The sequence below is a fragment of the Balaenoptera acutorostrata genome, chromosome 9 (genome assembly GCF_949987535.1).
Source record: "Balaenoptera acutorostrata chromosome 9, mBalAcu1.1, whole genome shotgun sequence".
NCBI lineage: Eukaryota > Metazoa > Chordata > Mammalia > Artiodactyla > Balaenopteridae > Balaenoptera > Balaenoptera acutorostrata.
The window spans coordinates 100,885,086-101,173,443 of record NC_080072.1 but is presented as its reverse complement, the minus strand read 5'-3'; the positions used below and the strand labels follow the sequence as shown (position 1 = coordinate 101,173,443).

Below are 288,358 nucleotides of genomic sequence, written 5' to 3'. Positions count from 1 at the left end.
AAAGACTGTCCCTAAATCATTCCCACCTGAACATAACTACAGTCAGCTTAGAGGATAGACATCACAGTCTATGGAGACTGGCTTTGACTCCAGCTTCAAAATGAATCAGCAGTGTGAATTTGGGCACTTGACTTCTTACCGTCTTTGTTTCCTCATCTGTAAAACAGGTGTAAAATTGCCAAGGTATGGAAGTGACCTAAGTGTCTATTAATGATAAATGGATTAAAAAAGATGTGATATATATATATATATATATATATATATATATATATATATATATATAATGGAATACTACTCAACCATAAAAAAGAAACTTTGTGATTTGCAGCAACATGGATAGACTTGGAGGGCATTATGCTAAGTGAAATAAGTCAGACAGAGAAAGACAAATACTGTATGATATCATTTATATGTGGAATCTTAAAAATACAACAAACTAGTGAATATAACAAAAAAGAAGCAGACTCACATATATAGAGAACAAAGTAGTGGTTACCAGTGGGGAGAAGGAAAGGGGGAGGGACAATATAGGGTTAGAGGATTAAGAGGTACAAACTATTAGGTATAAAATAAACTACAAAGATATATTGTAAACACAGGGAATATAGTAAATATTTTATAATAACTATAAATGGAGTATAACCTTTAAAAATTGTGACTCACTATATTGTATACCTGTAACTTATATAATATTAGACATTATTTATTTATTTTGGCTGTGCTGGGTCTTAGTGGCGGCATGCGGGATCTTTTAGTTGCGGCATGCGGACTCTTAGTTGTGGCATGCATGCGGGATGTAGTTCCCCGACCAGGGAATCAAACCCCGGCCCCCTGCATTGGGAGCGTGGAGTCTTACCCACTGGACCTCCAGGGAAGTCCCCTGAAACTTAGTATATTAATCCATGAAAATGATAATAATGATAATAGCTAATATTTAATTTGTATTGCTCATTGAATATATGTCAGGCATTAAGAAGTACTTTACGTATGTTAGTTCATTTAATAGTAAATCATGGAGTTGTTGCTTTTGTTATCATTATGATGATTGTTTTATTTTTATTATTTATTTATTTATTTATTTATATTTTTTGGCCCCATGGCATGCAGGATCTTAGTTCTCGGACCAGGGATCGAACCCATGCCCCTTGCAGTGGAAGCACGGAGTCCCAACCACTGGACCACCAGGGAAGTCCCACGATGATCGTTTTAAAGACCCATGAAGGAAGGTGACTGGTTTCTTTCTTCTTGAAGGATCTATTATTTGTTGTGAAAGTCAGTGAGATGCTTCTAAGATAGTGTGAGTGGCTGAAGTTCACGCAGCTAAAGAGGAAGGAGAAATGGGCTGAGAGAAGAATGACGGGAGGGGCAGTGAGTGAGTGGGGCCATTCTCGCTGCCTCAGTGCTAGGCCCTGGGTCCCGGCTCAGGCCTGAGCGGAGCAGGGCGGTGGCACTGGCTGGGGAGGTGTGGCATGGGAGGCATGCAACTTTGGGGCAATGTCTCTCAGTTTCTGTGATTTGTGAGAACACATCTCTCCAGAAGTGAAAGTGGGAGGGAGGAGGGGTTGTGGACTTTCAATCTGCAAAAACCCCACAGCAGGTCAAACTGACCCAACCAAGAAGAAGCTTGATGAGAGCCTAACGATGGTGTTAAAAGTCTTGTCAGAGTGCTCCCAAAACGTTTTCATTTAGCTCTCAGACAGTTTTATTTAATTGGAAGAAAAAAAAATGTAGAATGATTGCTTTCAAAAACATTAAAGAAAACTGAACAGGAGAAAATTTTGGAGTCACAAGTGTATTGCAATTCATCATAAAAGAGAAAGCCTGTTACACGTGACAGGTGTCTCTAGCAGCTGCATATCCAGGTGATCCCTGACTCAGAAGGATCTGAGGTGTAATCATTTCTTATACTAAAAGGTGGAGATGGACCATTTAAAAATAATAATGCAATTCCTGTTACCGGTTCAGGTTCCCCAGCCCGAAACGTCTTTCCATAAATTGTGACACTCTATTGAAACTTTCAGTTTATTTTAATAGCATATTTTTAACTTGTGAAATATGTAGGTAGGTGCTTTCTGAGAGCATTTTTTTCCCTTTTTATTGAAGTATAGTTGATTTACAATATTATGCTAGCTTCAGGTGTACAGCAAAGTGATTTTGTTACACCTATATATGTATATATCTATATTCTTTTAAAAATTCTATTCCATTTTAGTTTATTACAAGATATTAAATATAGTTCCCTGTGCTATACAGTAAATCCTTGTTGTTTATCTATTTTATATATAATATAATAGTGTGTATCTGTTAAAGTTTGCTTTCGATGTCTGTCAGTCTGTTTCTGTTTTGTAAATAAGTTCATTTGTACTATTTTTTAGACTCCACATATAAGTGATATCATGTAATATTTGTCTTTGTCTGGCTTACTTCACTTAGTATGATCATCTCTAGGTCCATCCATGTTGCTGCAAATGGCGTTATTTCATTCTTTTTTATGGCTCAGTAATATTCCATTGTATATGTATATACCACATCTTTTTATCCATTCCTCTGCAGATAAACATTTAGGTTGCTTCCATGTCTTGGCTATAGTAAATAGTGCCTCTATGAACTTTGGGGGGCATGTATCTTTTCAAATTAGAGTTTTCATCTTTTCCAGATATATGCCCAAGAATGGGATTGCTGGGTCATATGGTAGCTCTATTTTTAGTTTTTTAAGCAACCTCCATACTGTTCTCCATAGTGGCTGCACCAATTTACATTCCCACCAACAGTCCAGGAGGGTTCCCTTTTCTCCACACCCTCTCCAACATTATTTGTAGACTTTTTGATGACGGCCATTCTGACCAAAGTGAGGTGGTATCTCATTGTAGTTTTGATTTGCATTTCACTGAGGACATTTTTGAATGGGTTCCTGAAATACTCAGAGAGGCAGCAGGGGGAACAGGATCAGTTCTGAGAAAGTCCCCTCCCATCTCAAGCTCCTGACTCTTTTATGCCTTTGGCTCCTAAAGCCCCAGCCAGGATTTTCTAACCTTAGACTCTCCCACCTGTTGTTTCCTCTTCCCCATTCTCTTGGTTGTTGGCTTCTTATCCTTTAAGTTCAGGATTAATTATCAGCCCTCTACAGGCCTTTACTGACCAGTGTGGAGCCCCCGCGATGACTCCAGCTTACAGTGGGCTGGTTGTTCCATGGCCACATTAGCTTCTTTTATTTGTCCGTTTTCTTGTCAGTGGGATCACCTATGACTCTAAGGCCCACAAGGGCAGGTGGACAGGGTCATCCTGGCGCTAGCATCTAAATATTTATTTATTTATTTATTTTGGCTGCACAGTGTCTTAGTTGCGGCATGCGGGATCTTCCTTGTGCCATGTGCCTTGTGGCACGCGGGATCTTTAGTTGCGGCATGTGGGCTTGTTTAGTTGCGGCATGCAGACCTCTTAGTTGCAGCATGCATGTGGGATCTAGTTCTCCGACCAGGGATTGAACCCAGGCTCTCCGCATTGGGAGCGTGGAGTCTTACCCACTGAACCACCAGGGAAGTCCCCTGGCACTAGCGTTTAGCACAGTTACTCTCACCTAATACGAAGAAGCCCAATAAACATTGGTTACGTGAGAGGAATGAAAGTTACTATTTCCTTTTCATTTATCACACACTCATGGAAAATGTACTAAAGCATGAGTCCTTTCTCAGCTGTGTTGTAAGATCTCTATAGGAAATTCACGCAGCTTATTTAGCTGAGGCTGGGTGCCATTCAACCTTGGGTTACTCGAGACCCAGAATAAGATTATCATAATGTATTATTCAGGTTAATACAGTTTGATTTAAGGCTCATCTCCATTTGAGTAGTTGGTGACGGTTCTTCTTACTATTTAAAAGAGAAATGAAAATGCCTTCACCTTGGGCTCCTAGTATCTACAAAAGCAATACCTTATCCAGCATGGGAACCAAAAAACTACAGTCTCTTTCCTTTCCTTACAAAACTGTGAATAGTAAAGGTCAAATCTCAGACTCTTAATAACAGCTGGATTAAAACCCACTGTCTGCTGGATACTGATAATACTACAGTAGTACTTGCCATAATGATTCTCATTTTACTAATGATGAAAATGGGGCCCAGAGAAGTTAAATAACTTTCCCCAGGCTCCAAACTTAGCAAGTGGCAAGAGGCAGGATCCAAAGCCAGGTCTGTTCAATGCCAGAACTCATATACTCAACCCTGCTACAAATGAAGAGTCCAATTGTGAATAGCATTGTCTGAGCCTGCACCACGGAGAACCTGGAGTAAGCATCCTAGGAAACAAGAAGAGAAGGAGAGTTGCCCAGGATCCCTTCCTTGGGACACATCATCACAACACATACAAAAAAGTCTCTAATATGCAACAAGCAAAGGCAAGCCTGACATTTCCAAGTGATTAAATATATGGAGGAGAGAAGAATAAGATGACAGGGGTAGGCAGGGCTGATTGGAAAGCCTTTCAAGAAGATGCATGTAGTTCAGTAGATTTTAACTAGAGAGAGAGAGGGATAGAGGAAGGAAGCATATGAGCGGGGCTTCCCTGGTGGTCACTCCTGGCCCCTTCAACACCGTTAGCTGTATGGCCTTTGGGTTCCGGCTTGAAATAGAGCCAGGAAGGATGAGAAGGATGGCCAAGATATCGCATGTCTTAGCATAGCCACTATTGGCTTAGGGATTTGAGGCACCTACAAGTTGCTTTGAGATTCTTGAGGAACCGGGGTGGTGACTTTCAGGAAATGAGTTAATCTTTGTTTCCTCTCTGCTGTTGTGAATAAACAGTGTGACAAACTCCAGTGTGACAAACGGACATGGGGCTGACATCAATAGTTCCTGGCACATTCGCTGGAGTAGAACCCATGGGAGTACGGCTTCCAGTATGGCTGCACCAAATCTGAAGTCATTATAATTTATTTAGAATGGGACAGACAGCTTCTGTGCTCTTGTACAACTGGGTTTCAAGTTAACCTTCCCACCTTATTATAGAGGACAATTAATACCAGGTTACTTTTTTCAGAGAAGAGGCCCAAGGAGCTCAGATCGGAAGTATCATAATGATTACTTCCTGTAATCATTATGGGGACTCTTCCTGACTATGTACCTGGGTTGAAAATAGAGAAAATTGGGACTTCCCTGGTGGCGCAATGGTTAAGAATCTGCCTGCCAATACAGGGGACACGGGTTCAAGCCCTGGTCCGGGAAGATCCCACATGCTGCGGAGCAACTAAGCCCACGCGTCACAACTACTGAACCTGCGCTCTAGAGCCTGTGAGCCACAACTACTGAGCCCATATGCCACAACTACTGAAGCCCGTGCGCCTAGAGCCCATGCTCTGCACCAAGAGAAGCCACCGCAGTGAGAAGCCCGTGCCCCGCAATGAAGAGTAGCCCCCGCTCTCCACAACTAGAGAAAGCCCGCGCGCAGCAACAAAGACCTAACGCAGCCAAAAATAAATAAATAAATTAATTAATTTTAAAAAAAGAAAATAGAGAAAATTATAGGTTGAGTTATAACAAAAGGAACATTGGTTCCTGCTGTTCAGGAGACCTCCTAATGCTCTATAGGTCCTTTCTAGAGGACAAAGCCTTCCTCCTCTTAAAAATGATACCACAAAGAAGATCTCAGCTTCATTTAGGAGGATTAACTCTTTAAAGGTTTGGAACAGTGGATTCTGCGTAATAATAAGACAAGGAAACAAAAAATTTTTGAGGCCTCCCTACAGCCTCTCCCCCCCTCCCCCAGGGTGGGCTCCCTGTGGATAAAAGTATGATTCATTTATTCTAATTTCTTCAAACTTCATTGACTCTGTTTGTGTTTATTCTTCTTGGACCATGCTGTGCTATTTAGTATGCATTTAAAGTGCATTTTAGTGGCTATTAAAGGAGGCACGGGGGCTTCCCTGGTGGTGCAGTGGTTAAGAACCCACCTGCCAATGCAGGGGACATGGGTTCAAGCCCTGGTCTAGGAAGATCCCACATGCCGCAGAGCAACTAAGCCCGTGCACCACAACTACTGAGCCCGTGTGCCACAACTACTGAAGCCCATGCACCTAGAGCCCGTGCTCTGCAACAACAGAAGCCACTGCAATGAGAAGCCCGCGCACTGCAACGAAGAGTAGCCCCCGCTCGCCGCAACAAGAGAAAAGCTCATGCACAGGAACGAAGACCCAATGCAGCCAAAAAATAAAATAAATAAAAATAAATAAATAAAATAAAATATTTTTAAAAATTTATAAAGGAGGCACTTGCTTATCACCAGCATTTTATACACATATCTAATTAAGTTCAGGTTCTTGTGTTATCATCCAGTTCTATAAAGTTTATCAAGCTATCTGATTTTAATGCAATCCTACTGCAACTAGTGATTATGTATTTGTTCAACTGATCCAAAAAAAACACATTAAATACAGACATGTAAGGTGAATTTCTTGAATTCATCTAACCATTAGGTTTGATCATAAAATGTTTATTAGAGTAAGATATACAATTTTAGTTGGACTTCATATTTTTAGGGCACCCACCATCAACTGTTATAAGCAGAATTTCACAATGTTTCTTAGTTTCAAACTCTGTCTTGACTGTGAATTACGTGTGTCTAAATTTGTTTTTAAAACTACAATACTAAATAAATAGTACTAAGTTTGTTTTTTAGGAATTCCCTCTCTCTCTCAACATCAAGAATACTTTTTTAAAAATGTCCTCTAGGGCTTCCCTGGTGGTGCAGTGGATAAGAATCCACCTGCCAATGCAGGGGATGCAGGTGCGATCCCTGGTCTGGGAAGATCCCACATGCCGCGGAGTAGCTAAGCCTGTGTGCCACAACTGCTGAAGCCTGCATGCTTGGAGCCTGTGCTCCAGAACAAGAGAAGCCACCGCAATGAGAAGCCCGCGCACCGCAACGAAGAGTAGCCCCCGCTCGCCACAACTAGAGAAAGCCTGCACATAGCAATGAATACCCAACACAGCCAAAAATAAATAAATAAATAAATGGGTGGGGGGGGGAAGAGGTTGTGACCAAGCTGAAATGGAGAGCCCCCCACCCCTTTAAAAAAAAAATGTCCTCTTCAGCTAGGATTTTAAACTTTCACAACGGCTATGTCAAAAAAGGTACTCTTATTCCTTTTTTCCCTCACAGAGCAGATGAGTCATCAGACCTGAACACTCTCAAGTTCTTGCCACGAAACCCACAAACGTCCCAGGGTCCCTGCCCATTCTGTCCCCTTCCCTCCTGTGACAGCAAAGGGTCCTTCCTCCTCCCATCCTCAGCTACTGCCTTACTCGTCCCCTGAATCTCAGCCTCTCCAGCCTTCTCAATAACCTCCATCTGGTCAATCTTTTGCTTCCTTTGGTACTTAAATATCCTCCAAATTACTCATACTTATAAAACACCCCCCACCTGACCCAATCCCCTACCATCCACCACGGGCTCTATTTTATCCCCAGATTTGGAGCTTTACTTCGTGAAGTGCATGTCCTCACCAACCGTTCGTTTTGTACCCACTGTAGTCGAGCTCCCGCCCCCACCATCCTCCAGAGACTGGCGCCACGAGCTTACCTACGCCCTCCCTGTTCCAGATGCTCATCGGGCCTTACTTCGCTTGGCTGCCGGGCAGCGTTGTCACCACCGACTGTTCCCTCCTTTTTTTTTTTTTTTTTGCGTTTTATTTTTTTGTCTTTTTTTAACATCTTTATTACAGTATAATTGCTTTACAATGGTGTGTCAGTTTCTGCTTTATAACAAAGTGAATCAGTTGTACATATACATATGTCCCCATATCTCTTCCCTCTTGCATCTCCCTCCCTCTCACCCTCCCTATCCCACCCGTCTAAGTGGCCACAAAGCACCGAGCTGATCTCCCTGTGCTATGTGGCTGCTTCCCACTAGCTATCTATTTTACATTTGGTAGTGTATATATGTCCATGCCACTCTCTCACTTTGTCCCAGCTTACCCTTCCCCCTCCCCGTATCCTCAAATCCATTCTCTAGTGGGTCTGCATCTTTATTCCCGTCTTGCCCCTAGGTTCTTCTGATGATTGTTTTCTTTCTTTTTTTTTTTTTTTAGATTCTATATATGTGTTAGCATATGGTATTAGACATTTCTCCAAAGAAGATGTACAAATTACCAACAAACACATGATAGAATGCTCAACACTAATCATTATGCTCTCAATTAATCATTAGAGAAATGCTCTCAATTAATCATTAGAGAAATGCTCTCAATTAATTATTAGAGAAATGCAAATCAAAACTACAATGAGATATCATCTCACACCGGTCAGAATGGCCATCATCAAAAAATCTACAAACAATAAATGCTGGAGAGTGTGTGGAGAAAAGGGAACCCTCTTGCACTGTTGGTGGGAATGTAAATTGATACAGCCACTATGGAGAACAGTATAGAGGTTCCTTAAAAAACTAAAAATAGAACTACCATATGACCCGGCAATCCCACTACTGGGCATATACCCTGAGAAAACCATAATTCAAAAAGAGTCATGTACCACAGTGTTCATTGCAGCTCTATTTACAATAGCCAGGACACGGAAGCAACCTAAGTGTCCATTAACAGATGAATGGATAAAGAAGATGTGGTACATATATACAATGGAATATCACTCAGCCATAAAAAGGAACAAAACTGAGTTATTTGTAGTGAAGTGGATGGACCTAGAGACTGTCATACAGAGTGAAGTAAGTCAGAATGTTCCCTCCTTTTTGAAGCAGTCTCTTACCTTGGCTCCTACAAAGCAACATTCTCCTGGATAACCTCAGGTCTCTGGCTCTTTCCAAGTTCCTTTATTGGTTGCTCCCCTCCTCCTCCTCCTCCTCCCCTCCCCTCCCCCTCCTCCCCTTTCTCCTCCTCCTCCCCCTCCTTCTCCTCTTTCTCCTCCCCCTCCCCCTCCCCCTCTTTCTCCTCCCCCTCCCCCTCCTCCTCCTCTTTCTCCTCCCCTCCCCCTCCCCCTCTTTCTCCTCCCCCTCCTTCTCCTCCCCCTCCCCCTCTTTCTCCTCCTTCTCCTCCTCCCCCTCCTCCCCTCCCCCCTTTCTCCTCCCCCTCCTTCTTCTCCTCCTCCCCCCTCCTCCTCCTCCTCCTCCTTCTCCTCTTTCCCCTCCTCCGCCCCCTGCTCCCACTCCCGTTCCTGCTTCTGCTTCTGCTTCTTCTTCTGCTTGTCCTTCAAATATCCTTTAGGATCCCATCCTTGGCCCTTTTCTCACTCAGCACCCACTCTCTGGGCCATCTCTCTCATGGCTTTTATGAACATCTCTATGCTGTTTTCAAATCTATATCCCCCTGTCACCCTTTCATTCACACAGCAGGCAGCATATTTGTCATACACAGATCTTACCCTATCACTTCACTGAATACACTCATCAATGTGTTCCATTGCTTTTAGGATAAAATCAAAACTCTTTGCTGGTCAGAAAAGCCCCCCAGGATTTGGTCTTACCTTATACTCCAGCCTCAGTCTCTTTCCAGTGTCCTCCTGGAATTCTACATTCTGGCTGTGCTAGACCACCTTCACAGTTTCTAATGGTCCATGCTCTTTCAACTCAACCTTCCTCCATCCAGTTCTTTCTACCTGGAGCCCTTCTCTAATGGCCCACCCACCTGTCACCTTCAGGTCTCTGGTTAAGTGCGGCATCCTTTTGGTAGACCTATCCTCACCTCCAGGCTAGGTTAGGTCCTGCTGACTTCTGTACCTTTCCTATAAAAATATGCACTATATCTTTATGACATTCATGTTTAATTGTTCACTGCTCTATCCCACCTCCTAGCCCAATGCCCAATATACATTAGGTGCTCACAACTATGTTCTAGTTGAATGAACAAATTTACCTAAATGATAATAGCATTATCTGAACATATTTGAGACTTTTCACATCCCTTCAGGAAGATGGGCCTTGTGTTCTCCCATCTGCAAATCAACTGTGCTCCTAAGGCAATCTGTTCATGCAAAACAATTAAGCACTTGAATAAAACTGGGGAGGAAAAGGTGGCAACATCAAAGGCAGCTGTGCTACTCTCCTGCTGTAGAAGACTTGGTGAGAGTTTAACTGAGAAGGTGTCTAACATCTGATTTAAATAACTCCTGGCTTTCTTTCCCTTTAGTCTTGCTGGGTGGTTTGCACATATTCTCTGTAACCTACTTGGAGTATTATGATTAATAGCTGATCATGAAAACATTGTCCCTTAAATATTTAAAAAATATTTAAGATACCCTTAAATGTGGTTATATTAACTCTTAGACCTAGATTTTTTCAAAAGAGGGAGAAACCCTGTGATTTCTAATGGAGAAACAGGATTAGATATGCAGACATTAACTTCATAGAAACACTTCTAGGACCACAGTAGTTTCACAGAGTTGAAAAAAAAATCTTTTCATATACCTGCTTCTGGGTGAGTGATGGGGTCTTCCTGGGGCCCTGTGGGGATGTTGCTTCTGTCCAGATCTTGCCCTACTGATTTTCAGATTTTACCATTTTGTAAATATATTTGCCTGAATTTTTCCCTTTCTATAGCAGGACCCAAAATACTGGGAAATCTCAATCTAAGATAAACAAAATGTTTCATGAGAATCCAGAGATGACATTTAGTAAACCATCAGAATGGAGAGAGCCACCCTGATCTCCAGCAGCACCAAGAGGGGTACGTAGTCCCACTGGGAAGGGACGTGTGCACAGGTACACGCTGGATTTTTTTTTTTTAATAATTTTTTTAAAAAATTATTTATTTATTTATTTATGGCTGTGTTGGGTCTTCGTTTCTGTGCGAGGGCTTTTCTCTAGTTGTGGCAAGCAGGGGCCACTCTTCATCGCGGTGTGCGGGCCTCTCACTATCGCGGCCTCTCTTGTTGCGGAGCACAGGCTCCAGACGCGCAGGCTCAGCAATTGTGGCTCACGGGCCTAGTTGCTCCGCGGCATGTGGGATCTTCCCAGACCAGGGCTCGAACCCGTGTCCCCTGCATTGGCAGGCAGATTCTCAACCACTGCGCCACCAGGGAAGCCCTACACGCTGGATTTTAATTGGAGGGTTTTTTTGGTGTGTTTTGTTGTTGATCCTAAAATACATGGCTGGGAATGGAACAGTGGAGCTTTAAATGCAGTTAAACGGAACACAGCAGGGAGGGTGCATCATCACCTGGCTGGTTGAGCAGCAGGATTTTCTAAAGACATGAGAGGGAGTGGATGACCTTTCAAGAGCCCTCTTGTCCAGAGATTTTATGATTCCATGCACGTCCTCTGTCTAGACACGAAGGGTGGGTGCTCCTGCCTGCTTTGCCTGCTATAACGTGGGGAGAAGTATAACTGCTCCACCTACAGTCAGATCCCAGCAACTGTTCAGCCTCAGCCAGAAAAAACAACAGAACAAAATAGGGGAGAAAAAACCCACTGGAAAGAACATAATTGCAGAGTCTGTGACAAAGAAAATTCTCCCCAAATTATATTTACATTTAGTCCAGCCTTTCAAAGCAACTGTAACTTTCATATCTGTGTTTTGCACGGTTATCAACATTCATTCATATATTTAATGTCTATTAGGTAAGACCATTTCATGAGAAAAGGAAGAGATTGAAGGTTTGACCCTTCCTTTGACAAGTGAGGAGCAAAGACCTGGACAGGTGAGTTAGCTGACCATGGTTATTCAGTGACCCAAGCCAAGACCAAGGTGTTTGACTATCGATAAGACAGAGGTGTGAAGATTTCTCCACTTCTGAGACTGATCCAACCCTGCAGTGCTGTCATCAAACATTATACCTCAAATTCTTTCTCCTTTCACTCACAGGCCCTGGTCCTCACTCCTATGTATTACAGACCACCTGGATGCACCTTGTCCCTCTTCTGGCCTCCTCACTTCCTTACCTCTGCCCTTATAAACTTCTTCCCAGTTCTATAAACTTGCCACCTCTCACCAGGCTCGGGTCACACCAAAGACCTGCCCTGAAGGCTCTTCTCCAGACACCACATGGCTTTGCTCGCTCTCTCTACATCCAGGTCTCTGCTCAAATGTCATCTCCTCAGAGAGGGCTTCCTCGACCACCTTCTCTAAAACAACACCCCGTGAGTTCTTCATTCGCTATTTTTATTAAAAAAAACATCAATCTAATATCTTCTGAAACCTTATTTTGAAGTGTAATGCATATACTGAACCACACAGGGACCACAAAGCACTCCTCAACCTTCTGGAACTCCAGTGCCTGCAACCAGACTGTCCCCGACATGGGGTCTTCCCTCCTCTACCCTACCTGACCTGCAGGACTGAATTGCTGAGAAACAGGAGGAGGAAGAGAGAAAACATTTCCTTAACCCTTTGAATCCTCATCCTTCATCCTGACCAAGTTCTAAGGTTGGCCCCATAGACCTTTCTCTATCAAGAAGCACCTAATTTCTTTTTTTTTTCTATTCCTCATTTTATTTTATTTTTTAGTTTTTATTTACTTATTTTTTAATTGAAGTATAGTTGATTTACATTGTGTTAATTTCTGCTGTACAAGAAAGTGATTCAGTTATACATATATATACATTCTTTTTTATATTCTCTTCCATTATGGTTTATCACAGGATATTGAATATATTTCCCTGTGCTATACAGTAAGACCTTGTTTATCCATTCTATATATACTAGTTTGCATCTGTCAACCCCAAACTCCCAATCCATCCCTCTTCTACCCTGTCTCCCCACTGGCAACCATATGTCTGTTCTCCATGTCTGTGAGTCTGCCTCTGTTTCATACATAAGTTCATTTGTGTCATATTTTAGATTCCACATATAAGTGACATCACATGGTACTTGTCTTTTTCCCCCTGACTTACTTAATTTAGTATGATCATCTCTAGGTCCATCCAGGTTGCTGCAAATGGCATTATTTCATTCCTTTTTATGACTGAGTAGTATTCCATTGTATATATGTACCACATCTTCTTTATCCATTCATCTGTCAATGAACATTTAGGTTGTTTCCATGTCCTGGCTATTGTGAATAGTGCTACTATGGGTACAGGAGAAGAAGCACCTAATTTCTAATTGCTACTCAAGCAGCTGGAAGCTTGGCACCCCTAAGGGGGTGGAAACTTCCCAGGTCAGCTCTTAATCCAGAAGTCTGATGAGCAAATGCCTTAATTTCCTGTAGAATGGGACTTCGAACAATAGAATTTTGTAAGAACTACCCATAACAGCCCAATAAATAAATCAAGGCATTACTTTTCCCACAACTGCAGCACCGTAAAAAAAGTTTACAATTGGAGTTGCCCTACATGATATCATTAGCATAGTTGCTTTAGAGGGAATTTGAACACCCAATTTATGATATTTTGTCTTTCTCTTAACCTTCTCACCAGAGTTATCATTCCAGCCTACAAACTCTCAATGTGACATTGAATAATTTATCTTATCTCTTTGTATTTTTCATATTTCTAGGTGTGGCCTTTTATTTTCCACTTAGGTAAGTCCCTTTAACATTTCTTGTAGAGCTGGTTTGGTGGTGCTGAACTCTTTTAGCTTTTGCTTATCAGTAAAACTTTTGATCTCTCCTTCAAATCTGATTGAAAGCCTTGCCATGTAGAGTATTCTTAGTTGTAGCTTTTTCCTTTTTATCACTTTAAATATATCATGCCACTCACTCCCTTGTGGCCTGCAGAGTTTCTGCTGAAAGTCAGCTGATAGCCCTATGGGTGTTCCCTTGTATATAACTCATTGCTTTCCCCTTGCTGCTTTTAATATTCTCTCTTTAGCTTTAATTTTTGCCATTTTAATTACAATGTGTCTTGGTGTGTTCCTCTTTGAGGTGATCTTGTTTGGGTCACTTTGTGCTTCCTGGACCTGGATGTTTCCTTTCCCGGGTGAGGGAAGTCTTCAATATATGTTCTCTGCCCCTTTCTCTCTCTCTTCTCCTTCTGGGACCTCACATAATGTGAATGCTCATACTCTTGATGTTGTCCTAGTCTCTTTAATTAGACTGTCCTCAAGTTTTTTTATTCTTTTTTCTTTTTTATGTTTAGCTTCAGTGATTTTCACTATTCTGTCTTCCAGTTCACTGATCCATTCCTCTGTATCATCTAATCTACTGTTGATTCCTTCTAGTGTATTTTTAATTTCAGTTATTGTATTGTTCAGTTCTTTTTGGGTCTTCTTTATATTTTCTAACTCTTTGTTAAAAACTTCTAACTTCTCACTCTGTTCATGCATTCATCTCCCGATTCTTTGAGCATCTTTTTCATCATTACCTTAAACTCTTTGTCAGGTAGATTGCTTATCTCTACTTCACTTAGTTCTTCTTCTGTGGTTTTATCTTGTTCCTTTGTTTGGAACATATTCATCTGTCATCACATTTTGCCTAATTCACTGTCTTTGTTTCTATGTATTTGGTAGGTGGGTTGCATTTCCCTAGTCTTGGAGAAGTCCCCTCTGTAGGAAACGTCCTGCTGTTGTGACTGGCTGACTACTATAGCCACACTGGCAGGTGTTGCTGGCCCCTGGTCTGGTTGGTTTCCAGGCTTTGCCTTGTGTGGAGGCTGCTGGTCTCTGTGGGGTGTGGCCAGATCCTAACCCCAACCCTGCACAGCCAAAGGAGTCCCACTTTTGTTGCTGGTCTGCTGCTGGATGGGCCTGATTCTTAACGTGGCTGGCTGCAGTGCCATGATGGTCCTGGGTCGAGTGTCAGCCCACTGGTGGGTAGGGCCAGAGCCCCATGCTCCTGAGGCTGGTGCCCACCAGGCTGGTGCTCACCTTACTCAGTGGGCGAGGCTAGGTCCAGAGGTTAGTGCTTGCCTACTGATGGGTGGAGTTGGGTCCTGGGGTCTTTGGCTGCTGGGTGGGGGACCCGGAGCTGGTGTCCACCCACTGGGGCCCAGGGGGACACAGGGTTAGTGCTGACCCTGTGGTGGGTGGAACCAGATTGCACTGTCTCTGGCTGCAGGGCCCTGGGGGAGTCCCAGGGTTGAAGTTGGCTGCAAGTGGGTGGGGCTAAGACCAGGGAGTCTTGGGGCTAGTCCCAGCCCATTAGTGAGTACATTGGGTCCTGACAAAGCTGGCAGAGCCACAGTGGTCCCAGAGCTAGTGTTGGCCTGCTGCTGAGGTGGAGGTGTGGCCCAGGGGCTTCTGGAGCTGGTATCCACCCACTGGTGGTTGAGTTTGGGTCCCAGGGCTAGTGTTGGCCTGCTGGTGGTTGGGGCCAGGTCCTGGGCCCCATGGAGCCCTGGGCTGGGTCCCAGGGCAGCTGGCGGCTCAAGGGATTCTAAGGCAGCTGGCCTGCTGGTAGGTGGGGTCGTGTCCCCACCCAGCTAGCTGCCTGGCCTGCGGCATTCCAGGACTGGTGCCAATCTGGCGAAAATTAAATGAGATAATGCATGTAAAGGGCTGTGCACAGGTATTGCACAAAGCAGTTACTCAATCTCATTGAAAATAGAAAATACTTTGAGCTGAGTAATAATGAAAACACAACATATCGAAATTTCTGGGATACAGTCACAGCAGTCTTTAGAGGGAATTTTGTGAATTTAAATGTTTATGTTCATAAAGGGTAAAAATGAATCAATGATGTCAGTTTCTACATTAAGAAGTTAGGGGGTGGGACTTCCCTGGCAGTCCAGTGGTTAAGACTTCTCCTTCCAACACAAGGGGTGTGAGTTCAATCCCTGGCCGGGGAGTTGAGATCCCATATGCCTCGTGGCCTCGTGGCCAAAAAACTGAAACATAAAACAGAAGCAATATTGTAACAAATTCAATATAGACTTTAAAAATGGTCCACATCAAAAAATCTTAAAAGAAGAAAGAAGCTGGGGGTAGAAAAGAGATAAACTCAAGATAAAGAAAAGGAAATAAAAAGATAGAGGCAGAAATTAATGAAATTGAAGACAAGCAATGGAGAAAAATCAGCAAAGTCAGAAGTTGGTTCTTTAAAGGAGATCGATAAGATTCTTATTCCCTCAGCAATACTGATTAAGAAAAAGAAGAAAACACAAATTGTCAATATCAGGAATTAAAAAAGAAACATCACTACCCATCCTATTGGCAATGAAAGGGTAATAGGGGACCGTCGCAAACAACGTTTATGGCAATAAATTTGATAAATGAAATGAACAAATTTCTTGGAAAGCAGTGTATCAAAACAGAAGAGGAAGAATGAAAAGCCTATGTCTATTAAGAATTTGAATTTATTATCAAAAACACCCCCCCCCCCAAATTCCAGTCTTGCATTGGGATAGGCAAAGACTTCTTAGATAGGACATAAAATGTAATATTGTGAAAGACAAAAACTGAAAAATTGGTCTTAATCAAAATTAAATAATTTTCCTTATCAAAACACAATTAAGGAAATGAAAAGGGAAGCCACAGATGGGAATTAACATCATATATATATATATATATATATATATATATATATATATATATATATATATATATCTGACAAAGGATTTGTGCCAATATATTAAGAATTCTTAAAAATCAATAATACAAACAAAAATAGCTTCGTCCCAGCTTACCCTTCCCACTCCCCCGTCCTCAAGTCCATTCTCTACATCTGTGTCTTTATTCCTGTCCTGCCCCTAGGTTCATCAGGACCTTTTTTTTTTTTTTTTTTTTTTAGATTCCATATATATGTGTTAGCATACGGTATTTGTTTTTCTCTTTTGGACTTACTTCACTCTGTAAGACAGACTCTAGATCCATCCACCTTACTACAAATAACTCAGTTTCGTTTCTTTTTATGGCTGAGTAATATTGCATTGTATATATGTGCCACATCTTCTTTATCCATTTATCTGTTGATGGACACTTAGGTTGCTTCCATGTCCTGGCTATTGTAAATGGAGCTGCAATGAACATTGTGGTACATGTCTCTTTTTGAATTATGGTTTTCTCTGGGTATATGCCCAGTAGTGGTATTGCTGGGTCATATGGTAGTTCTTTTTTTAGTTTTTTAAGGAACCTCCATACCATTCTCCATAGTGACTGTACCAATTTACATTCCCACCAACAGTTCAGGAGGGTTACCTTTTCTCCATACCCCCTCCAGCATTTACTGTTTGTAGATTTTTTGATGATGGCCATTCTGACCAGTGTGAGGTGATATCTCATTGTGGTTTTGATTTGCATTTCTCTAATGATTAGTGATGTTGAGCATCATTTCATGTGTTTGTTGGCAATCTGTATATCTTCTTTGGAGAAATGTCTATTTAGGTCTTCTGCCCATTTTTTGACTGGGTTGTTTGTTTTTTTGATATTGAGCTGCATGAGCTGCTTATAAATTTTGGAGATTAATCCTTTGTCAGTTTCTTCATTTGCAAATATTTTCTCCCATTCTGAGGGTTGTCTTTTCGTCTTGTTTATGGTTTCCTTTGTTGTGCAAAATCTTTTAAGTTTCATTAGGTCCCATTTGTTTATTTTTGTTTTTATTTCCAGTTCTCTAGGAGGTAGGTCAAAAAGGATCTTGCTGTGATTTATGTCATAGAGTGTTCTGCCTATTTTTTCCTCTAAGAGTTTTATAGTGTCTGGCCTTACATTTAGGTCTTTAATCCATTTTGAGTTTATTTTTGTGTATGGTGTTAGGGAGTATTCCAATTTCATTCTTTTACATGTAGCTGTCCAGTTTTCCCAGCACCACTTATTGAAGGGGCTGTCTTTTCTCCATTGTATATTCTTGTCTACTTTATCAAAGATAAGGTGACCATATGTGCATGGGTTTATCTCTGGGCTTTCTATCCTGTTCCATTAATCTATCTTTCTGTTTTTGTGCCAGTACCATATTGTCTTGATTACTGTAGCTTTGTAGTATAGCCTGAAGTCAGGGAACTTGATTCCTCCAGCTCCGTTTTTCTTTCTCAAGATTGCATTTGCTATTCAGGGTCTTCTGTGTTTCCATACAAATTGTGAAATTTTTTGTTCTAGTTCTGTGAAAAATGCCATTGGTAGTTTGATAGGGATTGCACTGAATCTGTAGATTGCTTTGGGCAGTATAGTCATTTTCACAATGTTGATTGTTCCAAACCAAGAACATAGTATATCTCTCCATCTGTTTGTATGATCTTTAATTTCTTTCATCAGTGTCTTATAGTTTTCTGCATACAGGTCTTTTGTCTCCTTAAGTAGGTTTATTCCTAGGTATTTTATTCTTTTTGTTGCAATGGTAAATGGGAGTGTTTCCTTAATTTCTCTTTGAGATTTTTCATCATTAGTGTATAGGAAAGCAAGAGATTTCTGTGCATAAATTTTGTATCCTGCTACTTTACCAAATTCATTGATTAGCTCAAGTAGTTTTCTGGTAGCATCTTTAGGATTCTCTATGTATAGTATCATGTCATCTGCAAACAGTGACAGTTTTACTTCTTTTCTGATTTGGATTCCTTTTATTTCTTTTTCTTCTCTGATTGCTGTGGCTAAAACTTCCAGCAGTGAGAGTGGGCAACCTTGTCTTGTACCTGATCTTAGAGGAAATGGTTTCAGTTTTTCAGCTTTGAGAATGATGTTTGCTGTGGGTTTGTCTTATATGGCCTTTATTACGTTGAGGTAGGTTCCCTCTATGTCTACTTTCTGGAGAGTTTTTTTTTTATCATAAATGGGTGTTGAATTTTGTCAAAAGCTTTTTCTGCATCTATTGAGATTATCACACAGTTTTTATCCTTCAATTTGTTAATATGGTGTAGCACATTGATTGATTTGCATATATTGAAGAATCCTTGCATTCCTGGGATAAACCCCACTTGATCATGGTGTACAATCCTCTTAATGTGCTATTGGATTCTGTTTGCAAGTATTTTGTTGAGGACTTTTGCATCTATGTTCACCAGTGATATTGGCCTGTAGATTTCTTTTTTTGGGACCTCTTTGTCTGGTTTTGGTATGAGGGTGATGGTGGCCTCGTAGAATGAGTTTGGGAGTGTTCCTCCCTCTGCTACATTTTGGAAGAGTTTGAGAAGGATAGGTGTTAGCTCTTCTCTACATGTTTGATAGAATTTGCCTGTGAAGCCATCTGGTCCTGGGCTTTTGTTTGTTGGAAGATTTTTAATCACAGTTTCAATTTCAATGCTTGTGACTGGTCTGTTCATATTTCTATTTTTTCCTGATATCTAGTCTCACAGCATTGTGGTCAGAAAAGATACTTGATATGATTTCAATTTTCTTAAATTTACCGAGGCTTGATTTGTGACCCAAGATATGATCTATCCTGGAGCGTGTTCCCTGAGCACTTGAGAAGGAAGTGTATTCTGCTATTTTGGGATGGAATGTCCTATAAATATCAATTAAGTCCATCTTATCTAATGTGTCATTTAAAGCTTGTGTTTCCTTATTTATTTTCATTTTGGATGATCTGTCCGTCCGTTGGTGAAAGGGGGGTGTTAAAGTCCCCTACTATGATTGTGTTACTGTCGATTTCCCCTTTTATGGCTGTTAGCATTTGCCTCATATATTGAGGTGCTCCTATGCTGGATGCATAAATATTTAAAATTGTTATATCTTCTTCTTGGATTGATCCCTTGATCATTATGTAGTGTCCTTCTTTGTCGCTTGTAATAGTCTTTATTTTAAAGTCTGTTTTGTCTGATATGAGAATTGCTACTCCAGCTTTCTTTTGATTTCCATTTGCATGGAATATCTTTTTCCATCCCCGCACTTTGTCTGTACACGTCCCTAGGTCTGAAGTGGGTCTCTTGTAGACAGCATATATATGGGTCTTGTTTTTGTATCCATTCAGCCAGTCTATGTCTTTTGGTTGGAGCATTTAATCCATTTACATTTAAGAGAGTTATCAATACGTAGGTTCCTATGACCATTTTCTTAATTGTTCTGTGTTTGTTATTGTAGGTCTTTTCCTTCTCTTGTGTTTCCTGCCTAGAGAAGTTCCTTTAGCATTTGTTGTAAAGCTGGTTCGGTGGTGCTGAATTCTCTTAGCTTTTGCTTGTCTGTAAAGGTTTTACTTTCTCCGTCAAATCTGAATGAGATCCTTGCTGGGTAGAGTAGTCTTGGTTGTAGGTTTTTCCTTTTCATCACTTTAAATATGTCCTGCCACTCCCTTCTGTCTTGCAGAGTTTCTGCTGAAAGATCAGCTGTTAACCTTATGGGGATTCCCCTGTATGTTATTTGTTGCTTTCCCCTTGCTGCTTTTAATATTTTTTTCTTTGTATTTAATTTTTGATAGTTTGATATGTGTCTTGGCATGTTTCTCCTTGGATTTATGCTGTATGGAACTCTCTGTGCTTCCTGGACTTGATTGACTATTTCCTTTCCCATGTCAGGGAAGTTTTCAACTATAGTCTCTTCAAATATTTTCTCAGACACTTTCTTTTTTTCTTCTTCTCTGGGACCCCTGTAATTTGAATGTTGGTGCATTTAATGTTGTCCCAGAGGTCTCTGAGACTGTCCTCAATTCTTTTCATTCTTTTTTCTTTATTCTGCTGTGTGGCAGTTATTTCCACTATTATATCTTTCAGGTCACTTATCCTTTCTTCTGCCTCAGTTATTCTGCTATTGATTCCTTCTAGAAAATTTTTAATTTCATTTATTGTGTTGTTCATCATTGTTTGTTTGCTCTTTAGTTCTTCTAGGTCCTTGTTAAACGTTTCCTGTATTTTCTGTATTCTATTTCCAAGATTTTGGATCATCTTTACTAACATTATTCTGAATTCTTTTTCAGGTAGACTGCCTATTACCTCTTCATTTGTTTAGTCTGGTGGGTTTTTACCTTGCTCATTCATCTACTGCATATTTCTCTGTCTTCTCATTTTGTTTAACTTACTGTGTTTGGGGTCACCTTTTCGCAGGCTGCAAGTTCATAGTTTCCATTGTTTTTGGTGTCTGCCCCCAGTGGTTGAGGTTGGTTCAGTGGCTTGTGTAGGCTTCCTGGTGGAGGGTACTGGTGCTTGTGTTCTGCTGGGTGGGACTGGACCTTGTCTTTCTGGTTGGCAGGGCCACGTCCAGTGGTATGTTTTGGGGTGTTTGTGAACTTAGTATGATTTTAGGCAGCCTCTCTGCTAATGGGTGTGGTTGTGTTCCTGCCTTGCTAGCTGTTTGGCATGGGGCGTCCAGCACTGGAGCTTGCTGGCCGTCAGGTGGAGCTGAGTCTTAGTTTTGAGATGGAGATCTCTGGGAAAGCTCTTGTTGATTGATATTACATGGGGCTGGGGGGTCTCTGGTGATCCAATGTCCTGGACTCAGCTCTCCCACCTTGGAGGCTCAGGCCTGACACCGGGCCAGAGCACCAAGACCCTGTCAGCCACACAGCTCAGAAGAAAAGGAAGAAAAATAATAACAAAATAAAGTAAATAAAATATTTTTTAAATTAAAGAAAAAAAAAGAAGAGAGCAGCCAAACCGATAAACAAATCCACCAATGCTAACAAGCATTAAAAACAAAGATAAACATAAAAATCAGAAACAAATTAGTTGCAGATAGCAAACCTCAAGTCTACAGTTGCTCCCAAAATCCACTGCCTCAAATTTGGGAACATTCGTTGTCTATTCAGGTATCCACAGATGCAGGGTTTATCTAGTTGATTGTGGGGATGTAATCCACTGCTACTGAGGCTGCTGGGAGAAATTTCCCTTTCTCTTCTTTGTTCACACAGCTCCTGGGGTTTAGCTTTTGTTTTGGCCCCACCTCTGCGTGTAGGTCACCCCCAGGCATCTGTTCCCCGCCCAGACAGGAGGGGGTTAAAGCAGTGGCTGATCAGGGGGCTCTTGCCCTCTCAGGCCAGAGAGAGGGAGGGGTACGGTAGTCATAATTGGAACGCAGAGCAAGCCTGCGGTGGCAGAGGCCAGCGTGACTGTGCAACAGCCTGAGGCACGCCGTGTGTTCTCCTGGGGAAGTTGTCCCTGGATCTTGGGACCCTGGCAGTGGCATGCTTCACAGGCTCCTGGGGGGGCGTGTGCATCTGTGTGTGTGTGTGTAGTGACCTGTACTTGCACACAGCATTCTTTGTGGCAGCAGCAGCAGCATTAGTGGTTCATGCCTGTCTCTGGGGTCTGAGCTGATAGCCATGGCTCACACCCCTCTCTGGAGCTTGCTTAGGCAGTGCTCTGCCTTCTGTGGGCACACAGTGCAGGAACCCCCTCTCCTCACGCACCCCGAAACAATGGTCTCTTGCCTCTTCAGCAGGTCCAGACTTTTTCCCAGACTCCCTCCCGGGTAGCTGTGGTACACTAGTCCCCTTCAGGCTGTCTTCACACAGCCAACCCCAGTCCTTTCCCTGGGATCTGACCTCCAAAGCCTGAGCCTCAGCTCCCAGCCCCCTTCTGCCCCGGTGGGTGAGCAGACAAGCCTCTCGGGCTGGTGAGTGCTGGTCAGCACTGATCCTCTGTGTGGGCATCTCTCTGGTTTGCCCTCTGCACCCCTGTTGCTGCGCTCTCCTCTGTGGCTCTGAAGCTTCACCCCCTCGCCTCCCCCCATCTCCGCCAGTGAAGGGGCTTCCTAGTGTGTGGAAAATTTTCCTCCTTCACAGTTCCCTCCCAGAGGTGCAGGTCCCATCCCTATTCTTTTGTCTCTGTTTTTTTTCTTTTGCCCTACTCAGGTACGTGGGGATTTTCTTGCCTTTTGGGAAGTCTGAGGTCTTCTGCCAGCATTCAGCAGGTGTTCTGTAGGAGTTGTTCCACATGTAGATGTAGTTTTGATGCATTTGTGGGGAGGAAGATGATCTCCATGTCTTACTCCTCCGCCATCTTGAAGGTCCCAAGTCTTTGGGTTTTTCAAATGTGCTCTGTACTGCCTCCATCCATTTCCCAATTCCTACCATAACAGTGGAAAATGTAATCTTGATTTTCTCTTTCTATAACTATAGGAGGTCTGAATGTCGAGGGGGAACGTCTTTCACTTGATATTCCTGTGGGAAGGAATTTAGGTCCTCACTTCCATAAACGCTGTGAATTCCTCTAATGGAGAACAGGACGATGTGGTGGTACCAAAAAGATGGTCAGACTACTTAACATAATACTGCTTAATAAGATTAGAACTTAAAAAAGGAGGGAGGACAGAGACTAGTTTGATTACTACTAAGACCTCTGAGGAAGCTTCCCTCACCCCAATTATATCCTTTCTTTTCTATTAGCTACACAGTATTAAGAATCTAAGGAAACTGTAACACTCATAATTGAAGTTATGGAATTAAGAGCACTAAGACATCCAGTGCATGGATAACTTGAAATACTTTTGAGCTCATTCATCCCTTCAATACCTTTACTGGGACCCTCAAAAAGAGGGAAATAAATTATACAGTAATGGCAAAATGGCTAGCTGGTCAAGCAACTGGTTACCCTGTCCTCCCAGGGACATAGTTGGACACATTTCCCAGAATCTATTCCAGTTAGATAGGCCATACAATAAGTTTTGTCCAAAGGAACATGGGCGAGGGATATGTACAACTATCCTGGCCTGACCCATACAAATTTTCCACATGCACCTTCCCCTCTTCCCCTACAGGCTCCTTCAACAGAGAAGATGCTGTAAACTGGGAGAACGGCAGAGCTCTCAGGTGGAAGGAGCCTGGGTCTCAGATGACTGTGGAAAACTGTCCACTGACTTGAAACATCCACACTGGACTTTACATGAGAGAGAAATAACCTCGGAAAAGTTACACAACTGGGTCCCATTGTCCTTATGTCAAGGACTTTCAACAATGCCTGATCAAGAGTAAAAGCTCAATAAATATTAGCTTTCATTTTTATGGGAAACAAAGTTTACTTCTTCTTAATTTCCTTCTTTCTCTTGGGCAGAGTGGAGCACAGGGACCACGGGGGATTAGTGAAAAGCACTTAGCTGCACTGAACCAGTTTACAAAATACTAACTGGTATACTGGTATGTTTAAGTAAAGCAACACTGTAACAGGAACTCAAACAGAAACAACATTTTCTTCTGGATTCCAAGCATTAACTTTTATGACTGGTCTCTTGCTAAAACACTCAAATCTAATAAAAGATGTGAAATATAAAAAGACAGTGATACTCCCTTCTCTCTTTCTCCCCTTGATATCAAACATTTGGAGATATTCTAAAAGTTTTGACAACCCACATCATTTCTGTGGTTTCAGATTGACATAAAATTTGTAAAGAATACTTTGTGCTGTTACATTATTTAACTGATACACTTTAATAATAGTCATAATCAACTTTTATTGATTTTACATAAACAGCTTAGAGAATGCTTTTGGAAACCATGTTTTCCCAACATATTTATGTTACAACACATGACATTTCTTTATGAAAGTATTTGTTAAATCTTTTTGCAGAGGGAGTGGGGAAAAATGAAGAAAGAGGAGGGGAAATAAGATTTCAAAACTAATCTTCAGTGATAGGCCTAAATATTTGGCAATTATTTCCTTTTATAGAAAATCACAGGATTGTAACTTTGAAACATACCAAAAGTGCAGTGCATCAATTTAATTAAAAAACCAGTGGTGTCTAATATATTATTTGGGCATCAAATTTCCCTTTCTAAATATAATCAGGGTCATATAATTTTACACTTATTAAATAATGGTTGAAAACAATAACCATCAAAATCTTTAAATAATCCCAGATCTGTATTAAATCATGGTAGTATGAATATTTTCTAAAATTCCAATTTATTTGTTCATCAGTAAAACACAACAGTTGACAATGTCTCCAGAGAATAAGTTTTCTATGTGTAGGAAGACAATAATCTTATAACACCTGCTATTAATCAGGTCACTGAGCTACTAATACATTATATCACGATTTTTTTTCACACTGCTTTTTCCACTTCCACAAAGTACAAGTAGATGTTACCATACCAATTCTGAGTACTTAATCATTCCTGAAACAAGGAACCATCTTCATATTAGTACTTCTTTGTTATGGTGTTTAGTCTTGATATCATTAAGCACAATGAATTTTACTTAATGAATATGGATGAATTAAGGCAAAAGGACATAACCTAGTCCCCTCAATAATTTATCCTCTACCTTTTAAAAAACTGTTGTTGAGGCTATACAAATTACAGATCTACTGGCTGGAAAGACACAACTTCTCCCTTAGACCAACATTCAGTATTTTGAGCACGAGGTTAAAGTCATGGTGCTCAAGGCATGTTCCCTTGTTCTACCATTATGGTCGTTCCTCACCTGTACCCATAATACTGATTTTCACTTGCTATGCGTCCTGGCTGTAGATTATTTTCCTTGGTTAAAAATATTTAATAATTGGGCAATAATCTACTCAGCCTTTGTAAAGTCTCCATTGAATAATTTTTCATTGTTACAACCACTTACTGTATGGCTGTTGTGCTTTTCTTCTGTCATCTTCTTCACATAATTAAGTGGTCCGTTCCCTTCAAAGGAGGAGGGATTTTTGAATGAGCCTCCAATTCTATCCCACAATGTGAAATACTGTCCATAGTTATAGTCAAAGAGCATGTGGTGGTCTGTATGATGAGCCGAGCCATTAATAAATGGCCTGAAGATATGGGGAACACGAAAATCACCATCATGAATAGAAATTGTCCAGATATTGACCAGGACGTACAAACCTAAATAAACTACCTTGTGTAATGGGAAGATAAATGGGTATATGTGGTAAGGTAGACCCTGAAGGAAACCATCCAGAGGATGAAAAGCATGACTTGCAAATGGAGTTGGAATCTTCCAGATATGATGAGGTTTGTGTAAGTGCTACAGAAGAAAAGAAGACCACATTAATGCCACAGGCTTTACCCAGTGCAACAACTGACTTAGCTTTTCATGCTCATGGTGTGAGAAATGACCTAACTAAAAAAATCCCTTTGAATTTAGCCAATTACTTTATAAAATTCCCTCCCCTTCTTTACCCCAAGACAGTAAGATTTTAACACAGCCCCTCCAGACCCATAAAGAAGGATACAAACAAAATGTACCTTGTACCTGTCATGACTAAGGCTACTTAGGTATTTAATAAGTTAGAAGAAATTCTTGAAAACAGAGACAGGATTTATAATTATACATTGCTGAAATGTGTATTTCCTCTCTTCCCCTACAAATGACTCTACCTTATTACCTTATATACAAGTCTATGATGAAGGCCTCTGTGAATCCAGTAGATCAGCATGTCAGTGAAAAAGAGAAAGGACAGTACACTAGCAATTAACCGAAACCAGCCTACAAGAGACAACAGGATATGGCAGAATCAAGATTCAGCTCCAAGGATCAGAGTTTACTTTTGACATGTCCATCTAAGAAGACAAAATTTGATCCTACACCTAAACCCTGTTAACTATCTGCTTTAGTTAATTCAGTACATCACAACCTCCATCTCCCTTGACTCTCTGGGATCTGCTCATTTCCCTCTCATAAAAACTTGAAGCGTCCCACCTACAATATTTCTTCATTAAACTATGAGGATATTTATGAAACAGAAAGAGTAAACCCCTACGGCATCTTTATCATTTAAATGCTGGAGAATAATGCTATTTATTTTTTCTTCATATTAATCTTCATAAAACATATCTTTACATATTACCTCCCCTGCTTAGAATTTTATTTTCCCTTGAAATACTGTAAGCCTAGCATTTACTCCATAACCCAACCCCTTCTGATCTTTCCAACCTCATATGCTCGTGTACTAACCAGGCTGGTTCACTCAATATCCTCCCAACATCTTCAAAGTCTTACCTCTATACTTTTACTCAAACTATCTAGAATGCCCTCTCTCCTTTTATTTTTATTCATATTTTGATCCACTTTCCAAGGCTGAGCCAATTCAGCACCCTGGTGTGTAATTTTTGTTTCCTCCTTTAAATAGCTAACCTCTTACTTAGAGAGCAGGGGTGCTGACACCAGCAAGCTTGGATTCCAGTCCCAGATCCACCACTTATTTGTTAAGTGAGCTTGGCAAGTTACTGAAATTCTCTGTACACTTAATTTACTCACCTATAAAAGGAGCATCGTAATAGTGCCTACCTCATAGAATTAATAGAATAAAACAGATTGGTAACACGTGAAAAGCTTAGAACTGAAGCTGGTACATATCAACAATAAATGTTAACTATGATTCTTACTTTCTAATACTAGATACTAGAAATGTATCTTGATGAAATAATTCCAGAATTTCACAAAATTTTAGTTTAGTCACTGTAGTACTGTTTATAATAGAAAACCAAGAACAATCTAAAGGTCTAAAAATTATGGATCATTTAAATAAACTATGGATATCTATACAATGCAATAGTATAAATATATACTGTATAATGTCAATATTTATTGACATGAAAATATGGGCATAAACACTGCTAAGAGAAAAAAATCAGAGTTCAAACCAGTATGCATAGTAAGGGTTTCAATTTTGTAATGTAAATAACGAAGTATTACAGGCATAGAAAAGTGAAAGAATATACATCAAAAGAGTTACAGTTTCCAGGTAGCAGAATGATGGATTTTTTTTAAAAAAATCGGTGTTTTCTGATTTTTTATAAATATCATGTACTACTTGAGCTTTTTTGTCAGATGTTTGAATTCAATAAAGATAATAGGAAACAAATTCAAGGCTCTAGCTCTGATCATGCCAATCTTCCCCTGGGCACAATTTCATCTACAACGAAGACTTTAAAGAAGCAGATTTGGTTCTTTAGAGAAACCCATCTGTTCCCGACTTTTACACTATATACTCACCGTATGGAAACTCCTCTATGCTGTCATATAGTTTGCTGTAACCTCTCACCTCTAGCAGGAACACTGAGACCGTGGGGATGCTTATCCACGGCACTGACTGGACAGAATGCATAATCTCTCGATAGACTTGGTTCTGAAAATGAAGTTTCCAATACTTAGAAACTATAAAATCTATGGTAAACAAAACTAGCATAAAATTGTTCTGGATTGGATTTTTAAAATCTCTTTTATATGAAGGAGCTTACCTCCAAATTGCTTCTACTTAAGTGTTACTATGTGGGCGTGGGTGTGTAAGAAAAACATTTCTTTTGTAGGAAGCAAATGCAACAAATATTTTGAATTCTGAAACTTTTTTTCCTTCCCACAAAATCTCTATTCCAAAGTTCTATTTAGAGAATAATCATTTCTTTCATAATTAACTTTCATACCCAACCCTCTCTATTTTTTTTCAGTCCTTGTAGTGACTGACAAATACAAATAACTGAAATAGAAAAGTGATTGTACACAAGTCTGAATCTACTGAGTTTGGATTATCTGGTCAAAAAATATATACATAGTAAAAGCAAATTTCAGTTTGTGAAAGTCAAATATCAAAACAATTACACAAATGTATACATTTATTTATTCATCACTATCAGCAAAGAAATTCTTGTCTATGTATCTAGCAAGACCAGGCTTACAGTTAAAAAAAAAAAAAAAAAAAAAAAAAGTAGGGGCTTCCCTGGTGGTGCAGTGGTTAAGAATCCGCCTGCCAATGCAGGGGACACGGGTTCGAGCCCTGGTCCAGGAAGATCCCACACGCCGCAGAGCAACTAAGCCCGTGCGCCACAACTACTGAGCCTGAGCTCTAGAGACCACAAGCCACCAACTACTGAGCCCGTGTGCCACAACTACGGAAGCCCACGTGCCTAGAGCCCATGCTCTGCAACAAGAGAAGCCACCACAATGCGAAGCCAGCGCACCACAACTAATAGTAGCCCCCGCTCGCCGCAACTAGAGAAAGCCCGCGCGCAGCAACGAAGACCCAATGCAGCCAAAAATAAATAAATTTTAAAAAAAACCTCAAAAAAAAACTTAAAAAAAAAAGTACAGCTTACTTATCCGTTTAAATTAAAGAAAAGAGAGAGGGGATTAGCCTTTCCAAAAATATCTAACCCATTTGGGGCTGTTTTCAGAAACTCTAAAAAGATTAAAACCAGTTTAATCTGAAAATCTCACAAATACACATTGTTATTTTTACTGTAATAATTAAAAAATAGGTAAGAAAATCACTTACCTTTAAAAATTGTGGGTGTTTCATTAATGAATGATCATAGACAAAATAATAACTCAGCGTTGCGAATAAGAAATAAAGGATATAAGCACCGAGATTTGTTATAATCAGGAGACTGACAGCTTGTCGGAAGATGCTGTCCTCTGGCCATGTGGCTGGATATATGTATGGTGTAAAAAAATAATAATCTGCAGCATTGAGTACAAGATCCATCTTAGCCCCTAAAGGATAAACATGTACAACAATTATTTACCCATGTTGACATTTCTCAAAGCAAAAAATTTTCAGAAAAACTATATATGAAGTTCCTGCCTTCATAAGTATATGTAGTACAAGTCTGCTGCTACCAGAATTCACTAAATGCCATCTCTAGAGCCAGAAGGATCTTCAATGTCATCTCTAGTTTAGTCTCTTGATATAATACATAGCGACACTGAAGTTCAGTTAGAGAAACTGAGGCCCAGGAAGTTTCTTCTCCAAGGTCAAGCTGAAAGGTGGCATAAGTCCAGATCTAATCGCACCTTAGTGTTCTCTTCCACCATGTCCTATTGCCATAGGACGTGGCAAGAGTAAACATGGCAAATAGGAAAGATGTGGAACACAGGGCACTAGGTATTCAGGCAAATGGTTTACTCCTTCAGCTGCAAGTTTCAGCAGCATCTTTCTCCTAAAAGGACTCATATTTCAGAGATTTTTGCTTCAACGCTGAGACTTAAGATGAATTCCCTAAAAGGTATCTATTCTGTGACTGTAACCAAAGAAGTCAGGGACTATCTATTCTCGTGACTAACCCTAACTCTCATTGACAGAACAAAGGGAGATGTATTCTTGGCAGTGACAGCTAGAATACATTTATTCCTCACCTCCCCCTCCTCCCCACCCCAGTCAGGGGCTGGCAAACTGTGGCCCACGGGCCGAACCCAGGGCCTGTTTCTGCAAAGAAGCTGTGTTGGAACACAGCTATGTCCAGATGTGTCTATGTTGTCTATGGCTGCTTCCCTGTACTACAAAGTCAAGGCTGAGTCACAGCAATAGACAGCATGGCTCACAAAGCCTAAAACGTTTATTATCTAGCCCTTTAAAAGGAAAGTTTGCCAACTCCTGTTCCAGATGCTTAAACTTTGAAAAACTTTAGTCGATTCTATATTCATGATCCTGAATCTAGTTCAACAACTTCATGGTCAGCTTCTGTGAGCTGACCACTGACTCTATCATTTATGATCTACTTCCTCCTTCTTCACTGCACTGTTTGTAGTGGGAAATGTGTCCTGTATTCCAAACACCTCTCATCTATAATTAAAACTTTTGAACAACAACAATAACAAAAAACCAGTTTGAAAATTGCCACTGGGTTTTTAGTCTCTTAAAGTCAAATTCGAGAAGCTCTCTATTTATTAGGGTGTTTAGCCCCTTGTTTGTGATATGAGTTGCAAGCATTTTTTTCTCACATTGACATGGAAAGAAATTTTTAATCAACTAATGCAGATATTGACATACATCCTTCATCATATATTGCTAATTCACTCAAACAACAATTAAGTATCAAGCACCGCACTAGGTGATGAGCATACAAAGATTAAAAAGATATAGTCTAAATCCACTTTCAAGGTAAGGCAACTACAGAAATCAATAGTTACATCAATATGACAAGTGCTGTAATAAAGGTATATATATGCAAATTGTGTAAAATCAGAAAAGACAACACAACTACCTCAGCTTACAACAGAAGGCTGTATAGTGAAGAATTTTGATTTGGGCTTTGAAGGACATTACCAGAAAAAAAATAAGGTTAGGAATACCTATTTCAAGCAGAAATAACAACTGCAAAGGCATGGAAAGTCATGGTCCATTCATGGTTCAAGGGATGTGGCCCATTAGGAATATATCGTACTGATGGGAAGCAGGGAGTCTAGGTTGCTCCTGAGGTAGACTAACCTAGAGAAGATGACCACCTGACCTCAGGCAATAGCTGTGAGAATAGACACATTCATCAGAGACTTAGCAAGTAAGATAACCCATGGCACTTGATAACTGATCAGATACTGGAGTGTGAAAGAAGAAAAAATCTAGTGGGAATTTGGTACTAGCAGATGCAAACTATTATATATAGAATGGATGAACAACAAGCTCCTACTGTATAGCACAGGGAACTATATTCAATATCCTGTAATAAACCATAATGGAAAAGAATATGAAAAAGAATATACATATGTATAACTAAATCACTTTGCTGTACACCAGAAACTAACAAAACATTGTAAATCAACTATACTTCAATTAAAAAAAAAAGAAATCTATGTTGATTGTGAGATTTTACCTTGCCTGAATGGATGGTGATGCTATGATAATCAAAATAGGGAATACTGTGGAGCTAGCAGACTTGGGTGCAACAGGGACTTGGAGGGTGCAAGGAATGATGGGTTCAGTTTGGGTCTTTTTTTAAAAAATTTAATGAATTAATTAATTTATTTTGGCTGAGTTGGGTCTTCGTTGTTGCACGCAGGCTTTCTTTAGTTGTGGCGAGCGGGGGCTACTCTTCATTGCGGTGCACGGGCTTCTCATGGCGGTGGCTTCTCCTGTTGTGGAGCAGGGGCTCTAGGTGCGTGGGCTTCAACAGTTGTGGCACGTGGGCTCAGTAGTTGTGGCGCACAGGCTTAGTTGCTCCGCGGCCTGTGGGATCTTCCCTGACCAGGGCTCGAACCCGTGTCCCGTGCATTGGCAGGTGGATTCTTAACCACTGTGACACCAGGGAAGTCCCTAGTTTGGGTCTTAAGTCTAATTGCTGTGGCTCATCTGGGCTCCTAGGCGAAAGCAGTAGACTACATGCAAATATGAATCTGAAGTTCAAAAGGGAGCCTAGTAGTATTGCAACAGTTGAAGCCATAAAGGATGGAGCAGCAGGTCAAGTACATAAAGTAATACCAGAAACATAAACAATGAAGAAGAACCCAACAATTCAAAAGAATATTGTTATACCACTAAAGGTTGGTAAGAGTTGGTGAACTAGTCTTGCATGTTACCTATAGTGCCAACAGCCATAATTCCATATAGTATTTGGGACAGCACCGTGTAGCCAAAAATAACTCAAACATTAACCATGAATCTTCTTTATTCAACCTTTAATATCCGATATAAGTGAAAACTTTAATAAGATCTCAGTCCTTAATAATAAAAAAACTCTTTAATTTTGCTTTTAACTGAAGACCATGCGAGTTGTGTTGATTTGCATATGCCCTGTACATAACTGTTCTGACAGTAAACCAGCACCTAGAAGGGAGGAGGGAATGAACCTCCGTCCATCTGGAGGCAGTTGAGATACTGTGAGATGAAACCTGTTTTTAAGTGTTTTCAGATTTTGGTTTCAATTAATTCTATTTGTGGGATGTAGTAATTAGGTATTCACAAATATATTGCTGTAATTTCTGCCATCTAACATAAAAAAAGTTTGAAATCACTAACAATTATGACCTCAAAACTGCAATTCAATTTTGAAGTTTATATTCAAACCCACATCTGTGAAATGGAGAAAGCATATCTACTTTATAGAATTGTTCTAAGATTTAGAGACGAAGTACATAGTGGTGTGGTACTATCTGACACGGGGAAGCTCATCAACAAATAGGAGCTATTATTACTACCGTTACAGGAACCAAAGCTGGGCCAAAATCACTTTAACCTATAGTAGAAAAAGATGTCATTTGATGTTTTAAAGAAATAAGTTCATTTCTAATATCAGTATTTACTGTATATGAGGCACTGTAAATATTAACTCATTTAACCCTCTCAAGATATACCCTAAAAGTCAGGTACTAGTATTATTCTTGTCTTATAAGAAAGCTGGACACAGAAAATTCACAGAGTCATCAAGTAAACAAATGCTGGAGAAGGGATTCAGTCACTCCCTGGCTGGTTGCAAAATCCACAGACTTGAACCAAGTTCTACTGTTTCTTCATTAGTATCTCTTCAGCTCCTTAAATTTTTAAATTCTCAATGACTCTACAAGCTCATATACTTTTGCACAGAATTTTTTTTTTAATTTTTCATTTTTTGGCTGCGTTGGATCTTCGTTGCTGCGCGTGGGCTTTCTCTGGTTGTGGCGAGCGGGGGCTACTCTTTGTTGCAGTGCTCGGGCTATGCATTGTGGTGGCTTCTCTTGTTGTGGTTGTGGAGCACGGGCTCTAGGTGCACGGGCTTCAGTAGTTGCAGCATGTGAGCTCAGCAATTGCGGCACACAGGCCCTAGAGCGTGCAGGCTTCAGTAGTTGAGGCACATGGGCTCAGCAGTTGTGGCTCGTGGGCTCTAGAGCGCAGGCTCAGTAGTTGTGGCACATGGGCTTAGTTGCTCCACGGCATGTGGGATCTTCTGGGACCAGGGCTCGAACCTGTGTCCCCTGCATTGGCAGGCAGATTCTCAACCACTGCGCCACCAGGGAAGCCCATTTTGCATATAATTTTAAGGGGTTTATATCCACTAAAGTCAGGGGCTCTACAAACCCTAAGTTAAGTACCCCTAACAAATAGAAACTTACATTATTTTACTTTGGCTGAAACAAAGAAACCTTTTCTTAAAACATAGTTATCAACAAAATACAATTAGGCTTAAAATGACTTGAGTCATTCTGCTTTACTTTAAAAGTATAGATAATATACTGTTAGTATAATAGCTAACATTTATTGACAACCAGGTATTACTTAAAAAGCACTTTTTATGTATCACCTCGCTTGATTCTCACAACTCTATGAGGTAGATACTTCTATAACCCCCATTTTAAAGATAGGGAAAATGAAGGCAGGAATATTTAAATAAGTTGTTAACTAATGTAACAGTAACAAATAACAAGTAACAGCTGGGATATATATTCCAGAGCCTGTTCTCCTAGCTACTACATTGTAATATCTAGGTGTAGGCATGCAGATGCGGAATTCTGATTATCCCATGTTAATTATATTACATAATGAATGGGAAAGCACTCTGTAAATGAGCAAGGGTCATGTATTTATTTTTAGGTGCCTATCATTAGAAACTTAAAAAGAAAAAAATCAATGGTGATATAAAGACAGGTAACCTACAAGTAGTTATAAAGTTATATCACCTACAGGTGATATAAAGACAGGTGGTTTGGCTACCACAAACTTTCCAGTTTGGAAACTATCTCCTATACCACCTCCAAATTTGCTCTGCTGTTACACAGGGATGCTAGCAGACATGATTCTTCCTATTAGGATGCTAAACTAATAGATTATTTCCCTTTCCTTCTTGTCTTCTCAAACCGTGGCCTGTCCCTCCATCCTAATTACACTGCTGTAACTGGGGCTTGCTTCAACCTAATTCCTTTGCTGCTTGAAAGAAAAAAAAAAAATCCCCCCAAGAACAGAGGGAAATCCGTCGCAAAATGCTTTATTAGTGTTCAGCGGACAAACTTGCCTTGGATAAGAGATTCCCAGTAGCCAACATCAAACATTTCATTTTTTTCAGGCCCATGCACATGTCTGTTTCTTTCACCTCTCCCTGTGCCCTGACATACCCCGCCTCTGTCCGGGCAGAGGCCCCTAAATCTGGAGGTCTCTGGCGGCAACCAGCCTCCCGCCAGCCCCGGCCAGCGCGCGTGCCCTGCGCCCCGCACGCTCCCCATCACAGCCGCCGCCTAGCCAACTGTTTTCAGGACACCCGGCTACCTGGTCGTCTCTGCTAACGGTCAGCGCAGGAGTCCTCAGGTCAAGTTTCGCAGACAGAACCCCCAGAGTCTGCCTAGTGCCTTTCATCTAGGAGACAGTCAACGAACGCCTGCGGGAAGCTGAAGAAGGGGGCAGACGCACTCTCAACTTCCCCACCTGCGTCTTGCCTTAGTCTCTCCACCCCCTTTTCCTCCTCTTCTCTCGCTTCCAGCTCAGGTGTATTCCCTCCTTTCCCCGCCCCCCTGTCATCCCTACCTAGAGAGGGTCCGCCGCCGGCTGCCGACTCGATTCCTGCGGGGCCCCGGCTGCTCCAGCTACTGGACCGCGTCTGTCAGCAAGCAGGCAAGGTCTGGAAGGGCGTAGCCTGACCCCACGCTCGGGGCGAACGGCGCCGCCAACCAATCAGAGGCCGGCGGCATAAGCCGATATGACGGCAGATCGCGTGACTTGGCCGCGAGGGGCTCTCGGTGGTCACGTGGGCGCCGCGCGCTCCAACACGCCCCCTTCATTCCCAGGGACTGAAGGGAGGAGAGGACCTGATTTAGGTACTAAGGTGGTGCAAGGTGGAGTTTCAGGTTGTATTTGTTTCTTTGCTTTTTCACTGGCGCTGGTGTGTGTAGCTCAAAGTCTTGTACGGAGCAGGTTTACGTTATTTATGCAAACAATCCTTGCTCTGCCTTGAGGGAACTAGATGATACTTCTTTTGAAATGCATGTTGGAAGCATTTTCTACTTAAGAGAAGGAGGCGCAAATACTTGTTAGACAACTTGGTAATACGTATTTCTCAACCCCAGCCTGCTCTTTTCTGTAACACTGAATGGCTAGAATTTGGCTGAACCAGTTTAGGTAGGTGTTGAAATGCCAGAAACCTTTTCGTAGTACAGATAAAGCAGATCTATGCAGACTAAACGGGAGTATCTGTAGATTCCTAGAGGTTTGCTTTTGCGCGCGTGTGTGGTTTTTATTTTTGTCGTTGTTAGCTTTTCTAAATATGAATTGCAGTGGTCACACTTGTAAATAAACCTTTCTGGAAGCCTCAGAGGAGTGGTTCTCAAAGTCCAACCAGCAGTGTCCAACAAATTTAGAGTTTCCTGGAAACACAAGTTCTTGGGAGCCGCCTCAGACCTGCTAGATTAGAAGCTCTGGGAGGACCCCAGGAAGCTGGGTTTAACAAACCCTGGATTGATTCCCATGTTTGATAAAGTTTGGGAACCACTGTTATAGTGAACTTGACCATCAGAAGAAAATCCGAAGAAAGTCCTTTGATTTTGTTCCCTCTAGAGTGATAGATAGAAGAAAATACCGGAAAGTGAGAGATGACTAACTTTAGAGAAGAATATTTGTTTCCTTATAGGATCATCAGAAGTGCTGCAGTGTAAGAGGAGAAATTATTAGACTCTAATCATGAAAACCTTTTATATGAGTATTGTTTTAAATATCTGTGGCTTGCCTCCTACTTTCTTTTTTTAAATTAACATATATTAGTTTCAGATGTACAATATAATGGCTTGATATTTGTATATATTGTAAGATTACCTCCTACTTTCTAATTCACATTTCTTCACTTTTGTTTCCTTTGTTATTGTTCTTATTGCATCCTTTAATTTTTGAGATTAAGATTTTTACGTTCATTTCTGGGGAAAATTAAAATGTGGTTAAAGGTGTTTACCTAGTACAAAGTTTCCAGATTTGTGATTGCTGTAGGGTAAAGCTCGCCTGCGTGGTTGGTTAGTCTACAAGTATATTTATCCCTTTTACTTGAATTAACTTCAGATTAAAAAAAATAACAGACTTCTCTTGAAAGATTGGGAAATTATGTTACAAAAATTGATAGATTTATGAAAGGTTGGGAAATTAAATTACATAAATTGATAAAATTTGAGTCTGCCAAGAAAAATAATTGTTGTTTCTATGAAAACTAAGAAGAATTCTTCAGAAAGACCAGATAAGGATGAATGCTAATAAAATACACATTGAATTGGGTGTGGGTCAGGTGGTTATAAAAGTCTAGAGAAATTTTAAAGATATGTGCATTTTGTTGTATATTTATTTCCTTCTCAATTTTAGAAATGTCTTCGTCACATTATCCAGGCATGTTTAAATTTTACATTAAGTATTTATCTCCCCCTCCTCAGTAAAATACTTGTTGGTTTTCTGATCGTACTACTGCTATTTCCTTTACTAATAGTTAAGGTAAACATTCCAGAGTGGTTTTTTGATGAAGTATTTAAAAATTATCTCCCATGTAAGGGATTGAGAGGTATAAATTATTATGTATAAAATAAGCTACAAGGATATATTGTACAATGCAAGGAATATACCCAATATTTGTAATAACGATAAATGAAGTATAACCTTTAAAAATCACGAATCACAATATTGTACACCTATAACATATAATATTGTACATCATCGGTACTTCAATTAAAAAAATAAATAAATACATTATATGCATAGAATCACATTAATTATAAGTAACCCAGAACTGTTGACAAGAAATTAATACTAAAATTAACGAAATTTAGACCTTAAAAAAATTATCTCCCGTAATAGGAATTCTACTACCTCATAATTTTTAACATCAGATACACAGAACATATATCTTCTGTGTATCTGAAATATCTCATCATATTAGGAAGACATTTCTTGTACGTTTTTTTCCCCTCTGACTTCTGTTGTCCACAGTGGAGAGCATGCCTCAATTTCGTTTTTTTACTGAAATGGTTTTGCCTAATTAGAAACAAACTAGAGAGTTACTTATTGAGTCAATCTTTTTCTCAGGTGTTGTCTTCTCAGATTTTTATTGTCAAAAGCATTTCTTGCATGCCTGCTAAGAAAAGACCTTTGTACTCAATGCTCTGTGAAGTACTACTGAAGAGCATATTGAAATCTCTGGAATGCTTAGGATAATATGTACCATGGCTTCTCATATTTCTGCACTGTGGTATCCCTTATGCCCAAGAAGAAGGTGTAAAGGAAGAACAGCGGCAGCAACAACAATTACAGTAATATTAGCAGCAGTAAGCATATGTATAGAATTGTTTAGTACAAAAACACGGATAGAATGATTGGTAAAGAAGTAAAGTCAGTGACGTTAAGTTTACTTTTGGTTGTGCAAGCTTAGTTTTGATAAGATTTAATCATCCTAATCTAAGAGGAAAAGGAACCATTATTCCCGAGAGCCTCCCTATGATGATATTTTTTTCCTAGACCTTCTAGTGTTGTGATGTCAAATATGGTAGAGGCTAGCTATGTGTGGTTAAATTTAAATAAGTTAAAAAATAACAAATTCAGTTCCTCAGTTGCACTAGGCAGATTTCGAGGGCTCACTGGCCACTTGTGGCTCTTGGCTATCATACTGGATCCTGTAGGGATCGAACATTTCCATCATCACTGAAAATTCTGTTGGGCAGCACTGTTTATCTTTCATGTCTCTACTTTACCTTTCTTTTGTGTGTGTGTGTGTGTGTGTGTGTGTGTGTGTGTGTGTGTCATAGTTATAATGACTACTTTAATATTCTTGTTTGCTAATTCTAACCCTTGTGTCAATTCTTTTTTTTTTAAATTGTGATGCAGTTGAATTATAATATTATAGTGGTTTACTTCAGCACTGCTGGTGTAGTGGTAACATGCAAGAGCCCCAGTATTATTATATTAGCTTCAGGTATACAACATGACGATTCAAAATTTTTATAGATTATACCCCATTTAAAGTTATGAGAAATATTGGCTATATTACCTGTGCTGTACAATATATCCCTGTAGCTTCTTTATTTTGTACATAGTAGTTTGTACCTCTTAATTCCATACCGCTATCTTGCCTCTCTTTCTTCTCCCCATTGGTAACCTCTAGTTTGTTCCCTATAACAGTCTGTTTCTTTTTTGTGATATCCACTAGTTTGTTTTATTTTTTAGATTCCATATATAAGTGATAACATACAATATTTGTCTTTTTCTGACTTATTTCATTAAGCATAATACCCTTCAGGTCCATCCATGTTGTTGCAAATGGGAACATTTCTTTTTTTTTTATGGCTGAGTAGTATTCCAGTGTGTGTGTGTGTGTGTGTGTGTGTGTGTGTGTTTGTGTGTGTGTATCATATCTTCTTTATCCATCCGTTGATGGACACTTAGATTACTTCCGTATCTTGGCTGTTGTAAATAATGCTGCTGTGAACATTGGGATACATGTATTTTTTCTAATTAGTGTTTTTGTTTTCTTCAGATTTATACCCAGGAGTAGAATTGCTGGATGGTATGGTGGTTCTATTTTTAGTTTTTTGAGGAACCTCCATACTGGTTTCCAAGTGGCTGTACCAATTTACATTCCCGCCAGCAGTGCACAAGCGTTCCCTTTCTCTACATCCTTGCCAACATTTGTTATTTGTGGTCTTTTTGATGATAGCCATTCTGACAGGTGTGAGGTGATATCTCACTGTGGTTTTGATTTGCATTTCTCTGATGATTAGCAATGTTAAGCATCTTTTCATGTGCCTGTTGGCCATCTGTATGCCTTTTTGGGAAAAATGTCTATTCAGGGTCTTCTGTTCTTTTTTTAACCACGTTGTTTGTTTTTTGATATTGAGTTGTTTGAGCTGTATATATATTTTGGATATTAACCCCTTATTGGTTGTATCATTTGCAAATATTTTCTCCCATTCAGGAGGTTTTCTTTTCATTTTGTTGATGGTTTCCTTTGCTGTGCAAAATCTTTTAAGTTTAATTAGGTCCCATTGGTTTATTTCTGCTTTTGTTTCCTTTGCCTTAGGAGACAGATCCAAAAAAATATGCTACGATTTAAGTCAAAGAGTGTTCTAACAATGTTTTCTTCTAGGAGTTTTATGGTTTCTGGTCTTACATTTAGGGATTTAATCCATTTTGAGTTTATTTTTGTATACAGTGTTAGAGAATGCTCTAATTTCATTCTTTTACATGTAGCTGTCCAGTTTTCCCAGCACCACTTATTGAAGAGGCTGTCTTTCCTCCATTGTATGTTGTTTCCTCCTTTGTCATATATTAATTGACCACTGGTGTGTGGGTTTATTTCTGGGCTCTCTATTCTGTTCCATTGATCTATGTGTCTGTTTTTGTGCCAGTATTATATGGTTTTGATTACTGTAGCTTTGTGGTATAGCCTGAAGTCAAGGAGCATGATACCTCCAGCTCTGTTCTTTTTTCTCAAGATTGTTTTGGCTATTTGGGGTCTTTTGTGTTTCCACACGAAATTTAAAATTATTTGTTCTAGTTCTTTGAAAAATGCCATTTGTATTTTGATAGAGATTGCATTGAATTTGTAGGTTACCTTGAGTAGTATTATTAATACTACAATATTAATTCTTCTAATCCATGAACACAGTATATCTTTCCATCTGTTTGTGTCATCTTCAATTTCTTTCATCAGCATCGTATAGTTTGCCAAGTACAGGTCTTTTACCTCATTAGTTAGATTTATTCCTAGATGTTTTATTCTTTTTGATGTGGTTGTAAATGGGACTTTTCCTTAATTTCTCTTTCTGGTAGTTTGTTGTTAGTGTATAGAGATGCAACAGATTTCTGTATATTAATTTTGTATTCTGCAACTGTACCAAATTCACTGATGAGCAGACTAGAGAATTGTTTAAAAGCCTTCAAATCTAGTAGTAGTCTGCATTCAGTCTGCTTTTCAAGAGTCTTTATTTGTCTCCACTTTGAACAAAATGAAACTGGAAATCCAATGCAAAGCACTAGAGGTACAGTCTATACAAGAAAGACTACTCAGAACTCCAGTCAGAAGAACCATACTCAAAAGAAGGCTTTAATGACTGGGGAATAAATATTTAGATTAAAAATAAAATTCTTAAGGTATACATATTGATAAGAATGTAGGCTAGGCTTCATGTGACAGACACCCAAAATATTAGCGATTTACTCCAGAGAAAAGTTTATTTTCCTTTCACATAAAGGTGTAAATTAGCATAGTTATCTATGGTAGCAAATAAACCCTCAAATTGTAATGACTGAGACACAGTGGAAATTTATTTTTCACTCACGTAACAGGTCAAATGGATGATCCTGGTCAGTGGATAGCCCTCCTCCACATGGTGATTCAGGAATCTAGGCTTTTCCATCTTGTAGCTCTGTCATTATCATAACTTTATGCATATTAAATAGAGAAATAGGAAAGAGGGTATGAAACATGCATAGCTTTTCAAAGACCCAATCTAAAAACTCCACGTGTTACCTCTCACATTCTGTTGGCCACAGCTCGGTCACATGACCACATCTAACTATTAGGGAGGCTGAGAAATGTAGTCTTTATTCTGGTAGTGTATTTGTTCAGCTAAAGTCAGAGTTTCCATTTCTGTAATAGTTATCTATTACTTTGTAATAAATTACCCCAAAACATAAGGGCATGGAACAATAACCATTTGCTTCACAATTTCTGTGGGTGGAGAATCTGGTTGCAGCCTAGCTGGAGCCTCTGGCTCTGGAGCTCTCAGAGGTTACAGTCAAGGTATCAGCCAGGGCTGCAGTCATCTCAAGGCTGTATTTGGGGAGAATCCCTTCCAAACTCACTCAGTTGACTGTCAGCAACCTCAAAAGTTCTGCTTCTAAGCTCACCCACACTGCCATTGGCAGCTGCTAGGTTCTCATTGGCTATCGTCAGAGAGATTGGTTTCTTGCCATGTGGGTGGTGAGAGATGCTCTTTGTTCTTCTTTCTTTACAAAAGAAACGAAAGGCTCAAGGTTGAGTCACTTGCCCTAAAATTGCAAACCAAGAAGGAGTTGCTGTTGCAGCCCTTCCCAGGAGTGGAATTTTAAACCAATCAGTCTGGAATTTCCTGGTCAACACTGGTGAGCTAATCTGCCTGAGACCCCCCCTCCTTCCTTCCCCTAAGGGAAGGTCACCTTGCCTGAAAAACCTACTCTTTTAACTTCCTTGTCCCACCCTCTTTCTGCCTATAAAAACCTTCCATTTTGGTTTTTTTGTTCTTGTTGCTTTTTTACAGTCTAGTGTTTATTTTATGTTATGGCAGTTACACTTGAATTTCAAAAATTTAAAACATAAAAAGTGGTTAGGGACTGCTGGCTTAAAAAAAATGCACAACGTGAGAGTTGTGAGTTAAGTTTTATTTGGGGCAAAATGAGGACTATAGCCCGGGAGATAGCATCTCAGATAGCTCTGAGAAACTGCTCCAAAGAGGTAGGGGGGAAGGTCAGTGTACATGTGATTTTGGTCAATCAGGAGTACATGCAAACAAGCACATATTTTTTTGCAAAAAGTTTCTGCTAGTCTTGTGAAAGTACTGCTAGTCATGAGGAGCAGACATGACCATGAAGGATTTTAGTGCTTTTCTAGATATGAGGAGATACAAGAATCGGGCTCATAAAATCGTCTCCTGAAAATATCTATCTGAAGATCTGTTCTGCCAGTTTTTCCCAGAGCACGGGATGCCTCATTTCTGCTCTCCACCCTGAGCTCCTTTCGGGGGGGTATTGAAAGTCAGCCGCTGCAGCAGCACATGATTTAATCCTTGCAGAGGTAGACGGCACCTGCCAATTTGTATTTGACAGGACTAACATTTGTATCAACAGTTGATAAATGTCTAAGATTGTTTATTATACAGCAGGGTACAATGGTAGTGCTAATGCCAACAGGGCACTATGGAAATTAGTCTAAAAATTATCATTTATCTTTATACAAGCAACAACACTTGCTGCTGTTTTAGAATTTTGGGATATAGTCTGCTTCTAATGCTAAGCAGTCCTTGAACATTTTTAATGTTATACAGTGTTACAGTAATTAGTTTGGCAAATGTTTCAAAATAAAGTAGAAATATATTCATAACATGACAGAAATGCACATCCTGTTTTGTTTTCAATAAGAACCATAATAGGTACAGGTCAGAACTCTTCCCTATGTGAAATAATTTACACATGGATGAGTACTATAATATCACCATCTAAAATAATCACTAAATAGGGGCTTCCCAGGTGGTGCAGTGGTTAAGAAACCGCCTGCCAATGCAGGGGACATGGGTTTGATCCCTGGCCTGGGAAGATCCCACATGCTGCAGAGCAACTAAGCCCCTGCACCACAACTACTGAGCCTGTGCTCTAGAGCCCGTGAGCCACAACTGCTGAGCCTGTGTGCCTAGAGCCCGTGCTCCGCAACAAGAGAAGCCACTGCAAGAAGCCCGTGCACCACAATGAAGAGTAGCCCCCCCTTGCCACAACTAGAGAAAGCCCGTGCACAGCAACGAAGACCCAACACAGCCAAAAATAAAAACAAATAAATAAATCTATATTTTTAAAAACTTATTAAAAAAATAAAATAATCACTAAACACAATTCTTCTTCAGAAATAAGCAAAGGAAAAACCTTCCATTTTGTACAGCTCCTGTGAGTATCTCTCAGCTGGCCAGATGAGATGCTGCCCAAATTCGTGAATTGTTTAATAAGCCAATTGGATCTTCAAATTTACCAGGTTGAATTGTGTTTTTTAACAAGATAGTAGTTGAAGGAGCAGTATCCATAAAGAACCCTGTGAATTACAGGGAATGGAAGAAATGCTGCTTCAGAACCAGGGGATAAAATGAGGCTGTTGCGAAGGAAGAGATCTTCCTGTATCCTTCTAGGTTCCTTTGGCTGGTCTAAGAATTAAAGTGACATGAAACAGATTAACAGGGAAAAATCAAACAGAAGTTTAATAACATGTACACATGGGAGAGACCCAGGAAATCTGAATAACTCACCAAAATGGCCAAAGTCCTCACCCTAAATACCATCCTCAGCCAAAGACAAAAGATGTTAGAGGTAGTGGTTTTAGGACTGCAAAGGAGAGGAAGGCAATTCACATGGACGTGGAAAAGCAAATGTTAGGTAAACAAACGCCTGCTAGGCCATGCCACAGCAGAACATAACATCACACCCATAAGTTCCCAGAAATAACTAAGGGAGACTTTGAGTGAGACCTACGGTCAAGGAGCAAATAATCTGTGACATTTGAACTATTCGTGTTGAGGTGTTGGCATTCATAACCGTGGACTGGTGGGGCCTGAGGAAATTTGAATTGTAAATACAAAATTTGACTGAATAGAATTGGAGCACAGAGAGAATACTGACTTTGTCTAAGGAACTCAAAGCAGCTTCACAGCTCAAGACTTTAAGGAGAAATGGGAGTCACCCGTGTCAGGTGACAGATGTGACTAGAAGGTCAGAGGAGCTGCCTCTGCATTGGGTGACAAATCAAAGCATGTAGCATGTTCTGGGATGAGAAAATGTGACTATAATGTGGCTAAAGCTGAGCATCGTTTTATAAACGAGACAGAAGGAGGATGGGCTGCGTGTGTTGAGTTCTATTTGTTGGAATTCTTTGAGGTCTGAGATGAATTTCTCCATGGGGGAATTTAATTTGCTTCTGTCAGGCTTCTGGGGATTCTGCTAATCCAAGATCACTCTAATTTCAACTCTCATTTTGAAGTGTTTAATACCACCAAGATGACAAGGATTTGGCCTGAGAGCTGGCTTTCAGTTCTAAATTCTCACCAGTGATTCCCTCCCTTTGCTGCACTCATGTTGTGAGTGTGTTTCTTTCCTTTGGAGTCCCCTGGGGCTGGAGGTGAGGGGTGGGAGGTGGGGAGAGATATTTTCATGAAAAAGTTTACCCAGATACCTAGGTCACCAAATAATCAGAAACAGAATGAAAGTCATCTTTCTGATGAAAGAGGCTGGCATTTTATTTACCGGCATTTTTCTCTACTGAGGAAACTATTTCCAAAATCTTTGCTTTAGAAAATGTTGGGTAAAGGAAAGAACATGGAATGGCTGGTCCAAATGTCAGAGAGCTGGTTTTTTTTTCCCCAAACATATTTTATTTACTCACCGCTTTGCTTGTCACCGATGGACTTTAAATGCCAGAGCTAATTTTTAGTCTGGTCCCTAGTTCAGTGACATAGAACTTCAGTTGCCTCCTATGTAAAAATAGAACACTAATGCATACTGTATTCATTTTCAACAGCTGCCCTAACAAAGTACCACGCATTAGGTGGCTTAAAACAATAGAAATGTATTATCTGACGGTTCTGGAGGCTAGAAGTCCACAATCAAGGTGCTGGCAGGGCCATGCTCCCTCTGAAACCTTTAGGGAAGAGCCTTCCATGCCTCTTCCTAGCTTCGGGTGGTGGCCATCAATCCTGGGTGTTGCTTGCCTTGCAGTTGCCTCACTCCACCGTCTGCCTCTGGTATTATATGGTGTTCTCTCTTGTGTCTGCTCCAATTCCCCTTTTCTTATTAAGGACATCAGTCATATGGAATTAAGCGCCCACCCTACTCCAGCATGACCTCATTTTATCAATAGTTAACATTTATCTACAACAACCCTATTTCCAAATAAGGTCACATTCTGAAATACTAGGAGTTAGGACTCCACCTATCTTTTTTTGGAACTCAATTCAACTCCTAACACATGCCTTTTAGGTCACTCCCTTCTGTCTTCCTCAATACACACCATGCATATCTTATATGCCTCAATTATAGCACTTGTCATTGTTTAAAATAAACTATTATTGACATATAGCATACATACAGATGAAAACATACAAACTACAAATGTACATCTTGAGGAACGATCACAAAATTAACACACACATGTTACCATCACCCAGATAAAAAAGAGGACATTACCAGCACCCCAGAACCCTCCTCATGCCCCCTCCGAGTTACATTCCTTCCTAACCAAAGGTAGTCACCATCCTGATTTCTAATATTATAGATTTGTTTTGCCTGTTTTTGAAGTTTACATGATTAGAATAATTCTGTTACTATTCTTCTGTCTTTTGTGTCATTTATTTGATAGTATGTTTGTGGGTTAATGCAAATTGTCAGTGTAGCAATCCTTTATTTTCTTTTCTGCATAGTAGTCCATTGTATGACTGTATGATATTTATTTATCCATTACACCGTTGATAAACATTTAGGTTGTTTTCAGTTTGCACTGTTACAAATAATGTTGTCAAGGACTTTCTTACATACATCTTTGATACATGTAAGTATGCATTTCTGTTTTGTATATCTGTAGGAGTAAATAGCTGGATCTTAGATTTTACATATGTTTAGCTTGAGTACATTACTGTCAAACAAGTTTTCAATGTTTGTAGCAATTTACATTTCCTCCAGAGATATACATTTGTCTATCCTCGTGCCAACAACAGTAGCATATGAAAGTTTCAGTTGCTCCAGATTCTTTTGCGGTACCCAATATGGGATACTATCAGTTTGTTAAATTATAACTATTCTTTGGGTATGTAATGGTATTTTACACAGATACTGGTTTTAATTTAAACTGCCTCATTGACTAATGTTTTCATGTTTATTGGCCATTTGAATATCTACTTTTTTGATGTGCCTCTTCTGACATTTCACCCCTATATTTACCTACCGAATTGTCTACGTTAAAAAAATTACTTTGTAGCCAATCTTTATATATTTTGGATATATACTTTTTCAATTATATGTATTGCAGGTATCTTCTCCCAAACTGTAGCTTGAATTTTGTTTGTCTTAATGACATCTTTTGATACACATCTTTTGTTCAATTTATTCCTAGGTATTTGATTTTTATGCTATTTCAAATGATATGTTGCTCAGTTTTTTTTTTCTTTTTTTAAAATTGAAGTATAGTTGATTTACAATGTTGTGTTAGTTTTTGGTGTACAGCAAAGTGATTCAGTTATACATATATATATATATTCTTTTTCATATTCTTTTCCACTATAGTTTATTACAGGATATTGAGTATAGTTCCCTGTGCTATACAATAGGACCTTGTCGTTTATCCATTCTATATATAATAGTTTGCATCTGCTAGTCCCAAACTCCCAATCCAACCCTCCCACCGCTACTTGGCAACAACAAGTCTGTTCTCTATGTCTGTGAGTCTGTTTCTGTTTCATACATAAGTTCATTTGTGTCATATTTTAGATTCCACATATAAGTGATATCATATGGTATTTGTCTTCTCTTTCTGACTTACTTTGCTTAGTATGATAATCTCTAGGTCCATCCATGTAGCTGCAAATGGCGTTATTTCATTCTTTTTTATAGCTGAGTAATATTCCACTGTATATATATATATACAACATCTTCTTTATCCACTCATCTGTCAATGGACATTTAGGTTGTTTCCATGTCTTGGCTATTGTAAATAGTGCTGCTATGAACATAGGGGTGCATGTATCTTTTCAAATTAGAGTTTTGTCCTGTTGTATGTCCAGGAGTGGGATTGCTGGATCATATGGCAACTCTATTTTTAGTTTTTTGAGGATGATTCTCAGTTCTAATGTAGTTCTAATGTCAAATTATCAATCTTTCTTTTATATTTGGTGTTCTTTGGATTCTATTTAAGAAATCTTTGCTTACCCCAAAGTCACGAAGACATTCTAAATTATCTTCTGAAAACATTGTCTTAGTTTTTGCATTTAGATCTACAATCCACCTGAAATTAATTTTTGTGTACGGTATGATATAAGAATCAAGACTCATCCCCCACCCACCCCAACCCATGACTATCCAATTAACCCAACACCATTTACTGAAAAAAAATAAAGTCTATTATTCATCACTCTGTAGTGCCATCTTTGTCAACACTCCAAGTATCCATATATATAAGGTCTGTTTCTAGAATCTGTTTGATTGCTTTTTCTAACTATTCTTGCACTAATACCACATTGTCTTCATTCCTGAAGGTTTATGATAAGACTTGATATCCAGTAGTATAAACCCTCTAACTTTGTTCTCTTTAAAGATCATCTTGGCTGTTCTGGCCTTTTTGCATTTTCATGTAAATTTTATTATCTGATTGTCAATATTATTATTATTATTTTATTATTATTTATTTTTTTGGCTGCACCATGTGGCCTGTGGGATCTTAGTTCCCTGACCAGGGATCAAACCCAGGCCATGGCAGTGAAAACGCTGAGTCCTAACCACTGGTCCACCAGGGAATTCCCCAGATTGTCAATTTTTAACAAAAAAGTCCTCTGGCATTTTGATTGTGATTGCCTTGGGTCTATAGATTGTTATGGGATGCCTTGATTCTTTCACAACATTGAGCCTTTCGACTCATGAACATGGTATGACCTTCCATTTTTTTAAAGGTGTCCTTTAATTTCTTTCAATAATGTTAAATAATTTTTTTGTAGAAATCTTGCAGCCTTCATTAGATTCCTTCCTAGATGATTGATGCCTTTGAAGCTATTTAAATTTTTTTGCTTTTTTAAAAAACTTTTTTTAAGAGCAGTTTTAGATTCACAGCAAAATTAGGAGAAAGATACAGAGATTTCTCTTACGCACCCTGCCCCTAAGTATGCGTAGCCTCCTGCATTACCAGCATCCTCCACGAGAGTGGTATATTTGTTACAACTGATGGACCTACATATCATAATCACCCGAAGTCCACAGTTTACACTAGGGTTCACTCTTGGTGTTGTACATTCTATGGCTTTGGACAAATGTATAATGACATGTATCCATCATCTTAGTATCATACAGAGTATTTTCACTGTCCCCCCCCACCCCCCGCAAATCCTCTGTGCTCACCTATGCATCCCTCTCCACTGTATTCCCCCCCTGCCCCCCACGACCCCTGGCAACCACTGATTTTTTTTTTTACTGTCTTCATATTATTTCCTTTTCCAGAATATCATATTATCATACAGTTAGATCCCTTCTCAGATTGACTTCTTTCACTTAATAATATGCATTTAAAGTTCCCGCATGTCTTTTCATGGCTTGATAGCTCATTTCTTTTTAGTGCTAAATAATATTCCACTGTCTGTATGTACCACAGTTTATCCGTTCACCTACTGAAGATAGATATCTTGGTTGCTTCCACATTTTGTCAGTTATGAATAAAACTGCTGTAAACATCTGTGTGCAGATTTTTGTATGGATATAAGTTTTCAACTCCTTTGGATAAATACCAAGGGCAAATTGTATTACTGTATTTAAATTTTTCTATTTTATACAATTTATTATTGTATACTGATCTCGTATCCAGCAATCTTGCTAAATCTGTTCATTAGTTCTAATAGTTTTCTAGAGACCTGTTGGCTTTCCATATGTGATCTTGTCATATATGAATAATGATATTCATATTTCCAATCCACTTATTTTTTTGTCTTTCCTTATTACATTGGCTGGGGGCCTCTGGTACAATATTAAATAGAATTGTTGATAGTGAATATCTCTGTCTTGTTCCTGTTCTCAAGAATTAAGCTTCCAGTCTTTTGCTTCAAATGCCATGTTTGCTATAATTTTTTATTGACACCTATGATCAGATTAGGGAAGTTTCTTTCTATTCCTGATTTGCTAAGATATTTTATTATGAAATAATTTTGAAAATTTTATCAGATCCTCCTTTTGTATCTTTGAGACAACCACATGATTTTTCACCTTTGTTCTGTTGATGTAGTGAATTTCCATTGACTGCATTAAAGTATTAAACCAACTTTGCATTCTTGAAGTAAACATAACTGGGCCTTGATGTAGTCTTTTATATCTGGCCAAGATAATCTTTGCTAATATTTGTTTAGGGTTTTTTTGTCTATGTGTTTGGGTGAGATTAGCTTGTAATTTTCTTTTCTTAGAATATTTCTGACAGATTTGAGTATGAAGCTTATGCTGGCCTCAAAATAAGTTGAAAAATATTATTTATTTTACTAGTCTTTGAAGAGTTTGTGTAAGATTGGTATTGTTTCTTTCCTTAAATAGCTTGAAGACTTCACTAGCTAATCAACGTGTGTCTGGAAGATTTTTTTGTTAACTTTTTATTTTGGAATGATTTTAGACTTACAAAAAATTTGTAAAAACAGTGAAGATAGTTCCTGTATACCAATAGTTCTTAACTGGGGGTGATTTTGCCCCTCCAGAGGACATTTGCGAATATATGAAGACATTTTACTTTGTCACAGTTTGGAAGCAGAGAGAGGTAGTGCTAATGGCATCTGATGGGTAGAGGCCAGGGGCCAGGGGTGCTGCTAAACCTCCTACAGTACACAAGACTGGCCCTCATGACAAAGAACTATTCAGCCCACTATGCCAGTAGTGCTGATATTGAGAAACCTCGAATGAGGTCATTCATCTTAGCTCTTCAGACTCATATTGCAGGTATAAGAACTAGAAAACAAGCTTGTATTAGAAAAATTGAACTGAAAATTAAATTATTTTAGTCAGATATTATGATCGTTATGTATGTATATATATCATGGATGTTTTATTGCATATATATGTCCCAGTTCATTCAGGAAAACACAAACCATTCTAGATATTTAAATAGTAAGGGCTTTAGTACAGTGAATTGATGCTTATAAAATCATCGAAACGGGAGGGGAAGTGTGAGTCAAGGGAGAGCTGGTGCTGCCTTTCAGATACTCAGAAAGTAGAGAATCATGATAACAGTTGCCAGTGATCTCAGCTGCCCATAACACTGAATTGGGTGATTTGCAGAAGTTCATCCAAAAGCTGTTGCAAACTTCGCATCTGCCTTTTGCCAGTACATCTACCTTCTTGAGAGGAGAAATGATAGTTTATACTTCTCTTCCATCTTCCTAATTGCCTTATAAATTGGAAGCTTATTGGCAAGGAATTCTTGGCAATGTCGTTATCCTTCCAGCCCCTTAAAGAGGAAAGGATAGAAAGGGGTGAGGATAGTGCTGAGTTAACAGCAGACAGTATGACACCGTCCAACCATTGGGTTACTCACCATTCTTACAACCCCTCCTGTCCATATTTATCTTCCACACAAAAGTAATAACCAAGCATCCCATTTCTGCCTAATATGATGCAGTTATCACTTCTTCAAACAAAAACATCCACCCTCTTCCCCCAAAAGTGAAGACTCAGCGTTCCATGAGTCACTAGCTATATCTGGGTAATAATCATTCTTTTCTAATACAATCACAATCATCCTTTGATATGTAACTGCAAATTAAAATTTTAATATTCACCATTATGACTTATATAGAAGAGTAGTCAAAGGGAGAGAGAGAGAAAAAATTATACTCTGACTATGGGAGAAACAGTATTATAGATTGTTGCTGGTTTAGAGCATATACCATATTTTGTGTGAGGGCATGTCAGCCCCTCATGATGTTGTCACTGAACCTGAACTGAGTTGAATTTATTCAGCTATAATTGGATCTTCCACAGGCCATTCTACTGTTCTGTAGTGCCAGCTGCTTTATGTTGATGGGATACGTGGTAAAATAAGCGAATCCTGTGGGTACGATCACTTCTTTTACTGTAAAATGAAATCCATTGTCAGAAGCTGTGTTGCGTGAGATACCATGATGGTAAATTGTCGTTCGGAAGTTTGTGCGTGGTGTTGCTAGCAGAAGAGCTATGGCCAGGGAAAGCATACATCTATCCAGTATAAGTATCTATTCCAGTGAAAACAAATTGCTGCCCTTCCCATGATGATTTCTAAGGAAATCAACCTGTTACCCTGTGGATAACTGTTGCCTCAAAGGAATTGTGCCATGTTAGGAACTCAGCATTTATTTCTGTTAACAGTTGGGCCTTCACACTGGCTTAGATAGATGAACCTTAGTGAGGAACACGCATGTCGGTGATCCCAGCAAAACCTCGGTGTGTGCCATCCGCCCACTTTACTTGAACTTGCGGAGCAAATACTTGAATGGCCATGGAAAGAGGCTGCTAATGACCTACAGAACAGGACACCTTGATCACCTAATTATTGAAAGCTGCCTCAGCAATGAATGATCTATGAATTCACTTGAGACTCAAATGTCCTCGTACACTGTGTCCATTGTGAGAAGTTGATCCCTAGACCTCCTTGTCACCAGCTTTCCAATCTTGTTCCCTCTAAGTGCCTGACAATGTGGCCAAAGCGTTAGCCCCTGCCCACGAATCTAAATAGGTCTGTATAGATCTGGCGATCTCTCTTTCTGGGCAAACTGAACAACTAGATGCACTGCTTATATGAGATGAATGCTCCCAGTGGGAGTGTCCCTTTTCCTCATTGTCATTCAGGGCTACCCTGAGTGCAGCTATTAACTCTACAGCTATCCACTTCTGGCTGATAGCAATTTATGGTGTATCATCATCTGCAAACTAGTTCTGCGTTTTTCCTTCCTCAACTAACTGGTGATAGGGATGAGTTAAAGGAGAGCTGACAATTCATCAGGAGTAGGTGCCACTCCTAGCTGCTCAAGCTAAACATTGAAAACAGAAGCTCTGATATATTTACCCTTATCAATAAATTCCTACCTGGTCTAGTGCTCTTAAAATTCAGTCTCAGCTTTTTGTTCATATAAATTGGCAAAATACTGCAATCCTTTTGATGACCTTCCTGGGTCAGTCCTTGTACACATCCCCATAGAGCAAGGATTAGCAAACTCTGGCTTGTGAGATGACAACCTGTTTTTGTCAATAAAGTTTTATCAGAATACTGTGATGCCCATTTTTTAACGTATTGTTTATATCTGCTTTTGCAACAACAGTGTTGAATAGTTGTAACGGAGATTCTATGGCCTGCAAACTTAAAATATTTTCTATGCAGCTCTTTAAAGAAAAAAATGCCAATCCCTGCCCTAGATTACAATAGAATATAACTCTAGTTTTATATCTAGAAGCAATGAGAGATGGTGGAGGTGCATTTGAGGAGAATCAGGATCTGCTTTAAGGGAAAAAATTGTGGGGTCTTTAAGCCTGGGAGGAAGGAAGTGCTAATTTCACTGGAACAGAATGCAGATGTTCAAGTTTCTCAGTTCATTGGAATGCACACATAAATATCATCATTTCAGTATTCAAGATCTCATTCTTTTTCATTTAACATCCAAAGTTTTACATAAGAGACTTGACAAGGAAGTGACCCCTGTTTATATTGTAATTCTGCAATCCTCAGTATAATAATTTAAATGTGCTTTAGGGTTTTTGTTTTTGTTTTTTTGGACATATCAACCCCTGAGACTACAAAAGATAAGAGACTTTTTCAAGGGATTCCTAGAAGTTCTATGGTTCTCTCTTGGTACTTTGACCCAAGATTTTAAAGCCCTGATCTTGTCATTTTACTTCTTTTTTAAAAAATTATTGTTTATTTAGGTAACGTTGGCTTATAACATTATATGTTTCATGTGTACAACATTATATTTCTACTTCTGTATACCCTACAGCGTGCTCACCACCAAAAATTTAGTTTTCATCCATCACCATACAGTTGATCCCCTTTGCCCATTTTGCCCCGTCCTCTCTGGTGACCACTACTCTGTTGTCTATATCTATGTATTTGTTTTTGTTTGGTTTAGTTTGTTAATTTATTTTGGTTTTTTTTCTTTGTTTGTTTTTTAGATTCTACATATAAGAGAAATCATACAGTATTTGTCTTTCTCTGTCTGACTTATTTCTCTTAGCATAATACCTTGAGGTTCATCTTTGTTGTCCAAATGGTAAGGTTTCATCTTCTTTTATGGCTGAGTAGCATTCCATTGTACATATAAACCACATCTTTTTTTATCTATTCATCCACTGATGGGCCCTTAGGTTTTTTCCATATTTTGGCTCTTGTTAATGATGCTGTGGTGAACATAGGGGTGCATATATCTTTTCTAATTAGTGTTTTCATATTCTTTGGATAAATACCCATAAATGGGATAGCTGGATCATACAGTAGTTAGTTCCATTTTTAATTTTTTGAGGAACCTCCATACTGTTCTCCATAGTGGCTGCACCAATTTACATTCCCACCAACAGTGTAGGAGGGTTCCCTTTTCTCCACATCCTTGTCACCATTTGTTATTTCTTGCCTTTTTGATAATAGCCATTCTAACATGTGTGAAGTTACATCTCATTGTGGTTTTAATTTGCATTTCCCTCATAATTAGTGATGTTGAACATCTTTTCATGTGCCTGTTGACCATCTGTATGTCTTTTTTGGGAAAATGTCTCTTCAACTCCTCTGCCCATTTTTAAATCAGGTTGTATTTTTTAAGTTGTTGTTGAGTTGTATAAGTTCTTTACATATTTTGGATATTAACCCCTTATTGGATATATCATTTGCAAATATTTTCTCCTATTCAGTAGGTTGTCTTTTCATTTTGTTAATGGTTTTCTTTGCTGTACAGGAGAGTTTTAGTTTGATGTAATCCCATTTAGTTTAATGTTTATTTTTGGGTTTGTTTCTCTTGCCTGAGGAGACATATCCAAAAAAAATGTTTCTAAGACTGATGTCAAGAGCATACTGCCTATGTTTTCTCTAGAAGTTTTGTGGTTTCAGGTCTTACATTTATGTATTTAATCCATTTAAAATTTATTTTTGTATATGGTGTGTGAAAGTAGTCCAGTTAGATTTTTTTTGCATGTGGCTGTTCAGTTTTCCCAATACTATTTATTGAAGAGGCTGTCTTTTCCCCATTGTATGATGCCTCCTTTGTCATAGATTAATTGCTCATATAAGTGTGGGTTCACTTCTGGGCTCTCTTACTCTGTTCCATTGATTTATGTGTCTGTTTTTGTGCCAACACCATACTGTTTTGATTACTGTGGCTTTTTAGTATAGTTTGACATCAGGGAGCATGATACTTTCCAGCTGTTTTCTTCCTTCTCAAGATTATTTGGGGTCTTTTGTGTTTCCATACAAATTTTAGAATTATTTGTTCTAGTTCTGTGAAAAATGCCATTGGTATTTTGATAGGGATTACACTGAATCTGTACATTGCCTTAGGGAATATGGTCATTTTACCGACATTAATTCTTCCAATCTATGAGCACGGTATATCTTTCCATCTATTTGTGTCATCTACAGTTTCTTTCATGAATGTCTTATAGTTTTCCAAGTACAGGTCTTTTACCACCTTGGTTAGATTTATTCCTAGGTACTCTATCCTTTTTGCTGCAATGTAAATGAGTTTTTTTTTAAAAAAATTATCTTCCTTATAGTTTGTTGTTAGTGTATAGAAATGCAACAGATTTCTGTATGTTAATTTTGTATCCTGCAACTTTGCTGAGTTTATTTATTATTTTTAATAGATTTTTTTGAGGCATCTTTAGGATTTTCATGTATAGTATCCTGTCATCTGCAAACAGTGATGGTTTTACTTCTTCCTTTCCAATTTGATGTCTCTAATTTCTTCTCCTTTTCTGGTTGATAAGTCTAGGACTTCCAATACCATGTTGGAACAAAAGTGGTGAGAGTGGGCATCCTTGTCTTGTTCCTGATCTTAGAGGAAATGCTTTTAGCTTTTGACAGTTGAATATGATATCAGCTGTGGGCTTGTCATATATGGCCTTTACTGTGTTGAGGTTTGTTCCCTCTATACCCACTTTATTGAGAGGTTTTATCAATATAATAAATGGACATTGAATTTTGTCAAAAGCTTTTTCTATTGAGATGATCATATGATTTTTATTTTTCAGTTTGTTAATGTGGTGTATCACATTGATTGATTTGCAAATATTGAACCATACTTGCACCCCTGGGTTAAATCCCAGTTGATCATGGTGGATGACCCTTTTAATGTATTGTTGAATTTGGTTTGCTAATATTTTGTTGAGGATTTGTGCACCTGTGTTCATCAGTGATATTGGCCTGAAATTTTCTTCTTTTGTGGTGCTTTTGTCTGGTTTTGGTATACAGGTGATGCTGGCTTTATTGTGTTATGTCAATTTCTCCCTTTATGTTTGTTAATACTTGCTGTATGTATTTAGGTGATCCTAGGTTGGGTGCATATATATTTACAATTGTTATATATTCTTGTTGGATTGATCCCTTTAGCATTATGTAATGTCTTTGTCACTTATTACAGTCTTTGTTTGAAAGTCTATTTTGTCTAAGTATTGCTACCCCAGCTTTCATTTTGTTTCCATTTGCATGGATACCTTTTTCCATCCCCCCCACTTTCAGTATGTGTTTCTGTACATCTCAAGCAAGTTTCTTGTAGGCAGCATATATATGGGTGTTGTTTTTGTATCCATTCAGTCACTCTGTGTTTTGATTGGAGCATTTGGTCCATTTACATTTAAAGTAATTATTGATATGTATGTACTTATTACCATTTTGTTACTTGTTTTCTGTTTGTTTTGTATTCCTTTTTTCTTCTTATGTTCTTTTCCCTTGTGATCTGATGACTGTCTTTAGTGTTATGTTTGGATTCCTCTTTCTTTTTTTGTGTGTATCTATTATAAGTTGTTGGTTTGTGGTTACCATGTGGTTTATATACAAGAAACGTTTTTAAGTTGATCTCTTAAATTCAAATGCATTAAAAAAAAAACCCTGCATGTTTACTCTTCACCCCCCCCCAAGTTTAATGTTTTTGACTTCATATTTTACATCTTTTTGTTTTGTGTATATCTTAACTACTTATTGTGGCTGTAGATGATTTTACTACTTTTGTCTTTTAACTTTTATTCTAACCTTTAAGCTTTAAAAGTGGCTCATCTATTACATTTACCATATATTTTCCTTTACCAATGAGATTTTTCCTTTTGTAATTTTCATATTTCTAGTTGTAGTCTTTTCTTGTCCACTTAGAGAAATCCCTTTAACATTTCTTGTAAAGCCAATTTAGTGCTGCTGGACTCTCAGGTTTTGCTTGCCTGTAAAACTCTATCTCTCCTTCATCTGAATGATAGCCTTGCCAAGTATTCTTGGCTGTAGGTTTTTTCCTTTCATCACTCTAATTATATCATGTCACTCACTTCTGACCTGCAAAGTTTCTACTGAAACTTTCTACTGAAAGTCACAGTCTTATGGGAATTCACTTTTATGTAACTGGTTGCTTTTCCCTTACTGCTTTTAAGATTCTCTTTTGATCTTTAAGTTTTGCCATTTTAATTACAGTGTGTCTTGGTGCATTCCTTTTGGGATTGATCTTGTTTGGAATTCTTTGTGCTTCCTGGACCTGGATGCCTGTTTCCATTCCCAGTATAGGAAAGTTTTCAGCTTTTATCTTTTCAAATAAATTCTCTGCCCCTTTCTCTCTCTCTTTTGCTTCTGGGACCCCTGTAATGTGAATGTTAGTATGCTTGATGGTGTCATAGAAATCTCTTAAACTATTCTCATTTAGAACAATTTCTTCTTTTTTCTGCTTCGCTTGGGTAATTTTGACTACTCTGTCTTCCAGTTCACTGATTTGTTCCCCTGTATCATCTAATCTGTTGATTCCTTCTAGTGTAATTTTTAGTCATCGTACTCTTCAGCTCTGTTTGGTTCTTCTTGTTTATGTTTTCTAAGTCTTTGTAAAACTTCTCACTGTGTACATCTTTTCTTCTCCCAGGTTTGTTGAGCATCTTTATGATTATTATCTTGAACTCTTTATTGGGTAGATTGCTTATCTTCACTTTGCTTAGTTCTTCTGGGATTTTATCTGGTTCGTTTGTTTGCAACATATTCCTGTGTTGCCTCATTTTACCTAATTCTCTGTGTTTATTTGTAGGTATTGCATAGGTTGGTTACATTTCCTGATCTTGGAGAAGTGGGTTTATGCAGGAGATGTCCTATGGGGGTCCAGCAGCACACACCGTTCTGGTCCCTTGAGCTATGTGCTCTAGGAGCGCCCCCTATATGGGCTGCATGTGCCCTTCTGATGTGGTGGAGCCAACTACTATGGACACACTGGTAAGTGAGGCTGGTCCCTGGCCCAGTTGGCTGCCAAGCCCTGCCTGGTTTGGAGCCTGCCAGCTGCAGGTGGATGGGGCCAGGTCTTGGGGTGGCTGGTTGTGTAGCCTGGGGGTGTCCCAGTACTGGTGCCGACTGTCTGGTGGGCAGCGAATCCCCTGGCACTAAGGCTAGAGGGAGGACTCCAAAATGGCACTTGCCAGCACCAATGTCCTTGTGGTAGAGTGACCTCCCCAAAATGGCTGCTGCCAGCATCTGTGTCCCCATGGGGAGTCCCAGTTGCCTCCTATTTCTCCAGGAAGCTCTCCAAGATCAGCAAGTGGGTCTGACCTAGGCGTCTTTCAAATAACCGCCTCCGTACTGGGTCTCGGAGCATATGAGTTTTTGCATGAGCCTTTTAAGAGTGGAGTCTCTGTTTCTTACAGCTCTCCAACTCTCCCACATGCAAGCCTTCAAAGCTAGATGTTCTGGGGGCTCCTCTTCCTGATGAAGGACCTCAACGTGCCCTGGATATTCAACTTCTGCAGTTACAGTCACTCCAGGTGCTACCAGTCTGCCAACACACTGCTACCTTATGACAAGTTGAGGATCTTGGGCGTGAGCGGCAGGCTGTCTACCCCCAGCCCCTAGCCACTGCACCTAGTCCCCACTCATCACCCACTGACCCACTCATTGCTCCGAAGCTGGTCCAGGCCTTTCTGCCCTGTTTTAAATGAATTGAATATTCTTTGGAATTCCATTTTACCTTCTCTAGCTATTCCTATTTGAGGAATTTTTTAGTGGTGTTTTAAAGATTACAATATACATCTTTGACTTATCATAGTTTATTTTTAAATAGTATTATACTTCTTTGTGAGCAGTATAAGAACCTTACAACAATATGGTTCTATTTCTCTCCTCTTCCTTTGTGCTCTGTCATGTGTTTTACCTCTACATACGCTATAAACACCACAAAACATTGTTATTGTTTTTGCTTTAAGTAGCCCATAGTCTTTTAAAGCAGTTTAGATATAAGTGTATGTCTATCTCTTAAACATAATGAAATCGGTCTTTTTTTTATTTACCCACATACTTTTCTTGTGTTCTTCATTCCTTCCTTCAGCTCTAAATTTCCATTTGGCATCATTTCTCTTTAGCCTGAGTAACTCTTATAGCATTTCTTGTAGTGCAGCTCTTCTGGAGATGAAATTGCTTCACTTTTGTCAATCTGAAAATGTCTTTATTTTACGTTTGCTTTTGCAGGATATATTTTGCTGTATGTAGAATTCTAGGGTGTCTTTTTTTTCTTCAAGTGCTTAAAAGTTGTCTTTTCATTGTCTCTGGCCCACCTTGTTTCTAATAAGAAGTCAGCAATCATTCTTACTGTTGTTTCCTTGTATGTAATATATAATGGCTGCTATTGAGATTTCCTCTTTATCATGGTTTTCAGCAGTTTGAGTCTGATGTGCCTAGGTGTGTGGTGTTCTATGTGTGTGTGTGTGTGTGTGTGTGTGTGTGTGCGTGCGCATGCACGCACACACATGCTCAGAGTTTGCTAATCGAAATCTTTAAAAAATTTTGGAAAATTCTTAGCCATTATCTCTTCAATGGTTTCTTCGGCCCCATTCTCTCTCCTTTTCCTGTCATACTCTAATTATTACATCTATGTGTCCCATAGATCTCAGATGCTTTATTGTACTTTCTCTCATTTTTATTTTTTCATTTCAGTTTATATAATTTCTACTGTCTTTAACTTTATAGATCTTTTTCTTCCTTTGTGTCCAGGCTGCTTCTAATCCCATCAAATAAATTCTTCATTTATAATAGCATATTTTTCATTTCTAGCACTTCCATGTGATCCATTTTTATCATTTCCATCTCTCTGCTGACATTCCCCATATGTTTGTGAATGTTCTCCAGCTTTTCTAGTAGGTCCTCTAACACATTTTTGTAGTTATTTTAAAGTCCCTCTCTCATAATTCCAATATCTGATTCATCTCCCAGTCTGCTTCTTTCCTCCCGTGATCATGGGGTCCATTTCCTTGCTTCTTTGTGTGTCTCATGGTCTTAAATGTACATTGGACATAGTGTATAAAAGAGCATTAGTGGCTGAAGTAAATAATATTTCCTCCAGAAAATCGCTCATCCCTTATTCTGTCAGGATGCTAAGAATCCCTAGCCCTGTAGAAGCACCAAATAAATACCAGTAAGACATCAGATGTTTCTTTGTTAATTTACAGCTTTCTGAACCATGAGTGATTTCTCTCTCTGCTTAACAGTCTGAATTCTAGCTTTTCAAGTCACTGGAAATATCTCTTTGTCCTTCAGTTCCATCCCTACCTTTATGTACCTAAGAAGGTCTCTCTATGCTCTACTGTCCTGCTTTCAGTCTGGCAGTTACTGCTCTGCACTCAGTAAAAGCCCAAGTGCTGCAGAGAGATTTCTCATCTCCTCTTTCTGCCTTGCTACTTCTCTGCAATGGGCCATTGTCTCAACTTGGAACAGGTCTGAGCACCTTATATGGGATCTCTCTAAGCTCTTTTGCTCTCCTTTCAGCCTTCAGCATACTATCTATGTGCCCTTGATGAAGGCCTGTGGGAAATAGTTGGCAGGTAGGTGCATACTCTTTCTGTGGTTGGGGTTCCTTGGGATTCTAATGCATCATGGTAGCTCACATGCAGTCTTTACAAATTCATTAAAATATGGCTGGTTTCTCTTTATCACCTACTATGATGTATTCTGTCCTCTTTCAGTTGCTCTGCTAGAATGAAAACACCTATAGGTCTCTACTCTTAAAGAAAGGCCTCTTTACTTTCTAGATTTTCATTTGGTTAGATTTAGTTCTATCCTCAGATCTCTGGTGGGTTTAAAAAATTATGATTTTGTAGCTTATCTGGTTTGTTGTTATTGTTAGGGTACCCTTGTGACTTGAAATGAGAAGGCCTCAGCTTTTAACGGCCTCTAATGAATAGGAGACAAAGTCTGGATCCAAAGAAGGGTGGGACGTAGATTCCAATATTCTAGCATAAGCCAGAACTGTAAGAAGGGTCGATGTGGAAAATAATGTTTCAAAGGGAGGTTTGTCTGTTTGTGTGTGGCTCTAGGATAAGCAGGGAAAGACAGAAAGAAAGACAGAAAGACAGAAAGACAGAAAGAAAGGAAGGAAGGAAGGAAGGAAGGAGAGAAAGGGAGGAAGGAAGGAAGAAAAAGAAAGAAAGGAGGGAAGGAAGGAAGAAAGGAAGGAAGGAAAGAGGGAGGGAGGGAGGAAGGAAGGAAGAAAGAGAAAGAAGAAAAGAAAGCTCACACTAGTGCTGATTTGGGGACATAATTCATGCTACCTACATGGTCTGAATACCAGATGCCTGGCACTAGTGGGTCGAATCTTCCCTGTGTAATTCATGTGAAACATTGATTTCAGCTCTCCCTATGCCTAGGATAGTCATGACCTACGGTCCTGAAGTACACAGCAGTTCCAAATCACTCAGTGCTGGACATCCTAACTGATGTTTTTGCCATTCATGCATCAACTGGGCCCTCTCATCATTTTACTAAGGAAGGGACTCAAGTGTGTCAGTACAGGAGAGAAAGTAAAGAAGATCTGCACACCATGGCTCCTTAAGATTGAGGGCAGGCTGCACACTGATATAAGCTACGCTGCCAGTTTCATGGGTGTCATCAACATTGACAAGAGTGGTGGGAATTTCCGTCTGATCTGTGACCCAAGTTGTTCATCAAATTGTGCCTGAGGAGGCCAAGTATAAGTTCTGTGAAGTGAGGAAGATCTTTGTGGGCACCATCCAGATGGACATCTTCTGGATTGATTTGGACTTTGGCCAAATCAATTAGCCATTTCATCAAGTTCTGCTAACCCATGTACATTGATGGAAAGTGCTAACCTGGGACAGATTGATGGTATCACCAACACACACACACACATATACACACACACACAGAAAGAGAGAGAACCTGACTCTTGACCTGAGTCATGTGTAGGAAGCCAATGGCAATAGCTTTGCCACCAGGCTTTCTCAGCATATTCATCATTGGAGAAAACAGCAAACAATGGATTTCCCTGCACCAAAGAAAGAGTACTTGCCTCAGTATTGCTGAAGACAGAGACAAAGACTATTAGCCAAACAGAGCAATGGGTGAGATGATTTCCAGAGGAGAGAAGTAGAGAGCTTCTTTGGCTCATTAAAGATGTATTAGCATGGAGGAGAAAACAAAAAGAAAACATTATTTTCAGAGAATTACCACCAAAGGAACATGCACTCACAATTTTAAAAAAAATTACTGAAACATGAAGAAACAAGCCCAAATAAACAAAAGTCAGCAGAAAAAAATATAAGAAACTAAAGTGTCAGACTCCCAAGATTGATATTGGAATTATTAGACTACACAGCAAGAACATTTAATCTATCTAAATTTTAGCTGCATGAATGAAAATGAGAATCTTAAAATCATAGCACTGAATGAAAATAAAAGCAAGTCCCAAATCAGTAAAATGGGTAAATGAATTTTAATCCATTTATACCACACAATGTCATAGAGCAGTTTTAAAAAATGCACTAGAAATACGCATATCAAGATGGGGGAATCTCAGAAATAGAAAGATGAGTGAGAAAAATGTTAAAAAATACATATGAGTTCTTTATAAAGTTTCAAGACCTGTAAAAATTAGATATTATATTATTTAGGGATACATAATAAAACTTTTTTAAAGTAGCTAGTAATTTATAATTCAGAATGCTGGTTTCCTATGGATGAAAAGGGGAGGGAAAAGCTCAGAGAGGGGGCATGGTGGGCTTAAAAGATTTGGGTTGTGTTTTATTTCTTAAACCAGGAGGTTTAACATAGAGGTATTTGTTTTTAGTAACATCACTTAAGTATATGAGTACAGTTTATTCATTATTTTGTATGAATGAATTGTTTATTTTTTTAAAAACTCAAATAAATCTTCTGTTAAGGTCAGTGACCTAAATCCTTGCTAGGAAGACCTCACTGAATAAAAAAACCATTCTCTTTCTTGGAAGACAAAATATCAAATAGGTCCATCTAGTGGTGAATTAGAGAATCTCAAATACAGGGATACTCCAGTTGAAGGAATACACTGGGATGTAAGGCGTTTACTCAAAAATAGCCCATTCAGTGAACATTGGGGTGCATGTATCTTTTTTTTTTGGCCATACCGCGCGGCATGTGGGAACTTAGTTCTCTGACCAGGGATCAAACCTGCACCCCCTGCGTTGGAAGCACGGAATCTTAACCACTGGACCGCCAGGGAAGTCCCTGTATCTTTTCGAATTACGGTTTTCCCCAGATATTAAAAAAAAAAAATAGCCCATTCAAAAACCACGTACACAAATAGAAAAAAAATCTTGATTGATTGAGTGAAGAACTCTTTTACTCCAGACGCATGGTAAAATTCTTTGGTTTGTCTCTAACTGGTTGAAAGACTAAAACTCAACCTCAGGTAATTTGTGAGACCCCAACCTCCTTTATCTGCATCACTTTTGCCCCTTGTTGGCAGGTTTCCCCCCTCACTTCAGGTGCTGCGGTGCTTTCCTCCAGACCTCCTGTTAGTAACTGCATCTTCCCTGCCTGAGCATTGGATGACTCTTTCCTACCCCATTCTTCATCTGAGCTCAGTGCTGCTCTCACCTCTGCTTTAGAGTCATGGGGTGTACTCAGGTAGCTATTCAAGATTTAGGTCCCTCTATATGTACGAACCTATCGTTAAATGAAATTGGGCATGGGACAGAACTGCACATAGCATGTGTTCCCATTCATATTTTTTAAAAGGATGTATATGTTGTCATGTATATAGATTATCTGGGGAAGGACACACAAGAAACTGATAAACCTTTAGGGAAGGGCACTCTGGGGAAATTAAGTGAGAAAGAAACTTACTTTTGATTTTTTACCATTTATTGATGCTGATTGAGTTTTGTTACAATGTGCATGTATGACTTAATACAAATTTTAAAGAGAAAATAGTGTGTTCTATATATGTAGATGCTATCACACTGATAAATAAGCTTCCTACAGATAAAGAGCATTGATGCTTTCTAATGGACATTATGTCTTAGTGGTTATACATCAACGCTGTGGTATATTCATTGCCCTTAATACTTAGCTGCACCTTTAGCTTTAAATGATTTATCTGACAACTGACATGTTTTTCCAATTAGGTTGAAAAAAATCAGTTTACGCTTTTTATTGATGTTCGAGCCTTGATACTTTATAAATTGCCTGAAATCTAACAGCGATTTCTGACCGGCACTTGACCTTTGCACGATCTACTTTGGACTCTAATTGGAAGAAACACTACAATTCCTTTTGTATAGCAAGCTCCCAAATGAACATGCAATCAAGTGTCACTTCAGCAAAAGCATGAGTGTTTTCTGAGCAGATCTTTTGTAGTGGGTGGCATGCTTGTTTCCTCAACATTCCTTCTCCCTTCCCATTGTGTGGCAGCAATGAGCTCTGAGGAAGTAAGCTGAGCTCCATTGGTGACCTCTGGTCAGGAAGCCAGGGATTACTTCGAGGACCTAGCCCTACCGTTGTGTGGGGGGATGTAAACTGGCCCCCAAAGGCTGAAGATAAAGACTTTCCATTTGTTGTCTTAGGGAGAGGCAATTTCTCTCATCTGCTGGATGTAAATAAAGAAGTCAGCAGGCCTTACTGTAACCAGCAGCTGTCCTACAACCCAGAGGGGAACCAGTCACGAGTCGTAGAATGATACAGACCCTGTTGTTACAGAGCAAAGAGATAGAAAGAACCTATGTTCTTGATGACACAAGTGAGTTGCTCAAACAACCAACCCTGGAGGCTGCCCCATCTCTGGACTTTGTGTAAATGCCAGCTGGTCAGTTTTTGAGTGTTTGAGTCAAATGCGCTTGGTTGGTTTTTCTGTTTCTTCCAACTGGAAGCATCGTGGAGCATATTTCAATAGAACAGTAAGAAAAACCCTCAATATATAAATTACACAATGTCTAGGCTAGATCTTGAATACCGTTCTCTAGATGAATTTCTTGAATATTTTAATTATAGAAGTGTAAATATATTTTAGAGTATGGATATTCATAAGAAGGATTGGATTTTACATTCTCGTATTAGTATGGTAGAGTGTCTTTATCTGTTCAGGCTGCTAGAACAGAATACCATAGACTGTGTGGCTTAAGCAACAAACATGTATTTCTCACGGTTCTGGAGGCTGGAAGTCCAACTTGTCAGCATGGTCAAGTTCTTGGTGAGAGCCTTCTTCCTGGTTTACAATGGCCACCTTTTTGCTGTATCCTCTCATGGCAGAGAGAGAGAGATAATCTCTCTCATGTTTCTTTTTATAACAGCACTAATCTCATTCATGAGATCTCCATCCTCATGACCTAATTACTTCCCAAAGGTCCTACCTCCAAATGTCATCACAGTGGGGATTAGGGCTTCAACATATGAATTTGGGAAAGACAGACTTTCAGTGCATAGAATGGAGTATAACATGAATAGTATTAAACACTAATCTAGATAAATCTTCTATTGTTAGAGACAGAGAAAGAAACCTAGATTAACCATTAAGCAAAATAAGCACATGTTCTGGTGTTTTAGTTCATTTGTGCTGTTATGACAAAAATACCATGAACTGGTTGGCTTATAAACAACAAACATTTATTTCTCACAGTTCTGGAGGCTGGGAAGTCCAGGATCAAGGCTCCGGCAGATTCATTGTCTGGTGAGACAGACATGGAAGACATTCACTTCCTGGTTTGTAGATGGCCATCTTGTTTTGCTGTATCCTCACACAGAGAAAGAGGTAAGACATCTCTCTGGGGCCTTTTATATAAGGACACTAATTCCATTCATGAGGGCTCCACCCTCATGATGTAATCACCTCCCCCCAAATCACTCCTTTTAATATCATCACATTAGGGTTTAACATATGAATTTGGGGGAGGGCACAAATATCCAGTCTATAGCATTAGGGCACTAGAGAAAGAGGGGCATCACAGGGCTCTTTCAAATTTTAATAAAATCAATCTTATATCAGGTTTCATTATGTCCTGATCCTTAATTTAGAAACTAACACTGTGACTCAGAAGCTACATGTAAGTTCGTTGGCTTTTTACTTATGTATCTATCTACTCTGCTGATTGTAGATTGTAAACTCCTAATTCAATTCCTTTCGTGGTTTTAGATTCATTGAAATTTTCCATTTTTCCTTAAGTCAGTTTTAGTCAGTAACATTTGTGTTTGCAGGAAATTGTCTGTGTTTTCTAACTTATCGGCAGAAAGTTGTCCACAATACTGTTTTATTTTAAAAATCCCTGGTGCACTTGTTATATCCTTTTTTATTCCAACAATTTTCTACTTTCTCCCTGACTTTTTCTTTATCAGTCATGATGTCAGGGATTTTATTTTCTCTCACTTTACTAGTCTTACTAAGCAACCATCTTTTTTTTTTTTTTTTAAATTTATAAATTTATTTATTTATTTTTAGCTGCATTTGGTCTTCATTGCTGCATGCGGGCTTTCTCTAGCTGTGTTGAGCTGGGGCTACTCTTCGTTGTGGTGCGCGGGCTTCTCATTGAGGTGGCTTCTCTTGTTGCAGAGCACAGGCTCTAGGCACGCAGGCTTCAGTAGTTGTGGGACACAGGCTCAGTAGTTGTGGCTCGCAGGCTGTAGAACACAGGCTCAGTAGTTGTGGTGCACGGGCTTCGTTGCTCTGTGGCATGTGGGATCTTCCCGGACCAGGGATCGAACCCGTGTACCCTGCATTGGGAGGCGGATTCTTAACCACTGCGCCACCAGGGAAGTCCCACTAAGCAACCATCTTGATGATGGTAAATAATCAAAAAAAAAAAAAAAGGAGAGAAAAGAAAGTAAGGAAAAGGGACTATTCATTCCATATATTAGAATGCATTTTAAATCTAGCACTGATATAAAAACAGAAATTTCAAATAGTATGGCAAAGTAGAAAATCTATAAATATATGAAATTACACATAAAAATTTAATATATAATGAGTATCATAAATGAGATTAATATGTGTGTATATATATTTGTGTGTGTATAAGTATATGCATATAATATATACACTTTGTAAATCTCATCAGTATAGTACATGAACAGTCCAATTACACAAAAGGAAAATCAACTAATAAACATTTTTAAATCTAATATTGGTAATCATAGTAACACAAATCTAAACAACAATAAAATACCACTTACATCTATAAATAAGAAAAAAGTAAAAAAAGCAAGTGTAATAGTTATTTAGGTGTGTCTCCAAGATAATTTTTAAGCTCAACATTTTTAAGAATTATTCTTTAATTCATTTTGAATCCCTATTTGACAATATGCATTAAAAATCCATAGAAATTCATATCCTTTGTTCTAATGAAGCATATCATAAGGATTTATCTTAAAATAATTCAAAAGATAAGACTATATTCACGATGATGTTTACCACAGTGTCAAATTATAAAGTTGAAATTGGAAAAAACTTAAATTGTTCAACAATAAATGCAGTGATTAGGAAAAGCCTCATCTATAAACTGGGTTAAGCATGATGTGCTTCTTAAAAATTAAAAAAGTAAAGTTTGGTGTGTGTGTATCACCATTTATTGAGCACTGGCTATGAAGCAGATACTTTATATATATTTATTTCCAAAGCTCATATTCACTCTGCAGGTTAAGTACTTTTCATTCTCAGTTTAAAGAATCTGGGTCCAGTTGCTCTGTGAGATTAAGTCACTTATTCAAGGCAGCATAGCTAGTGAGTGATGGAGCTGGGCCTTGATCCCATGCCAGTACAGTGCCTGCCACACCCAGGGCCTGGTCAAAGGGGACAAGCCCAGCTCACAATTCCTGCTGAGGGAACAGCCTTTGGTAGCACATTCTGTACTATGTGATTTCTGCATCTTTACCCCACCCACCCCTCCTACCACCACCGAGGCTGGGGCCTCACCTAAGGGCAGCCAATCCAGAGTCAGGCTAGTAGCTCATGATATGGTCTGTCATGGAATGCTCTACTAGAGAGGAGATGAATTATCTAAATTCTCACTCTTATTGGTTTAATTTTAGAAATAGGGAGCAAATCAGGCAGTTGTTGGGAAAAGAGGCTGGGAGAATGTGAGACAAGCCAGAGGGCTTTTAATAATACTCTCAAGAGCACTGCTAACTAGGTGAGACAGAACTAGACTGCTAGATCACCCATGCCAGAAAGACTGAGGTGGGTTCAACTCAGGCAGAAAAAAAGTAATCAAAATATGAAGTAAAGGGAAATAGTTGTCAACCACACTAAATTCTGCAAACAGTGCCTGTATCTGCATAATCATATTTATTACATACTCTAGTCCCTTCATGATCTTGTCACTTCTGCAGGCTCATCTCTTAACTCCAGCTAAGCCAAACAATTCATGTGTCTACGGGTATACTGTGCTGGTGATCAATGTTGCCTTTCAGCTCCAAATTCACCCTTTCCCCTGAATGAATAAGTACATAATGCTGTCCCCTACCTGGAAAGTATTTTCACTTGTCTAGCTTATTCCCTTGCATCCTACAAGACTTGGCTCAAGAGAAAGTACCTCTAAGGAGCTTCCCATGATCTTCTCCATCAAACGGAATCCACATAAGCACGATTCCATGGAGACCCTCTTGGCTATATAACAGCTTCATATCAGGAGAAGTTAATCTGAGTAATGATCAGATATAAAATGAGCAGAAAACAGAAGAGAGGAGTAGGTAGCAGATGTTACAAGGACTGACCCAGGAACCAACCTAATACCAATCCCTAAATGTGCTAGAGGAAAGTGCTTCCTCAAGAAAGGGAGGCATTAGCAGGTGCAAACTAGTATATATAGAACGGATAAACAACAAGGTCCTACTGTATATACAGCACAGGGAACTATACTCAATATCCTGGGATAAACCATAATGGAAAAGAATATAAAAAAGAATGTATATATATGTAAAACTGAATCACTTTGCTGTACAGCAGAAATTAACACAACATTGGAAATTGACCATACTTCAATTTAAAAAATAAATTAAAAAAAAAAAAAAGGACTTCCTTGGTGGCACAGTGGTTAAGAATCTGCCTGCCAATGCAGGGGACATGGGTTCGAGCCCTGGTCCAGGAAGATCCCAGGTGCCGCGGAGCAACTAAGCCCGTGTGCCACAACTACTGAGCCTGCGCTCTAGAGCCCGCGAGCCACAACTGTTGAGGCCAAGTGCCACAACTACTGAGGCCAAGTGCCTAGAGCCTGTGCTCTGCAACGAGAGAAGCCACCGCAATGAGAAGCCCACGCACCGCCGCAAAGAGTAGCCCCCGCTCGCCGCAACTAGAGAAAGCCCACGCACAGCAACGAAGACCCAACACAGCCAAAAACAAACAAACAAATAAATAAATAAACAAATAAATAAAAAAGGGAGGTAGACACTTGGGTTAGAATCATTCACATATCCTTATCTTACCTCCTGAGTTAAAGTAGATATATTTTAAGATATCTACATACATACATGTATATGTGTATATATATTATTATATTTATATATATATGTATATATAATTGAAAGTTTGAAATCAACAGACTTTTTATCCATTTGTAACTGGGACAAAACTGATATGGTTCTAAATGAATGAGACTGACACACTATAATAGCAATTTGTGTTACAAACTGTTCTGAGGCAACCATCTGTACTACAAATAAATTTGCCTCTGAGACTGCAAGGCAACACTTTCCCAGAGTCCTACAGAGAATCCAGATGCAAATTTTCCTGGCTCACTGCCTTTGCTTTATCCATTTGGCTAACCAGTTCGTGAGCAAATTTGTATGTAAAATTTTAAAAGCTGGCTCAGGCCTCTAGAGTGAGGTGCAAAAATAATAACGGCAATTTGTATTTATGTAAGTAGAATATTTATCCTAAGTGATCACATCATATCAAAATTTTCTCTCATTCATTTACAGCCATTTATTCAAAGCAGAGAAAGTATAAATAAATATTTCAAAAGCATGATTTGGTGAGAAGTATACCCAGCAGTCTACATTGGTTTAAACCAGACATGGGTGTTGTGATTTGTATGTCCCTTAGGGAATGTTTCTTTAAATTCAGAAATGTTGCTTTTTACCAACTGATTGAGATCCCATAAAGTTGTATTTCTTCATCTACTGTGCCTAAGATCTACGAAACACTGAGCTCAGAACTAGAAATAAACAAAACCGTAAGACTCAAACTTTGTAATCCAAGAAATTTACAGCTTAATTATTCTCCCCCCACCCAGCTTTATTGAGATATAATTGACATATAATATGGTATAAGTTTAAGGTGCACAATGCAATGATTTAATACACGTATATATTGCAAAATGTTTACCACAGTAAGGTTAGTTAGCACATCCTTCACCTCACATAATTACCATTGTTGTTATTGTGAGAACATTTAAAATCTAACCTTGTAGCAACTTTCAAGTATACAATACAATGTTGTTAACTATAGTCACCATACTGTACATTAGCCCCCCAAACTTATTCCTCTTATAATTTGACGTTTGTACCCTTTGGCCAACATCTCCTCTTCCCGCATCCCCAGCCCCTGGTAAGCATACTTCTACTCTTTGCTTTTATGAGTTCAGCTTTTTTGGAGTTTACTATAAGTGAGATCATATAGCATTTGTCTTTCTCTGTCTACTTATTCTATTTAGCATAATGCCCTCAAAGTCCATTTATGTTGTCGAGAATGGCAAGAGTTCCTTTTTTTTAAAAGCTGAATAAACACTCCATTGTGTATATCTATATCTATTTATATCTAAATCTAGATTCATCCATTTATAGACACGTAGGTTGTTTCCATGTCTTGGCTATTGTGAATAATGCTGCGGTAACACAGAATAGTGATTTCATTTCCTTTGGATTTATATGCAGAAGTGGAATTGCTGGATCATATGGTAGTTGTATTTTTAATTTTTTGAGGAAACTCCATACTGCTTTCCACAGTGGTTGCACCAATTTACATTACATCAACAATGCACAAGGGTTCCCTTTTCTTCACATCCTTGCCAACACATGTTATCTCTTATCTTTTTTGTTTGTTTGTTTTTGTTTTTAAATTTTTATTTATTTATTTATTTATTTTTGGCTGTGTTGGGTCTTCGTTTCTGTGGGAGGGCTTTCTCTAGTTGCAGCAAGTGGGGGCCACTCTTCATCGTGGTGCACGGGCCTCTCACTATCACGGCCTCTCTTGTTGCAGAACACAGGCTCCAGACGCGCAGGCTCAGTAATTGTGGCTCACGGGCCTAGTTGCTCCGTGGCATGTGGGATCTTCCCAGACCAGGGCTTGAACCCGTGTCCCTTGCATTGGCAGGCAGATTCTCAACCACTGCGCCACCAGGGAAGCCCCCTTATTCATTATTGGTCTGTTCAGGTTTCCTGTTTTTTTCCTGAGTCAGTTTTGGTAGGTTGTAAGTTCTAGGAATTAATCCATTTTTTCTAGGTTTGTCCAATTCGTTGGCATATAATTGTTCATAGTTGTCTTTTATAATCCTTTGGGTTTCTATGTATTGGTTGTAATGTCCCCTCTTTCATTTATAATATTATTTATTTGAGCCCTCTCTTTTTTTTCTTAGTAAGTCTAGTTGAAGTTTTCAATTTTATTTAACTTTTCATAAAACCATTTTGTTCCATTCTCTGTTTCTGCTCAGATCTTTGTTATTTCCTTATTTTCTGTTAACATTGGACTCTAGGCTTAGTTTGTTCTTTTTCTAGTTCCTTGAGACGTAAAGTTAGGTAATTTATTTGAGATCTTTCTTTTTTCTTAATATACACATTTATTGCTATAAAATTCCCACCTGAACAATTTTTGCTGTATCTCATATGTTTTGGTATGTTGTTTCCATTTTCATTTGTTTGAAGATATTTTTTGATTTCCCTTTTGGTTTCTTCTTTGACCCATTAGTTGTTCAGGAGTGAGCAACCACATTTTTATGGATTGTCAAGTTTTTCTCTTTTTATTGATTTCTAATTTCATACCATTGTGGTTGGAAAAGGTACTTGGTATGATTTCAGTCTCTTTAAAATTGCTAAGTCTTGTTTTGTGGCCTAACATACAATCTATCCTAGAGAATGTGCCATGTGTGCTTAAGAATGTGTCTTCTGCTGCTTTTGGATGGAATACTCTGTATATTTCTGCTAGATCCACTTGGTCTAAAATATAGTTCAAGTCCAGTGTTTCTGTATCAATTTTCTGTCTTGATGATCTATCCTTTGCTGAAAACTGGATATTTAATTTCCCTACCATAATTGTATTGTTGTCTATTTCTCCCTTGTATCTGTTGGTGTATGCTTAATATATTTAGGAGCACCAATGTTGCATACCTGTATATTTATAATTGTTATATCCTCTTGATACATTGACCTCTTTATCATTTTATAATGACCTTCTTTGTCTCTTAATACAGTTTTTGACTTAAAGTCTATTTTGTCTGATGTAAGTATAGCTACCCCTGCTCTCTTTTGGTTTCCATTTACATCAAATATCTTTTTTCATTCCTTCACTTTGACCCTGAGTGTGTCCTTAAAGTCAAAGTGAGTCTCTGGTAGACAGCATGTAGTTGAGTCTTGTTTTTTTATCCATTCAGTCACTCTATATACTTTGGTTGGGCAATTTAATCCATTTACATTTAAATTAATCGTTGGTCAATAAGGACTTATTAATGTCATCTTGTTAATTGTTTTCTGGCTGTTTTATAGTTCTTTTGTTCCTTTCTTCATCTCTTGCTGATTTCCTTTGTGCATTGAGGATTTTCAGTAGTGGTGTACTTTGATTTCCTGCTTTTTATTTTGTCTTTACCTATTATAGATTTGGTTTTGTGGCTACCCTTATGCTTACATGAAACTTCTTTTTTTTTTTTTAATTTTTAAAAAATTATTTATTTATTTATTTATTTGGCTGCACCAGGTCTTTAGTTGGGGCATGTGGGATCTTCATTGCAGGGGACGGAATCTTCATTGCAGCTTGCAGGATCTTTTTAGTTGTGGCATGTGGAATCTTTAGTTGTGGCATGCGGGCTCGTAGTTGAAGCATGCAGGATCTAGTTTCCTGACTGGAGGTCATACCCGGGCCCCCTGCACTGGTAGCGTGGAATCTTAACTGCTGGACCACCAGGGAAGTCCCTACATGAAACTTCTTATAGACAGGTTTAAGAGTCTATGTTAAGTGATAACAACTTAATTTCAATTGCATGTAAAAACTCTACCCTTTTATTCCCTCCTCCACATCTTATTATTTTTATGTCACAATTTACATGTTCTTATGCTGTGTATCCATTAACAGATTATTGTAGCTATAGCTATTTTTAATACTTCTGTCCTTTTACCTTTATGCTGGAGTTTAATATTAGCACCCACCATGTTACAGTATTGGAGTATTCTGAATTTGATTATATATTTTTCTAGTGTGTTTTGTATTTTCATATATATTTTCATGTTACTAATTAGCATTCTTTCATTTCAGCTTGAAGAACTCCTTTCCACATTTCTTGTAAGGAAGGTGTAGTTATGGTGCACTCCCTTAGCTTTTGTGTGTCTAAGAGTCTTTATCTTTCCTTTATTTCTGAAAGACAACTTTGCTGGGTAGTGTATTCTTGGCTGGCAGGTTTTTTTCTTTCAGCACGTTGAATGTATCATCCCACTCTTTTGTGGCCTAAAGGGTTTTTGCTGAGAAAGCAGCTGATAGCTTTATGGGGATTCCCTTGTAAGTGACAAGCTTCTATTCTCTTGCTGCTCTCCAGATTCTCTCTTTGTCTCTGATTTTAGACAGTATTATTGTAATATATCTTGGGGAAATCATTTGGGGTTGAAATTTTGGGGTGACCAGTTAGCTTCATGAACTTGGATGTCTAATTCCCTCCTGTTTTGGGAAGTTCTCAGCCATTATTCTTTTAAGTAAGTTTTCTTTTTTTTTTTTTCCTTGTTCTCTCAGTTTATTTTATTTTTCTTTGAATTTTATTTATTTATTTATTTTATACATCAGGTTCTTATTACTTATCTATTTTATACATATTAGTGTATATATGCCAATCCCAATCTCCCAATTCAGAAAATATGGAACGCTTCATAAATTTGTGTGTCATCCTTGCACAGGGGCCATGCTAATCTTCTCTGTATCATTCCAATTTTAGTATATGTACTGCCAAAGCGAGCACAAGTAAGTTTTCTTTCCCTTTCTCCCTCTCTTCCCCTTCTGGGACTCTAATAATGCATCAGTTGTTTCTTTTAAGGATGCCCTGTAAGTTCTGTAGGCTTCTTTTCATTCCTTTTAATTTTTTTTCTTTTTGTTCCTCTGACTGGATAATTTCAAATGATCTGTCTTTGAATTATTGATTGATGCTTTCTTCTGCTTATCCAGTCTGCTATTGAACTTCTCTGTTGAATTCTTCAGGTCAGTCATTGTATTCTTCATCTCCAAAATTTCTGTTTAGTTCTTTCTTGTATTTTCTCTTTGTTGAACTTCTCATTTTGTTTCATACTGTTTTCCTGATTTTCTTAAATTGTTTATCTGTGTTCTCTTGTGGCTCTCTGAGCATCTCGAGAACAATTATTTTGAATTCTTTTTCAGGCATTCATGTATCTTCATTTTCTTGAGGTTACTGGAAGTTTACTGTGTTCCTTCAGTGGTGTCATGGTTCCCTGATTCTTTGTGATCTCTCTAGCCTTGTATGTGAAGAAACAGTCCCTTTCAGATTTTATGGACTGACCTTGGTAAGGAAGGACCTCTACAGCATGCTGGAGCATGTTGTGACTCTAGGTCCACACATGTGGGGACTTGTGATGGTCCACGTCCAGGGGTTATGATGTCTCATCAGCTTGGGCTGCTAGGGTCCATGACATCAACAACTGCATGGTCCTAGACAAGGACTGCAAGGGTCTGCAGTGGCTGCAAGGCCTGTTAGAGTCCTCCTGTTGGTGCCTCCTGTTCCAGTGGCTAGGGACCAGGGCAGGCAGTGGTGGTGGCCAGAGCTGGTGATGTGCAGACACTTGTCTGTGGGGGCTGGGTACAGATGCCTTGTAGTGGCACGGGCCAGGTACAGAAAAGCACATAGTGGTGGTGGTCAGGGTCAGCAGCAAGGTGCCAGGGCCAACTGTGGGTGCATTAGCAGCTGCAGGGGCCCTGGCTGTCAGTGTCCACTCTGTGGCTACAGGGTCTCCCTATGGGCACAGCATAGCTGTGGAGGCCAGCAATAGGAGTTGGCCTGGGGACAGGCAAGTGCATAGGTGGAAGGTCTAGCTGCAGGTGAGTTGAGCAGGACAGGCCAGTGTCAGGAGACAGGGCTGGATCCAGGCCCACAAGCCACTGTAGGGCCCCTGGCTATTGGCATTCACTCTTGTGCCTGCAGGATCTCCTCAAGGGTGTGCACATAGCAGTAGAGACTAGTGATGGAAGTCAGGCCAAGCATGTGCAGGTGCACAGCTGGAGGGGCTAGCTAGCCCCAGATGTGCACAGAGTGTGTGGAGGGGTCCGCTGCCTGGGTCTAGGCTGGCATCTTGTATTCATATAGCCACAGAGGCTGGGGCTGGCTGCCAGTATGGATCCCGGCTTTGGGGGTGAGGGAAGCTGAGGATGGATGCTCAGGTGGCTGGCATCTGTGATCAGGAAAACCTTTGGAGGAGGTCTCAATGGTGGACTCTGTAGGGGGTCCATGCTGGCTCTGCTGGGCATTGGTTTCTTCAGTGGCAAAAGCTGCTGGTGTCCTCTGCAGAGCAGGTCACTGGGAACCACGGTCACTCCACTATGTGGCTAATACTGATAGCCCTGCTTTTCTTCCTTGTCCCTAGCTATCTCTATATGTCTCAGCTTTTTCAGTTTCTGGGTGGGGTGAGACCAAAGTGAGTCCCTTGTGCAGTGCCCTAAGCAGCTGATAAAGCTCTCACTCTCCCTTTCCCAGCAAGGGGAGCTCTTCAAGCTGGGGAGCTCCCTCCTGGTGCTGAGCAGGGTTCGCCTGGGGGATGGGATGATGCAGGCAACATGATTCTGTTCTTCCTTCCTTTTTTGTGTGGTTATTCTCAGGTGTTTTGTTCTACTGTGTTGCTGAAGTTTCTTAAGTGGACTCTGAACTCTCTCAGAGCCATTTTTGTTTGTGGATAGCTGTCTAATTGTTGGTCTTTGTCGGGGGCTGGAGGGTGGTGTCTCCTGCTCTGCCACGATGGTCATGTCACTCAGCATAATCTTTCTTAACAGTAATTTTGCACTGCTTCTAAAAATAAGACACATACTCTAGCACGCTTTTAAAAATATCTTATTACAGATTTAATACAGACTAATTGTAAGAAATTTAAAACTACAGAAAAGTAAAAAGAAGAAAATGAAGCCATCTGCAATCTTAATACTCAAAAATAACTACTGTTAACCAGTCGGTACACTTTCCTTTTAGTCTTTTTTTTTTTTTTTTAAAGATTTATTTTTTTATTGATTAATTGATTGATTGATTGATTGCTATGTTGGGTCTTCGTTTCTGTGCTAGGGCTTTCTCTAGTTGTGGCAAGCGGGGGCCACTCTTCATCACGGTGCGCGGGCCTCTCACCGTCACGGCCTCTCCTGCTGCGGAGCACAGGCTCCAGACGCGCAGGCTCAGTAATTGTGGCTCACGGGCCCAGCCGCTCTGCGGCATGTGGGATCCTCCCAGACCAGGGCTCGAACCCGTGTCCCCTGCATTGGCAGGCAGACTCTCAACCACTGCGCCACCAGGGAAGCCCCCTTTTAGTCTTTTTTAAATGCTCATATTAAAATATAAATTTTACGTAGTTCATACAGATCTTAATTTTCAAATGAAACAATGTGAATTTTCTGAAGTGGCAAAATATTCTTCACAAACTTTATTTTAAAGACTGCAAACTTATTTATTATATACAACCATTAAATATTATTTTTTACACACATCTGATTACGTCAATTCCCCATTGCTGTCAGGTTTAAGTACAAACTTGGCATGGCCTACGAGACTGTTCTTAAACTTTCCCTTGCCTTGTCTCATGCTTCTTTTTCCTCCTTTATGTTCTAGACTGAGGGCATACTCGGTCAGTTTCCATGTATCATATTCTCTCTCACTTCCAGGACTCTGTCCATGCTGATCATAGTAACACATTATTATTCTTTTTCCTCTCCATCACTTACTTCTACCCACTTCTGCTCCCACTCATGTTTTCTAATTAACACCTACTAATCTCTGATAGAAGGAGAAGGTATAGACAGAAGAAAAGAGGGAAGCCTCTGATCAAGTCCTTGGAACAGAATAGAGTTCATAAGTAGACCCATGCATGTATCGTCAACTGATTTTGACTAGAGAGAGAAGGTAATTAAATGAAGAAATGACAGTCTTTTCAACAAATGGTGCTGGAACAGCACGGTGTTTTTTTGTTTGTTTGTTTTTTGTTTGTTTTTCAGAGTATTTCTTCTTTATTTAATTTTTAAATTGTGGGGAAAAAACATAACATTTACCTTCTTAACCATTTTTAAGTGCATAGTTCAGTAGTATTAAATATATTCACATTATTGTTCAACAGATCAGAACATTTTCATCTTGCAAAACTGAAACTCAACATCCATTGAACAAAAACTCCCCATTCCTTCCTCCTCCAAACCCTTGGTAAGTACTATTGTTCTTTCTATTTTCATGAATTTGCCTACTTTAGATACTTTTAGTAGAATCACATAGTATTTGCTTTTTCTGACTGGCTTATCTCACTTAGCATAATGTCATCAAGTTCATTCATGTTAAAGCATATGACAGGATTTTCTTCTTTTTAAAGGTGGAATAATGTTGCATTGCATGTATATACCACATTTTCTTTATCCATTATCCATTGATGAACCAGCACGGTGTTTTTATAGAAAGGAAGAATTTCAACCTTTACCTCACACCATACATAAAAATTAACTCAAAATAAATCATGGACCAAAATGTAAACATTTAAACTACAAAACTTCTAGCTAAAAACAGAATATAATCTTTGAGATTTTGGAGTCAGTAAATAATTCTTAGATAGGACACAAAAGCATGAATCATAAGAGAAAAAAATTCGTAAAATGAACTTCATTGAAATTAAAATCTGCTCTCTTGAGCACCATTTAAAAAATGAAAGACAAGCCATAAAGTGGGGAAAAAATTTTACAATACATGTAAGTGACCCAGGCCTTATCTAGAATATAGAGAACTCTTATATCTCAGTAATAAGAAAACAGCCCATAAAAAATAAGCAAAAGATTTAAACAAACACTTTACAAAAAATATATGCAAATGGCCCATGAACACATGAGATGTTAAACATCATTAGTCATCAGGGAAATGAAAATTATAACCACAATGAGATATCACAAAACATCTATTAGAATGACTAAAAAAGATGGGCAATGACGAGTGTGGTGAGGTGTGGAGTGACTAGAACTCTGATGACTGGTGAGGAGAATGTAAGATGGTACAACCACTTTGGAAACAACTTGGCATTTCTCATACATTTAAAGATCCACTTTATGACCCAGCAGTTCAATCCGAAGTATTTATCCAAGTGAAATGAAAATATATGTCCACACAAAGACTGGTACATGAATGTGCATAGCAGTTTTCTTTGTAGAAACCCCAAACTGGAAGCATCCCAAATGTCTATCAACAGGCAGATGGCTTCCATACCGCTCACTAATAAAAAGGAATGAACCACTGATAGATGAAATAACATAGATAAATCTCAGAAGCATGCTGAGCAAAATAAGTCAGAAAAAAAGAAAATATAATATACAATCCCATTAATATATAACTCTAGAAAAAATTTAAAGTATAATAACAGAAAGTGTATCAGTGGTTGTCTAGGATCAGGGTGGTTGTGGGGATTGATTGGAAGGGGCATAAGGGCACCTTTGGTGGTGAGGGACATGTTCTATATCTTACTTGTGGTAGTGGTTGCTACAGAGATGTATATATTTGTCAGAATTCATTAAACTGTACACTTAAGATGTGTACCTTTTATTATCTGTAAATTATACATCAATAAATTTGATTTTTAAAAAGTGTGTCCATTGCTATTGAGAAGTTTGGTAAGTCAAGGACAGAGAAGGGACTATTCAAATGGCAATATTAAAAGTCATGGGTGACTTAATTAAGAATAGTTTCAATGAAGGGATGAAGACCAAAACCTGACTGAAGCAGGTTGAAGAGAGAATGGTGGTTGAGACAGTGGAAATACAGCTGTTCATAATTCTTTCAAGGATTTTTGCTACGAACGGAAGCAGAGAAATCGGGTGGTACTTGAGAGGCATGTGGGAGTCAAGGGAAAGATTGGGGCAGAAAGTCAAGGGAAAGTTATTAAGGCATAACTGTATGCCGATGGGAATGATCCAGTAAAGAGAGTGAGATTGATGATACAGGAGAAAAAGAAAGTATTGCCGGAGAAAGTTGTTGAGAAGGCGAGAGCATGTGGGATATTAAGCACAAGAGGAGATACTTACCTCTCATAGGAGCTGGTGTGCACTGTCCACTGTAACAGGAGAGAAGGCAGGTTAAGTGGGTACAGATGCATGGAGATTGGTAGATTTGCTGGTGGGAGAGTGAAGGATTGCTCATCTGATGGCTGGTTTTTCTCAGTGAATTAAGAATGAGTGGGGTAGAAGGTGGAGGCTTAGGGAGGGAGATTAAGGTGGGAAACAGTCTCTGGAGAGAGAGAGAGAATTCACTAGAAAATATAGCACAACTGGTTGAGATGACTGCCCACTGGAGAATTTTTAGTCATTCATTCAAAGGGAAACCAATGGGCAAAGGTGTGTGGCTTTCTCTAGCAATGCTCAGCTTATGGGCTGCAGGCATGTAGAACACAGAATCTTGCACTGAACTAAGGTTGACACTTTGCAGGTGATTATGCAGACAAAGCTGGGCAGAGGTTTTAGTGTGGTTGCAAGGGGGTGGTTATATAATGGACCATAGAATCTAAGGTAGGTAACAAGGGAATGATGGCAAGAAGGGTGTGATGGACGGAGAAGTGGTCAGATCAATAGCTTGCAGGCTCTGCCGGGATCAGAGAATTGCTAGAATGGGAGTAAATGAGCTGAAAGGCTAAGAGATGGTAGTCCAGGAGTGTGAAGCTTGAAATCAAGCTTTGAGATTGGGTTCAATTCTTTAGATGATGAGGGTTAGGGTATGACAATGGAAATGATGGCTGAGGGGGAGGTGGAAGTCAGAGACCTGACAAGTCCAAGGCATTTGAAATCACCAAGCATGATGACAGGAGTAGAGATAGAAAGGAGGGCAAGTGAGCCAGGACTAGAGGTACAAGTAAATGAGAGTGAGTGACCAAGTAGGACTCAGTAGGTGACAACCACACGGAAGGGGAGCAGTTGTGAAGTCTGATGGCTGGCTTGTCTTTATTCTGAACTGCTAAATACTATTTCCCCCTTTATACAGTTTTGAAGGTGGCGAGAAGGAAGGAAAACAAAATAGATTGTATCTGTGTTCTTTTTTTTTTTAATTTATTTATTTATTATTTATGGGTGTGTTGGGTCTTCGTTTCTGTGCGAGGGCTTTCTCTAGTTGCGGCAAGTGGGGGCCACTCTTCATCGTGGTGCGCGGGCCTCTCATTATCGCGGCCTCTCTTGTTGCGGAGCACAGGCTCCAGACACGCAGGCTCAGTAATTGTGGCTCATGGGCCTAGTTGCTCCGCGGCATATGGGATCTTCCCAGACCGGGGCTCGAACCCGTGTCCCCTGCATTGGCAGGCAGATTCTCAACCACTGCGCCACCAGGGAAGCCCTGTATCTATGTTCTTAAAGTGTTGAATTTTCCTCTCTATTTTATTGATTTCAAGTCTACCTTGAATCACCTAATCATACTTTGCTGGATGAGTAAAGTTTGAGAGCTCTCCGCTGATGGGATTAAAAGTGTTTGGAAGGATTTTCTTGATGATAACCTGATGCAAATGGCCATTTACAGCACTGTGAATGCAATTGCTACTGAAGGGATTAAATAACAGCTGAACCTTATTAACTATGTTATATGTGGCCCAAAGATCCAACTTTTTTTTTTAAATTAATTAATTTATTTTTAGCTGCGTTGGGTCTTCTTTGCTGTGCAAGGGCTTTCTCTAGTTGCGGTGAGCGGGGGCTACTCTTTGTTGCAGTGAGCGGGCTTCTCTTTTTGGTGGCTTCTCTTGTTGCTGAGCACAGGCTCTAGGTGCGTGGGCCTCAGTAGTTGTGGGATGCGGGCTCAGTAGTTGTGGCTCACGGGCTCTAGAGCGCAGGCTCAGTAGTTGTGGTGCACGGGCTTAGTTGCTCCGTGGCATGTGGAATCTTCCCGGACCAGGGATGGAACCTATGTCCCCTGCATCGGCAGGCGGATTCTCAACCACTGCCCCACCAGGGAAGCCTGATCCAACTATTTTTATTCAGAGTTATGCCAAGACCCCATTTACTGTGTGGGGCAGACACTCATGCCCAGCACCCTCATTTCTACTTGTGGTATCACTCAAATTTAAAAAAATCTATTATTAATAAATATATTAAAAACAATTACCTACCATGTTGAATACCTACCATGTGCCAGACACTTGGCTAGCTATAATATTAATATCAATATTAACATTAATTGAATCTTATTATGTTCCAGGCATTTATGCTTTGACTGTGTAATCTAATTTACTCTTCACAGTAGCCAGATAAAGGGTTAAAGCTAAGATGAAGAGATTATGGTTCAAAAATTCTTGCCTAAGATCTCATAGTTATTAAAACTGAATACAAGTGGGGTTCAAAAGTCTGAAGTTGACTCTGAGGTTTCTGCATGAACACTATGTCCTATTTGCCCTACAACGATCCTTACTACATGCAGAGGTGAATGGTCCCCATGAATGGTATCACCCAGTGGAGGGAGGTAGACCTCTCAACAAATAGGTACAAGACCACAGTGGGTGCTAGGAGGAGGGCTCGAATTATGTAATAAGTGGTGAGCTCAAGAGCCATATCAAAGGAAAAATATTCAGCATTTAGCAGATTGACTAGTTGCCTGGCTACAGTAACAGCCTCCTAGGTGGTGGGCTCCTGTCACCAGGCCTTTCCTTCCATACCATTCTGAATATCACTGCTAGAGGTCATCTTCCTAAAACACCTGTGCACTTGCTCAGTTTTTCCTGTGTCATTGTATCCAAACATCTGCACTTAGCTTTTAATTCCCATGCTTTTTTTTTTTTTTCCTTTTTTTTCTGGGTGGTGGGAAAACAGGTGATTTTAATTTTCTTTTTTTAAACATCTTTATTGGAATATAATTGCTTTACAATGTTGTGTTAGTTTCTGCTGTTATAACAAAGTGAATTAGCTATAGGTATACATATATCCCTGTATACAAAAATAAACTCAAAATGGATTAAAGACCTAAATGTAAGGCCAGACACTATAAAACTCTTAGAGGAAAACATAGGCAGAACATTCGATGACATAAATCACAGCAAGACCCTTTTTTGACCCACCTCCTAGAGAAATGGAAATAAAAACAAAAATAAACAAATGGGACCTAATGAAAAGCTTTTGCACAGCAAAGGAAACCATAAACAAGACGAAAAGACAACCCTCAGAATGGGAGAAAATATTTGCAAATGAAGCAACTGACAAAGGATTAATCTCCCATGCTTTTTAATGAAGTTATTTCTAAGAACTCTAAGAACTCCAGCAGGAGTAAACATGTGTGGGGATTTCTGTCCCAGACTCCCTCTGTCCCAATTCCTCTGAGGAATTGCCCTCTCTGCTGAGCCCATACTCACCTCTCCCCATGGTCCCCACCTCCATGGCAGGAAACAGGCCACCAGCATTTGACAAGTATGCCTTTCCTACAGGAGAGGCCGAACTCTTTCTCAGTTCAGTTTCAATGCTAAAACCGTAGGTTGGGACTTTTCATTCGAGTTGGGTAGAGACCCCTGAAAAAATGAATCACAGCCAACAGCAGGCGGTAAGAGGGTGGGAGGGTGCGGGCGCATCCTCCTCTGTATCCACAATACAAGGAGCATTGTGTCCAAGCATGGAGAGAGAGAAAGCAAGAGAATGCTAGAGCAAGCATGGTTTCTTTGTTAAGTATGTTAACATTTGGGGAATCTGGGAAGAGGCATAAGATGTATCTTCTAAGATATCGGAAAATTCTTTGAACTATTTTTAAACCTTTCTGTAAGTCTGAAATTAGTCCAAAACAAATGTTTAGCAAATTTTGTGATATGTGTGGGGTTTTTTTTTTTTTAACCAGAATAAAAATGTAAAATAAAATAAAATACAAGTGGTATCTGGGAGGGGACGGTCAGCTTCAGTTTCCATGGTGCGTGTCACTCCCACTGCCCTGCACTTGATTTTGCACAGGTACCTTGATGAGCTAGCCTCGCGAAGGTGTTTCAAGGGATGTGCAGTTAGAATGACCTGACTGGGGAGGATATTGAGCACAGGGTCTAGGGATTTTGATGTTATTTTATATCAGCAAACAGGTCATTGGTGGTTTTGAACAGTGCAGCAATATTATTTCGAAAGAGAACTCTACGTGGAGGACAATTTGGAAGCGGAGTGACCTCAGGGAGACTTAACTAAGAACAATGGAAAAGGAAAGGAGAAATGTGAGCTAAATTTTAAAGGAAGAATTGACAAATTTGGCTACTGCTGGTGATACCATTGATGGAAATGGGGGACACTGGATATGTTTGAAGATACGTAAACATAGAGAGCTACAGAGCGTTATAAATAGTGCCAGAGAAAAAGTAGAGGGACTTCCCTGGTGGTCCAGTGCTTAAGACTCCACGCTTCCACTGCAGGGGGCACGGGTTCAATCCTTGGTCAGGGAACTAAGATCTTTGCATGCTGCGTGGCGCAGCCAAAAAAAAAAAAAAAATAAGAAAAAACAAATAAATCTAAACTGAGCAAAAGAAAAAAAAAAGGAGAATCACCTTATGAAAAAAAGGCATGGATAAAATCATAAGATGGGTAAATATTTATGTAATGGGGGGGATTTCTAAATATGACATCAAACAGAAACCTTGGACTATAAATTTTTTAAAAAATATTTATTTATTTATTTGGCTGCACCGGGTCTTAGTTGCAGTACGCAGGATCTTTTAGTTGCAGCATGCAGAATCTAGTTCCCTGACCAGGGATTGAACCCGGGCCCCCTGCATTGGGAGCATGGAGTCTTAACCACTGGACCACCAGGAAAGTCCCGAACTATAAAATTTTAAATTGTATAGATTTTTTAAACCGCCCCCCCCACACACAAATTAAAAAGTAAATGAATGACCTGAGAATAAACTTTGCAATGTACATTTATATATCTATTTAAGATATATTCTCAATATCAGTAAATCCATAGTAAAAGACAAGCTCCCAATTATGAAATTGGTTAAAGGCAGCCAATTTACAAAAGAAAACACACATATGGCTGAAGGAAGGAAGGAAGGGAGGGAGGGAGGGAGAAAAGAAGGTAGTTCAGTCATTAACAGTCAGATAATTAAATTAGAAAAGCTACTGTGTTCCACCCATCAAATTGCAAAGATTCAAAAATGATAGTAAGCTGGGGAGTTTGGGAAGTTATGCGAAGAAACAGGCAGTCACATACGTGATTGGTGGGTGCAGAAGTCTTTCTGGAAGAAATATACATACCTATTGTCCAGCACTTTCCTTTCTAGAAATTAATCCAGAGTAAGTAATCATAAGTGTATACAGTAACTTATCTACAAGAATATTCATTAAAAGTGTTTAAAATAATAAAATTTATTGCAAATGAAGCAACTGACAAAGGATTAATCTCCAAAATTTACAAGCAGCTCATGCAGCTCAATATCAAAAAAACAAACAACCCAATCCAAAAATGGGCAGAAGACCTAAATAGACATTTCTCCAAAGAAGATATACAGATTGCCAACAAACACATGAAAGAATGCTCAACATCATTAATCATTAGAGAAATGCAAATCAAAACTACAATGAGATATCATCTCACACCGGTCAGAATGGCCATCATCAAAAAATCTACAAACAATAAATGCTGGAGAGGGTGTGGAGAAAAGGGAACCCTCTTGCACTGTTGGTGGGAATGTAAATTGATGCAGCTACTATGGAGAACAGTATGGAGGTTCCTTAAAAAACTAAAAATAGAACTACCATACGACCCAGCAATCCCACTACCAGGCATATACCCTGAGAAAACCATAATTCAAAAAAAGTCATGTACCAAAATGTTCATTGCAGCTCTATTTACAATAGCCAGGACACGGAAGCAACCTAAGTGTCCACCAACAGATGAATGGATAAAGAAGATGTGGCACATATATACAATGGAATATTACTCAGGCATAAAAAGAAACGAAATTGAACTATTTGTAGTGAGGTGGATGGACCTAGAGTCTGTCATACAGAGTGAACTATGTCAGAAAGAGAAAAACAAATACCATATGCTAACACATATATATGGAATCTAAAAAAAAAAAAAAAAGGTCACGAAGAACCTAGGGGCAAGACGGGAATAAAGATGCAGACCTACTAGAGAATGGACTTGAGGATACGGGGAGGGGGAAGGGTAAGCTGGGACAAAGTAAGAGAGTGGCATGGACATATATACACTACCAAACGTAAAATAGATAGCTAGTGGGAAGCAGCCTCATAGCACAGGGAGATCAGCTCGGTGCTTTGTGACCACCTAGCGGGGTGGGATAGGGAGGGTGGGAGGGAGGGAGACGCAAGAGGGAAGAGATATGAGGACATATGTATAACTGATTCACTTTGTTATAAAGCAGAAGCTAACACACCATTGTAAAGCAATTATGCTCCAATAAAGATGTTAAAAAAATAAATAAAATAAAATAATAAAATTTAAAACAACCTAAATGTATAAATTAGGGGATTACTTAGATAACTTATGGTAATAAAATGCTCAGTAGCCATTATAAATGTTATTATAGATATATGTCATAAGGATGAAGAGTTATTCAGTAAAAAGAAAAAGAGAAGAACAAAAATCATGTATATTATAATATCATTCTTGTTAAAAAATTCAAAGATAAAAATCTGGAAGTACATGTATCAAAATAATATTAATAAAGTTGTTTGTGAAGGCCAGGTATGGAAATTATTTCTTTCCTTCATGTTTTCTTACTGTATTTTCTAATGTTCGTACAAATAGTTTTATTACTTTTATAATCTTTTTAAATATACTTTTTTAGTTTAGCAATCTTAGATTTATAGGAAAGTTGAAAAGATAATAGATCCCTACATCCTTTGCCCAATTTCATCTATTGTTGTTGCTTTATTGAGATATAATTCACACACCATACAAGTCACCTATTTAAAGTATACAATTCAGTAGTTCTTAATATATTCACAGAGTTGTACAATCATCACCATACTCAATTTTAGAACATTTTCGTCACTTCAAAATTAAATCTTATACCCATTGGCAGTCCCCATTTTCCCTCAGCATAGACAACCAATACTCTACTTTTTGTCTCTATAGATTTGACTATTCTGAACATTTCACATTAAAGAAGTTATACAGTATATAGCCTTTTGTGACTGATGATGTTTTCAAGGTATGTCCATGTTGCAGCATGTTTAAGTACTTCATTCCTTTTGATTGCTGAATAATATTCCATTGTAGGGAGATACCATATTTATTTTTCTGTTCATCAGTGGAAGGACACTTGGGTTGTTTCCACTTTTTGGCTATTATGAATAATACTGCTATGAACATTAGTGTACAAGTTTTTGTGTGGACATGTGTTTTCAGTTCTTTTGGATGTATACCTAGGAGCAGAATTGCCGGGTCCTATGGTAACTCTATGTTTAACGTTTTGAGGAACTGCCAGAATGTTTTCCAAAGGCACTACACCATTTTACCTCCCCACAGCGGTGTATGACGTTTCCAATTTCTTTTTTTTTTTTTTTTTTGTAACAAATTCAATAAAGACTGCTTTATTGCTGCACGACAGTCATGAAACTCAGCTGCACAGGGACCTTACCACACCGCACAGAGGCTGGTTCACGGGACCTTGTGATCCTGTTAATGGGCCTCTCTGTTGTAATTAAGACAGGCTGCAGGGACCAAAAGTTCCCCTCGGCCCTTCTGAAAATGTTCGGGAATGGTAGTGCAGGAAGGTAATACACACTTTCTGCATTTCTGCCCTGCAGTGCAGCAGTTGTTGCTGTTGGGAGTCACTGTGCTAATTCTCTTAGGTCATTTTTCCCTTTAGTTGTTCTGACTACCTCCAAGCGCTCCATGGCTGCACGCTTGTCTCACTGGAAAATGCCCAGCCCCAATTCTGTGCAGGGACGACGCAAAGCAGAGTGTGATGCATCTCTCTGGAGCATCAAGTTTATTAACTAGAATTGGAAGAACCAAGGAGTTCTTGGAACAAGAACTATCCCCCTCCCCCACCAACACGGAAGACAGAAGAGTAGGGGAGGGGAGACGTGCCCCGGGAATGACAGTCCAGTCTCTCAAGTTTCACCCAGGTGGGGGTTGAGGGGCAGACCTGCAGCCACGGTGGCCTCGCTTTCGGTCACCCGGGCTGCTCCGGACCATCCTCTGAGCTGGCCAGGGTCTTGGATACGATGCTTCTGAAGGCCGTGAAGAGAACACACTCCTCTTCCCCTGCACCGGGCCCCAGGGAGTGCGGCGGCCTGACCTTCCTGCCTCGGTCATCCATGGGGTTCACATGGGCTCACTTTATTATGACGCCTCATGCTGGGCAGCTTGCAACAAAGATGTTTCAAAATAAAGTTCCAGATTCTCCCAGCCACCCCTTGCTTTTTCTGGCTCTGGCCAGAGACAGTGGATGAGGACACACTCTCAGGCTGCCCAGCGTGGGAGGACCTTCCAGTGTTGGACACACCCAGGGGGCAGCTGCTTCCCTCTGGGGCTCCAATCCTGCTGCTGCTGGAGGTGGATGTCCCAGTGCCACACTGGGGGGCTGGGCTGGGGGTGGCAGTCCTCGCCTCCAGGCTGGGTGGGGGGCAGGCAGACTCACCGGTCTTCTGCCCTGCCTGCTGGTCTTCCTGCAGCTGCACATTTTTTCTGTGGTAGAGCCACCTGGTTTGCAGGGAGGACACCACAGGGCTTGGAGAAGGCTCAAGTTCACTGCCACAGAGGTCCCCGCAAGAGAAGGGCTTCAGAGTTATGATGGAGACCTCCACCTTGGGTTTCTTGGAGCTCACACTGCCTGTCCCAGTGTCCTGGATCTGGTCGCAAGTCAAGCCCGGAGTCCTCACCATTGTCACCTCCTGGTCCTCTTCACAGGGTGGCTGGAGTGGCTCCTTCTGGCCCATGTTGACCCATGGATGCCTCATGAGGTCAGGTAAGGTGCCTCTGTCACTGGGGTTGAGGGCAATCATTTTTTGTAACAGATCCCTTATCTTCAAAGACAGATAAGGTGGGATGGGGTATTGCCCTTGTAGGATTTGCTTCCGCAGCTCCTGGAAGTCTTTTCCCACAAAGGGCTGGGACCCAGTTACCATGGTGCACAGCACTACTCCCAAGCTCCACACGTCCACCGCAGGGCCGCTGTAGCTCTGCCCCAGGAAGAGTTCCGGGGCAGCATAAGGGTGTGTGCCGCAGATCGTGTCCAGTTGGACAATGTCATCACACTTGTTGCTGAGGCCAAAGTCTGTAAGTTTGATATTCATGTTGGAATCAAAGAGGAGGCTCAGTGGCTTCAGGTCCCGGTGCACGATGCCCCTCTGGTGGCAGTGCTGCAGGGCGGAGACCAGCTGCTGGAACGGGCCTCGGGCCTCCGCCTCTGTCATACGGCCATGGGTCTTCAAATAGCGGTACACGTCCCCCGCACTGAGGTACTCCATCACCACGAAAAATGTCTCCTCCGTGTCAATCACCCCCAGCAGTTTTACAGTATTGGGGTGATTCAGAGCCTTCAGACTGCACACTTCCTGGAAAAGTGCCTGGACACTTGAGAAGCTCTGACGCCTTTTCTTTATGACCTTCACAGCCACCTGTGTCCCGGTCAGAATGTGCCGGGCCAACTTCACTTTACCGAAGGTGCCTTCACCAATGGTGTGGAGGATCTCGAAGTCATCAATATGAGCCTTCTTGCCAGCAGATTTGTCTGTGAGGCCCTGCATCCTGGTGATCTGCTAACTACACTGACTGACAGCACTACCTAGCAATGTTAACTACGCTAACTAACAATGCTAACTGTACTAACAGGGCTAAGTATGCTATCTCTACTAACAACGCTAACTACGCTAACTGTACCAACAGCGCTAACTAGTACTAACTACACTAACTATGCTAATCAAGTATTAACTATACCAACAATACTCACTATGCTAACTGTAGAAAGAACAATGACACAAATAAAAAAGAGTAGAGAAAAGAGAAACGAAAAATCAACAAAATGGCAGAAACAAGGAAAACACAAGCTAACTGTAGGTCCAAGGCCGTCAGGTCACCAAAAGCAGCTTCCTGGGCTCTAAGGACCAAAAACCTGGGCCCACCTTTCTCTTTGATAGGGCTTTGTGAAGTACATCACAATGGTGCACTCTGAGGTCAGAGCAAGAAATGGACCCATCACCGCTGGGGATACACCACAGTGGTTTTCTCACTTTTTGAGTTCAAGGCCCCTTTACACTTAGGAAAAAGGATCCCAAAGAAATTTTTCTTTACGTGTGTTATTAGATATTGGTATTCACTTTGTTACAAATAAAAATCTGCAGGATACTTCAGTGGCCTTTTTATTTCTAGTTTGAAAATGTGTAATAATTTTAGAGACCTCATAATGTCTACACTTGAAATGTTCAATTCCTTTTCCTTAAATTCTGGTCTCAAAATAACGTTACAACTTAACTGACTTCATGATACTATACAAAATGTTCTGTTGCATAAGACATGATACGGTACATTATGAAAGTCTATGAAGCTGAGAGAAGGTTTGCCAGGAAGGTCATTGAGCAGATTTCTCATCAGGAGCCTCGGAGGCCAGATGGCATGACTCAATGTACTTGAAGTGTTGAAGGAAAGAAACCATCAACCAAGAATCCTATATCTAGCAAAACTTCCCTTCCAAAATGAGGGAGAAATCAAGACATTCCCAGTTAATCAAGAGTTGAGAGAGTTCTTAACCACCAGACCCGCCTGCCACAGGGAGTTCTTCAGGTTGCAGTCAAGGACCCTGGACAGTAGCTCAAAGCCTTATGAAGAAATAAAGACCCCTGGTAAAAGTAGACAGACGGGTGACGAGAAAAGCTAGTACTGTTGTAACTTTGGTTTGTAGCTCCACTTTTTGTCTTCTATTTGATTTAAGAGACTAATATATAATAAAACACACACATACAAATCAAAAAAAAAAAGATCACCTCTTGGGCTTCCCTGGTGGCGCAGTGGTTGAGAATCTGCCTGCCAATGCAGGGGACACGGGTTCGAGCCCTGGTCTGGGAAGATCCCACATGCCGCGGAGCAACTAAGCCCGTGAGCCACGAGTACTGAGCCTGCGCGTCTGGAGCCTGTGCCCCGCAGCGGGAGGGGCCGCGATAGTGAAAGGCCCGCGCACCGCGATGAAGAGCGGTCCCCGCGCCGCGATGAAGAGTGGCCCCCACTTGCCGCAGCTAGAGAAAGCCCTCGCACGAACCGAAGACCCAGCACAGCCAAAAATAAAAAAATAAATAAATAAATAAATTAATTAAAATTTAAAAAAAAAAAAAAAAAAAAAAAAGATCACCTCTTCACCTAGAAAAGTTACTTCACCCCCACTTTAGCCTAACTTTGGGAATTCCCATCAACAACATTCTTCTTTCCACTGTAGGAAGCAACACTGCCAGAAGCTATGGCAAGCAGAGCCTCTTCTAAAATGCCTTTGATGACTGCAGCAACATGGATGCAACTAGAGATTATTAAGTGAAGTAAGTCAGAAAGAGAAAGACAAATACCATGTGCTACCACTTACATGTGGAATCTAAAGTATGGCACAAATGAACCTATCTATGAAACAGCAACAGACTCACAGACATAGAGAACAGACTTGTGGTTGCCAAGGAGGAGGGGGGTGGGAGAGGGAAGGGCTGGGAGTGTGGCATTAGCAGATGTAAACTATTATATATAGGAGGGATAAACAACAAGGTCCTACTCTACAGCACAGGGAACTTAGAGTCAATATCCTGTGATAAACTGTAATGGAAAAGAATATAAAAAAAGAATGTCTATATGTGTATAACTGAGTCACTTTGCCATACAGCAGATTGGCACAAGATTGTAAATCAACTATACATCAATAAAAACAATAAAATAAAATAAAAAATGCCTCTGATGATGTACACAGCCCCTGCTCCTGCTGACTACCTCTCTGCAGCACCCAACACTGTGAAACCCCGCCCCCAGCTGAGGTCACTCCAGTCCTGTGTCTCCTTCCTTTGTCCTCTGTCTCCCACCAGTGTTTCTCTAACAGAAACACAAAGAACTGCTGTGTTTTCACTCAGTCTCACTGTTCACATTCCCACGCTTGATTTGGGCATCAGACCTGCAAGAGTTCAAAACTTACTGGGTGGTAGAACTGCCATTTCTCTGCCTGTCTCTCAATATAAAGAACTTCTCTGAAATTCTGAATTCACTGGTCTGGTCATCCATTCACCAGCAAGTATCTAGGTACTGGGGTTAAGAGCTAGGAATGAGATACAGTTGTTAGTAAAGAAACAATAAACCCCAAATGGAGTCACTTGTGCTAAGTCCCACGTCAGCAAACCAAGACTTAATAGCTAACCTAATTGCAGTTTCAGCCTGTCTCAGGAATGGGACCTTTCACCAATAGATCTGGAATTACCTGGTCAGCACTAGAGGGGTGACCCCCCACCTTCCCCCAAAAGGAAGGTGACCCTGCCTGAAACAATCCACTCTTAGCTAGAAACTTCCCTTTTCTGCCCCCTCCTGCCTGTAAAGTTCTTGCATTTTTTACAGCTCCGCAGAGCTCCTTTCTACTTGCTCAGTGGGATGCTGCCCGATTCATAAATCATTGAATAAAGCCAATTCGATCTTCAAATTTACTCAGTGGGATTTTTAGGTTTTTAATACAGTGATGAGCAAAACAAATAAAAAGAGAGGCATCAAACTCTTCGGAGAGTGTATCCCATTATCCCTCACACTCTTGGAAGCCTGGGTCAGCAGAAATGGAGGAGAGCCAGTGACAAGAAAAAGCCTCTTGAAAACCAAATCAGAGGTCCTGAAATACTACAGACTTACTTGTACAAGTGGGTGGGAACAAGCAGAGAGTAGCAGTTGTTTATTACTGTACACTGTAATCGAGGGAAACATTTGGAGTTCAAGAATAGAGATTTAAAGATGAGATGCTAAAATTCATAACAACTTGTCCAAAACAGGCCAGAAAACCTTAAGTTTTCGCCTTGTTTAAAAGAAGTCCTAAGTAAAGGGAAAACCAAATATTATGAAAAATTTTGGAGACATCTCACACACCAACCTTCCCTTTATTTGAATTACTTCATTATCATTACTTTAGAGTTATGTACACTCATAAAAGTTCATTTATTCTGAGTTGAGAAGTCCATTTTATCATCATGTGTATTGTGCTTACATTTTAAAATCAGAAACAACTTCCCCAAGATAAAACTGATTCTTCATCTCTTTTGGTTTTACTATTCCAAAATAGATTAGGTGACTTGGGGTATTATTTTTACCCTATGTTGATTTGCCTACCTTGTAAAGGAGCAAGGAACTTTTCCTTCAACCCTTATTTTCCTAGTGATTTGTTTAAAATGAAAGGTAAATATGTGTTTGTGGGCATATAAGTGTGTGTGTGTACAATCATTTTTATATAGAGATTTATTATCTCTCAATTTATTTTGTACAAGAGGTTTGTCTCAGAATATCAGCCTTCTTTTTTTTTTTTTTCACGATTCATATCTTTAATACTCTCTGAGAGGCAAGTGAAAAGCAACAATGGATTTTTAAAAGGACCATGTCTGACACATGTCTGACAACACTGAGAGTGGGGGAGGAGGGAAGTTAACCAGCTAGCACAGTGCCTTGCATGTAGTAAGCACTGCAACATTTGTTAAATTGCAATGACTTGAAGTTGAAGATCATGATATATATATATATTTTTTTTAGATTTTAAGAAATTTCATGTAATGTCTGAAACATTTATATTAACATATTTCCATAAAAATAACCCAATGAAAGTTTAGTATTAGTTGTTTTGTTTGTTTTTTTATACTGCAGGTTCTTATTAGGCATCAATTTTATACACATCAGTGTATACATGTCAATCCCAATCGCCCAATTCAGCACACCACCATCCCCACCCCACCGCAGTTTTCCCCCCTTGGTGTCCATATGTCCATTCTCTACATCTGTGTCTCAACTTCTGCCCTGCAAACCGGCTCATCTGTACCATTTTTCTAGGTTCCACATACATGCATTAATATACGATATTTGTTTTTCTCTTTCTGACTTACTTCACTCTGTATGACAGTCTCTAGATCCATCCACTTCTCAATAAATGACTCAATTTCGTTCCTTTTTATGGCTGAGTAATATTCCATTGTATATATGTACCACATCTTCTTTATCCATTCGTCTGTTGATGGGCATTTAGGTTGCTTCCATGACCTGGCTATTGTAAATAGTGCTGCAATGAACATTCGGGTGCATGTGTCTTTTTTTTTTTTTTTTTTTTTTAAGGATTTTCTTATTTATTTATTTATTTATTTATTTATTTTTGGCTGTGTTGGGTCTTCGGTTCGTGCGAGGGCTTTCTCCAGTTGCGGCAAGCGGGGGCCACTCTTCATCGCGGTGCGGGGACCGCTCTTCATCGCGGTGCGCGGGCCTTTCTCTATCGCGGCCCCTCCCGTCGCGGGGCACAGGCTCCAGACGCGCAGGCTCAGCAATTGTGGCTCACGGGCCCAGCTGCTCCGTGGCATGTGGGATCTTCCCAGACCAGGGCTCGAACCCGTGTCCCCTGCATTAGCAGGCAGATTCTCAACCACTGCGCCACCAGGGAAGCCCTGCATGTGTCTTTTTGAATTACGGTTTTCTCTGGGTATATGCCCAGTAGTGGGATTGCAGGGTCATATGGTAATTCTATTTTTAGTTTTTTAAGGAACCTCCATATTGTTCTCCATAGTGGCTGTATCAATTTACATTCCCACCAACAGTGCAAGAGGGTTCCCTTTTCTCCACACCCTCTCCAGCATTTGTTGTTTGTAGATTTTCTGATGATGCCCATTCTAACAGGAGTGAGGTGATAGATACCTCATTGTAGTTTTGATTTGCATTTCTCTAATAATTAGTGATGTTGAGCATCTTTTCATGTGCTTTGTGGCCGTCTGTATGTCTTCTTTGGAGAAATGTCTATTTAGGTCTTCTGCCCATTTTTGGATTGGGGTGTTTGTTTCTTTAATATTGAGCTGAATGAGCTGTTTATATATTTTGGAGATTAATCCTTTGTCCGTTGATTCGTTTGCAAATATTTTCTCCCATTCTGAGGGTTGTCTTTTCGTCTTGTTTATGGTTTCCTTTGCTGTGCAAAAGCTTTGAAGTTTCATTAGGTCCCACTTGTTTATTTTTGTTTTATTTCCATTACTCTAGGAGGTGGATCAAAAAAGATCTTGCTGTGATTTATGTCAAAGAGTGTTCTTCCTATGTTTTCCTCTAAGAGTTTTATAGTGTCCAGTCTTATATTTAGGTCTCTAATCCATTTTGAGTTTATTTTTGTGTATGGTGTTAGGGAGTATTCTAATTTCATTCTTTTACATGTAGCTGTCCAGTTTTCCCAGCACCACTTATTGAAGAGACTGTCTTTTCTCCATTGTATATCTTTGCCTCCTTTGTCATAGATTAGTTGACCATAGGTGCGTGGGTTAATCTCTGGGCTTTCTATCTTGTTCCATTGATCTATGTTTCTGTTTTGGTGCCAGTACCATATTGTCTTGATTACTGTAGCTTTGTAGTATAGTCTGAAGTCAGGGAGTCTGATTCCTCCAGCTCCATTTTTTTGCCTCAAGACTGCTTTGGCTATTCGGGGTCTTTTGTGTCTCCATACAAATTTTAAGATGATTTGTTCTAGCTCCGTAAAAAATGCCATTGGTAATTTGATAGGGATTGCAGTGAATCTGTAGATTGCTTTGGGTAGTAGAGTCATTTTCACAATGTTGATTCTTCCAATCCAAGAACATGGTATATCTCTCCATCTATTGGTATCATCTTTAATTTCTTTCATCAGTGTCTTATTGTTTTCTGCATACAGGTCTTTTGTCTCCCTAGGTAGGTTTATTCCTAGGTATTTTATTCTTTTTGTTGCAATGGTAAATGGGAGTGTTTCCATAATTTCTCTTTCAGATTTTTCATCATTAGTGTATAGGAATGCAAGAGATTTCTGTGCATTAATTTTGTATCCTGCAACGTTACCATATTCATTAATTAGCTCTAGCAGTTTTCTGGTGGCAGTTTTAGGATTCTCTATGTATAGTATCATGTCATCCGCAAACAGTGACAGTTTTACTTCTTCTTTTCCAATTTGTATTCCTTTTATTTCTTTTTCTTCTCTGATTGCCGTGGCTAGGACTTCCAGAACTATGTTGAATAATAGTGGTGAGAGTGGACATCCTTGTCTCGTTCCTGATCTTAGAGGAAATGCTTTCAGTTTTTCACCATTGAGAATGATGTTTGCTGTGGGTTTGTCATATATGGCCTTTATTATGTTGAGGTAGGTTCCCTCTATGCCCACTTTCTGGAGAGTTTTTATCATAAATGGGTGTTGAATTTTGTCAAAAGCTTTTTCTGCATCTATTGAGATGATCATATGGTTTTTATTCTTCAATTTGTTAATATGGTGTATCACATTGATTGATTTGCGTATATTGAAGAATCCTTGCATCCCTGGGATAAATCCCACTTGATCGTGGTGTATGATCCTTTTAATGTGTTGTTGGATTCTGTTTGCTAGTATTTTGTTGAGGATTTTTGCATCTATATTCATCAGTGATATTGGTCTGTAATTTTCTTTTTTTGTAGTGTCTTTGTCTGGTTTTGGTATCAGGGTGATGGTGGCCTCATAGAATGAGTTTGGGAGTGTTCCTTCCTCTGCAATTTTTTGGAAGAGTTTGAGGATAGGTGTTAGCTCTTCTCTAAATGTTTGATAGAATTCACCTGTGAAGCCATCTGGTCCTGGACTTTTGTTTGTTGGAAGATTTTTAATCACAGTTTCAATTTCATTACTTGTGATTGGTCTGTTCATGTTTTCTGTTTCTTCCTGGTTCAGTCTTGGAAGGTTATACCTTTCTAAAAATTTGTCCATGTCTTCCAGGTTGTCCATTTTATTGGCATAAAGTTGCTTGTAGTAGTCTCTTAGGATGCTTTGTATTTCTGTGGTGTCTGTTGTAACGTCTCCTTTTTCATTTCTGATTTTATTGATTTGAGTCCTCTCCCTCTTTTTCTTGATGAGTCTGGCTAATGGCTTATCAATTTTGTTTATCTTCTCAAAGAACCAACTTTTAGTTTTATTGATCTTTGCTATTGTTTTCTTTGTTTCTATTTCATTTATTTCTGCTCTGATCTTTATGATTTCTTTCCTTCTGCTAACTTTGGGTTTTGTTTGTTCTTCTTTCTCTAGTTTCTTTAGGTGTAAGGTTAGATTGTTTACTTGAGATTTTTCTTGTTTCTTTAGGTAGGCTTGTATAGCTATAAACTTCCCTCTTAGAACTGCTTTCGCTGCATCCCATAGGTTTTGGGTTGTCGTGTTTTCATTGTTATTTGTCTCTAGGTATTTTTTTATTTCCTCTTTGATTTCTTCAGTGATCTCTTGGTTATTTAGTAACGTATTGTTTAGCCTCCATGTGTTTGTCTTTTTTACGTTTTTTTCCCTGTAATTCATTTCTAATCTCATAGCGCTGCGGTCAGAAAAGATGCTTGATATGATTTCAATTTTCTTAAATTTACTGAGGCTTGATTTGTGACCCAAGATGTGATCTATCCTGGAGAATGTTCCATGCGCACTTGAGAAGTATATATATATATATATATATACTTGAGAAGTATATATATATATATATCAATTAAATCTATCTGGTCTATTGTGTCATTTAAAGCTTCTGTTTCCTTATTTATTTTCATTTTGGATGATCTGTCCATTGGTGTAAGTGAGGTGTTAAAGTCCCCCACTATGACTGTGTTACTGTCAATTTCCTCCTTTATAGCTGTTAGCAGTTGCCTTATGTATTGAGGTGCTCCTATGTTGGGTGCATATATATTTATAATTGTTATATCTTCTTCTTGGATTGATCCCTTGATCATTATATAGTGTCCTTCCTTCTCTCTTGTAACATTCTTTATTTTAAAGTCTATTTTATCTGATATGAGTATAGCTACTCCAGCTTTCTTTTGATTTCCATTTGCATGGAATATCTTTTTCCATCCCCTCACTTTCAGTCTGTATGGGTCCCTAGGTCTAAAGTGGGTCTCTTGTAGACAGCATATATATGGGTCTTGTTTTTGTATCCATTCAGCCAGTCTATGTCTTTTGGTTGGGGCATTTAATCCATTCACGTTTAAGGTAATTATCGATATGTATGTTCCTATGACCATTTTCTTAATTGTTTTGGGTTTGTTTTTGTAGGTCCTTTTCTTCTCTTGTGTTCCCCACTTAGAGAAGTTCCTTTAGCATTTGTTGTAGAGCTGGTTTGGTGGTGCTGAATTCTCTTAGCTTTTGCTTGTCTCTAAAGCTTTTGATTTCTCCATCAAATCTAAATGAGATCCTTGCCGGGTAGAGTAATCTTGGTTGTAGGTTCTTCCCTTTCATCACTTTAAATATATCATGCCACTCCTTTCTGGCTTGCAGAGTTTCTGCTGAGAAATCAGCTGTTAACCTTATGGGAGTTCCCTTGTATGTTATTTGTCGTTTTTCCCTTGCTGCTTTCAATAATTTTTCTTTGTCTTTAATTTTTGCCACTTTGATTACTATGTGTCTCGGCGTGTTTCTCCTTGGGTTTATCCTGTATGGGACTCTCTGCGCTTCCTGGACTTGGGTGGCTATTGCCTTTCCCATGTTAGGGAAGTTTTCGACTATAATCTCTTCAAATATTTTCTCTGGTCCTTTCTCTCTCTCTTCACCTTCTGGGACCCCTATAATGTGAATGTTGTTGCGTTTAATGTTGTCCCAGAGGTCTCTTAGCCTGTCTTCATTTCTTTTCATTCTTTTTTCTTTAGTCTGTTCCGCAGCAGTGAATTCCACCATTCTGTCTTCCAGGTCACTTATCCGTTCTTCTGCCTCAGTTATTCTGCTATTGATTCCTTCTAGTGTAGTTTTCATTTTAGTTATTGTATTGTTCATCTCTGTTTGTTTGTTCTTTAATTCTTCTAGGTCTTTGTTAATCATTTCTTGCATCTTCTCAATCTTTGCCTCCATTCTTATTCCGAGGTCCTGGATCATCTTCACTATCATTATTCTGAATTCTTTTTCTGGAAGGTTGCCTATCTCCACTTCATTTAGTTGTTTTTCTGGGGTTTTTTCTTGTTCCTTCATCTGGTACATAGCCCTCTGCCTTTTCATCTTGTCTATCTTTCTGTAACTGTGGTTTTTGGTCCACAGGCTGCAGGATTGTAGTTTTTCTTGCTTCTGCTGTCTGCCCTCTGGCGGTTGAGGCTATCTAAGAGGCTTGATGGGAGGCTCTGGTGGTGGGTAGAGCTGACTGTTGCTGTGGTGGTCAGAGCTCAGTAAAACTTTAATCCACTTGACTGTTGATGGGTGGGGCTGGGTTCCCTCCCAGTTGGTTGTTTTGCCTGAGGCAACCCAACACTGGAGCCTACCTGGGCTCTTTGGTGGGGTTAATGGCAGACTCTGAGAGGGCTCACGCCAAGGAGCACTTCCCAGAACCTCTGCTGCCAGAGTCCTTGTCCCCATAGTGAAACAGAGCACCCTCCTCCTCTGCAGGAGACCCCCCAACACCAGCAGTTGGGTCTGGTTCAGTCTCCCCCAGGGTCACTGCTCCTTCCCCTGGGTCCCGATGCGTACACTACTTTGTGTGTGCCCTCCAAGAGTGGGGTCTCTGTTTCCCCCAGTTATGTCGAAGTCCTGCAATCAATTCCCACTAGGCTTCAAAGTCTGATTCTCTAGGAATTCCTCCTCCTGTTGCCGGACCCCCAGGTTGGGAAGCCTGACGTGGGGCTCAGAACCTTCACTCCAGTGGGTGGACTTCTGTGGTATAAGTGTTTGCCAGTCTGTGAATCACCCACCCAGCAGTTATGAGATTAGATTTTACAGTGATTGCGCCCCTCCTACCGTCTCACTGTGGCTTCTCCTCTGTCCTTGGACGTGGGGTATCCTCCATGGTGAAGTCCAGGGTCTTCCTGTCAATGATTGTCCAGCAGCCAGTTGTGATTCTGGTGCTCTCGCCAGAGGAAGAGAGAGCACGTCCTTCTACTCCGCCATCTTGGTTAATCCCCCCGTTTCCAATTTCTTAATATCCTTGGCAATACTTGTTATATTGTCTTTGTTATTCTAGCCATCTTAGTGGAAAAGTGAAATGTTATCTCATCGTGGTTTGAATTTGCATTTTCCTAAGGACTCATGATGCTGAGCATCTTTTCAGGACCTTATTGGTCATTCGTATGTCTTCTTTGGAGAAATATCTATTCAGATAATTTGCCCATTTTAAAATCAGATTATTTGGTTTTTTATTGTTGAGTTATTAGCGTTCATTATATATTCTAGACACAAGTCTTTTATCAGATATATGATTTGCAAATACCTTCTCCTGTTCTGTGGGTTGTCTTTTCACTTTTTTGATGGTGCCCTTTCAGCAAAAAAGTTTTTAATTTTGATTAAGTCAAATTTATCTATTTTTTGCTTTTGGTGTCATATCTACGGAACCATTGCCTAACCCAAAGGAATAATTATCTAAGAGTTTACTGAAGAAATGTAACTGTTAGCCTTTACATTTAGGTCTATGACTCATTTTGAATTAATCTTTGTGTATAGTGTGAGGGAGAGGTTCAAATTCATTCTTTTGCATGTGGATATCCAGTTGTCCCAGAACCATTTGTTGAAAAGACTATTCTTTCCCCATTGACTTGTCTTGATCCCCTTGTCAGAAATCAATAAACTATGAATGTATGGGTTTATTTCTGGACTCTCAACTCTATCCCATTGATCTAAGTAGGCATATGCCAGTACCACACAGTCTTAGTTACTGTAACTTTGTATTAAGTTTTAAAGTTGGAGAGTGTGAATCATTCAAGTTTGTTATTTTTTTTTCAAGATTGTTTTGGCAATCTAGGTCCCTTGTGTATTCTTATGTACTGTAGGGTCAGCTTCCCAATTTCTAGGGGAAAAAAAGGTAGCTGGAATTTTGATAAAGATTGCATTTTGACTCTGTGAATCAATTTAGAGAGTCCTTCCATCTGTAATGGGTTGAATGGTGGCCCCAAAAGGATAGGTTACGTCCTAAACTCTGGAACCTGTGAATGTGGATTTTTCTGAAAAGTGACTCTTTATAGATGTAATTAAGTTAAGGGCTTCAAAATAAGATCATCTTGGATTTACAGCTAAATCCAATGACAGTTGTTCTTATAAGATAAAGGTAAAGGGAGATTTTAAGACTCAAGACACACAGGGGAGAAGACCATGTGAAGATGGAGGCAGAGATTGGAGTCATATAACCAACCCCAAACCAAAAAATGCCTGGAGCCACCAGAAGCTGGAACAGGCAAGGAAAGATTCAGAGGGAGCATATCCTTGAGGACACCTTGAGTTCAGACTTCTGACCTCCACAGCTGTGGGAGAGAATAGATTTCTATTGTTTTAGGCTACCCACTTTGTGGTAATTTGTTACAGTAGCTGTAAGAAACTAATACATAATCAAACAGCATTAAATCTTCCAACTCATGAATATGGTATGTGTTTCCACTTATCTAGGCCTTCTTTAATTTCTTTCAATGATGTTTTACAGTTTTCAATATACCCGTCTTTCACTTCTTCTGTTAAATTTATTCCTAAGAATTTTGTTCTTATCGATGCTATTATAAATAGACTTTAAATTTTTAAATTCTTGGATTGTATAGAAATACAGTTGTTTCTTGTGTCTACAACTTTGTTGAACCTGATTATTAGCTCTGATAGGTTTTTTGCATATGTGGATTTCTTGAGGTTTTATAAAAATAACACCATGACATCTGCAAATAGAAATACTTTTGCTTCTTCCTTTCTTAGCTAGATGCCTTCCTTTTTTTCTTGCCATTTTGCCCTGGCTTGAACCTCCAGTACAATGTAAAATGGACGTGGTGAGAGCATGTGCACAGCATTATGCAACTACGTGGCCCTCTAGATTCCCAGGAATATGGCAGATAATTGCGAAGCCCCACATAAATATCTTATTCCTCAACTTTTTATTTTACCCCCAGTTTTTTTGTTATCCTATTGTGTTTTGAATGAACACCAGCTCCTTTTTGCTACCTTCAGTGGTTGCCAGGCTGCTGGTTTTAACTGTGATTGTGGGCTGTTGGTTTTCGGGGTTATCGTAGAGTGAGAAAGGGATGGAAATAGGGCAAGTTAAATGGCACAAGGCTCATTGTTCTTATCAAGATTCAGCCTTTTTTCTTGAAAAAATGTTCCCTGATTGCTTATAGCCTTTGATTAATTTCCAGAGTTCTGAAAAGTTGATCATGACAATTTTCGCCAGTGTTCCCATTTCTTTTATAGAGTAGAGAATTTTTGGAGGTCATTTTCATTAATATCACCCTTATAGTCTTCTTAAGCTTAGATTTTAAAACTGAAAATATATTGTCAAATATGTTTTAAGTACTGAGAAAGAGGTCTGTATACAAAGTACTGAGAAAGAGTACACTGTATACAAAGAATGTTGATGTAGATCTTCCAATAGCCAAATATTTTATTGTGCAATGAGATGTTGAAGAAAAGGCAATGAGAGTATGATGAGTTTGATTTGCATCCTGATTCTGTAAGTGATCTATATGGCTAGGTGCTGTTTGTAAATATCAGCTTGAGGAGAGGTTTATTCATGTATTAAATGAATTAAATCTAGAAATAAATAATCCATGTTCCTCAAGACTTATTAATAAAACATCGGGAATGTTATTAGGAATTAAGGTGGCCTGGATGGCTATGTTAAAGATGACTGAGGAATATTTTGCTCTGGAAAATTCAGCTCCCAGCTCCCCTAAGCATTTGAAGCCCATCTCTCACTTCTTAATTTTTGCCTTTTCTTCTTTTCCAACAAATGACTCTGCAACTTATACAACAAAATCTCCCAAACATTTTTGTCTCTTTGCAAGACTATGAGCTTTCAGTCATTTTAGAATCTTAAAAAGGTGTACTAGGTCACAGCATCCTCTGGCTGGTAGATAATTAAAATCAGCACACAACTGCAATGTATACCCTCTAAAGCAATGGTCAGTTCTCAGCCTTTTTGCTGCCATGACATGCTTGATAAACAATTCTCTTATGCGGGAAACACTCTCAAGGGCACATTCGTATTTGGACAAACATCTCCCAAATTTGGAAGTCATGCACTGTGGTAATTTGTAATCATCAGAAGAGTTAACAGTTAACAGGTAGCTCTTTGTGATCTATTGCGGGAGATAAACTTGGGCTGTGCGGCAGGACATTCTCAGCATTCTCGCTATAATGCCACTCCCTTGTCTCCCAGAATTCATATATATATATATACATATATACAGATATATGTATATATGAATATATACACACATACATACATAAAGTAAATCTTTTGGAAATTTCAGCAATTTAACTAAAACAATTTAACATATTGCTTTTGGTTCAGAGTCTCTGCAGCCAGATTGTGTAGGATAGAATCTGACTTCACTGTGTACTAGCTGTGTGATGCTCTGGCAAGTTACTTGACCTCTGTCCTTCAGCATTCTCATCTATCAAGTGGACAAAATAGTGCCTATGTCATAAGGCCATTGTGAAGACACCTGAGATCACGTATGTAAAGAACCAATTCTGCTTCTCATAGTGAACACTCTTGTTTGGAACAGATCACTGTGACTCACCTTGCACTTGATTGCTTGAAAAGATTAAGAGTTACCTAATAAAACTACTTGTGTTTGGTTGAGTAAGTTTTCCCACCCATTCAGAACACTGTGTCAGTAATCTTGAAACCTTTTTGGTTTCAGAGATTGAATCCTTTATTCACGTGAAATCATATGGAGAACCCCAATGTGGGAAACAGAAACGGATGCTCTATTTTTAGTGGAGGGTGGGAGGTCTGCAGTCCCATCTATTCTGCAGTGGCACTTGTAGAGTTGTAAGGAATTCTAGGGATCCAGGGAAGACAGTTTGAAAGCCTGTAGTCTGTTTGGTTATGCTCTTGCAATATCAACATTCTCTTTCTTGGCAACCTGTGAGCGTGTAAAATTAAGTCTAATGTCCAACCTAGCTTGTTATGTCTTGGGCAAAATCAACATGTAGCCTAGAATGTGACCCTTTTGCATTATGCAAGGCTGTGAGCTCAATTAGCAATTTCATCAATGTATGTGTTTAGGAAATTATCTGCCTTGGGAGTGCAGTACACCATTTGGAAAGTAAAACCTTATAGGGTAGTGGCTTTCAAACTTTAAAAAATGTTAGTATCACCTGGAGGGCTTGTTAGACCACAGATTGCTGGGCCCTACCACCAGTTTCTGATTTGGTAGGTCTCGGATGGGATTTGAAAATGTGCTTTTCTTTCTTTTTTTTTTTAAACAATTTTATTGAGATATAATTCATGTACCATATTATGAATCCACTTCAAGTGTACAGTTCAGTGGTTTTTAGTATATTCACAGAGTTGTGCAACCATCACCACAATCAATTTTAGAATCAATTTTCATCACCCCAAAAAGAAACCCTGTACCCTTTAGCAGTCACTTGCAGTTTCCTCCCAACCCCAGCCCTAGGCAACCACCAATTTGCTTTCTGTTTCTAGAGATTTGCCTATTGGGGACATTTCATATAATATATGGTCTCTTTTTTAAAAATTTATTTTATTAAAGTATAGTTGATTTACAATGTTGTGTTCATTTCTACTGTACAGCAAAGTGATTCAGTTATATATATACATATATATATGTGTATATATATATATATATATATATATATATATATATATATATTCTTTTTCATATTCTTTTCCATTACGGTTTATCACAGGATAGTTCCCTGTGCTATACAGTAGGACCTTGTTGTTTAGCCATTCTATATATAACAGCTTGCATCTGTTAATCCCAAACTCCCAATGCAACCCTCTCCCACCCCCCTCCCCCTTGGCAACCACCAGTCTATTCTCTATGTCCCTAATCCTGTTTCTGTTTCATTTGTGTCATATTTTAGATTCCACATATAAGTGATATCATATGATATTTGTCTTTTTCTTTCTGACTTACTTCACTTAGTACGATAATCTCTAGGTCCATGTCCATCCATGTTGCTGCAAATGGCATTATTTCATTCTTTTTCATGGCTGAGTAGTATTCCATTATATATATATATATATATATATATATATATATATATATATATATATGACACATCTTCTTTATCCATTCATCTGTTGATGGACTTTTAGGTTGCTTCCATGTCTTGGCTATTGTCAATAGTGCTGCAATGAAAATGGAGGTGCATATATCTTTTTGAATTCTAGTTTCCTCTGAATATATGCCCAGGAGTGGGACTGCTGGATCAGAACGTCCTTACTGTTCTCCATAGTGGCTGCACCAACTTACATTCCTACAAACAGTGTAGGAGGGGTCCCTTGAAAATATGCATCCCTAACAAGTTCTGGGTGATGCTGCTGCTGCTGGTCTGGGACCACTTGGAAAACCATTATTATTAAAGATGAGAGTAAGTGGAGTGGTTGGTTAGCCCATAACACCAGGGACTTATTTTTGATAAAACAATCTATATTAATCTGCAATCTTGTGAAATTTTGAGATTTAATTTAACAGTTATTTATTGAATTCCTACTATGGGCCAAAAAAACACTGTGCTAAATACTGAGAGTAAAATAGATTAACTATACTGTATCTTCTTGAGAAGGATTGTGTTTTAGTGTGGGACAGACCAGTAAATGGGCAATTACAATATGGTGTGCTAAGTACGAGGTGCTAGGGAACATCTACGTGGGCACCTTCCGCATCTTTGGGCTCAAAGACTTTCTCAAGAAGATAATACCTGCTCTTAAAATAAAAAAGCACACTCTCACTTAGAAGACAACCTAAGGAATATTTGGTAGGTTTTAGGTTGTATTTGCTGGTGGTTAACTTTTATATATCAAAATAATCTTGTCATTGAGTCTAAAATTCAGTTCTTTTTACATTTACAATTCCAAGAGCTAAGACAAGTTTCTGGCAAGGCGTGGAAGCATGACCCTTTGTACAAGCACATGTGGAAAGGGGAATTCTTATTTTCTATGCTTGAGCAGCAGGAACAGTAATAAGAGAAGTTCCTGTAAGTGGTTTTCATTTCTCTTTCTTTTAAAGTGTAATTAGAATGACTGGTCTATCGTGTAGGTTATAATATTTGCTGGTGAACAACTTATTGATAGGTTTCTTCTGAAACACTTGATAGGAGTGATTAAAATGCATGAGACTATGTTTTCTGGAATGAATCATTCAAGCATCATTTTGCAATGGTGGACACTGAATTAGGAAAGTGAGAGCCTGCATAACTCAAATATACTTATACGTATTTTATATGGGATATTTTTCTGTGAGAGGATTTTTTTCCATACTGCATAAACATTTGCTAACATCAATAATTTAAATTATTTTATATAACATTCATTTTGAAGAATGAGATATTGAAAAATAAAAGCCATTTTTTGACGAGTGCCTCATGGCCCTTGGTGTGTCTTGTCCTTGGCTTCCTCATACCCTTTCTCAATTTTTAATTTAGATGGAAAAAAGAATGGAGGGTGGGAGATTTGGGAACTGTAGTGGAGAAGGGAATTATAATGGCCAGAGTGTACTGAGGATGTATATTATAGGACTGATTCTCAGCTCAAATATGTGTAAAAGTGATTGTTCTCTTTCTGCTTGGCAACAAAGCCTAGCTGACCTCCAGATGTCTACCAGGCAATATCTATCAATAGTTCTGTAGGGAGCAAGCACTTTTGCAAAGCAAAGACAAAAGAGATGTAGTCTAATCATTTGTCAATATAGATCAATGTTTTTTAATCTTTTTGATACCAAGCCCTCCTATGATAAACATGAAAATCTCTCCCCCTTCCCAGAGATTTTGATGTGCATTCCTCTTGAGAATCATTGCATCCTTTGCAAATTTCCACCAGCCGAGATGTCAATCTTTTGTGTGGTTTGTATTATAAAAGAAACAGATATTTTTGTTGTTTTCCAAATATGTAAGTATAATATAATTTTAAACATGCCTTTTTATTATACAAACATATTGTTTCCCCTTAAAGACTGATATGTCCCCATGGGGGATGATGTCCTGCTCTTACCACCCGTGGATGAGAATTACAGCTCCAAATGAGTGGTCTCCAAATATACACAGGGGGTGGGTGGGAAGAAAACATGAAAACTGTATTTATATTAATATTTCTAGCTAACAAGAGAAACAAACTAAACCTTAATAATAATTAATAAATTTGTTAACACTGATGCCCTCACTTGATTTGTAAGTCAGTTACCTGAGTATTCTGAGGAAAGAGTGGGACCTTCACAATGTGGATGGCTTAACAGTGGTACTTTCATTCATTACCTTTCATCATTTGTGACTTAGGCAGTTTACACTAACTTTTTTTTTTTAAATTAATTTATTTATTTATGGCTGTGTTAGGTCTTCATTTCTGTGTGAGGGCTTTCTCTAGTTGTGGCAAGCGGGGGCCACTCTTCATCACGGTGCGCGAGCATCTCACTGTCGCGGCCTCTCTTGTTGCGGAGCACAGACTCCAGTCGCGCAGGCTCAGTAATTGCAGCTCACGGGCCCAGCCGCTCCGCGGCATGTGGGATCCTCCCAGACCAGGGCTCGAACCCGTGTCCCCTGCATTGGCAGGCAGACTCCCAACCACTGCGCCACCAGGGAAGCCCCTACACTAACTTTTAAGTGTTATGGTTTCCAACTGAACATGGCTAAAAAGACTCCTACAAAGAAATCATAGATAAAATACAGTAACGACATTTTAAGCATAAGCACACACAATAATTAGATTAAAATCAAGCATCTATAATATGAAAACAACTGTACAATTTTAAGTGAGTTTTGGAGTCATGCAGTATTATGTACAGCTTATAAAATTTCACTAAACTTAATACTAAATGTTGCAGTACAAATTAGAAAATATTTTAAAGGAGTAACAATAAAAATACATATCAAAAATTTTGATCAAGCTAAAGTAGTTCTTAGAAAGAAATTTATAACCTCAAATGCTTATGTTAGAAAAAAAGAATTATACAAAATTACTTAGCTAATTCTACATTTTGAGGAGTTAAAGAAATAGCAAAATTAGCTCAAAGAAAGAATGTAATAAAAACAAAGGCAGAAACTAATAAAATAGAACACATAAATACAAGTAGGAAAGATGAACAAAACCAAAGGTTGATTGTTTGAAACACGAATTGACAAATCTTTGCCAAGATTGATTAACAAAAAAAGAGAAAAGGCCCAAAAGATCAATGTCAGGAATGAAAAAAAGGGGAGAGGGGATTACTGGAGATGTTACAGACATTAAAAAAGATATAATCAACTTAATGCCAATAACATTTAAAATTTAAATAGAATGGAAAACTCCCTAGAAAAATATAACTGCTAAGATTCAGTTTTATTAAAAATATTAATAAATATTTTATTTATTTTATAATTATTTTATAATTTATAATGATTATAATAATTAATATTAAAATATTTTATTAAAAACAAAACTGACTCAAAGAAATAGAGAACCACAGTAGTTGGGGATTAAGGGAATGGAGTCAGTGGATAAATATTGTTCCACAAAGAAAACTCTAGGGCTACATGGTTCTTATAAAACATCAAAAGAGAAAGCAATTCCAGTCTTCCAAAAACAATTGCAAAGAATTTTTAAAAATAAGAAATATTCTGGAACGAATTGTATGACTATAGCATAATTTTGGTATAAAATTCCAATGAGGACAGCATAAGAAAATAAAAACTATAGGCCAATATAAACTAATTATTAGCAATCCAACAATGCTCCAAAGGTTGATATTTCACAAGCAAGTTGTATTTCTCCTAGGAATGCAAGGTTGGCATCATATTAGAAAATCAATTAAGCAGTTCACCACATTCATAAGTTAAAGGAGAAAAATCATATGATCAACTCTATAGATGCTGGGAAAGCATTTGAGAAAATTCAGCATCCAGTCATAGTGAAAACTATTAACAAAGTAAAAATATAAGGGAACTTGCATAAACTTATAAGGGCGTTCACAAAAAGTTTGAAAGCAAAAATAATACTTAGTGGAGACACACTGAAAATTTTCGTTTGTGATCAGGAATCAGACAAAAGCAGCTGCCATCACTCATATTGAAGAGCATCCCTGATATCCTACCAACACAGTAAAAAAAGAAAAAATGTAAAAGGTATAAGAATAGCAATGGAAAAGACAGAATTATTATTTTCAGATTATATGTTGTATATATAGAACACCCAAAGACTCTACAGATAAAATATCACAGTTATTTAGGGAGCTTGTAGAAATTGGTAGATAGAAGAAACTCAATATATAAAAGGCAGTTGTTTTTCAACACATCAGCAGCAGTTAGATAATGTATTCAGAAACAAATACCATTTACATAACAACAATAACCAAATACCTAGGATTTTTTAAAGAGATATATGAAATCTTGGGAAGAAAAAAATTGCAAATATTTGGAAAATTATTAAAAATCTAAATAAATAGAGAATCACAGGTAGGAAATCTCAATGTTATAAAGATGTCAGTTCTCAAATGGATTTTTGGATTCAGTGCAATTCCAGTCAAAACCCCAACAGGTTTTTTTGTGTTGTTTTACTTTGGGAAATTTATAACTTTTGTTTATGTGAATTTATATGGAAGAGCACATTATATATGCTGAAATTTATATAGAAGAGTAAATGCCTAAGAATACCCAAGTCATTCTTTTTTGTTTGTTTTTTTAACATCTTTATTGGAGTATAATTGCTTTACAATGGTGTATTATTTTCTGCTTTATAACAAATTGAATCAGCTATACATATACATATATCCCCATATCTCCTCCCTTTTGCGTCTCCCTCCCACCCTCCCTATCCCACCCGTCTAAGTGGTAACAAAGCATCGAGCTGATCTCCCTGTGCTATGCAGCTGCTTCCCACTAGCTATCTATTTTACACTTGGTAGTATATATAAGTCCATGCCACTCTCTCACTTCGTCTCAGCTTACCCTTCCCCCTCCCTATGTCCTCAAGTCCATTCTCAACGTCTGCGTCTTTATTCCTGTCCTGCCCCTAGGTTCTTCATAACCTTTTTTTTAAGATTCCATATATATGTGTTAGCATACGGTATTTGTTTTTCTCTTTCTGACTTACTTCACTCTGTATGACAGACTCTAGGTCCATCCACCTCACTACAAATAACTCAATTTCGTTTCTTTTTATGACTGAGTAATATTCCATTGTATATATGTGCCATATCTTCTTTATCCATTCATATGTCGATGGACACTTAGATTGCTTCCATGTCCCAGTTACTGTAAATAGAGCTGCAATGAACACTGTGGTACATGACTCTTTTTGAATTATAGTTTTCTCAGGGTATATGCCCAGGAGTGGGAATGCTGGGTTGAATGGTAGTTCTATTTTTAGTTTTTCAAGGAACCTCCATATTGTTCTCCATAGTGGCTATATCAATATACATTCCCACCAAGAGTGCAAGAGAGTTCCCTTTTCTCCACACCCTCTCCAGCATTTATTGTTTGCAGATTTTTTGATGATGGCCATTCTGACTGGTGTGAGGTGATACCTCATTGTAGTTTTGATTTGCATTTCTCTAACGATTAGTGATGTTGAGCATCCTTTCATGTGTTTGTTGGCAATCTGTATATCTTCTTCAGTGAAATGTCTATTTAGGTCTTCTGCCCATTTTTGGATTGGGTTGTTTGTTTTTTTGATATTAAGCTGCATGAGCTATTTGTAAATTTTGGAGATTAATCCTTTGTCAGTTGCTTCATTTGCAAATATTTTCTCCCATTCTGAGGGTTGTCTTTTCATCTTGTTTATGGTTTCCTTTGCTGTGCAAAATTACATTTCATTAGGTCCCATTTGTTTATTTTTATTTTTATTTCCATTTCTCTAGGAGGTGGGTCAAAAAGGATCTTGCTCTGATTTACATCATAGAGTGTTCCGCCTATGTTTTCCTCTAAGAGTTTTATGGTGTCTGGGCTTACATTTAGGTCTTTAATCCATTTTGAGTTTATTTTTGTGTATGGTGTTAGGGAGTGTTCTAATTTCATTCTTTTACATGTAGCTGTCCAGTTTTCCCAGCACCACTTATTGAAGAGGCTGTCTTTTCTCCATTGTATATTCTTGCCTCCTTTATCAAAAATAAGGTGACCATTTGTGCGTGGGTTTAACTCTGGGCTTTCTATCCTGTTCCATTGATCTTTATTTCTATATTTGTGCCAGTACCATACTGTCTTGATTACTGTAGCTTTGTAGTATAGTCTGAAGTCAGGGAGCCTGATTCCTCCAGCTGTGCTTTCTTTCTCAAGATTGCTTTGGCTATTCAGGGTCTTTTGTGTTTCCATACAAATTGTGACATTTTTTGTTCTAGTTCTGTGAAAAATGCCATTGGTAGTTTGATTGGTATTGCACTGAATCTGTAGATTGCTTTGGGTAGTATAGTCATTTTCACAATGTCGATTCTTCCAATCCAAGAACATGGTATATCTCCATCTGTTTGTATCATCTTTAATTTCTTTCATCAGTGTCTTACAGTTTTCTGCATACAGGTCTTTTGTCTCCTTAGGTAGGTTTATTCCTAGGTATTCTATTCTTTTTGTTGCAGTGGTAAATGGGAGCATTTCCTTAATCTCTCTTTCAGATTTTTCATCATCAGTGTATAGGAATGCAAGGGATTTCTGTGCATTAATTTTGTATCCTGCTACTTTAACAAATTCACTGATTAGCTCTAGTAGTTTCTGGTAGCATCTTTAGGATTCTCTGTGTAAAGCATCATGTCATCTGCAAACAGTGACAGCTTTACTTCTTCTCTTCTGATTTGGATTCCTTTTATTTCTTTTTCTTCTTTGATTGCTGTGGCTAAAACTTCCAAAACTATGTTGAATAACAGTGGTGAGAGTGGGCGACCTTGTCTTGTTCCTGATCTTAGTGGAAATGGTTGCAGTTTTTCACCATTGAGAATGATGTTGGCTATGGGTTTGTCATATATGGCCTTTATTATGTTGAGCTAAGTTCCCTCTATGCCTACTTTCTGGAGGGTTTTTATCATAAATGGGTGTTGAATTTTGTCAAAAGCTTTTTCTGCATCTATTGACATGATTACATGGTTTTTCTCCTTCAATTTGTTAGTATGGTGTATCACATTGATTGATTTGCGTATATTGAAGAATCCTTGCATTCCTGGGCTAAACCCCACTTGATCATGGTGTACGATCCTTTAATGTGCTATTGGATTCTGTTTGCTAGTATTTTGTTGAGGATTTTTGCATCTATGTTCATTAGTGATATTGGCCTGTAGTTTTCTTTCTTTGGGACATCTTTGTCTGGTTTTGGAATCAGGGTAATGGTGGCCTCGTAGAATGAGTTTGGGAGTGTTCCTCCCTCTGCTACATTTTGGAAGAGTTTGAGAAGGATGGGTGTTAGCTCTTCTCTAAATGTTTGATAGAATTTGCCTGTGAAGCCATCTGCTCCTGGGATTTGGTTTGTTGGAAGATTTTTAATCACAGTCTCAATTTCAGTGCTTGTGATTGGTCTGTTTATATTTTCTATTTCTTCCTGGTTTAGTCTTGGAAGGTTGTGCTTTTCTAAGAATTTGTCCATTTGTTCCAGGTTTTCTATTTTATTGGCATATAGTTGCTTGTAGTAATCTCTCATGATCCTTTGTATTTTTGCAGTGTCAGTTGTTAATTCTCCTTTTTGATTTCTGATTCCATTGATTTGAGTCTTCTCCCTTTTTTCTTGATGAGTCTGGCTAATGGTTTATCAATTTAGTTTATCTTCTCAAAGAACCAGCTTTTAGTTTTATTGATCTTTGCTATTGTTTCCTTCATTCTTTTTCATTTATTTCTGATCTTTATGATTTCTTTCCTTCTGCTAACTTTGGGGTTTTTTGTTCTTCTTTCTCTAATTGCTTTAGGTGTAAGGTTAGATTGTTTATTTGAGATTTTTCTTGTTTTTTGAGGTAGGATTGTATTGCTGTGAACTTCCCTCTTAGAACTGCTGTTGCTGCATCCCATAGGTTTTGGGTCATCGTCCTTTCATTGTCATTTGTTTCTAGGTATTTTTAAATTTCTTCTTTGATTTCTTCAGTGATCTCTTGGTTATTAAGTAGTGTATTGTTTAGCCTCCATGTGTTTGTATTTTTACAGATTTTTTTCCTTTAATTGACATCTAGTCTCATAGCATTGTGGTCAGAAAAGACACCTGATATGATTTCAATTTTTTAAAATTTACCAAGGCTTGATTTATGACCCAAGATATTATCTATCCTGGAGAATATTCCATGAGCACTTGAGAAGAAAGTGTATTCTGTTGTTTTTGGATGGAATGTCCTATAAATATCAATTAAGTCCATCTTGTTTAATGTATCATTTAAAGCTTGTGTTTCCTTATTTATTTTCATTTTGGATGATCTGTCCATTGGTGAAAGTGGGATGTTAAAGTCCCCTACTATGACTGTGTTACTGTGGATTTCCCCTTTTATGTCTGTTAGCATTTGCCTTTTGTATTGAGGTGCTCCTATGTTGGGTGCATAAATATTTACACTTGTTATATCTTCTTCTTGGATTGATCCTTTGATCATTATGTAGTGTCCTTCTTTGTCTCTTGTAATAGTCTTTACTTTAAAGTCTGTCTTGTTTGATATGAGAATTGCTACTCCAGCTTTCTTTTGATTTCCATTTGCATGGAATATCTTTTTCCATCCCCTCATTTTCAGTCTGTTTGTGTCCCTAAGTCTGAAGTGGGTCTCTTGTAGACAGCATATATATGGGTCTTGTTTTTGTATCCATTCAGCCAGTCTGTGTCTTTTGGTGGGAGCATTTAGTCCATTTGTATTTAAGGTAGTTATCGACATGTGTGTTCCTATTACCATTTTCTTAATTGTTTTGGGTTTGTTATTGTAGGTCTTTTCCTTCTCTTGTGTTTCCTGCCTAGAGAAGTTCCTTTAGCATTTGTTGTAAAGCTGGTTTGGTGGTGCTGAATTCTCTTAGCTTTTCCTTGTCTGTAAAGGTTTTAATTTCCCTGTCAAATCTGAATGAGATCCTTGCTGGGTAGAGTAGTCTTGGTTGTAGGTTTTTCCCTTTCATCACTTTAAATATGTCCTGGGGCTTCCCTGGTGGCGCAGTGGTTGAGAGTCTGCCTGCTAATGCAGGGGACGCGGGTTCGAGCCCTGGTCTGGGAAGACCCCACATGCCACGGAGCGGCTGGGCCCGTGAGCCACAATTGCTGAGCCTGCGCGTCTGGAGCCTGTGCCCCGCGACGGGAGGGGCCGCGATAGAGAGAGGCCCGCGCACCGCGATGAAGGGCGGTCCCCGCACCGCGATGAGGAGTGGCCCCCGCTTGCCGCAACTGGAGAAAGCCCTCGCACGAACCGAGGACCCAACACAGCCAAAAATAAATAAATAAATAAATAAATAAATAAATAAATAAATAAGAAAATCCTTTAAAAAAAAAAAAAAGACCTTTATTTGAAAAAAAAAATAATAATAAAATAAAATAAAATAAAATAAAATAAATATGTCCTGTCACTCCCTTCTGGCTTGCAGAGTTTCTGCTGAAAGATCAGCTATTAACCTTATGGGGATTCCCTTGTATGTTATTTGTTGTTTTTCCCTTGCTGCTTTTAACTATTTTTCTTTGTATTTAATTTTTGATAGTTTGATTAATATGTGTCTTGGCATGTTTCTCCTTGGATTTATCCTGTATGGGACTCTCTGTGCTTCCTGGACTTGATTAACTATTTCCTTTCCTATATTGGGGAAGTTTTCACCTATAATATCTTCAAATATTCTCTCAGTCCCTTTCTTTCTCTCTTCTTCTTCTGGGACCCCTATAATTCGAATGTTGGTGCGTTTAATGTTGTCCCAGAGGTCTCTGAGACTGTCCTCAATTCTTTTCATTCTTTTTTCTTTATTCTGCTCTGCAGTAGTTATTTCCACTATTTTATCTTCCAGGTCACTTATCCGTTCTTCTGCCTCAGTCATTCTGCTATTGATTCCTTCTAGAGAATTTTTAATTTAATTTATTGTGTTGTTCATCATTGTTTGTTTGCTCTTTATTTCTTCTCGGTGCTTGTTAAATGTTTCTTGTATTTTCTGCATTCTATTTCCAAGATTTTGGATCATCTTTACTATCAGTACTCTGAATTCTTTTTCAGGTAGACTGCCTATTTCCTCTTCATTTGTTTGGTCTGATGGGTTTTTACCTTGCTCCTTCATCTGCTGTTTGTTTCTCTGTCTTCTCATTTTACTTAACTTACTGTATTTGGGTTCTCCTTTTCGCAGGCTGCAGGTTCCTAGTTCCCGTTGTTTTTGGTGTCTGCCCCCATTAGGTAAGGTTGGTTCAGTGGGTTGTGTAGGCTTCCTGGTGGAGGGGACTGGTGCCTGTGTTCTGGTGGATGAGGCTGGATTTTGTCTTTCTTGTGGGCAGGACCGCATCTGATGGTGTGTTTTGGGGTGTCTGTGACCTTATTATGATTTTAGGCAGCCTCTCTGCTAATGGGTGTGGTTGTTTTCCTGTCTTGCTAGTTGTTTGGCATGGGGTGTCCAGCACTGTAGCTTGCTGGTCATTGAGTGGAGCTGGGTCTTAGTGTTGAGATGGAGATCTCTGGGAGCGCTTTCACCACTTGATATTATGTGGAGCCAGGAGGTCTCTGGTGGACCAATGTCCTGAACTCGGCTCTCCCACCTCAGAGGCAGAGGCCTGACACCCGGCTGGAGCACAAAGACCCTGTCAGCCACACGGCTCAGAAGAAAAGGGAGAAAAAAAGAAAGAAAGCAAGAAAGCAAGCAAGCAAGCAAGAACGAAAGAAAGGAAGGAAGGAAGAAAGAAAATAAAATAAAGTTATTAAAATAAAAAATAATTATTAAAAATAAAAAAATTAAAAAGTAATAAAAATAGAAAAATGGACAGACAGAACCCTAGGACAAATGGTAAAAGCAAAGCTATACAGAGAAAATCACACAAAGAAGCATACACATACACACTCATGGGAAGAGAAAAAGGAAAAAAAAATATAATTTCTCCCAAAATCCATCACCTTTATTTTGGGATGATTCATTGTCTATTCAGGTATTCCACAGACGCAGGGTACATCAAGTTGATTGTGGAGATTTAATCGCTGCTCCTGAGGCTGCTGGGAGAGATTTCCCTTTCTCTTCTTTGTTCGCACAGCTGCTGGGGTTCAGCTTTGGATTTGGCCCCGCCTCTGCGTGTAGGTTGCCTGAGGGCATCTGTTCTTTGCTCAGACAGGACGGGGTTAAAGGAGCAGCTGCTTCGGGGGCTCTGGCTCACTCAGGCTGGGGGGAGGGAGGGGTACGGATGCGGGGCGAGCCTGCGGCGGCAGAGGCGTCGTGACGTTGCACCAGCCTGAGGCGCGCCGTGTGTTCTCCCGGGGAAGTTGTCCCTGGATCACGGGACCCTGGCCGTGGCGGGCTGCACAGGCTCCTGGGAGGGGAGGTGTGGTGAGTGACCTGGGCTCGCACACGGGCTTCTTGGTGGGGGCAGCAGCAGCCTTTAGCATCTCATGCCTGTCTGTGGAGCTCATTTAGGCGGTGCTCTGAATCCCCTCTCCTCGCACACCCTGAAACAATGGTCTCTTGCCTCTTCGGCAGGTCCAGAACTTTTCCTGGACACCCTCCCGGCTAGCCGTGGCGCACTAGCCCCTTCAGGCTGTGTTCATGCCGCCAACCCCAGTCCTCTCCCTGGGATCTGACCTCCGAAGCCCGAGCCTCAGCTCCCAGCCCCGCCCGCCCCGGCGGGTGAGCAGACAAGCCTCTCGGGCTGGTGAGTGCTGCTCGGCGCTGAGCCTCCGTGCGGGAATCTCTCCGCTTTGCCCTCCGCACCCCTGTGGCTGCGCTCTCCTCCGCGGCTCCGAAGCTTCCCCCCTCCGCCACCCGCAGTCTCCGCCCGTGAAGGGGCTTCCTAGTGCATGGAAACCTTTCCTCCTTCACAGCTCCCTCCCACTGGTGCAGGTCCCGTCCCTATTCTTTTGTCTCTGTTTTTCCTTTTTTCTTTTGCCCTACCCAGGTACGTGGGGAGTTTATTGCCTTTTGGGAGGTCTGACGTCTTCTGCCAGTGTTCAGTAGGTGTTCTGTAGGAGTTGTTCCACATGTAGATGTATTTCTCATGTATTTGTGGGGAGGAAGGTGATCTCCACGTCTTACTCCTCTGCCATCTTGAAGGTCTCCAGCCAAGTCATTCTTGATAGAAAGAACAGAATCGAAGGATGTGTCCTTCTAGGTATCAAGATTTATTATAAAGCTGTAAGTTATCAAGATAGTGTGGTTTTAGGTCAGGGATAAATAGATAGGCCAGTGGATAAAATAGAGAACTCAGAAATAATCCATGCACACAAAGTAGGCTTTGGGAAACAATGGAGAAAGGATAACTCTACAAATGGTGCTTGGGCTATTTGTTAACAAATGAAAAGAAAAAGTGTATTCCAATCTCATACAAAAATCAATCCTAGTAGATTAAAGACTTAAATATAAAACTTGAAATTTTAAAACTTTGGGGAGAAGTGCTTTATGAACTTGAGGTAAGAAAGGATTTTTAAAAACACACACAGGCAGATGCCACTAATTATTGATTGATAAATCAACTATATTAAAATTAAGAATGTGTATTCCTTACAAAAACAGTAGAGTAAAAACATCACAAATTGGGAGAAGATATTTTCAACATATGTAATCATAAAGATTAGAGTCCAGAATATAAAAGAATTCTACGAATCAATAAGAATGACAATTTATCAGAAAAATTGAGCAAAAGACATAAACAGATGGCACAGAAGAAGAAACAAAAATGACTCATAAATCCATGTAAAGATACTTAACCTTAATAGTAATCTAGACAACTTAAACAAGAAATACGATATACTGTTTCACACTCAACAGATTGGCAAAAATAAAAAAAAATTTACAAAACCAGGTTTGGTCAAGGAAGCCAAGCAATGTCAACTCTCATGCATGAGGTTCAGAGAACAAATGGATACAATCACTTTGGGAAACTGTTAGCATTACTTTGTAAAGTTGAACATCCCCTGTGACCCAGCAAATTCACTCCTGGATATATACCTTGGTAAGGAAAAATATGCGTGGTAGCACTGTTGATAACAACAGTAAAAGAAACATGATGCAGTTCAAATGTCCTTCTATAATAGAATAGTAAATAAATTGTGGGTTATTCCTATAATGGAGTACTACAGTTGGCCCTCCATATCCTTGGCTTCTACATTTGCAGATACAATCAATCACCAATTGAAAATATTTTGGGGAAAAAAAATTCCAGAAAGGTCCAAAAGGCAACACTTGAATTTGCTGTGGACTGGCGATCATTTACACAACATTTACATTGTATTCACAACTATTTACCTAGCATTTACATTGTATTGGGTATTATAAGTAATCTAGAGGTGATTTAAAGTATGCGGAAGGACGTGTGTAGGCTTTATGCAAATACTGTGCCATTTTATATAAGGGACTTGAGCATCTGTGGATTTTGGTATCTGAGGGGGGTCCTGGAACCAATCCCCCGAGGATATCAAGGACGACTGTATACAAAAGTAAAAATGAATGAACTAGAGCTACACACAGTAGCATGGATGAATCTCAAAAATGATGGTGTTGAGTGAAAAAAGCAAGTCAGTAAATACATACAGTGTGATCCATTTTATATACAATTTGAACAAAGGAAAAAGGAAGGCATTTATTGTTTGAGGTTACATATATAGGCGGTAAAATTAAAAGGAGAAAATATGAATGATTTAAAAGATAATGATTACCTTGAGGAGGGTTACGTGCATAGATTTGATTGGGGAGAGTCATACAAGGAGGTTTCAAGGTATGTATTGGTAATATTCTATTTTGTGACCTATGTGGTTGGTACGTGGGTGTTCAGCTTATTATGATTGTTTATCTTTATACACTCTCTTGTATATATATAACCTACTTCACAACAAAAATTTTAATTAAACATTTACAATTCTGCAAAGTGAACATTTGGACATTTTCTTCCATTATTTACAAACATGTGTCTCAAAGCCTTTTAATAAATTAGAAATCACATTCATAAGTAAAAATAACATTGACACTAGAAAACCCAATTAATTTGTTGCTATGTGCCTGATGATTATAGAATTCTGGCTAAGTATCGAAAATTTTCAAGAATAATGAAGCTTATTCTGTACTTTGCTCCTACTAAGATATCCCTACATAATAATTACTTAAAGCCTCATCTTTAAAAAATATGCTTTATAATATACATAATATATTAGTAAACTAGTACCGATATCTAACTTGTACATAAGCATAAATATTATATTGGAGCATGCTCAGAAAATTTCTTACCGAGTGGGCAATCAAAACATTTGAAGACCACTGCTCAAGAAACAGTTTGGCAGCCCCTCTGTAACCAAGGGTGCCTAAGAGTCACCTGAGCATATGTTTAAAATGCTGTCTCCTGGACATACCCCCAGGATTCTGTTAAGTTAGTATGGAGAGGGCCCCGGAACATGCATTTTTAATACACACTCCAGGCTGTTCTGATATAAGTAGTTCCCCTGCCGCAATTTTGCTCTAAGTTTAGACAACAATCAAGCCACATCTTTAGAGAGCTGTGTCCCCAGACTGTGCAGAATGGCTTTGACTGAATTGAACTTTGGCATGATGCCATTGAGGGGCTCTGGCAGAAGGAAATGGCCTTTTAAAATTCATGCCAGCAACTGGGATGAAGCTATAATTGATGATATAATGTATGGAGAGGGCAGATCATAAAGCCCAGCACAGAGTACATACTCAATAAATGGTCACTTCTTATGTTATAATTCTGTCTTATGTGTTAATTCTCCTTATGAGAGCACTTAGGAGCAAGTTCTTTCTGCTCTAAGTATAGGGAATGATTATGCTATTCTTTATAATACAGCAATTTGATGGTCTCCTTCTTAGTTCAATTTATTTTGATACTGGGTTTAAATGGCTGTCATGGTGACAAAAGATACCTCCCACGAATATGTAGATCCCAACAGAAGTCTAGTAGTTGGACTTACTAAATGATTATACCTATTTACGTATCCTAACTAGTCTGTTTTTATACTATAGACACTCCATCGAGTGACTTTGCATTGTTTCCTATGCAGCCTAGAACCAAATTAGTGGCTCTTCCTTAGCATCTATGTAGAATTTCATGGCATGCAAAAAAACGTATAATTTTTTATACTATTTTATGTTCTTACCCCTTTTTCTCACCTACTTCTAAATAATGCATTTGGGGGTTATTTCTATATTCCTGTATTGCCTTAAAGAGTTGTTGGAGTAGAACCAGAGGAAGGGAAAGAAGAAGGTGTGAGTGAGTAGGAACATGGATGAGAAGAGGAAGAAAAGTGAGCAGCTAGAAGAGACCAAAGCGTCAAGGTCAGTTCAAGCTCATTCATGCCCTGGGGCAATAATCAGAATTAGGGTTCAAGTAGCCAGTTCATATTCCATGGATATTTCTCTTTCTCTTTCATGGATGTTTATCCACTAGTTCTATATTTATCCACTAGTTCTATATATATCCACTAGTTCTATAATACTAACAAATTAATAAGCTCTTTTATAGAGAATTACCTGTTATTTTTGCTTATAGACTGGTCTCCATTGCATCGTATAAGGCAGTGGTCCCCAACCTTTTAGGCACCAGGGACCGGTTTCGTGGAAGACAATTTTTCCACGGACAGAGGGATGGGGGGGTAGGAGGGATGTTTCAGGCGGTAATGAGAGCGACGAGGAGCGATGGGTAGCAGCAGATGAAGCTTTGCTCGCTCTCCTGCCGCTCACCTCCCGCTGTGCGGCCGGGTTCCTAACAGGCTGTGGACCCGTACTGGTCCGTGGCCCGGGGGATGGGGACACCTGGTAAGGTTTGAGATGCATCTTTTTAATTAATTGGGGGAAATTTCCAAATGTTCAATTTGGAGGATGATAGAGGATCAGTCCTTCTTCAATTTCTCTTGGATTCTTAGAAAATTTATTTTAATCTTTAAATTTTCATTGGTTGAATTTTCATAGGCTAATGGGATTGTTATCAGTCTAACTAACCTCAATAGGACTTTGTGAGGATCACTATTTTGAAGAGAAGTTTCTATTTTTAAGTGCTAGTTAAGAGCAATTTTTCATCTTATATTTCTACCTGCTGATAACATTTAGGAAAAATATCCAAGTGCAATAATAATGGATCTGAAATGAGTATGTTTACATAATTTTTAATAAATGAAAACTGCTCATTTTCTTTTCATTAATGCTTCACTGTTTTTAATAACTTTTAATGTCTCATACCTTTTTGGAAAGCCTGCATGCTCGATAATTTTCCCTTTTAGACAGTACTTCAGCATTCAGAAACACCAGCAAGCTTTTTGGAGAACATTCCAATAAGAGGTATCTATATGAATGCTTTTACAGTAAGTGGGCTAGTATTCTTAAGAGATTAATAACTTTGCTGATTTGGTCCCTCTGCAGGTTAAAATTAATTGGGAAAAAGAAGCCACTCAAACACTTTACAGGACAGACAAAGGGTATTAGGGAATGGTAAACAAATAAAACAGGTTTTAAAGTAATTCATGGTATACTCTCTCACTGACACTGAAAAGCAGTGTTTTACTACAAGAAGAAATTTATTCTTATACCTTTTTAATGATTTGTAATGTCAATAAGGAAAGAGAAATAGTAAAAGGCAGTTTAATTGGCATTCTTAGAAACACGGTCCTCTGCTAACTTCTCTTCCATACAGTACAACGACAAAGATGGCATTGAGATAATGAAGATTGACAAAAAAAAAAAAAGCCTGCTGTATACTTATTATATACAGAGCCCCATGCTAAGTGGCTTAGATTTGTCATTTCACTAAGTACTTCGAAAAAGCATAGAGAATAAGTAGTATTATTCCTATTTTATAGATTTGGTAGGCTCTCAGAAAGATTAAATAACTTGCCTGATACCTTCTTACACTCAACACCATTGGCCACTCTATCCTGCTTGAAATACTCTTTCCTTGGTATCAGTCACACTTCCTCTTGAGTTTTGCTTGGCTTTTCCTGGCTATTCCTCAGTTTCCTTTGGTCACTCCTCCCTCTCTTCCTAACCTCTAAATTTTGATCCTGCAGATTCTCAGGCCCCCTGAAAGTGGGGCCCCTTCTCCCTCTCTCTAATTCTGTCCTCTGCTTAAATGCCATCTAAATGTATAGGATTCCTATATATGGCTTATCACCACCCCAGACTAGTCTGACAAGCTCCTGTCATATATCTTCCTGCCTACTTGACACCTCTGCTTGGATCTCTTACAGACATTGCATGCTCAACATGTACCAAACTGAACAGTTGATTTTCTCCCTGACACTATTTCTCACTCTTTTTCTATCTCAGTAAATGACATCATCCATCCTGCTGTACAAATCAGAAACAGTTTTGATTTCTATCTTTCCCCTATCTTCAAATCCCCTGTATGACTTAGTCTCATAGCTTCTTCCTTCAAAATATAGCTCGAAGTCATCTATTTCTTCCTAAGTCCCTGGGCTTTTGCCAACCACCCAGCCTTGTACAAGTCACTTGTTTTTCCTGCTTCCTCTCTTTCTCTCTACAAATCCATTCTCCATATAGCGTTTAGAGTTATGTTTTAATGCAAGTTGGTAGGAATAAATAGGCAGAGCACAGAGGATTTTCAGGGCAATGAAAGTATTCTGTATGATACTATAATGGTGGGTACATGTCATTATACTTTTGCCAAAACCCATAGAGCGTACATCACCAAGAGTGAACCCTAGTGTAAACTATGGGCTCTGGGTGATGATGTGTCAATGCAGGTTCATTGATTGTAACAAATGCACGGCTCAGTGTAAGATGTTGATGGTGGGGGAAGCTATGCATGTGTGTGGGCAGGGGATATTTGGGAAATCTGTGTAGCTTCTGCTCAATTTTGCTGTGAACCAAAAACTGCCCTAAAAAATTAAGTATTTCTTAAAAAGTAAATTAGATGATACCACTCTCCTACTAACAATCTTCTAGTGGCTTACAATTGCCCTTGACAGAGAATTCAGATTTTTTATGGCTGAAAAGGCCCCTGCCTACCTCTCCAGCCATAGCATGTGGCAACCCACACCAGCTGTCCTCTTCCCTGCAAATGCCATTCTCAAGCCTCAGGGCCTTGCCCTTGCTGTGGCCCCTGTCTGAACCTCCTCCTTCATGCTTGCTTGGTTCCTTCTTTTCCCTTAAATCTCAGTTGAAATGATACCGCTCAGAAGGCCTACTTGACCACTGTATCTAAATGAATTTTCTACCCCCATTTCCCCCCATAGCATCCTATTTGCTTTACTCATAGGACTTTTCTCCTTTGGAAATTACATCTTTATCAGTTTTCATTTACTGCTGTAGACCAATACCTGGTACAAGGGAAGCAATCAATAAATATTTGAAAAATGAATGAATGAATGAATGAAATATCTGGCTAGTAAGTGGTGAAACTAGGACTCAAACCCAGAATCTGTCTGACTCCAGAATCTGTGTTCTGAACTCTTATGCTAGGAGTAAAATCAATTCGTGTTCAGTGGAATTTTAGAGTAAAATTAATTTTAGCATAAAAAAATCTAAAATTCTTTTAAAATGTGATAATCCACATGATAACCCTCCAAGGACAACAGAGTACTTGACTGACCTCTCTCTTAGTGATGCTGGATAACATAAAGTATCCAGCAGTATACAGTATGACAGTATGGATAACCTGTCATATTTGGCATTTTATTTGCTAAGATGCCCAGACAAGATCCCTTGCAATAATTCTTTCAACTTTGTCAAATATTCTGGGAAATCAAATAAAATGACTTTGGGCAAGTTAACTTCTTTAGACCAGCATCTATAAAATAGGAAAATAATGATTTCATAGGATTATTTAGGAGGAATAAAGGAAATAGATGAAAAGTCCTCACCACAGGGTTGGAATACGGTAAGTAAATAATAACTGTGGTTCTTTAAAAAAAGTCTTAATTCTTCGGTTGATTTAAAAACTCTAATCTTCAGAGTTAACTAAACAGGGCTCCTTTTTAAACTATTTCTCAATTCTGACATGATTTGGATGAGCTGGATTGACATGCCAAGTCATCAAAGACAAATGATAGCTGGAAAAAATAAGCAGGAGAGTTGCCTCTTCAGGAGGACCCGAGAAATCCACAGGAAGCTTCTAAATCTCGATGAACTGACTTCTAAATTTCCATTGAGTTTACACTTTATTGCAAAGGACAGCTACAGTCCTGATTTGAAGTCAGTGCCATTCTTGGAATTTGTGTCTGGTTCATGAGCTTACATTTCCGACAAAGCTTTGAGGAATATACAAGAAAAAGGGAGCAACATATATGTTTTTCCAAATTACTTTTAAAGAGAAGTTTGATTCCGTTCATTGATTCTGCCTAAAACAACAACAAAGTAAAACAAACACACACTGATATTTAGGGATAGGAATTTTTCTTTTCTTTCCTTTTTTTTTTTTTTTTTTTGCCTCAGGGGACTTTGCTTTCCAGTATTTGCCAAGTGCTCTATTTCACATGGTGTAATGAGAGTCTTGGGTCCCATTTTTTTTTTTTTTTTTTTGAGATCAGTTTGAGAGGACCATATTTCTTTCATAAGAAAAAATCTCAGAATTTCTTTTCTGTCTGTCAGGTTTTGGATGTTATCGTGACAAAACTAGACAAGCTGGCAGAGGGAACCATGGAAATTTTTGAGAATCTGAAAACATAACAAATGGAGTTGAATGGATTTTGAACAATAGATTCCTCATCTAACTCAGGAGAAATTAAATAGAACTTTTGCTAAATATTTAACATTTTAGAGAAGAAAAACTCAGAGCTAAATACTTCAAATTTTAAGACTCATCATAATGAGAGTCTTTTCTTACAACTCATTCTGGAGTCTTACATTTACACACACACACACACACACACACACACACACACCTGTAGAAGTAAATGGAAGCTTAGCTGTCCTTGATGACTGGGACTTAGGCAAAAGAGAATGGCCAAGGAAACAGTTTTACAACATCCTAGGGGGAAATTGTTGGTATTTCTTATGTATCTTATGAACTGGACTTAATATTTATTTACTTGTTGTGCAATGTAATCAGTTTAGTGTTGTTTTAAAATATGCATTTGTTCAGAAGGTAATTGTATCAAGACACTTTGTTCTTTCCTTTATATGGCTTAGTGTCTACAAGGAATATTTTATTAAATTCAAACTTTCTTCCTCAGGGTAATCCAGTCTTTACATTTCATTTCTTGGATCTGGATTCCATTAGATTTTCACTCACTGAATTAAATCTGAGGGAGTCACGGTTCTCCTTCTTAGAGTATTTCCAAACATCTCAGAAAGAGAATTAAGATAATTTTCTCCTACCTTTTAACGAAATCTGCTTAGGAGTTTTAGCAAGAGAGAACTTTCCTTTTCTTGTCATTGTTGGAAGGGGAAGTTAGTTACCTTTGATGGCATCTGGTCAACCTGGCTCTCTCGAGGTCCCATGAGAAGTATGGGCCAACCCCGATCCGTCTGCGTTCTCTCTACTGTCCTCAGCTGCACTTTCTTACATGTTGGAGTGAAATCTTCTTGTCCTACCTTCACAAAACTGAAAGGTTATGCCACTCTCATTTTTCCAACCTATGAACATTTACATTCTTCTGGTGAGAAGGAAAAACCCAGAATAGGATTGGGATAAATAATGTAGGAATTTGTGAAAATGCTTGCATTTTCAGTTGTTGATAAAAATAAAGCTGCCATAGAAGCATGCATTGTCAGTGATCACTTCATGTTTTGGAAGTGGCATTTAAAGAAGCCACTTCTAAGATTAGACTAAAAGATGAGGCATTGTGTTGTTTCTGTAATATTCAAGCACCTCAGAATGACACTTCTTGGTAGAAGACTTAGAAATACACCCATACATTCTACAACATTTTATTATGGAAAATTTCAACCACCATCCAATTTTAAGTTCTATAGTTTCAAGCTGCCAACACAGTATGGAAAACTCAAAGGCAGAGGAAATATAAAGTGTTCATACTGCTGTAGCTGTGAGGTCTCCTGGCTTCTAGGAGTCACGGGTGCCTCTTTGGGGGTCTACCCAGGAAAGATGACTTTTGATGAATTTGTGTTTCTAGAGTATAATACCTGGGAACACAACAAAGTCCTCATTTGTTGTGACTGTCGTAAACTGCTCTTCCTAAAATTAAAAGTATTTAAAGTTGTGTGTGGAGATGTGTTTCCCTAGGATTTAGGCAATCTGTGCTTTCAGGGCAATTTGCCTAAATAGTGTGCATTTAAACTGATTGCAGTCATTCACTAAATTGTTCACTATGGTCCAAGGTGGTGGTGGGTTTTTAAGATAAATGTGGTAAGATTTCTCTCCCTCTGTTGACCTAGTTCTTGATTTCCACTTAAAGTTAACTAGTGAAAGTAATTGTTTATGAAAAGGGCCAAAAGGGCAAAAGTACAACTAATAAATGTTAACACATGGGAGATGTGAATACAATCTACAGGGGCCAAGCATCTCTAGACTCTGCTAATCTGGAATTAATATTTAGAATATTTCCACTCCTGTCTTGGAGGTTCAAAGTAAGCATTTAGAATCTGTGGCTTTTTTAGAGGAAAAAAAAAAAAGTGTTCTGTGCTATCCACAGTTCTCACTTTATGCCTTTAATATTCTGCTACAACACCTAGACACTTTCACATTTTATGTTCATTTATCATTCATCATTTTCCCTTGTCGAATTAGTTTGCCAAATTGCTTTCTGATCAGGACTCTTCAAGAGAGCAGAATTCCTCTTTTGCAGGGATGCAGATATTTCTTAACAGCGTTCTGCAGTCGTGAATTCAGACTCATGGAGAACATCATTGAATATACACTTGTAACTCCTTGATTTGAATGATCCACGTAGATATTTAAACTACATTCAAGGACTAGGATGGCTGGTTGCATTGAGAATGTTTGTGGCAGGTAAGAGGAAAGTACAGGAGCCACGCATTTTTGTCTTTGATTAACATATAATTAATAGCATATTTCTATGTGAATAGAGTGTTTAAATCAGAAAAATTTTGTGAGTTCTAGATAGAGCCAATGCAAAGATTTTCAAGACCTAAAGTACCATAAGTAAATATGTTATCCTTTTCAGTAAAATCATATATTTTTGCCCAACTAAAAATAGGGTAATATCAGTGGATTATTGTACCCTAAACTATTCCCCAAAGAAATTCAGGAGTTAGTGGGGGAAATCAAGAATGGTATGTCATGGTTTGTTTGTTCTTAAAAGGCACAAAAGGCTGAAAAGACTGCTATCATTCTCATATGTCTCATAAGAAGCTGGAAATTACTCAATAAACCTATAAGCACAAGCACACATATATGAGTGGGTTTGCATTTTTCCTTAGCTAGTACTTTAAACCATTATAACTTCAACCTAAAACTTTCCCTCTGATTTCTCTGTCAAAATGCAGCATGATTTAGGATTGAATAATAGTAAATATGGGTGGGAAAGCATTTGTTATGAAAGATGCTCCATGAGCATAAGGTATTGTTATTTCATCTGATGAGAGAATGTCTAAGTTTCAAAACTATTTCATCATCAATATTTTATGCTAATGAATGAAACAGCAGCTAAGCCAGAGGCCACATGCAAACAAACACACTGCAAAATGTACAATGAACATTCTTCCTCCATTTGTTTCCTTAGCAAAGAGAATTTGATTACCAAGTTATTCATGGAACGATGAGTCTTTGTGTTTTATTTCTGTCTATAGACAGAGATCTGTCCCTCTGCCACGGGGATGTTGTCTTATATGAGAGTCATATTTCAGCAAACATAATTAAACCATCACAAACAGAGTCTTCCATTAGTCAGACCAGAGTTACGGTTGTTGTGCTTTAGATTCATAAGAAAGTATTTCACGTTCTGCTGGGGGAAAAGAAAGACCGCTAAATATTTCATGGCTTTTCTTGATCACATTGTTTATTTCTCAGCATTTTAAAGAGATACTTAATTTTTCTCGACAGCTATTTTTGTCAACACGTTAGAGAGAGAGATATTAAGGGCAAAATTTGCATGGGATACCAAGAGCTGGTATTTTCCTGGAATGATGCTTACTGGGTGCATAAGAATAAATCTCACACTGTTCTCCAGAAATGTCCTTGGCATTTGATGTGTTCTCTAAAGCTATATTCTGGTAATGTTCCACATCTAAGGTTTCAAGGAGGGGGAGAAATCATATTTTGATTGGTGTCGTTCAATATACGTTTGGGTTTCATGCAAAAATAAAACGCGGACACTAGAGGGTGCTGTTTGATTTTCTTTTTCACTGAGTTGTGCTGCAGATTCCCGTGAATCAGGGCCCTGAAAAATGCCATCGTGTTCTCCTAACCAGGACCAAATCGCACTGCTATACAGGATGCAGAAATCCCCTGAGTTCAAGGAGAGAGGCTGGAAGGTTCAAAATGGGGTAGATGCTAAATTAATTCAGAATTAGTAAAGAAGTAATTCTTTATTACTTTAAACGTGTATGATTGTCATTTTTTGATAATTACTTAATTTCCTTGGTTGAAAGAAGTTTTATTAGATTTCAAGCTCTCACTAAATGTCAAATGGTTCTAAAAATAGCTAGAATATTAGACAATGTGAAACAATTCGTGCTTTCAAGTTTTGGCACTAGGATTTTGAGCAGAGTGCATACTTACTACTGGTTAAGAAACTAATTATAGAATTCTCAATTGTCAGAAATGCCAGACCCCGAGATGTTGTTTCTTTTGATATCAGAGAAATACCAAGTTAATAAGATTCCCAATTAACTTCCTTTTTCACCTTCACTAAACATGTGCTTCCCCCTCACCCCAGCCCCCCAGCCCCCCGCCCCGCTTCCTTGAAGCAAATCTTTTTGAGTGGCAGGAGAAGGCAGTGTTCTGGAGTTCTCTAAATATATGATATCATATGGTTTATGTTTGTATCATGTCATTTTCTAACCTAAGAATATTTTTTAAAAAGCTTAAAGTTCTTGTTTTATAGAGAGGAAAGTTAAGGTATTGTGATCTCAAATGATTTATTTCAAGCCGAGAATTAAATTAGTAGAAGGGTCAGGATCATCTCCCAGTTCTTCTGCCTTGCAGACAGTCAGCTAAGGGGCCTGTTTGTTTTTAGTTCTGTAGATGTGTTTCTCTTTAATACAGATAGGCATGACTGGCTCAGAGACTACTTGGCAGCCATCACCACAGATTTCCAGTTCTTCTCCCTCCCAGTTTCATGGGAAGTTCACAATTGCCCCTCTCTGAAAGTTAGTTCCAGCCATGTACCTTGCTTTGGCCAGTGAAATGGGAACAGAAGTGTGTGTGTCCCTTCTGGGGTGTGACCCCTTGCTGAGGTGAGCCCCAGAGCCTCGTGTTGAGCTGGCAGCATCAAAAGATAATGAAGTGTCAAGAAATAACAAGTGCTGGTGAGGACTTGGGGAAAAGGGAATCCCTCATTGGTGGGAATGTAAATGGGTGCAGCCACTGTGGAGAACAGTATGGAGGTTCCTCTATAAATTAAAAACAGAACTACCATACAATCTAGCAATTCCACTTCTGGGCATTTATCCAAAGGAGATGAAAACACTAACTCGAAAAGATACCTGCACCCCCGTGTTCACAGCAGCATTATTTACAATAGCCAAGATATGGAAACAACCTAAGTATCCATCTATGGGTGAATGAATAAAGAAGATGTGGTCTATATATACAATGGAATATTATTGAGCCATAAAAAAGGAAGAAATCCTGCCATTTGCAATAACATGGATGGACCTTGAGGGCATTATGCTAAATGAAATAAGTCAGACAGAGAAAGACAAACATACTATTATCTTACTTATAGGGGGGAATCTAAAAACAAAACAAAACAAAAAACATAGAACAGATTGGTGGTTGCTAGAGGCATGGTAAAATGGGTGAAGAGGGTCAAAAGATACAAACTTCCAGTTATAAAATAGATACATCCTCGGGATGTAATGTACAGCATGGTGAGTATAGCTAATAATACCGTATTGCATATTTGAAAGCTGCTAAAAGAGTAGATCTTAAAAGTTCTCATCACAGGAGAAAAAATTGTAACTGTGTATGGTGATGGATGTTAACTAGACTTTTGCGATGATCACTTCCTAGTGTGTGTATATATATATCGAATCATTATGTCATACACCTGAAACTGATGTAATGCTATACGTCAATTATATCTCAATAATAATGTGATTCTGACACAGGAACAGACAAATAAGCCAATGGAAGAGAATCAAGAGCTCACAAACAGAACCCCAGAGGTTGAAACTTGATATATGATAAAGGTGGTACTGAAGTCCCATGGGGAAAGGATAAATTGTTCAATAAATTCTGTTGAGAGAAAAAAAGATAATAAAGTCTCATCAACCTCCCTCCCAGGATGGAAGTAAGGATCAGAGCCCCGTGATGTGAGAAAGAGAGAAATCTTTGTTGTTTAAGGCACTGAGATTCTGGGGTGTTCTAATATGGCTCCACACCTAGCTTATCCTGATGACAGACAAAGATGTCAACCAAGTGAGAAAACCAAAGGCCAAGAATTAAAGTGTGGCAAGAAAGGATTTAATTAAAAAATCTAAAAAACAATTATAGTGTTTAATTTAGAAATTTCTAGTGACTTTGATATGAAAATCATTAAAGAGACGTTATTAAATATGAAAACATTTCCTCCTTGTATGTCTTCAGTTAAAATTCATCTGAGGAAATCAAATAAAAAAAATAAATGAGATGTTATTGTGTTCAACTCAGAATCTGATTGTGAAAACCTAAACCTTAGACTATGGAAATGAGAATGGAGCTCTGAATCTGCTGATCTTGAAGTGGGGGAAAGTCTGGAGTTGAGGATTTTCACGTGAAAAAAACCATGTGCATAACATCAATTTCCATCCTGGTGAGGAAGAGATACTGTGTCTCTCCTAGAACAGATGGTTTGATTCCTTAATCCATCTCAATGTTCAGCATTTTCCCAAAAGATCCTAAGATGTCTAAGTTGAAGCAGATGCATATTTTTCTCCATCAATACCGGTTGTCCTCTTGGCCGCATAGCATCTATGACTGCCAGGCTAGAGCTTGTGGACCCTCCCAGGGGCTGGGAGAGCAAAGCCGCTCAGCGCAGACTCAGTCTATACCCCGCTTCTTCAGCCCAGTGACAGTGTGATGCCGGGCCTTTTATACGTAAGACAACAGGAATCGTACCCACAACCCACGGTCAAGGACGCTAGGATTTCTGCTCAGCGTTTCCCAGAGTTCCCAGAAAAAGAAAAAAAATGCCATCAGCTTAAATCCAAAACAACTTCAAAATAAACTTGAAGTGGCGTTTACATTGTTTTTAACCTTAAAAACAGAGGCACCCCAGGGATATATTTACCAGGCCCTCTATTATGTAGTTAATTATAGTGAATGTGGGTTTGTTGTGCCACATACAGGAGAGGACGCTGCCTGCTTCTCTTCCACATGGCACCTAAATAAACGCCCTGCTAATGCTCTGTCAGGACAAATAGCCGCATAACAAAACGCATTAAAGCGCTGGCCATCAGGGCCTACCTGCTCCAATTGCTGCTGCTGTCTTTTTTTTTTTTTTTTTAAATCAGAGGATGCTATTTAGTGTGCAAAGCTTAACATCGATAAGTATGGTTCCAGCCACGGAGTAATGAGAATAATTGAACACAAAGTTTATTTAAGCATAAAACACGTTAAAAATGATTTGGTTGATTTGTGAGAGAGAAGAGTTTGGGTCTGAAGAGACAGATGGGGTGTTGGGGTCCCCAGGTCTGCAAACAATACGTGCGGGGGCCACGTGGCCCGGCAGGGCTGGAGGACACAGGGGCAGGTGTGGGGAGGGGAGTAACACAGGCGCGTCGAGGTCAGATGCTTCCAAACACCGGAGAGATTCCTTAGAGGGAGTCAAACCTTCCAATCACCGCTTCTCAGTATTCGATATCATTCCAACAGGCCCTTTCTCTATAAAAACTATGATACAGAAACAGCACTGGTGGGATAGATTTCTCTGGCCAGATTTTCGACAGACTTGTCTAACCAGAATTTTTTCCTTTACCGGTTTTTCATGCGAACCAACGTTTCTAGTGACAACTATTTGGAAATTTTAAGCAAGATATATGTTTTCCACAACTGGCTTTTAGAAGCCCAGTTGCATACCTTGAAAGAGGAACATGACATTTCCCTCTTTTCTGGAACCCTGACCGTTTGGGGCAGGTGGCATCACTTTGAGACAGTGGGCAATCTCAAATAGGTTTTGACTTAAGGGCACACACCTTTTATCCTACAGGGAGTTGAAGTAAGTAAATGACAGTACTTTATATAGCAACCTTGAGTTAATTATGAGGTCGTGCCTGATGTATAGACAAAATGCCATAATGAAATCTGGGTCATGATGAGAAGCAGCGTCCAAACTTGAAGTTCAATGGAAGAATTAGAGGCTGTGAACAGAGAGAGACATAGTAAGTCCTATGAAAAAAAATATACCTGTTTGACATGGATCAGACATCTTTGTGGTATTCCAGTAAAGGAACCTACTTTCTTCATTGCCAAGAACCCACTTTCTCCAAATGGCCTGGACTCAGGTAGCAAGGAAGCGAAATTAACCCAACCTTTAGGAGAGTCCTACTAACTTAGAGGGTACCAGGGACACCTGGCAGCTAAGGCTATTGCAGGAAACCTTGTTTCTTGGATCACACACCCCAGTCCCAGCTCAACCCAGGTAGACTTGGGGCCAGATCTAAGGCCAATATTTGGTACTTAAATGGCTGGGTAACTTCCTTCTTTAAATATCACCTTCATCTATACAAGCAGCTCATGCAGCTCAATATCAAAAAAACAAACAACCCAATCCAAAAATGGGCAGAAGACCTAAATAGACATTTCTCCAAAGAAGATATACAGATTGCCAACAAACACATGAAAGGATGCTCAACATCATTAATCATTAGAGAAATGCAAACCAAAACCACAATGAGGTATCACCTCACACCAGTCAGAATGGCCATCATCAAAAAATCTACAAGCAATAAATGCTGAAGAGGGTGTGGAGAAAAGGGAACCCTCTTCCACTGCTGGTGGGAATGTAAATTGATACAGCCACTATGGAGAACAATATGGAGGTTCCTTGAAAAACTAAAAATAGAACTACCATTCAACCCAGCATTCCCACTCCTGGGCATATACCCTGAGAAAACCATAATTCAAAAAGAGTCATGTACCACAATGTTAATTGCAGCTCTATTTACAATAGCCAGGACATGGAAGCAACCTAAGTGTCCATCGACAGATGAATGGATAAAGAAGATGTGGCACATATATACAATGGAATATTACTCAGCCATAAAAAGAAACAAAATTGAGTTATTTGTAGTGAGGTGGATGGACCTAGAGTCCATCCTACAGAGTGAAGTATGTCAGAAAGAGAAAAACAAATACCGTATGCTAACACATATATATGGAATCTAAAAACAAAAAAATGGTCCTGATGAACCTAGGGGCAGGACAGGAATAAAGACACAGCTGTAGAGAATGGACTTGAGGACACGGGGAGGGGGAAGGGTAAGCTGGGACAAAGTGAGAGAGTAACACTGACACATACACACTACCAAATGTAAAATAGATAGCTAGTGGGAAGCAGCTGCATAGCACAGGGACATCAGCTCAGTGCTTTGCGACCACCTAGAGCTGTGGGAGGGTGGGAGGGAGACGCAAGAGGGAGGGCATATGGGGATATACATATGCATATAGCTGATTCACTTTGTTATACAGCAGAAACTAACACAACATTGTAAAGCAATTATACTCCAATAAAGATGTTTAAAAAAAATCACTTTTATCTTTTAGATAAAAGAGCAGGGACCAAAAGGTTTAAAAAAAAAAACCAAAATGATGCTAGAATTCCTTAGGCGTTTTCCTCATCTCTCCTTCTTACTTTCTGGAAGTCTCATAGATCAGTTGCTGACCGAGTGGGCCTCACATAGGACTGTCTCCTTCTCAGGGTCAAGAACTTCCTATGTCCCCAGCTGCCAGCCCTGAACGGGAGTCGTGCTCACCTCTGCAGCTCTTGCCGTCCTCCTGCAGGGTCCCCGTCACGCAGCTGCACAGAGGCCTGTCCACGCGGCTCGTGCAGATCTGCTCACACCCTCCGTTGTCCTCACACCAGTCCAGCCCTGAAAAAGAGCCGCTGGACAAGTTACCTGCAGACAGTCCAGCTCTTCAACTCGTATCTAAGGGCAAGGCCTTCAAGAGAGGGGTGGAAGGAAAAAATCCCGATACTGTCATGAGTTTTTAATAGTCCGTGAAAAGATTTCATTATGGAAGCGGGCAGGCTTCTCAAACTGGGGTCCCCAAACTGGTGTCCTCAAGCTCCTTGTTCACCAGATTCACCTTGTAGGCAAAACACACCCCAGACTTAGCCCGAGCCTTCAAATCCCACTGTTTGAATCATTTATAGTGTGTTTTAGGGAACATACATACTTTTTCTCCTAATAGGTCCCACTGAAATGATCTGTTCTTTAGGCTCCTTGGCGTAATCTGTGGCAATCCTGGAATTTTGAGGGCAATTCTGAAAGACAGAACACCGGAGGGAAAATTTCACACAGTTAAGCTGATAACTTATTCTTCACCACGTTTCCACCTCCAAAAGAGGCAGTGGCTCAGCCTGGAGCAGGACTGCAGCTCAGATTAATTAGAATCAATCCATTCTTGATCATTGAGCCCACTGGGACTCGGGACTTTATGTTGAACAGAATTAAATATATTCTCCACACTAGAATTAGATTCAAAGAGGCTCCCTTCCCAGGGAGGAGGATCCTGTATCAGATCAGAGAAGAGTGTTTGCAGCAGCGTCTGTAAGTAGCTCCGACCATAATTCACATCTCGATTCGGCCAACATGGGGCGAGCATAAAGCTGCAGTGTTAAAGGTTAGGGACCAGGTACTAGTACAATAAAGTCTTAGGGACATAGCCGTACGTGGTGGGGATGTAAGCCTGGCATGGACCAGATGATTGGTTTGTCACCTTATCCCACCAGCCCCTCCACAGCCTCAGGTCTGGATGTAGATTTGGATATCTGTGGGATAATCCCTGTCTAAAGGACACCTGGATAAAGTGCGTCCTGAGCCCAGGAGTTTGCTTCTGTGGTGGAGGGGAGCTTGGCCCCATCGCTCACCTCAGATGCAGGGGGGCCTGGCTCCTTGAGACTCTGGCATATTGGTTCTCAACCAGGGCTAATTTTGCCCCCCAAGGGACACTGGGCAAAGTCAGGAGGCATTTTGGGTGTTGCAAGTGGGGAGGAGGTGATACTGGGGTCTAGTGGCTAGAGGCCAGGGATACTGCTAAACAGCCTACAGAGCACAGGGCAGCCCTACAGCAAAGAATCATTTGGTCCAAAATGTCTGTAGTGCTGAGGTTTGAGAAACCCTGGTCTAGTGTTATGCCAACAACAGACGGACATTTCTAAGTCAGATAAAAGGAGTAAATGGTCATCATTCTATCCTGCTCTCTTATTGTTCCAGCACAGACGACTGCCACTCCTAGGCCTCTGAAGATGGTTCCAATTCAGCCACTGCCAGGTGCAGTGAGTCCTAAAGAACTCTAAAGAGCCACCGACGTTGGGATTCGTGACTCCCCACGTGGGGAAAACTGGAACTGAGAGAAATAAAGCTAAGCACTGAATTTTCATGCTCTCACTTACTATTTTACAGGAGTACTTTTCTGAATCACAGAGGGACACTGCGCAGTGCAGATGGACTTCATCGTAATCCCCAATGAACTTAAAGACGGTGACGTGGAAGCGACAGGTGAGGGAGACACCGTTTTCCTCGATGCCAATGGTGTTGTCTTTAATGTTCTGACACCTATTCGGAAAAAAGGGACTCTCTGCTTCACACTTTCACGTTTCATACAAAAACCATCATGAACGGTAAAAATGCCTTTGCGTTTGAAGGTGACCTCTGGAGTGTGTGGGTCTGTCATTTATTACGACTCCCTTATAGTTTCAGTTTGTTGGAAAAGCATCAAATAGCACCTCAAATTAGGATCTTAACTGCAACTAAAAACAGAATGACCACAGGGCCTGCACTCAATTTCCCTACCCGCCAGTTTCTCATTCCTCCCCCTCACAATGCTGTGTTTTACTGATATCAGTTTAATAAACACAAGATGAGTCCTTACATCTTCTGTACTTTCTTCAGTCAATTATCAATTTTGGCAGGGGCCCCTTTTTCAAGCTCTATTGGGAAATCTTCCCACAGGTGAAAACAGGTGGGAGCTGGAGAAGACGGACCAGCAGTCAAAGATGAGTTGAACGATTGTTTGGATGTAGGGATCACTCCCTTCCCCTCTCCTTGTGCTACTGAGCCAACAGGCAGGGACACAGGTACCTTGCCTCCACCTGTTAGAGTTTCTTAAATGGACCACAGCCTCTTATGCCCCAGGGTCTTTTCACGTACTGTTTCCCCCACCTGGAAGCCTCTCTGCACTTCTTCCCCTGCTAACTAACCCTGCTCTTTCTCCAATGCCCATCTACGGCTCCCCCTCCTATATAAACATGCCCTGACCAGGCAGGAACAGGTGGCTTTGCCTGGATTTGCCAACAACACCCTGCTGAGCCCCTGGGGTGCAGGAACCAAGGTGTAGTCCTCACTGTGTCTCCAACACACTGGAGGGCATGCAGTAAGTATTTAAAAAGATGTGGTACATATATACGATGGAATATTACTCAGCCATTAAAAAGAACGAAATAATGCCACTTGCAGCAACATGGATGGGCCTGGAGATTATCATACTAAGTGAAGTAAGTCAGACAGAGAAAGATAAATATCATATGATATTCTGCTTATATGCAGAATCTTAAAAAAATGATACAAATCAACTTATTTATAAAACAGAAATCGACTCAGACTTAGAGAAAGAACTTATGTTTACCAGGGGGGGAAGGCTGGGGGCAAGGGATAGATTGGGAGTTTGGGGTTGACATGTACACACTGCTATATTTAAAATAGATAACCAACAAGGACGTACTGTAAAACAATAAATAAATAAAAAATGAAAAATAAAAATACTTAGATGCTCTTTAGTCAAACTCACAAATATTTGCCTGAGAAGCAATAAAAGCTATGACCTGTCTTTCAGCTCTGAGAGAACATGTATGTGTATATATAAAGCTGTATTTTTACTTTTGAAACATACATACAGTATTAACTCTCAGAACTGTTTTGTTTGAAATATGGTATTAAAATTATACTTAATTTTTAGACCAAAATAAAAATCTTTTTTTTAGACTGGATGAATCAGTGAGTGAATGAATGAATTGTGCTTCCATGGCCAAGGTTGGCCCACTGTGGCCAAGAAACTCTTTAAAACGATCTTATCAAGATAAAGAGGGTGACTCTTTTCCTTATGTTTCCTTCCCCTGGCCCCCAGGATTCAATAGCTTCGTGATAAGGAAAATTAAAAATTGAAGTTATCCTTCAGCATTCCCACCCTATTCAGTTTGGTAATTAGTCCATAAGGCAATAGTTTCCTAAATGCTTTGAAACAAAAACTTACTTGCCATACTTTTCCGTGTCACTGTGACTCATTTGAATAATCTAAATTGGTCCAAGGATTCTACAATGTTCTCAGCCCTCCAGTCTTCACGCAGACCTTCCGTCTTAACTAGACCCCCAACTCCCAGAGAGATGATTCGAGGTTGAAGTGTCAGAAAAACAGGAAGCAGAAGGAAGGGGCCTCGGGAAGCAGGGACAGGCTGTTTGGATGCCGCCTTTGGGGGACAAAACAACCGACCACTAGAATCCTTTGTCCACTATGAGAGGAACAAGTGTCCTTTCCTCTGTCTGGGCACATGAAGAGAACAGAGAAGTGACCTTCGTGTGCCCAGACCTTGGCATCACTGGTAGATGGCGGTGGCGTCTCTGCCCCCAACGTAGCTGGAGAGGAGCGGCTGACCCCTCCCCCGAGATTCTGATGCGGACCCATTCTGCTGCTCAGTCATTCAGCACTGAGCAGCAGTTTTCCCATAAGCTCACTGGAAAAAACCAATAACCACATCCCTCCAAGAAAGGTCAAGAGGACGCATGAATTAAATTCTCTCACAGGATGAAATTACTTCACACCCAACAACAGTTTAATTTGAAGACCTTCATCCAGACCCTGGGGGGAGCTGAGATTTACGAACCCGCTCACTTACTCTCCCTCTCTGGGTCAACTCTATTAAATACTATTTAAAAAATGCTAAATGCCACAGTGTCCTTCAAAGGCAACCCAAGCCTGCCCACCCGGGTTTGCATTTGTACAGCGGCTCAGATCATAGCTCTTTTACTTTGGGAAAGGACCATGGCTGGGGCGAGGGGAGGGGGAGGAAGGGAACAGATGAAGAAATGGAGACCTGTGATGTTAGCCGGAGCATCTGGGCCTGTTGAGACACCACATAGTCACCAAGTCCTTCCCTCTGCCTCTAGGGAGGCTAAACATCAACTCAAAAAGATAGTGCCTTCAGGAGGGCTTTGCTGAAAATCCCACTCTATGCCTCAGCAACGCAGGCCACAAGCCACACCCGGCCAGGTAGGGAGTTGATGCGTCTTGGTGCTTGAAGGATTTCCTCCTCTGCCCCTTGCTGGTTGGGTGTCCTTGGGTGAGCTGCGTACAGGCTCTGAGCCTGTTCATGTGCAAAATAGTGGCTATTTATTGTTTGTCCACCTAGAACCGTACTCTTCTTCTTTGGGGGAACCATTCCTTCCTTCCCCAACTTTAAGGATAATTACAGTATCCATAGCACTCCCTGACCACTCCAGGGAGGCATGCTGACTCAGGCCTGGGATAGGGTTCAAGAAACACTACCCCCAAACCTGACACCTTGAATATTTTAAGCTGAAGGAGTTTGAGAAAATGGCAGAACTAGGAAGGTCACTCTTCTCACCTGAAACAGGTCATAAAGCCCTTATGTGAGAGGTGCCCTCCCTATACCAGAAGGAAAGGAGCATCCTTATTTCTGAAGACAAAGGGACACTGAGAAGAATCTGAACAGTCTGGCTAAGATTCCCCGCAGTTTACTACAATTACCACATACTCTTGACCTTCTCCACGACTGTCCACTCTTCATCAAACCGGGCATAACAATACTCAGCTTGAACTGTTTCTTCGAGTCTTTGTTTCCTTATGAAGACTCCCATGTCACGTAAAACTTACATTAGATAAATGTTATACTTTTTTCCTGTTAATCTGTCTTTGTCCATTTAATGTTCAGACCCAGCCAGGAACCCTAAGAGGGTCAAGAAAAACTTTGCCCTCCCCAACACCAGGCAATTTAATGTTGCATCTCCTCCAAACAAGGCAGAGGAAATCCATCCAAGAAAGGCTAATCATACTCCTTCTCAGGGATTGCCTGAATTGGGGTTAGAAGGAATGCTCACTCCTGGGGGTTACAATGCAGAAAAAAATGCCAGTGTCTAACGAGGTCAATGAGAGAGACAGAGACAGAGAGAGACAGAGACAGAGACAGAGAAACAGAGAGCAACGGATAGAGGGAGGGAGGGAGTCTTGACAGCATCTGGCTTCCTGGACCCAATCATCCCTGAAGCTGCATCTACTTAATGTGATTTGGTTTTGTAACCATTAAGTGCCTTGCTTTTGCATAAACTAGTTTGAAATGGTCTCTACCACTTATAAGAGAAAGAATTTTGATTAACATAGTCAACTGCTTTTAAGAATTATGGTACTGGGATGATGGAAATGTTCCAAAATTAGATTATGGTGATGGTTGCACTTCTCTGTACATTTACTAAAAATCATTGAATTTTACACTTAGGGCAAGTACATTATATTGTATATAAATTATGTATGCAATAAACCTGTTAAAAAAGTATTGTTGCTTGACAAAACCAGTAAGTGTTTTTATAAAATAAAGATAATTATCATGGTTGTTGTTTGGTCCACAGTCTTTTCTTCTTTTTCATTTACCCATTCTTTTATTCATTCATTCAATAATTTTGTTGCATAACCACTCTGTTTCAGGAAATATGCTAGGTGCTGGGCATATACTGGTGAGTAAAAAAAAAAAAAAAAAAAAAAGTTTATAAGCTATTATTCTAATCCCTTTTTAATTTTCATAGATGTCCTATTCACCAACCTTTAGTTATTCTCCTTACATCCTTTCATTTGCAGATAATCCACATTCAACTCAGATTGAAATTCAAAGTAGGCAGGACAGAATGCCCTCTTGGGTCACATTGAGAGTAAAGCATTTTGTAGTTAATGCCACATGGAACTGGTGATCTACCACTAAATTGCTGTGTGATTTTAAGCACTGCTTGATTCACTAAGCCTCAGCCTTCTCATCTGTAAAATGGGGCTTATAATATCTACCTCATACGTTGTCATCAGGATTAGATAGTTCTTGGGTGCAAAATGCTTGCCCTGTAGGTCGTCAACAAATGTTAGTTCCCATTCTCTTCCCTAAAAAACAATGTAGACAAATCTGATACTAAAGGCTCTGAGACCGTCCTCCAAGAAGAGGCTACCCACCCTTCTTCAATGATGAAGTATCGGAGCTTGTCATTGCTGTCGCGGGAGGGGGTGGCGTAGCATTTGTTCAGCGTCAGAATCAGATGCGTGGAATCGGCTCCAACCACAAAGACCCCTACATACAGCACATCTCGAGTCGTCAGCACCACTTCGCCCTGGCGGTATGGATGTTTGTAGGAGGCATTTTTGTAGAGCGCCATCTTGGTGGTGAAGCTGCCTTCTTGGGTTGGAACTGTCAGGTTAATGACGCTACAAGGGAAACAGTCGTAAGTCGGGGAACCCCAAGCAACGTTATCTGTTCAATTACTTACCGTTTTCCAAGCTGAAAACGCAGAGGGAAGGCCAAGCAGAGAGTAGTAAAGTCTAATAATTAAATTTAAATAATTAAATCTAATTTTAATTAAAATTAAAAATTCAATTCCTCAGCACCTCTCTCCCCCTGGCACATTTCAAGTGCTCAATGGCCACATACAGCTACTGTATTGGACAGTACTGATATAGGACATTCCCATCACTGTAGAAAGTTCTATCGAACAATGCTGGTCTAAGGCATCTAGGTTCAGAAGATATGAATTATTCTCTCCTTAGTGCTTCAAAGACAGATGCTAGCAGTTTTGATTGTGCTAACCTTAACTGTCAAGGAAAAGACAGAGCAACGTGCACAGCCCACGAGATTCTCTACCTTAGCATAGGCTTCACGACAGAGTCCAAGGAGATCTTGATATCCAGCTCATAAGCACATGAAAATTCCACACTGATCGTCCTGTCCCTGGTGATGATGTTGCCAGTATTGTTGGCACTTTCTATCCAAATGGTGTTTTTATACATGATATGAGTGGCATTGGACTGCAAAACAAAGGGAGGTCAGAAATCATTAAATCTGGGCGTGAGTATGTGGCTTGCATTTCAAATCCACCGGCCGGAAAGTGGAAAAATGGCTTCATTTCATATATAACCCAGAGGCCAATATAAATCAGGATGGAGCTAGTCTCAGCACTTACTGGAAAAAATAAGTATTACAATAGATGTCAACAGCACCCTTCAGTCTGATAACCTTGAATGCCCACGGAGGGCGATGTCATGTACCACAGAATTCTAAGTACAACCAGTCCCCAGTTATCTGTGGGAACCCAAGCTGGGGACAGCATGAAGTATTGCCATCCTGAGGTAATATGTATCTTCTCTTTCAAGTCTTAATTCAAAATCCAGCCTCCGCCAAATATTGTACCAGACATGCCCACAAGTACCAAGATGAACACACGCATGTTTCACCGTCTTGCACCTTTCACTCCCTGATAAAAAGTGTTAATGAACACAGTTATCAAAAAAAGACAGTAGGAAGGCACAGGAGGAAGAGAAGTGAGATGCTTTGCTAACCTATGAATTGGATAACCCGACACAAAATGTTGTGACCTTGCTGTATTTCTGCAGCCAACTGTTAAGTGATGTCTGGGACACCCTTACACCCTGCAATAGCTGAACCCAGCTGTCTTTACCTGGAAGAACAACAGAAGCATGAGAGAGGTAAAAACGTGTCAGCATGCAGGGCAAAGGATGACAGCAGACAGCGCAAACCAGGGAAGGAAGCATGTCACTCATCTTGCTTTCAGTTCAACCACTTAGCACCCAATGATTATTTTCCCGCTGTCCTTCATTTCGCGCATGCCTTTTGCTGTTTTCCAAGGAGCATGTTTCTAAGTCGAACCCCTGAAGTTGGCTTAAGAACAATCAATGTGCCAACACCTGGAGCTGCCACCACCTCAGCCAGATGCTCTTTCCTGCCCTCATTCCTCACCTGCACAATGTTTCCACAGTTCCCTTTGGTGTTGTTGATCTGAAAGGAGATAAAGTCCTCTCCCTCGATGCCGGTGCACTGCCTGTCATTGATCCGCACACCCTCCCTCTCGAAGCCGAGCTGGAAGAGTTTGCACTTAGATATGGACACTTCCATCTGGGCAGCCTTGCAGGTCACCTCTGCGTCAATGATGTCGTGGGAGTCTGTGGGGAAACAGTCATTATGAAAGGCACGTCAGTGGGAGTTGGTCTTGCCGTGTGGGTGGGCGAGGCGCCCCATTCTCTTTAGAAGAGGCTGATGGTCTTCACACACAGGCTGCAGCATTTCTAATGAAGCTCTGATCAAACTAAATGAGTATATGAACTCATTCGAAGCAATAACTTGGGCAATGCTAGGGCCTTTTTTTTTTTTTTTTGGCCATGCCGTGCGGCATGTGGGATCTTAGTTCCCTGACCAGGGATCGAACCCACGCCCCCTGCATTGGAAGCGAGGAGTCTTAACCACTGGACCACCAGAGAAGTCCCCAGAGAGCCTTTTTTTAAAGATGAAAATGCTATACAAAGTGTCTTTGATCTTTTCTTCCTAAACCCAGTATTTCCGCCCCACTTTGGCGGTAGCTACTGTCTGTAAGCTCCATACCGCATCTGGCTCACTGTGGCCTGGCTAAAGAACATGCCCCAAGTGAGGGCAGCCCTGGTCAGGCCATTCCACAGCCCAGCTGGTACCCAGGCCAGCACTAGGAGCTCTTGTTTTTTGAAATGGAATGCACCAATGGACATTTTCCGTGAGTACACAAACACAGGCTAATAAGCTCTAAAGAAACAGAGAGAAACATTTTTATCTGCTTAGGTGAAGCCTTTGAACAGCACATGTGGTCCCCTTCTGTGGAGCCTTCTGGTCAACCAGGCTTTCATTCTCTGATGATGCTAAACGTGGCATGTGCCTTCTGAGTTCCTCGGTTCAGCCAAGGACACGGAGCTGGGAAGCAAAGCAGGTCCCCCACAAGCCGACAAAACGAGTGCGCTCTTGGCCAGGGGACAAGGCCATTCCTACCTTAAGGGGACTCCTACCTGGAGTCCTAGTTGTTTGCCGTTTGCTTCAACATTTCTGTTTTCTTCAGGACCCACCGAAAAGCTTCGGGCCAGATAAAGCTGGCTTTAAACACGTCTTACAGCACCTGGCACTCTCGTCCTGATTCTTTCATGTTTTCGTCAAACCACCTTATCTCCCTGTGAGTCTAAAAGATCAATTTGGATCCCTCTGATGTTGAACATGGCCTCAGATGGAGCTGGCTGATTCTATGCATGTCCCAATTTGTGTGTTATCATTTATTGAAGAAAAGGATGTAGCTACAAGGAAACGAACATTAGCCTGCTTTGAAGAGGTCGGGTTCCTTCCTTGTTCTGCTTAAATGCTCAGGAAAGCTTCGTTACTTGGGTTTCTAACCCACAGTGTGGGACGTGCGGGCTCCCACCCGAAAGCCTTCCTACATGGCTGCCGGGCGTCTCCCGCGGGGCCTGTCTGGCTGGGGGTGGGGGGGCGGCAGGTGTCACTCACTGTTTCCGTAGGGCGGGGCCTCCATGCAGCCACACAGCTCCCCTCCGTTTTCCAGCTCACAGGTTCGATTGGGACAGTCCGCCCCCACACAGGGATCTTCAACCACTCCTGCTAAAAAGGAAAACAAACAGAAACACAACTTGATTTTCACACCAATGCACGGCAGCATGTGGTCACACTCTGGACTCGCCACTTCAGTGGACATGGTGTGGTCAGATGGCAGACGCAAATTAACAGACAGGGCAGCCTTCCGGGAAATAATGACGATAGCTAGTAATTAGGTCCTTGCTATGTGCTTCATGCTTTGGCGGCATTACCTCTTCCAACGCTTACAAACTCTGCCAGCTAAGTGTCGTAACTTGGCATCACAGCTGAAGTGCACCCAAGGTCACACACAGGTGAAGGTAAGTGGGGAAGATGGAATACACAGACACGCTTAACGGCCAGGACATCCCGAGATTACTGCACTTCCTGCTCTGTACCACAATCATACGCATTGGTATCGTTATATTTATATAAAGAGTAGGGTCCAAGCCATTTACCTCTAGATTCCCAGCACCCAGCCACCTCATAGTAGATGCTCAACAAATACTTGTCAACAATGAAGATTTTAGGGCCAGTAAGGTCCCAGAGAGGTCCCTCAAACCAGAACTTCTTAGTCTTTTTTTGATTCATGGTCCAGCTACCCCACAAACTTCTACTTAATTTTATAAAAATAGACAAACTATCTACGCACAACTCACCAGCATTGACTTAGATTAATGGTACTGTTTTACCAAAAAGGGGAAAACTCTAAGTAAAATACAAATGTATGTGAAGTGTCATCACCAACAGATTATAAACAATATTTCTGTAGCAGATGAGCCCATAGGCCACCTGTGAGCTTGTCAACATCTCAGTTTGAGAACTACTAATTGAGAGCATTTCTTTTAGACACTCACTTTTTTTTTTGAGTTCTTTATTTTATTCTTGATATGCGTTTGTTTTCTGATGATTTGACTCAATATAACAAAAGCAAATTTCACTTACATATTTCAGTTGTTATTTCTAATTGTTTTCCCTTGGAAAATTTTAATTTTTAAAGTTTTGTCAAATTGCCATGCAAAAAAAAAAAAAAAAATCAAGTAGTACGAGAAGCTTAAAGTGAAAAATAGCAGTCCCTTGCCTAGGCCCTCTCCACTTCCCAATTATTTTTCTTAGTCATTTAAAAAGTTTTTTGGTGGTTTCTTCAGATATTTAACTCTATGTTTGTAAATGGTAAGAGAAAACTGTTTTCATTTAATTTTTACTTTTATCAAAATAATACTGGTAAAAAGTCAAATAATGCTGTATTGAAGAATGGCAATCCCATGTCCCAATCTTCTTATCTTCCAGTTCTAATGCTTCTGAGACAACTATTTTAAATCTTTTAATTCTTCTAGTTTTTACATCCATATTTCGAAATATCACAGTGTACTATTTTTCTTGATTTTTCAGTATTAGATCTCTATCGACTTCCTTTTAGAGAAGATTAGGATTTAGTAGACACTCACTTCTTTATTTAAAGACTGTCTCCCTATCCAGGTGTAATAATCCTCCTCATCGTCATGGCATAGGATGGTGAGTGTTGAAGAAACAGCAATGATTCAATCCCAGCATGAGCCAAGTTCTCTTCAAGAGTTCAAAAACAAAACAAAGCCCCTGAGCTATCCCATAGCTGCAGGTGCTTCTCCCAACCCTCTGCTAAGTAACTATTGTAATAGGTGGGAGGACAGGTGTGGCGTAGCATCAGCCTGTCTTAATTCCTAGAAAGAAGACTGAAGGAAAACCATCAGCATCAGTTAAATACACTTACTTTTTAAAGGCTTCCTTTTGTAAAGACCCTTTTACTTGCCCAGTGGGTTCAGCACCTAACACAGTGCTAAGCACACAACAGCCACTCCATGAATGTGCTGGCTGATTAACACAATATGAAAACCACCCAAGAGAATAAGGGAAAGAAAGCGTGGAGGTTACAGTTTCCAAGAAGGAAAGAACCTCACTTACAAACATGGTGGTCCACCTACCACTTGGCAAATACAACATGCCCAATTCAGAGGGAAGTTTTAAGGTTAAAAGCAAAAATTCATACTTAAAAAAAAAAAATCCAGACAATTTTTAAAGTTCAAAACAGTTAAGGTTTTTTAAAGTATTGTTTATTAACAGAACAGGGTAAAATATTAAAGTTATCAAACAAACAATTTCTGTTGCTTGCTAAGAGACCTATCATTTGCTTGTTAAGAGTTTCTGAAATCACTGCATATTTTAATGAACCACATTGCTTTCAGGTTCTGAAGTAAGTGCATCCCTACTCTTGCTCAGGTTTGGTCTGCAAATGTACTGATGTGCACGCTCAGCCTTGGAATGAACAGGGCCAGTTTTCATGGCGGTACCTGTATGCACATCGGGTTGGTGGTGCACGTCGAGGGACAGGCACACATCCTGTCGGCCGCAATGTCATACTGCATTCATGGGACAGATTGATCATTATGTATATGCACACACATATATGGATAAGACAAATTTATGTGTGATTATGTACATATTTATTTGCTCCATGTATTTGATTAACATAGTAAGAAGATGAACAAAGAGAATAATGGATAACGCAGATCAAAATAGTTTTCTTACTACAGAAAAAAAATGCAAGAATCTACAGATCTTTATTTTATCAATAATATATGTGTAATCCCTTTATGAATCCAACCATGGCTTCCTTGCAACCAGGCGGATACAGCCAGCTCAATTCCAACTCAACTTGCCACTTGCCACGTGCCTTCTCTTTCTGATCTGGGCTCTGACCCACATTAAGGGAGCCTGTGTAGAGCTGAGTTTGCGGCGCTGAAATCAATCAGGAATCCTATACTCTGTCCGGCTATCTTAAAGTCACTAACTACACTGGTGCTCCTCCAACCCAGAGAACCTCACCTTCCCCAGCTGGTGTTCCACATTCCGTAACTGGTCAGGCACTTAGAGGGGAGTCAGGCTCCACTGAAAATGCGCCCCATGGAATCTGCTACAGCTCACAGCTCTCCACCCTCCAACCCTGGGAGCAGATCTATGGGTCGAGATGCAGACCAGCCAGCCAGCCCTGGACACAGTGATGCCACTGGCAAAGCTGTGCTTTCAACTTAGAAAAGAGTCTGCAGCAATAAAATAATTCTCTTACAGCAATTCTCTTTCTCAATCCACTCGGTGCTGAGGATCCCGAAGGAGCGGCAGGACTCCCCATAGGCGGCCAGGGAGCCGCACAGCTGGTACTTCTTGTGGTTGTAGCAGCCGTCCAGGTAGCAGGACTCGTAGAAGGGAAGGGGGTCGAGCAGCCCGTAGCAGGGCTGGAAGAAGCCCTTCATGTCCGTGAGCTTCAGGCAGTAGCCGTCGCCCTGCATCTTCTGGATGTGCACGTTGTCACACATGGCCGCGTACTGGGAGAACTGCAGCTCGTTGCAGCTGGGGGCGAGAGGTCTGGTCAGGGTGGGAAGCAAAACCAGGCATCCAAGATGGCCAATGAAAGGGCAGACCATGGCAGTGCCCTTCTTAGCTAACCCAGAAGTTAGTGTGGGATGCTGATCCCAACACTAACAGACTATGGGACCTTAGGAAAGTCAAGGTAATTTCTGTGGTTACACCACTGGGATAAGTGAGGGTAAAATAAAATGATGGACTGGTTGCCAGAGTGTCAGACAAAAGCTAGATATTGATATAATCACCATTAACCTTTGATATAACTGATACAATAACTGTTAACGGGTGTTCATATAATAACAACCACCACCAATAATAATGATAGTTACTATCACTATTAATAATAATAGCAATGACAGTTGGTAGAATTAAAGATTTGAAAGGAAGTCCAGAAACTTCTCAACCAGTTCCAGTTTAGCTATCAGAGACCAAAAGTAAAATCATCACAAGAAAATTGGTGTCAGGCTGAAATCGTTTATAAAGGAAGAAATAAAGGAAGAAATGAAGGGAAAGGAAGCTTAAACAGGCTCATAATTCCTTAGGAGGAACTGAATCTTGCTCACCTTTGGAAGCCCCAGAATAGCTTAAATGTGCAAAGTAGTCATTTTTTCTAACTGTGGGTCCTAGAAGTGACATTTTAGAGAAAGCATCACATTAGGAATTCTGGAATCTAATCCTGGCTTTGCCACTTATAGGACCCCCTCAAGTAAATCATTCCACTCTAGCCTCTGTTTCACCTAGAAAAGAGACTGGACCAGATGGTGCCCAAGGTTCTTCCCAGCTCTGGGTCCCATAATTCACAGGATAGTCTAACTTACGGCACATTTTTCAGTTTACACCTGCAGAAGGGTCAAAGAGGGTTTGGAGCTTCATTTTCACATCTGGGTATTCAGCTGATGTTTGGCGTATTAAAGCACAAGGGGACAGAACCATTATACAAGCAAAGAAATGCCAGGAAAGAGAAGCATATCTATAGCTCCTGAGAGGAATTAACATAATTCAGCAGCCCAGAAGGGCCCTAAATTAAACACCTTTGGAGTAACTTGTCTAACTCATTCTATTTCAGCCGGCCAGAGAGGGGCCTGAGAATAACCTCGCGGACTTCTGCTTTTTAAAAGGCTTTCTTGATTCCCACCAACTTCTACCTGCACAAAACCAAGCCTCTGGTAAGAGTCACAGACACACAGTCTCAGCACTGGGGAGCAAGGGATAGCCCTCATCTCCTGGGTTAAATCTTAATCCCACCCCCCAGCAGGGGTGCCCGGCTGCAGTCGGGCAGCTGGCCACGGTTTCAGAATTCTAATCTTGGGCACACTCTTCTGTTTAGCCGAGGGCTGGATGACACAAAAAATTTAGACTTTTATCATCTAAGCCTAGTTCCTCCCTCTGCTGTTCAAGAAACTGCTGTGCCTATTTGTATGATGAAAACTCCAAAGACCTTCAGCTTAGCTCTTTGTAGGAGTCCGGAAGGGTGACGCTGTACAAAGTCCCTTCCTCAGCAACACCTGTCATGGACGTCGGAGGATGGGGGCCCCTGAGTCTAGCGGCTGCAAGTTCTCACCTCTTCTGCATGCCATTGGTTTTCCAGCTCTGGGCCAGCACCACGCTGCTCACCACAGGCCTCCCCCGCAGGGTCACGTAATCATCGGTCAAGTCCCCGTTGAAGTTGCCACAAAGGCCACACACTTTGTTCTGCAGCCTCTCACTGATGCTGATTTTTATGACGTTGAAACCATTGTAGTGTATCTGGATGTCAGGGCTGGTGTCGATCACCAGGAACCCCTCGCTGCTGTAGATTTTGGTTGCCAACCCGGTTATAAACGGAACATTCACTTGTGTGCCATTCACCTGTCAAAGGAGAAAGAAAAAGTATATGACCCTCAAAGCAGGGGCTGGCAAACATTTACCGTAAAGGGCCAGAGTAAATATTTTAGGCTTTGCGGCCCATATGATCTCTGTCAACTCTGTCCTCGTGGCAGGAAAGCTGCCAGCGACAATAGTAACTAAATGAGTGAGGCTGTGTTCCACTAAAGCTTTATTTACAAAAACAGGCAGCGAGGAGATTTGGCTGAATTTCCTATTTTGCTGACCCCCGCCCTAGAATTTGAGCCCTCACTCATCTAACTGTCCATAGTTCCCCCCAAAGAAGCAAAATATGGAGGCAGAGAGATACAAAAAAAAAAAAAATGATGGAAAAGTATAACTCACAACAAATGGCTGGATTTTTGTATGAAACACTCTCTAGCATAAACCAATTACTGAAAATGAAATCCCAATCCTGTGCTAAGGAGGGTCTAACACGGTTAAAATGAACCTGGGGATCATTGCTATGTTAATTGTTTTCTTGTTTATAATGTTGAAACAGGAGGTACCCTCCCAGAGGTCCTAGAGGCACAGTATTTTCTCCATTTGTCATTTTCTTGCTTTATAACAGTTTCTTTTTTTCTTAGCCCTTAGGACAGAACATAACATGCCTTTCCTGTACTTACAAAATAAATTCTTCTCCCCCCCCCCCAGGTTATTAGTAACTTTCATTTCTTAAAAAAAGCAGAAGCCTTTAAAAAATATGATTCTTTACTATTTTGGTGGCTGGGGTTATTTTATTCAGCACAATGTCAGTTTTGCTCTCATGTGGTCCCTTTTCACTTTCTTGCTGCTGTATTCTGGACCAATGCAGTTGTTGTCTATGTGGGCCAATTTGCAAAAGGAATTGGAGTGTCAGAAACAGTAGCAGCTTTCATTGACGTTAAAAACCAGTATTAAAATCCAGACTTTTCCTTTTAAGCCTGCAAAATACTGCCAGTCTTTTCCCTAACGCTGGATACTAAGCTATTTGATGACTCTTCAAATAAAGATACTCCCAGTGCACAATTATCTGGGCCGGTGGTAGAAAGCAGGTACGGTAACACTCAATTCCAAAAATGCTCCTGTGCGTGTGCTGGCTCTCTCCCCGGCCCCCCCTAGCTGGAACCGCAACCCGGGGTAGGGAGTGCTGACTCCACGGCTCTGGTCTGTCTGCTGTGAACAGCCTGGTTTAGCTGAGAGGCTGGGGGTCACCAGCACTAGTTCCGAGCAGATTATCTTCTTACATGGAGGGATGGGAGGAATGCAAGTTGGATAGGTGTATTAGTTCCGGGGGTGGGCTGGAGATTCACATTTGTTTATATACCGGTCTAAGATTCACAAGAAGCCAGGCAGCAGGCCTAGGGAAGGGCCAACCTAAGAGAAATCCACCATATCCCTCCTCTGTTTTCTTTCCCTTGGTGTGTCATCAGGGGGCGCTCTCATAGCGAGGGATGATCCCTCCCTGCAGTTTTTGTTTGTTTGTTTAACATCTTTATTGGAGTATAATTGCTTTACAATGGTGTATTAGTTTCTGCTATATAACAAAGTGAATCAGCTATACATATACATATATCCCCATATCTCCTCCCTCTTGCATCTCCCTCCCGTTTTTATTTAGGTAGCTGTGTTTATAGGCAAACGCTTGCCTTCTCTCAGTTTCTAGAAAGGATGGCAGAGACGAAAGAGTGGGTCTTGGTACAGGTAGGCAGAGCCAAGAATAATTTTAAAGGCTCTTAAAAACAAATGAGATGCTTTTTGGAAATTAATTCAGAGTAAAAGTTGACTTAGCTACCATTTTATCACCTGAGGCTCTATCAGCACCCACACCGACCTTATAGCCCTGAGACACTGTACATTTCCTTTGGAAATCGTTGGTCAAGGACTAAATGGGGCCCACGCTTACGCTTATAGAATCTTTATATTTTCATTCTTTAAAATCCGGTCATCGGTGTATGGTACGTATGAAGCAACAGCCTATTATCCTCAAACCTCACGGAAAACCACAGCAAACAGCCCCCTAGACACGCCCTCGTTCCAGAGTACGTTTCGTAAGAATCAAGGACAGGCTCGTCACCTTGACAGTGTGCCGGTCATTGATGAGAATCTGCTCTTCGTTGATGTAGAAATAGACGGGCGAAATGATGGTGAGATTGGGGGACGACCACTTGTCGAAGTTGATGATGAGCTGGAAGGAGATGTCGGGGAGCTTCTGGCAGATGGTGGAGAGCACGAAGGCGCAGTTGGCCGGGAAGCGGAGGAAGGCGCCGTCGAAGGTGCGGAAGACGCCGCCGCCGGCCGCCAGGCAGTAGGAGGTCTTGGTGCTGAAGCAGCCGCGCACCCCGTTGCGCAGCGCGCACTCCTCGTCTGACTTGCACTGGCGCGGGTCGCACTGGATCAGGTTGCGCCGGAAACAGCGGCAGCGCCGCGTGCAGTCGCTGTTCCAGAACAGCTGCTTGGGCTGGAAGAGAGGCGCCGTTTGCATGCAACTCAGGCTGTGGTCAGAGTTGGGGACCCCAAACCCCAGTCCACCTGGACCCTTTCCAGGTGGGGCTGGCCTATCAGCAATGGGGCTGGAATTTGCAACAGGGAGCAGCAGGGAGGCTGGTTCAATTCAAACGTTGCATCCCTTGCATGTAACTCAGATGCCAAACAATATGCAATTTAGTCTTTATTGGTTTCAGTCAAGAATTTGGGAATCTTTACGGCTGGATTGTAGAACTAATCACAGCCAACCAACCGGAATGGGCAGCTGCCAGAGGAACTAAGTGAAGAGGAAAAAAATTTGGTAGGAAATTAATCTAACAAGTACCAGCTCCACTTGAAGGAAGAAATTTAAATTCACTCAATAATGATAAACCCCACCCTTCAATCTTAAATAGGTTAAAAGAAAGCGATAACCAACTCTTATGATGAACCATTGCAACATTCCACAATACTCACTGTTCCAAAGGTTTTCCTTGCATCTAATCTACTTCTAATTTACTTCTGTTGCAAATACTCCATTTCTATGTCCTGAAGTGAGAGACCTAGATAACAGTGAGGTTCCATGAAAGGAGAGCTTTGAGATCAGGCCACCTGGGGTTTGATCCCAGCCCTGCCACCCTACATGTGCCACCCTGAGGGGCACTACCAAGCTCCCAGAGTGTCAGTTTCCTCTCTCTAAACTGGAGATAATAATAATGTCTTGCAAGGCAGTTGTGAAGATTAAATAAGACGTGTGAAGCACATTTTCCAGCTGAGAGAAGGTACTCAATAAATAACAGCTGCTGTTATTACTGGAGAAGAACCACTCATCCTCTTTCAGATAGTGAGGAATTATATAAAGTTATATTTAATACTACAACCAAGTGTATCATCAGTTGGTGACAGCTATTATTTTTCACTCTTTCTGCAATCTGTAGACATGACTCTGCTTGGGGACTTCGTGCTCTTGATCTTGTACTTGTTCTAGACCAAGAATGCCAGGGAACTGTTGGAAATTGGTCGTGATTGTCCACGTGGAGTGTGGTCCCAACGAGTGGACTAGTTCATAGAGATGTGGCCACTCGGGGCATTAATTCAATATTCTAAAGCAGTGCTATCCAGAGGTGTTTTAATGGTACAAGATGGGCCTATGCTACTGTCTGGTCACCGTTTTCCATTTTAACTATAGACTTATCAAAACCCTGGATATCAAATACAGATCTGACTCAGATCCAGGGGTAAGTAGGTAGAGGGGGAGATCTCCCAGGAAAAGTTTTCTCAATCTGGTGCACTTCAAGATTCCAGGGCACTGCTGATTCTTTCATTCTCAAAATGAAGTAGTTCCTGGAACCAAGTCTTCCCTCCTTCCAGACCTGTAAAATATTGACTCTCTTTCTCTTATCAGATTTGCAGAATAATTGAGTGGATGGGCTGGCCTCTCTCTGATAAGAAGTCAGACATTACATGGGTGGAAAGAGAAAAATAACCTGACGTATGTGGATATGATCAAGGGTAAATAACTCATCCCACAGGAGAACTTGATCATGAAACTAGCATCACAGTAAAGAGACGGGCCCAGTGCTGCTTTCTCCACCTTAATTAGACCTGACAATGACAGCTGGGTGATTACCCTACATGCTAATGGCTAGATGTGTTCTCTCTTTATTTCCAAAGAAATTTGTTGAATAAACAAGCCTCCAAGCTCGTTTGAATTGTGGCAAGTAGGTGTGGATTATCTGTTATGTGAGGTTGCTACTTCCCAGATATATGTTGTTGTCAAAACCCACTGACTTTCTGATGAAAAGCGGATAATAATGTTTATAGTGCTAATAGCTGCCGAGAGCTGTAGTGTGCCTTCCTGAGAGCTCCAAGGGCTTTTACACGCATCATTTCATTAACACACCTAGTTTTTTCATTTATAAAATGCTTCTTAAGAGAATTAACAAAAACAATAGCAGTTACCAATTATTGAACTACTAGGTGCCAGGTACTAAGGCACCTGGCACAGATTATTTATACAATGACCATATTGAGTTGGTATTATTAGTAACGTTTTGTAGATAAGGCAACAGAAGCTCAGAGAAATGACACAGTTTGCTCAATGTCACATCACCAGCATTGGTTCAGCTAAGATCAAACCCAAATCTCATTCCATTATGTCACAGACACTCAGGGTCTCCGTGGAGGGGTGCATGACACACTTGCTAGATGGATACATTTCAGTAAATCGCCGGACAGGGGAGCAGAGATTATAATAGTGTTTTTCAGTTTTGAGCCTGGTTATCTCTTCTCCCAGGTTGTGGGAAAACGGAACCTATTGTTATTTTCTCCCACATGTTCTGCCTCTTCCTTTCAAATAATCAATATTTCTAAGAGCTTAACTTCAAAACTCACCTCTACCAAGAAGCCTTCTTTGATCAATTTTACTATTTTGCTCTACTTTTCCCCGTCTTTCTAATACAACATTTAAACAAATTTCCCACCGAAAATGAGACCGAAGGTAACGTCCATATTGATTTTCTTTTATTTCCTCTCAAAGTAAAGCCAACTTAGTTGTTCTTGAACAAGAACAATGCATCTTTACAGGAAGGAGGCATTATTTATTTTTTGCCTAGTTTATTTCCAGTTCAGACATTTCAATTAGATTTTTTTAATGCTGCGGCTCTTTTTCATCTTAAAATTGATTAGTTCTCTAGGGTACTATATTTCACTTGTTGATATGTTATTTTGTAATTGTCCTCTTGTTCTTTAAAGTGCATTTTTTTCCCCTCTCCTGAATAGATTTTTAAGTTCCTTAAGGCAGGGAACATGTTTTATCATCCCCAATGATACCACTAGCACAGCGATCTGCAAATAGCAGCTATTGCATCGATGCTATTGTTAACTGTCTACTCGCCAGTGTACGGTGTTGATATCCTTTAAACAGAGAATGGCCTGGAGGCAGAACCAAGGGCTAAATACCCTCTCCAGGAAAGATCTCTTCTAGCTTAGCATTACAGCACATAAAGAAAGATTACAGGGTAGAAAAGTAAATGATTTTGTGAGCTAATATGTTTTACTCAATGACGTCGAAGAAGGGCATCTTCATCAGCTTTATGTGAAGCCCCCAAAGAGAGAGAAGCAGAGGGTAGGACACAACTCTCGGGGGATGGTACTAGATTGACAAATGACACACGCAGAGATGGCAGCCCTCACTCCCTCTAATGGAGCTGCAATAGGCAGAAGAGGGAAAGCCACGTCTGCCAGCCTCGAGCTCCATCTTTTCCAGTTAAAAGTGTCCTTAGCTGAGAGAGCTACAAATGTCAGATTCACCGCCGTCCGATTTCCAAACAGCGGCCACATCAGAAGCTTTCTAACTAAGATTTACAGGAGAAGGAATCAGAAGGGCCTAGAGAAAGGCGTGGAGGAGAGAGAAGCACAAATGCTAGCGAGGAGGGGTGGGAGAGTGAGACCCAAACAAGTTTCCCAATCCGGTACTCCGTGCGCAAGCGCCTCCCCAGACCTGTCCTTGACCTCTCGGCAGCCCCCCCCCCCGCCCCCGCGCTCTGCCTTCCTGCGAATCCACACCACAATCTTCGTAATCAAGTGGGAAGATGGGTCCACCGTGGCCCTCCTCTTGGAGCGGGAGAGAAATCTGCGGCCCGGCAAGGAGGACCCGGCGGGCGGGGCGCCCCTACCTCGTAGTACTTGCCGTCAGAGTAGCAGCCGCAGTTGTGGGGCAGGATGCAGCTCTTGCCGTTGAGGACGTAGCCGGCGTCGCACTGGCAGCCCTCCACGCAGTAGTGGCTGCAGTCGCTCTTCAGGCGGATGGCGGCGCAGCGCGGCTGGCACACGCTCACGCAGCTCTCGTAGTGGCTGTTGGGAGGGCAGGTGACGGCTGGAACGGGAGACGAGAGTCAAGATCAAGGGTCACCAGGACGGTCAACGCTTTCCTCTGGCCCATCGCTCACCCACTTGCGGAGACTGAGGCCCGGCGGGGAGGAAGCTTTGCCACCTTCCCTCTTTCCTACTCTCTCTGCTTATGGAAAGCCTCTATCGGACTTATCCCTGCGGAAGTAATGGACCAAAGAGCAGATGGAGGTTACGAGACTCCTCACACCATCTTTGTCCTGTCCTCAGCCTTGTTTCCTGAGGTCCTTTGGAACCTGTTGCCTTAAACCCATCTCCCAACAGGCATCTTGACTCCAGTGGGTCACTGGATGGCCCCCCGGGGGCGCCCTATATTCACTCCTGCCTTTAGGTCCCCAGGTGTGTTGATCTCCCTTCCCCATCCCCTCCTTCATCCTCCCAGCCTATCCAAATCCTGCATTCTTCAAGCCCCAGGTGGAGCCCCAACTTATCTGCAAAACTCCCTACTCTTATACCAATACCAACTCAGAACTTCAGGGACCTTTTTCTAAGACAGTAGTTTATAAACGGTAGGCCCCTGAGCCTCTTGATTTCTGAGAAGGCAAACGTGCACTGTGTGTTTGCCTGTGTATACAGACTGACCCATGTCAGCTATGTTCTGTGGTTTTCAAATGCGTGTAGATGCTTTTCTGGAAGGCAGTTGGGGTCCTGGTGAAGAGCGTGGGCTGGAGCCAAGCTGTAAGAGAGTGGAGCCTTTACCTAATCCCTCTGGGCCTCGGCTCCTTATCTGTACAACACAGATACCCACGGCACCACTTCTGGCTCGCTGGGAGGGAATGAGTGAGTCTGTGTACTTACAACAGTGCCAAGCACCTAAGTGTTCAGTAAGTGTTAGCCAATCATTAAGGATAGGTTTGCTTAAAAGTTTTACAGAAACTAATAATGCCATTTGCAGTGACATGGATGGACCTAGAGATTGTCATACTGAGCGAAGTAAGTCAGACAGAGAAAGACAAATATCATATGGTATCGCTTATATGTGGAATCTAAAAAAATGGTACAAATGAACTTATTGTCAATTCCACTCCTGGGTGTATACTCAAAAGATTTGAGAGAAGTATCTCAAAGAGATATTTATACACGTTGTCATAGCAGCATTATTCACAATAGCTCAACCATGGAAGCAATCCAAGTGTCCATCAATGGATGAATGGATGAGCAAAATGTCTATATACAATGGAATTATTCAGCCTTAAAGAGGAAGGAAATTCTGCAGTATACTACAAGGATGAACCTTGAGGACATTACGCTACGTGTATTAAACCACCCACAAAAAGACAAATACTGGGGGACTTCCCTGGTGGCTCAGTGGTTAAGAATCCGCCTGCCAGTGCAGGGGACATGGGTTCAAGCCCTGGTCCAGGAAGATCCCACATGCCGCAGGGCAACTAAGCCCATGTGCCACAACTACTGAGCCCGCATGCCTAGAGCCTGTGCTCCGCAACAAAGAGAAGCCACTGTAATGAGAAGCCCACACACGGCAGCAAAGAATAGCCCCTGCTCGCCGCAACTAGAGGAAGCCTGCACGCAGCAATGAAGACCCAATGTAGCCAAAAAAAAAAAAAAAAAAAAAAAGACAAATACTGTATGATTCCACTTCTCCAAGGTATCTAAAGTAGTTAAGTTCACAAAGACAGAAAGTAGAACATTGGTTGCCAGGGGCTGGGGTGGGGTGGGGTGGCGTGGAGAATTACTGGAATATTATGGAATGGAGAGTTATTATTTAGTGGGTACAGAGTTTCAGTTTTGCGAGATGAAAAGAGTTCTGGAGATGGATGGTGGTGATGGTTGCACAGCAATATGAATGGATTTAATGCCACTGAACTGTACACTTCAAAATGGTTAAGATAGTAAATTTTATGTTATGTGTATTTTACCACAATAAAACAATTTTAATGCCATATCTGCTATGTCCTTATTTCATTTGCATTCTCTGTGAGGTTGATTGTCTTTTCATTTGTTTGTAATCCATTTGTATGTCTTTTTCTGTGAACTGCCTTTTCACCTCCTTTGCATATTTTGTGTTGGTTGAATTTTTTTCTTATTGAATTGTAAAAGCTCTTTATAAATTAAAAATAGACTTTTGTCTGTCATGTGTTAAAAATATTTATCATTTGTCTTTTGACTTTGCTTCTTCTTTTTTTTTTTTTTTTTTTTTGGTATGTTTGTGGTTTTGGTCATTTTGCTTAGAAAGGCCCTCTCTACTGCAAGATAACCAAAAATACTCCTTTGTTTTTCTTCTAGTAGTTTTATAACTTAAATTTTTATGTTTAATCTTGGTTCTGTCTGGACTTTTTTTTCATTCCCTTTTCTTTTTAATTTAATTTAATTAATTTATTTTTTATACAGCAGGTTCTTATCAGTTACCTATTTTATACATATTAGTGTATATATGTCAATCCCAATCTCCCAGTTCATCCCACCACCACCCCCTGGATTTTATTTTTGATTGAGGAAATGAAGGAAGGGTTTAAATATTTTTCCGCCCGCTGGTTTGTCCCTTATTGAATAGTACATTTCCCCCCAGGGATCTGAAATGCCAGCTTTACTATATACTAATTTCTCTTTAGTGTTTGAGCCTGTTTCTGGACTTTCTCATCAGTCCACTGGTTGGTCTTTCTGGGAATGTGCCCGTATTGACTTGTTTTAATTACTGAAACGCTACAATACATTTTAATATCTGGGAAGATATACTACCGATTTAGAGATGTTCACTGTTGTTTCAAGTATGCTGGTCCTATTTCCCCAACTAGACAATAAACTCATTATTTTATACTTCTGATTCTTCCATGGCCCCCAAAACAGTGCTGAGAACATGACAGGTGGTTAATAAATATTTGATTCTTGAAAACAAACTTCCAAATTCCTAATTCTGATTTCCTCCACCCAAATGAAGTACTAAGAGCTGAGAGTGATGATTCCTCTACACCTGGATTTCTATCACGGTCACGAATGTGTCTCTTGCTGTGGCCGGTGGACTGATGTAGCCTTTGTGCCCCAGGTGGGTAGGATGTGTGGGTCCCTCTGAGGAGCAATGCAGCAATGCAATAGAACTGACCTTGTTTGAGCCTTGGCTTTGCAACTAACTAGCAGTGTCACCTTGGGCAGGTTACTTACTCTCACTAAACCTCTGCTTCCTCATCTGTAAAATCGGGATAATAAGTAGTAAAGATAAAATGAAGTGTGATATTGCAAAGCTTCTGGTACAGTGCCTGGTACTTCAATGAAAGCTTCTGTTATTAATAGTAGGAGCAGTTGTAGTAATAGTAATAGGAATTTTTAAAAGTTGTTCCACTAGAATTTATTGAGTTTGCAGAGAAATATATAAGAAACCCCCTAATTACCAGACTTTGGACCCAGGACTCTGAAGTAGCAAAAGCTGCCTCTGATAAAAGAGAAAATGATAATGATACTCAAACTTGGCTGACCACGTACCAGATGTCAGGCACCAGGTGGCCTGGTTTATGAGACATCATCACAGTTAATTCTCATGATGGCCCACTGAGGTTGGAAGATGCCTTCACAGACCTGATCCTACAGAGCTGTACACCCTCTGCAGTACCCGGGGGCTCCCCAGCTCCTCAGGGCCTCCTGGCCTGACCAGGGTAAAAGAAGCAGCACTGCACAGAGGGAGAGCACTGTCTCTGGAGGCACTTTCCAACTTACCCGAGCCACTTGCCTTGCCGAGCTCACTGAATTACTCTGAGCTTCAGTTTCTTCCTCTAGAAGATGGGACTATTAATGGTGCCTACTTTACAGGGTTGCTGTAAAGTTACAGGAGTCAATGAGTGAGGACTCATATCGCACTTAGAATAGTGCCTGGCACGTGGGCAGAGCTAAATACCTGCTATGCGTTTGTTATTTTCTTCTCTTACCGTACCCTCACCATCCAGTGCTCTACCTTAAGTCCTCCATTAAGGGATTGAAAGAGTGACAAATTCAGCTGAAAGAATTTTAAGGATGGGTTAGTAATTAAGACAATCGGCCTCCCTTTTCCCCCCCGCCCCAAGTCTATTTGTTCAACTTGGGTGAAGGAGTTTTCCAATGCATTTGCAAAGAAGGTAATTGAGTAATAAATTATCCCATTGATAGGAACAGCCAATATCGTTGAAAACCAACAGCATTCTACCTTGTTACCAATAAAGTGTACATTTAACGGGCAATTCTGGTTTAATCCTTTTTCTCCTGAAAACACCATTCTCATATCTCCACAAGTGAGTGTTGAAATGGATTAATTCTTAGTAGAAGTGGGGGGTGGGCAGAGGGATGCTCTTCTGCCCTTGCTTCTCAGAGATTAACGTCATGTCAGATACGGTTACAAACAACTGTATTCAAGGCAGCCTCTGTTCACTGATCTCTCAGATTGAATTGGCTGAGTTAGGACTCCATCTCCCACGGCTTTTCTCTGTTCTGAAATTCAAAATGGAAAACTAAGCTGTCTCCAACTGTGTCCGCCCCCCCAATCTCCACCCACACGCCGTCTTTAAAGTATAATTTTTTTCTCTTATTTTAGCTTTTCTTTTTGCCAGTCACCACCACCACCTCTTCAGGAGCTCTCTTTTGGATCTTGGCCCCTGTCCTGAAATGCCAAAGTGGGGGAAGGTCTATCCCTCTTGTGGTAAGGACGCTTGGCCTGGGCCCTGCTGGCAGGCAGCTATCTAGGCCCGGATGGGGCCCGTGGCCAAGGGTGAGGCAGGATAGACTCTGCTCTGAGTGCCTTGGATGGAACTCCCTGTGACTATGTATAGAGTAGGCAACCGATGTCTGGACAGAACTTTGAGGAGGGGAGAGGAAAAGTTGCTGGTGGAGGGGACAGACGGACAAGAAAAATAGTTTTCACATGCATTATGAAGGGTATCCCTTTCCCAAACTGTTTCCCCATCCTGCACCAGTTTCAGCCCCATGGGTCCAAGCTGCATAGAAGTAGGGGACCTTCCTCCTCAAAGGTAAGGTCATGAGGGCTTACTAACTTGATTCCTTTTCTTTCCTGTGAGTGACAAAAATTGATACCCATAAATTAAGGTGAGACTTCCTGGAATTAGCCTCCTCTAAAAACAATTCTTCCCTATGATCTCCCTGCCCATTGCAGCTAGAGGCAATGGATGTGGGCATACACTATCCCTTGCTCCCCATCCCAGCCACGCCAGACAGCAGTGCAGTCGCCATGGCATGGCTACAGGAAAAGAGGGAACGCCCTGTAGCAGGTCTCAAGAGGCAGCAGGCAGGATCTCCTTCCTAAAACTGTCTCCCCATCCTGCACCATCTTTAGGCCCCTGTGTCTACAGCCTGGTCTGCTGATTTAGAGGAAGGCAAGCTCTCTCACTCCACTGAGCTCACTCCAGTGAATCCAGAGTAGCTCTAGAGATTTATCCAGACCCTGACTTTTTTATAGGTATATTTACTTTACTAAAGTCACCAGAGGCCAATTAGCCTGGACAGTCACCCCTACTGGCATCGCTCCCCCCAGCCCCTCACTCAGGGACTGAGCATGGCTGAAATGGCATCTTTTCCCTCCCCCTCCCCACTTCCTCCCACCCTGGCCTCCCAATCTACACGAATCCAGTTATGTGGGATGTAAATGAACTGTGTGAGCATTAAACGACAACACTGTTTCTGGTTTTTTATCCAAATCTCCCTTTCCCAGGATGAAAAGGGAGTTTACTCTCCGGGTCCCCTGCTGGGTCACTTATTTAGAGCTCTTTGCATTCAGCATCCATTTGTAGTCTTTTTCATACAGTTAGGCCTAAAAGAAATTTGCTATAGCTAATGAGATTGAGATGGGAAAATAGACCAAGGCAGATCGGCCTAAGACCAATACTGGTTTCTCTTCCCCGTCTTTTCCTATTGTGATGTGCTAAATGCAGACAAATTATTCCACTATGAAGTGTATGAGTTGAGGGCAGGAGCTTTGGGGCTGGAAGGTCAAACCCTGACTTTGCCACTGAGATAGTAGGACCTTAGGCAAATTACTTAACTCCTCTGAGTCTCAGCTTCTCCCTGACTAATTGGGTTATGGAGGAACAAATGTTGATAAAGTGTTTAGCACTGGGCTTGGCTCAAAGCGAGCCACGAATGTTAACAATACCACTTAACATGCATGGCGTGTGCTAGGCTTTCAGTTACCTAATTTGATCCTCCCGACGTTTCTGTAGCATAAAGAGTGTAGGCAGAGCATTATCAGGGGGAAACTAAGGACCAGGGAGGAAAAGTGAAATGCTTCAAGGTCACACCGATCCTTAAGGACAGAGCAAGGCTAGAATCCAGGAGCTCTAGTTCTTTATCTTTTTTCTTTTTTTTCATTGAGATATAGTTGATGTGCAATATTAATGTTAATTTCAGGTGTATCTAATTCTTTTTCCAATGCTTTTAACATTCTGCTATATTTCATCAACGCAGAGACGGATACATGACATATATGAATCAAATAGAAAAACACACTAAGAGAAAGTGTATAAATTATCAGTACACTTCATGACGGGTCCATGAGGTTCTAGAACAAACTAAGCGATCTACTAGCTCACTCTTCCCTGGATTCGTCCTTTGTTAGAATCTTATTGTGCCCTTGCTGAGCCCAAATGCCATGTGTGCTGCTCTGTGCTTTATGTACGTGATCTTATTTCATCCTCAGAGGAATACAGGAAATAAGCGGTATTAACCCCACTTTATAGATAAGAAAACGGAGCCTCCGGGCGGTTCGGTCTCTTGTTTCAGGTAACAAACTCAATTCCAAAGTGCATTTCCTGAAATTGCCCCACTCAGTTTGCTCTGACTTTGTACTGGATGACCGGCCTGCCCACACCAATCAAGATGGAAGGAGAGACAATGGGAAGGACTCACAGCAGGACGTGTAGTTCCTCCAGCCGGTCAGTGCGATCCCCTGGGTCTGGCAGGTGCTGGCGTAGTTCTGCAGCCAGCTGCAGGCGGTCTGCACGGCGCCGCCATCGATGCAAGAGTCAAACAGGCAGTTCTTGTAGAAGAAAGTGGGGTTGACCTTGCTGTGACACTTGTTGAAGCCCGCGTTCTGGTTGGGGATCAGACTGCAGAGCTGCTGCACTTTGGAGAAACCTTCCACTTTGGCACAGGAAGGGCAGCGGTCGCCACAGCCAACCTGGCAGAAGGTGTCCCTCTTCACCCAGCTCTGTCCAAACTCATTGACGCTGGAGGCCAGCAGACCCATGGGCATCTCCAGGTCGTCTTCGGGGTTGCCGTTATAGCGGCCACACAGGCCGTAGGTGCTGTTCTGCATGCCCCGAGGGACCGTGACGGACAGGAAGGTCTTCCAATCATACACAACCTTCAGGCCAAAGTCAGTTTCCACCACCACATGGAAGCCAAAGGAAAAGATGTTTATCTTCCCTTGTCCCAACTTCAGGGGCAGATAGAGCCGTTCATTGTTGACCTGCAAGAGCAAGAGGGTCGGCACAGACAAATACAGGTGGCCCAGACAGCCCCGCCCTGCTTTTCTAATGATTAGCCTCTGAGAGGCAGCCCCACGGGGGGGTTGGAGCAGGTTGAATGTAATCTTCGCATTTAGTGTTGTTTCTGTCCCTCAACTATTATTATTAGGATTTGGACAGACTTAAATGACTATCCTTTGTACACTAATACACCTATTTATTTCAGTGCCTTCTGTTTATAGCATTATTCCCTCCAGGAGTTCAAATTGTTTTCTCCAAGGTAATGAGAGGGTAATAAGAATTCAATTAAAGTTTAGACTAAAATACCCAAACCTAAAACTCTTGTGTTTCTATTTCCACCTTTACTGTGGATTTATCTTAGACAAGCCCCAATTTATTAATTCCTCTAGGATCTTCTTTTTCCTGAAGAATGACTTGATTTTGCTGGTCCCTCTGCCTAGGATGCCATTCTTTACCTGCCAACATCCTTCTCATCCCCCAGACCCTGCTCAAATGTCGGCTCTTCTATAAGGCAAGATTTTTGGAGCTGGTGGTCAGGATGAATCACTCCCTCGTCTGGGCAACCAGAACATATTACTTATACTTCTCTCATGTTCTCCTGCACCTCTGGCCAAGATCAAGCACGTGTACCCTGCTACTGAAGCACACATCACATCTGCCTTATATTATAGCTGGTTGTCTACACCTCTGTCTCAACTACAAGGTTAGGAGCAACCTGAGGGGAGGGACCACACTTTATTGATCTATACATCCACCTTCCCCTCACTCCCTGCTGGGCACCCAGCACAATGGAGAGGGCACTTGATGCATGTTTCCTCCCATCGATTTTAAATTCAGAAAACAAGAAAATCCCTTAACGTCAAACTCCAGAACTGCACTGGCCCTTGCACCATTTTGATGCAGATGAGCCAAATCCTGCAGCCCCTGGCTGGGTGAGTGCTTGATGGGAAACAGACTGTTGTGAGGGCTAAGAGGAGAGCTGGTCTTCCTTCCGAAAGAAGAAGGTGGCCGCCCACAGGGTGGTCGTAGATTGCTCCCTGCCCGCAAATAACTCCCCTCCTGACCGCCTTAATCTCTCTCCCATCTGACACCCCCGCCCCCAGCCCCACTGCTACCACCTCAGTTCAGACCCCCTCATCACCCTCCACCTTGACTCTTGAATATGCCCCCAACTGGTCTCCCTACCCCGGTACTGCCCCTCTCCTCCAGCCACTCACCACTGCCTCTCCAATATTTTTTAATGCAATTGAAAGCAATTAATTAATACTTAAAACCACCTCCACAGCTTGAATAAAATGTGGGGTACGCTTAGCACATGGCACAGGGCTCTCCAGGAGCTGGCCCCTGCCTCTCAGACCCAACCCACTCACTTCCTCCACCCCAGCCATACCCAGCTCTTTGCTGCTCCCCAGATGGACCGAGCTGCCCCATTCCACGTGCCGTTTCCTTTGCTGCGAGTGTGGTGGTGCTTTCTGTGTCCACCCTTAGCAGTTGTGATTGTGAGTTAACGGTAACCCGCAGCTGGCCTTGGCCAAATGGGGGCCCCTTGGCCCAGGAGGTTATGACCCCCCCATCCAGCCCTACCCCCACCCTAAGGGCAGCCCTCGGCCAATGACTGACCAACACGGGGGACCAACTCTGTGCGCAGGTCATGCACCAGAGCTCCCAGTGGCCCAGACTGATGTCCAACTTAGACCACATCCTCGCTGAGCTCTCTGCCCCTGGTTCTTCCCTCACTTTCAGGAATCCCCACCTCAGACTCTGCCTCTAGGGAACCAAACTAAGACAGCAATGGTGCCCTTCCCCCATCCTCTCTTTCTCTGGGGTAATTTTCAGCCTTCAAATTTCAACTCAGCGATCTCCTTGTCTATGAATATTGGTCCAGGCAGAATTCACTCATTCATCCAGGAGCCATCAGTTTGGCACTACTGTGCACCAAGCACCGTGCTAAACGCCGGAATAAAGCATAGGGCTCTTTCCCTAGGAGCTCACAGGCATGTGGCAGAGACAAGTACATAAACAGGTAATAACAACATCGTCTGATAAAAGCAACGATAGAGATAAATAGATGCACAGGCTCCAGACTCAGCCTGGGGACAGAATCAGGGATGCCCGCAGAGGATGGTGCCCACGCCTGGTCCTGGAGGCTGAGTGATGTTGGCCAGTCAAGATAAATTTGGGGTTTGGGAATAAAATATACACACTACTAGATAACTAATAAGGACCTACTGTATAGCACAGGGAACTCTACTCAATATTCTGTAATGGCCTATATGGCAAAAGAATCTAAAAAAGAGTGGATATACGTATATGTATAACTGATCCACTTTGCTGTACAGCAGAAACTAACACAACATTGTAAATCAACTATACCCCGATAAAAATTTTAAAAAATATACACACTACTATATATAAAATAGATAACCAACAAGAACCTACTGTATAGCACAGGGAACTCTACTCAATATCTTGTAGTAACCTATAATGGAAGGGAATGTAAAAAAAGACTATATATATGTGTATGTATATATACATATATACACACACACACGCACATATATGTATGTATAACTGAATCACTTTACTGTACACCTGAAACTAACACAACATTGTAAATCAACTATATTTCAATAAAAATTAAAAACAAAACAAAACAACAACAAAAAAAGAAGGAATGAGAGTGAAGAAAAGGGAATCCCAAGAAAAGGGTGTAGCCTGAGCCGAGGCCAAGAGGAGGGGAAATGCCTCATAAATATGAGGAATTACAGCAATTGAATGATGCTGGAGCATAAAATGTGACCTCGGGGATGATGGGAGATGAAGATGGAGAGGCGGGGAGGGCCTGGACCACGGAGGGCCTCGTCTGTAACGTCCCATGAAATCAAGCCTGGAAAAGACTCATTCATTTTGCAAAGAAGAAGTCACCGGTGATCTTAGTAAGAGAACTTCAGTAGCGTGATGAGACCAGAGGCTAGGTTGCAGAGGTTAAACAGCAAACAGGGGATATGGAAGCAGAGATGTCTGTCTCCGGGAGTTTGGTAAGAAAGGGGAGGAGAGGGATTGGTTAGAAGAGGGATTGGATTGAATCGGGGTCAAGGTTTATCTTAGAATGAATATGTTTATGGGTTGAAGAGAAAGGCCCAAGACACGGGAGGGGGAGGAGATGACAGAAAGGCAAGAGCCTGAGAGGGCAAAAAAGAGATGGTGCAGGTGGAGAGTGGCCATGGAGAGGGGAAGAGATAATTCGTTCTCTGGAACGAGGAGAGGAGGTGAAGAGGACGTGGTGATGGGTCATTTCAGAGACAGCATGGAGGGGGGAGGAGGAGGAGAGAGATCATGCCTGGTGAGCATGACTTTCTCAACCGGGAGGCCCAGAGACAGAGAACACAGGTGCGCAAAGTCACCGAGGGCAGCAGAGGCCGTGGGGACTCCCACGAGCCTTGACGACTCACAAGGATAAACTAAAGGCTGAGCACCCAAGGGCTCACGTGTGCTGGCTGGCTTTTCCTCCCGAGTTTCTCTGCATTCTCTATTCCTGGCTACTGGGTGTCAAGGAGGGAGCGATACCTTGGGGAGGCCATGTGCCTGGATTACAGCTCAAGGTCTTCGAGTCCTGTCACGGCCCAGGAGCACCTGGGAAAGGAAGGCCTCGACGCAGACAGGCCTGCCCGGCTTCTCCCTGTCTCTCAGGCCCCAGGAATGCAACCTCCACCCCGACATCACTGCCCTGTCTGTCCCTGTGAAAGGGAGGGAAGGAGGGAGGCAGAGGAAGGGAGGGGTGGGTAAGGATGGATGGAAGAGGCCGGTGCAGAGGAGGAAGAGAGCAGGGCATGGGGATGTGTGGGGGAAATGTGTTTCTAATACTGAAGTATTGGAAATAAGGCCACATATTCGCTTTTCAGTAGCGAGCTTTCCTTTAAACAACTGGCCTTGATTGCTGCTACAGCTGTTCTTCAGCTGTTCTGAGGTCCCCTTCACACCCCCGCCCTGGGTCTCCACTGACGTTTCCTTGTCCTAGGACGCCCTTGCCTCTTTCTCGGCCTGGCCAACGGATGCCTTCAGGGCTCAGCTCTGGATCATCTCTTGCAGAAAGCCTTCCCTCCATCCCCCCAGGCGGCTCAGGCAACCTGTTCTCTCAAGACACACCCCCCTTCCCCACTGCACGTCACATTTTTCTGGGACTTCACATCACGCTGACGTTCCCTGCGAGCACGTCTGTCTCTCCCACTAGACCCTGAGTTCCCTTAGGACAGAAGCCGTGTCTGACTCACATTTCTACCCCCAGGGCTTGGCACAGAACAGCCTGTCAATGCAAGCCCATCAGATGCAACTGAGCCAGAGTGATACTCAAAGCTTCCCTCCTCTCTGATGGCCACGGAGTGGGCAATCAGTGATAAAAACACCAGCTCTGGAAGGTCCTGAGAGCCTTCCCCTTGGCCTGGACCACGCGGGACCCGGCTGTGCAGAAGCCTGGGGGAGATGGAGGAGACTGGCCGTCTCTGTGGAGCTCGGGCTGTGGACGGCTGAGGCGCAGGCTCTGCGGTGCCCGGGAGAGGCTCACCTCTGTCACTCACTCGCACTCCCTGGCTGGTATACACACAGCATATTTATTTCTAATTTCCCTCGGCTTGGTGGATTTCCCCACATCCTCAGTACTGCTTAATGCAGAGAAAGGTCAGAATCACAGAGGGACCCGGTGTCCCAAGGAGTCACTTCCACGTCACCTCCGTTTTTGCAAGCACCAGCAGTGACCCGGGCTCTGTGCTGTGTTTTGCCTGGCGCTTCACTGCGCGCTGTCATTATGACGGCCATTATTCTTCTCTCAGGGAGAGATGGTGACTAATAATAACATCATGGGAAAAACAAACGCAAATCATTGAACAAGCAGATCCTGTAATGCATATTAATAATTCAGAGTAAATGCTAAATCTATCCCTTAGGCCCCAGAAGAAAAGAGCCTTCAAGCTTCCTGAACTTGGTCTTCCTGTCAGAGATTTGAAAGCTGTACACTCTATCCCCAGCTTGGGCATTTTGGACATCTGGTGACTTAGAAAGATGAGCCCTGGAAAGGGTCCCCCCACCCCTTTAATCAATCCCTCCTTGATGCCCATTACTCTCTAATTACTCCCTGTTGTAGATTGAATTGTGTCCCCCCAGAAGATATATTGAAGTCTTAATCCCCAGGACCTGTGAACGTGACCTTATTTGGAAATAGGGTCTTTGCAGATGTAATCATTAAGATGAGATCATGCTGGGAAAGGGTGGGCCCTCAATCCAATGACTAGTGTCCTTAAAAGGAGGGAGAGATTTGGCACAGAGGGAAGAAGGCCACGAAAATATGGAGGCAGAGACTGGAGTTATGCTGCCACAAGCCAAGGGTCACCTACAACCACCAGAAGCTGGAAGAAAGCCTGGAACAGAGGCTTCCCTAGGACCTCGGGGGGAGCGTGGCCCTGAGGACACCTTGGTTTAGGACTCCTGGCCTCCAGAACTGTAACAGAATAGGCTTCTGCTGTTTCAGGCCACCTAGTCTATGATGCTTTGTGACAGCAGCCCTAAGAACTAATATACCCTTCCCTCCGCATCTCTTTGTGGGAGGAAGAAACCAGCTGTGTGGTTCTCACGGCTCTTGACTTTAGGCATGAGTGCATCTCATGAGACACGTGCCTGGAAGGTGAGCTGACCCAAAGGGAGGGAAACACCTGGTGAGAGAGGAGAATCAGCCACCGGGGAGGAGAGAAGGGAGAGCAGGAAAAAGAACAAGTGTTCATGAAGATCCAGTGTCTATATGTGAAAATAACTGGGTCAGAAAACAGGGGTAGCCTCAGATGTCTATATACCTAAACCTTGAGAGCGTGTAACACAAGGCAGAAAATACGCTTTCATAGTACACTGGATGGGACAGGGCCTGTTAACAGATCATATTTTAGAAGAAGAAAAAAACCTGAAAGGTAGAAAGGTGGAAAAGTGTTGAATGTCACAGAGATAAGGAACGATATCCAAATTTATAAATCTAAGGGTAGACACATGTCAGAGGAGGAGCAAAGGAGAACAGGACAAATATGATGCAGTCACGTGGACAAAATGATTGATGTGTTTGTTTTAACACAGTTGATGAAAATGGAGGAGAGGGAAGTTATTGTAGAGAGCGGCTTTGACTATCCGGACATCTGCTGGAAACCTTTTGTGGCTAAAAGCAAGGCATCTGGTGCATTCCTAACTTGTGCAGGTGGCAATTTCATCTCTTAAATTGCTGAAGAAGTGACCAGCAGCAAAATAAAAGTCGTAGGAACCTTGGAAGAAAGGGCTTATTATGTCATCTCCTTCGTTCATTTGACAAACGCTTTGAGTGTCATAGCACACAGTATATTCATTTAACATAAAGATGGATTAGGTGCGGTTCCTGCCCTCAAGAAGTCCACTATGAGTATTGAGTGAGCTGGACATGAACATCATGGAAAAAGACAGTATGATTAATGCCGTAAATGATAGAGGAAGCAACTGTTAGGTGAAACCCAGAGGGAAACAATGGCAGTTTGGGTAAAATATCCAAGAAAAGGAAGAAGAATGTTCATAGTGAGACTTCCATCTTAGATGCTAAGAAGGCACATTTTCCAGTAAACGTGAAAGGGAAGACAGTTTAAGAAGCTCAGAAACCTCTCTTCGTCAGAGAAAGGGGTTAAAGGAAATTCTAAGGAAGGAAAGAAATCAGCAGAGTTGCCCAAGGAAGTCTTTTAACAGCTCAGAATTTGAAAGGGAACGTATATGAACGGAAGAGGAACCTCCTTAGAGATAAATTACACCGCAGACCGGGGAGGATGGTGTTAAAAGGTTGACATCCTAAGTCAGCTCGTCCAAAACGCTAAAGCAGTGGCTTGCGGGTGTCCCAAGTTTTGCTCAGGGCGGGCCCTTGGTGGAGGCGTGGCCAGCCTGTGGCTGGGGCTGACATCCTCAGGCTGGACTTGAGTGCATGGAACTCCTCAGCCCCTACCTGCTCCTGTCTTCATGGTCAAGGGAGTGAAAAGTAAGAAGACTGCAAGGGATCCCCAGGGTGCTCCAGATGTGGACAAGACTCCTGAACTCCCAGGTCCCCTGGGAGCGAAAGGGAGACTGAAAGAGACAGAAGGAGGCCCAAGGAGGCAAACAGTTTGATCTCAACGAAGGGAAGGAGGTGGATTAGACCGCAGCACCACTTACTGACGCCTAGCCCATGCTAGGTGCACATTCTCGTATACACACAGCGACTGTCTGAGGCCGCTCAGTGTAGCCAAGCTGGGACTCCATCTAGGTCTGTGCCGTCTCCAACACACTCTGCTACAATACGAGAGGCACCGTTCCTAGAGCTGAATCTGTCCCTAGTTTGGTGCCTGCAACTTGGGCAGTTTTCTCTCTGAGGGCCCTGTTTCCTTATCTGTAAGATAAAGTGATGGGAAATCTCCAGGGTCCCTCTCTGCTCTGACAGCCTCTGCTTTTCCTTGGATTCTGGACCTGCCTGGTTCAGCTGCAGCCTGACTTGCTGACCCGGGACCCCTAGCCTCACATCCCCACGGCTCCCCTCCTGGGGTCTGGCCTGTGACCGCTCACCAGCACCGTGTGCTTGTAGGCCCTGTGAATCACGAGGCTGTAGCCCAACACGGTCACGTCCACCTGCTTGACCCACAGGGCCAGCGACGGGTCCCGGTCCTCGTTCTTGGCTGTGACGATGAACTTGGGGGACGCGTCCGAGCTCGGCCTGCTTCCTGTGGTACACAGGACGAGCGGACAGCTGGTCTGGAAGTCAAAAGCGTAGCCGTCGAAGGTCAGGTAGTGGCCGTAGCCCGAGACGATGCAGGAGGCGTCGGTGCGGGCCTGGCAGTAGTAGAGGCCGCCCTCCTCCATGCAGTACTCGTCACCCTTGCAGGGGATGGTTTCACAGTGGACGCTGTTGTCTGTGCCATTGCAGTAGCAGAAGATCTGGCAGTCCAGGTCCACCCAGAAGGTCTCATTGGTGGCAAGCTGGTGTCCCTCAAAGTTGCAGCCACACTCGCTCCGGGGGACGCACTGGCTGTGTCGCAGGGCATAGCCCTCGTCACACTGACACCCCTCGGAGCAGCTGTCCACACAGGTGGGGCCCAGCGTCAGGGTCTCACAGGTCTCTGTGCACGTCACGCACTCCTCGAAATGGCTGTTCTCCGGGCAGTCCAGAGCTGAGGGTGGGCGAGGAGGAGATGGGATTGAGAGAGGGACAGAGGTCAGAGACAGAGTCTGTGTACACTCGTTGGTGTGCATGGGCGGGTGCATGTGTGTGCATGTATGGCTGTGTGCATAGTGTGTGTGCATGTGTGTGCGTGCAAGGATGTATGCTGCATGGGACTTACTTGTCCAGCACGGTGAGCTCAGCAAATGCCATGTGATTGGCACCACTGCCATCCTCATTTGGGGTGATCCAAGGCTCAGCGAGCCCCTCACTCACGTGCTCCTCTAGCGCACTTAGCTTTGCATGTAGAAGATGCTGGGACCATGGGCCTGTTCTGAGCCCCTGCGGCACGCCAGGCACTGTTTTGGGCGTTTTAGGGTAATTTTCTCAACAATCTGGATGGTAAGGACAGTCATATCACCCCTGTCTTATAAGTGAGGAAACTGAAGTTCAGTGACTTAATCCAGCTGTTAAGTACTGGAGAGAGATTCGAATCTGCATCTCCCGACTTTGAGTCTCCTGACTCAAAGACTATGGAAAGAGAGTCCTAGAGGGAACAAGTGCTCTGATGCTGTAGAGACCTGTGGGTACCATCTCTGAGCTTCAGTTTCTTCTCTGATTAAATAAGGACAGTACTTACCTAGGACTGCTGTTCTGAGGATTAATAACCTAATATATCAAGCCCACAGTAGGGTCTCAATAAACACTGTGCCCTTTCCCTTCTTACACTTCCCTCCATTACAGATAGGTTTCATGGAGGTGTTTCTACTCTACACATTGGACTTTCCCTGTGTCTTTCATCTCTCTGCTCCTGGTGTCCTCTGACCCCTTCCACCTCCTCACTGACCTCAGCACATGGTCCTGCCCACCTCCTTTATTCACACCCTTTGCCCCCTCCTGCACGGCCCTTACAAAGCCAAATCCTACCCACCCTCCAAGTTTCATTTCAAGTCACTCTTCTGCCCAGAAGTCTTCCTTGATAGATCAAGACTCTGTGTCAGTAAGCACAGCACATAAAATAACAGCACATGTGGCTCACCATGGAATTCGTGTAACTTCCCATGCCTCTTTATTATTTTTGTTTGTCAAAACTTGACATGAGCCGGGATGAACCCAGGAATGCAGAAGAAATCTACCCAAAGGTCTGTGTTTTCTAAAGATCTGTGCACAACCTCACCATCTCCTGGGAGTTTAAGATCTTGCCTTTAAGGCTTTCTTTAGGTCTTATGCATATGATCACTCCTTAAGAGGGTTTTATAATCCAAGGACACAAAGGACACTATAGAGAAATTGCATGGCAATAATAGTTCTGCCCACAAGTACCAGCTCCACAGTTCTGCACTATGGACTGAAAGCCAATCTTTTTTCCCTCTGGGCTAAAGGACTGTCTCCACCTCCACTGACTAGTTGTAGGCTAGTTCAGCACTGATTAAATATGTCTGTATAGAGCGATTTTCACATTTGTCTCTAAATTATGAATAACACTGACTGCAGGTTTATGGTGATAGCAAATAACATGACTTATTTAAATGGCTCTCGTTTTATGACTTATCGTGTTGTCTGAATGTGTCTGAAAGTCTGGAACATACAGACATGAAGTAATAAAGCTTCCCCTGGCTCTCTGAAATTACTTAATTGGGCAGCCTGGCTCTGCCAGCGAGAGCTGGTTAAAAATATCTGAACACAGAAGCAGCGGTTGCCTCTCTCCAGGTCCAAAGAAGATTGTGTTCCTGATTTGCAGCTGTCACTCAATCCAATCCCCACTCTCTGCAAAACCCTGACCAGATTAACCCCTTAGTACCCAGAGACTTGATTAATCAAGTGTGAGCCCTGGCCCTCCACCCGAGGAAGCCATGCTCCACGTGGCTGCTTCCGTCCACAAGTCTCTCTCTAAAAAAGGCACTTGGGAGCGTTTGCTCCAGCTCTGCAGGCCCTGATGAAGGATGGGGAGAAGTGAGTCTCAGCAGGCGTCGCACCCGGAAAAAGAGGGAATCACTGTCATCCCGCCACACTTACTTCGCGTGAACCATGCCACCAAACTGGGCTTCGTGCAGTACGAGAAAACAATCCAGAGACACCTCCTGCCGGGTAGGAGTTCATAGGCTAAAAGGATGGCACAGACACGGCCTGGCACCAAAATGGCTTTGGTATGCGGCAGACTCTGTAATCCCATAATGTGAATGAACTATAGCTAGAAAGTTGAGTACAGAAGCAGGGACGGAGATCATTTTAGACAAGCTGGAGGCGGGGCGAAAGAGGATGTGGGAAGTGGGTTAAAGAGAAGGCTTTGGGAAGGCATTCTAAGGTCCCACTAGATTGGTGGTCAGTAGAAACCTGGGAGCCTCCCTCCCTTTAGGTGATTTTATGAAAAGAGCATGCTTCCAGAATTCCACCTGCAGATTCACAGCCTCTGTTATGAATCCCTCCCCAGTGTGATTAGGGTCACCAGGGGTGTAACCGCCCAGCTCTGAGATGATACTCCAAATGCTCCTTTGGGCTTCCAGTGCTCAGAAACCAGAGCATTATTTTTAAATAACAATATGTGTGTGTAGGGGGGAGGCGGGGGGGGATATTCTTAGCTCTGGCTAAGATGTTACTATTGCAAAGGCTTAGAGGCAAGGTAAGGATACCCCAGTAGCAATGGGTGAGCCTCACCCAGACCTTAGCTTCTAATAACATTCCCCACCAAAATGAATCAGGATTTCTTGGAGTAATGGTTGATTCTAGGCTGGGGCAGGGAAGGTTAAGAGGTGATGTGGAGCATCTCGTTAATCTGGAAAGTAAGAAAATGACAGAGGCATATCCAAAGGATGTAGGAGGCACCTGGAAGGGGCACCCACAGGCCAAATCTGTCATAACTTTAATGCCAAAATAACAAATGTGATATGAAACATACATCATTGAAAAAAACAGGTATCTGTGTGTCCATGTTGATGAGATAGATAGATGATTGAGGTAAATAAATAGATGGATGGATGGGTGGATGGATGATAGATAGGGGACAGGCAGGCAGAAGAGATACGAGGGCTCTGGCTTACAGTAAAATGACATCTGCTGACGGGTACAAGTGGAGAGAGTGCTGGAGCTGTAAACTGTCAGCATGTAATCGTCATGCTGAAGATCAGTACAAGCAAAAGTCATCAGTGGGCACTAAGTCGAGGAAGGAGATCGTGATGACAAGCAGGGTGCTGCATGGTCTTCCCCACAGATTGCTCATTAGTCACAAGATAGAAACGTAGTGACACAGAGTGGTGATATTTGACAACCCCTGACCAGGGGGCCAACGTGCCCATCACCAATGAGAGGAGGCTGGACAGAGCGTGCCCCACATGTGACCTGATACCACGAGGAAAACACGCCTCTCCTACGCAGGGGGCTGGGTGGGATGTAGAGCAGAACCCAGCCATGGCGAAGCATCAAACCCAAATGGAGGGCCATTCTATTTCAAAAGGGGGGAGACTGTAATCTTTAAAAATGACGAGATCATAAGAGACAAAGAAGCTAAGGAATTGTTCCAGACTTAAGGAGACCAAAGAGACATGACAGCTAAATGCCCCATGTGGTCGCAGACTAGATCTGCACTGAGGTGTAGGGGAAAGCCATAAAGGACACGACTGGGTCAACAGGCAAAACTGAAGTGGATATTAAGTTATCGCATCAATGTTAAATTTCCTAAGGTCAGTAACAGTACTGTGCTGTGAATGAGTGTCTTGATTCTAAGGAAATATACACTTAACGTATTTAGGGGCAAAGGAGCACAATGTCTGCAACTACCCTTCAAACGGAGAGTCAGTGAGAGAGAATGACAAAGCAAACAGGGCAAAATGCTAACAACAGATCATCTGGGTAAAAGCTATATAGATATTCTTGTAACCCTTCTGTAACTTTAAAATTATTTCAAAATAAAAAGTTAAAAAAGTAAACAAACTTAGGTTGGAAGAAATATAATGCAAGAGACATAACCAGATGTAAAGGATGGAATCTCAGTGGTGGCGCTGGTCTTCGTGAGGGCCCACCTTCTTGGTGGGGAAGGAGTGGGAGATGTGGTCCAGGTGGGGCAGTCCTGGCCCCAGGCCTGGGTCCTGCCCCCTCGGCCACTTCTCCTTCTACCCTTCCATTTACTCCTCCCCCTGGGCTCCCCCAGAACCGAGGGGATTATATGTCTCGTCTTCCCAGCAATTATTCTCATTACTACAAGTACTGCTGAGAGGGGTCAGATACTCTGGGGGCAAAATGAACAACCAGGCACATGGGACTCTCTCAAGAACCATTGTCAGGTTTGCCCTGGGGAGTGGGGCTAATCTCTACTCCGGGAAAGGCACCCTGACTGATCACCGTGGGCTGAAATGAATGGGGTCCTGCCTTGCCAGGAGAGAAGGCGCCCACTGAGCCATCACAAAGATTTCCGGTCCTTTGACATGATGTGTTCCCTCTGCTAGAAATAACCAAGTGTCAATAGCTAATTGTTCTACAACGAAGAGGGATGGTGTGATTAGAAATAACAATAAAGATGCGCAATAGTCTGGTCTGGGGGGACGAGCCTTCCAGAGGACACATCAGACTAGGGAAGATGTACAGGGTTAATGAGATTGTCCTTGAGTGCGATTGCACCAGGAAGAGAAGGCGATCCGGGGTCTCGGTTATCCACGCCCCGCCCCGGCCGGCCGCCCCCATGGCGTCACCCGAACTCACGGCAGAAGTCGTGGGTCCTCCAGGGCTGCACCTCCACGTCGGCGTTCTTGCAGGCGCTCGCGTACCGGGCCACAGAGTCACAGAGCTCGGACTCGTTGCCCCCGCTCTGGCACAGGCGGAAGAGGCAGGTGCGGTAGTAGGCGGTGACGTTGACCACGCCGTGGCACTCCAGGAAGGAGCTGTTGGAGGGGTCGTTGATGATGCCGCACCTGGAACGGCTGCGGTAAAATTTCAGCAGCTCCGAGTCGTTGCCACAGGCCTTCAGCAAGTCCCCGCACTCCCCGTTGCAGATCTCCTCGAAAGTGGTCCAGCTTTCCAGGAACACCGCCAGGTTGTCCGTGCACTTGCCACTGGGGAGACAGAACTCCTCGCTGGCGTTCGTGTTGAAGAAGCCACACAAGCCCCCCGTGCAGTTGAAGTAGGCGGTGGAGAGCCGGATGTACAGCAGACCCACGTCTGAGTATTGCACGGTCACGACACCCTTGGACTCGACGGTCGTGCTGTTTTTGTTTCGATAAATTTCCAGCTTCCCCGAAGGATGGAAGAAAGGCAGTTCCACTTCCTGACCGTTCACCTGAAAAATCAAATCGCTATCATGAGTTCCAGATACACACAGGGTGCCCACAATTTCCTAGGCTGTGAATAAAGACGTGGCTCTGCCCCATGACTAGCCCTTGGAGTAAGGTCGAGAAGCTGACAGTGGGCGGAGACCACACAGACAACTGCTTTTTTCGTGGACATCTTTGTTTCTTTCTTTCCAGGCTCCTCTGATCCAACACATTTGCTGTTTATTTGTGTGTGTGTGAGACCCTCAGCTAGTTCCAAACACAACTGAAGTGTGAGCAACAGTCACCGTAGACGTGTGGCTTCCTCCTGCCCCCGACGTCCTGCCTCCTTCTTCTCCCTTCAAATTTTAATTTTCCTGGGTCTCAGCCCCTTGGAAGCACACAGTATATATCTAATTATTTAGCTGTCCATCCACCTATCTACCCATTATTATGTTGATAAATTAATTTCTGCCAGTGTGTCAATGGGAGTAAAAACACAGCCCTTTCAGTTTGTAGATGTATGCTTTATTCACTGCATTGACTTTTGCTTTCTAAATTAGATGTCATGTGATATTATGAAATGCACATGGCACTGGGAGGAGGGAGATCTGCTCCTGCCTCACCCTCCATCACCCCAGCTCTGCCACCTCTCAGCTGTCAGGCCCACAGCCCTCATTTAGCCCTTTGGGAGCCTCATGTGAAAACAAGGAGTTGCACTCGATGATGCCCAAGATTCCTTCTTACTAACGATCTGTGAGTCTGCATGCTTAGTGATGGGTATTTTAGTATTTTAGACCAGGACAGTGGGGCGTGAGGCACCATGGCAGGCACCCCTTGTGCTACTCCACACGGATTCCCATCTACAGGTAGGAGATGCAGCACAGTACAGGGTAAAGAGCACAGGCTCTGGAGCCAGCTGACCCAGGCTTGAATCCCACTTTATGGCTGTGTGTCCCGAGGGAAGTTACTTAACCTCTCTGTGCCTCAGTTTTCTCATCTGTAAAATGAGAATAATGATGTTATCTACCTCTTAGGATGAATGTGATACTGCTTAGGATAGTGCTTGGCACACAGTAAGCATCCTATATATATTTGCTACTCTGGCGAGCTAGTCCTGCTCTAATTCGAGAAATTCCAGCTTCACTCCAGGTCTCCACCTGATGGACTTTTATTTGGTGCTGACAGTTAGAAAATGCTCCCATTTCGGAGTCACTGCCTTCCTAGAATCCGCTCACGGTCAGAGGCAGCCAGGTAAGCCTGAAGAGCGCGGCTCCTTCGCTTGGCGGGACTCATCAGAAAAGTCTCCAAGGCCACAAGCGTCTTACCTTGACCTCCGAAGCCCCGATGCCTCCTATCTTGACCTCCTGGTCGGCCACCAGGATCCGGAGACCCCGCAGCCAAGCAGGCCCTGCGTCCGGCTTCCTCTTGTTGATGTCGATTTCCAAGTACTCTAGCTGCTCAGGGCAGGTCTTGAGGAGCGTGTAGGAGAACTCGACAGGGAAGGCGTAGGCGGCGCCGTCGAAGGTGTGCAGCACCTGGTTCTGGCTGAGCAGGCACACGGTCTCCCGCCTGGGGAAGCAGCCCTGGTAGCCGTTCTCCACTGCGCACACCTCCTCGCCACGGCACGTCTTGTTGAAGCAGTACACGTCGCCGCCCTCCTCGCACAGGCACTGCACCGTGCAGTTGGCCGTGGCCCAGAAGAACTCGCCCATGGCGTAGTAGTGGCCGTCGAAGTCACAGCCGCACTTGTGCAGCGGGACGCACTGGCTGGTGCTGAGGACAAAGCCTTCATTGCACTCGCAGCCCTCCGTGCAGGGCGTGGCGCAGCTGTGGGAGGCCGTCAGATCTGAGCACGTGTCCGGGCAGCTGCTGGTGCACACGGAGTAGTGGCTGAAGCTCGGGCACTGCACCGTGGACACTGACGTGGGGGAGAGGAGAGAGCGTGACAAGGTGAATGACCCAGGGGCTAACCGGCCAGATCCACCACGCATGGGGGCCTGGAGGAGGAACGCTCCTTCTGGACCAGTTGGCACCTAGAGGGAGGGCCAAGCCACCGCTCACTGGGGGAAGGGAGACAGAGGGTGTGCAAGGAGCGCAACTGCTTTGGTAGTAACTACTGAGCAATGGGATGGAGTGGGATCTCACTTGATCATCCTGACTGAAATAAAACTTCAGGTTCCCATCCTAACTAGACTCGACTGATTATTCAATACAGGTTTAGTACTGGGTGAACTACACCCATCGAGATGGTTTAAGATCTTCAACCGATGGGCATATAAGTTGGTCTGACTTTAAAGAACACGGCCCATTCCTAGGAGGAAATAAATCCAACTCACAGGAGAAATGAAAAATCTAACTCTTAGAGGAGGAATTTGAAAAAGTGAACTTTCAAACAGGGGCCAAAGAAGACTGTGAAAATGAATTCTCTGGCAAAAATAAGAAAGAAACTTAGCTATCTGAAAAGAACCTGTGTGCCTATTCCCCCAGGAGACTGAATTGGAACTGGATGCCTTCTGAAGGCCCTTCTTGCCGTGGAAAACTTCGATTCTTATTTTAAGAACATCTGAGTCTGGTTTGAGTCTGGTTGACCCCAACAGGCGGAGGCTCAAGAGCCTGGTAGACGAGTTCTCTGAATTAAATACAATTCATCCCATTAAAATGAGAGACAGGGAGAGGAATGTGGAGGGTAGGAAAGTAGTACCACTAGAAAAAAAATAACCATTATAGGCAAAAAATTAGGCAATTGGATGCTCTTGGATTATACAAGGATCAAAGAGAAGTCATATTCAATCTCAACTTGAATCAGGATTTGTATACTCCAGGCGTGATAGAGGCTGGCCAGTCCACACACACAAAAACATTTAAATATACTCTCTTTTAGTATCTTGATCAATTCTCAAGAATTGATTCTGATACATATTGATTTATATGAATCCAACCTATACGGATAGGAAAAAATCGCTCTCTGGCCTTGGAACTGAAAGAAACTTTTAAATCTCACCTCCATAGCACTCTCAAATGCATGGATAATATTTTTCGGTTTACTCATATGGAGGAAACCAAGGACCAGGAAAGAAACAAAATTCCAAGAAGCAATTTGGTTTTTCGTTTGCTCGTTTTCAACATTTACATAACTAGGAAAAGTGAGAGAGATGTAAGTTGGATAGAAGGAAAACATAAGATAGCTAAATTGTTCCAAACGCTCAATCCAAAAGTGTAATTCCAAGGGGACAGCTGGATTTCCCACACTTTGGGGGCTTTTTTCCTCACCACCCGGCATTTGAGAACAAGGCCTCCTTCCGGGTCTGCTACCTGCCCTGTCTACTGCCCCTTTTGGACCAGCTGAAGTGCTCTAGGGCAGATGTCACAGAACCTGAAGGCACCGAAAGTAGAAAGGAAACAGCCAAGGACAAAAATGCCCTGGGTTCCATCTGGGAGGTGCATTCTTCTCCCAAAGGCTGCTCTTGATTCCCCAGGCCAGTGTCCACATTTCCCCAACAGCCGTGGGGACAGCCACCTCCAGCTCAGAAACGGCCCCCTCCCTGCTCAACTCTGCCCGGGCCACCCCTGCTAAGGGCCCTCTTCCGGCCACGCATTCCGTGTCTCCTGACCACGGATGCCCATCAGTGGTTTCTTGTTTTCTGGCCACAGTACTGGGTGAGGAGAAAGGTCAAGATGCTTCTACAGTTCGTTCTTTACCATTTGCTATATTTCAACCTCACCCTGACTCTCGGCCAATGTGTCTTAACAGGGAGCTCTCAGAGGAGCCCCGAAACCCTCTCCCGGCCCCCCTGCACAGGCGTGGCCTTCCGTGTGGACAGGATGCCAGCTTACCACACCCAGTCTGGATTCGCCAGTCTCCGATCGGAATGCCCAGGGCTTGGCACACAAGGGCGTAGGCCTGGATGGCCTGACACAGGAGTGTCCCGTTGTCCCTCACGCTGCACAGGTCATACACGCAGCTATGCACGAAGGCCATGGGGTCCACGACAGTGCCACACTCCCACAGGGGGCCGTCGGTCTTGTTGAGGAAGCCGCAGTAGTCGGGGCCAAAGTAGAGGGCTTCGGTGGCCGCGTCACACTGGGTGCAATTATCCACGCAGCCCGAGTCACACTGCCAGTCGGTGTGGTAGACCCGCCAGCTCTCTCCCAGGTCTAGGACTGACATGGCTGGCCTGCCGTCGGGGCGCAGGAAGTCATCCAGAGGGTTTTTGTTGTAGTTCCCACAAAGCCCGCAAGTGGAGTTGATGTAGGAGCCTGGGATGGAGATGGAGGCGTAGTGCTGGCCATCAAATGTCACTAAGAGCCCAAAATCCGTTTCCACGGCAGTAGACATGCCACTCTGGTAGATTTTCACCGCCCCCAAGTCTAAGGTGACGGGCAAAGAAGCCACTAGGTCATTCACCTGCCAACAACAGCAATAGTAAAAAGGCAGGTGAGCAGGGGCCAGGGCAGTGGGTCCAGCTGAGGTCAGGAAAGGGGGGAGGGATGGGGCCACTCAGCACCACAGAGAGAGTGGCCCCCAAAAGCCTCGGGTGCCAGCGGGCTTGCCTCCCAGCAAGGCAGAGGCCCCAGAACCTTCGAGAGCAGGCTGGCGTTTGAGTTGTGACAGACGTGCCTTGCTTAGTGCCACTCTAAACCCCTCTGGGGACCAGGTGGTTGTCAACACTTCCTGGCTGGCTCTTGGGCCAGCTTCACGTCTTTTCTTGAAAGACTAGTTACCTGGCTTTTCCCCTTTTCTCCTCGAATCCATTCTTTAAGTCTCAGCTTAAGGCACATACTTTCCATGACCCCCTTGCTGCCCTTAGCACCCCCGACCCCTCCTCCCAGCTGGAAGGTGCCCTATAAACTGTCCCCACCATCGAGCTTTGAGGCTGCCCTGGTGTTATTCTCTGAGTGTTTCACCCTGTCACTTCCTGATACCAGGCCTATGTCACACCATCGTTCAACACAACAAATTCGAACACCTACTGGGTACCAAGCACGATGTTAGGTGCTGAGAAATAAAGAATAAAAAAAGTAATTGTCCCTGCCCTTTATGAGGTCTAGGTCTACCGAGGAAGAGGGACACAAATTGATATTTATGACATACAGTTTTAAATATGCATTCATAGGAGATGCAGTGATGCAGTGGTAGAATGGTACCTGACCACTGATCCAGCCTGGGGAGGGGGGTCATGTAGGCTTCTTAGGGGCAGTTAAGTCTGACCTGGGTCTTTAGAGATAAACAGAAGCAGCCGAAGGAAGAGTAGGGGGCAGAGACTTCCAGGACAAGTGAATAAAATCACGTGGTTAGAAGTAGCTGCATGAGAATAGGGACAGTCATCGGGGTGTCACTGTACTGCAGAGGGAAGGGACGGGGCGGCTGGAGAGGAAGCTGGACACAGGCAGGGTCCATTCATTCAGTAGATGTCAACTCAGCCCTTTCTGTGTGTCAAGCTCTGTTCTAAGAGTTGGGGATTAGCCATGAGTGAAACGGACGAAAATCCCTGTCTCTTGGCACTGTCTATTCCTCTTCAGGAGACCAACAGCAAACAAAACCAATACGTAAAATACATAATGACATCAGAAAAGTGTTCTGCAGGAAAATAAAGCTGGGAATGTGGATCCAAAGTGCTAGGGAAGAGGGTTACTAATTTTAGACAGGACGGTCAAGGAAGACCCCACGGGGAAGGGGATATTTGAGATGAGGAAGAAGCCGGGCAGTTATCTGGGGTGAGAGTGGCTTACGCAGAGGGGACGGCCAGGCCCTGGGGTTGAGTGTGCTGGGCGCTGGGTTCGCACGGGCCAGTGTGGCCAGAGTGGAGCGCCAGGAGCAGGCAGTGGTCGGGGAGGGCAGAGAGATAAGAGCAGCCAGAACAGGCAGGGCCTTGTCAGCCATTGTAGAGACTTTGGCTGTGACTCTGAGGGAAGCCGAGAGCGAAGAGAGCACCCAGAGCAAAAGATCGACATGATCTGACTTCCGTTTTGGAAGAATTGCTCTGAATTCTGTTTTGGGAACAGATCTTGGAGGGCCTTTGAAGCATGATTTTTAAGAGAAAACAAAACACCACAAAAACAAAAACAACAACTTGGATTTCTCTTCTGTAGGAAGAGCTCCATAAAGTTTTAAGTAAGAGAAGGATGTGGTCAGACTTGTGTTGGAAAAAGCCCACTCTGGCCGGTACGAAGGGTGTATTGAAGTAGGTGGAGATTAGACACAGAGAAATCAGGAGGGAAACTGGCGCTGGAGGCCGGGGCTGATGAGGGCGAGGCCTGACCTGCACCCAGACGTGGAGGAAGGACAGCCTGTGGAGGACACTCCGCAGGGCCTGGGGCTTTTTGCAGGGGGAAGTGAGAAATGGGGGAAGAATCAAGAGTGAGTCCCACAGGAATGAAGACGCAGACGTAGAGAATGGACTTGAGGACACGGGGAGGGGGAAGGGTAAGCTGGGACGAAGTGAGAGAGTGGCATTGACATATATACACTACCAAATGTAAAATACATAGCTAGTGGGAAGCAGCCGCATAGCACAGGGAGATCAGCTCGGCGCTTTGTGTCCACCTGGAGGGGTGGGATAGGGATGGTGGGAGGGAGACGCAAGAGGGAGGGGATATGGGGATATATGTGTACATATAGCTGATTCACTTTGTTATACAGCAGAAACTAACACAACATTGTAAAGCAATTATACTCCAATAAAGATGTTAAAAAAAAAAAAAGAGTGAGTCCCATGTGTAAGCGGCTTGATAAGCCTCCAACAGAGACTTAGTTTTCTTCTTTTTCACACTTAACGTGCCTGGCATCTCTAGACATCGCTTTTGAGGGCTGGAATGGACGGTTAGTCCTAGAACAGCCCTGGGTGGGCTGACTGTAAGTGCACGTCCAGGCTGCCCTGCACCTGTACTGATTTCTGGCACACAGAAAGATCAAGGGTCTTTAGTGCCACCATTGCTGCAACTCTCTGGGTTGTCTAGGAAGTGAGAAAATAGACTGTCCAAGCAACACTCCCAAGGTTTACCGTGGCTAATGGCACGTGCAATTCTCTGTCCCTAGAAGTTAGTATGACTTATGGGGGAAGGGAACAAAAAAACAGGCTTGAGATGTAAGCCATCCTATGAGAGCAGGAAGTAGAAAAAAAAACACCCAGGAGTTGATTGATTTATCCTTATCTCCCAGGTAGCAAGTTAGCCAACAAGGATGAGAAAAGCCACACTCTGAGGAAGGTCAGCCAGCAAGAGCGCTGGGTGATTATTGTGTATTGCTCTATGCTGAGATAGAGGAAGTGAAATCTTCTCCAAGGAGGTATAATCGTAAATGCCAAATACCTCCCTCGCTGAATGCCCTCCTCTCCTCTCACTCAGCCCCTGCTAACAAAGGACAGTGGTTGTGCTTCAGAGCAGAAGCCACGGGGTGCGGCGGGGGGGGGGGGGGATTGTCTCTGGATGTTGCAACCGTCCCCCTGCTGCATCCGATCTCGTCCCACGCACACTGCCTGTGTCCCTACGCTGCCCTTCGGCATTGCCCAGATTTTCCCTTTTTTTTCCAGCCTCCGTGGTCATTTCGCCCCCTTTCTTTCTCACGCATGTCTCAGTTTCAACCACACCTTATGGAGTCCTGTGCTTGTACCGCAGAGGGCTCAGAGTGGGAGCAGCTGGGGACTCTCCCCCAGCCCGTGGCTTCTTATTTCTTTCCTGCTGTCCCAGTCCTCAGCTCCTGATGCGCCAATGTTGATGAGTCTCCCTGTTTGCTTCCCTTCTTCTCCCTGTGTACCAGCCAGGACCCCCTTTAACCGTGTCTCTCCCAGGAGTGGGTAGGGGCAAGGTTAGGTGGGAGCAAGGTTAGGAGAGAGAAGTAGCATCGTAGGACAGGTCTTGGAATGAGAAGAACTTTCGGTGGGAATGGAAGTGTGGGAATGAGCATGTATTGAGTGCCTACTGGGTACCAGGCTTTGTACTAGCTATCGCACACGTGGCTATCCTATTTCATCCTCACAACAACCTAAGAAGGTCCTTACCATCTCCCCCTTTTGCAGATGAGGAAATTGAGATTCAGGGCTTTCATAATTTGTGGGTGACGGGACCAGACCCTCCACTGCTTCCTGCTGCCTTTGTCCAGTGCTGAGTTGGGGTAGCCAAGTCCAAACTACAGCCAAGAGCCCTGCCTTCTAGACATGACACGATTACCCCGTTTTACAGATGGAGAAAGTAAAGCTCAGAGAGGCCACTCAGCTGGCAGTGGTGGCCCAAGGCTTGTGCAGATCTGACCCTAGAATCAGAGCTCATTGTCACCGTCAGCTATTTGGCGTTGGCACTCTTTTCCCTGGTGTACCCTAAACTACTCAGTTTTATCTGGGGGAGAAAGATGAAAACTGATAAGTATTAGTTAAAAGGAGACATTTACTATATACGGATGTTAGCTGGCTTTCTTTGGCCGCATTAGCATACACAATCCTAAATCGTTTATGTTGTCACTTGAGAACATTTCAAAGGGGGGAAAATGCATATTCAGAGGCCAAGTTCCTAACCCCAGCATATGGAGAAAGGCAACCTGTTCATTAAGATCTGTTTGCAAGGCCCCGCCCTGCGTGTCTGGAAGTCGGCAAATCAGGCTCCTTCTTGCCTCCCGCCCCCCTTGCCTGTCCCCACTTCACCCCGGGTGGGGTCTCTGCCATCCATGGAGGCGCCCTCCCCAGCAGGGCAGGTGTATTCAGAGACGCTCGGAAGCCATTTGGCAAAAGGAAAAGGGAGCCATTGTTTGCTTGCAGTCGGAATCACATAACCTTTTCTTTCTGAAACATTTACATTCACGTCCACATCTCCCTGTCGCTACAGAAGATTGAGGAATCCATGCCCTACGCTTGGACGATGGAAGAGAGCCACGCAAAATTAGCAGAGCTGCTGGAGCCCCTTTCCTTCTAAAAAAAAAAAGAGTCTGACCGTGAAGGGAAAAAAATTTAATCAAAATGGAAAATAGGAATACAGCGTGAAGCTTTCTTTTCCAACTTCAGATATTGTACACATCATCCCCACAAGACAAGGAAGTAGAGGAGAGCTAGCAAACATTTTTCTAGCTGGAAATGTTAGCATCTATCTACAAGGACAAGTGTAGTGCTCAACAGCACAGTAGAAATTTAAAAGGGAAAAACTCCAAACTTCTGCAGCCGAATTCTTACCTCTGATTTGATTTACAGAGCTGTCTCTAGGGAGACTAACCAAATAACAAGCAAACTGGCATTTTAACCACTGTAATAGCCCACTTTTCTAATTATGACACTGATACGCTGCACAGACCTAGGAAGGGCAGAGCCAGAAAAAGTGGAATTAGTTCCTCGGTCCTGCCTTTTGTTGGACATGCTGCATCAATTAAAACTACAACACGTTTTTTTAAAAAAGAAAGACCTCCCTGCGCTGGCATCGGTTCTGGTTTGTAATCTCTGTGATGACCTCCATGCTTGGGGATTAAAGACTGCATAGGGTTGCAGCAATCAACCCCTTGTTGTCCTGGTTATTATTGCTTGTATAAATACACGGTTGTCACGAGGTCTCCATTAACATCATGAAACTTGGGGCCTCCACAAATTGAGTAATTGCTACTGGCTTTTTGTTCTCCCTCTTTTGTCAATGCCCCAGCCTGAAATCCAGGTAGACAGGGACAGGAGTCATTTGCATATGCTAAACGAACCACAGAGATCCGTGTTCTCTCCCATTCCAAGCAGGAGTGGGGGACTCTGTTAAAGGGGTGTTTGGGTAAAGCTTTCAGGGGAACTTTCCACCCAGGCTTCACTAAAGAAGTCACCGAGCCCACTCCAGCTGCCTGGACAGACAGTGCCTATGGCTACACCAATCAGTTTGGACGTTTCCCGGAGAACGAAGCCACAGCTCTTGGGTAAACAGGATGGGGGGATGTGAGGATGGTTAATCAAAAGCTGTAGTGAATTACGGGTTTGTACTTTGTGTTTACACTGTCTCCAGGGCATGGCCATGTGGCTACCATTGTTGCAAGCCATGTTCGTGAGAAACAATTTACTTCTGTTCCCAGTTACCTCTGAGCTTGGATGTGTGTGTGTGTGTGTGTGTGTTTGTGTCAACTAAGAACTTAAATGTACATTAAGATAAACAGCAGATAGACATGTCAAAGAGAAAGCTTAGGTTAGCCCTTGTACAAGCGAAATTTAGCCTAGTAAAGAATTTTACAAGATATTTGCATGGATCTTTACAAAGATCCATGCATCTTTTTGGTACAAAGGGCAAAACAGCAGTAGATCTGGGAACGTCTTCCCCAGGCTGAAGTACCTCCAGCTTCTCCATCTCCCCGTGAAGGACGGAGAGGGTCTCACCTTGACTTTTCCATAGCTTCCTTTGGGGATGAGAATCTTGTAGCCATTCACCTCCACCGAGAGCTCCTTCACCCAGGAGACGGCTGAGCCCCCCCGGTGCTCGTTCTTGGCCTCCACGCTGAAGAAGGGGAGGCTGGAAGTATGCAAGCACTGTCGGGCCAGCAGGTAGGCACAGGAGCCTTGGAAGTGGAAGAGGAAGCCATCAAACGTGTGGTAGTGAGGCTCCCCAAACACCACGCACGTGCTGGTCTCCAGCGGGCTGCAGGAGAAGAATCTGCCTTTGGGCTCGCACACCTCGTAGGGGCTGCAGGAGGCCTCCTGGCAGTAGATCTCGTTGTTGAAATCCAGACAGCGGCACTTGATGGTGCAGTTCAGGTCATCCCAGAACACCTCCCCTCGCCGAAGGAACTGTCCTGGGGAATAAGGACAGGAGAACTAACATTTATTGAGCATTTACCTTCTGTGCCCGGCATTGGGCTAAAGGCTTTACTTGCCTTATACCGTTTAATCCACAAAAGAACCCGATTAGATATGAAGTGTTGACCTCACTTGTCAAGTGAGGAAACTGAGGCTTAAGAGAAGTTAGGTAATTCATCCAAATCACTCAGTGACTCGACCACGAAGCCGGGATTCCAAGCCAAGTCTGTCTGAATCCAATCTAAGCTCTTGACATTATTGTCACCACCACTGGTGAGCACACTTTCATTCAAGGAAAGACACATTGTCTCACTCCATAGGATACACCAGGACACCCCCCTACCCCGGGTAACTTGGCAACACTGTCGGTTCATTTGCTAACGTGATCATTCATTCACTCATCCACTCATTCAACAAACAGCTGTTGGGGGCTCAGTACGTGCCAGAAAAGAATCAGGAGTCAGACCCACAAATTTAAATCCCAGGCCTCCTGGGAAGATTCTGGAAAGGGCTGACCCCTGGCTTCCCACATTCCCGGGCTCATAAATCCTGCAGACACTGTTTAGGCAGAACTTACACCTACACGAGTTGTCTTCTCCCCTCACCCTAGGCCCGGTCTAAGTCCAGCACTCCTCTCTCTTTATCCCCTGGACAGAACTTCTTGACAGAATCTAGGTCAGGAGGAGAGTGAGATGGGGAGGGGAAATGGTTCTAAGGGATGTGCTAATGTTTTAAATACTTCTATTGCCTTGGTAGGCATTCAGTCTTTAAAACCATTTCTCTAAATGAATGATTTCCCCCACCAAAAACCTTGAAGTCTACCAGTTCTTCACATCAACCTTCAGTTGACAAAGGGAGCATCTCTGGGCTGGGGGCTATGACCTAATCCTTGGTTGGGGGTCGGAGTCAAGAGAACTGGGCAATGGTCACAAGTCTGCAATCAACTGCCAAGACTACTGACTGAACTTCCACCTGTCTTCATGTTCTAACCCATAGAATGTGGACAAGGTTATTTTCTCATCCCTGCCTCCTGGGGAACAGAGATGCTATAAAAAGTTGGCACAGGTCAATAAGGTAGAAGTATTTGTACATTGAGACTGTCTGAAAAGGAAGGTATCAAAGATACAACATTAAGAATTGTAAACAATATCATACACTAGGAGTAACTATAGTTTGAAACTATAGTTTGAAAAGGTTTCTCAAATTTTTGTAAAACTCAATACCTAGTGCAGAGCACAAAGCTGCCAGGTGAACCCAGGCAGAAAGCATGGCAGTTGGACAGTCCTTTCAATGTCTGTCCAACAGGAACAATTATGTCTCAGCGGGCAGTTTTGTTTCATGCGGCCCCTGGATGGGATAATAGATGTGTTCACAGTCCCAGTAGGTCAGATGCATCAGCCCTGAAAACAGGCCCCTCCAACCTCAATGCCCTCTGGCACTCACCCAGGCTGCACATATTCTAGCAGCCTCCGCTCGGTATGATTTCCAGTCTCTGCTTTCTCAGGCTTCCAATAAATGAGGGAGAAATGCCTTTGAATAGAGGAGGTTTGGACCAAAAGGTAGACTCTCTGAGATAATTCTGTTTGCAAAATGATGATATAATAAACCAGCTCTATGCAACACTTCCCCTGCTATTGCCCAGGCCAAATCCCCATCTCATTAGACTGATGTATGTCCAGTGGCACATTAAAATGCACAGCAGCCTGTATGAGGAGATTGAATTTGTCCTGTATATGAAACCCAAAGCCGTAACTCAGGAGGGAAAGAATGAAGTCAAAGTGAGGACTTTGTACGCAGCTGGCATCTGGCCAACCCCACAGCTCTGCGAGCCAGTGTTTTCCATTATCACAGCATTTCATTCCCGGGACTCAAGGAGAGGCTGTTACCCGGCACTTAGGTAGCACGGCCACAGCCAGTCAGCTCCATGACACTTGGACAAGGCGAGAGGCGTTGGGTAGGTCCCTAGCCCAGGCCATAAAAGCGAGAGAGATAACGGGGCATTGGTTTGGTATCTTCACAGACCTTAGATGAAGATGTGTTTACACTCTGTAAGGGAGGAGAGCGCAATCTCTGAAATCCTGGTGACATTTGGAGCTAGATTCTTTTCTGCCCAGTTTAATACTGGCTTAGCTCTAAACATTTATTTGCTCTTCTGAACATGGAGGACTTTACAGAGTCCACAGAGGCAAGGATGCCCAGGCAGGCCATCTTCACAAAAGACCTTTCCTCAGAGCAAGAGCAGAGGTTTGATAAGTGTGACCACAGCGCAGGGGACGGGGGCAGAGGGTGTGGGCATTTCAGATCAGGTGAATATGGCTCTTCTGATTATTACACAAATCAAAGCCCTCAGGGCTGCCGAGACACAGAGGTCACCTGGCCATGCTCTCAATGGAAGGGGGGCAAGATACCTCCTGAAATTTTCATCCCAACCCATAACTTTCTTAGGAATCGGGAAGCATTTTCCCCAGGGTCATCTTCTGTGCTTACACAGTACCCTGCACTCATGTCTCTCATAATAGGTCTTACATCGTGTCATCACTGTTTCTGTGCTGTCTTCTCTACCATGGTAGGGTCACGGGGGTCCAGAGCAAGCACCATCTTCAGCACCTAAGAGAGTGGCTAAGCGCATTTGGAAAGACGCAGTGGCTGGAAGGCTGAATGGACGGATGGGTAGATGGGTAGATGGGTGGGTAGGTGAGTGGGTGAGTGGATGGGTAGATAAATACACAGACAGATGGATAGATGATTGACTAATTCTAGTTGCTATAGCCTCCACTCCTAGAGGCAGAAATATGCCCAGAAATCCTGTTTTCTGAATACTTTTAGACATATAAGAAGCAGGAATCTATAAACCATGGCGTCCCTGTGAGAGTCCTGGACTGTTTTGTACATCCAAAGGGGTTTTGATGTTTCAGAGGAGGCTCCAAACTTTGGATGCCAATGTAAAGGAAACCCACTGAGGTTCACCTACAGCTTGTTCACACAGACCTAAAGCGGGCTTTGATTCTCCCTAAATTCCTGCGTGTTTTGCTGCTGCTTGGAGGATTTTAGGAGAAGCTACCCTAAAGACTATGACACGTTTTTTTCCTTTCTTTCTAATCATACTAGGAAGTACTGATTTACTCTCGTACAGACTTGGTGATGCTCCAAGTTCACCCACTCCCGTGGATCTACAAAGTGCAGATGGCAGAGCAGGAGTAAAGAAGAGAAGGAAAATTTAAAGGGGGAAATGGCAACAACAACGACAACAAAAATAATGTTAAACAGGAGGGCTCCCTTCTGTCCCTCCGGCTGAGGAATCATTCAAGAGCCTCGTCCACTTTGGAGCAGTTCCCAATGGGGAGCTGTGTTCATACCCCAGGCAAAGACTTCAGAAACCGCAGTATGGCCAGCGCAGGGTTTCAGCTCCTGGAGTAATGAACGTGCATGCGAAAATTACCTTGATCTCCATAACCCAGACGGGAGACTTCAAAGGGTAAAGCATCACCAATGAGTCCCCCCGCACCGTGGCTTAAAAGCCTGCCTGTCTATCTAAACGAAACAAACCCTGCTTTGCCTCAGAGAAGAGGAAATGCCTTTACCTCTGGAGGTGCAGCCATTGGCTGGGTCAATTTCCTTCCCATCAACTTTAAATGCCCAGCGACCTGGAACATTGACGTTTGTGGTCTCTTGGATATTCACAATATCAGGGGTTCTTGACCCCGGAAGGCTGAAGAAATTGGTGAGGTTTCCACCATTAAATCCTGCCTAGAGCACAAAAGGGAGAGCAGACTTTCGAGCACACACATCAACTCAACTCCCCCCCAACCCGCCGCCCCGACCTTGGTTTACTTGCCCACCATCTTGTTTTCAGCACACCTGAAATCAAGAGACCCCTTTTCCTGGAGTCTCTGGGGCCCCCATTTCAGGTGATAAAGGCCCGCTAGTTCATGCCACACCCGTATCCAGGTATCAAAGATGGGCAACACTAGTCCCTCAGTCAACCTGCAGGGTCAGACACGCTTCTCCAGTTCAAAGCAGGATCCCCCCCAGATGCTGAGAGCATAAGAAGAGAGTGCAGTGCTTCAGAAACACATAGGAGGATAAGCCAGAGAACCGCCTACCTGTGCCATCACTCCCCCAAGACCCGTCAGGGGATCACCGCCGCTCGCCGTCCCCGTGGTCCAGTTGATTTCGTAATAATTGAAGAGCGTGAACGTATAGGAACCGTCAGACACCAGGACGGCCTGGAAGGTGTTCACCTGCAGGATGCGAATGGGCGGGCTCAGGACTCACACCCCCAGGAGCTCCTCTCCCCGGTAGCAGCTCCCTTTACCCTGCCCCCTCCCCACGCAAGCAGCTCAGAGCTGCTCCGACCCCAGCCTCGGTGCTCCGCCTTCTCTCCAAATATGTTCTCCCCTCCAGTGGGAAAAGCAAGACATGTGGGGCTGTGCATCCAGAAGAGAAATGGCCTGAGAATAACCTAGAGGCTGACTCAGCGTCCCTCTTACATCTCTGACAGGTACCAGACAGGAAAGTCAGCGGCCCGACTCAGCGTGTCATAATACGTGGGCACCTATAGATGGCAGCATGAGAATAAACTATAGGAAGTAGTGGAGCTGGGGAGAGGGCTGTGAGCACCTGTTCCCAGAGCAGGTGGGGTAGGGCGGGGTGGGGGTGGGGGTGGGGGTGGGGGTGGGGTGGGGAGGGAGAGGGCAGAGCACAAAAATGCCAGTCGGTGTGACTCTAGTGGTGGCATGCGCCCTGCTCTCTCGCTTCCTGGAACACTCCGCTAATCTTGGTGAGACGTCTCCCCCTCTTTTAAATGCAGGTTGGAAAGTGATTTTTAAAAAGCACTTTGTGGGGAGAAATTGCTCCTCTAATGGAGCATTTATGCGTCACTTTATATCTGCAAGATTCTCCACGCCCATCTGTACCTCAACCAATGCTAAGATGGGCAAATTTTTGGCCCATTCCCATCGTAGGAGCTAAGAAAACTGAGGGCTCAGGGAAATGAATTGCTGGAAATTCCACAATGACCCAGCAACAGAAAACAGAATTGGAGCCAGAGCTCCCAGTCTGATGTCTTCGTGCACTGTCATTACACATGGTTTTAAGTTTCAACTTTTTAGGACAGAGATGTTATATACATTCAAATCAGTCTTGCAAACAGTTTCCAGAAACAAGCTGTAGCAAACTCTGTCCTTTACTATTTCCCTTTGCTAATCCCTACCCCCTGATGCATGTTTTCAGGAAATTCAAGTAAAAAATAGAGTTAAAAGGAGAGGCTGCTTCGACCTTTTCCATTCAAACCTAGCATTTTCCTAGCTGCCCGATACCGTCCTGGTTAACATTCTGTCAGATGCAGAGGAAGACCCACATCCTTATCCTGTGTAATCAAACTGGGGTAAAGGATCTTGGAAGCCCCAAATCTCCCATCCTAGACAGTCCCAGGGAGGGAGAAAAGGTGCAAGTAAAGAAAAGCCCTTTTTGTACACGAGAACTTTCTCCTTAAGCTCTGTGCTTGCCACAGCTGATGGCGTTTATGATAGAGCCACCCAGGTTTATGCCTCCATTCTCTGGCCCTGTTCAACAAAAGGGCAAAGTGGGACACAGAGAGGACCGAGCAGTCACCTATATGGCCGCTGTGGGGTCAGATTCAAGAGAAAGGCATAAAGTCAAGGTCACACAAGGACCAAAACTAAACCCTCCTTCAGACCAGGATGCTCCTTCCGGATGTGAATTCCTTCCCCTGAAATGAAGTTGGAAATATCTTTGGTCCAAGCAGGTCTTGAAAGCAACCTATGTCTGATCCCAGAAGTCACGTTAAAACCAGCCAGCCACCCTAAGAACGCTCCAGAAGCTGGCTCGCCCTCATGCACCTTCTCCCTCACTCTCACACCCCCCCACAGGTAACTCTTCAACATGGGTTGTAAGACTCCTCTGGATCTGTTCTTGTAAAACCATGTTTTTAATTCTTGAAAAGCCCTTTTATACTTCAGAGGACTTCTAACGCTACCTGGAGGGGGCAGCTGAGGAAAGAGTTTAGGATTCAGAGTTAGGAGACTGGGTTTGCACCCTGATCTGCCTCATATGAGGTTCAAATCCCTTTTCTTGACACTTGGGCAAGTTACTTAACCTCTCTGGGCCTGTTCCCTCACCTTTAAAGTGGACGGCGAGCTTCCTTGGGAACATTCTTGTGAGGGTTAAGTGATTTGCCAAGATAGCCTATCACAGCCCTGGGTTGACAGTCAGCCTCAGTAAATATTAGTTTTCCTTCCTTAAAGTAAACACATCCTCTTGACTTTCTACTGGGCTTCTGCTTCTAAAAGATCTCTCATGCCCAGTGTTTAGTTGGCTTGTTGATACGTGTTCCTCTAAAGAAGGGGGTGGGGGCCTGGGATAATGGGAGACGGAAGAGGGGGCCGATTTCGAAGACAGGGACGGATGGACACTCCCACAGCTCTGGAGGATTTTTATCATCTTTTTCTCCAAGGAGCTCAAAGCACTTAGATGTTACCTCATTCATCCGCACTGAAAGAGTCCTCACCTAGTCCAGACATTTACGCCAAAGTACAAACCAGGAAGTATCTAAATTATCTTGCCATTTTTACTGCCAATGGAAGTTTTTTTGAAAAACTGGTGGTCAGCATTTGATGGGCATTTCTTCTCTTTTTTTTTCCCCCTCTGACACTAAAATTTATCGATCGCTGGCATCCTGCATCCTAAAGCTGTAAGGTATGAGGTTCAAGGACATAAAACATCACCCAAGGAGTCGTTAGCAATCCATTACATGACAGAGGGAAATTTTTGCTTCTTTAGAGGTTATTTCTAGCCAGTGCATCCACTGTTTAAACTTGTATCTTTCTGTTCCCCAGAACCTCTTAGTGATAAAGTGCATTGCGATGCTCTGGTCAGACGGTGCAAAGAGGCCGGGTGCTCACAGCAGGGCAGCTACGAAATGCAAGCCCAGCACTTCTCCACCTCTGTCTCTAACTCAGTAGTTTCTGTTCCACCCTGAAACAACTGACTCATCGCCAAGGAAATCGGAAAACAGATGGAATTGGAAATAATCCTAAGAAAGCGGAGGGAAGATTTCTGAGTGTCTTTGCTTACTGGAAATTATACATTGAAGACGCATCTGCTGCTTCAAAAAACTCCATTGCCAAAGTCATCCAAACAAACTGCAGGCTTTCCTGAAAAATTAATGTTCTGTCCCTTTATGTAGAGTGTTGATGATCTCTATAATAATGCCAGTGATAATCTTTCTTATATGACTTTTATTTGATTGCCCATTTAGGATTTCTGAGCAGATGCTGAAACTTTATTCATGAAACACTTTAACTGCCCAATCCAATTAGCATCAAATATGAATAATTCTAGCTCTGGTCACAATTTTTTAAAAGGTCATAACATAATAAAATGAGCCAGATCATTTGGCTCCAAACTGACACCCTAGTTTCCTTTTCCTATCAGGTTTTGTGAAAAAAGAAAAAAAGGAAATTAGTTGATGGAGAGAGGCATTTGGCCCTCTGGTAAGGAAAAGGGACCTTTGGGTTCCTGGTGGGTCCCTAATCGTATGGGGTCTCAGTGCCTCAATCACTCTCCTGCAAAATAGGAATGCTACCTACTGCAAGAAAATTGTGGAGGGCTTCTTTTTAGACATTTGTAATGGTTCGTGATAGAGATGACACATCTTCTGAAATATTACAGCTGACTGGACTGGTTAGATGTGATAGCTCCCTCTGTTTCCTGGAAAGTGGGTAGCAAGACTCCTCAGTTTAACTCAAGGAAACTGACATTCTTCAGCTCTAACAATTAGACTCCTTCACAGTAGTGAAGACGGACAAGAATTAGATGTCAGAATACGAAGTGGAAAAGGGAAAATTTGAATGATTACAGGTGTGGTGCTGCTCCCTCCATAAAACGTGACTTCCTCCCAGGTCACAATGAAAACCCAAGTGGCAGAGAAGGTTGCCATGTCTTTGAAATACTTCCTGATGTCCTTGGTGGCTCTTTTCAAGATGACAGGGTCCATGGTCTCTCTGTAATAGATCTCGCCTCGAATCCCATTGTGCACATCTGCCCAAAATGGAGCAATGAAGGCCCTCCCATCCGTCAGGGGAAAAGATTCGGGTGTGAACTGGCTCACTAGCACGTTGAATGAAACAACTCCATTGTTATTGACCTACAAAAATAAAAGAGGTTTTGCACAGTGGATCTGAGACTATGACAATTTCAGAGTCATAAACCAAGACAGACGCTCGCCTAATCATCTGAATGGAAACGACTTTTAAACTACTGAACCAGAACCCCCAAACAGCAGCTTCCATTTCTCAGCTAGGAGGTTCATTTGCTTCCAGACAAACTCATTGGTTTCCTTTCACTTTCAATTTGTAGCCAGCTGCATTTCTTATTAATAATCAGCCTCATTTTCATGTTCTCTATCCTGTCTTTATTTATACTTATCAAATACTACTGGATTGTGTGTGTGTGTGTGTGTGTGTGTGTGTGTGTGTGTGTTGGGCTAGGCAGTGGCTTATGTGGGCAATAAAAAAGATCCAGAGTTACAGATGCAAAATAGACAGGAAAAAAAACAAAAAACATGGAAGCAGAAAGTTAAATTAAAAAACTGAGGAACTCTATATTAGACCTTGATTCCTATTACATGACAAAAGAGGAGTGTCAGTAAAAGGTAAATCAAATACTCCATCACCAAACTCAGATCTCAAGATGAACCATATCCCACCCTGGATGAGACATTTAAAGGATTTCTATTGATGTCAGAACCACTCGGTACCCAGAAAAAGGTAAGGTTACAATCTACAGATGAGCCCAATTCCATTACAGCTCTTGTAGTTTGTTAGCTTCTTTGTATAGTCTCTGCACAAAATGGAGGCATGAAAATGAAAACTTTACATTGTATATGTAAATGACTATCTTATGGTGATTTCTTCATGATTTGTAAATGGCTTAGTAAACTTATTAAATTACTAAACCTTACTGCAAATAACAAGCCGATATATATACTCATAAACAGTATCTGTAAACAATTTGCCTCTGCCTGTGTCTGCAGCTCAATATGTTGGTACATGAAGCTGATTTAACCCAGAGGCTTGTATGGTTTCAATAGCAGGAGTGTCTGTGGTGGGAATACTGGCAATTCCTCGATAGAGAAACATTCTATTGTTGGGTTCATATTTAATTAGTAATATTATGGACATTAACAGTGACCCAGATCCCAGAGATAAGTTATCGTACCTGGGCCAAGGGTATGTCAACCTATTTGGGAAGCAAGGGTGTGCAGTTTGGAAAGGAAGCTGGAGATCCAGCTACAAGGACATTGAGAGTCTACTGTCTGCAAGTATCAGTGAACAACCCAGAAGCCTGAACAAGACTACATGACTTAAAGTGCTGGAAACCCAAGGAAAAATTTGCCCTCAAATAAGCCTCCCCCAAATTAAGGACCCTCCTTCTGCAAAGGCAAGAATTATTCAGACTCCATGTCACTTAGTACAATGGAGGAGAAAGAGGAGCTTGACTAAATACGTGTGTTCTAGCGGTCTAGGAGACCAAGGCTTCCAGAATGGAAGTCCTGTGCATCCCTCTCATCTCCAAAATCAGGTCAACACATTCAGAAACGTACAATCAGCTGTTATAGACTAAGGAGGCTCTACAGTGAGTAGAGCATAAAAGGCATTTCAGGATGCCGGAGCAATGTGTTTTCTGGGGAACAGTGGTGTAATTAAAACACACAGACTAGCAGAGGAAGTTGGTGATGACTCAGATGTGTTTTGATTATATTCTATAGTTAAGAGCAGTGGTTCTCAAACTTTTGTGGGCATCAGAATTCCCTGGAGGGCTTGTTCAAACAGATAGCTGGGCCCCCTCCCAGATTCAGTAGGTCTGGGGTGGGTCCTGAGAAGTGACATTTCTAGCAAGTGCCTAGGTGATGCTGATGCTGCAAGTTCAAGGCCCACAGGTTACATAATGGAAGAGGGAACTCTTTGCTAGTGGGAGTCAGCCTTGAGCTATCAATCAAAAGTTGGGGAAGATAGAGGTCCCAGATGCAGAGGAAGCCAGAGATGGAGGTGCCTGGAGTTTTATTTCTTTTTTCCAGGGCAGGGCGCAGAATAGAATAGGCTGTAATATAATCTACATTTGCTTCACTCAATTCTTTTAAGGCCGAAAATCAAGACAGGTTCAGTTGCTCTGAATCTTCTTGTCAATGTGCTGTAGTCTCACTAGCAGCAATTCCAATGATCAAAAAATCAAAAATAACCTGAGAACACAGGTGCCCAGCAGAGCTCTGACAGCAAATGACACCATTTCTTCATGCAGCTTTGACAATGAGACCCTATGGCGTATCTCAGACCCAGTGAGGTTGGTCAATTCTGCAAACAACCTTTATATAATAGTTGAGTACCCCTCTATTCTGCTCTGACTTTGCTCCAAATTGGTAGGAATCCTAAGAAGAGCAGATGCCTGAAGTCTTCACACCCCCAGAAGGGAAAGAAAATTGCTATTGCTCCTATCGTGGTTCATTGTATCTTTTTATCTTGTCTAGTGGCAGAAACGATGTTCCTGGCATTGGGGCCTCTGCTTCACTTGGGTGTTTAATCACCCACAAAAGCAATCCATTGCTCTGTATACTCCTCCGCTATGAACATTAGCCATGAAATATACCTTTGACTTTCTTAATCATAAAACCTATCAGCTCATGAAATCTCAGAACTCGTCATCTGGGCTGCCGACAAATCCTCCATTCCCAGAGCCCTGGAAGAAGGTATTTAAAATACTTTTCCTTAATGACCAACAAGGTGGGAGAGCCCTAGAACAACAGCTGGGCCGCTTGCCACTTACATAGATGGTGCGGTAAGGAACGCCAAAGAAGAAGACGGGGATGGTCAGCTTAATCTCAGATGAGCTTCCGTCGTCTACTTTAGGGGTTTTGGTGTCATTCTGCCAAAATGGATACATGAGCTCCCTGGGCTGAACTGTCAAGAGAGAGGGCGGTTAGGTAGACGGCCGATCCCTCTTCGGTTCGGCAAGCTGCTTTCCTCCCACCCACTAAAGCCAGCTTCTTTCACTAAGTCTTACAAATGATGTGTAAGTCAGACAGCCTTTTCATTTATCCTCAATCTCAGCTGGACACGGTGCGTTATCTTCTGCCTCTGGAAAGGGGAGCGTGGAAGTGATGGCATTTCTCCTTAAGAGAAATCACTTCCCGCTTCATTTCTATGTTTCCATACATTTAGGAGACAGCGATGGTTAACACTGGCTGGAAGGTTGTGAAATCAGCCCTGCCTGGGGCTCTCAGAGCACTGAGAGGTGCCTCTAGCTCTGGTGTGGTTTAGCCCGCTGAATCCTTGATCGGAAGGCAACGTACAGAGAACGTGGCCAGTGGCTACGAGACTCCCTTCTAGCTCAAGAATTCTACTATCAAGTCTTTTCCTGAAAGGAGTCCCCTTCCTCCAGATGCACAATAGGAGAAGATACCAGATCACAGAGGAAATAAACAATAGTTGGATCTGGGACAAGAGTGGGAAGAGAGGGTTTGTAGTAACTGGCCTGTGAATGACCTTGATTGAGCTCCGGCCCCATGAGAAGTCTCTCTGCCCAGCTCCTGTTTACAAAGACAGACATGGGAGCCTCTGGGGCCAAGGAGGTTGGGCCTCTAAGCACTCTTTGGGGAGGAGGCTCGGGGCGCTTACTCATCATCCTGGTCAAAGGTGAGAGTCATCACACAGACACACAGCTCCCCTCCTGTAACCGTGTCACCACCTCTCTTGGCAAGCTGGCTTGTTTCTCGGAAGTTTCTCATCCAAACTCTTGCAAGCGGTGGCCCAGTTCAGAGAGAGAAATTAGACAGTTTCCCCAGGGTCTACATTTCTGATGATCAGGTCCAATGGCATTTATGAAATAATCTATATCTGGGGTGTAATGTTTCTTTGCCTCTGTCCTTTCTTTTCTTGGATGAAAATAGAGCAATTGAACATCATCTATGCTTCCATTTTCTTAAATCATGTGTGGCAAATCCATCTGGGGCTTCTGCTGACAGTTTGTGAGGCACCTGCTTGCCGATGTTGATGCCCCATCCTCAGGTCGGGGGGCCCCTCCTTGGGAAAATCCCTGCTCTGTGCTGATGGAGCCGATAGGCTGGCGAGAAACCACCAAGGGCTGCCCTGCTCTTTTGGGAGCCTTTAAGTGAGCAGAGAGCAGCTCATGTAAGAGAGTGGCCGAGTGACCAGAAAGCAGTTCAGTAGTGCCTGGCCAAGTGCCAGCTTCTCTCCTCGTGGAGCAGGGAATGAGGGGAGGTCTGCCTGGAGGAAGAGCTGCTCTGTTTCCCAGGGCTAACTAGCATCAGAGGGAAGTGGGGAAAATGAGCCTGGTCATTAGTGTATAAGCATCGCCCCCCCCAACCTTCAGAAGTCTCTGTGAAGCCAACCAAAGGAAATCTTTGGGAGGTGCTGTAGTTAGTTTTATCACAGGGGCACTCAGCCCACGTGCTTTATTTAATGTCACAATCAGTAGACAAAAAAGGTTTCTCTAACAGTCATAATTACATAGAAGTAACAAATTCCAAATTCCTAGAAGGAAGCAATTTTTAAAAAAATCTCTTCATAATCCCTATCATAGAATTATACACAGGTACTTATTAAATGTGAAGGGTAATGAACATTCTCAAATTAATAATAATAAATCAAATCGTGTCATGGATTTATCCTTCATGGGGAACTTTTTAGAAGTGATGTCCAAGTGTGAACAAGGTCTCAAATTCACGCTGAATTGTAATCATTTGAATGGAAAGATTAATTGGTATTCAGGGCAGTGTTGGCCAATCTGCCTAGGACATGAGAAATCCATGCCCCTCCTGAGGAGACAGAAAACTATGGTCAGAGAGATTGTCCCTAACTTCTTTCTCTGCTCCAAAGGTGACACAAATTTGCAAGATTCATCCCTTCAGGAATGATCCTAACCAGCTCATGATTTTGAACAGGAAAGGATGGACAATCAACAATTTTCAATTTTAAGAAGAATACAAATAATCGAGTTATCTAATATTGTAAGTACTTATCAAATAGTTGTTGAATAAAAAAAATGACTAATAAAAGGGAGTAGGTTTAAACTACAGTAATTCCTACCTTAGAAATCATTACTATTATAAAAATATAGCTTGTTAACAGCATAGCCTATAAACAGAATCAGAGTTAACAAAAGAAAGAATCTCCTTACCCATGCTGATTTTAGGCCAGGAATGTTACAATAAACTTTATGTTACCAGAATGTTTTTTTTTTTTTCACCAAATAAGACATACTTTCTTAGAGCAGGAGTACGAGGTTAGAGGCAGTGGGACACATTACTGTGGGGTTTCACACTATAGCCTGCCTGCTACAACTGCTTAAATTTATCCAATCCTAGAAAAATGTTAGGGCTCCACATGCCTTATAGATCTGTTCACTCAGACTTGTAATCATGTGTCCGCTGAACTAAACAAACAAAACAAAGAAGATGCTCTAGAATTTTAGCCATAAAAGTTTCAAATCGATATAGACTTTTCCACCTTTCTTGCCTAAAATTCAAAAACTGTAGAAAGAAATGCATGTGATCTCCTACGTACCCGGGGCAATGCTACATAGAGAAAAAGGAGGAATCACGGAGGGGAAAATTTTTCTTATTTCACTTGCAGCTTTAGATATTTGGCCATTGTAAATGGCCACTGATACTCAAGTCACTGACATTAATGCCATTGGAACTCCCTGATTTTGGCTTAAACAGTGTATTTTTTAAAGTCTGTGCCACCAGTTAAATGCCGTCATTGGAATCAATCATCAGGCATGGGATACACACACACCTACCCCGTGTACTTTTAATGAAAGTAATTTGCATTATCTTAAAGACTTATTCCATTGACATGGGGCAACTTGGTATATACAAACTGTGTTCGAAGTGAAATAAGAAAAAGTAGGAATGTAAATGAACATCATTCAAAGTCAATGTATTTTGCCCTTGATGGCAGAATTTAATTTACATTTTTCTTTTTGTAACTGTAGACACATGTACACCTGCCCTGACAATTACAGTTCCAACAAAAGCGTCTCTTTATAAATTCAAGGGCATGCTAATCACGAGCTTTATGGAATTTTGTAGTACTCACCTTGGTGCCGTACAAGTGCGAAGATGAAAGAGACCCAAATTCTAAGTAATGATGAATAATTCATCCTGGAATTTTAAAAAGAAAAAGAAAAAAAAAATCCCCAGCTTGCCAGAGTAAATAGAACACCAGGTGTGTTTGGTGGCAAATCCCAAGACACATCACAACCATCATAGAACATTCACATAACGACATCAACTGTTCTGAGTCAGGATGAAATGCCCTGGATGCTGGCGGGCCCTCCTATGTTCAACACCTCATGAACAAATTAGATTCCCCCATGAGAAGCAGTCTGGAAGTGTAATGAGATCATTCAAATTGTCAGGAAATTATAAAGAATCAATGAGCATGGCAATGAGTCAAGGAAAGGCATCTACTCTCCAGCTACTAAAGCCCTGAAAAAGAGGACCCCACTGTAAAGATGCCTGTTATGTCTCTAGAACAGACATCCATCCTCTGTGAGACCAGGCTCTCCTAATTTTCACAACAGCTTTCAATCAGGATCCCATAAAAGTCAGTTAAAACACAATGTGGTCCTACAGGTAGGAGGATTTAGAGTTTGCCATCACCTTCTCTAAAGTACAGAGCCAGTCCATCACTCTGAAGCACAGACCAGAGTCACAGGCTGTAGAAGACTGTCCACTGACTTTCCATATGTGAAATGAATAATAGACATGTAATAAAAAAAGAACCATGCCAGGGGTGGCTCCTTGGAATTACAATAAAAATAGAATCCAGTACACAAGCAAGTAATTAGTCGCAGCAAATTAATTAGAGAAAGAACATCACAAAAATGAACTTGTTTTCATTTTAGTTACAATCCGTTGGACCCGTGGCTTTACCCCTTGGACGATCTGTGCCGCTCTGTAGAGCTGAGATGCAAGCTCCAAATTATACATACTCCTGCGTCAGCACCAAGTGCATGGGTAGACACTGAAGTTTGCTCCCGATAGCATTCTTAAAACTAAAAACCCTTCTCTAATTATTGGAAGCTATCACAATTCTTCAGCCGGACTTCCATGGAAAATCAGTGAATCTCCTCTGTGAGTTTTACTGTAAATCTTCAGTTGTCAAGCACACACATTGAAATCTTAAGCACATAATAAATATTAGTCAGTTTTGTTGAAAATGGGAGTAAGCCTTTAGCAGAGATCACACACAGCTTTTAGCAGAAGGAGATGTCAGGCAGGTTTAAGACTGGAGTCCTTAGGGAAGCAGTTCAGAGAGTAGGAAGGAGGATTCATTTAAATATTTGTATTTATGAAAAATGTCACTAACCTGTTCTGCAGAGACTGGAGGAATGGAGTCGGAAATATTAAGCCAAATCTTGGTAAACCAGGAAAAATTAAGTAAAACAAGAATTCATGTCAGTTCTCCCCCACTTGCTGCCAATTATTTCTGATTCCTGAAATGATGTCTGAATCCCCTACTCTCAAAACCAAAAATTCAGTTAGTCCTGCGCTAGAGTCACATAAGTGTTGAGTTGCAATCAAGTTTTTCTTCTATTGATTAAGGAAAAGTAAATCTAAAGATCAGTTTCAGGATTGCGTAGAGAGGTTCTTTTCCTGAAAAACTAGACCTTTTTCTCCCCCCTTAAAAAAAAAAAAAGAGAGTAGATTCAGATGGAAATGTCAGTTACTTGGAGCTGAAACCTTGGTCCTTTCTGATCGGAATCACTTTGCACTGAAAAACACAGAAGAAAACCCCCCTTCTACCTTTGTACCCAAAAAAAGGCAACTGTATAATGTTACGGAATTAGCATCCACCAGCATGGGATTCAAACGCCAAACAAAGCTGCTGCCTCCAATATTTAAATAAAGTTGGTTTTCTACCAAAGTCTTTTTTTGTTTCTCTGCTTTTGAACAGCTGCCACAAATAGGCTCTACCCTGTTTTTTCACAGGTACGCATGAAGTATTGAAAGAAACTGTCTCAAACTTTTCTAGGTTTTATTCCTGCCCTTTTCCCTCTGATACACCGCAGGGCAGGGGGTTAGGCCAGGGGACAGGTAACCAGCGCGAGGCAGGATCTTTCACAAGGGAAAAACCAAGGGCTCTGGAAACCTCCACAGATACCCAGCGAGGGTCCTTGGAGGGAGTGGGGACAGATAGACCCCTCCTGACGAAAATTTGCAGTAAGTATTTAAAAGGCATCGTGAACAAGGTAAAAAGATGTCTGGTTCGATGCAGAATGAGAAACATTGGCTAAGGCAGAAACCAAGTTTACTATCCAAAATATTTAAAGTGAGACTTGTTAAAAAAAGGAAATCATTTGAAGGTAGCAGGAGAAAACTCTCTGTAAATCAATGGGAATTTAAAAATTGCTTCAAAGTTCTCTCTGACCAGACATTTAAATGCCAACTCTATTAAAAGACATAATTCCAGTTTTGAGCAAATTGTTCTAAAATGGACAAGAGGTTTGGGAAACTAGTTTTTCAGTCTAAATTATTCAATATTTTCCCCATAATCCCGTGGTAATTCAGTAGGTTTTACGAATTCTCCACATGTATTTACTTACAGATGTCAAATGACTATTTTCCTCCCAAAGGCACATATTTATGTAACAGAAAATCTGAGTTTTTGGGTGCCTGTTCGAAATACAATTAAACTCAAATCCAAGACTCACCTCAAAGAGCATTTCCTTGCCCAGCCTTTGTTAAGGTTTCAGTCCAGTAGTCAACCTAAATGTCGTGAAGCAAAATAGTTGGTTCTATTTAAAAAACTGCTAGTGTCATAGTAATTGCTTTGGTCTACTTTCTTCATGCACTCGTGGATATTTGTATCTCAGCCTTTTGACCCATATTAAATGTTTCATCCTTTTTTGGGCAGGACTGCTCCTGGGATAAATGCCACCTGGGCTAACCAGATACACAAGATGGCGGCATAAGTGGATCAGAATGACTGAGAATCTGGGTGCAAGCAAGTGCCAGGTGCTTGAGGACAGACTGAGCTGGTTTATCGCTGGTTGGGCTGGGGAGCCAGTTAGTGAGTGTGTATTCCGGGTGTACACTCAGTGGTCACAGAGGAAAAAGTGACAAAAATCTCTTTTTATGCCATGTCGGCAGGAGGGTTTATTCTGTTTGAAGGGGTGAAGTGAGCCAAGATTTGACAAGATTTAGACCAAAGGTGGTGTGGGTGTGGCTTGGAGCTAGTAACCCAAGACAATTTGTATTTTACAAAGATGGCATAAATGGATGCTGCTTTTTAGTCAGGAGGAAAGGCAGTTCAAATGAAACACAAAACAAAAAAATATTCCTAAAAATGAGTAGAATAAGCCTTATATCCTGATTGTTTTTGTTTTGTTTTGTTTTCTTAAGTTTCTTATACCCTCTGTGAAAGAAATAGTCAGATCTGAGCTAGTTTGAAATGATGCAGTGAGAAGTGTGGACGGCCACGAGCCTCCAGCTGTGAGCTCCTTCAGGCTCAGCCTCACTGCTGGAGCCAAGAGCAACCCCATCCGTGACTGGGCGAGGTGGTGGGACAATTGCCTCAGCACTTTCCACCCAATGCAGGACTCCCCTAATGGGCAATTTTTGCTCTGGAGAACCTAGTTGAGGTGACAAAGGCTATGTCAAGGGCTCAACTGAAGCAGCTCTACTATGCCAAAATCAGGGTCTAATTGGGAAAACCTTGGACTTGTGTATATAATTTTATGCATTGGGATTTTATATATGTATGTGTGTGTGTATATATATATATCTATATATATGTATATAATGTATATACATTGGGGTTGAAATGCCCAAATTACTGTGGCAGATGGCAGAAGAAGGGATTAAAATTCTCAGAGGCACGGACACTCATGTATATTATGTGACTCCAGAAGACCCAACAGATGATCATGTTCCACAGAAAGGCCCAGAGGACAGACACATCATCCACCAAAGGCAGCAGGAATATGCTGGTGAGAGAAGCACCAGCATCACAAACAAGCTCAGTGGGTCAGGGCTGCAGGTCAGGTCAGGTCAGCTCTGCAGGTCAGGGCTGATGGCAGGAGTGGTGGTCACAGAACTTGACTGTGCGATCGCAATGGGGATGATGGGCACCTGAAACAACAGAGACCAGGTAGCAGCACTCTACTGCCTGAAGCCAAGGGGGTTGAATCTTCATAATAACCAAGCAGGTCAGATTCGTAGCCAAGAGGCCCTGATCCATAGAGAGTTATGGAGATGATTAATAGAGCATGGCATTCAAGGGGCAAAGTAGATGGGCAGCCAACAAGGGTATTGCTTACTATATATAATAAAAAAGAGCAAGAATGGTTGAGCAAGAGGCCAAAGACAGTTGCCCCAATGAAAGGTCTTGATCCCTTGCTCAGTTTGTGCATCTGAGTCAGTTTTTCAAATCTGGAATCCATAGACTGAAAAGGTAACCAGGTCACCAAAGGGAAGAATCCTGCAACATCATGACAAGTGTGTACAGTAGTGATTCTCTAAGTCCTTCCCCCAGAAGACCTAGGGTCATTTACTTGATTGACTGTAGACTGGGGGAGGGGAATGCCTAGATATCTTGTGGACTGTTGGACAAGGGGTTTGAGTTAACATTGATACCCAAAGATCCTGTTAGAGTGAAAACAGAGAGGCCAAGGAAACAAAAGGAGACCTGGCCAAGTCCCAGCAGGCCCACAGGGGCTGCAGACCTACCTGGATGTCAGTTCCCAAGTCCCTATATATAATTGGGTTTAATATACCTGACACATTGGGTCCTTGGTCTGTGTGGTAGAAGCTACCATAGCAAGGAAGGAAATTGATCCTTTTACTCCAGCCAAGGTAGTAAATACAAAAGAGTCTTGCATCCTGGGGTTGGGGGAAGAAGGTGAAGATTAGTGTCACTCTTAGAGAGCAGGGGTGGTGGGATCTATCATATCTCCATTTAATTGGGCAAGATGGATCCTAAAGAATAACTGTGGGCTACTGCAAGCTCAACCAAGTAGTAGCTCCAGTTTGCATCTGCTGTACTAACGTGTCTTTGCTGGAGATACTACGTTAGTACAGATGGCTTCAGATACATGGCTTCAGATACATGGCATGTGGCCGTTAATTGGGCAAATGCATTTTTTTCCCTATCTGATTCAGGCATGAGGATCAGAAAAATAGTTCATGTTCAAATGGAACAGACAGCAATATACATTTATAGTTTTGCTGAGATTGGATGGAATGTCTCCTGTAGAACATCACCTTGACTCACAATGTTGACAACGTTGACTGGCACAATGAGGAAGAAGTGGCCAGAGGCCTGGGTGACACACATGTGCTCCGGAAGGTGGGAGTTACATTCTTCAGAGATTCAAGGCTAGTACTTCAGTAACACTTTTAGGAATCCAGTAGTTAGAGACATGCTGGGATCTCCCCTCCAAAGCAAAAAACAAATGGCTGCATCTTGCAACCTCTCTACAAAGAAATTCTTCCCTCTTCGTAGCTTTCTTTGGGTTCTAAAGGCCACGTATTCCATACCTACAAAAACTGCTCCAGCCCACATACCAGGTGACACAGAATTCAGCCAGCTTTGACTTGGGATGAGAGCATGAAAGAGCTTTGTAGCAGCTCCAGACTGTAATGCAAGCAACCCTGCCACTTGGGTCATATGTTCAGTAGGTGCTTTGTTGTCGGAGATGTTAGGGGCAGAAAAAGATGAAATATGCTGTTTATTGCAAACCCCAGTGGGAAAACCATAACTCAGGTCCCTGGAGTTCTGGAGCAAAGTCATGACATCCACAGCAAAAAAATAACACATCTCCTGAAAATCAGCTCCTGGCATGAGAATGAACCCTGTGATGGAACATTTGACCAAGATACAAGTGACCACGTGCCCAGAAATTCTCCTCATGAGCTGGGCCCTGTTGGACCCACCAAGACATAAAGTCAGGGGATCCCAGCAGCAATCTACCCTAAGATGGAAATGGCATATCTGCATATCTTGGACTGGCAATGAGCAAGCTGCCAGACTAGGTAGCCCAGAATCCATGTCACCTTTCAGAGTTATACTGGTTACCCTCCCACAACCCAGATAACACATATGGCCCTATGTGAAGTGCGAGGTGGGCGGTGCATAGGACAAGCTGAAGGAGGACGAAAAAGCCTAAGCTTGGAGCGTGGACGGATTGGCTTGGTGTGTGTCTGCAAGCCCAAAGCATATGGTGGCCACACTACAGCCTCATGCAAGAGTGGCCTTGAAAGACAATGATAGAGGAATATTTTCCCAATGGGTGGACTTGGGGGCATTATATCTTGCCCCCAAGTACTCTGTGTCAAAGTGGTCTGATGTTAGAACATGTACAAATTCGTCGGCAGTGGTGAATCACATATCCAGTTGGACAAGGGCCTGGAAATAAAAAAGTGGCAAGGAGGCCTGGAGTAGAGACATGTGGATAGACAGATGGGAATGGACATGAAGTGTGAAGATCTTTGTGTCCTATGTTAACACCCAAAAGAAAGCATCCACTACAGAAGAGGGACTAAACAACTAAGTAGACAAAATGACTCGGGCAGCTGACGAGAAGCAGCCTTTGTCAGTGTTGGTGTGATGGGCACGTATATGAAGTGGCCATAGCAGCAAGGATGGAGGTTATGCAGGAGCCCAATAGCATGAACTCCTATTTAGCAAGGCTGAGTTAGCTACCCTGGCCTCTGAATGTTCACCCTGCCAATAACAGAGACAAAAGCTAAGCCCTCAGTCTGTCACTGTTCCTCTGGGAGACCAACTGGCCACTTGGTGGCAAAACGACTACACTGGACCACTTTCATCCTGGAAGGGCTAATGGTTCCTTTTCCCAGGAATAGACCTGGACTCTGGATATGTGTATGCTTTTCCTGCCCACAGGGCCTTAGCCAGCACCACTAGTGAGAGGCTTGCAGAATGCCTGATCCACAGGCATAGAATTCCATGCAAAATAGCATCCAACTAGGGAAGCCACTTTACGAAAAAGGGGATGTGAGTGTGGGCCCAAGATTACAGTAGGAGCCCCTGATTGGAGCAGTGTGCCCAGTTGGAGGAATGCATGGGTCCAGGCACCAAAGTGTGGAAGCAGGAGTAGCCCCACCTGCAAGTACTCCCAATGATTATTGAGGGACTTTGGCTTCCCAACCCCTCATCTCTAGGTTGTGCAGTTTGACATTCTGGTTCCCAAGAAGGCATGCTCTCACCAGGGGACACGGAAAGAGTCCCACGGACCTACAAGCTATGGCTGTGATGCTGCCTGGGTACTTTGGGTTCCTTGTTGCAGAGACTAGCAGGAAAGATGAGCCACCATCCTATTAGGAATCCCCGGCCCTGAGAAGCAGGAGGAGGTGGAGCTGCTGTTGCATGACAGGTTCAAGGGGTAAGATGTGTGGAACTCAGGAGACCCATTATGGTGGCTCTTGCTGCTACTCCCTTGCCCAGTTGTGACTGTGATGGACAAGCACAGCAACCCAAGTCTGAGCAGCATATAGTTACCAGGGATTCAGATTCCTCAGGAATCAGGGTTTGGGATAAACCACTTGGTAAACCACTGAGACCAGCAGAGGTGATAGAACGGACAATGGAAGAGGGAGACGGTGGGTACCAGTCATGACTCTGAAACCATCTGCAGTGTCATGGGCTGTAGTTCGTTCCCCTAACCGCCCTTTTCTGAGGTTCCCCTCAGGAAGAGAAGCCTGCCAGAGCCCTGGACGAGCTGGCCCTGATCATGGATGGAGAATTGCATCTACACACGGCACGGAGTGGACTGTGGTACATACAGACGTGCACCACTCAGATCCACCTTCAAGAAAAGAATGCTTTCCAGCCACAAGGAGTATGGTTAGCTGACAGCTCCCAACTGTTGGCTCCTTTGGTGTCTGCATCAGTGTTCAAGCTGAGGTCATGTTCCTGTGTTCCTCCATCAATGACTTGAGAAAAGCTTTGGTAAAAGGACCTAAGTGGGACACCTCTAATAGGAAATCTTTGCTCCAGAACATCTTATTGGGCTTGCAGACTTTGTCAGGGCTACTGCATGGTGTGATGCCCCCTCCTGCCCCATCTTTCTTCTTCCCCTTTTCTTTCACAGGTGTTATTCCCCAATAAACTTTTTTTTTTTTTCCCCAATAAACCTTTTGCACTCCTAACTCCACCTTAGCATCTTCTTCCTAGCCATCTGAATCTGCAACATTGGTGTCTTGGATAAATATACAAGCCCTCCACAACTGATCATTTTGCTTCATTGTATAATCTGCCATGGAGATTCCAGATATTTTTGTAGTGCAGTTGTTTCTACCACTTATCCACTGATTGAATAATGTTCAACCTCCTAGATCTAGCTGGATAAGGTGATTACATCGAAGTTTATGCTTATGTTCTCCCTGAAAATGGCAGTTAGCCATAGCAGAATCCTTGAAATGGATGAGGTGATATAGAAAATGCAATTACGCTCGTGAAGACTTCTCCTGAACAGTAAAGATGTTCACAATGAAAGGGTCTCAAGAGCACCACATCTGGAAGTTTGCTTCTCTTATTGCCTTGGAATCTTCATTCTTGGACACCTGGGTTAACTTTCATGGGTTCTCCTGAAGTCTGTTTTTCATTCTTAAGAGAAAAATGTTTAAAAACCTGATGTCATATTTCTAAAATTTTCATATTTACTCGTGTCATGGTAATAATCGTTTAACGGCAAGCTGCAAGCATTAGGAGTTTAAATTGTAGCACAAATGCTCTAGAACATGTCTTTTTAAAGAATTAATATTATTTGCCTCTAAGTAATTTTCTTTTTGTGCTGATCTTACTCAGTCTAGACACTGGACTCTTAATTATGAGAAAAATGGCATTGGCTCTTTGAAAATCACATTGAGTAACATTAATGTTTATTAACTAGCAGGATTTTCTAGATCTAAGATCTCAATAATAAACGATGCTCAGCTCTGAAATTTAAACAAGGACTCACAGATATTTTCTGAAAGTAACTCTGGTATCTATCTCTAGGCAAGGAGTTTATAATAGCTAATTCTAAGTAGACCAACATAACCAAAAAAACCTCACAATTGGGCTTATTCTAACATCCTTGTTAGCACATTAGCAATAAAGTTGAAAAGGGGCAGGGGGAGTGGAGGGACACTCTATATTCCCTATTCACCAAGTAGCACCAAGTAGTTCTAGAAGAATTTCACTGGTCGGCAAGAAGCAGCTCTGATTAAAGCTCACTGCAGACAATAAACAGAGGGTTTTAGCGCTATTTGTCTATCACTTTTCAAGGGCACTCAGCTAAAACAAATGCTCATACATTGTTAAGGATAAATAATACATATACCTTCTCCTGCAGAGGTGAAATCTCACTCACCAATGATTAAAAATTGCAGATTCCAAGGAAAGAGAGCTCGTAAGACAGACAATATGCATGGCTCATGCAAATCTATTATGTGTTGAATTCAAGTGCCTAGATTTGCATGCCTAATTGGGAAGAATGCCATCTTGGTTGCACTAACCAGGAATCACGTATCAACCCCAAGATCAGTAAAGTCTTTGACTTTGCAGGGATGTGACAAGTATTAAAATCAGAAAAAAAATGTTCTTTTATGTAATTCCAGTGGAGAACAATATGGCAATATCTACCAAAATTACAAACACTCTGACCTTTTGATCTAGCAGTCGACTTCTGGGAATGTGTTCTACAGATTTATTTCAAACATGTAAAAGAACGTATGCTTTTTACTGCAGCAAATTGAAAAAAGTAAAAGAGAGAGAAAGAAAGAGGGAGGGAGATTGGGAGAGAGAACAACAAAAGATTCAAATGTCTATCAATAAGGTATTGGTCAAATAAATTATAAATCACATCTATAGTATAACTGATTCACTTTGTTATAAAGCAGAAGCTAACACACTATTGTAAGGCAATTATACTTCAATAAAGATGTTTAAAAAAAAAATAAATCACATCTATAAATGGAATACTCTATCTTATATTATAAACAAAGGGTAAGGTGATTTCGTATATGTTGCTATAGAGAGATTTCCAAGATACATTGTAAGTGGAAAAAAGCAAGGTGCATGATGGTATATAATACGCTAACTTTGCTGTATAAAAAGGGATCAATAAGTATATTCTCATTTGCTATTATTTGTGTTGACTCGGCAAAGACACACAAAAAGCTAATAAAAGATGGAGTACAGGGGTTAGAGTAGAATTTTCCAGTGTATACTTTGTTTATATTGCTTGATTTTTGAATCATGTGAATGTTTTCTATTTAAAATGAAATACAAATGGTTTTTAAAAGATGTCTTTTAAAAAAAAAAAAAAAAAAGATGTCTTTTTGTAAACAAACTGAACTATAAACCAAACAAAATTTTAACACAACCAAAGCAATTTATAATGTCTTAGTTGTATTCTCTAACAGTGGAATAAGGCTTACATCTGCCCTCAAATGTATCAGGTAGTTCAGAAAACATTGTATTTTTTTAATGTCTGCCTCCTCTTATTCCCATTCGTATTTATTTAACACCTTAATTGTATTACTTATAGTGACTAAGAAGCATTCAAGGATGAAGAGTCTGTGAAAGACTCAGTAAACTGAAATTGCATTGTAACTTTTTGGCAGACCTAGATCTCACAGACCATAATAGATAAACTGCCTCTATTTTGTGAGCAATATTTATATTCCTCACAAGGCTCTGCCTTGAATTTTAAAGAGGAACAAAGTGACAGCCTCAACCTTTCCCATAACAAAACCTCCATTAGATTATCTACTTTTTCTCCCCCCTATAAACACCAAGTTCACTTGAACATGGATGCCTCCTTAATAAAAGTCTGAGTCAAAACTGAGTGACCTGTCTCACCTTTAGTTGTTCACGGAAAACAAAGTGTTAAGGCTCTAGAATGTCCTCAGGTTGAAGACCAAGTGACCGGTGTTCAGTGTCATATTGCAGGTTCACTTCTTCTTGTCAACAGCACCCATGACCAAGTGTCCAATCTGGCTCCTCCCAGGAGAGTAGGGAGGACAATGGATATACACCAATCACAGTGTTACAATTCTGAAAATGGCATGAGGACAAGTTCCAATTTGGATTTAGAGCTATCAGCCGCATCAGTGATTTTGTTATAGAGCAAATCAATTTAGTAAGTGAATATGGATGAACATCTCACTTTAGTGTTTTAGTGAAACATAAAGACTAACAATAATGGTGTAACTGTGGAGGGCTATGGAGGAGAACCTTAGCAGCAGGTAGTATAGTACAGCTCTCAACTGCAGCCAAACTGCTTGGGTTTGAATCCTAGCTCTGCTGTCATTTATCAACGGTGTGACTTTTGGCAAGTTACTCAACCTATCTGTGCCTCACAAGTTAAGAAGATGGGGATAATTAACAGTGCTGAACCACAGGGATGTCGTGAACATCAAAAGGGTTTAATATAGGTAGAGCATCTAGATTGGGCCCTGGCTGATAATAAACGCTCATTGTTAATGTTTAGAAGAAACATGAGAATGAAAATTGTAAGCCTGGATCCCTGGCACTGATTCACACGACCAGCAACTGTGCTTTTGTCTCATCTCCCTCTTGGATTATGAGTTTGTTACTCCCCTCTTGATATGTGTGCCTTAAAACAGAACGCAAATTGCTCAGGTGCCTAAACCACACTGAAGAGAAGCATAAGATGTTCACATGTTCTATACTCATATGTCTAGGCAAGTATATATATCTGAACATTTTAATAGATCAGTTTGTTAAAAAAAAAAAACTACACATTTTTAGTGTTATTCTCAAATTTTTGAAGGAAAAGGATTCAGAAATTCATTATATTTTAAGGAGATATAATATGGTATGCTATCCCTTTCATGTATTAACTCAACTCCTAAATCTTAGTTACATTAAAGACTTAAAAGTAGATGAAATGACTCATGTTAATATCTATCATGACCTATGTGTTTTAAAAGTTATCTTGCTAAATTTGAATCCTGAAATCCTAAGTTGGAGAACACAGATAACTTCTTTTCCAGAGAAGAGCTGGAAAGACAAATGTGACTTCAAGGGTTAACCTCCTTCTTTTATATGCATTCTGGTGGAAGTTATAGCATTTTTCAGTCCAATGGGTATTGGGTGCCTTGACATATGTCTACCTTGCAAGAACTCAGAGACCCTCATAATAAATACTAAATAGAACTTAGCACAGAGGTTAAAACTATAATTTTTTGAAATTTGAAGAGGTAGAAATAATCTTACATTTAAACAGATCGCGATACTTAACGCACTTCTGAAGCACTGAGAAAGAATTTAATAGATTCTGTCTTCTAAATACAGTAATAAAGTATATATAGTTCTTGGACCTTAGTTCTTGGTACAAGGTTAATTCATAACAGATTACCAAGAAATTACTGATAAGCAGATACAGTTCAAGTGTCCCAAACCCTAATTCTTATAGAAAATTATTTTTCAAAGGAAAGAAATGTCACGTGAAAAAGTGTCGCAAATTTTTAATTCATCAAAATGAGATTCTTACTCAAAAACGGGGATGCCGAATAGCTCAAACGTGGGTTTTCATCCTTAAAAGAGCATGTTAGAAGTATAAAACTTTGCTAACAAAAAGGCAATAACATATTTCCTATGAACCTTTGTTTTGCTGTTTTAATTTCTAACTTTGGCAAGATGCCAACTAAATTTGTTAAGCTGGTCAAACTCTTTGACCAGCTTAGGCCAGTTCCCGAGAGGACTCAACCACAGCACTGATGTTGACTTTCTGCTGTATAAAAATAAACATGCACCTTGACCCCCACGACTCCAGGAAAAAATCAGAACACAAAGAGAAAGTGGACTTTTAGATTTTTAATTTTTTTTAAAGATTATCTATATATCTATATATATATATTAATAAAAGTGCAAAGAATAGACCTTCATGTTTAAATTATATTCTAAAATAAAATATATATTTCCATGAACTGCAGGAGACAACTGGCAAGTAAAGAGCCTGAGAGAGTCCAGTCCCTCTCCACCACTACAATGGACATGTATTTGAAGGAAGCACCTATGAAAAATAGTGTTCACAACACACCTGGTAACACAGAGAGCTTCTGGGTGTTCTTGAAAGCAGTTTGTTTGCATGTCAACCTAACATGAAATGAGGGGAAAATCAAATTCATAAACAGAAATGACATTGCTTAGAACAATCTATTATTCTGTACTCTTGTTTTATTTGCCCTGGAGCCTAGCACCTCCCATGGAGCAAGCCACCTTCACACACGCGCTCGTGAAACTATCACCTGCGTGCCTCAAATGGTGATAGTTCCTTGTGCAACAAGTCTTCCCTGTTCATAACACTGCTGATTTAGCAATTTAGCATCATAGCTGAAACATCTGGTTAGAACTGAACGTTCTTCTTTTTTTTTTTTTAAGTAAACAAACTTTTAAAACATAGCATCATAACATTCGGCTCTGTTACACATAGCTCATGTTTTGGGCTTGTTTTCACCAAAAGGTCTTAAAGGAACAAGAGTTATATAATATCTGCTGCTTTCTTATGTATTTATGGCCATGGTGGCAATAGGTTGCAGAAACAATAGAAACTTTCAATAATAAAAAAAGATATATGACTCTGAACTTTTTTTTTCTTTAAAGCAATCTGGGATATTTCAAAAATTCAAATTCAAAAACTGATTTCCACTGTGGTGTCAGCAGCTACATGCCCACATGAAAATGATGCCTCAGTTTTTACTTGGCTTTCTTTTATTACTCCTTTCCTTTTTCAGAACTGACAAAAATTTCTATTTTAGAAAAGATATGTTCTATACACTGTGCCTGTAGCAACATATCTGTAATACTGGCTATGACAGAATTTTGCCTCATGAATGTCAATAATATGCTCTCACTGAATCTGGATGAAGTTAACATTAAAATACAGATAAGCTACAATCAATTATGCATAACTTGTAGACTCAAAAGTCCATGGTCTCTCCTCTCCTTCTTTTTGACCTGTTATAAAAATAATTTTGGTTACAAGTGTCTACACAGCACCAATTTTATTTCAAAAGCAGCATCTTTCCTCAGCCACCCAAATCAGTCTACACGTATACATGCTCAAATATCTTTTCTCATTTACTTCTGTTCTGTAACTCTAAAAGACTGGTAATTGCATTAGATCTTGTCTCCATCAAAAATCATTTAGCAATTATTAAAACAATCAATTACAATGCCCTAAAAATACCCACGGCCACTGAATTAAATGAGAAGTTCCCCGACATGCAACTGTGTAATCGGAGAATTATGCCTGCAGTTGTGGAGCACTGTGGTGTGTAATAGCAGAAGGAACAGGTCTCTAACAGTAAAAAAGCATTTCATAAAACTTTGTCATATATAAAATATCTTATTAATTGTCATCATTCCACTGATGATTAAAGCATAAGTGTTCGCTCTGCTTTCTGCTGTGGGACAGTCGGGGATCATACAACCTCAAAAAATAAGGGGGCATCTGTTTCTCAGGCTGACAAAAGCTCAGTTACACTGTTTCTCTCTCAAACTCGTCTGCACTCACACACACGTACACAAAGCATCCACAGTTTTAATCTTCCTGACACTGTTGCCACACTTTTTTCCCACTTCCAAAAACCTGTCAGGAAAATGTGATTGCAAAATAATTATTCTTGTCTATACCCAGCCTGGATCTCCATTGCTCATTTTTATGATTTTATGATTTTGAAAGATAAAGCAGAAGGAGAACAGGCATCATGCATCTTCCTCAAACCCTTTGGTTTCCACTTTCAATGTTACAGTGAATGTAGATTTGACTCAGCAGGCCTGGGTCAAAGGCTTTACAGATACTGAACCTGAAGTGCATTAAGAGAATAAACATCTGCTATCATGGCATAGGACAATTTAAAAAGTAGCATCCGTGAAGAGTTTACAAGAGTCACCTAAAAATTTCATAAGAAATGAAAGAATTTGTAGGAGGGATGGAATCATGTAACAAAGGTCAAAAGGTCAAATGCAATCCGGTAACAATTACATTCTTTGAAAAATACTTCATGTGCACATTTTCTGCCCCAGGTGCACTAAGTCCTTCTTAAGTCTCCTATCTGTAAACATGGTGGATCCAGAAAGACATATATTAAAGAAAGAGATTACATTGATTAACAAAGGAATAGAAGAACAAACAAAAAGATTTCAGAGCAGGTAAGGGCTACCTTTTAAAGGAAAGTGCTTTAAATATGTTTCTGCAAAAAATATGACTTGGAGGCAAATCTGAAGTTTTGACACTTAATGCTTTACTCAGAGATTAGTCAGAGTTGTTCTTCTGTAGGGGCAACTAGACTGAATGTAAAACAAAAAGAACTGTCCAATTATGACATCACAAAATCCCAGGGAAAAACTAGGAATCAAAGCTCCCTTTGATTAAAAATTCCCACTTCGAATGCAAAGTGCAAGAGCAAAAGCTTCAAATGATGACAGGCAGGAAAGTCACAGTACTCGCTCTCCCGTACTCCCCCCCACTTGACTCCCTCATGCACACTACAGAGAGTTTATTAGCTAATTCTCAGCTCTCCTGGCACATATATCCATTGCTCTGTTGGATTCTTCATAAAGTCAGGCCTCCATTCCCAGTAGTTTAAAGTAATGAAAAAGATAGATAGATACGAAGAAATACATTCAAAAAGCGAAGAACTCTGGAATGTGACGTAGCTCATGTCAGTAATGGCTGATATACTGTGGGAGGAACATTAAAATTGAGATAGTTACATACAGAGTGGTCAGGCTGCTGTGCCTGTGCTTCCTGGAATTCTAACACTCCATCTGCTCTTCTTCCAGACCCTAACAGAGCTATAGGTTCTAACTGAGTACCTGAGATCAGAATCAGGTTGACAAATGCTTGACACACTTGAAATTATTTCAAAAGGGAGAAATGAAGAAAAAAGTTACCCAAGTTGAAAAATAAGGAGTTCATTATGGACAGAATAAAACTAAGGTAAACATGTATGGACACAAGTCCAAATGAAAAACTGAACCCGAGAAGGAAAGGAGAGAGAGGGAGGGGGAAAAAGGAGGAATTGGGAGAGAGATGTGCTGGCCCTTCCTGGAAAGATTCCTTGTTTCCTGATTTAAGTGCAAGATGCTCTTCTGAGGGGACAAGGCTGTTCACGCCATCGTCACAAGTACACCTAAGTGGTCACGAGGACCAAGCGGTAGACAGATCCCAGTGAACACAGTAAGAAGTCGGCGGCTGCCTGGTCCCCTCTCATGAGGGAGGGCACAGAAACTGGAGATGTGGCCAATTCTGGTGGCGGAGTAGAAGGAATCTGTGGTAGAAAATACCAAAAACAGCCCCCTACCCATTCTAGGGGGAGATATACAAAACCCCCCTGAAACCTAAACAAAAGAAAAGAAAACAAAACAAAACAGAGCAACCTTCTCCCTCCTGAAGGAAACCTCATGGGAACAAATGCCCTGCGAGTCCTAATGTGTGTGTTCTCACAAGGCTGGCGGAGGTTATTTTGTTTTGGATTCCACAAAAATTTTGTCTCCATCCCTAATGCCAAAAGAATGCAAGGCTCGAGAGCTGTACTTCATCTCCTCTGGGCCAAAGGGCGTTTCATGGTCAAAATAGTAGAGAAGCATGTTGCTAGTGGGTAATTGCACTAGAGTTTTTAATTGTTTCTTTAGTTCTGCAACTGTTTGGTCCAGACGAATGGTCATTTCTTCCACCTGGTCGTTAAAGTGGACTTCTACTTTCGCACTGCTCTGGGGTCTCAGGTCCACTTCCGCCAAAGGCTCCAACTTCCCATATTTTGTGACTAGTTCATGATACCTAGGAGGATAAAAAAACAAAACAAAACAAAACAGTGACAACTTAAGCCACTAGCGCATGAACTATTGACTTCTTCAGAACTACAGGTAAACTACACTGTTATTCTCAACATCTTTCTAATATCCTAGTCTAATATCATATCTACTTGCCTGCCTACCTACCTATCGGGTGACTATTGTGGAATCTGTGATCTGAAATCGTTGCCCTTTTGAGGCCACAGTAAAACCCCATTCTTGTGGATCGGGGAAGAGAGTCTCCTAAAGATGGCCAACATGCCTGCTGCTAATCTTTATATAAGAATCAGCTGAGAAAGGAAAGGAGAACTTAGAAGAAAAGTAGACACTACAAAGATTATAGAGAGAAGTCTAATCACTCTGTAGAGCCTGCTTGCTTGGGCATCATCATCAAGGCAGGCAGATATCTAAGCACGTGTTCCTTGGTAACAGATGGGAAGACGGATGTAGGCCAGCAGTTTCTGACCCCTGGAGAAGGCATAAGTTACAAACAAAAACATCTAGTTGTATGTTAGCTGTTAACTCAGCTTTTTCAGTGATGCTTTTTTGAATGTTCCAGCCTAGCCTAGTTGACTGTAACACAAGGAGTTTGTGGAAGAGTCAAGAATACGTTCTTGTAAAAAAGTGGTAAATGAGGGACACAAGTTCCTTGATCAAGGCAGGAACAAACAGCCAAAGACACCAAGAGGAAAGTGAATTATAGAGGTGAGACTAGGGCCCAGGAGGACAAGTTTCCATGTGGAAAATCTTGTCTCCGCTGCCACCCTTGGAGGATCTAGGTTTGATTTCATTGAGAAAGCTGAGCAGTTTCCTACAAACCAGAGAGGGGGAAAATGCTGAAAAGATCTAATACTAGCTTTATTATAACCAGGATATACTGAGGTTAATTCGGGATCAGAATACAATGGTCATAAGATTACCCCCGCCACGTTCTCCACCCTACTTTTGGCTTTGACTCAGTTAAATCAGTGTTATAATAAGGTTGGTAGGAACACGGAAGCTGTAGTAAGACATCTGTGGTCAGGGATGGAAGTAATCATGTCCATGAAGGGGAGTACCAGGTATGGTAAAATAGCACTGGCCTTGGAGTCAGAAGACCTGACTTCAGAGTCTTGACTCCATCTTATAATTAGCTGTGTGACTTACCAACTCACTCAATCCTTTTGGATCTCAGATTCCTCACTAGTAAAACTGGGATAATAAGTCTGCCCTTCCTACCTTATAAGACAGTCATAAGAATCATATAAAATAACAGATGAGTAAGCACTTTGTAAGTTCTAAGTTCATATGCAAATAAAAAGTATTAACATTACATTCCTGCTGTCTGGGACTTACATTATTAAAACACACACACCACTAAGAAAATATATGCTTGAAATCTACTTAGGTAGGACTTCTTGGAAAAGGTGATGGTACGATGAAACAGATTATAGAATCGTCTTCTCCCAGGACTTGAGCCCCAAATGGTATTCTTTTAAAAGGGTAAAATAATACCAGCAGCAACTAATACAGGAAAAGAGGAAACTGCCTTATTGCCATAACCTTTTAAAAGGAACCCAAAGCTCGGTACCATGTGGTTCTGTTAAGCAAGGGTCCTACCTCAACCCCCAGAAGCCATTATGGAGAAAGAAGGTAAGGAAACAAAATCCTGAGTGTACTGACCAATACTTCCTAATCTAGAGCAAACTGGGCTGGGGGGTAAGGAGTCAGCTGGGAGGAAGACTGAGGAAACACCTTTGGGACCAGAAGTCTCTATATCCCACTGCCAGGATGTCAGGATCTTAGCAATGGCAAACAAAACAAAACAAAACAAAACAGTCCACACAAACAAAATACAAAACTACCAGGACTTGAAATTTTCCAAGGCTCCAAACTGAAAAAGTGAAAAGATTCAAAGTCCAAAGGTATCTTTCCTTCACCCAATCTCCTAGCATATGCCTTTAAGTAAGTGAAAGTAGGTTATGATAATTTAATAAAATCTTGGAAAAGACAGCAGAACCTAGGGGTCAAATAAGCTGAACCCAATTCTACGGATATTTTCCCTTCAGACTACAGAAAAGTAGATAGAATTGTAATACCTCAGGCTCTCAAGCTCTGCCCAGGAGGGACAAAAGGAACAATGGCAAAGGGGTCAAGGAGTTTACTTATACTATGTTTCAGTAAAGAGATGGTGTAGATAGAGGTATCCACTTTTATACATAAGCAAGAACATAAGACACAAAATGGCAACTAAGCACATACCACTGCAAAAGGAATAAAAGAGAGAAACACATTAAGTAAAAGGCAGAGGCAGAACTCAATCTGAAAGAAAACATAACTGAATGAAAAGAAAATGCCCCACAAATACTCTAAGGTCTAGAAATTAATAAGTGCATAAATATAATAAAACAGGAGCTCAAAGATAAATGATAAACAGCAGAATGAGATGAAAAGGGAGATTTCAGCACCAGTGAAAGAAACAGGAGCAAAATAACACATTACCTACCAAATAAGTAAATTAGGAAGTATGACCCAGGAATATTATACCTCACCAAGTTTTTTTCAGAGATAAATTTAACAAGCAAATATTCTGAAACAAGAACTTAGGGAACAGGGCACCCATGAGTCCTTCTGAAAAAGAAAAACACTACTCAACAATGAGATTAAAGAACTAGTGTTAAGCCCTGAACCTATTTAAATATAAAACTAAAACTTAAAATAATAACTGTATAATCCTAGACTTATTTATACTTGACACTATAGTCAACTGAATTTATCTCAAGCACAAACATATCTGTACACAAAATTATGGTCCCTGTGCAGAAACTAGTCTGCAACTGGTCAAGGCTAGCTACAAATTAAATGACCTATAAATTAGGACACTCTAAAAGGTCTTACAGTTTTCTCAAAATCAACATGTCCGGAAATAATTCACTGTTACTCCCCGACCATCTCCTCTAGTCTTCCTTATCTCAGCAAATGGCACCAGAAACTGTCTAATCAGCCGAGCCAGAAACTGAATAGTCATCCTGATTCCTTCCTATCTCTCCTCTCCACTTCTCCCACTCAATCAATTGCCGTGTCATACTAATTCTATTCCTAAATATTTCATGAATCTATCTTCATCTCTCTTGCCCACTTGTCTTGTAAATTCAAGCCACTATCATTAACAACCTGGATTGCTACAGCTTTCTTTGGATGCATAAGCTGGGTACTTTTCCTCAGTATTTGTTTCAGCCTCCTCCTAGAATGCCTTTCTGTGCTGCAAAGCTGAAAAGTACATTTACCACACTCCTTTGCAGGTAAGATTTAACTCCCATCAGTCTCATTCAACAGCCCTGGGGAGAGACATAGTGGATTTAGCAGACATGGAGTGGGAACAGCTTGGGTAGAGGCTTCCTAATTACCAGATTGTGGTTCAAGCAGTGTGTTCCTGGAGTCAACACCCTTGGCAGCAGCTTGCTGATCTCCAGATCACAGCTAAGGTGGTGTGATCCAGCACCAGGGACAGCAGCTTCCTGAGTCTCCCCTTACCTGATGCTAGTAGAGGTAGCAGTGCCCTTGGTGGGCTAGTTCTGCGGTACTGCTCTAGGCATAATCCTAGGGAGGCAGCCCTTCCAAAGATTTTGTAAGCACCTTATTCCCTGTATGAAATCCCTTTCTTCTTAAAATAGCTAGTTTGTGGCTTCTGTTATCTATAACTCAATTTCAAATGATCCTCTTTCAAATGGTTTCCCTTCAGGGTGGTCCCCAATTGACCCTTGTCTATATCACAGCCAAGGTCATTGTCATAAAACACAAATTTGACCACAACACTCCTCTACTTAAAATCACACAAGACCCATCAGAATAAAGCCCTAACTCTTTAACATAATTGTGGTAGGCAAAATTTTGGCCCCCCCTAAGCAGAGAACCCAGTTAAGCCATCCTGTGCCCACACTTTTGACACATTAAAAACTATAACATAATAAGTATATATTGTTTTAAGCCACTAAGTTTATGGCAATTAGTTACAGCAGCAATAGAAAACTAATACATTGATTATAAAAGGCCCTTCATGATTTCGTTCCTACGTAACTTTCCAAATTTATTTTGTGCCATTGACATTACCACTCCCTGTACCTGCTTTCCACTTATTTAATCTTAAAAGCAATGTTTACTTATTAATTTTCAGGTAAGTCCAGCAGGGTTTTACATATGGATAAAAGTTTGGATACGGACTAGGGTAACAAATATTCACTCTTTATGCTGTAAAAATGAAGAAAAGGCATTAGAGTTGTGACTCACTATAACTCACTATATACACTGAATATGTTCCCCTAAAAGTTACATAAGTAAAGATCATGATTTTAAGATAATATGTTTACTCCTAAGTATCTTATTTCGGATTATCTTTAAGCAGGGCAAATCAGTAGATACAAGAAATCATGATTTTACAAAATGCCCAGTAAATTTTAGAGACCAATTTCTACCTAGTCTTCCAGCTTAGATATTTTATTCATTATTCAAAAGTTCATCTAAACTATGTGTGAACTATATCTGTATATTCTGTATTATCTGAGCTTTGCTTAGCATCAGCCCCAAAGCTATAGTCTTAAGAGGTAAAGGGCTTTTTTCTTCCCAAAGCCATAGTCGTAAGTGGTAAATGATTTCTGATGACTAAGTAGTCTTCAAAATTAATGATCTCAATTTATATTCTACCAGACAGTACTTCTATCTGATTATTAAAAAATATTTAATATTTATAAGTCTGACTTCTGAAGTGGGCAAAATGCTATAAGTCTACCTTGGATGATATTATTGACAAGGATGTACTGCACTAAGCAAATGTTAAATTGTAATACATATTTGTCTGTGTTTGTGTTCAGAACTTCTGAATATCATTCCTCCATGATCTCCTAACAGAAAATGATCAATCACAACAAAAACAAAATTTACTACACACAGCATAAAGGCCAGCATGACCACATGGGCAACTGAGAATGATAAATGGGAACCAAATGCTAGCTGAAACCTTGTGAAGAACACTACCCACAGGCAAACTGGCATTGTGTTTTTTTTTTCCTTCCTATTAAATAAAAACACCCACGAGGAGAAAAGCTTCTTTCAACTTTAAGGGTTTTTTAATGGTGAGCAGTTAAAAATCAGGCTACTGGTAGGGTGGGGCTGAAGGTGGCGCTAACAAAGGGGGGACTGGGGAATGAACCCATGCTTAGTGGAGCTAGGGGAGGGCAGCTCCTCTCCCAGTGCACATAAGTAAGCCTTCACACACCAGCCGTTCCTGGTCCGTGGTACACCTGCCTGATGTGACAGACACACGAGCAGATTTTAGTAGCATGATGGTCAGGTTGGGAGACGTATGCCCCTTTCTCTTATTGCCCATTTTCACTCTTGATTCCTAAGATAGCTGGGAGCATTTCCTCAATCACAATCAGTCACAGGTCTATGAAGTTAGAATAAAGACTTGGCACACTACTTGACAAAGACTGAATGTTCCTACCATAAATCTTAGTCCGAGGGTGAACTTATGACAAAACCTAAAACCCAAAGATGGATAGAGACTACAGGTTAACTCATTTTCAGCTCTAACTAGTCTAAAACCTATTCTAACTAAATAATATGAACATTAAATATTTTACATAATTTTTAGGAACCTGGAAGACTAAAGGAGGCCTAGAACCAAAGGCTTTGAGCTGGCAGAAAGCTGGCACATTTGGACCTCATAGCTCCAAACCCATAAAAGAAGCAGCTCACAATCTCAAGGAGCATCCTAGAGAAAAATGATGGGATTTACATTTTATGCAGGTACACATACCACAATGGGATTACCAGTATCCCAGTAGTGTGCTCACAGGTGGCCTATAGTAGTCTTAAGCTAACAATTCTATTACTCTATTGATTCTCAAATGCAGACCCATATTGAACCAACTGGAGTCTTTATTCTAAATAAAGCTATTTTACTCCAAAATAAATCCCTATATATACATCTCTCTCTTTAAGGAAGGCAACAAATAAAACATGAAAAATCTCTTATGGTTCCCTTGGTTGAAACAAATCATTAAGTATAACTAGAGGAAAAACATTCACGAAATTTACTTTGTTTCCCAAGGCATTACAAAGGATTCAAAATACATTTCAAATATCTGATTGCTGTTATTTTATCCCTCTTGTATGGTATGCGTTCTCTCTTTTTGGTATGGTATCATATCATGGCATATCAAAGAAATCTCCCTAGCATTTTACAGCTGGGATTTTACACTCTTACTGAAACAGTTTCCTCAAGGTCACCAATATCTTATTTATTAAAACACACAAACATCACATTTCAGAGGCAGAAAGGATCGTAGAGATCATCTATTACATATTTTACAGATATAGTAATAGAGGGTCAGTTTGCTAGCCCAAAGTCTATTAGCTAGTGAATGCAAGGGTGGAAATTAGAACTGAGGTCTTGTTCTCAGACCATCATTCTTTCTCAGGTCTCATCATCTTAATGGTTTGCTGCAATAATGAATACTGTTCTAGAAATTCTCTTCTCCTTTCTACATTTCAAATGTCCCCTTTCAATCTCTCTTTACAGATTCTCTTTTTACCATCTACACTTGGGTAGCACTCAAAACTCACTCCGACTCTTTTCCCTTTTCTCTTTGTGATCTTCCATCACAGAGCTCATTCTTTTACTTAGCTTAAGCCATAGATGTTTCCCACTTGTCTTCCTCAAGCTTCTGTATTTCACCTACCTCCAGAATTATTTATTCTCATCTTTCATGCATAGCAAAGTATCTGAAACTGAACTTAGTATTTTCCATATAGTTTTTCATCAAGGCTTGAGTCACAGAATTTTGTTTCAATTCACCATTTCTTAAATTCAAGTGCTGTCAAAATTGCCTAGTAAATGGATAAAGATACCTAGTCATATAATGGAATACCACACAGCAGTTAAAATAATTATTTTAATCTACATTTATCAATATGGTTAAAACCTTGATCAAAATGGCTCCATAAATTGACATTTTAATGCACTTCTGCTCCAAATACAGAGTAAAATGGATAAAATATGAAAGGGTTGAATTGCAAGAAGACATACCCAGGCTCAAAAATAACAGACATCTCCATGGACCAGAAACTGAACAGAAATACAAAGCATACAACTGAAACCACAGGACCACTGGACCCCAGGTCCAAAGCAGGCAGTAGCAGTCAGGAGTTAAGTTCCTGTTAGGCAAAGGAGATTAAAAGTACTCCACGGGAGAGAGAGGAACTCAAGACAGGTTCACTGCCTGAAGGAGGGGTAGGGTTAGGGTGATGTGAATAAGAAAATAAGATTTCTTATTTTGCATGAAATAAGGAGGCAAAATACTGCTGCAGATCCACTGCCTCGGGCTACCTCTTTTGAGCAATGGGTCTAGGTAAAAGAAGTAATAAGATAGCGCTACCAACTGGAATTGAATCAAATCACCTGCTGCTTAGGTGACTAGATTTATCCTAACTCTATAATCCGTGGGATAGGGTCTCCAAAATCCATTACAAGAGCTGGCTCTAGACCAGGGGTCTGGGGAGCTGGTTAGAGATAACTGCAAAAACCATTAGACAGAGAGAGGTAAGCTCAAACAGGAAGACATAACAATCCTCAATGTGTATGTATCTAATAACAGAGCTTCAAGATAATGAAGCAAAAACTGATAGAACTGGAAGTAGAAATAGACAAATCCACAATTACAGTTGGAGACTTCAGTACCCCTTTCTCAGTAATTGATAGAACAAGCAGACAGAAAATTGTTAACAATGTAAAGACTTGACCAACACTAAAAACTTGACCTAACTGACATTTTTAATACACATTTCCCAGCAGCATCAGAACACACATTTTTTTCTAGTGCATATGGAAGTCTAACCAAGATAGACCATGTTCTAGGCCCAAAACATACCTTAATAGGTTTAAAATAATTGAAATAATACAAAGCATGTTATCTGATTATAATGATATTAAACTGGAAATCATTAACAAAACAACAACAATCCCCAAGAATTTGGAAAATACACAACACACTTGTAAATAACCCAAGGGTCAAAGAGGAAGTCACAAGAAAAATTAGGAAATATTCTAAATTCAATGAAAATAAAAATACAATATATCAAAAATTATAGAATGTACTAAAGCAGTGTTTAAAGGAAAATGTGTAGAATTAAATGTCTGTGAAAGAAAAGCAGAAAGGTCTCAAATCAATGATCTAAGCTTCCACCTTAAGAAACTAGAAAAAGATGAGCAAACTAAACTCAAAGCAAGAAGAAGGAAGGAACTAATAAAGATATGAGCAGAAGTCAGTGAAATAGAATGCATATAAACAACAGGAAAACCATGAAACCCAAAGCTGGTCCATAAGGTTAGTGAATTTGATAAACCCCTAGCCAGACTGATCAAGAAAAGAAGACACCAATATCAGGACTAAAAGAGGAGACATCACTACAGACTCTACAGACACTAAAGGTTTGTAATAAATGAATATTATGAACAACCTTATGCCCATAAATTCAATAACTAAGATGAAGTGGATGAATTCCTTCAAAGACACAAATTACCAAAGCTCATTCAAGAAGGAACAAATAACTTGAATCAGGCTATATCTATTAAATACGTTTAATCATAGTTAAAACCTCCAGTAAAGAAAACACCAGACACAGATGGCCTCATTGATAAATTCTACACAATAATTAAGAAAAAAATAATATTAATTCTACACAAACTCTTTTAGAAAAAAGAAGAGGAAAGAACACTCACAAACTCATTTTATGAGGCCAGCACTATCCTAGTATCAAAACAAGGCAAAGACATCAAAAGAAAATTACAGATCAATATCCCTCATGAAAACAGACATAAAAATCCTCAACAAAATATTAGCAAGTTTAACCCACCAACATATAAGAAGGTAATACATAATAAGCAAATGAGATTTATCCTGGGAATTTAAGGCTGGTTAAACATTTTAAGAAATCAGTTAATATAATTCACTGTAATGGACACTAAATAAGAAAAACTACATGAATTTCTCAAGAGATGTAGAAAAAGAAAAGGAAAGAGAAAAAAAAGAAAATAAAAAAAAGAAGTATAAGTCATATAGATTGGAAAAGAAGACATACACTGTGCCTCGTCATACACAACATGATTGCCGACAATGAATTCACAGAAGAACTACTAGAGCTAATAAGTCTAGCAAGGTTGCAGGATACAAGGTCAATATACAAAAAAACAATTGTATTTCTATACCTAGCAATGAACAATTGAAAAGTGAAATTAAAAAATAGTACCATTTATAATAGGACTTAGATACATGAAATCCTTAAGTAAAAATGTAATAAAATATGTGCAGAATTTTTGTGAAAAAATACCAAACACCAATTACTTAAAGAAATCAAAGAAAAATAAATGGAGAGATACACTGGTTCACGGACAAATAAATCGAGAAATATACTGGTTCATGGACAGGAAGACTCAATATTATTAAGATATCAATTCTACCCAAATTGTTCTACAGATTCAACACAATCTCAATCAAAATGCCAGCAGAATTTTTTTTCTAGAATTCAACAAGCTTATCCTAATGTTGATATGTAAAGGCAAAGGAACTAGAATAGCCAAAATAACTTTGAAAAGAAAATCAAAGTTGGAGGACCCACATTACCTGGATCCCAAGACTTATTCTGAAGCTACAGTAATCAAGACAGCATAATACTGGCAAAAGGATAGACACATAGATCATGGAAAAGAACAGAGAATCCAGAAATAGAGAGTCTACCTATATGGTTAACTGATTTTCAACAAAGGTATAAACTCAATTAAATAGAAAAAAGATAGTCTTATCAATGAATACCCCTAGAACAATGACACTCATATACCCAAATTAAAACAAAACAAGGGGCTTCCCTGGTGGCGCAGTGGTTGAGAATCTGCCTGCCAATGCAGGGGACACGGGTTCGAGCCCTGGTCTGGGAGGATCCCACATGCCGCAGAGCAACTAGGCCCGTGAGCCACAATTACTGAGCCTGTGCGTCTGGAGAGGCCACGATGATGAGAGGCCCCGCGCACCGCGATGAAGAGTGGCCCCCACTTGCCACAACTAGAGAAAGCCCTCGCACAGAAACGAAGACCCAACACAGCCATAAATAAATAAAATAGTGTTTAAATAAATAAATAAATAAAAATTTAAAAAAAATTTAAAAAAAGCCAGCTTGTATATCACCTGCTCTTTAAAAAAAAAACAAAAAACAAAAACAAAACAAAAAGTTAATCCATATCCTAAACCATATACAAAAATTAACTCAAATGAATAAATGTGCTTAAATGTAAAACCTAAAACTATAAAACGTCTAGAAAACATAAGAAATCCCTGTGATCTTAAGTTGGTCAAAGATTTCTTTGATATGACACCAAAAGCACAATCCATAAAAGAAAATAATCAGTAAGTTGAATGTCATCAAAATTTAAAACATTTGCCATTTGAAAGAAACTGATAAAAAATAAAATAACAAGCCAGACTGAGAGAAAATATTTACAAAACACATGTCTGGTAAGGGACATATATCTGGAATATACAAAGAACCCTCAAAATTCAATAATAAGAAAACAAATAACCCAGTACAAAAGTGGGCAAAAGATTTTAACAGATACTTCATCTAAGAAGGTATCTGGATAGCAAATAAGCTCATGAGAAGATGCTCTACACCATTAGTCACAAGGAAAACACAGATTAAAACCACAATGAGATACCATGATGTATCTATTAGAACGGCTAAAATTAAAGACAGAAACAAGAAAACTGAAAATACCAAGTGGTGGTGAGGATGTGGAGCAACAGGAACTCTCACATGTTGCTGATGGGAAAGCAAAATGGTACAGTCACTCTGGAAAACAGCTTGACAAGTTAAACACACACTTCCCAAATGACTCAGCAGTTCCACCTCTAGGTATTTACCCAAGAGAAATAAGAACTTATGTTCACACACAAACTCATAGGTGAGTGTTTATAATAGCTTTCTTAATAAATTGCCAAAAAAGGATAAACAACCAGAATGTACTTCAGCTGATAAATGTCTAAATAAACTGTGTACTACTGAGCAGTAAAAAGGATCTCACTAGTGATACACACAAGATAGATAAATCTCAAATGCATTATGCTAAGTAAAAGAAACCAGACTCAAAAGGCTACCTACACCTCCTTTCAGAAAAGGACAGACTTACTAGACAGAAAATTAGCAAGATTAAGATCTGAACAAAACAATCAATCAACAGTGTCTAATTGAAATATATAGAACACTCCATCCAACAACAGCAGAATACATGAAGGTTTGAGGAATTCAAATTTTTTTTGGGGGGGTGTGTTATGGAACTGTTGTATATTCTGATTGTGTTGACGGTTATGTAACTGTAGTGTTTGTCAAAACTCAGAAATGTATACTCAAAAGGGTAGAACTATATGTCAATTATATCTCAGTAAACCTGATTTTAAACAAAGGACACTACTAAAAAATAATCATTTAGGAGGACCAATCAAGAAAAAAGAGAAAGGCAGAAATAAACATTCACAGGAAAGAAAAAGGAGATAAATACTGATATAGTACATTTTTTAATCACAAATATCCCTCATGTAATGATATTGAAGATCTACTGATAAATGAAAAAGGCAAGATGTGTACTTCTTTGTACCATTTATGTACAAAAAAATATGCACTGAATAGCAATGAGAACTATTATAAGAAACTAGTGTCAGTAGTTGCCTAGGGACCAAACACTTGAGTGGCTGCTAAGGATAAAAGTGAGAAAACTTTTGTTTTCCAAACAAAACCCAAAAGTGGGTTTTGGTCTATACCTTTTTAAAATTTTTCAAACGGGTATTATGTGGAAATATTACTTAGTCCAAATGAGAACTAAATAGAAGAAAATAATTTAAAAATTTAAACACCTACCCTCAAATAATAAGAATATTATGAACGACTATAAAATTTTTTTTAAGTTTTTTTTTTTCTTTTTAGATTTTTTTTTGATGGGGACCATTTTTAAAGTCTTTATTGAATTTGTTACAATACTGCTTGTGTATTATGCTTTGGTTTTTTTGTCCGCAAGGCATGTGGGATCTTAGCTTCCCAACCAGGGATCGAACCCATACCTCACTGCATTGTAAGGTGAAGTCTTAACCACTGGACTGCCAGGAAAGTCCCTGACAATAGAATTTTAAACTTAAAATAATTTCATAGAAAAATATAAAATTACCAACCCCAAACCAGAAAAGAACAGTAGAAAAGAATATTATAGTATAATTTAAAATATGCAAATATAGGGAAACATTCCCAAATAACGTTATAAAATTAAATTCTGCAGTGTTGAAAAAGAACACTTAATATTTTACAGCCAAGTTCAACTTGGGAATTCAGACTTACTATAATTTAGCAGTATAATTGAGCAATTTTGTAATGGTACAGGAATGGACAAATGAGAGGGTGTGGAAAAAACGGAACCCCCTTGCACTGTTGGTGGCAATGTAAATTGATACAGCCACTGTGGAGAACAGTATGGAGGTTCCTTAAAAAACTAAAAATAGAACTACCATATGACACAGCAATCCCACTAATGTACATATACCCTGAGAAAACCATAATTCAAAAGGACACACGTACCCTAATGTTCATTGCAGCACTATTTACAATAGCCAGGACATGGAAGCAACCTAAATGTCCAACGACAGAGGAATGGATAAAGAAGATGTGGTACATATATACAATGGAATATTACTCAGCCATAAAAAGGAACGAAACTGGGTCATTTGTAGAGATGTAGATGGACCTAGAGTCTGTCATACAGAGTGAAGTAAGCCAGAAAGAGAAAAACAAATATCGTACATTAATGCATATATATGGAATCTAGAAAAATGGTACAGATGAACCTATCTGCAGGGCAGGAATAGAGACACAGACGTAGAGAACAGACATGTGGACACAGAGGGGGAAGGGGAAGGTGGGACGAATTGGGAGATTAGGATTGACATATATACACTACCATGCATAAAATAGATAGCTAGTGGGAACATGCTATAAAGCACAAGAAGCTCAGCTTGGTGCTCTGTGATGACCTAGATGGGTGGGGTGGGGGTGGGGGTAGGAGGGAGGTCCAAGACGGAGGGGATATATGTGGGCGAGGGGATATACATATAGCTGACTCACTTCATTGTACAGCAGAAACTAACACAACATTGCAAAGCAATTATACGCCAATAAAAAAAAAAATACATCAATGGAATAGAACAGGACCCTGACAAAGAACCATGAATGAACATAAAATAACTAGATCTATAGCAGAGCTGGCATTACAGATCAATGGTGAATACCAATTATCAATATGGAAGAAAAAAAACAAAGACTTAGATCTCTATTTGAGACTAAACACAAAAATAGATTCCAGATAGATCAAAGACATAAATGTGAAAACACTTTTAGAAAAAAGTCCAGAAGATTACCTTCAGTGATCTTTGCAAAAGAAATGATTTCTTAAATAAGATGGAATAAGAATAAACTGTAGAGCAAAGGATTGATACATGTCGTATTAAGTTTTTAAAACTTCTTTTCAACAAAATACAAAGTGAAAAGATCAGACTGAAAAGCTACACAAGAAGAAATTGCAATGTATACTGACAAAGAATTATAAGATCCTACTTTATATTTTAACGGATATATAAAGTATAATAAGTAGACATCAAGGATATACATCAAATTCTTGCCAGTGGTTGGTTACTTCTTGGAGTAAAGAATAGGACTAAGAACAGAGGCAAAAAGGTACTCCAATTTTATCTGTAATATTATTTATTTCAATGAAAAAATAAACTTGAAGTAAAGGGTAAAATATTAAAAATCATCAGTTCTGAACAATGTGAACATGAGTGTTTGTTTTATTATTCTCAGTATTTTTTTTTAATCTAAAAAGCAAGCAAAAACAAAAAAAGATAAAACTGGCTCCCTGCCCTGGCCAAAACAAAAGTTCAGACACCAAAGAAAATTTCCCCCAAGACCATGATTTGGGAAGGCTGGCTCTTATTCTTTCTTTCCTTTGCAGCTATATTCAAATTCTCATGTATAACTCTAATCAAGATGAGGAAGGTAGCCTATCTTCCGCTGGGCTGGGAAAGTGGAAAGAAGTCACAATCAAGTCCAAGGTAATTGGAATGACAAAAGCTGTAAGCAACAGGGAGAGCTAACATTTCAGAGGCTGTCCATGGTGTGTCAAGGAGAAAGCCCCTTTTGTTCCCCATCAGACTCGCAGCTGAATGTGAGGAGTGCTGTGTCACGGCCCTTGTCAGAGGATGATGGAGCCTGGCAATATGGAGAACCCCAGGAGATTCATGTCCAATGTAGGAATGTTCCTTCACAACAGCAGGTCCTCTGTCTGGAAGGAATATGAGGTAACGGACACAGCACACTAGGATTTCTCCAGCATCCAAGACAAAATAAGCCTTCATCGAGGTGGTGTCCAAATACAGGCTGCTGCCCTGCTCTCACAATAACATGAAGATACAATCAGCTCTATTTAGAAAAGCCATTAGTCTTAATCAGGAAAAAACATACTCTCCGTATTTTAAAAAGCTGGTTACCACTAATGACAATCCAATAAGCATCTGAGGAATGCCTACTATAATCCTTGACATCATAAATAAGGATTTCCCGGGGCACAGTTTAGGGACTCCTTGGGACAAACACAAAGTGAGGTACTAAAGTAGAATAAAAGCAAAGAAATGCCTTTAAGAAAACCTATTTCTGGCTTTGCCACTCTGTCTCTGACAACAGCATTTCCTCCTGTCAAATAATTGTTCACTGTAGCTATGCCTCTAACTCCTCTTTGTGAAAACCAAAATTCTAAAGTCTGGAAAAAGACATCCCAAATCAATGAATTTACTTTCCCTGACTGTCCTCATAAACAAAAAGAAACCATTGGACCCCCAAAAGATACATGATATGTTGATTTCTAAAAGAAAAGTTACATGGTTTTTCTTTTTTGTTTCTCTTTAAAAATAAACAGAGGGGGACTGTGTATTAGTTAAGTACTAAATAAGTAATTTAAATTCAATCTCTCAGGAAACTCAGAGATAAAGCAAATACAAAATAAAAGAAGAACTGATAAATATAGGCAATGTGGACAGACATCTGATAAATGGCGAGGCAGAAATAATAAACAGGTACACTTTAAAATGTACCAGATTCATAAAGGTAGAGGTTTCTTTCTCTCTAAATGCTACTTTTATACCCCTAGAGAAATCAGGGCTATAAATACCAGAAAACATGTAGAATTTCACAAGGTGTTTTCTAAGGACTACTTCAAATTCTGCAGTGAAATTCAGTCTTATGTAAAGAGACATAAAGGACCTCCGATACACATATCCTCCTTTACTCAAGTCTCAGTTATTAACTAGGTCCCTGGGTCTCTCTCCGCTTCTCCTTCTAGATACAAACCAAAATCTGCCCACATAACTTTCCCACTGAAGCCTTTCAATGATTTCCCACGGCCCACAAGAAAAAGTCCTAGTCTGGCATGGCATACCAAGGTCTCGAATGACCTGCCCTGTTTTCTACCTTCCTCCCCAGTGTTATCTGCCACTACTTCCCACTTAATTGCTTTTCACTAAGTCATACTGAAACTGCTGTAGTTCACTACACATAAAGAGTTATTTCATACCTCTGTGCCTTGACGTCCCACATACTCCCTTCTGTCTGGAATATTCTCCCCTCACCTTCACCAGATTAACTGCCATTTTCTAGAAAGTCCCACTTCTTCCAGCAGAGCTAAGTACTCCTTTGTGCTCCCAGAGCATAATTTGAAGATTCAGTCACTTTACTGAACAGCTGCTATATCGTCAGGTACTGCTCTAGGCATTGAGGATAGGGCAAAGTACAAAAGAGAAGTCCCTGCCTTTACAGAGCTTACAGTACAGTGCAGGGGAGACCGATAATATATAAGAAATGTAAGTTAGGTGTTGATAACTAAGAAAAAGAATGGTAGGTTAAGAGAATGATAGGAGACAGAGGTGTGCTAGTTTAGCTAGGTTGGTCAGGGAGGGGGTCTCTGATGAGGCATCAGAGAGGGAGAGAGCCAAGCAGTTAACTTGGTGCATTCTGGACAGGGGAAAAAACGCAGAGGCCTGAGGTAGAAGTGTGCTTGGTGCATTGAGGAACAGCAAGGCTTTTTTTTTCATATACTTGAATTCTTATAAGCTGGCTGCCAGGTGGAGAATAAGCTATAGGCGGCAAGGGTGGATATAGGCAGGCCAATTGCAATAAGGAAGAACAAATCTGACTCCATATTAGATCTGTTACTTTTACTTAACGTTTGTATTCTATTGCTTTTGCTACAAGTTAAGAATGTTGCCTATAGCCTGAAATATATAGGATAGCCTATTCTCACGGCTCTGACCATTAAAAGTACAACACTCTTCATTCATATAGAGATTAAAAAGTTGCAGAACAGAGAATAACATTTGTCTTGTTGGAGGTTTACAGGAACATCGTGACCTGACCTGACCTGACCTACTTGGACGGCTGCAAGAACAAATGACTCCCACACCAAGAAGTTTGCAACAAGCAGCTGCACCCCTCCCCATTTAATATAAAAGAAGCTTGAATTCTAACTCAAGTAAGATGGTTCTTTGGGACTCCAGTCCACCATCTTCTCAGTCTGCTGGCCTTCCAAATAACGCTGTTGTTGTCCCAACAACTTTTCTCTCGATTTACTGACCCGTTGTACAGTGAGCGGTACGAGCGTGGTCTCAGTAGCACGATTGGAAGGCTACTACAATAACACAGGTAAGAGATTAGGAAGGCTTGAACTAAAATGACGCTAAGAAGTAGTAAGATTCTATATATTTTTGAAAGCAGGCTTGAAAATAAAAACAAGAACAAATGGACTAGACGTGGGGTGTGGGAGAGAGAAATCAGGGATGATGCCCAACTCTTAATCCTGAGCAACTGGAAAAATGGAGAGATGGAGAAAAATGTGCAGAGCAGGAGATAAGGCGGGGAGGGGAAGGGGCCAGGGAAAGGGAAAGGAGGGTCCCAAAGTCCAGTTTTGGACACATTAGGTTTAAACATCCAGGTGCAGATGTCAAGTAGATATCTGGAAATACTAGTCTGGAATTTAGGGGCAGATCAGAGCTGAAGGTATAAATGTTGGCAATTATTTGAAATCAAAAGGCATGGGAAGCCACAGGACTGGATGAAAGTACCTAGGGGATGAGTACAGAAGAGAAGAGGTGCAAGCAGCAAATCCTGGGATAACTGAGTTTTTAGAGGTTGAGAACATGAAGAGGCTCCAGCAGAGGAAATATATCTCCAGCTTAGTCCAGATGGCAAGCTTCTTGAGAGCAGACACTGCTTTTTTTGTCTTATCTTCAGCTTCTGGCTCTAAGCCTCTTAGTCCATAGTAGGTATTCAGTAAATAAATTAAACTGTCCTTTGAAACCCAGCTATTAGAATCTAGAGTTATTTCCTAGAAGGTCTCCTGGTAAAATACGAGAGTTCAATGATTGAAATATGACCAACCCAGTGAGGACATCTTTTCAACCACCTGCAGCACAAACTGAACTGATTTTGAAATAGCACACCACTGCTACACAACCCATGAAGAGAAAAGGCACAGAGGAAGGCTCTAAAAGAAAGAGTCTATTGATTGGAAAAGCAAACACTATGATGTTTAAAGGCCAAGAATCATGAAACAGAGATTTTTCCTCTCCTATTGTTTCACAAAGTAAATAAACATGAAACATATGGGCGATTCCTCACTTTTTGTGGGTGTGTTAGTCCATTATCACCATAAACAGCTACAGTAGAGAGGCTAAACTTCCAGCTCCACCTGACAGTAGAAGGCAATAAAGATGATACCTGAGCACCTGTAAGGAATTATAACACTCTTAATAAGTATGTCTCCTGTCAGTCCTCTAAACATTTTATTCTGTTCATCGAAAAAAGTCGAAGTCATACAGGTAACTGGAGCTTGTATTTTATTCTGACATAGAAAAACAGAGTATGTAAATTTCTGGATCATCTTTAAAGTCTTCTGTTGCCAAAATGACTAATCACATGGAAACAGATGTGTGTGAATAATCCGACTGACTCACAAAATAACTTTGCTACCAAAAAGGACACTAAACTGATCATAAATGCTTTTTATTCATGACCTCAAAAGACATTTTGGCTAATTTTTCTTACTTATGTCTACGTTGAGCAAAGGTATTTGGTGTTTAACGGCACAAGACAGGAAAATGAGAGGAGGAGGAGAAGCTCAGGGAACCTAACAACTAGGGAAGGATGCCGTAGAAGTTAGAATTTATAGGAAAATCAAGTTAAACACTGATTTTAAAAACCCATGGTCAAATGAAAGGAAATTTTTTTTCCTCAGAATGAACGGATACCTCAACCCCTCCAAGGAAACTAAGGCTCAAATGTGATTCTGTATGAAACACTGAATTATCCAGGCAGTCAAGTCTTCACCTTTTACTAACTATGCACCGTGCTATTCACTATTCATTGGCATTTTGGAGAGCAATTATGCATGTAACTTGGAAGACAATTTAAAGGTACGGTAAGTATGGTACTAACACCCTGTTTGTGCATCACTCTTAATTCACAGTGAATGTATTGTAATGTAAATCCCGCTGTGCTCACTCTCCATTTCATCTCGCGTCAGCGTGAACGCTACTTTAGTTCTTTTCAACGGGCCTGACACAGTCCCTGGCGCGTCACAATGGCTCAAAAAACGTTCCACCGGGAGACTTACAAGGAAACTACTAGGGGGCAGGTACTGTAGTGGGTATACGTCAGCTTTGGCTGTCCAGCGTCTGAATGCCCTTCTGATTTGAGGGAAACCCACGACAGATGAGAGGCAGAAACCACTTCCCACTACAGAAGCTAAAGAGGAGTAGATATTCTCCTCCTCCACTCCCTGGAAGTTAGAACACGGGAAGGTGACATAAACCTGTCTAACTATAGCTGGGATTTTAAATATTAAGATGTAATGCAAGGACATAAGGTCTGACAGAGATTATTCACAGAAGATAGAGAAGAGTCCAGCATGCAAAGACATGGCTGCAAATGTCTGAGGGCAATGAAGTTGAGCAGCTTGCTGATGGCTGTGTAGTAACCAGTGTAAGAAGCACACAGTTTACATAGTGAGGTCTACAGAAATCTTGGCTGTGCCTTGCTTCCCCTCAATCCTGCCCAAGCCTAATTCCCTAATCTTGTCAATTCTGTGTGCTACATAGTATTCATTATTCTTTTACTAAATTCCTATCCTACTTAAATTGGCCAGAGTTGATTTCTGTTGTGTGCACTGGTACTAGGGAGTAGGTTACTGGCAATAGTACCTCAGGTAATTAAGGGCAATTTGGGATTGGTTTCTGGCCTAGTAGAGGCCAGTGAATATCATATTAGTTTTCATAGAAGGGATTCTGCAAGTCCTTGACATGGAGTGGTGAAATAAGTAATTATCACTTGAGTTCACATGAAATGCTCTAGGAGATTGAGAGAGTGCTGTCAAGAATAAAACAACATGAAGGGAATGAACAATTCAAGACTATGGGCATCTGCTATTCTAAGCGCACAAGACAGCTTACATAAAGAGAATATTAAGGTCAAATTCCTATAAACTAGGCTTCAGGCACAGACTGAAACCCAGGTACTTTTAAGAAAAGGATCTTTTCTGTCTTACAACAACAGAGCTGAGGTAGCTATGAAAACAAATACACAAGGTTTGATGCTCTAGGTTGCTGAATTAGAGGTCAGTTAAACTTGCATCCATATTGGGACTATTCTATGAAAGCTGGAGCATTGATTGGAGAGAGAGAGACAGAGAGAACAAATTGTATGGCAGTATAAGGGAGGATTCTGAGGACTTGGGAATATCCTGAATCCCTAAACCTCACTGAGGCCCCCCTTGCTAGCTGGGTCCAGTGGGACTGTTCCCCTTCTGCTTGAAAAGGCAGTAAAATCCCCTTGCCTGAGGGAATTACCTTGCAAGTGTAAACTAATTCCCCATTTGCCTCATCCTTCCACATATGTACTCTACTGCACTACCATCAGATCACAGCATGGTCTGTGGGGTGAATTACAAAAATATCAAAACATTTACAAGACTTTGGTCACTTATATGGACAAGCATATAGGAAATAAATACAGGGAATATAGGAAATGAGTGTGTTAACCAAGGAAAGAAAAGCAATTCTAGATCCAGCTGATTTTGTGTAGGTATATTACCAAAGGTTCTGAATTCAAAAATCTAGCCTCAGTGGCTAGCTTCAGTGGTTTAGAATCATTTAGAGCGGTTCTAAATATTTGTCTAGTTGACTGACTGGAAACTGGACTCAATGGTGGTCTATGCTAAAGGAAGTTGAGATGTCATAAATTATTTGAGATAATGTGGAAGGAGGAATTCAAAAACTTCAGGATACAGGAATGATGGAAATTATTGTCACCCATGTTACCCCTTTACCCATTTCCATCTATGGACCCTAAAATGACTCAGAGACATTTCCTTCTCTAAGGCCTTGAAAAATACATTTGGGCTTCCCTGGTGGCACAGTGGTTAAGAATCCGCCTGCCAGTGCAGGGGACACAGGTTCAAGTCCTGGTCTGGGAAGATCCCACATGTCACGGAGCAACTAAGCCCGTGCGTCACAACTACTGAGCCTGCACTCTAGAGCCTGCAAGCCACAACTACTCAGCCCACGTGCCACAATTACTGAAGCCCGCGCACCTAGAGCCCGAGATCTGCTATAAGAGAAGCCACGGCAATGAGAAGCCTGCGCACCACAACTAAGAGCAACCCCCGCTTGCCACAACTAGAGAAAGCCCACGCTCAGCAACAAAGACCCAACACAGTCAAAAATAAAATAAATTAAAAATCAATAATAATAAATAAATAAATTTATTTTTTAAAAAAGAAAAATACATTAGTGAGTAGAACACTCACATCTTTGGAAAACATTCTACAGGCCAGGGATGCTGGTAGGATACACTAAAATCAGGTTGCCCATTTCAATTTCAAGAAGAAAGGAAGAGAAGATTGGTTCAAGATGGCGGAGTAGAAGGACGTGCTCTCACTCCCTCTTGCAAGAACACCAGAATCACAACTAACTGCTGAACAATCTCCGACAGGAAGACACTGGAACTCACTAAAAACGACAGCCCACATCCAAAGACAAAGGAGAAGGCACAATGAGATGGTAGGAGGGGCGCAATCACAATAAAATCAAATCCGATAACTGCTGGGTGGGTGACTCACAGACTGGAGAACACTTATACCACAGAAGTCCACCCACTGGAGTGAAGGATCTGAGCCCCACGTCAGGCTTCCAAACCTGGGGGTCCGGCAACGGGAGGAGGAATTCCTAGAGAATCAGACTTTGAAGGCTAGCGGGATTTGATTGCAGGACTTCGACAGGACTGGGGGAGACAGAGACTCCACTCTTGGAGGGCACACACAAAGTAGTGTGCGCATTGGGACCCAGGGGAAGGAGCAGTGACCCCAGGGGAGACTGAACCAGACCTACCTGCTAGTGTTGGAGGATCTCTTGCAGAGGCGGGGGGTGGCTGTGGCTCACTGTGAGGACAAGGACACTGGCAGCAGAAGTTCTGGGAAGTACTCCTTGGCATGAGCCCTCCCAGAGTCTGCCATTAGCCTCACCAAAGAGCCCAGGTAGGCTCCAGTGTTGGGTCACCTCAGGCCAAACAACCAGCAGGGAGGGAACCCAGCCCCACCCATCAGAAGTCAAGTGGATTAAAGTTTTACTGAGCTCTGCCCACCAGAGCAACAGCCAGCTCTACCCACCACCAGTCCCTCCCATCAGCAAACTTGCACAAGCTTCTTAGATAGCTTCATCCACCAGAGGGCAGACAGCAGAAGCAAGAAGAACTACAATCCTGCAGCCTGTGGAACGAAAACCACATTCACAGAAAGACAGACAAAATGAAAAGGCAGAGGGCTATGTACCAGATGAAGGAACAAGATAAAACCCCAGAAAAACAACTAAATGAAGTGCAGATAGGCAACCTTCGAGAAAAAGAATTCAGAATACTGATAATGAAGATCATCCAGGACCTTGAAAAAAGAATGGAAGCGAAGATCAAGAAGATGCAAGAAATGTTTAACAAAGACCTAGAAGAATTAAAGAACAAACAAACAGAGATGAACAATACAATAAGTGAAATGAAAACTACACTAGAAGGAATCAATAGCAGAATAACTGAGGCAGAACGGATAAGTGACCTGGAAAACAGAATGGTGGAATTCACTGCTGCGGAACAGAATAAAGAAAAAAGAATGAAAAGAAATGAAGACAGCCTAAGAGACCTCTGGGACAACATTAAACGCAACAACATTTGCATTATAGGAGACCCAGAAGGAGAAGAGAGAGAGAAAGGACCAGAGAAAATATTTGAAGAGATTATAGTCAAAAACTTCCCTAACATGGGAAAGGCAATAGCCACCCAAGTCCAGGAAGCACAGAGAGTCCCATACAGGATAAACCCAAGGAGAAACACGCCGAGACACACAGTAATCAAACTGGCAAAAATTAAAGACAAAGAAAAATTATTGAAAGCAGCAAGGGAAAAACGACAAATAACATACAAGGGAACTCCCATAAGGCGAACAGCTGATTTCTCAGCAGAAACTCTACAAGCCAGAAGGGAGTGGCATGATATACTTAAAGTGATGAAAGGGAAGAACCTACAACCAAGATTACTCTACCTGGCAAGGATCTCATTCAGATTCAATGGAGAAATCAAAAGCTTTACAGACAAGCAAAAGCTAAGAGAATTCAGCACCACCAAACCAGCTCTACAACAAATGCTAAAGGAACTTCTCTAAGTGGGGAACACAAGAGAAGAAAAGGACCTACAAAAACAAACCCAAAACAATTAAGAAAATGGTCATAGGAACATACATATGGATAATTACCTTAAATGTGAATGGACTAAATGCTCCAACCAAAAGACACAGGCGTGCTGAATGGATACAAAAACAAGACCCGTATATATGCTGTCTACAAGAGACCCACTTCAGACCTAGGGACACATATAGACAGAAAGTGAGAGGATGGAAAAAGATATTCCATGCAAATGGAAATCAAAAGAAAGCTGGAGTAGCAATACTCATATCAGATAAAATAGACTTTAAAATAAAGAATGTTACAAGAGACAAGGAAGGACACTACCTAATGATCAAGGGATCAATCCAAGAAGAAGATATAACAATTGTAAATATATATGCACCCAACATGAGAGCACCTCAATACATAAGGCAACTGCTAACAGCTGTAGAAGAGGAAATCGACAGTAACACAATAATAGTGGGGGACTTTAACACCTCACTTACACCAATGGACAGATCATCCAAACAGAAAATTAATAAGGAAACACAAGCTTTAAATGACACAACAGACCACATAGACTTAATTGATATTTATAGGATATTCCATCCAAAAATAGCAGATTACACTTTCTTCTTAAGTGCACACGGAACATTCTCCAGGATAGATCACATCTTGGGTCACAAATCAAGCCTCAGTAAATTTAAGAAAATTGAAATCATATCAAGCATCTTTTCTGACCACAATGCTATGAGATTAGAAATCAATTACAGGGAAAAAAACGTAAAAAGCCCAAACACATGGAGGCTAAACAATACGTTACTAAATAACCAAGTTATTTAATAACTAAATAACACTGAAGAAATCAAAGAGGAAATCAAAAAATACCTAGAGACAAATGACAATGAAAACACAACAATCCAAAATCTATGGGATGCAGCAAAAGCAGTTCTAATAGGAAATTTTATAGCTATACAAGCCTACCTCAAGAAAGAAGAAAAATCTCAAATAAATAATCTAACCTTACACCTAAAGGAACTAGAGAAAAAGAACAAACAAAACCCAAAGTTAGCAGAAGGAAAGAAATCATCAAGATCAGAGCAGAAATAAATGAAATAGAAACAAAGAAAACATTAGCAAAGATCAATAAAACTAAAAGCTGTTTCTCTGAGAAGATAAACAAAATTGATAAACCATTAGCCAGACTCATCAAGAAAAAGAGGGAGAGGACTCAAATCAATAAAATTAGAAATGAAAAAGAAGAAGTTACAACAGACACCGCAGAAATACAAAGCATCCTAAGAGACTACTACAAGCAACTCTATGCCAATAAAAGGGACAACCTGGAAGACATGGACAAATTCTTAGAAAGGTATAACCTTCCAAGACTGAACCAGGAAGAAACAGAAAACATGAACAGACCAATCACAAGTAATGAAATTGAAACTGTGATTAAAAATCTTCCAACAAACGAAAGTCCAGGACCAGATGGCTTCACAGGTGAATTCTATCAAACATTTACAGAAGAGTTAACACCCATCCTTCTCAAACTCTTCCAAAAAATTGCAGAGGAAGGAACACTCCCAAACTCATTCTACGGAGCCACCAGCACCCTGATACCAAAACCAGACAAAGACACTACAAAAAAAGAAAATTACAGACCAATATCACTGATGAATATAGATGCAAAAATCCTCAACAAAATACTAGCAAATAGAATCCAACAACACATTAAAAGGATCATACACCACGATCAAGTGGGATTTATCCCAGGGATGCAAGGATTCTTCAATATATGCAAATCAATCAATGTGATACACCATATTAACAAATTGGAGAAGAAAAACCATATGATCATCTTAATAGATGCAGAAGAAGCTTTTGACAAAATTCAACACCCATTTATGGAAAAAACTCTCCAGAAAGTGGGCATAGATGGAACCTACCTCAACATAATAAAGGTCATATATGACAAACCCACAGCAAACATCATTCTCAATGGTGAAAAACTGAAAGCATTTCCTCTAAGATCAGGTACAAGACAAGGATGTCCACTCTCACCACTATTACTCAACATAGTTTTGGACGTCCTAGCCATGGCGATCACAGAAGAAAAAGAAATAAAAGGAATACAAATTGTAAAAGAAGAAGTAAAACTGTCACTGTTTGCAGATGACATGATACTATACATAGAGAATCCTAAAGATGTCACCAGAAAACTACCAGAGCTAATCAATGAATTTGGTAAAGTTGCAGGGTACAAAATTAATGCACAGAGATCTCTTGCATTCCTATATACTAATGATGAAAAATCTGAAAGAGAAATTAAGGAAACACTCCCATTTACCACTGCAACAAAAAGAGTAAAATACCTAGGAGTAAACCTACCTAGGGAGACAAAAGATCTGTGTGCAGAAAACTATAAGACACTGGTGAAAGAAATTAAAGATGATACCAACAGATGGAGAGATATACCATGTTCTTGGATTGGAAGAATCAATATTGTGAAAATGACTATACTACCCAAAGCAATCTACAGATTCAGTGCAATCCCTATCAAGTTACCAATGGCATTTTTGACAGAACTAGAACAAAAAAATCTTAAAATTTGTATGGAGACACAAAAGACCCCAAATAGCCAAAGCAGTCTTGAGGAAAAAAAGCAGAGCTGGAGGAATCAGACTCCCTGACCTCAGACTATACTACAAAGCTACAGTAATCAAGACAATATGGTACTGGCACAAAAACAGAACTATAGATCAATGGAACAAGATAGAAAGCCCAGCGATAAACCCACGCACCTATATTCAAATAATCTATGACAAAGGAGGCAAGGATATACAATGGAGAAAAGACAGTCTCTTCAATAAGCGGTGCTGGGAGAACTGGACAGCTACATGTAAAAGAATGAAATTAGAATACTCCCTAATACCATACACAAAAATAAACTCAAAATGGATTAGAGACCTAAATGTAAGATGGGGACACTATAAAACTCTTAGAGGAAAACATAGGAAGAACACTCTTTGACATAAATCACAGCAAGATCTTTTTTGATCCACCTCTTAGAGTAATGGAAATAAAAACAAAAATAAACAAATGGGACCTAATGAAACTTAAAAGCTTTTGCACAGCAAAGGAAACCATAAACAAGACGAAAAGACACCCCTCAGAATGGGAGAAAATATTTGCAAATGAATCAACAGACAAAGGGTTAATCTCCAAAATATATAAGCAGTTCATGCAGCTCAATATTAAAAAAACAAACAACCCAATCTAAAAATGGGGAAAAGACCTAAATAGATATTTCTCTAAAGAAGACATACAATGGTCAAGAAGCACATGAAAAGCTGCTCAACATCACTAATTATTAGAGAAATGCAAGTCAAAACTACAATGAGGTATCACCTCACACCAGTTAGAATGGGCATCATCAGAAAAGCTACAAACGACAAATGCTGGAGAGGGTGTGGAGAAAAGGGAACCCTCTTGCACTGTTGGTGGGAATGTAAATTGATACAGCCACTATGGAGAACAGTATGGAGGTTCCTTAAAAAACTAAAAATAGAATTACCATATGACTTAGCAATCCCACTACTGGGCATATACCCAGAGAAAACCGTAATTCAAAAAGACACATGCACCCCAATGTTCATTGCAGCACTATTTACAATAGTCAGGTCATGGAAGCAACCTAAATGCCCATCGACAGACGAATGGATAAAGAAGATGTGGTACATATATACAATGGAATATTACTCAGGCATAAAAAGGAACGAAATTGGGTCATTTGTAGAGATGTGGATGGATCTAGAGACTGTCATACAGAGTGAAGCAAGTCAGAAAGAGAAAAGCAAATACCGTATATTAACGCATATATGTGGAACCTAGAAAAATGGTACAGATGAACTGGTTTGCAGGGCAGAAACTGAGACACAGATGTAGAGAACAAACGTATGGACACCAAGGGGGGAAAGTGGCAGGGGGTGTGGGTGGTGGTGGGATGAATTGGGAGATTGGGATTGACATGTATACACTGATGTGTATAAAATGGATGACTAATAAGAATAAAAAAAAAAAAAAGAAGGAAGGAGGAGACGAAGCAGTGGCCTCTAACTACTACTGAGTGAGAAAGGAGGCATAATTACATAAATAGGCAGCAAGGCCAGAGTGGTAATTAAAATACCTTGACTGTATAAATCTTTGGCAGTAGCTAATTGCTCACAGTCTATGTAGGATTAGAATAGGTTATCTCATTTCAGGGAGAGAGAAATGTGTTTTCATTTATACAAGGAATTTATTAGGATAGGTAAGAATAATTTTTAATATATAACTATGGGGAAAGTCAAAGAAGTCAAAGTGTCGGACTATAGTAGACATTCTTTTTGCTGAGTTGTTCCTATGTGGGGGGAAGTCCCAAGATCAGGGGAAGCAAGAGTCTACCTCTCATTGCAGAAGCCAAAGTGGAGAAGATAATCTGTCTTCCCTAATCTCTTGGGAGACAGAGTGTGGGCACATGCCTTAAACATACCCAATCAATTGGTCAGATGCATAGTTTTGACCCTTAGGGAATGAAGCAAAGGTCAGCGAGGGATTATTTTCAGCACTTATGGGGAAATCAAAAATCCATGACACGGCTGCAAGTGTTCAGTGGTTAAGTCCAGCGCTGTAGTGCCAACAGAAATATATAAAGAAGACTGTAAGTCGAAACCTTAGCTATCCTTGCCTCCCTTGGTTCCTGTCTAAACCGGGTTCTCTAGCCCACCTAGCAATTCTTTTAGTTTCTCAATATCCCTCCAGTAAAGTCCTCCCCTGATTAAAGATGGTTTCCATGACATGCATTCAAGCACACTGACTACTACAGAGGCATAAATGCACTTTAGGATAATTATGCCATCAGGGACAGAAACAATTTACTGCCTATGTATATACTGCTTCCTGTAGCAGACTGGAAGATAAGTAAACTATAATGATAGACGTATGGTGAAAGCCAGAATATTTACTTCTTCTATTAATACGTTAGATTGAATCAAATGAAAACTATAGTTATCAGACCATTTTTTTAACCCGAAAAAATTTTCATGTGGTTTACCCTAACATTTCTGGGTTGTGTTAAAAAGGCAGTCATATCTCTCCCTACCTAGCTGTTCTTAGCTAATTTTAAAAGGTTAGCTTCAAAATCCTTACTTAATTTGTCTAATATTTTTTAAACGCTTAATTAAGCTTTAAAATTCTACTGATAATAGCACAGATATTTTTACACAGCACTGGTTGAGCCTTACAGAATGGCGACCCCCTTAAAGTCTGTAAATAATAGAGAACTTTGGGAAAAAGTAATGTTCAGTAAGAATGAATTAGAATCACAGAAATTTGTAACCAGAAGGACAAAAGAAATTTATAACCAGAAGGTGATTTGACTCACATTTAGTCCTAACTTGCATCTTGTTGGTTTGAAACTCCTCCTGCCGAGTGGGATTTCGTATTATTCTTAAAGTCATTAAGAAAAGAATATGGGCTTCCCTGGTGGCGCAGTGGTTGAGAGTCTGCCTGCTAATGCAGGGGACACGGGTTCGAGCCCTGGTTTGGGAAGATCCCACATGCCGCGGAGCGGCTGGGCCCGTGAGCCACGGCTGCTGAGCCTGCGCGTCTGGAGCCTGTGCCCCGCAGCGGGAGGGGCCGCGATGGTGAGAGGCCCGCGCACCGCGATGAAGAGCGGTCCCCGCACCGCAATGAAGAGTGGCCCCCGCTTGCCGCGACTGGAGAGGGCCCTCGCACGAACCGAAGACCCAACACAGCCAAAAATAAATAAATAAATAAATAAAGTAGGGGGGAAAAAAAGAAAAAAAAAAAAAAAGAAAAGAATATAAATTTGGGGGTAACTGATTCTAGTTTCCAACACTCCGAAACCTGTTTGGGGGGGGTCTTTTTTTCCTTTATATTTACGTATATCGTATCTGCTACATTTCCTTTACATTTACAGACTATTAAAGGTAGTTTCTCACCAAACAATACATATTTACTTTTCATATACTTAAAGGTACTAATTTAGGCCTCAGCATTTCTATTCCCACTCAACCATCCTAATTCCTTTAATATTCCCTCAGGAGTCTATTTTCTAGTCCCTTTCTCATATTCTCTAAACCTCGTGCACATTTGTCAAATCTTCCAAACTGCAGAACATAGTATATCTTAAAAGCAGATGCAATGCGAAAGAAGAAACCAGTTTTGGGGATGGGTGAAAATGTGCTCCTGGAGAAGAGGATCAAAAAGGAATTGATGATAAGGAACATGGAGTGGGAACATACTAGAAGTAGTCAAATACGTACTTACCCAACCATTCTTAATACAAGTGCAAGGCTAGAAGAAATCCACTGTGGAAAATGAGATAAAGCAGGTTTGCTTTTTGCGTTTCTTCCTTTATTTTTTAACCTATCGCCAAAGTTCTCTAAGAGAGTCCAACAACAAATTACTAGACTTTGCTCTAAAGCAATAGTTCTTAGGTGGCCTCAGTGGTTGCTGAAGTGCTGCAAAGCTGATGAGGGATTTTTACCTGAACGGCACTTCTTCCTGTGGAACATCCACATGGTAACGAATAAAAAACCTCTCAGAATCTTCTCGCTCACCGTCAGTGACAACACTGCCATTAAGTTTGGAAACCGATGGCAATCTAGAAATAAAAAGCAAAAGAGACATTTTAAGACAATAAAAATATTTAGCCTTAGAAATAAAATTATTGGTTTGAGGCCCAGTCTTATTCTCTGGAAAGGACTCATTTGATGTAGCTCTGCTTGTGTACAACTACCAGCATGAACGAATGTGGTATAAAATAAAAGGACCAAAAATATCTAAAGTTCCATTTTTGGATGTGACCCTGACCTTTTACAACCATACCTCACCTTTCAAAAGAAGATCCTAGGCAGCACGGTCCAACTTAAGTATCATGCAAGCCACACACGTAATTTTAAATTCTCTAGTAGCCATATTTTAAAAAGTAAAACAGATAAGATTAATTTTAATAGTATATTATATTTAACCCAATATGACCAGGATACAATCATTTCAATCTATAATCAATACTAAAAAAAGAACTACGATACTTAAATGTTCTTAATTTAATACTTAAATGTTCTTTTTTTCATATAAAGTGTTTGAAATCCTGTGTGTCTTTTTCACTTACGGCACATTTCAATTCAGACTAGCCATGATTTCAAGTGCTCAAAAGTCACCCATGGCTGATGGTACCATAGTGGACAGCACAGGTCTACAAAGCAGTCAGTACAAGTTGGTCATATAGTTCAGGAATTCATTAATTGTATTTACAAAAGAACTGTGTAAAGAAAGTAAACTGCAAGGCCTGCAAGACTTACTCTTCGTAGAAGAAAAGTATGCTGAAATTTATTTCTTCAGTGGGATATTACTGTGTATGTTAACAGCTGGAAAGCAGTAAAGATCTGCTAGGTATTAGTCGGTCAGAAAGATCAAAGTGGTTTATAGAACCACTCTTCTTTAGGGAACCTTAAAGCCCACTGTTCCCCTGTCAAAACTACTATGTATAGTACACGAGAGAACAAATCAGAACTCCGTGGCCCTTTACATCTTAGTCAAGCCTTACTGCTGCTAAAGACACATACAAAAATAAACCCTCATTGGACATTTCAGTAGTCTGGGGGAGGCAGAGGCTGAGACACGAAAGGCAGGGGAGTCAGAGGAAGAAGGTAACAGCATGGTGGTCACGTTTAAGTCAATCTACACTGAGGACGAAAACACAGATGCTACTCTCTTAAGTTTTACACTAATGAAACAGCCCAATTTTCAGGTATTTACACTTTAAATGACTTCTACGTTAACACAGAAAATAAGGGTAACTAAAATAGAGTTGATTCCCTATTATACCTACTTTTTCTTCATGACCCCAAACAGGATTTCAAATATTGTAAATATTGAAAAGTATAAAAATAGAATAGATTTGTGAGGGAACTTTTCAGTGGTCTTGGCAGATCAATTATATTTCACATTTTTCTCATTATATTGCATTCCTTTTCCTCTAGGATTTGGAGCTACAGAAGCAGCTCCTTCAAGCAGTCTGTTCTAGAGATGGATAAACATACAGTGTGCTCCCCTCACCCCCAAACAGTGCATTATCCCTTTAATGAAACAACAAAGCCCCGAGAAAAGAAAGCAGAATAATCAGTACAACAGACCTGGCTATTACCAATTTCCTTCTCTCCTCGGTGGTATATGGCTGAAGAAGAGGAATTCCTAACAACCTCACTTCTTCAAGTTTAGGGAATGAGTTTAGTTTGTCAATGTCTTCCCAGGACTGCAAACCTAATTTGAGAAATATATTGTTTAAGTAAATCCAGAAAAGCGCACAAATGAGAAGATAAACATAGCAAAAAAATTTATTTCCATTAATAGGTTCTGAAATGTTAAAATGATCATAAACTAGTTAGAGATCCTGAAATTTTTCTTTATGCAAGGAAAGAATGGAATAAAACACCATAAAAACTTCCCTGTAACCTCTCGTATCCCTGTGATCCCAGTGCTTGAGGGACCCCCTTTATTCTCCAACAGCCACTCATCTACTGATTCTCCACCCAAATGGCTGGTAAAGGGGGTCACTGGTGGTTTAATAAGCAGGATGGATGCCATGATTACATAATTGAAAAAGTGATGTGATCAACTCTTTCATCAGACAGAGACTCACAGAACATAATTGTTGATCAGAGTGGACACTGCCAGAGTAAATGTCTACCTAACAAACACTAAAATGGGCAAGGTCAATAGAATCCGAAACTAAATATCATCTTTCAACCGTCCTCACTTTGGGGACAGGGAAAACAGTTTCAAAATTTAGAACAAACAAACAAAATCAAAAACAAAAAAACTGAACCCTTGGGTAGGAAAACATGAAACAAATTAAGATTGTTCAGACCTAAAAGGAAACTCTTCCTATAGCTGTGAACAAATGTATCATCCAAGTCAAGTCAATACTTGGCACTGGTAGGAAAAATATCCCTGTAATAATGAAGCTGGTCAGTTTTACAACACATTAAATCCACTGCAGAAAACAACATAGTCCCTTCCTATTTCTATCAACCTTCAGCAAGGGTAAAGGCAGAGGAGCAGTTTGTGAGGACCCTGGTGCAAAACCATCCCAGGTCACTGTCCTCTTTCCTTCAGAATGGCATTGCCATCTAGGAGGAAGAATCGAGTTAGCTCAAGGGATGTCAAGTTGTGAAATAAACAGCTTCCTTATGCAAATCACTTGTTTTTAAGACTTAATTCCCGCCCTTATAATCTCCGTGGTGGAATAAACCGTTTATGTTTTTTCAGTTATGGGTCAGAATTATTTTTACTTATGTAGTTGTTTTAAAAATAGGCTGAAAGACAATACCAAGGGAATGAGAAGAAAATCCACACACTGGGAGAATACATTTGCTAAAGGCATACTGATAAAATATACAAAGAACCCTTAAAACTCAACAACAAGAAAATGAACAATCCGATTAAAAAATGGGTGGAAAACCTGAACAGACACCTCGCCAAAGAAGATATACAGATGGCAAGTAAAGCATATGAGAAGATGTTCCACATCATATGCCATCAGGAAAATGCAAATTAAAACAACAATGAGATGCCAGTATACACCTATTAGAATGGCCAAAGGTCAAAACACTCACAGCACCAAATGCTGTCAAGGATGTGAAGCAACATAAATGTAGAAAGGGACAAGAGAAAAAAAATCAGGTGCAGGTAAGAGGGTTGTTGTAGACTAAGAGAGTATGTTTTATCTGTTAAAGATACATACTGAAGATTTTAAGGCTGAAATTACATGATTGCTGAGATTTGCTTTTAAAATATTCCCCCCAAAGGAAAAACAGTATGTGGGATAAATACAGGAAGCAAGATGTTAATAAATGTTGAAACTGAAAAAAAAAAAAAAAAAAAAGGATGTGGAGCAACAGGAAGTCTCACCCATTGCTGGTGCAATGCAAAATGATACAGCCACTTTGGAAAAGAGTTTGGCGGCTTATTACAAAACTACACGTGCTCTTACCATATGATCTAGCAACTGCACTCTGTTATTCACCCAAATGAACTGAAAACTTATGTCCACACAAAAACCTGCACATGGAGGTTTACAGCAGCTTTATTAATTAAACTAACACTTGGAAGCAATCATGATGTCCTTCAGTTTGTGAGTGGATAAATAAACTGTGCTACATCCAGGCAATGGAATATTATTTAGTGCTAAAAAAGGAACATTCTATTAAGTCATGAAAAGGCATGGAGGAAATTTAAATACGTAATACCAAATGGAAGAAGCCAATCTGAAAAGGCTACATATTGTATGATTCCAACTATATGACATTCTGGAAGAGGCAAAACTATGGAGACAGCAGAAAGATAAGTGGTTGCCAGGGATTAGGGGGGAGGGAGGGATGAATAGGCACAGAAGATGGTTTGGGCAGTAAACTATATATTATGTACAATACTACAATGTGTGTCATTACAGATTTGTCCAAACCCACAGAAGGTACAACACCAAGAGTGAGCCCTAATGTAAACCATGGCCTTTGGATGATGACGTGTCAGTGCAGGTAAACTGAAAGGTGTCACTTAGGTGCTGGGATGTTGATAGCGGGGGAGGTTGTTCCCATGTAGGGCGGGGAGTATACAGGAGCTCTGCTCAGTTTTGCTGTGAATATAAAGACTCTAAAAAATAATTAATTAATTTAAAAAAATAGGCTAAAATATTCATTCCTGTGATATACAGAATCAGATGGCAACAAACTGGTAATCAATTATATGTAAACACTAGAAAAGGAAAGTGAGAATTTGAAAGCCATAGCAGGTTGGGATTCCTCAACCTAAATCCAGACAAAACAGTCTAGTCTGTAATTCTCTGTACTCTTTTTACCCTGCCTTTTACTATCCAATTCATCAATTTCATTTCACTCCTTTCATAGCATGACCCCTTTAATATACAAAATATTAATAGCTAATATAATGCTATGCCAAACAAATATTTGATAAATACTGATATTTATCAGAGCATTTATGGAAATGAATGCCTTAAATTTAGCTAATCATTAGGCATCTGCAGGCTTCCCTGGTGGCGCAGTGGTTAAGCATCCGCCTGCTGGTGCAGGGGACATGGGTTCGAGCCCTGGTCCAGGAAGATCCCACATGCCGCGGAGCAACTAAGCCCGTGCGCCACAACTACTAAGCCTGTGCTCTAGAGCCCGCGAGCCACAACTACTGAGCCTGCGAGCCACAGCTACGGAAGCCCATACGCCTAGAGCCCGAGCTCCGCAACAAGAGAAGCCACCACAATGAGAAGCCCGCGCACCACAACAAAGAGTAGCCCCCGCTCACCGCAACCAGAGAAAGTCCGTGCGCAGCAACGAAGACCCAACGCGGCCAAAAATAAATAAATTAAATAAATAAATTTATTTTAAAAAAAATAGGCATCTGCATGTCACTCTTGAAATTCATCCTGTAAGAAGGCAGAGCTGTGAGTGACAGAAATACACTTTCACTGTATTTCGTGCATAAGTTCAGATCAATCTGCATGTAGAATGAGAACAGGCCTGTTCCTCACCTGCCTTGTGGAGGCTGATGGATCGCAGATTAGGAAACAACCTAGCCAATGAATCATCAGGCTCCTCGATAGCATTCAAATGGTTGTTGGCCAGGACGAGGGTATCCAGCGAAGGAAACATAACCCCTAACTTGCGTATTTCAGTCCAGTCTTGGAGGTTATTGTCTGTTATGTGTAGTAGCTTAAGAGAAGGACAGCAAATGGAAGGGCAAGACACTGCTTCATAGTCATTAAGGCACAGGAAGAGCTCCTCCAAACTGCAGAGGAAAAAGGAAATATTGCATTGTTTACAGCAGTTAAGGTTCTACTCTGCACCTATTTTCAGTCATTCAATAAATAAGCGCCTATTATGTATGAGACTCTGCTAGGTGTTGTAGAGAAAATTATAAAGATGTCTTTCTGAAGCTTAAAATACAGCTGGGAAGACAAAACCTAAAACACATAAAACAGCAGAGAATGATATAACCCAGTACTAAATTAATTTTGTGCTTAAGTAAATAAGTGCTAAATGAAGCAGCACTAACTGTAAGTACAACAGTACTTCATATAGGGATAGGATTGAAATTGTGGTTGGCATAGTCAGGAAAGGATGCATGGCCTTGAAGGAGGGGTAGACTTGGGTAAATTGAGAGGACATAGAAGGAAATTCTAGAAACAACATGAACAAGTATTTAGAAAGAGAAATAATAACTATCATTTACTGAATTCCTACCCTGTGTCAGGTCCTGTGCAGGTGCTTTATAGACTGTACTTCTATTTCTGCAACTTTATAGACAATTATGTTCATTTTATAGACAAAAGCTTATCAAAGGTCATAAGGATAGTAAGTGGAAGTGGGATTTAAAAGCTCATTCCATGCCATGCTAGATGTTGCATGCAGTGAGAAAACCAATCTCATTAGAGGGAGAGTGAGAAACTAAGATGGAATAAGTAAGTTGAGACCAGATTCTGAAAGGCTTTTATAATTTCCATATTTAGACAGTCAAGGAGACTACAGCTTCATATATTTCTTTAAACTACTTCCTTTTAATATTTATGTGCATATACAAAGATAGATACAAACAAAACATAACAGAGCATTTCTAAGCTGACAAGCAGAAGTATAATTTCCTGCTTAAATTATTGAAAGGAATACTAGGTCCATTTTCCCATCATGCAAGCTAGGCACTTAATCAACTGAGCGTTAATATATTTTAGAGACACTATGATTTTTTTTTTCCTCCCAAGGAAAAGTGCTAAGGCAAAATTCTGGAATCAGGTAATCAGAAGATTAAAATGGAAAAAGGCTGGGTTGATCTCGAAACGATAAGTGCTTCTCAGGGATATCTTCTCGCCAAAGGATGACATATCCCATGTCTTGGTGCTACCCAACACTGAACAAGTATTCCAATGAAAATGCTACTAGATTACCCTCACAGCCTCATTTAATTACTTCATTTTTCTAACCTCATTCTCCATTCAATCTGCAGTTCTAGTATTTCTGAGATGGGAGACCAGCAGTAACTCTCTGTACTAACACAGACGGCAACATGGCCCCCTCTCTGTCATGCTCTCTGGGCTTACTCTGGTAACTCCTGCAGTATCGTGTGGACTGTCTCCCAAGAAGCTTTGCTGTTGTTGAGAACAAGTTTTCGAACCCTGGAGAAGGACCCAGCACACGTTCTTTCTAAAACCGATAAATTCAGAGGGTTGGAACTCAGGTTTAGAAACTCCAACTGGGGAACATTTGACACAATTTTACTGACCTGTGGAGAAAGAAAGGAAAAGCATATCAGGCAGTAATCAGAGCTTTTAAACAACAATCATACTCAAGAAAACCTAAGTGAGTGGGTCTCCAGGCAAAGGGCCATTTACATTATGGAGTCCTATTTAGTGATGGTACCCGCAGAGAGGCATAAATAATTGCAACAAATCATGGCAAATAATTTAATCTCTTTCTATGAAATAGTAGCATAACTGAAAATTAATGGTAGAAAAGAAAAATTTTCCATGTTACCTTTGGCAAAGTTTTTGATTCTACTCTGTATAATATTCTCTTTGATATCACTACACGATATTTTGGAGAAAAGATCATTTAGATGACATTTTAGGCTACAAGTTTTAAAGAGCTGGGATTGGGTCATGTACAGTAATTCTCTTTGAATATCTCCTTCTTTCCATCCTCAGTGGAATATTAAGGCTAATTGAAGGTTTATTAAAGACTACATGGTAACAATCCAGGTATTCAAAATTGATCACATAGTCACAATCACTTAGAAAACAGTTTCGGCTTGGTTCAAAGATGCACCAAACTTTAAAATATATTTACTCAGAAATAAAAAGCATCCGTGACTATATTACAAAAGAGAAAACATGATCATCAACTTAATGATTTAGCTAGCAACTTGGTAGACAGAAAAAAAAAAAGGAAATGAGCTTTACTGATTACTGACCTTAACTATTTGCTCTGCATTGTACTAGGTTTTTAAAATATAACTTATTTCACTAAATTCTCAAAACAACTAGCAAGATAACTAATATTCTTTTATTTTAATAAATGAGGAAACTGAGGCTCGGAGATGTTAAATAATTTGAGTAAGGTTTCAGAGTCACAAAAGCCAAATCTAGGATTTAAAAATCAGAGCCATTGTTCTTTCCAATACACCACAACAAGTAAATCATAAATATAACCAGAAAAAATGAAGAACTAGCTTAAACAAGTATGATATAAACACTAGAAGCCCAGCAAATGTATTAAGCATCGATCAGCCAGGTGACATGGTAACTAAAAGTTATGAGAAAAGGAGTAGAACAGAATAGTTAGGATTGCTTTTAGAATCAGAAAACCTGGACTCAAAGCGGGTTCTAACACTTCCTAGCTGTGTGGTTTGACAAGTTACTTAACCTTTCCACATCTCAGTTTCCTTACTTGTAAACTAGAGAAAACAGTTCCCACCTATTTTACAGTATTGTTGGTAGGATTAGATGAGATACATGTGTAAAGCACTCAACTGTGATTGGTACATATTTTAGAAACTTGTTTCCTTACCTACTGCCCAAGAGAATGTAAAAGCAGGGATAGTACTTACCTGGTTCACTACTGCAAAGTGGGCACTTAATGTTTGTTGATTAAGTTAATGGCACAAAACCATTTAATAAATGTAACTATGACTAACAGGATATGTACAGTATGAACCAGTATCTCAACCCTGATTATACATCATATCACATTTATTTAAATATGTCATATTTAAAATCATTAGTAGAATTTAAAAAATATACTGATTCCCAGGAGCCACCATAAACTCTTGAATCAGAAGCTTCACAGGTGGGACAAGCTTCATGGTTGGGACCTGGATATCTGTTTCTTTTCAGAGCTCCATAGGTAATGACAAAAATGTATCCAGTGTCGAGGACTATGGGGAGAAAGAAAAGGGAGTCTGTACTTTACATTAGGTCTGTGTACTATGTACTGTACAGTTTAGGAGCTCTAAAATCAGTGAGAAGTAAATTAATTCCAAGGAGGTTCGGAGAAGTATGTCAGAGGGAATGGTCTTCACACACACTAGTTCATCTATTCTAACACACCCTCTGAAGTAGTACCGTATTTATTTTCATTTTATAAATGAATAACTAAGCTATCTTTCAGAGGAAAATACACTAGGCTTCAGTTTAAAATATAAGAGATTCATATCAGTCAGCATATATTCTCCTGTTTGGTCTCTTCTGAGACAAAATGGTAACAAGCATTTGTGTGATATATGGTTAGGATCTGGAGTTTAGTGGGTGGCCACAACACAGCTAAACAGTCCACACAAGGACCAATCCTTCACTGCAGTCTACCACCTGGATACCAATATATGAAGAAGGCCTTTCATACATAAGATGATGACTAGCTATGCTTCACCTTTTTTTTTTTTTAAAACATCTTTATTGGAGTATAATTGCTTTACAATGGTGTGTTAGTTTCTGCTTTATAACAAAGTGAATCAGTTATACATATACATATGTTCCCATATCTCTTCCCTCTTGCATCTCCCTACCTCCCACACTCCCTATCCCACCCCTCTAGGTGGTCACAAAGCACCGAGCTGATCTCCCTGTGCTATGCGGCTGCTTCCCACTAGCTATCTATTTTACATTTGGTAGTGTATATACGTCCATGACACTCTCTCACCCTGTCACATCTGCTTCACCTCTTTTAAGGGCAAAAAAAAGATGAAAAGGAATTGTGTTCCAACTACAGCATGGAGAATAACTGCTAATTATAGTGCAACCCTAGTTAAGTAAACAACACATAAACCTTTGCTAACCACAACCCTTCATATTTTATTTTTGTAATAAAGAAGAAAACATCCCCCAAAGTGGATACTATCAGAGTCTTTGAAGCAATTTCTGAAAGAATTCCCAAGGCTAGCAGATACATGATGTGATCTTCTTCATAGTCTGCATCTGCACTACTGTCCAATGAGAATAAAGATTTAAAATAATGACTCATTAGCCCTAGAATATCTTAAAAAAGATAAAATTGGACTATAGTTTAATAATCCAAGCAGGAAAAATAATATATGTTAGAAGTAAATATTTTCTTTAAAAGGTTAAAATTAAAAAGGATTTTGTGTAACCTTAAATTAATGATAATATTCTGGAAAATATTGTATTCATTACACAGGTAAATGTATTCATGGTAGAAAATGTCTTAATAGTAAAGGCTATTATTATTCAGTGAGTGTCTAGGGCAGTATACTGACTTCTCTTTTTTAAATTCTAAAAATAAAGACTTCTAGCTGGAGTGAGTTCAGGACACTCATGTGCAGAAACATGGAGATGAATTTAGATCACCTTTTAGATCTCCAAAACTCTATGATTTAATAGGGGACCCTCTACTCTGACTTTTGAAAAGGAAGAAACTAAAGTTTTAAGAAAAATGGGGAAAGGGTAGTAAGATAACAATCTGTAATTTATACCCAAGCTATTCTCTATCTCACCCATGGTGAATTCCTCCCTCCTCCCAACTGCTTAGCGTAATGTCTTTTACAAAATGGTTTTGATAAGGAAAGGAGGAAAAAAGAGGTACCTTGGGAAAAGTCAGACAAAAATCTACTTAGCCAAAAAATTCAAATCAAAAGCTAAAAAATGCGTCATTTTTTTTTTATACATAGATGCCCAGTTTTAGATGGATGGAGACAAATCTTTGCCTCTCCCCAAAGTATTACTCTTCTCACTCATATTTATATTAGTCTCTGAATATAAAGCAGCCAGTAGTTTAAACTATAAAAGAAGATACTCATAACATTAGTGATCACTGAAAAACACTAAAAGAACCAACTAGATTATTCTGTTCCACGTTGGTATATCAAATACTGGCTGAAATAAACTTAGTTAATGGCCAGGGACAAATGATCTTCTAGGTAATCAAATACACGGGTTGCAATGGGTTGAAATGTAATGTCTTAAAACTGTGACCTATGAGGTATTTTGCAGCTTGGCAAAGAGTTTAATCAATCCTAAAAATCAATATTCTTTCGTTGTCAGTACTTCTCCCATCTCTCTGTGTTCTGATATATATTCTAGAAGATTGGGATCAACTACAGTTAAGGTTAAGGACAAAACATAAAGGAATGATGAAAACAAAAATAAACGGAAACCTGAAAGGTAGCAGCAACAAACATTCATTTGAAAACTGCCTGAAATCAGACTATAGGGCACTTACAGGAATATACAAACCGAGCACCAATAGAGTACAAATAAACATGTGACCCTCTGGCTGTATCTGTCAATGTGAGCTGGAAAATTTTCAGTGGAGACCTTTGTCTAAGCAGAGAAAAGGCTGAATTACCTAGTGTAAACTCTGTGTTCTGATCCATGTTGACACACATTGTTCTTCTGAGGTAGCAACTATATCACTATTAAACTGTTTCTACCAGTTAGCAAAAGCTTAAGTATGTGGTCAAAGTATAGGTGAAAGCACAAAGCACAACACCTTTATGAGATTTTTACTCCCAAAGAAATAAATTTAGGGGAATCAGCCTGTGAACATAGGAGCTGAAATGATTCAGGGTAAGAGTTGGTCTGACTTGTCACCCATGCAGGTCAAAAATCTCACCAGAGGTTCAGCAGGACTACTGAGGGAATTGTGGAGAAGGAGGACTAACAAGGTAGTTCTTTTTGCATCTGTGCAGTGTGGACAGAGCATGCGTGTCAATTAAGCATCTCAAAGGACCCAGAAGGCACAGATTGCAATTTGTTGAACAGTGAACTATAATAGTTGTTTGGATAAGTAAATCAATCAATAATTACGTGGACAAATAGAGGTTGTTTCTTGGAACAGCCAAGTAAATCTGTATATATTAACACATGACTTAGAAATCAAGTGACGTGCATCTCAAAGAATTTTGGTAAACATCTTAATAAAAATAGGAAATATAACTGGTAGCACAGATACCAGATTAAACAAGACTATGAAATAGATGAATATAAGAAAAGCTAAAGAAAAATGGGTTATAGATAGATTTTTCTTAAACAAGAAAGCTGTCTTAGAATCTGTATCACATTTAATATCTACCAAGTGTCTCGATGATTAATTTTATCAACAGTCCTGTCTTATGGATGATGAAGGATTAAGTGAATGTCTTAAGATCACAGGAAAAGTTCGAACAAGTGGGCCTGATCAAACCTGAAGATACAATCATTTATTCATTAAGGCATTCAGCAAACATCTGAATGCCTAGAATGCCAGTGCTGATGATAAAAAACAAAACCCTGAATAAGCTCATGGTCTAGTAGGAAAACTGTCAAGTAAGCAAGTGATTGTCCTACAATGTAATGAATCCCTTTATAGCAACATGATACAGGTGTTAGGATAATCTAATTCTGCCTGAGTGAGAGTCAGGGAAAGTTTGAGAGGAACAGCAACTTGGGCCAAGTCTTGAAAGATACACAGGAAGCAACTGGGTAGACAGAGGAGGAAGAGAACAGTAGATTTAGAATGAATAAAAGCAAGGAAGCTTTTCATGTCCAGATTTATCATGAGCTGCAAGAAAAGCACATGGCTAAAGATGGAGATAAAACTTTAGAAATAGCAAAGGGCCGTATGATAGAGGGTCACACTTAGAGAGTTCAGACCATAGTTTGGAGGTGGTGAAAAGCAGCTAAGGGACTTGAAGCAGGAGAGTTTCACAATCACACTTCATTTATTAAAAGGAGTCTGGTAGCACCGTAGAAGGTTAGCTTAGAGGAAGCAGAGTAAAACCAGAGTCAGGAAAACCCACTAGGACACTTTTCCAAACAGGAAATAAGAACCTAAATTAAGGCAGGAAATTAAGTAGGAAGAACTATTTCTCTCTTATTCTTAAGGCTAGCTTGTATCAGGTCATGTTATAATCAGGTAGGTAATGTTATATATAATAATAAGAGAAAATGTCATAATACTTTTATTTGTGCAACTTGGTTTAGAGTTACTCTGAGGTCAAAGGCATCAGTTATGTCAAATTACCAGTGCAACTTAAAATAAGGAAAAGTTCTAAAAGATTTGGAATAAATTTCAGTAACAAGAATAAATATTTTTATAACCTTAGTTTCGAGCTCCAGTAATTTTTATGTCAATTTATAGTAATAAATGTTGAAGTAGCAGCAGAGAATGGGCACAGGATGTGTAAACTAGTGAAATAGTAGAGCATTTAATGCACTGCTAGCAATCTAAACCTCTGTGGTCTTATTAACCTCTTGGTGCCTGGAATAAAGTTCCTCAGTGCTTTTCACATTAATGAAAAACAAATCAGCAATAACAAAGTTCATTGAAAAATCACCATAGAAACAGTTGAAGCAGTCAGTTATTTCTCTTGAGACATACAGAGAAGAATCTCAAGTGAGAACCAGAATTCAGCAGCATACATAACAACATAAACAATAATACAGTGAGTTATTGCTGCACTTCACCAAAATGCAGCAGTATAAAAACTTTACCTCGTGCCAGTCTTCGAGTTTGTTGTCAGAAAGATCTAGTTCTGACACATGAGCACAGAAGGCAGCAATTTCTTTTTCATCTCCTGCACAGGTTATTCCGCAGCTGTTCAACACCAGTACACTTGGGAGGTTGAGGCGATCTGAATCATGGGAGAAACAAAATACTTTCTACGTCAGCCTAATTCCTGTCTACATACATTCAGCCACCAGGAATCAAAATCAAATTGTGTGAAATTACACAAGGACCTTGAAAATACAAGATATGCTGGGATCCAAGGGTACTGAGTTCTAAGGGGAGACAGCCAAATATGGCCCAGGAGGAGATCAGAAGTACTAGACCAGTACCCCCAAAAAGTCCTGGAGGCTTCACCTCCTGGCAGCATTGTTTATCCCAACTACCAACAACAGAACCATCATCCATGCTGTCACCTTATCATGTGACACTAGATCCATGTGATTCATGTCAGGGCTACCACTGTGTTCTTATTGGCCTCAATTCTTTCTTTTTTAAATTTAGTTCAAAAGTGTCATTCTGGATAGCTCTTTTCTCTCTGTCTGATTTGTATTTTCACCTTTTGTTGCCTTCGGAAATTATCTCAAACCATTAGACAGACTATCTGCTAAACCACTTCTGTTCTTCAAGTTCATATCACTCAAGGAATCTTCCTCACTTACGTGGATCCATTTAAAAATCTATATCTTTCTCCCATACTTGTCCATCAATAATTCCCCTTTCATATCCATGTAGAATTTGTCCCTTATGAAAATTAGACTTTTAAAAATATATAATTATAATGAGAGAAAATGTTTTAGAGTCTTAAACCATTCAATGAATTCAGTCAAACTATTGCTTGTTCAAAAATACGTCAATACCACCTCAATAAAGCAAATATCAAAATAAAGTGATTCACATGAATTTAAAAAAAATATGTCAATAAAATCACTCTTCCTATCTCTAATAAAAAGGATAAATATGAGAATTCAACCACTCTTTTCCCACTTGGTGTAAAGCCAAGGCTCACAAAAGTATATTTCATTAATGGAAGCCTCAAATAATATGAACTTTCAACTTAGTACTTTTCACAGAATCAATTTTCTCAGAATGGGAGTGGATCCTGAAAAAAATGACCAAGTAAGAAGTCCACTTCTTTCCGCTGTTTCAGTTTATATGGATTGATAAGATAGTTGCATTGAGAAATAATAAACATTCAGTAACCTTTGGACACAGGAACTAAAACACTGTTCAATATTAATCTCCCATAACTACAAAGAATACTTCCAATAAGTTAATTACAACATTAAGCTAAAATGCAAACCAAAAACACACCTTGCACATTTCTAGTTGTAGATCTTTGCTCACATAATAATCTCCCTCCTAGAATGTCTTTATCTCCTCTCTAACCAAATTCTACATTCTTGAAGGGTTAGTTCAAATCTCATAGCTTTGAACCCTTTCTTGATCATATAAATTAACTCTCTAAATTTCTTTCCCAATCACTGTGCCATTCATTTGACTCAACATAAACTACCTTGTGTTATTATATATTTTTGTAAATGTGAATATGTTGTAATCCAATAAGCTGTAAGGTCACTGAGGGCACAGGCCAGGCTTGTACCATCTGCACCCTCTAAGTTCCCTGAAATATTATCACTCAAATATTGCTCTCACCCTATGAGTGCAACTAAAATACCTTTTGGCCAATCTGCAGGAAAATAAATCCTTCCAGGTTTTCAAAAAAACTGAACTCACAGCAAGGGAGAAAGACTATTCAACTCATAATTCAAAATAAAGGGAATCATTTGCAAATAAGGCAATATTCTGGTTTAATGTCCTAAGTGAGCTCCAGTAAATAAATGTTTTAGGCCCCATCTTTCTTACCTTTCATAGGAGAGCCCTGAGGTGTGGCTGGGACATGGACTCCCATCCCAGGCCCACGGCGGTAAGGAAAGTTTTCAGGACTATATTTTTCACATAATACTTGCATAAAACTCCTCCCACTAGGTTGATCCATCTTCCTTTCCTAAAATTCTACAAGAAACCAAGAAATCATCAAAATTTATTTATTTACTCATACAAGAAATATTTATTGAGAATCAATTATTTATAAGGTACTAAGCTAGGCACTGCATACACGTAAGACAGGCAGGGAGAAGAGTTAGATGCTGCAAAAATACAGGGGAAAGATGATGAGGGCCCAAAGTGGTACAGTGGTAGTACAAATAGATTTAAGATCAACTTAGAAAGCAAGCTTTTCAGGAGTTATAGGGGCTGAGGGGAAGGTGGAGTCAAGGCTGACCCCCAGGTTTCTAGTACAGGTGATTAGGTGACTAGTGACACAACTAAGAAAAAAGAAAATATGGAGAGATCTAGTTTTAAGGAGGAAATTGAGGAATTCTATTTTATACATGTTCAATCTGAGGCATCTGTTTCAGGGGAACAGTCTGAAGTTGGGTGAGAAATGTGAGCTAGAGGCGAAGATTTGGACCTCATCAGGAAATATCATGAATAAGAATAGTAGGGCACTAGAACTCTCTAGGACACTGATATTTAAGATACAGGCAGAGGAAGCAAAGTCATGACAGAAAAGTAAAAAGGATGATCAGAGAGTGAAGTGTATAGCCAACATTTTGAGAAGTTTTGGTGAGAAGGGGAGGAAGAAGATGGGCTGATAAGGTAGGCAGGAACAGGAGAGAGTACAGGATTGGGGGCAATTGCCAAGATTTTTCCTCTTAAAATAGGAGAGAACTGAATATGGTTATAGATTATAGAGAAGCAGCAAGTACAGCTGGAGAGTCTGAGAATGACTACTGGTACCTGGTCCTAGGATAAACCAGCAGGAATGAGCATTAAAAAACTTCTAAAAGGCTGTTTGGTACGACCCAGATCGTACTCCAAACTGTTTACCATTGGTGGTGATGTATTTACTTCACTATGCTGCACTGGTTTACTTTTTCTTATACAGTTTAATTATACTGAATGTTAGGTATTTTTCTCATGCGATTGTCCTAACTCCACCATTACATTATGAAGGGGAGCAATGCTATGTGATTCTACTTTTTCAGTATTGATTCATAGCATCTGGCAGAGTACACTACACACGGTAAAGGCTCAATAAATGCTGCTGAGAACTAAAATCACGAGCCTCCAGTATGCTGAGCAGAAGAGCAGAAGATTCAGGATGAGGAGGGGGTTTAAGTCCCACCCGCTTCTACCACTTAAGAGTTTTGTGCCATCAGGCAAGACGGCGTATTTCTCTGGGACTCAAACGTCTTATTCTGTAAAATAAGATATTAATATCCATACTGCTTGGAGTTCAGCATTACTGTAGAGCTCTAAAATGTACAAGTGCACTATTGAGATTATAGGGCTCTTGTAAAGCTCTAAAACACACAAATGTTATTAATTATAAAAGGAATTTGTAGTATGGTAGAAAGCACATAAAGAGAAAACTTAGGCTCTGTCATTTACTAGCTGGGTAAAACATAAGCTAGTTATCTAACCTCTCTCTACTTTAATTTTCCCACTATGGATGAGCTAAAATTTTCCTCTTGGGTTTGTAACAAGAATTTGAAAAGGACATAAATATAAAAGTGGTCTTTAAACTTGTCCCATTTTCTAGATTACTACCAGGACCACGACTACTGTACTTTGTGAAATCAATTCACAAATGCCTAGAACACAGAGTAGACACTCATTGAACACATGTCCAAAAGTTTTACCTGTACAATTTATCAAAGTTTAGACTATGTAATACATTTCATAACAAGTATATCACAAGTCACCTTGAAAATATAGGGCTGCCCTCGGTCAGGGTCATCATTTGGGAGCTTAAGAACAGAGCCTATTTTGGGACAAGAGAGTTTGTTCTTTCTATCCAGAGTGGTAAGCATATGCTGCTGTCCTCTATCCCAGCACTGTGTCAAAAGTGGGTTCATCTAGGACTCCAGGAACTTTCAGGTGGAACGGTTCTTTTTCAATGTAAAGTCATCACCAACAGCAGACAACACAGAGCAGGCGCTATGCCACTAGTGACAGGCATCATAGTTCTTATCAAAGACCTGTCTCAAGCAGAATGCCAACAGAATTTTCAGAAATGTTTAACAAAAAGTCAAAGAAGTTACATCGCTATCTTCCATACAACTGGCAGTTCAAAAGAATAAAAAGTGTGTGGGAGGGTGCTGAACTGTCAGTGTCAAAATAATAGTCACCGAGTTTAAATAGCATCTTTTAACTGGAAGCTTCAGAATCACTTAAACTCCAACCTCTTCAATCCAAGGGCAATAATCTTATACACAATTTAAATATAGACAAGCTGAGTGTGGAATTAAAGAAACTTCAGCTAAAATTGGAGTCTGGACAGACCTATAGGCAGAGCCCTCACCCTTGCCACGCAACATTAATTACTGCAAACGGGAAGAGATGCAGGCCTACATCTCTGACAGGAAAGTGTTGCCTACTTTACTATCCAGCAGGAAGAAGAAAACTCTTTGCTCAATGACAGCCCAGCCAATCAGAGACCACAGCAGCCAAACCAACCTCCACACTTTGGACTCCCGGCTTCCCCCAATGGACTCTTTGGTTGTAACACGCTCCCCCTCCCCTCATTTCCCCTATAAAAGCAAGTTCCCCTTCCTTGTTCTCTGGATTTGCCTGTGGTCTGCCACAGTTTGCATATCTCAAATTGCAAATCCTCTGGCTATTCCCAAATAAACTGGCTTTTTTGCTGGTTAAATAACTGGCTATTATATTATTAAAATTGATATGAGGGATGGTGAGGTTAGAAACATAGGCAAGTCAAAATAAGTGTTAGTAAGCAAGCAATCATGGGAACTTAAAAGTTACTCCTTATGGCCCCATGCTTTCACAATTCTTCCAAATAGTCTGCTTTTTTTTTTTTCCTAAAGACTTAAAAGCAATGCCAGTCACCTTCATTGGTCATTTTCCAGGATACTCTATTGGAACAGCATTCCAGGCATGCAGATAGTATACACAATAATACATGGGTTTTGAATTAGAACATTAAGATTGCAAAATGGATCAGTGACATAAATCTACTCAAAATCTGTTGGGGCAGTTGGAGGAGGAACAGTAGGTGGGAAAGGAAAACTGAAAACCAAATAGATTGAAAAATGAGGACATACAGGACGGAAGAAGATCTTTAACTGGAGACTTTTAAAAGGTTTTTTTGGAGGTGGAGGGGTAATCTATGACTTTCTGGAAAGAACCAGTGTCAAATAACATCTGACTACCTTCTACAGTTGGCAGAAGTCTAATACATTTGTAAAAGTGTGCTGAATTGGTGCTTAAAGCCAGGGAGCCAGGAATCTGGGCTGATGTTCCTTGGTTCCATTACTAAGTCATGGAGTGTGCCTGTGAAAATCTCAACTCCTTTGTGCCTCACATCCTGACTATAATATGCTTTCATAAAGCACTTGGTAAAAGTGCAAGTTGGAGGATAAGGTGCTCAGCCCAGTCACCTAAGTAACCTCAATCGCTATCAATTTGTACTTTCCGTTCCCAAGGTCAGGTCAAAATTAGTATGAAACTCAACACAACTGGAAACAGAAAATAGGCCATGTCTGACCACAAAGAGTGGAAGAGATGCAAGATATAGCCTTATGCTGGTATGCAAGATCAATATTTACTTCACAAAAAAATTTTATGGTAAAGTACCACACTTCATAAAGTGTGAAGACTACCAGCCTCACTCACAACTTCCAAAAAATATAAATACTACCCCAGAGTCCCAAAACATGCATTTTAAATCTTACAAAAAATAGGTTTATCTGCCTATATATGCACAGACTACCTCCAGAAGGATAAAATAGAAATTAGTAAAATTAATACCTGTGGTTGACTCCAAAGAGAGGAAATGAAGAATAAGGTGAAAAGGAGATTTCCTTCTCACTGTTCAACCATTTGAACCGCCTGAACTCACCAGGTGCATACACACCCTTTTTTTCCATACATTATCTTTTCAAAATACAAAACATTTTTAAGTGATTTATCTGGGAATGACCTAATAATTTGTCAAAGTGTTTTTTAAGTCCTCAATATTATCAACTGTCTGTGAAAAAAATGCCAAACTTGACCATGTGAAATATATAATATTAATAATAACTTTTAAAGGAATTGGGAATTGAGGAAGAAAAGAGAAATAAAATGGGTGGCCAAACGGAAATACTTTTGTAAAAGAGCATTGGTAAAGAAAAAGAAAGCAGAACAAAACACATCTGAGCCTCAGAACTAAACTACAATCAGGATGAGAGGTAGGGTTGAGAAGAAGGGGGGGAAATGATTCGTGGTACTCTCATAGTCATCACCGTGGCTTTAACAAGGGCAAAGCAAAAGCTCCACTATGAAGTGTACAGAGGGGTGGGAAGAACACCTTCAGATCTTCCATGTTGCTTCCTTTGCTAGCCAAGTTAAATGTGTTAATAAAAGTTACCCAAATAGTTCATCCAAATTACCCAAATGGTATCAAAACTATTGCGACTCTGGAACAACAAGGGCCCCAGCAGGCAGAGGTTACAAAGCCATAGACTAAGCATGCTGGGGAGCTTCAGGCTTCCCGGTTGCCTCCTGCTGTGGAGACTAACAAAAGAGTGGGGCTTCCTACAGCAAGATTCAAGTTCCTGGAATAATAAACAGTCGGGAACTGATTTAGAGTTCTAAAAAATAAATTGCAATAATTCAAAATATGCATTAATGTAGGATAAGGCTAAACACCCAGGAAGAGTTTTCATAGCATAAAAATAATGGAAAGGAGGGAAACACTCCCAAGTAGCTTAAAATTATTTTCAGTCATTTGACATGGACCCATTTATATACAACTAACCAATCTCATCTATTCATCAGAGAAGGGCAGAAAAAACCACACTCTAAAAGCTACCTGCCAATATTTTGCTACCAAATATGTGAAAATAAAACTTAGGTTAAACATTTTGGCCAAAGGCTCCACAATTTCACCTTAGGGTTCCTTTGGTCAGATGACATTTCATTCCAGGCATTTTTCTCTTCTCAGGTGCCTATTTCCTTTACAAGACAATCTGAGAATAAGAATTTCTTTACCACTTGTTTAATAAAAATGGAGACAACAAATATATCTAGTTTTCTCTCTTTTTTGCATCTTACCAAGTGGTTCCAATTAGGCTTATTCGCCCATTTATTCATAAAATGTGTGCCCTCACAAAGCTTACAGTCTCGTGTGATTCCACTCAACAAACATGAACCAGACACCCAATCTGTGCCAAGCTAAATACTAAAGAAAGTGAGAATGAATAAAATCCAAATGCTGCCCTCAGGGCATCCAAAACCTAGAGGGAAATACAGGAAGATAACGCATACCTGAAATAAGCCACCCAGAAATAGTGAATTCAAACACAAGAAGTGATTATCTTTTTGGAAGTATGATCAAGGAAGTAGGCGGTGAATCCTGAGCCATTTTGAAAGATGACAAAGATTAGGTTAACAGGGTGGAGAAGAGCATTCCAGGCACAGGAAACAATAGAAAATAAACCAGCACAAGAGACATTAAGCGGTATTGCTACAACATAAAATATTTGTGGGGAGCAGGGGAGACAGAAGATTCGACTGAAAGGTGGACAGTAGTCAGCTCATGCGTGACCTTGCTCAGGTTTGACTTTATCCTATAGAGATAAAAGTAAGAAAATCTTTGATAGATTGCTGTGAATATTGTGCAAGGATGGAGGTGACCGATCTTTATGTAGAATATCAAGGGGTCAAAAATGATGAGAATTTTAAAATCACTAAAGGACTGGGCAAGTAGGAGTTTGTTTACCTTAGTGGAAGCACTTTCAGTACAGACAAGGGGGTAGAAACCATAGTTTAGGGAGTTAAGGAAGTAAATAAATGAAGACAGTAAGTATAGACCATGCCTTTGAGAAGCTTAGATGAAAACAGAAGAGATGGGACAGTTGATGAAGAAAAACCAAGTGTTCAGAGAGAGCGAGAGAGAGAGACAGAGCTGTTATATCTTGTTCTTTTTTTAAAAAGAACAAAAGAGGAATTTATAGGCTGAGTTTGGCGGGTAGGGGCATGGAGCAGGTCAAAAAACTAACAAAACAAAGCTAAGAAAAACAAATATCATATATTAATGCATATATGTGGAATCTAGAAAAATGGCACAGATGAACCGGTTTGCAAGGCAGAAATAGAGACACAGATGTAGAGAACAAATGTTTGGATACCAGGGCAGGGAAGGTGGGGGGAGAGTGGGGTGGTGGTAGGATGAATTGGGAGATTGGGATTGACATATATACACTAGTATGTATAAAATAGATAACTAGTAAGAACCTGCTGTATAAAAAAATAAAATAGAATTCAAAAGTAAATTAATTAATTAATTAATTTAAAAAAAAAAAAACAAAGCTAAGGAGGAAAATCTGGATAGTGTCAAAGAATCTCTTAGTATTACTAGCTTTCTCAATTTTTGGAAGTTTTTTTTTTTTAAGCCCATTTAACTTTTACTTTATGGACTTCTAATCTCATCCCTGGAAAGCTTCCTTTTGTGAAAGACCGCCACTATATCTAAACCCTGCCAGATTCTTGGACGTTTTAGGTAGCTGGGACTTTAGTTTGTTGTTTTGTTTCCTAAATCTTTCTGATCCTCAGCAAAAGAGTACCCAATAAAACATAATTACTCTGGGAAAGTAGATGTGTATTTTACATATTTTTACCTCCAGGAAAGATAAAAATGAATGAACAAATAAAGGAACGGAGAAAGAAGATGTGGTGCATACAGACAATGGAATACTACTCAGCCATAAAAAAGAACAAAATAATGCCATTTGCAGAGACAAGGATGCAGGTAGAGATTATCATACTAACTAAGTGAAGTCAGAAAGAGAAAGACAAATACCATATGATGTCACTTATATGTGGAATCTAAAATATGACACAAATGAACTTATCTACAAAACAGAAACAGACTTACAGACATAGAGAACTGACTTGTGGTTGCCAACGGGGGTGGGATTGACTGGGAGTTTGGGGTTAGTAGATGCAAACTATTAAATTTAGGATGGATAAACAACAAGGTCCTACTGTACAGCACAGGGAACTAAATCCAATCCCCTGAGATAAACCATAAAGGAAAAGAATATTAAAAAAGAATATATACATGTGTATAACTGAGTCACTTTGCTGTACAGCAAAAATTAGCACAACACTGTAAATCAACTATACAATTAAAAATTAAATTAAAAAATAAAGGAAAAAAGGGTCTATTGATAAGCTTTTTTCTAAATAACTGCTTTAAAAACACTAGCGATATACATTCTGAATTTTTAAAAATTACCAACTGAAAATAAGCAAAAAACCTATAACCCCATGTAGATGTAGTTTCACTTTTCGTTAGCTAAGCTAAGCATGTAAATAAGTGTTACCAAAAAGCTTTTCTTATCTGAAGCCTATTTAGAGCCACAGCCATACCAGGAAGCTTTGGTTGACAGATTTAGAGAGTAGATTAAAAGCCTGAGGATGCACTTTATGGTGTATATTTTTTCAGACCATTCTTTCCATGCTATGTAGATACATGATTTTTTACACAAAGATTAAATTACTTTTAGATATATAGCTCTGTAACCTGCCTTTTCACTGAACAGCTCATGAAAAACTTTCTATATCCATAAATATATACCTATACAATCATTTTTGAAGTCTGTAGAGTATTCCGTTAACAAGCTTTTGCAGCTGAACTCATGAATGACAGCTATCTCTCCCATAAAAACACATTAAAGACACTGTCCAAGTCAACATACTTAGGCTGGACAGCCTCATTCTGTATGGTACTTCTACCTTCACTTATCATAAAGTGCACATACCTGCAATTCTACCTCAGTTACCTCCTTGAGCATTATGTAATATACCTAAGTGGATGCCTTCTTGGGATGAGAAGTAAGGAAGATAAACTAATTCTAATAACCTTTCAGAACTCTTCTGTAGAATTAATAGTTTACTAATTCACAAATTGACTCTGAGCATGCCAAGTGCAAAACTTGAGCGTAGCTGATAAGTCCATTATCATAACACACCACACCACCATGATTTCACACCCTACTATGAACCACCCTATTTCTCAAAGTCTCCTTCTCAACTGTATACTAAACTATAACCAAGTGAAATAATGTAGCACATCAACTTTTCTTGGTAGATTTTTTTTTAATTAAAAAAAAATTTATTTATTTTTTTTAAATCCAACATTGCCACATGAAATGTGAATTCAGACTCCTGGTCAGCCCTTGAATTGGGCTATTAGTAGGGCACTGTTACCCTCTTCACTTATCACAGCACTATGCTTCTCCTTAAAAGTGCCACAGGTATTAAAATATCTAACCCAAATTCTTTATTTCATTATATTAGTGGCACCAAAATATCTAAAACTGTGACTCTACGTTATCAGTGAGTACGGCCCCAGAGCTGTCTGTATTTTCTACTAAAGAACTATACTGCATACAAGGCACATCTGATGTTGGACAAAAGACAAAGTTTTCTCATCTACAACTGCAAATTAGCAAACAGGACTGATTCTCACGCTAGTAGTCTATTCTACGTAGCACTCGAAATTTCTGATGCAAATGCACTAGCCCAAGAATTTTATTATTTTGATGAGAAAGTATTTGAGAGGAAAAACATTTAAGAAAATACTGCTATTTAGATACATCTAAATACATACATCTAAACATCTAAGTACCTCTTTGTGTGAAAATATTTCTAAGAACTTCTTTCTTTAATTCCCGTAGCTTCTAACTGCCCAGAAATGTTGGCTTACACCAATTGTCTATATCCCTACGAAATTAGGCACTTTAGAATGCAGAAAAGCACTTTCCACCAACTTGCAGCAATCACAAGAACAACACAAAAACTTTAATATTCACCACACCCCTTACTTCAATAAATTCCAAGGAGAGTCCGCCCTTATCCCCCTTCCCAACCCCTTCACAAACAAGTCTGCATCCATCCCTACCTTTCTATGTGGCCCAGATTCAATTTGGGAAAATCTCAAGGCTTTTATGTTGCACTTACTCGAAATTCAGGAGTAGAAACATTTACTCTTGAATCGATGCTCCCCAAAAGCCGAGTGTCCCCAAACTGAGATTAACAATCATTTGAAAGCCTAGTAATTTTCCACAACCATCTTCTGAAACAGACAAACTGACACTTATCTCTATCTACAGGACATGAAACTGAGGTGACTTGCTCAGGTTTCTGTGGCCCAACCAGCATGCTAAGTCATTCTTTCTGTATCCCTAATCTGTTGAGCCATGCTGTCTTCACTAAAGAAAAAAAAAAAAATTCATGTCAACATTATGTAGCATCATGCACAAATCATAGAAACACAACTTATTAAAATTTATGAAAATCATTACAGCCAAAATACCTCTTGTAACCATATCAAAGTAACTGAACCACAAAACTAAGCAGCAGTACTGATTGGTCTAGTCACCAAAGGGGAAAAAAATATTCTCAACTTCCCTTTCCTGCCAAAAAGCAATAAATATTAGTTTCTCAAATGGATTGGTTTTCATCAGAAGAAAACTGTATACACATGCTATCTTTCAGCTCTGAATATACAAGTTTAAGGTCAATCTGTTCTATAAACTCAGCTGTTTATAGAACAGATTACCCCATCATCTCTACTTGTGAGTAACTACAGAGGCTATCAAGTTAAAGCAAGGCCTCATTAGGAACGGACTACTAGTTCATCACCCTGCAGCCTTCTAGAGTTTACAGACCATTCTGGCTCACAGCGAAGAATTGCCAGAATGTAAACATCAGCCACGCAGAGAGGTTGCCGAAGTTTACAGGTTATTAAAAAAATTCACTAGCCCTTTTCATATTTAGTGCTATAGTAATGTTATTGCCCTATGGTGATATTGCCTAGTGGTAATAAGTGCTGGTTCTAGAACCAAACTGCCGGGATGTAAATCATGACGGACTCCACCACTCCATCTGACTACAAGGAAGTTACTTTGGTTTCTAAGTCTCCACTGCCTCACTTATAAAAGGGGTAACAGATAGCCCCTAACTCCTAGCTCATAGGGTTGCTGAATGAATGGAGATAACATGGGTAAAACAGGTTTCATTCAGTGCTTGGCACATGGAGAGCACTCACTAAATACTGGCTTACTATTACTCCTGCTGCTACTGCTACCACTGTTACTACTCCCATCACCACCCAGTGAGCATGGCAGCATTAATGTAGGGCTGGGGACTTATTTATAAATTTTGCTAAATAGATTTGATCTAATATTTTTTGGTCCTGGGCCTACGCTAATTAATGCCAATTAATGATTCAGGCAGTAAAATGTCTGATATTTATAATGTCACTCCTCCTTAACTAGAAGATCTTCCCTTCTCCACCTGTCTAAATTTTATGCATCCTTCAAGGCCCTACTCAGAATATACTTCGGAGATGAAGCCTTTTCAGATACCTCCTGCCATAATGATCTGTTTCCTCTGAGTTGAGCTCATGGTAAATATTTATTGCCTAAAATATTCAGTGGGCAATTAATCAATCACATATTGGCATGGATTCTTTTCATTTTTGTCCCTTTATTAACTCATGCATAGTGTTGTGATTTTTTTTTTGTTTGCTTTATATCCTTAGACCGTATAGCTCTTGAGGGTAAAAACCATATCACAGTGCTTCTTTCTACCTATCATGGACTGAAACTTTGCACATAATTGGCACTCAATAAATATGCTAATCAGTGAGTTTTCTAATCGCTTCTGACTGTGCATATCAAATGTATTTTATAAAGTATGAAAAGCAGGTGTATTAATAAACTCAGCTCAGAGTAGTTACGAACAAAAATGCATCAGAGCCACCACTGAATTACTAATTACGTCTACCTCTCCATGGGGATTCCAAAAGAGATCACATGATAGGGCAATGAATCAGTAACAGAGCCAGAAATACTTGCTTCTGAGCACAAGCTAAATTATTCTGCAAAAACTACAGCCACAGTAGATTTAATACTGAATATATAACTTTGGTATCTATACTATACTATATGTCTTATATGCAAGAGTTAATCATTTCTGCCATACTTCAGACCAACAGGCACAGTGAAGTAACGAAAGAGGAATATATGCGCATTGCTGGTGAGACTGTAAAGTGGTGCAGCTGCTGTAGGAAACAGTATGACAGTGCCTCAAAAGATTAAACATGGGGCTTCCCTGGTGGCGCAGTGGTTGAGAATCTGCCTGCTAATGCAGGGGACACGGGTTCGAGCCCTGGTCTGGGAAGATCCCACATGCCGCGGAGCGGCTGGGCCCGTGAGCCACAGCTGCTGAGCCTGCGCGTCTGGAGCCTGTGCCCCGCAACGGGAGGGGCCGCGATAGTGAAAGGCCCGCGCACCGCGATGAAGAGCGGTCCCCGCACCGCGATGAAGAGTGGCCCCCACTTGCCGCAACTAGAGAAAGCCCTCGCACGAACCGAAGACCCAGCACAGCCAAAAATAAATAAATAAATAAATAAATAAATAAAAAAAAAAAAAAAAAAAAAGATTAAACATGGATTTACCATATGATCCAGAAATCCCACTTCTAGGCATATACCAAAAGAACTGAAAGCAGGGACTTGAATAGCTATTTGTACACCAATATTCATAGCAGCATTATTCACAATAGCCAAAGGATGGAAACAACCCAAATATCCATAGGCAGATGAATGGATAAGCAAAATGTAGTATGTACATACAATGGAATATTACTCAGCTTTGAAAAGGAAGGCAATTCTGACACATGCTACAACATGGATGAACCTTGAAGACATAACACTAAGTGAAGTACGCCAAACACAAAAGGACAAATCCTATGCGATTCCACTTACATGCAGCATCCAGAGTAGTCACATTCACAGAGGCAGAAAGTAGAATGATAGTTGCCAGGGGCTGGGGAGAGTGGGGAATAGGGAGTTATTGATTAATGGGTACAGAGTTTCAGTTTGGGGACAAAAAAGTTCTAGACGTGGACAGTGGTGATGGTGGTACAACAATGTGAATGTACTTAATGCCACTGATCTGTACATTTAAAATTGGTTAAAATGGTACATGTTATATATATTTTACCACAATAAAAATACTTCAAAAAATAGGGAATAAATATGTTACACTAAAAAAAAAAAAAAAGATAAATACAGGTCACGTCCAAAATGTCTGGTTCTTACTCTCTCAGCACAGCTATCAAATTAATGCCAACAATTCACTTAAGGATCTTAAACAGTAAGTGAGGGATAAATTAGCCAAGTCTCAATAAACGTATTTTGTAGGAGATATGATTTATAATGTATACAATCTTACATTTTTCTTGGATTCCTTTACTGGTGTTCACATGGAAAAATGTCACTAATGGATGAGGAATTAACAGAGTTAACATTTAAACTACAATCTCCAAAGGGACCTGCCTTTATAAAATGTATGCCTTAAGTTACTAATAGTACCTATGAGAAAATGTGATCCTCATATAAGTCACAATAATAAGGGTTTAATAATCTGGACTTGTTTCCAACATTTTAAGAGTCATGATTCTTTCCTAAAATTCTTTATTCATTTACCTATAACTAAATAACAATACCATGTTATAAATATAATAATAAAAATATTCTCAAAAATGAACTATCTTCATTGAGATAATGGCACCCGTCAACCAGAACTTAGTATTTGAGAGATTCATTGCATTAAATCATTATTTTAAAATAAAATGTTATAAATATACGTCTAAGCATAAGAGGGAAGGGAGAGTGCTAAAGTTCCTGAAAAACTGCCTCCCCAGACTTCATAATACAGTTGAGCCTCATTATTAGCAAAGTCTTTATTTGCAAATTCACCTACTCGAATTTGTAACCCCCAAATCAATACTTGCAACATTTTCACAGTCATCTGCAGATACTTGCAGAGTAAGAAAAAATTTGAGTCACCTGACAGACATGTACACTTCCAGCTGAGGCAGAACAAGGCGTCGCTCTGCCTTCTTGTTTCAGCTCTCATACTGTAAACAAGTGTCCTTTTCACGGTCTATTCAGTGCCAGGTTTTTCATATTTTTGTGCTTTTTTGTTGATTTTACTACTGAAAACGGCCCCTCAGTGCGATGCTGTGTCCCTAAGCACAGGGAGGTTGTGATGTGCCTTATGGAGGAAATAGGTGTTAGATGAGATTTACTCTATCTAACTAAGTGCTGTTCACTATGAATGCGAAGTTAATGAATCAACAATGTATACTGAATGAGGTGTCTTTAAACAGAAACACATATAAAACAAAGTCAGTGTATATATGTCCACGCCACTCTCTCACTTCGTCCCAGCTTACCCTTCCCCCTCCCCGTGTCCTCAAGTCCATTCTCCACGTCTGCGTCTTTATTCCTGTCCTGCCCCTAGGTTCTTCAGAACCATTTTACATATATACACTACCAAATGTAAAAGAGCTGGCTAGTGGGAAGCAGCCTCATAGCACAGAGAGATCAGCTCGGTGCTTTGTGTCCACCTAGAGGGGTGGGATAGGGAGGGTGGGAAGGAGATGCAAGGGGGAGGGGATATGGGGATATATGTATACGTATAGCTGATTCACTTTGTTATACAGCAGAAACTAACACACCATTGTGAAGCAATTATACTACAATAAAGATGTCTTAAAAAAAAAACAAAAAACAAAGTCAGGTATTGATCACTTGAGGAAAATATTGTGTGCAAAGACTGGCAGGACCCTAACCCTACATTTCCCCTGGGAGCAATGGTTCCATATTCACTAATTTGGTGTTCACGGCAACTTTACATAAGTACCATGAATAACAAGAATCAACTGTACTTTGTAATGAAAACTCTGGAGGAAAAAAAATAGATCAGTAGAATTGAAAAGAGAGCCCAGAAACAGGCCTATGTAAACGTAGCTGCAAGCATCATAGACATCAGTAAGAAAAGGTTAAACTACACAAGAACTGTCCCAGGACAAGTGAACATAAATCTGGGAAAAATGAAAGGGAATCCTCATCTCACAACACAGAAAAATTCAATCCAGCTAATATGTGGAAAGCAAACTTTACTCCTATGAGAAGAAAATAGTTATTTTTTTTAAATAGGAAAAGAGCTCTAAGATCTTGATTTAGGGAACTATCTCATTAGCAAAATGCAAAAAGAAACCATACAGGAGAAGTAAAATGAAAAACTTTTGATCATCAAAAGACTTTAAACACAGAAAAAGACAAACCAAAAACTGGAAGATACTTGCAACACATGTAACTAACATGGGGAACTCCTAAAACCAGTAAGAAAAAAGCAAACAACTCAATAGAAAAATGGACAAAAGACATGAACAAGTATTTAACAGACGATAAAATTCAAAAGACTGATAAATATATGTAAAAGATGTTCAAGTTCAATAATATTCAGAAACAGAAATTAAAATCTCAACAAACTACCATTTTATATAAATTAGCAAAACTTAAAAATTCTGACAATACCAAGTGCTAGAGAAAATGTGGAAGAATAGGATCTCTTCTATTGCTAGTGAGAGTACAAATACCTTGGAAAACCATTCATCATTGTCCAGTGAAGTTGAAAATGCACATTCCCTGTGACCCAGAAATTCTCCTTCTCAGTGTAAACTCTACAGGAACTTGTAATGTGCACCAGGAGAAAAGTACAAGAATGTCCGCAACAACGGTATTGTTTGAAATTACAAAAATCCTGACCAAAAAAATGCCCTTACGTGCAAGAATAGGCAATTGGATACATTGCATTATATTCATAAAATGAAATGTTTCCACAGCAACAACACATAATACTTGATCATTCGCTATGACTGCTTCCTTATCAACGTGAATGACTTTTAAAAACACCATTAAATGGATAAAATACTCACAAGAATATATATAGCACAATCCCACTTAAACAAAATTAAAAAAATAGAAAATTAATCATCGTGTTGTTTAGTGTTACATACATAGGTGATAATTGTAAAGAAAAGTCAGAGAATAATAAACACAAAGTTCAGAACTGTGGTACCCTTGGAGGGTGGGGGTGTATCATCGGGGAGAGGCACACAGGAGGCAAAAGCATAATTCTTAATTCCCTCCTCAAACCTGCCTCCTCCTCCACCAAGTCCCCACCTCCAGAGTTACATTTGATTTTTCTCTTCCCCTCACATCCCCGTAATTAACCAACCTCTAAAACACCCCAATTCTGCCCAATTCTTGCCATTTCCTCTACTTTACTCTGGGTTAAGCCTCCATCAACCTCTCGCTAGGACTGTTGCAATAGCTTCCTCCCGGGTCACTCATGACCGTATAATTCATTCTCCAAGATCATCCAAGTGATCTTTTCAAAACCTAAGTCAAATCATGTCCTTTAAACTGTCCAAAAGCTTCCCTTCACACTCAGAATAAAATCCAAATCTTTATCATAGTCTTCAGGGCTTCATTTTATCTGTTCTGTGCTTACTTCTCTAACCTTACCTCCTCCCACCCTTTTCTTAGCTCACTAGGTTTCAGCCAGCATGGCTTTCTACTTCTCAAACTTGCCAAGCTGATTCCCCCTCTTAAGGCTTTTACAGGAATGACCTTTTCCTGGCTCTTGGCTTAGCTGGCTTCATCTCAGCACTTAAGCCTCAAATAAATGTAAGCACAAATGTCACCTTCTCAATGAAGCTGCCTCTAACCCGCCCACTAAAAATGGCACCACTGCCACCAGCAATCACTTATCACTTCACCCTCTTTCATTCTTGACAGCACTCATCCCGATCTATTAGTTTAGTGATAAACGCCACCCAGAACCAAAGTCCCACAAAAGCAGGGATCTGTCAGTCCAGCTCAGTGTGGTACGGAGCAGGGTCAGGCGCATGGCAACAAATACCTGTTGGATGAACAAAAAAGTGAATTTTTACTTTAAATAAATATGTAGTATTTTCTGACAGTGACGTGAAAATCAGAAAAACCAGTGAGAGGTATTACAGATGGAAAGAAACTTTGAAAATCACTGGAAAAGCATTCATCTAAGAGGAATTTTAGTTGAAGCCTTTTCTCAACAGTACTAGTAATAGATCACATCCTAAGGACCATTAACGAATGATTAGTGAAAGTTTCACATAGCCAGAGTCCTGAGCTGCGGAGGTGTGTCATCTGTTTAACTCTCCTAATTCGACCTGAGTTCAATCATGAATCTGCACTGAAATTTGAGCAAGTTGTTTACCTCTCTATGCCTGCTCTCTCATTTGTAAAATGAAACTATTAATAGCTATTTCATAGAGTCATTGTGAAGTTTAAATGAAAAAAAAAAGTTTTTAAAGCATCTAGCTGCACCTGGCCTAGCAAGTGGTCAATACATTGTAGTTATTATTATGAAAACTGAGTAGGAAAGTCCAGAAAAATGGGAGAGCTTATGAGTCAAATAACCCCCAGGCACCTCTGCTTCTAGCGGAGGTAGACTAATTATATACAATGTACTGGGACCATAGGCCAGGACTAAATCCTTTTCCCTCCAAAAAGAAGACCAATGTACACAAGGGTAATACATAAGTATGGACAAAGCACTCTGAGAACACCAAGGGAGTGACTCTCTTCAAGAAGGTCAGCCACACATAAACCTGAGTCTTAAAAGAGGTCACAGGAACTCCTAGATGAAAAATAAGGGGGAAAGGCACACATAAGTGAAAGTGAGAAATGCAGTGTGGCTGGCGTGAAGTGTGAGGGAGAAGGGCTGGAAGATGAAGACGGGCCTGCAGGACCAGATGGCAAGAGGCTAAGGTCCTCTGTTTACAAGTCTGCACTTTATCCTTCAGGGAGATGAAGGGGGTGGGGGGGAATCTAACATGTTAATTTGGTACCAATCCTTCTAAAGAAGGCAAAACACATTTTTATGAATTTAAACCTAAACACCATATAGGTCCACCAACTGTTATGTCTAAAATGGAAAATAAACGTTAAGCCTAAATTCTTGAGAACACAAGCAATTTGCTTAACAATGACTGACACTGAATCTATTCTCGTTTCATTATTTTGATGAGCCTTGTTATCATGATCATCATAATGACAAAAGCAGATAATATCTACTGAGTTCACTATTTACCTTGTAGTATGTTGTTTTCTTTGTGATATCATTCAACTCTCAAAACACCTTTATAAGAGGTACTATTATTAACCCCATTTTACACATCGGAAAACTAAAGCAAAGAGAGGCTAGTTAGATGGCTAGTGAGTGAAAGAAGATTCAAATCTAGGCTGCCTGACTCCAAAGCCCTCAAATTAAACCAATCTGCTGAACTGAAACTGCTCAGTTCATTTACATCATTTGCTAAAAAATTGTATGTGTACCTACTGTATTTTAAAGCATCATGCTAGGTCAGCAATTCTCAAATTTTACTGTACATTAGAATCACCTGGGCAGATTCCTAGATTCTGATTCAGTAAGTCTAGGGCAGAATTTGCAGAGATCTGCAATTTTAACCATTAGTTCAATCAATTCTGATTCACTTGGTCCATGAACTATCCTGTGATAAAACATGTGCTAGGTGTCCTAGAGATCTGAGTATATTTGAGCCTCTGTCTCCGTGAGTTTACAATCTAAAAGAGACAGAAACAAGATACACAAACAGTAAATACAAAGCAATACAGGAAAAGAAGTATAAACAAAACAGCAAGAGAGACTTCAAGGAAGAAGGATCATCTGTAATGAAATGAAGACGAGTAGGATTTCATGAAGAAAGGGAACATGTTTCCCACAGACTTTCAGGAATAATGTTACATACAAAGGAAGGTACGACAAGTAGACGGCTTGGCAGGAACAGAGGATCTGCATTTAGGAATGCACAAATAATGTCAGTAAAAAGTATAGGCTGTAGAATGCCCTCAATGTCAACCTAAACACTATGGGCTTTATTCAGTGCTGGCACTGGGAAACTGCTAATGGTTTTTGAGGAGGGAAATTATAAATTACAGCAATATTCTTTGGAAGAGTCCTCTGATGAAGCTATGCAAGATCAAGTAGATTGAGAACAACGGGAATAGTTAGGCTGTTAGCATTCCAATCCCAAAGAAATAAAAGCTAGAACACAGTAGTGGCAAAGAAAAAGGGAAGAACGGTATCTCTTGACAATGAATTGCATGCAGGGCAAAGGCAACAATCACAGCTAAATGATTTCTTCACCCCTTAAGTCCAAATTGTATTACTATCAGTTTCATATTACTCTTTACAACTTTTTCTATACAGCCAACTAGGCCCAAAATATACAGAGTTCACTTATTTAAAACACAGCCCATGACTCAGATGTCAGCTAACAGGTCTCTGAGCAGACAAAATACATGTCACATAGTTGATACACTAAAAAAAAGTATTTATATATATATTATATTTAACATATATATAAATGAAAGAACATTATTCAGAGCTATATAATCTCATTCTACACAAAGTTCTAACAAAGGTAAGCATCTAATTTCCAAACCCACAGCAGTTTGGAAGCAAATATTAGAAGGGGAAAAGAGCCTGCTATAAGTGGAAATACTTAAGAGTCTGAGGTTCAAGAGAAGAAATGAAAACTATAAAAAAGCACACACAATCACTCAGGGTAAATTCTCCACAACCGTTTATTGACAGGTACACGTGATTCCCGGAAAAATGAAATTAATGAGAATCTTCCTTAATGTCCCAAACACCTACCACAAAAAGAAAACTTTTAAACATTCTTTAAAGCTAAATATTTTAAAACAAATATTTACCTGATTAGAAGGTAATTTTTAAAGGACGGCTGATACATGCCAGCATAGCCCCTCTCATCAGTAACCAAGACATAGTCAATAGTTAAAGGTAAGAAAGATATATTTTATAACACACACAGTTTGAAGATAATAAGAGTGCTTTCATAAGGCATCTAATCAAGAATGTGGCCCCACTGGTAAACTTTAATTTGGGCAATACTTTCCTGATGGCTGTGCCCTTGAATTCCATGTTCCAAATAATACAAAGGCATCCTCAACAAAAATTAAAACTATTAAACTGGTCTTAAATACACCCTATAAATGTACCTACTGAAATCAGGCAACATCATTTGACACTCAACGCCCTGTAACAATAGGCTGTGTGACAACTTTTAAAAGGACTTTAAACATGGCAACACATGAAGGCCTCTCACTTTGTTCACCAACACTCATTAACGTTTATTATAATACTACTCATACAAGGACCTCACCTATTTTATAAACAGATGAAAACGCCGTTTTTATGGGGGGAATTAAGATGTTAACTGACTCAAAGTTATACTTAAATTTATGATTAAGTTACTAAAGCCATGAACCTGCACCTTTAATCATGTAGAAAAAGTATACCATACATTAATTATTGGAGTAAGGAAGTATGGGTTTCAGCTTGAGATTTTTTAAATAGCAGAAAAGCAAAATTAGTGTATTAACACTGTAAGATTAAAATAAAATTACCTTAAAGATGCTGTAGGGATGAATCAACTATATGGAACTAGGCCTCTCATATTTCTCAGACCCAGCAAAGGATAGAGAAAATTAAAGCACACACTTATTTCAAAAATTTCACAAATGATCAGGCAACATTAAGCTATCAAAGATTAAGATTACGGTACAATTTGCTACACCTTATAAATATGTAAACAAATGAAGCAGTCAATCGCACCAGGTGGGTTCCACTCTACCTCCCCACCTCCCCATCCATCTCCTTATAATCATCCTTGTTCTCTAGAAACATACATGAAGACACTAACTGAAGCCAAAGAAATGTGCCTTGGAGAGAGTGTTTGTCAAACTGCAACTTGTGACCCATATATCAATTTAGTGGGTTTAGTCAGCATTTTTTAATGGAAAAGAATGAAATATAATAGAAATTATCAGTATGCATCATTAGTAACAAGGGTAAATACTGCTTTGTGAAACTTTTCATTCCTATGTCGGTAAGTACTAGATCATGATGTAAAATGTACTTCTAACTATGGAGCATGATTTTTTAAAAAGTTTGAAAGCTCCTACCCTAGAGATTTAGATCAAATGCCTCAGGACTCAAAGGCTGAATGTCTTCATTAGTCCTCCAAACCAACACATAATCTCTTAGCTCAAGATGGACTCGTGGAAACCAATTTAAGAGCTCCAGGGCAGCATAAAAAGAATGGGGACATGCCTCAACTAAACCTGTATCTGGACCTGAAAGAACTGCTAACTTCCCCAAACAACAGACGTAGGCGGTGCCTACAAGCTTCTGGTAGCTTAGCAACCTTCAGAGTAGAGCTCCTCCTTCCTCCACTGACTATAAACAGTTCTAGTCTTCAAACCAACTTTCCTGAACTTCAACTTCTAGAATCACTGTGCCCCAAGAGAAGACAGTATTAAATCTCCTTCTCGCTTCACCAATTCCCAGTATGTCTTCCTAGAAGAGGACCTTGAACTCTGTACTCCCCATTCTCAGCGGAGAATGAAGCTCCTCACAGATCCCTACCCTCCCCCTTTTCCAGATCCCAGGACGGGGTACCCTCCTCCCAGGCCCCATCCTACTCCAATCGCCTCACTGTCAGTTAATTGTCTTGGGGGCAAAATGATTCTCCCAAAAGTCCTTATTGAATTACCGCATCCTTCTACCAGCCCCTGGCACGAGCAGGCCTAGAGTCCCAAGAGCCTGGGAATGCCAGTCCGCTCCTTTCCCCCACCAAACCTCCCTCGGGAAACGTCCTTTATTTTATTTTTGATCTTTTGATTTTTTTTTGATTCAGTGGTTCAGAGGCAAGTTTCCTATTTCCCCAGCAGCCCCAGAGTCGTCTCCATCTCCTACCAGCCAGGGGGCATCTCCTCAACCCCCACGCCCCCGGGGCACAGTGAGAAGTCCGGATTCTCAGGAATTCGGACAGGCTCCCCCAGACGCCCTCCTCCAACCCGGGCCCCGACTCCCTCTCCCAGCCCAGGCCCTCCCCGCGCCGCCTCAGCCCAGGCCCGGCCCCATCTTCCCTCCGGACCGGGCAGATGTCCCATCCTCCCCTTCGCCCAGGCAGGCCTCGTCCCGCTCCGACTTCTTCCCGCTGTTTCCTCGCACGGCACCCCGGCTCCAGAGGGGAGCCCCTCGGGCCTCGAGAACCCGGCGGAACCGGCAGGCCCGGGCTCCACTCACCCCTCAGCCCGGGAGGCGGGGGAGCTGCTGCGGCGGCTCCTCGGGCTGCGCCTCTCCTCCCCCCTCCCGGCCGCCGCCGTGGCCGCCGCTCAGCCTCCGGCCTGCTCCCGGCCGGCCGCAGACCGGATCCGCTTCACCTCGTCCCCCACTCCGGCCGCCGGAGCCCAGTGTCCTGCATTGACCCGGAAGCAGCTTTCACGGCCCAACAACAACACGTGACCCCGTCGCACGTGTCACGTCCGCTGCGTGACTGGGAGGGGGCGCCGGAGGAGCGGGTCCTCCCCGACCGAGCTGGGGTTGCCATGGCGACGGGGATGTCTGTGCCGGCCTGGTCGACCCTATAAACACACCTCATCTGCTCTTTCTCTTGCCCGTCGTGAGGGGACACCCTGGGTGCAAAGGAGGAGTACAAATTGTCACATCAGAGTGGAACAGGGGCAGGTCAGAGCAGAGCCCGGGCCTCTGCAAGGGTGCTGTCTTACAGAAAAGGAGCATTAAGTTGAACCTTCCAGACTTACTTAGGACTGTGTCCTGATTCTGTCACTAGTTTGCCGTATGACCCTGATCAATTCACTTCCTGTCTCTGTCTTCAATGTCCTCAATAGCGAGCTCTAGGCTGTAATCTGATACAATCCCAAGATGCTTTTGTGTAAGGATGTGGTAGCACTCTGGCGTTTATTCTGTGTCCTCTTCACAAGGCCTGTGGCATCCTGAGCTTTCGGTGCTCCAACACCTATGTAGTTAATAGCATCTTCCCCTTATTGAGCCCCTTCCAGATAACAGGCACTGTACATATGCTACTTCTAATTTTTACCACCTTCCCAAAGTAGGTATTTTATAGAATTAAAAACTGAACTTCATAGAGGTTAAGTGATCTGCCCAAGACCATTAGTAAAAATGACCAGGCTGAGATTGGAATTCAGGTCAATCTGGCATGGAAGTCAAGTGCATGCATTTCACATTATGCCGTACTATTACTCCAGCTCCATACACGTTATATCTTACTGTTGAGCTGTGATTGCTTAGGTACTTCTTTGACCATTTCTTTTGCAGGAATGTACATGAAATAGAGATGATGCTGGCTGATCCTGAAGAGAATTCAGCCTTATATGGATATTTTAGCAGAAGAGCTAGGAGTTGACAAGGTCTACGTGCATAAGTTGTGTGTGCATTCATGTGGTGTGTGTCAGGGAGCAGGTGAGGGGTTGTGGTGTGCCTGCACGCGTGTTTATTGGTTCATAGAGTGGGGAAGACAAAATTCTTTACAAGGGACTCGGTGGCAGTTCCTGGGGACTGACTTCTCTTATTTTATTTTGTTTTGATTTGTCCCATAGGTAGGGCTTAGGGGAATTAGAAAAAAAAAAAAAAAAGCCTGAAAGAGATGATTAAAGAAACTGTTCTGAGGATCACGGGGAGGGTGAGCCAAGCAGTGGGGCTTAGGTTGCTGAGGTGGGGGCCTCCCTCCTCCTTCTGCAGAGAACAGAGCATCTTTCTGACACCTTAGGATGGGTGGCTTTGGAAGCACCAGGATTGTTGGCATAACCAACATCTAAAGTCGCCTCAGTGGCAAGGATCATGAGAAGAGCTGAGTGAACTATGCACAGAGGAGGAAGAGTGAGGTGGATACTGCGTGGATACTTTACTGATAGACTTACCTGTGAGCTCAGGTACCGCTGGGGACACCCAGAAATACGTAGGAAGTCAGATGTCCTGTGAGCAGCTAGGAAAAAAGGCAAGAAACGTGGGTCATTACTGTTAACAAATTCTGTGTACAACGTATATAACTACATATATGAGTACTGTATATGATTGGGTGTGCTTAGTTACAGTCAGCCCTCCGTACCCCTGAGGTTCCATAACCACGGGTTCAACCAATCGCAGGTAGAGAATATTCAGAAAAAAGAAAATTCCAGAAAGTTCCAAAAAGCAAAACTTGAATTTGTTGTGCACAGGCAACTATTTACATGGCACTATTTACATAGCGCTTATACTATATTAGGTAATATAAGTAATCTAGAGATGATTTAAAGTATACTGGAGGATGTGTGTGGGTTATTTGCAAATACTACACCATTTTATATAAGGGACTCCAGCATCTGTGGATTTTGGTGTCTGCAAAGGTCCTGGAACAATCCCCCACAGATATCGAGAGATGACTGTGTATGCTTCCATGTTTCTTTGAGATATCCTTGACTTACTTTTCTTTCATTCCCTTCTCTCCCCTTATGGTGCAAACTCCTAAAGACAAGATCAATGTCTCTACCTATCCCTGGTCTATCTCCACAAGATAGGCAGAATTATCTTTCTAAAACTCATGTGTGATCATGTTCTTCCCTGTCTGCTCTTATTCTATACCGCCCTGTTCAATCTGGTAGGCACTAGCCATATGTGGTTATTTAAATTGAAATGAATTAAAATTGCATTTCCTGAGTCACATAACACTAGCCACATTTCAGGTGCTCAGTAGCCATATGTGACTAGGACCATCATATTGAACACTGCCAATGTAGACTATTTTCATCATCACAGAAAGTTCTCTTAGGCAGTGCTGCTCTATACCTTCAAGCCCTCATGTGTAGGTTCTTTGGGAATTTGCTCCGCTGAACCCTTTGCTTGAAACATTATTCTTCCACCTCCTTGAGACTGAAAATTATATATAATTGCTCATTTTCTTGTCTCCTTGACTAGCACCTAAGCCTTAATGAAGGCAGGAGCTAGATCCGTCTTATTCACAGTTGATTCCCTATTATCTCTAAAGGACCGTTATAGACAAGGAGACAGTGGATAGGGAAGTAAAATGAGAGAAAGTAACAGAAAGGCAAATTTCTGGTCATTTTAATAGAAATTGTTGGTAATTTAATTGTTTTGACCTACAAACAGCAATTTCATATAGTTCAAGCTAATAATAAGGAAGAACTTCTGAAGAATTAGAGTGCTTTAGTCGGTTCTAATGAGTTCACCGTTACTGGGATAGGTTAAGCAAAGGGGAAATCTGTTAGAATGGTGTATAAATAATTCCTGGATCAGTTGGACTGGTTAACTAGTCAACTAGTCCAATTCTAAGATGCTAAGTCTATGGTCCTCCAACCAGCTCTTTAATTCAGGGCAGAGTATGCTATAACAATAATCATAGCTACTTTCTGAGTTTTTATTATGTGCCAGACATGCTCGAGATATTTCACATAGATTATTTCCTTTAATCCTCAAAATGATTTTTTAAAAATTAATTAATTAATTAATTTATTTTTGGCTGCATTGGGTCTTTGTTGCTGCGTGCAGGCTTTCTCTCTAGTTGTGGCGAGCGGGGGCTACTCTTCGTTGTGGTGTGCAGGCTTCTCATTGCGTTGGCTTCTCTTGTTGTGGAGCATGAGCTCTAGGCACGCGGGCTTCAGTAGTTGTGGCACACGGGCTCAGTAGTTGTGGCTCACGGGCTCTAGAGCTCAAGCTCAGTAGTTGTGGCGCACGGGCTTAGTTGCTCCGTGGCATGTGGGATCTTCCCGGACCAGGGCTCAAACCCGTGTCCCCTGCATTGGCAGGCAGATTCATAACCAGTGCGCCACCCGGGAAGTCCCTTACAATGATTTTTGTGAAGTACATTTGGTGCCATCAGATTTGCCAAGTAAGACTCAGGTTAAGTGATATACCCAGCAACATACAGTTAGTAAATGGCAGAGGCTGAATTCATATTTAGGTCAGTCTGACACCAGAATCTGAGTTCATAATGATGGGATATAGTAATGATGGGATATAGTTCAACAGGAAGTTTCAGTCAGATTTTTGCATGTTCTTCTAATTCAATAAATGGTTATTTTATAATAGATGTATGTCTTTCACCTAGCTAGGTGGTTTGGGGAAAACAAAGATAGATAAGGCATCGCCCCTAAAATGTAGTTGGAAAGATAATGCATATGCCCAAATAACAGTGATATAGGACAGTTAAATGTCTATTATTTTAAAAGGGGAGTTAGGGAGTCATCTTCTTAGCTGAAGACCTCTCCCAAGTAGGCAAAAGGATAAGGACAGAATTATGTGAGAATTCGATATGAACAGCATCAGTACACAGATTGGAACACAAGGGAAGAGAAAAACAACTGCTTCACTTGAAAGAATAATGGCTGGTTTCAAAACTGAGAGTCTGCAATACTAGTCCTGGTTTTCCCACTAACCAGCCATGTCACTTGATCTCTTTCTGCCTTAGAGCTTTATCTGTCTGATAACCTGAATTGTATAAACAACCATGGTGAATACATATAATATTTTACATGTATATATTTTCAAGAGGAAGTACCATAGTTTCCATGAGATTCCCAGAGATATCACTACTCAAAAAACTTTTAGGCTACATTATAGCTTTAAATTTTGCAGTTCTGAGATTCTGTATTTTATTTTGGTCAACATTATTGACGTATCTGTCAGGAAATGGACTGTCATGCCAAGCTTAGTGACCAAGCAAAAGGCAGAAATATTTTTAGTTTAAACTGGAGACTCATACCTAGAACTATTTAGAAAGCATCAGGATTTTCTTACTGGGCAGAATATGGTCTTAAAAAAACAACTCAATTTGTTCTGCTATGTGCATAAATGGATCAGTCGTAAGAAGCTTAATTATCAAGGAGCCTTTACATTTATTAAGATCATTTGTAACAAATTGCTGGAAACGTCACTAAACCCTCTTAGTTTTTATATTTCTGTGTGTATAATATACACAGAGAAAACTGTACATACATGAACAGTTCAATGAATTATCACAAAGCAAAAACTCATGTAACCACCAGCCTGTCAAGTCATAGAACAAGGCCAGTTTCCCAAAGTCTTCCCCCAGTAACTACCCCACCATTCTCCCCAAAGTTAACTACTATTCTTCTAATATTGTAGCTTATTTTTCTGTTTTTAAACTATATAAATGAAATCAAATGAGATGACTTCCTTCACTTAACATGGTGAATCTTCCACGTTGTTGCCTATAGCTGAAGTTTATCCATTTTTGTTGTTAAATAGTATTTCATATTATAATCCACCACAATTTATTTATCTATTCCACTATTGAAGGATGTTTGGGTTGTTTCAGGCTTTTGACTATTATGCATAATGCTGCTATGAACGTTCTTGTACTTAATTTTTAGCGCACATATATACACATTTCTGTTGGGAATATACTCAGGAGTAAAATTGATGGGTCACAGCTTTAGATCAGCACTGTGTAGTAGAAATATAGTGCAAGTCAAGTCACATATGTAATTTAAAATTTTCTAGTAGCCACATTAAAAACTTAAAACATGAATATTAATCATGTACTTTATTACACCAATATATCCGAAATGTCATTTTAATGTCATCAATATGAAAATTATTAATTAGGTATTTTACATTCTTTCATATATTGAATCTTCAAAATTCAATGTGTATTTTACCCTATTACAATTTGTACTATCCACAGCTTAAGTGTTCAGTAACCAAATGTGGTACTATTACTACTACCTCTTAAGTGTTCAATAACCAAATGTGGTACTAACTATTACTACTACCTCTTAAGTGTTCAGTAACCAAATGTGGTACTAACTATTACTACTACTATATTGGACAGTGCAGCTTTAGATTATACTGCCAAACAGTTTTCCAAAGTGGCTGTGCCAATTTACACTTCTGACAGCAGTGTACGAGTTACAATTGTTCCACGTCTTCATCAATACTTGGTATTGTGCATCTTTTTAAATTTAGTCATCTTGATTGTTGTGTAGTAGTATCTTATTTTGGTTTAATTTGCATTTCCTTAATGATAAGGAGGTTGAGTATCTCTTCCTATGCTTATTGGCCAATTGATATTCTCTTTCATGAAGAGTATGGGTCCTTTTATTCTACTGAGTTTTGTCTTTTTCTTATTGGTCTGATAAAATTAGTTGAAAAGTATTCTCTCTTTTTCAGTGAAGTAAGTCAGAAAGAGAAAAACAAATACCGTATATTAACACGTATATGTGGAACCTGGGAAAATGGTACAGATGAACCAGTTTGCAGGGCAGAAATAGAGACACAGATGTAGAGAACAAACGTATGGACACCAAGGGGGGAAAATGGCGGGAGGTGGTGGTGGTGGTGGGATGAATTGGGAGATTGGGATTGACATATACACACTAATATGTATAAAATAGATAGCTAAT

The 288,358-nt window shown here is 40.8% G+C and overlaps 3 protein-coding genes and 1 non-coding gene across 4 annotated transcripts; all 4 read right to left on the bottom strand.

Annotated features, from left to right (window-relative positions):
- Positions 1–24,068: 24,068 nt before the first annotated feature.
- On the bottom strand, positions 24,069–34,922 carry SC5D (sterol-C5-desaturase). The gene is made up of 5 exons (XM_007196695.2): positions 34,803–34,922; positions 28,875–29,092; positions 27,599–27,731; positions 25,989–26,089; positions 24,069–25,627 (listed from the first exon to the last, which is right to left on the bottom strand). The coding sequence occupies exons 2-5, from the start codon at positions 29,082–29,084 to the stop codon at positions 25,172–25,174; spliced, it is 900 nt and encodes a 299-aa protein (XP_007196757.2). The 5' UTR covers positions 29,085–29,092; positions 34,803–34,922; the 3' UTR covers positions 24,069–25,171.
- A 38,308-nt stretch (positions 34,923–73,230) lies between these two features.
- Positions 73,231–73,337, bottom strand: LOC114235818 (U6 spliceosomal RNA). The gene has a single exon (XR_003621899.1). It is a non-coding gene; the product is annotated as a U6 spliceosomal RNA (small nuclear RNA).
- A 57,018-nt stretch (positions 73,338–130,355) lies between these two features.
- Positions 130,356–199,971, bottom strand: TECTA (tectorin alpha). Its single transcript, XM_007196694.2, has 23 exons — positions 199,908–199,971; positions 196,612–196,745; positions 193,649–193,936; positions 189,873–190,010; positions 189,351–189,516; positions 185,353–185,765; positions 178,868–179,438; positions 176,359–176,951; positions 174,486–175,059; positions 169,202–169,803; positions 161,037–161,598; positions 153,968–154,167; positions 149,902–150,285; positions 147,544–147,830; positions 145,687–145,982; positions 142,500–142,610; positions 140,943–141,145; positions 139,830–139,993; positions 139,148–139,396; positions 134,319–134,481; positions 133,100–133,187; positions 132,676–132,792; positions 130,356–131,061 (listed from the first exon to the last, which is right to left on the bottom strand). Exons 1-23 carry the CDS (start codon positions 199,969–199,971, stop codon positions 130,961–130,963), a joined length of 6,468 nt encoding a protein of 2,155 aa, XP_007196756.2. The 3' UTR covers positions 130,356–130,960.
- Positions 199,972–212,648: 12,677 nt separating this feature from the next.
- Positions 212,649–282,398, bottom strand: TBCEL (tubulin folding cofactor E like). Its single transcript, XM_007196692.2, has 8 exons — positions 282,204–282,398; positions 260,953–261,102; positions 259,074–259,213; positions 252,693–252,874; positions 251,130–251,386; positions 247,723–247,849; positions 246,072–246,188; positions 212,649–216,633 (listed from the first exon to the last, which is right to left on the bottom strand). Exons 2-8 carry the CDS (start codon positions 261,083–261,085, stop codon positions 216,315–216,317), a joined length of 1,275 nt encoding a protein of 424 aa, XP_007196754.1. The 5' UTR covers positions 261,086–261,102; positions 282,204–282,398; the 3' UTR covers positions 212,649–216,314.
- Between the last annotated feature and the right edge of the window lie 5,960 nt (positions 282,399–288,358).

Excerpts from the sequence above, each read along its gene's own strand:
- SC5D (XM_007196695.2), bottom strand. The coding sequence starts at position 29,084 with ATGGATCTTGTACTCAATGCTGCAGATTATTATTTTTTTACACCATAC. Across the intron at positions 27,732-28,874 it reads AACACCCACAATTTTTAAAG|AACCAAGTCTATCGAGAGAT; the intron begins GTAAGTGATTTT and ends CTTCATTTTCAG. Across the intron at positions 26,090-27,598 it reads CATAGAGGAGTTTCCATACG|GCTGGTTTCGGTTAATTGCT; the intron begins GTGAGTATATAG and ends TGTCTCTTGTAG.
- TECTA (XM_007196694.2), bottom strand. The coding sequence starts at position 199,971 with ATGAATTATTCATCATTACTTAGAATTTGGGTCTCTTTCATCTTCGCA. Across the intron at positions 193,937-196,611 it reads TTCCTTACCGCACCATCTAT|GTCAATAACAATGGAGTTGT; the intron begins GTAAGTGGCAAG and ends TTATTTTTGTAG. Across the intron at positions 179,439-185,352 it reads GAAGCTATGGAAAAGTCAAG|GTGAATGACCTAGTGGCTTC; the intron begins GTGAGACCCTCT and ends TGTTGTTGGCAG.
- TBCEL (XM_007196692.2), bottom strand. The coding sequence starts at position 261,085 with ATGGATCAACCTAGTGGGAGGAGTTTTATGCAAGTATTATGTGAAAAA. Across the intron at positions 247,850-251,129 it reads CATCAGCCTCCACAAGGCAG|GTTTGCAGTCCTGGGAAGAC; the intron begins GTGAGGAACAGG and ends TTCTCAAATTAG. Across the intron at positions 246,189-247,722 it reads AGGAAATTGGTAATAGCCAG|ATTGCCATCGGTTTCCAAAC; the intron begins GTCTGTTGTACT and ends TTTTATTTCTAG.